The following is a 218,352-nucleotide window of genomic DNA, read 5'->3' as shown; positions in this document are numbered from 1 at the left end:
GTCACCCAGAACATATGAATTCATACACGCTGGACCACTGTTTTTCATTATAATATATATTAGGGCTGGGCAAGTTAACGTGTTATTATCGCGCGTTAATGCAAGTTGTTTTTTATATTATGGAAGTCCTTTGCTCACTGGTTCTGAATACACATAGGTCTGCAGACAAATCATGGGTCACAGGAGGGAATGCTCCCAACCAAATTATTTAGGCTTAAGCAACTTTGGCACTGTCTTTGACGAACGACAAGCAATAGGCCGGATGTCATGGAGTTCCGATCATATGCATATGGGAAAAATTCACACACTATTTCTGTGAACTGGTGCTTTAGAATAATTATAGCAGAAACTATTATTTTATAATTATTAAATCAGAATTTACATTGATTAGCCCCATAAAACCTATTTTGGGGGGTAATTTGATTTGTGCGATGCATTGATACATTAATTATATTCTGTAAAATTATTCATTTTACCATGGTGAATATGCAGAGGAAACGGTTGCTGCACGACCGGTTTGAAAGTTGTACAGAAATAGTATTTAAAGAATAATGTTTCGGTGACGTCACCGTATGTAGGGCTGGATGATTATGGCCTGAAATCAAAACCTAGATTAATTGAACATTTTACCTCGATTACGATTAATGAACGATTATTTCGTTTCTGTTTTGTTTTTTTGCCCTCATAGTTGACTGACAAGGTTTGTACTGTAAATATGATTGACTATTAAAGGTGAGATATTTTTTCCTATTGAAAGAGAGATCTGTCATCATAGCTCACTATCAGCAGTTATTTTATGTTCGGAACCTTTCTTGCAGATTATTGCTCAGTGTAAGAGATGAATAAAGATCAGATAAAGATCAATTAGCACAGTACCATTACGAGTGACTGCGTGTGTGAATTAGTCATACCGTCTCTATATTATTGTGAAGCTTTGGGTTGTAAATAGCCTAGTTCCTTTAAATGTAGAAAAATATGCTATAATAAAGTTTTGAGATTCTAAGCTACTTTAGTGATAAATCACAGGACAGCGCTGACAACTAGTTTCTGCGTTCCTCTGTGTGTGCAATCCAGTGTTAATTTTGACACAAAATTTTAATTTAGTTTTAGTCTTAGTCTTTTGACTATAATTCTTTTTAGTTTTAGTCATCTGATTTGTTTTAATTTTAGTCTTATTTTAGTCGACTAAAATTGCTTGGTATTTTAGTCGACTAAAATAAGACTAAAATCAATAACAGATTTACTAGACAATTTTTTACAGCTGGTATAGGAAACAAACTTAACCAAAATATATAAAACACAAATTCAACTTTATTTCAACACAACTAAGTCTTTATTTCGATTCAAAAGCTTTTATGCAGCAACAAACACTGTCATGATAATGTAATTAATAACTAGCTGCCAATTGACCATCAATAAAAGAAAAATAACGTTAGGTCCAGGACCTTAAAGCTTACAGCTGAGCTGAACAATAAGTGCATACATTTAAAGTAAATATTTAATAAGTTGGCAGCTAGGTGGATAAAAAAAAGTAACAAGATTTTATAAGGTATTCATTTGTCTAGCAATATTGTATGTTTTAAATACTACAATATTGCTAGATTTGTATGTATAATGATAGGATGTGAACATTCATGTTTCACATGACTAATATAGAAATATTTGTGATATTGTCAACAAGTAGAACATTATAAAATATACTAAACATTAGTATTAATCAAATGTATTTATCATGATATTACGTATTAGTATTGTGCTCTCATCTAACTTGAAGAAGGGGCTATTTTACAGTACTTTTCAGTTCGTAATATTTAATGCTACAACATCTACGCACTGCAGTCTTCCAATTTTGCTTAGCTCAATAAACAAAAGAACATCGTTGTGAAATTACATTTGAGAAAATGTCCGGGTGGCTCGTCTGTAAATGTCTTTTCAAATTGGTGGTGTTCTTGCCACGAATGAGTGCTCCGCGTGCTTTACGCTTTGTTTTGTTTTGTTCGTTGTCAAACGTGAAGTGAGCTGTGGACATTTTGTCGCTCTTTTAGACATCACCTCTTCGAATGCCGTCTTCCCGGGAGCTCATTTAAAAACTGAAAACCTTCGCTTCACGTCTCAATAAGTCAGGCTCGGATTGGTTCTCTTCTCTAATGCAGTCTGTTCCGTTTTGCCGGTTCTTTTGTTCATTCCTCGCATCTCTCCCGTCTGCTGATTTGATTTTCGTCACAGTCTATTTTCGTCTCGTCCTTTATTCGTTGACGATAATGTCAATCAATTTAGTCATAGTTTTAGTCTCCATCAGTGCCTTCTATTTTAGTTTTCGTTTCGTTTTCGTCCGCAAAAATATATTCGTCACGAAAATAATGACGAAAATATTTAGTCAACGAAATTAACACTGTCGTCAGCGTCCTACAGGACAAGGCTTAAATCTCCTAACCCCAACTCCATGGGGAAGAAATCCTCTAGGACCACCTGCTGGAAGCGAAAAAGGATTTGAAGCTACCTTAGGGACATAGTCAGGCCTTGGTCACAGATAAGCCCCTTTCACACTGCACGTCGGACCTGGCAAATTGCCGGAACATTGCCGGGTTGCCTTCTGACAAACACGTCTCTGGATTGATTCCGGCATTGAACCCGGGTCGTGGACCTAGTAACATTGCTGGGTTCAGTCCTGGAACGAGCACTATGTGAACAAAAGCCAGATCGAATGCCATGTCGTAGTGATGACGCACGTTATCGCGTGACTCTTTTGCCGGCTGTTTTGAAGGAAGGTCAACGTTCGCGACAAAAAAATATGTGCAAAGTGTAATGAAACACAGATCAGTTTGTTCCTCACTTTCTGCGCTGACGCTGAGATCGTTTACTAGCTTGAGTGAAAGTATAACGTGCCTAAAGTTTTCAACATTACACGTCATGCCCTGATTTCACGTGTCGTTACGGGATCTTTACGGGTTGTGTGTGAAAGCACGCACATATCCAGGCTAATCACTGGCAGTGTGAAAGTGCAAAATCTAGTGACCTGGGAACAATTGCTGGAACACTTTACCTGTGTATTTGCTGGAATCGCAGTGTGAAAGGGGCTCTAGTGTTGTCACGGTACCAAAATTTCAGTATTCGGTAGGGCTGTAATCGGGCCTTAAAAGTTAGGCCCGACAGGGCCCGAGCCTGACAAGTACATTTTGACTGACAGCCTTTTAAAAGCCCGAACCCATTTACAGCCCAACATTATTCAAATTTGTGCATGCACACCGCTCTTTTGTTTTATGTCAAGAATGAGTCATTTATACATGTTTTAACATAATTTATTAATGACTAATGTAGGCTATAGGCCACTAAAAAATTGGAACAAAGAAATAAAACAAGTAGTAAAACACTTAGCCTATAAACAGGCCAATGCACCAATAAAATGAATCTTTCCTAACAAATTAAATTAAGATAAATTCTAAATTAAGATTGGCAATGACAAAATTCAAATAAAGGCTCTGCGGGATTTGCTTGGCACTTCTCTCCACAATTCGGCCTCAACGTGATGGTGAATAGTATCTGAAATTTAATAAAAGAATAATGCCAACATTAGCCTATTTACTCTGTCTAAATCATGCATTTAAGACTCAATTAATATTTAGTTACAAAAATATTAAATATTAATATTGAATATTAATATTAAAAATGAAAAACCTTACTTACCAAGATTAGGAAAATGATTGAATCCACTGTTGATGGTTTCGGTGTGGTCCTGCACTCGCCCCTTTTGCCTGAGGAGGAGTGGGTTAGACTCCTGAGAGCTCTGGGTCTCGTATCTCCACATCTAGTGCACCTGCAGCCATGGATTGGAGAAGAGTGCGGGCATGAGCATGTACAGCAGTCTTGTCTGAGTGTGACAACATTCTCAGCTGGTTACATTTTGGCCAGAGGAATGTTGCGATCTTGTAGAGGTCCTGTATTATCACTTTACATGCGAGCCAGTCTGTGTGCCTTTTACGCATGATAGCTTGCCGAGGGGAGTCTAGGGCATTGCGCTGACAGTCGCGTTTCAGTTTCTCACACCAGAGACATACAAGATTAAGTGTTGGATACTTGTCTCCCTCAAGCTCCCGCTGTGCTTCATAGAACGGGTTCAGAAAGTCTATCAAAAAGCCCAGTGTGTCATAGAGTAAGGAGGCCTGTCCAACAGAAGCCTATCATCAGTTACCGGTGAGAGGGAGTTCTCTTTTCCAGATCCCGAACCCATGCAGATGGGCAGGTCTCGCCTTTCACAGCAGGAGAAGCAGAGATGCAGAGAGAGAGGTTTGTGCTTGTACTGTGGAGCGGCCCGTCACGTCGTTCTGTAAAAGCCGGTGCCCGCCAGTAGGTAAGAGGTTGCTGATGGGTGGGGCAACTTAATAAATCCTCTCTTTCTGTCATGTCGCTACCGGTAAGGCTGATACTCCATTGTCTAAATTTTGACTGTGAGGCTCTGGTGGATTCGGGGGCTGAGGGTAATTTTCTAGACATTAATGTTGCGAAAAGACTTAAGATACCTATGGTGGAACTCGCTCAGCCCATCTCTGTGGTGGCACTAATAGGTCAGCCATTACCCTCCATCACACATTCCACAGTCTCAGTTAAACTCATCACCTCTGGACAACACACTGAGAACATTGACTTTCTCTTAACTGACACTCCTGCTGCTCCTGTGGCATACCTGGCTAGTGCTCCATAATCCCCACATAAACTTGGGGGAAAATTCTGTCTTGTCCTGGAGTGAATATTGTCATGCGTCATGTCTGTTGTCTGCATGTTCTCCGGTGTCTTGTTCTGTGTTTCAGGATGATCACACTGACCTGTCTAACGTGCCACGTGAGTACCTCTATCTGAAGAGAGTGTTCAGTAAGTCTCGGGGCGGCTTCTCTACCTCCGCATCGTCCCTATGACTGTGCTATAGAGTTATTGTCAGGTACGTCTCAGTCTAAAGGCAAATTATATTTGCTTTCCAATCCGGAGAGGGAGGTCATGGAGAAATTTATTTCTGATTCTCTTGCAGCCAAGATCATCCGCCCCTCTTCGTCCCTGTATTGACTATCGAGGGTTGAATGACATCACGGTGAAGAATACTTATCCTTTGCCGCTGATGTCGTCAGCCTTTGAGCGTCAGCAGGGGGCATCATTTTTAACAAAATTAGATCTCCGTAACACTTATCATTTGGTTCGCATAAGAGAGGGGGATGAATGTAAGAATGCTTTTAATACCCCCAGGGAGCACTTCGAATATCTTGTTCTTCCTTTTGGCCTTTGTAACGCCCCTGCGGTATTCCAAGCACTCATAAACGATGTGTTGAGAGATATGGTAGATCAGTTAATATATGTCTATGTGGATGATATACTGATATTTTCTCATTCTCACCAGGAACATGTTTAAAACGTCATGGCAAGTGCTTCAGAGGCTGTAAGAGAATGGGCTTTTTATCAAGGCATAGAAATGCATTTTCCATGCACAGTCTGTTCCTTTCCTGCGATACATCGTCTCGGCCGAGGGGGTGCGCATGGATACCGACAAGATTGAGGCAGTGGTAAATTGGCAAACCCCAGAGACTCATAAGGCCCTGCAGAGGTTTCTGGGCTTTGCCAATTTCAACTGGCAGTTTATTTGCAATTTCAGCCAGCTAGCCGCTCTTTTGACTTCTTTAACCTCCATCAAGATTGCCTTCAGCTGGTCTAGTGCAGCAGAAGCTGCATTTTCCAAACTGAAAAGCTGCTTCATTTCAGCTCCAATCCTTCATTGCCCCTGATCCTTCCCGGCAGTTCATGGTGGAGGTTGACGTGTAAGAGGTGGGGGTTAGCGGTTCTATACCAGCATTCCCTCACGGACTGCAAGCTGCATCCTTGAAAGTATTTTTCTCACCATTTGTCCCACGTCGAGCGTAATTATGACATTGGTAACAGAAAGCTGTTGGCAGTCAAGCTCGTTTTATGAAGAGTGGCATCATTGGTTGGAAGGTTCAGGGGTTCATTTTTTTGTTTGGACCGATCACAAAAATCTTGAATACATCAAGTCCGCTAAATGATTAAACTCTAGGCAGGTTCGGTGGGCTCTTTTTTTTATTTTTCTATTTCTTATCGTCCAGGTTCTAAGGATGCGTTATACCGTATTTTTGATGTTTCGGATCACCCATCTTTTACCGAAGCCAGTGTACCACAGAATGTCTTTATTTCTGCAGTACGTGGGACATCGAGTCGAAGGTTTCCACAGCCTCGCAATGGGTAACGCCCCCGCCCGGATGCCCACCGGGTCGGTTGTTTGTTCCAGATGCTTTAAAGTCCGAAGTTATCAGATGGGGTCATTATTTCAAGGTAGTTTGCCATCCTGAGGTTAATCGTACCATGTTTCTCGTTAAACGGTTTTGGTGGCCAGCCATAGCCCGTGACATTCGTCTTTTTGTTTTGGCTTGCTCTGTCTGTGCTGTTTCGAAGTCTTCCAATCGACCCCCTGCTGGACTCCTTCAGCCGTTGTTAGTTCCTTCGAGACCTTGGTCCCACATTTCGCTAGATTTCATTTCAGGTCTCCCTCCCTTATAGGGAAACACAGTGGTTTTGACCGTGGTGGACTGGTTCTCCAGAGAAACAGCAATTGCTGTCATAGATCACGTTTATCATTTGCATGGCATCCAGATGGACATGGTCTCTGACAGGGGGCCTCAGTTTGTTTCCAAATTTTGGAGAGAATTTTGTGAATTACTGGGGGTGACTGTTAGTCTTTCTTCTGGATTTCATCCTCAGAGTAATGGTCAGACGGAGAGGGCCAACCCAAGATCTAGAACGAGTGTTGTGATGTTTGGTTTCTCAGAACCCCTCCTCTTGGAGCCAGCAGCTCATGGGTTGAGTACGCACATAACTCATTACCAGTTTCAGCTACGGGCCTATCGCCTTTTCAGTGTAGTTTAGGGTACCAGCCACCACTTTTTCCAGAATTGGAATCCAAAGTCGCGGTCCCCTCTGCCCACGCATTTATCCAGAGGTGCCGACACACCTGGACCAGTGCCAGATTGACCCTGCTACGGTGGGGGCGTGCACCAAGGTTCAGTTCGATCGCCACCGGTCGAAACCTCCCTCCTACGTCGCACGTGTGGCTTTCATCAAAAAATATTCCTCTCTGATCCTTCAGTAATAAGCTTGCGCCCAAATTTATTGGCCCATTTACTGTCACCAAAATTATTAGTCCAGTGGCAGTATGCCTCAAACTCCCTCCGGCGTACAGGAGAATTCATCCGGTGTCTCATGCTTCTAAATTACAGCCTGTTTTTCATTCACCCATTAATTCGCAGGTCCCGCCATTCTTACCTCACACTTTGTATCTCGTGACTCGATCATTGTGTCAATTTCGTAATGTCATTAAAGTTTTTAAATTGGCAATCACTTTTGATAATTACAATCTGGCAAACAATTTGGCTCTAAATGGCTAAGATCTGTAAATGGGTAAGCCTGGGGGTGTCCACTTAGCGACCAACAATGGCAGCAATGTGTCCTTGTATTGAATTAAAGACGGCGCTGGCCGCAAAGCCGTTTAGTCCATGTCATTTTTTTTATTCTGCAAAACTTAAGCCCATTTTACATTTTGCCTGACGTGGCTATATCAGAAAAAAAATTGACTCCCACGACAACTCATTATGGAGCTGCTGGACCTTCTCAGACCTGCGCTTGCCAGGCTTACGCAGTGGAATTTAGCTTTAAGCCCTGAAGTCCAGCTTCTTGCAGCACTAAGTTTTTTTGCTAGAGGGAGCTCTCTCGCGGTAGTGAGAGAGGGCTATGGCCTAAGTAAAACCTTAGTTTGAAGGTGTGTCCACACCGTCACCAACGCCCTTCTGCGTCATGCCAGTGATTACATCCATCTGCCGTCAACACGTCAGGAGGTCCAGTAGTTGCAGCAGGGCTGTCATGCCATTGCTGGCATCCCCAGCGTCTTGGGCCTGGTGGATGGCACACTCATCCCTATCGCCAATCCATCAGTGATTGATCAGGCGTACATATCGCGAAAGGGATACGCAGCCATAAACGTGCAGGTTATAGTGGACCATAGGGGTGTGATCTCCGACCTGGTGGCAAGGTCCAGCAAAACTTCAAGTTCCTCTGAAGAGAAGCTTGGTTCCCTTTTTTTACGTTTCTTCCCCACCATATTCTATATCTAACTCTCTCTCTCTGTGCATTGTAGATAGGTTGCTTTTTATTGAAAACATTAACCAATGACAATCAATTCCGCATTAAACAGAAGTAACTGCAGCTGCTTGCCAATCAATTCTGATTGTAAAGTACCTTACCATTAATATAAAACTGTATTACATCATTTTTCAGAAGTCGTTAACCCATGTCAAGAAGCAGCACAAGTGGCACAACGGGATAAGGAGGGTGGATGATTAGCGAAGTATACCTGGTTCGTCTATCTGTCAAAACATATTGTGTGAACATATTACTGACCATTTGATCATTTCATTTATAGTCTATATTTTTCTGATAACTTAAACTATGTTAAAATAAATATTAACAGAATAATTTGAGGAATGTTTAATTTGCATAGAACGTGTTGTCTTAATGCTGCAATGCACCTTCGCGTGAAGTCGAAAATCGATTCCTGAGCAATCAATGCCAACTAATTCAGCACCATTACTTGGGACAGCGCCTTTGTAACATCTGACGTAAGAGGCAGCGTGTTAAGAAGCTTCCTAAGGGACACTTCGGGGAACACACTTAGGAACATAAACAACTTTGGAAAGATATATCTTTCGAGTCTTCTTAGCGCGCTAAGGGTGTACTCACACTAGCCCGTTTGAACCGTGCCCGAGTGCGTTTGACCACCAAAGCGCGGTTCGTTTGACTAGTGTGAGTGCTCCGAATCGTGTCCGGGCTCGGCTCGAATAGCCGGCCCTGGCCCGCTTGGAACTAATAAAAAATACAAAAAATCTAACATTTTTTTAAGGTTTAATGACACAACATTTCTTCCATGTTTTATTTTTAATAGTAAATAAAAAAAGTTAAGTTAATTTTCAATAATTAAAAGATATGCACTTAATTCATCTGTCAACTTTATTGTCATTCTTCACAGTACAACTACAGACAGACAAACAATGGGTAATATTTAAATGTTTATTTTTGATGCATGCATTGCATTCTATGCATTTAAAAAATAAAAATATTTTTTTTCTAAAAAAGGAAACTTAGTTGTTCATTTTAAGAGTCTTATTTTCTCTTGCATAATTAATATTGCACTTTAATTAAGCAAAAACACATTTTATCCGATTAATCTTTGGTAGAATTAAATAATGGTACATTTTTGGTAGAATACTAAATTACTAAAATATTCGATTCGACAGCTACAGCCCTACTCGCACAACTCCAAGTTTGTCCACGAGCTGCCATGCTAAAGTTCAAACGGTCAACAAACACTTCATCCCATACATCCCATAATGCATAACGCAGCTGACTACGACGGCTGGTTTAGTCCATAAATTATCAGTACTTTTTGCAGTTGGGTCTGTTCGAGGTCAGATCACGTTCTCACCAAAAACGGGCCACTCCAGAGTTCGTTTGAAAGCATACGGAGACCACCTCTTCATGCAGGTCTCGGTAATCTTGTTTGGTCCGCCTGTAGTGCATTAATTTTGATAAATAAGTCGCACCTGACTTTAAGTCGCAGGACCAGCCAAACTATGAAAAAGTTTGACTTATATTCCAGAAAATATGCTAATTTAAAAAACACACACTTTTTATCACTAAAAATAAAACCAATGCCATTCTTTATACTTATTTACAGTTGTGTTCAAAGATTTTCTAAAAGTACAAGTTCTACATATTTTTGGTAAATAAAGGGGATTTGCTATTAAAATTAAAACATAGAAGAAATATTGTGTGATTTATTTATTTAAAAAATAAGTTTATTAATTTTTTCAACTAGCAGTATCGCATACATTGTGCTAAATAATAGTAATATTTCTAGCACAATGCCTTTATGTAAAAATGAACTTTTATTTTGTAAATTTCAACGCAAACCTTGGCAATATAATCGCCATTGGCTATTCAAATTTTTTGTTTACTCGCCAGACTGTTAAAATGAAAACGAAAGGAGGCAGTGGTATTTGATATGAATGTATTTGTTTAAAACTCAAATCTGTGGTTTATTTATAAAGACAGCGCCTATTTAAAAATGTGTTTCGACGATCTCGGAGACATGTTCTCCACGTGATCAGCGGGAGCTCAGTGATCATCTATCCACCGAGAAGCAGCCTCACCTCGGCTAGACCTTCTGATATGTGCCGCTAGCTCTGATGTCTCTTTAGTGTTTAAACATAACATATAATTCGTTTTGGGTAAATCTAACAGGTCATCTTTGGTCTGTATTCAATTTATTTATATGTTAAAATGAAAATAAAAAAGGCAAATTTATAATATTTCGTCTCATTGCTTTATATATACACATATCCCTTAACTAAGTACATTTCTGCAGCTGTTATTATGTTTAAATGAAAACGAAAGGAGGCAGTGGTATTTGATATCCTATTTCGTTTTATTGTAAATATACTGAAAGGAAAATTGCACTAGCAAGGGCGAGCTGACTGAAGTTATCAAGTACGCTGCTGTTTGCAGAATTACCGGACTTGCGTCATCGCGGACATCACACTCTTGAGTCGAATGCACAAAGTCCGCACTACCAGAGGAGGCATGTCCAAAATCAGCGTACTTTGTATTGAGTAACGCGGCAAACCTACTTCACCAGTCTATTTGCCTAATCTTCCCGGTACTTTACACCGCCGTGGAAACACAGAAAGCAACAGGTCTGGGGGGAAAAAAGTTCCTGGTAAAAAAAAGTTCCTGGTACAAATGTTCCGGGTAATTTCGGTGGAAAAGCGGCACTAGTCAAAACGCTGTTTCAGTTACGTCATTACTGGAGGGATGTAGTCCAAACGGTCCCCGATGGTTGTTCGTTGTAGGTGAATTCTGTTAAATAAAATATCTCGCTTGGCATTGAACTTCAGAATTTTAAAGATATTATTTATACTCTAACAACAACATTACACAATAACTAAAGTTTAAAACATGGGATCATGAAGAACGGGACCTTTAATGAAACATACGATACTCACCATAATCCATCATTTAGAACTAAAGATATATTTCATAAAGCTATAACACATTGAAAAGAATTAGGTCATGTTTTTTAGCAAAGCATCTCGTTAGCCAGGTCGCAAGTTCCATCGTTACCAGCGTAGTTCAACGATTCTGTGTTTCCCGAAACTATAATTCAAACGAACATTCGTAAACTTGTGTCGTTGGAACGACAGCTCTCCACCTGTGGTTAGAAGCATAGTTCATTGTTAGTTTGCTGTGTCGACCTAACTGATTGCGCCACACCTGGGCTGTGTTCTATTCAGAGTTATCGACCCTATGCCCTATTACTTTAGAAGATTTCACCAACCACTTTGAGTGATTTAAAATACTTAAAAATTGTGTTTAAAGTTTATTATCTAATTCGCCTCCTTTATTTTTTATTACAAATTCAGTTTGAAACTATATAGCAACATGGCCTTCTCAATTATTATCCCTTCGAAGGGCTCTCTGAAAGCATCAATCATGCCGATTGGGACGCAGCCATCGTTTCGTTTGTGCGAAGAAACGTTGAGTTTGTCGAGTGAGTTATCTTTGTAAAAACATTCCAAAAGACTTATTTGTCATGTAGAAATATTGGTAAAACAGTGTGTTAGAGGTTTTCACTTACATTAAATGTTACCACTAAAATCACAGTATTTTTATAGTAAATGAATGTACTAAAATAAAGTAACAAAAATGTATAAATGAGTGATTTTGTTGTTTTTACAGAATTATAAAATTGAATACTGTCTACAAATGTGTTTGTGTGTGAATGTACGTATATATATATAGAGAGAGAGAGAGAGAGAGACACACACACACATACTGTTTGCAAAATTATTTTTTGTATGTGTTTTTAAGTGTTCATTTATTGCATATCACCTAATATTTAACAGATTTTATGTCAGATTAAAGAAATGGTTTAAACTGCAGTGGTGGCTGGATGCTGCACAGGTGTCAGAAGGTATGGGCGAAGAGGATATCCTCTGTCTCCCAGCAGCCAGCTATCAACAAAGCCATGCACCCTCTTCAGCCACCTGCAAATTGCAGAAGTGGCCCACCAAAAGAGTCATGTGTGCTTCCATCACCCATCCATCAGGCCATCACCCACCACCTCCATAAATTTCCAACAGCATAATAATGCAATGTAGCCTATCTAACAACTCAATTTAAAGCGTTGTTTCCACTGATCTATCTAATTCTATATTATAGATCAGTGGTTGTTTCTTCTTATTGCCCTCTGAAGATATGAAGCCTGATGTTAGAGGACCAGGCAGGAGGGGGCCTGATGTTGGAGGGCCAGACTGGAGAGGGCCTGATGTTGAAGGGCCAGACTGAAGAGGGCCTGATTTTGGAGGGCCAGACTGGAGAGGGCCTGATGTTGAATGGCCAGACTGAAGAGAGCCTGATGTTGAAGGGCCAGACTGGAGAGGGCCTGATGTTGGAGGCCTGAAATTTGAAGGCAAAGGCCTGGTTAATACACATGTACTGTATACCTCCAATGATCCTTCCATTGCAACAGGCCCCAGGATGGCCAAAACTTTCTCTTCCTCTGTAGGGAGAGGAGGAACTAATTGATTCCCCATTAGTCTTGTTTGCTTCCCTCTTACGTGCCGCAGCCCTCCGTTTTGTCCCACTTGTGAAGTCCCTCCATTTATTCCTGACTTCTTCTGGGCTTTGTTCATTTCCATAGCCAGCATCAATTATTTTTTGAGTGATTTCTTTTCAGGTTTTATTTTTGTCAGCATTTGTAATGCTATTTTTCAGCTATGATAATAGCTGGACTTTAAAAATTTATACCGCCTCCAAATGCTTTTGTGTGTGTATTGGTGTGTAATTTTCATTAACACATGGCAGAATGGCAAGGAGACTGAATTTGGAAAAATTTACCAAAATAAGCAACAAGTGTCCACAACAGTACATAACAGTTTTACAAAACCTATCTTTTTCAATTGTGGTTAAGTAGCCTACTAATATTAAATAAAAAATAGTATTTATATGAAATTGTGAATTTAGTGACATTGGGATCAGAAAAGAGCACATCATTAACTCTGTGTGTGTATATAATGCATTGCAGAACAAATGAATGATTCGTTATTACCCGACTCCTACGTAATGTCATTTCAAAAGCGAAATTTAAGACGAAGATAAGAGAAAATAGAACTAAATTACTGTAGGTGGCGGTATGTGCTCATTGATCCAGTCAGCCATTAGATCAAAGAAGAAGAAGAAGGACGGTTCAAACCAACCTAGTTCCCTTTCATAGGTTACTTCGATGCTGCGGTGACGTCACCGTATAGGAACACTCCTCGGTGTGACGAATGTCTGAAGCCCTATACCATCCACCCAATCCTATTGGCCAAATAGCGCTTTTTCAGTAATGGGGTAATCTAACTAATTACTTTTCACGTCGTTATAACGCCGTTAATATAACTGGACCTTAAATACGGTGCGTTACTATGCATTGATTTAATAAACTATGTAAAAAACGCATCTACAAAGCTAGTGGCCAAAAATACTTTTCTTACAAAGATAATACTTGGAAGTGCAGGATAAAACTCTTGCTGTCTCTTGACGTGCAATACATTTTGAAAGTTATGTACGAACACCTGTCTGTTCTACTCATTTGAACCGACTTGTGAAAACTGCTCCAAAAAAAATAAAAATTATCTGACATAGCAACTTTTAATTTACGCAAATAGTTACTTTCCCTGGTAACGAGTTACTTTTATTATAGAGTAATTCAGTTACTAATTCAGTTACTTTTAGGAACAAGTAGTGCGTAACTATAACTAATTACTTTTTTAAAGTAACATTCCCAACAGTGATCATGGGGAGGCACTCATGAGAGGATCGTTTAGCAGCCTCTCTACATGTTCTCTCCGTGATAGCCTGCGGCTACAGTTCTGCGCTCTGGAGTGTATTTTCTATAGGTTGCCTCGCGTCTAACCCACACCATTACGCTTTTGCGGTCGGCGAGGCGCCACACGAGGTGGTGGTTTGGGGCGATGTATGCGGCTTGGACTATGAATACAGTGATGTGCTGGAGTTTTTCCACTGCACTCGCTCTCCCCCACTCGAGCATGTTTATCAGCAGATTTGCTTTTACTAACTATGTTTGTCCATCGTGGCTTCGGACTCAGAGTAAGCTCTGGCCGGCACATGCGGTTCTCTCCCTCCAAGTGGACAGGAGAAACGCGCCTCCCCTTCCTCAGTGAGTGGTTGAATGTTGTTACCCGCGTGGTGGATGAACTATCTCCCCCGTGAGCCGCTAACCTTCTTCACGGACCTCCACCAAGAGGTTTTGAGGTACTGGGAGCAGCCTTTATCAGCGCACGTTTCGCCACCATAACTGACATGTCGGACTGCTGTTATACAGCGATCCGCTGTGGACGAACTCTCTAGCCGAACGGATCACACCAAACTCGGCCACGGCCTAAAGTCTCGAAGGCGTGTCGAGTCGTGTCTAATTTCTGCGAATTTATTTTACTTTATGGCGGTTCTTCACGAGAAAGGTATTATAACCGGAGGCTGTGAAAAAGCTGCGGGGGGCCAACAGATTTGGAGCTAAGTGCTACAAAACATACTGCCAGAGCAGTGAACCGTTCTATGACGGGGATGTTTACGGTCGAGCGCCACCTTGGCTAATCTTGCCGACATTACAAAAACCTGAGTTGGACGGCAAAAGCCACTCGTCCTCAGTCCCCACGCTCTAACATTGACTGTCTCGCAGCTAAGGCACCTCGAGTATCATTGGATTGAGCTATCACTTGAGCGCCCCCTCAGACACTCTGCACAATCCAGCCTTCATAGTTTGAGGGACAGCACAAGAGGCTGACAAAGACGGCCAGTTTATGACGGCTCACACAGCTGCCGCGTTCTCGCTAGCGGCGTGGCCCGATGTTTATCTTGTTGGATTAAATCCTGCCGTGGATACGCTTCAGGATTTTACACAATGAAATGCAGCGACTTTGACGCATACGCTTCCCTTCCTGTTCGTCAGGGACTGTGCCCTCCATTAGAGAGTGCTGTTGGACCGCTAATGCACATCCAACCCTCTCACTGCAGTCCCCATGCTCTAACACTAATTGTCTCGAAGCAAAGGCACCTCAAGCATCATTGGATCGAGCTATCACTTGAGCGCCCCCTCAGACACTCTGCACAATCCAGCCTTCAGAGTTTGAGGGACGGCACAAGAGACTGACTAAGATGGCCTGTAACAGTTGGTTTGTCACGATCAATCTGAAGGATGCATATTTTCATATTCAGATCATCAAGAGACACAGGAAGTTCAGATTCGCTTTAGAGGGTAAAGCGTATCAATACTGTGTTCTTCATTCAGCTTAACCTTGGCTCATTGAGTATTTCGAAACGCATGGACACAACTGGCCCCGTTGCAACTCCAGGGCGTCCAGCATTTAATTGCCTGGACGATTGTCTGGTGTTAGCACAATCGCAGACTCAAGCACACTCCCATTGGGATCTTGTGCTGAATCATCTAAACAGCCTGGGCTTATGCACGATAATAGAGTGTTTTAATTCCCTCTCAGCGGAGAACCTTCTGGGAATAGACTTGGACTCTCGCCCGATGACCGCAAGACTTCTCTCCCGCGCGCTCAGTCTCTCGCGTCATGCGTGCGTCACTTCAAAGGGGGTCGCACAGTGACGGTGAGTTTATGCCTCAGACTTTTAGGTCTAATGGCAGTGGCATCCCCTGTAATCCGACCAGCTTTGTCTGTTAGGACACAAAATAGAGGCCATGCTGTCACAAAGCAGCGCGTGTCCCATTGGCTGGTGGAGACTATATCTTTAGCCTATAAGGCGCGCAGACTCGCTTCGCTCTTAGGAGTTAGAGCTCATTCTATGAGAGCAGTGGCTTAACCACAAGCTTTCTCAGTGGTTCTTCTATATATAATGTCCGTGCTGCGGCAGGATGTTCCTCACTGAGCACTTTTGTCAAGTTTTACAATCTGGATGTGAGGATGGCTCCTGGCTCCCGGGTTCTGTCCGCTTGAGCAGATGCTTTCCTTGGATTCCAACTGTCAGGTAAGTCAAGGGGTTATGGTATAGGGTTCCCATATGGTGACATTACCGCAGCATCGAAGTGACCTATTAAAGGGAACATCTCGGTTACGTATGTAACCACGGTTCCCTGAATAGGGAATGAGATGCTGCGGTCCCGGCTGTTCCGTACCTTGATAGCATTTCTTCAGTTCATGAAATCTGAGCGAAATAGCGCACGGCACTCAGGTATACGATGCGTACGCATGCGTAGGGCGGTGCCAAGCGCTATTTGGCCAATAGGATTGGCGGGATGGTATAGGGCTTCAGACATTCGTCACACCGAGGGGTGTTCCCATACGGTGACGTCACCGAAACATCTCGTTCCCTATTTATGGAACCGTGGTTACATACGTAACCGAGATGTTTTCTTTTACTGTCTATGTTTGAACGATGGATCTGCAACACAACCATTTCAAAACTGTAAAGAGCTAAGATAAGAGCTATCTTGGTTTCAAATGCTGTAACTTTTGATTACTTCCTGATGTAACCACAAAATTTAATTTACATACAGGACACATAGAACATCACCAAAAATAATTGATCCTACCTTATTTCTTTCTTGACATACTGAACATCAAATATGATTATGAAAATTTCCCCTTGACCACACTAAATGTAGCTATTTCTCAGCATGAGAATATTCAAATGAAAAAAAAAATCCCATAAATATTTCTATCACAGTTCCTTTTGATTCTCCTTGCTACTGTCTTTCATTATTTATATGAGTTATGATTCATTATTTTGTGTATGGCACTAAAAAAACAACAGTATTCAAAATTCCTTATTTACTGTATGTCTTGAGATATTTAATGTCAAATAAGACAGATATAAAAAAAAAAAAAAAAAATATATATATATATATATATATATATATATATATATATATATATATATATATATATATATTGTGACGAGTCAGCTGCCTCCTCCCTGATTATCACCGGCACCCCGTCCTAAATCACCGCCCTTCACCAGGCTCCCGACTGGAGTGGGTGTGTGAGAGGAGGGGCGCTGGATGGGGCACACCTGAAGGAAGTGGAGCCTCATTACCGCCGCTGTTTAAAAGCCCAACGCGCCTCTCCTCAGGAGACCGGTCTCTTCCCCGTGCATGCACACTGGTGTCCTCGTGGGTCCAGGAAGGGTGCGTTGAGGGACTCCCGCGCCACCAAGACGTGAGCTGCCGGACCCGCGATCCGGATGGGAACCGCACCCGTATACACGGCCGACGGGCCAGGATGCCGGGCCGTCCATCCCCTACCAGCGCCGCGGCCAACGAGAGAGACGCGGCTGCTAGAGGAAGCCGCCGCACCTCGCGCCCCGGACCGAGGAGGGGAGCGCGTGCGGCCGCCGGACTCCGCCCCTTGCCTGGACCCTTCCTCGATGAACACTGCCCGACCTACACAAACCCCGCAGCACGACGAGGACACCAGATTCCCTGTTATTTTGGCCACTTTTATTCCCTGTTATTTTATGATTTCTGTTAATAAAAGCCTCTCCGAGGCCTGACGCCACGCCCACTGTGTCTGTCTTGTGCTCCTCCCGCACTGTAAAAAAATAATTCAGTGGCTTAGTAAATTTCACAAAAATAAAGAGCTATATTAACTTAATAAAATCTTTTGAAATCATTTAAGTGATATTTTGAGTGGGTCAGGTTAAAAAGAATAATTAAAAATCCAACAAATAATTTCTCTAAAATTAACAGATATTATTTAAGTTTATGTAATGAAAATAAATAAGTATTTAACTAACTAATTATATTTTTAATATACCCTCAATATTTCTGGTGAATTCTAATAGAAATATTTGATAATTATTTACTTGTACTGATCTGTTTTAGAAACTAAAATTATTAAGTATTTCCTATCAATTTTCCTAAATAAAGTTCCAGCTTAATAAATGACAGTTTAAATAAATTGAGTAAATTTCGCGGCTAAAGTGATCACGTGTGCAGCTCGGCAGGAAAAAAAAATCTGCTTTCCTCATAGACAGTAAAAGAAATGGACACCGCGACCCCATTGGAACTCAATTGAGACAAATGAAGCCCAGTTTTAGCGTTTTTTAGCACTTCCGTTTCTGACGCGCAGACTCAAACGAAGCTTGACGACGTCAGCAACCTGTCTGACAGATGTAAATCTTCTAGTAGCTGTGCGTGAAAACTGCCATCGTTAATCTTGCAGAGACGGCGAGCTTGAGCGGGGAGATCTTTGTCGTGAGTGAGCAGGAGTAAGTATTCTGATTAATTATTTTGTATAGTATTTTAAAATGTAACGCCAGTACGCCATATTAAGTTAATTACCTGCGAGCTTCTCCTCCTGTCTGTACGGTAATGCGACAGAGAGCCGAGTGGTTATGACGCAATCGTTAGCCTATTTTTTACAAAAACTGTTTATACGGGGCCATAATGTAACATAGAAGGTAATGGAGCCCTTTATACATTGTCGTGTATCTTTAGAAATAAATAATGGACAAACGGAGTCTTTAAACGCCTCAGATGTAAAGTTATTCGCTGTCAAAGTGACGCCAAAATGAATGGGAGTCAATGGGAATGCTAACGCAAGTGAAGTTCTGCTAAAAGATGGCAGCCCCCACCCGACTTCAACTTCCGGTCGAGTTCCTTGCCCCTTGGCTTTCCTCAGCAGAGACGTCGACTAGCCATACTCCTCACAACTCCTGGTAAGTAACGTTAGTCAGCTAATCCTACTTACGTTTGTAACACTTTATTAAAAAGTTAATAATTATTAAGCATTTCCTAACAATTGTCTTTGTATTTTACGTCATATTCAACAAGTTTCGTAGCTTAATCGAAGTCACCTGAAGGACGGCTTTCCTCAGCAACGGCAAAGCCTGCACTCCTCGCATATCCTGGTACGTCATGTAATTTAGCCAGCTAATACTAATTATGTTTGTAATGTTTAATTCAGAAGTTAATTAATAAGGATTTCCTAACAATTGTGTTTTGCGTCATCTTAAGAAGTTTAACAAGTTTCGCGGCTCAAGCAAGAGGCACCTGTCACTGAAGGACTGCTTTTCTCAGCAACGACGTGAACAGCATTACTCGAATTTCCTGTAAGTAACGTTAGTCATTTTATAACTACGTATATTTGCAATACTTTATTCAAAAGTTGATTAAACATTGACCGTGTGTAGGTGTACATAACAGTGTAGTTTTCTAAGTTAGTTAGTGGGGCATCCATATGCATGTAAGGTTTTTTGTTTTTGTTTTTTTTTTTTTTGGAGTGGGTTAACGTTCGTACTATTTGGATTACTGTTTATTTCAACCGCCATTTGAAAGTCTAACGATAAGTGTAACCGTGGTCCAGCAACTATAACTATACATGCCCAATGGAAAACGATTTTGTACAGGTTCCCCTTTGGGGTGAGTGGCTTGTCAAAAGGGAACACATCATTTATGATCTTTCAAATGACAACATTCTGTCTTGTAAAAAGCTGTCATGTTTTTGTAAAACATCATAATTACTACATGAACTCAAGTATGAGCTCTTAAATCACCACTACAAATACGCCATGCAAAAGTATTTAAAATGGAGTGGACATAACATAGACTGGTGCGTTTTAATCAGCTCCCACTATAGGGAGTCGGCCAGTTTAAGGCCTGCTCCGTTGTAAAATCATTCTAGTGCACTGAAACCTAGATCACATACAATATCGGTCAAAAGTTTGAAAACAGTAAGCTTTTTAATGTTTCTAAAATAAGTTTCTTAAGCTCATTAAGCTTGCATTTATTTGATAAAAAAAAATGCAGAAAAAACAACCATCTATCCCCCTCTACCGCCATTTGGCTAGTCATTTTTTTAGGGTTACTGGCCAGACTGATATATATATATATATATATTTTAAAGCTGAATTTTCATTCCATTACTCCAGTCACTGCAGCTGTTCCACAACAAATCCAGACCTGGTGGGTATTGAAGGACAGCGGAGGCTGGGGGAGGGGTACATTGTTTTAATTGAGTAAACTTACTAAATTTCTTAAGAGTGTGTTTAAATATATTCATTTTGATTTGAATTAAGTAATATTTTTGTTCCCTGAAACAGATCAGTTTAATTTACCATCCTTAAATATTTTGATAGAAATTTCACAAATATATTATGTGTATTATAAATAAACAATTTGTTAGTCAAATACTAAATTGTTTTAGTAGAAAAAATAAAATATAACTGTACATTTTAGATAAAATGTAACTGTTGTATTTTTAATCAGTTAATATGTTTACATTTATGCATTTGGCAGACACTTTTATCCAAAGCAACTTACATTGCATTTCAAGGTACACATTTACAATCGTATACATTTTTGCTTGCGTCGACGCTCTACTGTTTGAGCTACAGGAAAGCCATCTTTTGTATAATCAAGTAAACGATATTCAGAGATTTTATTAAGTTAAGTTAAATATTACTGTAATATTTACTAAGCCACATAATTATTTAGAGGGTTAAGGGTTGAGTGTGAGGGTTAATGCAATGCATTTTTTTTTTCAAGTAGGGCAATTAAACAAGCTTTTTTGTCATTTTGTTAGTCATTTTACTTAAATATTAAACATTTTTATAAAGAAATTGGTTGAAATAATGCGGACCTCAATGAAAGCCTATAGCATTGATTTACAGCATAGAAGCTCGCAGTTGGTCTCTTTTCATTTTTCTTTTAGGTTTATTGTTAAAAATAAATGTCCCTATGTAGAAAATTAACCTGTCCTCTTGTTAAGAAGAATGCTGTTAATTTTTTGCAACTCCTCCCCCTAGTAAACTTTGTTTGAGATTTTACCTATCATATGGTCCAACAGAATGTTTGCTTCTTCAGGTGCTAATTGTTTTGTGTATTTGTCACTTTCTTTTAACATTCAGGTTTGAATGTTAGCTCTAACCAGTTATCTTTAAAATATGCCTGTAGGGTTCAGCTGATCTACCCGTCTTCGTACAAGCAGAGTTGTCAGAGGAGGTCATAAAAATCTACATCCTTCGGGACAATGATGGGGCAGTCAGCGATGTAATCTTGGGAATCTCAGCAGAGCCTGCTGCTATCTTTTGGGAGTCACATTGGTTTTGAGATATCCCAAGACCCACAAATACAGGTCCTTCTCAAAAAATTAGCATATTGTGATAAAGTTCATTATTTTCCATAATGTAATGATAAAAATGAAACTTTCATATATTTTAGATTCATTGCACACCAACTGAAATATTTCAGGTCTTTTATTGTATTAATACTGATGATTTTGGCATACAGCTCATGAAAACCCAAAATTCCTGTCTCAAAAGATTAGTTTATTTCATCTGACCAATAAAAGAAAAGTGTTTTTAATACAAAAAAAGTCAACCTTCAAATAATTATGTTATGCACTCAATACTTGTTCGGGAATCCTTTTGCAGAAATGACTGCTTCAATGTGGCGTGGCATGGAGGCAATCAGCCTGTGGCACTGCTGAGGTGTTATGGAGGATGCTTCGATAGCGGCCTTAAGCTCATCCAGAGTGTTGGGTCTTGCGTCTCTCAACTTTCTCTTCACAATATCCCACAGATTCTCTATGGGGTTCAGGTCAGGAGAGTTGGCAGGCCAATTGAGCACAGTAATACCATGGCCAGTAAACCATTTACCAGTGGTTTTGGCACTGTGAGCAGGTGCCAGGTTGTGCTGAAAAACAAAATCTTCATCTCCATAAAGCTTTTCAGCAGATGGAAGCATGAAGTGCTCCAAAATCTCCTGATAGCTAACTGCATTGACCCTGACCTGGATAAAACACAGTGGACCAACACCAGCAGCTGACATGGCACCCCAGATCATCACTGACTGTGGGTACTTGACACTGGTCTTCAGGCATTTTGGCATTTCCTTCTCCCCAGTCTTCCTCCAGACTCTGGCACCTTGATTTCCGAATGACATGCAAAATTAGCTTTCATCCGAAAAAAGTACTTTGGACACTGAGCAACAGTCCAGTGCTGCTTCCCTGACGCCTGTGCACGGTGGCTCTGGATGTTTCTACTCCAGACTCAGTCCACTGCTTCCGCAGGTCCCCCAAGGTCTGGAATCGGTCCTTCTCCACAATTTTCCTCAGGGTCCGGTCACCTCTTCTCGTTGTGCAGCGTTTTTTGCCACACTTTTTCCTTCCAACAGACTTCCAACTGAGGTGCCTTGATACAGCACTCTGGGAACAGCCTATTCGTTCAGAAATTTCTTTCTGTGTCTTACCCTCTCGCTTGAGGGTGTAAATGATGGCCTTCTGGACAGCAGTCAGGTCGGCAGTCTTACCCATGATTGCGGTTTTGAGTAATGAACCAGGCTGGGAGTTTTTAAAAGCCTCAGGAATCTTTTGCAGGTGTTTAGAGTTAATTAGTTGATTCAGATGATTAGGTTAATAGCTCGTTTAGAGAACCTTTTCATGATATGCTAATTTTTTGAGATAGGAATTTTGGGTTTTCATGAGCTGTATGCCAAAATCATCAGTATTAATACAATAAAAGACCTGAAATATTTCAGTTGGTGTGCAATGAATCTAAAATATATGAAAGTTTAATTTTTATCATTACATTAAGGAAAATAATGAACTTTATCACAATATGCTAATTTTTTGAGAAGGAACTGTACTCACTTTAGTTGTTCCAAAAACTGTTTCTTGAGCTGGATCCTCCAAAACTCTGTTAATGTTCAGAGGTTAAAAAATTATCTTCTTGTATAGTAGTGGTTCATGATCATCCCACAGAATGGGTATTCCTGATGGAAGTGTTTCTGTTATCGGATTAATTCTGTTGAAGGGATAGTTTACCCAAAAAGATGACGTTGTCATAATTTACTCTCCCTCAATTTGTCCCAAACCTGTACGAGTTTCTTTCTTCTGTTGAACACAAAAGATATTTTAAGTGAAGTGACGTAACATTCAGCCAAGTATTAAAGAGTGTTTGTTAACGCAGTTAAGTTTGCCATTGACTTTGCATATTATACTTTTTTTTTTTTCTTACCATGGAAGTCAGTGGCAACTTTCAACTGTCTGTTAACCAACATTCATTAAAATATCTTTTGTGTTCAACAGAAGAAAGAAACTCGTACAGATTTGGGACAGCTTGAGGGCGAGTACATTATGACAACATCATCTTTTTGGGTGAACTATCCCTTTAATATTGAAGTGTTGCTTTTATTTTTTTATGGTTTAATGTTGAGTGTGACTGCAAATGGCTGGTATGCACCAGGAACAAAGTAAGATGTCATTTCTCTTATGGCTATCGTATTTTACATGTAATCAACTTGAATACTAAGATGGATGAAATGTTTCATAAGGTTTAATCATTTCCCTTATGGCTACTTTACAGTTTTTAATTTGTGCAATCTACTGGAATATTAAAATGGATAAAATGTTTCAAAGGTTGATTTTAGACTTTGTCTAATGTTTAATTGACAAATAAATTTTCAATAAAAAGTGTTTCTTTCTTTATTTGGTTTTATTTTATATTAATTATAAAGGGTAAATAGTGTAAAAAAAAAAAGTGAATGCAACATTTTGATAATTTATAGTACAATATTAAGTTAAATTAACTTTTACATGTAGTAAACATAGCACATTTGTTTGGTTAAATTTCATCCAATATTTCAATTATATCTACTCAATATTTTTTGTTTATTTTACATAGAATTACAGTTGTGGTGTTTTATAATTTTGATTAGATCTAATTAATTTTATTTCTCATATAAAGTAATTCAGTTATTCAGATTTACTTAATTTTTTTACTGACAATTACTCAATTTAAACAGTATATTTCATTGATTTCACAGCTTTAAAATTTACTCAATTTTTTTGAGTGTAAAAATGTTTCACCAAAAAAATTGAGTAAATAATAGTTAAACTTTTTACAGTGCGTGACTATATATATATATATATATATATAATGTATATAAATCATTGTTCAATTCTGTTGTTTTATATAAAATAGGAGGCATTTTATATAACTTTGGGCCTTCAACCTTATCTCACTTAAAATCTAATACTGATATCATTTTAAATTCAAACAGAAAGTATGCATTATAACCCTATTCATTCGAATCTAATTGTATATATTTATTTTCAATTTGACATATTTTAAACATGTTGAACACTTGTCCCTTGAGTTCACTGTCATTTCCACAACTCTGCATTAAAAGCAATCCCAGGCTCAGTGCTATAGATTTGTATACTCAGTAACCATAGTAACTGACACTCCAGGAAACCACATGGCTGAATGAAAGAATGTTCCCAGCAGAGGTTAATAAATTGGAGATATATCAAGGCAAATATAAGAAATACTGTGAGTATGTTTATTGTGTGTAATTTCTGAACTGAAATGATCTTGCTTGCCATTTCCTGTTTGTTGTTGGCATCTGTACTGCGTTTGAGCTCCGTTACTATATTCTTTTTAGGAACTATTTTTAACTTAAAAATCAATCTTATACACCACCATTTCCATTTATATAACGTGTGAATATATCCTCTATTGTATTCTACAACAAAAACAATCAGAGCACCTCGCTATCACTACTTTTATTTTGATCTCCTGGGTCCCCTATTAGCTTATAGCCCGTTAGCATCAGCAAGCCTGGATGCAGCTAACTGCGCTTACATTGCTAATACTCTATTCACACACATTACCACTGCTGTACTCACTGTTACTTGCTTTAATGGCGGATGAATGTCTACCTTTGATTGCAGGTGGGGACACGTTCGAGCTGCATTCGGCCGTGGAGAAGCAGATTCGCGACCTGAAGGTGAGGCAGGCCCAGCTGAGAGAGCGGAGAGCTCACAAAGTATACAGCATGCTGTTAACAGTTCCACCACGTCTACTCCATGTGTTTCTCTTCACAGGCCCGGTGCACCCAGGACTTGATCTTCCCAGATGTCCTTCACTCCGACGCTGGGTGTATCCACAGCGGAGGACGCGAGCCGAGCCCCGGGCGACGACTTTCTTCCCCTCCTGTCTTCGAGATCTCCATCCGGACCCGCTTTGCTCCACTGCCCACGTATCGACGAGGACACGAAAGGTTCAGTAGCCTTTTTGCTTTAAATTAATGGTTGTTGTCATGAGGTCGCAGAGGAGTAAGTGGTCGAGAGGAGGTTCAGCATCGCTCTCCACCATGGCCCCCCTTCCGCCCGGGACTCATGTGGGACGGATCAGAGCCGCCATCTCACCATGGTGGACGGAGAAGGGAGAGTAAGCGCACGTCTGCCGAACCAGCGCCACTGCCCATGATGGCCGCAAGTCCAGCGCCACTGCACAAGATGGCCGCCAGCCCAGCACCACGAGGCAAGATGGACTCCAGCCCAGCGCCACAGCACAAGATGGCCGCCAGCCCAGAGCCAATGCGCAAAATGGCCGCCGGCCCAGCGCCGCTGCCCAGGATGGCCACCAGCCCAGCACCACTGCCTATGATGGCCGCAGGTACAGTGACATTGCACAAGATGGACGCCAGCCCAGCGCCACAGCACAAAGTGGTCGCCAGCCCAGTGCCACAATGCAAGATGGCCGCCAACTCAGCACCACTGCCCAAGATGGCCGCTGAAAAATTTTTGGATTATTTTTCTATGCTGACCAAATTTTCACGTCACGTCTGTGACGTACAAGAAGCGCCACAGTACAAGAAGGCCGCCAGTCCAGCGCCGCTGCACAAGGTGGCCGCCAGCCCAGAGCCACTGCACAGGATGACAGCCACAGCTGACCCTCCAGAGTCAAGTCAGGTTCCCGTTGATCCTCCAGAGTCGAGTCAGGTTCCCGTTTACCCTCCAGAGTTGAGTCAGGTTCCCGTTGACCCTCCAGAGTCGAGTCAGGTTCCCGTTGACCCTCCAGAGTCGAGTCAGGTTCCCGTTGACCCTCCAGAGTCGAGTCAGGTTCCCGTTGACCCTCCAGAGTCGAGTCAGGTTTCTGTTGATCCTCCAGAGTTGAGTCAGGTTCCAGTTGACGCTCCTCCTGAGTCAGGGTTAGTCACCATTGACCTTCCAGAGTCAGGGCTAGTCACTGTTGACCTTCCAGAGTCAGGGTTAGCCACCGTTGACCTTCCAGAGTCAGGGCTAGTCAACGTTGACCTTCCAGAGTCAGGGCTAGTCCCCGTTGACCTTCCGGAGTCCGGGCAAGTCACCATTGATCTTCATGAACAAATGCAAGTCACCAATGATCTTCATGAACAAATGCAAGTCACCAATGATCTTCATGAACAAATGCAAGTCACCAATGATCTTCATGAGCAGAGTTAAATCAGCATTGATCTTCTGGAATCCAGTCTAAACACCATGGGATTACCAGAGCCTCCCCACGTCTCTGCTGAACTACCGGAGTCTCTCCTCGCCTCTGCGGAACTTCCAGAGCCTCGTCACGTCCCAGCCGAACTCTCTGAGTGCTCGACTGATCCTGTCCTGGCCAAGGAGGCTACCCTTAACTTGTTCATGTTCTCTGTTTCAGACTTGCCCAACCAGACTTGCTCTCCCGTCAATTCGATCCCACTGTGGTGGTGTTCAGCGCCACCCTGGTGGGCTTCGGTCTCGACCACACGGACATCGTGGTCTTCTGCTCTGCCCTGGGGGACTTCTGTCTCGACCACACGGATGTGGTGGTCCTCTGTGCCTCCTGGGTGGGCCTCTGTCTCGACCACACGGATATGGTGGTCTTCTGCTCCGCCCTGGGGGGCTTCGGTCTCTACAACACGGACGTGGTGGTCTTCTGCTAGCGAGTCACTTTCCCCATCGAACGACTCACTTTCCTCTCGCAGCGAACGACTCATTTTCCTTCTCGAGCGATTCACTTTTCTCACAAGTCACGCAGTGAACGACTCACTTTCCTCACGCAGCGAGCGACTCACTTTCCTCATCGAACGATTCACTTTCCTCACGAGTCATGCAGCGAACGACTCACTTTCCTCACGAGTCACGAAGCGAGCGACTGACTTTCCTCAGCGAACGATTCACTTTCCTCACGCAGCGAAGTTGCGCGAACGATTCACTTTCCTCACGCAGCGATCAACTCACTTTCCTCAGCAAACGACTCACTTTCCTCACGCAGCCAGCGACTCACTTTGCGCAGCCGGAGAGTCACTTTCCTTTCGCAGCGGAGCACTGACTCTCTCTTCATGTAGGGACCAAATATTATAATTAAAGTGATTTCTATATTGCTTCCAAAAGAATATTTCGATATATTTAAATATTCAAAAAGGTTTAAAATATTTTTTTTTACTTTCATTAAAATATTTCAATTAAATGGAATAATTGACTATTGCAAATTTATGAATCCATGGTTAACTTTTTTTCGGCACTCACTGGGCTATATGTATTGAGACATTTTTTAATTTATATTTTGTAAAAAAATAAACCTGAATTTTAATCTAAACATCTGTATTTTCATACAATTTCATAAATAAGTAGGCTATAATATGCCGCACCACAGGCATATCGTGCTGTGTGAACGCGTTCATGTGATTGGCTTATAAGTAAACAATCCCCCACGTGGAGAGCATTCTTGTGATTGGCTTAAAGAAGGGAGATATCTGATTGGTTGCTGATCATTCCCTGTTTAAAAAAAAAAACATTTGTGTGTCGTGCCAAGTCAGGGGAGTCTCAAAATTCACACACAAATGCAGTTAAGTTCACAGACCGCAAGCAGTTTGTAAATGAAGATATGTGTGTGTGTGCATCAGAAATACATTTCTGAATCTTGTCCTGTGCATTTGTGAATCTTGACTGCATTTGTAAATGTTGTTTGCATTTCTGAATTGTGTGTGTATTTCTGAATTTTGTGTGCATTTCTGAATTTTGTCTGCATTTGTGAATCTTCTGTGCTTTTTAAATTTTGTGTGTGCATTTGTAAATTTTGTGCGCATTTGTGTATCCTGTGTGTGTATTTATGAATCATGTGTGTGCATGTATGAATCCTGTGTGTGCATATGTGAATGCAGTGTGTGCATTTATCTTTATTGAGACTCTTTTGGCTCTATATTGGAGAATCACCCAACTATTAGTGTAACTAATTACTAATAATATTTCAGTAATAATTTTACAGTTAACATCCATAAAACAGCTTAATTACTTAGTTACTAACCCTTTAAGTTTGTTCACTGTTAAAGCTAGAATGTCTGGTAATGTGTTTATTTAAAAAAAAGTCATGAGTGGTTAGATTTTCATAAAACTGCAATTTAAATATATTATTTCTATAGGCTATACAGAAAAAGAAAGAAGAAAAACAGAATAATTAAGCTGAATAACCTAATCTATAGCATGTTAAATGGTGGTTGACTAGTCTATGAATGGTCTACCCCCCAAGCTCACAGAAGTGGTTTGACCCAGAGCCATATAGAGAGAGAGTTGCGACAACGGAAGTTCGAAATGTTTGGTTGTCACGTGATTCGTGTAGACTTCAAATAGTTCCAGGAAGTGCATTGGCGGCCATTCAAACTGATAGAGTAGAGTGACAGAACTGCGATTTCTGGTAATAAGGAGGAGTCAATAAATGCATTTATTTTATATGTTTATACAACACACTGACATATGTATGTAGCATGAGTATGTAGTTACAGCGATGTTGTTTTTAAAATATCAAATCGGGTAATATTTGAGGATTAGTGTTCAATTACCGTTATTTTAAAAACGTATTTCAGGCTAACGTTAAGTTTTATAAACACGGGTTGCTGTTGCCTTTTTACGTTACATATTGTCCATTTTTTCACTGATCTAATGTTAACTCATGTCATATTGATGACTTTCAGGTAGTACAGAGACAGGCTGGTGACAGGTGATTTTCAGCTCGCACCGCACTATGGGTCAATTAACTGTTACCAGCAGTAATTAGCATGTTAAATAAATGTAAAATGAAGCTTACTGTTTATAATTCTTACATTTACATATAGTAATATAATTATGTATTATAAATAATATACCTATTATATCTAGTATAATTCTTACAATACTTATTCATGTACACAATATATTCAGGTTTAAAACAACTTAAGCATGCTCGTATATAAACATGTACACTGCCATTCAAAAGTAATGATGCTGAAAATTCAAGTTGGCATCACAGGAGTATATTCCATTTTAAAATAGAAAACAGTTATTTTAAATTGTAATTATACAATTAACTATTTACAGCAATTCATGAATACATTTCTAATAAATTTAATAGCATGAAAAGCATTTTGTATGTGTCCTTTCTTTCATGTTGTCCTTGCATAGTATCCACCATGGTTTGCTGTGCTGCATGGGGATGCTCCACTCAGTCAGAGAAAGGTGTGCGAATGTATGGCTTCCCAGCTGACATAGAGAGGAGAAAATAATGGTTGGCTCAAGTCAGCAGGAGCAATCTAAATACAAATAAAAATTACAACAACAAAAAATTGTTAGGTAATTATACTTACATTAATTTGCACTTTTTTACATTGACAATGTTTTACTAGAAATAAGGAACAAGCAAAGCCTTGCAAAACCCAGGGAGCTGAGACTCATGGTGAGACATTGCAGGGAGTCATCAGTGTTACCTATAACTGTGCATTTAACCACCATGTGATATGTACTGTAAGTGGGTAGAAAAAAAAAAAGGTGTGTGTGGAAACTAAACTGAAGTCAGTATGCAGACAAATTGCGGCAATGCAATTTGTCATGACCAAAAAATTCAAGAGTAGGCTGAGACCAGATGCTATTCCCACAATCTTTGTACATCGTCCTGTGGTCAAAAAGAGGAGGGCCCTGCTCCACGATGCACCCCTAGACCTGTGAACATACAAGAAATGGCTGCTGATTACAGCTATGTTATTTCAGGTGATTCATATATAATAAGTACAAACTCGTAGTAGTTGAAGTAAAGTGATGTGATATTTTCAATATTTAAAATTAGCAAAACCATGTATTCTACCTCTATCAGTTTCAAAGGTTGAGGAAAAAAGAACGAGGACACTCAGAGAAAGGAAAGTGAGAGTGAAGAAAAAGGACATGGCTAGAGAGGAGAGACAGGGACAGGTGACACTGCCCAGTCATGCAGCAAGTCAGTCAGCAGCCAGTCAGCATTCCTGTGAACCATCAGCCAGTTACCAGGGTCTATTAAAAAAATTTAAGAGACAAGAAAAGAAAAATAAAGATCAAGCAATGCAAAGGCAGCACTAAGAAAAATAATGAAAATTCAGCTATCAAAAAAAAAGGTCCCCTCAGCTCTCCTGACCTGCATCATCACTGATGCTCCATCACAGAACACTTCAGTGGCACCACTAATCCTCCACCTACCAGAACCCACAGAATATTACAGTATGTTACTTTTATACACTAACAAGTCTAAGTATATAATACAGTATTATTATATAATATAGACAGGTAATAGTAAATGAATCACAATGACTAAAAACACTCCACCCATGTTTTTGCAAACTCAATTCACTCTAAATGTATATCAATAGGGTGCATTTTATTATTAAGTAATTGAATACGTGTAATAAGGAACAAACTTTATAACCTCATTTTTACCACTTCCACTCACCGCTGTCACACGTTATATTGAACTAACGTAATAGGCTATGTAACGTTAGCTAACTTTCCCCACCCTGCAAAAAAATATGTTTATACTCCTTTTTTTCTAATTGCAAACACGATGGATGAAACTGAATTATGAGAACAGATTTTACAATTATTAGGGTGTTCGTTACTAACTTTATGCAGCTCCAATCCTAGCCTAATCTGTTAGTTATCTGATAACAAACCTTAAATCTACTCATTTAATGAGTGATTATCTACTAGAAGGTTTTAATTTGCAATTTATTGTTATTAAGATGTACTGATAATATTCAATCTTATTATTTAAACGTCTTACCTGTTAAAAGTGCGTCGCGAACGGTTTGTTCTGCTGCATCTTCTACGGCGCGGCATCGGTTTGCCGCTACTTCCGGGAACTATTGAGAGGCTCCACGAGCCGCCATTGCTGTAAAAAAAGCGTTCCAATGGAGTCAATGGAGTTGTCGCAACTCTCACTCTATATGGCTCTGGTTTGACCCAAGTCCTCAGCAGCCAATGACACTGACCCGTTCAAACTGATTTTTTATGCTTACTTCATGTGTATTTAACATGTATTTCACATGTAAATCATGCATATTTAACACTTTGAATGCACGTATTTAACACATTTATTTTTTTTGACACGTGAAGACACATATTTAGCGCGTTAAATAAGTGTTCTTTACAAGTGAAATACGGATGTTTGATGTGTTGTTGACTTGTTAAAATTCACGTGTTTTTGGCACCTTTGGCTTTCCATAAAACGAACCAGGCTTTAGGGGTCAATTATGCGCTCCTGCATGGTTAAGATTGCCTAGTGTGAGCACACCCTAATTATTCTCCCACATCTCACACACACAAGTCTCTACCATCAAGTGTTGTCCCACGCAGCACTCTGCTGCGATGGTTCAAATGGAGGAAATATGTATTTAGACAGTTTATACGTCTAATGACAAGGGATAATATATGCTATAATGAGAGATGGGTGTTAATGTGGACTACTGGAGGTTATAACATTAGTTCACGCTAGCTAGCAGCTAACTAAACCAGCTAGCTAGAGAGATGCTACAGAGATGGAATCTGGGAAACCTTTTTAAGTAGCAAGCAAAGGTATCAGGATGAAGTAAACAGTTCCTTTCATTTCCCAAATTCCCACTTAGTTCAGTATATACAATGGTTCAAATCACTGAGCAGGAGTGGGATCTGCGCCCAGGCAAGTTGACAATGTTCTGAACACAGACACTCGCACACCCACAGCCACCCACCCTTCTACACACACACACACACAAAGAGCATAGAGCTACCGGATACTTTTAGGGCTAGTTTGAATTGCAGTGAACCAGGTGTGTTGAACAGAACACCACAGAGTGAAGTATCAGTTTGAACGGGATTATTTTTACAGATGTGATATGATCAACTAAGAGGAGGAGTCAAGCTACATGCAAATCAGTCCGTGTCTACTAACAAGCTGTGGACCAAGAAGCTTGGAGACTGCACTGGACACCAAGTGGATAAAGTGATAGTGACAAGGATGGATTCTGGGACTGTTGCAGGTGAGCATACATGGGTTGCTGAAAATGAGGGGAGGCGTGAGCCAGTTAGAGGTAAAACTTAAGCATCGTCTTTAAAGAGTCTGGACTCCTTGAGAGAGCTGGGTGCTTATCAGTTGAAGCATGAAATGAATGACTGCGGTGAAGGGTGTGGTTTCTCTGAAATAATATGAAATGAAATATGAAATATATAGCAAGATACTGTAATGAAACCACTATTACAAGTATTATTATTCATACACAACTATAGGTTGCTCCCCTCTTACAGTAACATAATGATGTATAAACACTTTGTATAACAGCGTATCCATGGATTTTATTTATCGCCATGACTCATAACAGTATAAACATTATAACGCTGAACTTTGTAAATAAACAACCATGTTACAAGAACCAGTCCCTCACTGTTAGGGTACACCACTGGTGGTAACGCACCACTCCACCCCATTAAGAGGACATTTAGGAGTCACGCCATCAAGTCAGCAACACTGGAGGAAGTGTAACCCAGCGTTTTTGAGTTCAATATAGCCTCAACCTCTTGAAACACTGTAAGCAGTACTTCCTCAGAGACCGTTTGGACTCCAATGACAGTATACAGAGCGGTTTTAACAGACTTGATCTCCCTCTCCCATGTACCCCCGAAGTGGGGAGATGCAGGGGGAATGAAGCGGAAATCATTCTTCTGCTTGGTGAGGAGTTGTTTGAGGTCAGAACCTGAAACTGTTGAACCATTCACTAAGGTCTTTCTCACCTCCTTTAAAGTTTGTGCCCTGGTCTGAATAGAGCTCTGCTGGACTCCCACGGCATGCAATGAACTCATTTAGAAGGAGTCAGAATCCATAGCATGCAGGAGATCCTGTCTGAGAACAAATCCTCCAGAAGCAAGTACCTCCCTGAGTCTGTCCACCAGTTCTTTGGCCTCATTTGCGGTCGAACACTCTGGAGGCAGTTATCCACATAAAAACAGCACTCCACCGAATTCTGTATTCCTTCACCGGGCACACAATCTCTTGAATGCCTCTGGAAGGTGAAGGTGAGCAGTGCCAAATGGTAGAACCTGCCACTAGAAGACTTCAGGGGGGTTATTGCACTTTATGTCCCTTCAGATGAACCTGAGGAGTGGCTGGTCTTCTGGTAAGAGCCGAACCTGGTGTAACATGCCTCTGTTGTCTCCACTATGCGACACTGCATGTTCCCTGAAGCATAATAAAACTCCCAGAAAAGAGGCTCCCAGTGTTGGTCCAGAAAGGAGGGTGTCGTTGAGGCTTCAGCCTTGGAATTGAAAAGAGCAGTTGAAGACTAAACGACTCTTCCAGTTATGACTTACCAAGTGATATTTTCATTGGTGGTTGAGGCTTCATCTGGGTCCATCCTCCTGACTGCTCCTGCTTCCACCAACTACTGAATCGCTACACAGTACTCTTCAGCTTGTAGAGGATCCCGGGACATGCATCTCTGTAGACTCCTGAGGCTGGGTAGGATGACTTCCTTGGGAGCTCTGAGTTGGGAAACGCCTTGCTTCCTTAGCAGGGGCATGGCATGTCTAAGGATGCCTGCGACCTGTACTTGCCTTTTCCTGGTCTCCAAGTGCTCTTGCGCTTCCTTATTCTATTTTGATCTCACTGCCAGTTTGCTACTCAGGTATACCAAGATGTCCATCTTGCAGAGCTTCTCCAAATTCTGCATTAGCTCTGTCATCTGGTATGAGACACCAGTGAGGAGACACTGCTGGATACTCAGGGCCCACTGGAGAAGGTGTGCAGGTCCTTGGAGCATCGATCCTAGCCTTGTTCGAATTGCCACCGGACCTCCAGGAGGGCCAAGTCTCACAGGTTCAACAGAGGTAAAAAGATGGGGGTAGTCTGCACCAATCAGCACAAGTTGCTTGATGTCTTCAAATGGCTCAATTGGGAGGTCTGCCAGGTGCTGTTACCTCACCTTACTTCAGACTGGTGATGGGGTAGGAGTGGTCTGTTAGACCCAAGCGTTGTGAAGTGAAGGCCTCCACTATTTAGTAAATTCTCTTGGGATTAGTTGGGGATCAGATTTTGAATTAAACAGCGGATCCCTTCAGGGTTTGAACCTCCTGTCGAATTTTGTTGATCTTCAGGCTTCTTATGCAGGCCCAGTTTGTCAACTGCCTCAGGGAGGAGCAATGTCCGCTCTGATCCATCGTCCAAAATGGAGTAATTGTTTAGTAACTTGTCTCTGTTGAGCAGGAGAACTCTGATGACTTTCAACAAAAACCGGGCATAGGACGATGGTCTGTCTAGGTAAAACACTTCTGTACTGCTGCTTACAAGACAGCTTCCAGCTTTTGGTTGTTAAGCGTGTGTTGACATCATGCAATTCCCTTAAATGCTTTCCTTGGCACATATTACAGAGCCTCTTGATCACATTGCGCTGCTTGTTGTGCTCTCCCCTATCTCCAGCATCTCTTGTTGACTTTGATCCACTCTATGACCTCCTCTCGGGTGAGTTTCTGAATAGCTGGACACTTATTGAGGAAGTGTTCTGTTCCTCTATAATATGGACAGTAGGGTTTCACTTTGCCTTTCTGTCTCAGTGCGGAGGAATCCTGGCCTTCTTGTCTAGTTGCTTGGTTTGACATATGGCTCTCAGCCCCTTGTAGGACCGTAGCTATGGGTTTGCTGTGTCTCTCCTCGGCTCGGTAGCCAGACAGCCCTGGGGTGCGGATGGCAGATGGGCTGTTGTATCCTTGACACCATGACTCGTATCGAAGACATCCTGCCATGTCGAGCAGTGTATGAGTATCCAGGACCGCATCTCAGCTCGACTTCTCCGTCTGGGCCTAATGTCTGCAGCATACCTTCAAGTGACTGTACAGGCAGAGAGAATTTCTTGAAGGCTGCTATATCTCCCCTCCTAATCTCAGGCGAATCCATCACTGCAGCAATCTGCTTCAAGGCTAATATTTTTCATAATATAAATGACTACTGTGAAATTGAGACAATTTTACCAATTGCACAGAGACCTTTAAAAATGACACCAAATATGAAAAGATTATGATCATGAATCCTGAAGATATAGTAGATGTTTTATGTGAGGATAGCAACTTCAGTTCTTGGTATTTATCTGTCAACTTTTAGTGACCTGGATCATGTACCCAGTGGGGAAGGATGGGTGAAGGAACCAAAGAGTTGGTGGAGCAAGTGATTGCATTTGCATTGTGAGTGATTGGCTTCACAAATAATTCATTTAGTAAGGAAATAATTTAATTCCTTTAGATTGTAAAAATGTGATCTATTTTTAAAGCCTAGTGTCAGTGAAGATGGTGTGGTCAGTGGAATTCTGCTGTTTATGAGAAATGTGAAAGAACATCACCCAGTATTCTACTAACATGTTGCTCTGATGACTGAGGTAATGTTATGACAGGATATGTTTTATTGACTATGACTTTCGTGGATTCTGTTCACACAGACTCTGGAGAGATGGTGTGCAGCTTCATGACACATGAAGTTTACTGCCGATGGAGAACTTCTGGGAAATTGACAGACAGCACTTTCCAGCAAGTGGGAAGTTTTTTTTTTAATCAATTAATTAGGTCAAACTTGCATTCACTAATTCTGGAGTAAGATTGTAGAAGAAAACTTTCGGTCCTCTTGGGACTCTTTCTAATAAGTGAGTTAAAAGTGTTGCAACTATGTATAGTGTTGGGTTTGTCTTGTGCATCAGCAAAAAGCATTTTCGTGTATTTGTTTTAGAGATTGTTTTGTCAATAAATGTAGAGGATTTTCCAATTTGCATTTGTGTTGATTGTAACTAGAGATATTTTATTTTTATTTAAATATACTTAATTTCAACTTCATGCCAGATATGACATTGAAATAAATTTAGTTGACATTAATCTCTGATTCAGAAGTACATTGTAATAATAAAACTCTATGATCACGGGAAGAAGGAGGCGGGAACCGGCTGACAATCAAATAATATTTTAATAATCAAAATAAACACAATACAGTGCGGCAGTCCCTTGCAGCCGACTGCCGCGCACAAACAAAACCAAAACACAAACTAAAATCCAGGCCTGGTGATCGCTCCCATTTTAAATCCTTCCATCTCCTCCGTGGGATTCGAGACCGGTGGGTCGAGCAGGTGTCGCTCATTTCCAATAACTTCCCTGGCCTCACCCCATTCCCACGGCTCTCGGCCCCGCCCCACTCGCCACATACATATTTACCATGAAAAGTACATATAAAATATACTAAATTCCCAATTAAGTGGTACAAAAATATCACTCAATTTCAACTAATTGATATTAATGTAATTTTAAACTGTAATAAATTTAGAAATTAACTACAAATAATATGCATTTGTGGTTGAAAACATTACATTAATTCACACTTAAGTATATTGTTAACTGATAGTGTATTTTAGTTCACATTAATTACTTTTCAGTACATTAGTAGTACAATTTAACCATATTTTAAAGAGACTGAAAGCAATTATGAACATAAAATTTTACATATAAAGATGTACTAAAAAGTCCTACTTATGTGGTCTAAAAAAAGAATCACTCAAAAGTACAACTTATTGCATTAATATAACGTTAAAATGTGATTAATTTGAAATTCATTACAAATACCATGTACTTAAGTGGCTAAAAAAAATGTATTGGAATTTATGTGTTCTTTTGAAAATATATTATTTACACAATAAATACACTTTATTAAAGTATACATAAGTGCACTTCTTTTTCACAAGGCTTCGGAAAAAGACAGTTAGCATCACAACCGTAATACAGGCTAACTATAAGATGTAGGCTAATTTGAGCTCTTATTAATGAAAGTTTGGGCTTTTAAACATTTTATCTGTAGATGAGAGGTTTTGATAGCTTTGAAAATGTTTTGCTGGTAATTTGTCAATAGATAAATGGAAGTACATTAAGCTAATTAATTTGAATTAAAATTCTGCAATGTAGAGTCTATCGGTGACGTAACTTAAATGCAGGCTAAAATGGGCAGAAACTATTTCAAACAAGGCTTGATTTTTCATTGTAAACAAATATCGATAAAAATACTGTGATTTCAGGAGCATCAGAAAAAAAAACTTTAAAACAGAGGGGAAGTTCTAATGGGTGCTGCTGACAGAGATATAGGATTAGGAAACACAGGTAATCTGAAAAGGTTTATTTAACAACTTCATATGCATTTTTCACTATATATTTATATATATATATATATATATATATATATATATATATATATATATACTCTTTTTTTCTTTTACAGTTTTTTTTTCTCCCCCAAAGCAGCTAAAAGCCCATTCACACCGCCATAATCCAACAGGCTAAACACACTGTCCAAACAAAATGAAATAAGCATGTTTTTTATAATAGTTTTTGTGGTACTGTAAATTGACCATAATGCTTTATGTAGGTGTGAGATTCATTAAACTTGGTTTGCTATAATACATCTATTCATAAGTGCACCAGTGTGAAGCACAATTCCCTGCACATTTGTATATCCATCTTTGTCATAGTATTCTTTCAGTAGTTAAATAACTGATTAAGATGGTCTCTGGCTGCCACCTACCGGCATAACAATGTAACCTGCAACGAAAGAATCCCAGGCGTTATATTGCTTTTTTTTTCTTTTCTTTTTTTCTAAAATGATGTGTTGGTTAATGATGGCTCTTAAATATTGAAATGCAATGTGTTGAATGCCTACTAAGACTTGCATATTTGTGCATAATGTTTTGACCCTGGCCTGGATGCATACAGAAGGATAATATTTTATTTATGTGCCAGAAACATCATGAGCATTCATAAGTTCATGCTCAACTGGTGTTGATAAACTCTTTATATAAATAAGTTAATTCAGTTGACATTGTCGCTGTTTTAAATTGCATTGTCTTGAGATTATTAGTACATTTCTGGGGCAAATTATAATCTATATAGAATGAAAACATTTACATATATGTAGATTAAATTTATTTAAACAGTTTGAGTAAATGGGAATATATTCTGTGAAAACATGTAAATGTATTTACTTATATGCAATGTACAATAAAAAGGAGCATTAATGGAATATTTACATTTTGTAAAATATATTTACATTTATAGAAATCTAATATATTTACATATACATAAATGTAATATGTTAACAAATATTAGAAATTAATATATATATACATAGTCTGATATCTAAATGTATTTATATATAAAGGATATATATGTAAATATATGTTTAATATATGTGAAAAATATTAAAAAGCGGACATAATCAAATATTTAAATATATTTTCTTCAATTTAAATATAAGATATTGAAATATACGAAAATGTATTTATCATTAATATATTTCAATCTATGTGAATTCTGTATGGGTATCAGGCGAGTGTGATTTCACCAAGTACGACATGTTCCTGGATCAACATCCTTGTTGATCCTGGAACAACATTCCAATCAACCAATCAGAATTGAGAAATAACTTTTCAGGAAATATCTGTTTTAGGCTTACAACCAAGGTTAGGTTTAGAGGTAGCGAATGGGTTAAGTTTATATTTTTGGACAATAATGTTGATACAGGATCATCAAAAGATGTTGATCCAGGAACATGTCTTACTTGGTAAAATCACGGCGACCATGAGTATCAGTTAGGGTGACCACCCGTCCCGCGTAGCGCGTGCGCGCACAGCGTTTGAAGCCCAATTCATGCGTCCCACAAATTGAGACTGTGTCACGCATAATCAATGCTTGCTCAAAAAAAGTTGTTCGCTCTATATCCTCGAGCCCCAGGCAGCCAAACGAACATTACTTGACAGTTCAGCAAGCTACTATTGCCAAACCCACCTCAGTTGAACTGCTGACTAGGTTGTTGTCAACTTTTTCGTTGTTGTCATGACAGCGCACGCACATGCATACCAGACGCACTGGGAAGGAACTTTAAGATGCATGCTTTCCAATTCGAAAAATGGAGAAAGTGAGGCACCGCCATCATCAATTAAAAAAGAGAAGGTGTGTCCTGTTTCAAACTGGGTTTTTTTTTCATGCGCCTGCCTTTACTAACATGCAAGTTCACCATCCTTTCTCCCCCTTCTCGTTCCGTGAACCTCTAGAGTTTTTTTTAACTGTTGCTGTGGTGTTGAGCAACTACAATTCATTTTAATCCTATAATTTTATATTATAATTTATTTAAAGCGAATAAATTGTAATGAAAAATAAATAAAATAGTTAAAGTAAATCGTAAGTGGAAGTGCATCTGTCAATTCTTTCATGAGCATACATCAGCAATTACACGTTTAGGGGAATAGGGCATTATTAATATACCATGTAAGGTGGTATGTGCTAGAAATGGGTACACCACTATCAGTGAGTTTGCCCATGGGGTGGGGGCACCACCGCGCAAGGCAGTGTCCCACATTGTCCCTCAGAAACATACCCCTTGTCACCCCTTGGGCTTAGTAGCAGGTGGTCACCCTAATATCAGTAGGCTACTTAAGCATCCCAGTGACAGCTTTTGTATTTTTACCATTTTTTTCTGAGAGTAGGGGTTATGTAAAATGGATAGAGCCATTGAAATTTGAGTTGGAGCAGCATCTGCCTGACATTGCCCACACACCCCTGTTGCTGAATTTAACTGTGATATATTGGCGCCACCTTGTATCGCAGAAATGTATATCTATAATAATATAAAAATGTATGTTAAAAGTGAAACTGGGTTGCTTTCGCGACATGCACGCGGAAACAAGAACGCGATAGGAGCCATCAATCATCGGTTATGAATCGTTCAATAAGACATAGTTTGAATTAATCTAATCTAATTAATCATTTTCTGAATGCCATATCGTTACATCTTGCTTACACACACATCCACGCTCATCTAAAATAAAAACAATAAAATGTAGAAAGCATGTATAGTTAAAAAATGTGAATCAATTTGTGCAAACAATTTTTGTGCAGATGTTGTGGTCAGGTCTTATTGTCCTGGACATCACAGAATCCGTCAGAGAAGTGTCCGTGTCGAGGCACGTTTTGTGTAGGCTAATTAAACATCTGTAGCGTATAACGAGCACATGCAAGATAACTGATATTATTTTCATATCTAAGCAACTAGTCAATACATCTACTAGGACAATTCGATTATTGTTTACAGACGACTAAGTGACAGTAAATATGAGTGATACCACAGTAAGCATTGGGGTTAGAGTTCTTCTCCGTCTGGCTATCACATCAACCATCAGCTTGCGTGTTACACAAATAGAAACGCTAAATCAAATATGCAATATATGGTGTTGATCTTGTCGTAAATTTAGCACAAGACATATATGGTACATATGAATGATCGTAAATATAGGGAATTATGTGCATGTATTCTATATTTCTTTGTTAAAGCAGGTCTACTATGATAATTAATAATTTGTAACTCAATTACATTTAAAATCCTTGATATTCCCTTATCAAGATAATGTATGATTTATTTGTGTATATATCCTATATAAGTGTATGTATAAAAATCAACAATAATGATTAATTAACTAATTGATTAATTAATTAATTAATGATAGACTGCTCATATTAAGCCATTAATGACAACTTTATTTATTTCTTTATTTTGGAACAGATTTCTAATAAAGCTGTTCTATGCGTTCCTTACTGTGGATGGACAGCTTCTATATACAGTAATTAAAACTGTAATGCCTGTCTATATTTAGTGTCTGCTTAGTGTACAAGTTTGACTCAATATAAGCGTAGGGGAGAGCAGGATAGACAGGAGTGCCAGTTGGTGGTAAGTTGCTTTGCAGTTTATATTAGCACATATTGGAATTGTTCTTCATTTCATTTCAAACCTGAAGTGGAAGCAAAACATCTGTTGCTCTGTAGTTTGTAATAAAGCAGCATTGATTTAAAATGTCTGCTGTTTATTAAATTCATCACTTATACAATTTTAAATCTAAATTGTCTCGCAGGGCTGAAGAAATTTTATCTGGTCTCAAGGAAAGGGAAGGTATGTGGATTTCACTTACATTGCTTTTTGTTGATCAGTTTGTTTTCATCTGTGTGTATGTAGCCCATTATTATATGACAGATTAGTCTTTCTTTTTGATATCTTGGTTAAAAGTTTTGTCATTTAAAATAAAAACATCATAGGGAAAAAAATAATTTAAAATGATTTATGAATGTGTTCGTCTGTTTAAATAGATTTATACAGTTATATGGGGGTAAGAAATAGTAGAGGGATTAACATCTCATGTCAACATTTCAATTATCATTCCTGTAAGTAATGTGAAGCAGTTTGTTTGACATTTGCTGGCAAGATGAAGGAGTTTTGGAGAATCAGCAGTGTACAATATATTTTAATCTTGTGTTTGGTGCTTTATAAATGTATTAGTTAAAAACACAGCAATTTCCCTGTCTAATTACCAGTGAGCCGTCACCATGAGTACAGACGCGGAGATGGCCATTTATGGCAAGGCTGCCGTTTTCCTTCGGAAGCCTGAGAAGGAGAGAATCGAGGCTCAGAACAAACCATTCGATGCCAAGACTGCCTGCTATGTGGTTGATGTTAAAGAACTGTATGTCAAGGGAACCATCAAGAGCAAAGACGGTGCCAAAGTCACTGTTACTGTGAATGACACTAAGGAGGTGAATTTTTAACATTCCATGAAAACTAAAACATATTTCATTTTACATGTTTTTCGGGTCTTTCTGAAATCCAATGTATGAAATTTACAGGAGAAAGTTGTTAAAGAGGACGAAGTCTTCCCAATGAATCCTCCCAAGTATGACAAGATTGAGGACATGGCCATGATGACCCATCTCAATGAACCCTCTGTGCTGTATAACCTCAAAGAGCGTTATGCCGCATGGATGATCTACGTAAGTTCTGGAGCAAAGTAAAACAGCACGGATGTTCATTTTGTCAGTTTCGTTGCAATCTGACCAGGTCTCTGCTCATTTCAGACCTACTCTGGACTGTTCTGCGCTACTGTGAATCCCTACAAGTGGCTCCCAGTGTATGATGCAGAAGTGGTGGCTGCCTACAGAGGCAAAAAGCGTATGGAGGCCCCACCTCACATCTTCTCTGTCTCTGACAACGCCTATCAGTTCATGCTGACTGGTAAGATCGGATTTAGAAGATCTGAATTATTTATAAGTTGAATGTCAAATTCACGTAAATTTTTTAAAATAAAACAATTGCTGAAACATTATTACTTTTGGATTTACAGACAGAGAGAACCAGTCTGTCCTGATCACGTATGTATCTAGCCTACTATTAGAGATTTTGAGAACAGCTCTATTTTGCTCTTGTGTAACTTCTATGAGTTTTATCATCTTCTGTCTTCTCATCTTTAATAAACCAGTGGAGAATCTGGTGCTGGAAAGACTGTGAACACCAAACGTGTCATCCAGTACTTTGCCACAGTTGCAGTTCAGGGTGATAAGAAGAAAGAGCAGACTCCCGGCAAAATGCAGGTATAAGATACAAAACAAATATATTATGCTGAAAGATTGTGAATTACAGTCATCTCGCACAATACATGATATGTGAGTTTGAGAAATGCCTGCAAACAGTGTTTAGACATAAAACAGAAAATTAATAACAATCTTTCAAACATCACAGGGCTCTCTTGAAGACCAGATTATTGCTGCCAATCCTCTGCTCGAGGCTTATGGTAATGCCAAGACTGTGAGAAATGACAACTCCTCTCGTTTTGTAAGTTCACCACTTTATATTTACATACAGCACAGTTGGTCAATTGTGATTTTTCTATATTGTTTTTTTTATGAACTGTTTTAAAAGCTGGCTTCTTTTGCACAGTAGGAACTCAAAGGTTATTTTGCTTCAAACAGGGTAAATTCATCAGAATTCACTTCGGTACATCAGGAAAACTGGCTAGTGCTGACATTGAGACATGTAGGTGGACATGATTTCATTTACCCATCCTGCACGTTTGTCTTTGTCTGTCGCTCTTCAGATGATTGTGACACATTCTCTCAACAGATCTGCTGGAGAAGTCTAGAGTGACATTCCAGCTTCCAGATGAGAGAGGCTACCACATCTTCTACCAGATGATGACCAACCACAAGCCTGAGCTGATTGGTAGATGCACATATTGCATTCAGTGTATCAATGCTTGATAATAATTATTGTAAGATACTTAAAAACAACAACAACAATAATAGTAAATGCTCTGTGTGTTTTACAGAAATGACGCTCATCACCACCAACCCCTATGACTTCCCCATGTGCAGTCAGGGTCAGATCACAGTGGCAAGCATTGATGATAAAGAGGAGCTGATGGCTACTGATGTGAGTCAATGCTGTGTGAATATGAACATATTATATATAATTATGACTGATCAATGAGCTTATTCTACTCTGTAATTTCCAGTCTGCTATTGACATTCTGGGCTTCACTGCTGAGGAGAAGATGGGCATCTACAAGTTCACTGGAGCTGTGCTCCATCATGGTAACATGAAGTTCAAGCAGAAGCAGCGTGAGGAGCAGGCTGAGCCTGATGGCACAGAGGGTGAGACTAAATAATACCAATGTTCGTCATCACACACACTGCTTTGTTTTGAGAGATCCATGTTTTATATATATATATATTTTTTTTTTTATTATTTTGTTCTAAATCACAGAGGCTGATAAAATCGCCTACCTTCTGGGTTTGAACTCTGCTGATATGCTCAAGGCTTTGTGCTACCCCAGAGTCAAGGTCGGAAATGAGTTTGTGACCAAAGGCCAGACCGTGCCACAGGTATGTAGTAACATATTTCTAGCTTGTCCTTGTATTCAACCTGAAAATCTTCAGTCAGTCTGACAATTTACTTTAAAAAGCAAACATTTTTACTCAAATATTCACTCTGTTCTGCTTACAGGTTTACAACTCTGTAAGCGCCTTGTCCAAATCCATCTATGAGAGGATGTTCTTGTGGATGGTCGTTCGTATCAACCAGATGTTGGACACAAAACAACAAAGAAATTTCTTCATTGGTGTGCTGGATATTGCTGGCTTTGAGATCTTTGATGTAAGAATGATTCTTTTATCATTTCTCATGGCAAACTGTGTCATATTCAGGAGTCGGTAAATGTTTTTTCTTCCTGCAGTTCAACAGCATGGAGCAGCTGTGCATCAACTTCACTAATGAGAAACTGCAGCAGTTTTTCAACCACCACATGTTTGTGCTGGAACAAGAGGAGTACAAGAAGGAGGGCATTGTTTGGGAGTTCATTGACTTTGGGATGGACTTGGCTGCTTGCATTGAGCTCATTGAGAAGGTTTTTAACTGGTTTATGAACCTATCAATTTCCATTTTCCATTCTCAAAAATTACACATTTGTAGCAATAAACAACATTTTTTTATAAACAGCCCATGGGTATCTTCTCCATCCTTGAAGAGGAGTGCATGTTCCCCAAGGCTACAGACACTTCCTTCAAGAACAAGCTGTATGATCAGCATCTTGGCAAGTGCAATGCTTTCCAGAAACCAAAGCCTGCCAAAGGCAAGGCTGAGGCCCACTTCTCCCTGGTCCACTACGCTGGAACTGTGGACTACAACATTGTTGGCTGGTTGGACAAGAACAAGGATCCACTGAATGAGTCTGTTGTGCAGCTTTACCAGAAGTCTTCTGTCAAACTGCTGGCTAGTCTCTACCCACCTGTTGTTGAAGGTAATGAAAAAAAGTGTTACTAATATAAGACATTAATTTATCCAACATTTCATTCAGTTTTGCACTTTCTTTCTTGTTTTTGCATTTTTATGTGTTAATTTGTATTTTTATCTCAATAGAAACCGGTGGCAAGAAGGGAGGAAAGAAGAAGGGTGGTTCCATGCAGACTGTGTCCTCCCAGTTCAGGGTATGACGCACAGCAATTGTATTTGCTGTATTTGAGGGGAAAAAAAACAAAGCATGATGTCCCTTTTCTGTTCCCCACAGGAGAATTTGGGCAAGCTTATGACCAACTTGAGGAGCACTCACCCTCACTTTGTGCGTTGTCTGATTCCTAATGAGTCCAAGACTCCAGGTAAAGTACTAAAGGGCTAACAGATATTCTGGCATTAATAAAATATTCAGTATTAATCTTAATTTACCTAGCTCATGTTGTAAATGGTTCCCTACAGGTCTGATGGAGAACTTCCTGGTTATCCACCAGCTGAGGTGTAACGGTGTGCTGGAGGGCATCAGAATCTGCAGAAAGGGCTTCCCCAGCAGAATCCTCTATGGTGACTTCAAGCAGAGGTAAATGGGAACACGTGAAAACACCAATTACGATATGAGGCTCTTAATTAAAAAATATGAATAATTTTGATCAATTTAACACAGATACAAGGTGCTGAATGCCAGTGTAATCCCAGAAGGGCAGTTTATTGACAACAAGAAGGCTTGTGAGAAACTCCTGGGATCCATAGATATCGATCATGACCAGTACAGATTTGGACACACAAAGGTTCATATTCTACTTTACAGCCTTTCAAAGATTTCTTATTCATGATTATTAAGCCTATACAGGTAAATCAATATCCTTTGATTTGCTGTTATGTATAAATGTAGGTGTTCTTCAAAGCTGGTCTTCTGGGTACTCTTGAGGAGATGCGTGATGAGAAACTGGCTGCTCTGGTCACAATGACTCAAGCTCTTTGCCGTGGTTACGTGATGAGGAGGGAGTTTGTGAAGATGATGGAGAGGAGGTGAGTAGTGTCATAAAGAAAGATGACTATGATAACTGTGTGAATGGTTAATAATGATGATTATATAATTTAATTATGAATTATTCATAGGGAGTCCATTTACACCATCCAATACAACATCCGCTCATTCATGAATGTCAAACATTGGCCATGGATGAAGGTTTACTACAAGATTAAGCCTCTGCTGAAGAGTGCTGAGACTGAGAAGGAGCTGGCAACCATGAAAGAGGACTTTACTAAATGCAAAGAAGATCTTGCCAAGGCTGAAGCCAAAAAGAAGGAGCTTGAAGAGAAGATGGTGGCACTGCTGCAAGAGAAAAATGATCTGCAGCTGCAAGTGGCTTCTGTGAGTTTTCCTGATTGAAATAACTGAATTTTGGCTCCATTAAAAATAGCAATGTGGTTTCCAGTGATTATAGCAAACTATTTTCCTAACAGGAATCTGAGAATCTCTCAGATGCTGAGGAAAGGTGTGAGGGTCTGATCAAGAGCAAAATCCAGCTTGAAGCTAAACTCAAAGAGACAACTGAGAGACTGGAGGATGAAGAAGAAATCAATGCTGAACTGACAGCCAAGAAGAGAAAACTTGAGGATGAGTGCTCTGAGCTAAAGAAAGACATTGATGACCTGGAGCTGACCTTGGCTAAAGTGGAAAAGGAGAAACACGCCACTGAGAATAAGGTTGGATTAAGATAAGATTTAATATTTATTTTATATGTTTATATATAATCTTTATTGTTGGAAAAAATAAGCTCATTTGGAACAAAAAATCCCACAGGTCAAGAACTTGACTGAGGAAATGGCATCTCAGGATGAGAGCATTGCTAAACTTACAAAAGAGAAGAAAGCTCTCCAAGAGGCACATCAGCAGACCCTGGATGATCTTCAGGCAGAGGAGGACAAAGTCAACACCCTGACCAAATCCAAGACAAAACTTGAGCAGCAAGTTGATGATGTGAGTTCCTAATTAAACAAGTCATTAATATGTTAAATTAACAGGCTTTTTTGCCCTGAACATATTTTATATATCATTTTCCCATAGCTTGAGGGCTCTCTTGAACAAGAGAAGAAGCTCCGCATGGATCTTGAGAGAGCAAAGAGAAAGCTTGAAGGAGACCTGAAATTAGCACAAGAGTCCATCATGGACCTGGAGAATGACAAGCAGCAATCTGACGAGAAACTTAAAAAGTAATTAAAACATTAAATCTTTTATTGAAAACTTTTTTGTTGTGGTATTGTTTTACAATCACTTATTATTGAATACCCACAGGAAAGACTTTGAAACAAGCCAGCTGCTCAGCAAGATTGAAGATGAACAATCTCTGGGTGCTCAACTCCAGAAGAAGATCAAGGAGCTTCAGGTATTTCTTATATATATATATATATATATATATATATATATATTGTTAAAGCTGAAGGTGACATAAAAATTAATAAGATTTCATTGATTACTTGCCACTGTAGGCTCGCATTGAGGAACTGGAGGAAGAGATTGAGGCTGAGCGTGCTGCTCGTGCCAAGGTTGAGAAGCAGAGAGCTGATCTCTCCAGGGAACTTGAGGAGATCAGTGAGAGGCTTGAGGAGGCTGGAGGAGCCACTGCTGCTCAGATCGAGATGAATAAGAAGCGTGAAGCTGAATTCCAGAAGCTGCGTCGTGATCTTGAAGAGTCCACCCTCCAGCATGAAGCTACTGCTGCAGCCCTCCGTAAGAAGCAGGCAGACAGTGTGGCCGAGCTGGGAGAGCAAATCGACAACCTCCAGCGCGTCAAGCAGAAGCTTGAGAAAGAGAAGAGTGAATACAAAATGGAGATTGATGATCTCTCCAGCAACATGGAGGCTGTTGCCAAAGCAAAGGTTGGTAATTTTATTTGAAAAGTATATAATACATGTCTTGACGTTTTTCAGACATCTAATGACTTCTGTATTTGCAGGCTAATCTTGAGAAGATGTGCCGCACCCTTGAGGACCAACTTAGTGAAATTAAGTCCAAGAATGATGAGAACATTCGCCAGATAAATGACCTCAGTGCTCAAAGAGCAAGACTTCAAACTGAAAATGGTAAAGCAATGACAATCATGATGAAAATAATAGCACTTCAACAGTAAGTGTGTGGTGTATTAAATTATTCATCATTAATTGCTGACTCTTATTAGAGCTCATATTAAAAAGTTTTTTTGATATTAACTAAAAGAGATATTGCACAGTCTGACAGTGAATCTAAATCTAAACAGGTGAGTTTGGCCGTCAGCTGGAGGAGAAGGAGGCTCTGGTTTCTCAGCTCACCAGAGGCAAACAAGCTTTCACTCAGCAAATTGAGGAGCTTAAGAGGCAGATTGAAGAGGAGGTTAAGGTAATACAGCACGATCAGTACAAACACATATTTTCCACTTAATATATAACAAAGCTAATATTAAGTGTATTTGTCTCCTAGGCTAAGAATGCACTGGCCCATGCTGTACAATCAGCCCGTCATGACTGCGACCTGCTCCGTGAGCAGTTTGAGGAAGAGCAGGAGGCAAAGGCTGAACTGCAGCGGGGAATGTCAAAGGCCAACAGTGAAGTTGCTCAGTGGAGAACCAAATATGAAACTGATGCCATCCAACGCACTGAGGAGCTTGAAGAGGCCAAGTATGAACATCACAAGAGCTGATTAATGTTCTTATATGGAAAAAGGCTTTCATGTTAAAATGTTCACAAATTCCTAACAGGAAGAAGCTGGCTCAGCGCCTTCAAGAGGCCGAGGAACAAATTGAGGCTGTGAACTCCAAATGTGCATCTCTGGAGAAGACCAAACAGAGACTCCAGGGTGAGGTGGAGGACCTCATGATTGATGTGGAGAGAGCAAACTCTTTGGCTGCAAACCTTGACAAGAAGCAGAGGAACTTTGACAAGGTAACATGTTTAAATCATTATGTAATATTAGCATTTTTTAAATATTTCTGGAACGGACTTTGATCAACATGTTGCTATCAAACCTCACCCTGAAATATCTTCATCAAAGGTCCTGGCAGAATGGAAGCAGAAATATGAAGAAGGTCAGGCAGAGCTGGAAGGAGCCCAGAAAGAGGCTCGTTCACTCAGCACTGAGCTGTTCAAGATGAAGAACTCCTATGAGGAGTCTCTGGATCAGCTGGAGACCCTCAAGAGAGAGAACAAGAATCTGCAGCGTAAGATTGAAACATATTGAAGTAAACATATATGATTTACTGAATGTTCAGAATGACACAGATTATATTTTTCCTTTGTACAGAGGAGATTTCAGATCTGACAGAGCAGTTAGGTGAGACAGGTAAGAGCATCCATGAGCTGGAAAAGGCCAAAAAAACAGTGGAGACTGAGAAGGCAGAGATTCAGACCGCCCTGGAGGAAGCTGAAGTGAGTATCTGGAGATTCATTTTAATTTTTGCTAAAATCATTATACTGTGTTGTTCATTCTGAAATGTAAATTTTGTTTTTATTATTAATAGGGCACTCTGGAGCACGAGGAGTCCAAGATTCTCCGTGTCCAGCTTGAGCTAAACCAGGTCAAGGGTGAGGTTGACAGGAAGCTTGCAGAGAAGGATGAGGAGATGGAGCAGATCAAGAGGAACAGCCAGAGAGTCATTGAATCCATGCAGAGCACTCTGGACTCTGAGGTCAGGAGCAGGAATGATGCCCTGAGAATCAAGAAGAAGATGGAGGGAGACCTTAATGAGATGGAGATTCAGCTGAGCCACGCCAATCGCCAGGCTGCTGAGGCCCAGAAACAGCTCAGGAACGTTCAGGGACAACTCAAGGTAAGTGATTCTCTTAGACTTTAAGTTGCATTATGTTTGTATAATCTAACCTTTGTTTAGAAAAGACCAACAGAAAGCACACTGCTAGTTTATTGTAAAGCTATTGTTCTGTTCAGGACGCCCAACTGCACCTTGATGATGCTCTGAGAGGACAGGAAGACATGAAGGAGCAGGTGGCCATGGTGGAGCGCAGAAACACTCTGATGCAAGCTGAGATTGAGGAGCTGAGAGCTGCTCTGGAGCAGACAGAGAGAGGCCGCAAAGTGGCTGAACAAGAGCTGGTGGACGCCAGTGAGCGTGTCGGACTGTTGCACTCTCAGGTAAGGGCATATTGTTTTTACAATGAAATTAAGGAAATTGAGAGCATCATTTAAAATGTTCATGCTGTTGCTTTTCATGTTGCAGAACACAAGTCTCCTGAACACCAAGAAGAAGCTTGAGGCTGACCTTGTTCAGATCCAGAGTGAAGTTGACGATACTGTACAGGAAGCAAGAAATGCAGAGGAGAAGGCCAAGAAGGCCATCACTGATGTGAGAAACAGTAGTTGCCAAATGTTTCACAAGACATGTGTCCTGAAAAATGTGGATCTAATCAATTTGTGTAATTGTGCAAAAGGCTGCAATGATGGCAGAAGAGCTGAAGAAGGAGCAGGACACCAGTGCTCACCTTGAGAGGATGAAGAAGAATCTGGAGGTTACAGTGAAGGACCTGCAGCACCGTCTGGATGAGGCTGAGAATCTGGCCATGAAGGGAGGAAAGAAACAACTCCAGAAACTGGAGAGTAGGGTAAAGATTTTTAATAATTTTTTTATCTAAAATATCATTCAAGGATAAAATGTCTTGAAGATGTTGCTTAGACTTGTTCCTAAAATTACAGCACCATCTCAGCTTCCAAAAGTAGTTAACAGGCAATAACTACTCGAGTGTACACTTGTCTGAAAACTTTTATGTGCTTTTAAAAGGTCCGTGAGCTTGAGGCTGAAATTGAAGCAGAACAGAGACGTGGAATTGATGCTGTTAAGGGTGTCCGTAAATATGAGAGGAGAGTGAAAGAGCTGTCTTATCAGGTATGATCATACCAGACCAATTCCACAGATTTATCCATACAAATATATTAAATATTTTTTATTATTTGTAGACTGAGGAGGATAAGAAGAACATCAACAGACTTCAGGATCTGGTTGATAAGCTGCAGTTGAAGGTCAAAGGCTACAAAAGACAGGCTGAGGAGGCGGTATGTTACATTTAATAAGCTGGAAACCCTTTAATTTTTATTAATTAATTAGTCATTTATTTACTGGTGCAATATCACTGATGTTCCACAGCTTAGTTAACAAACATGATCAAATTGGTACTCTTTAGGAGGAGCAAGCCAACTCTCATCTGTCCAAGTTGAGGAAGGTGCAGCATGAGCTGGAGGAGGCTGAGGAGCGTGCTGACATTGCTGAGTCTCAAGTCAACAAGCTCAGAGCCAAGAGCCGTGATGCTGGAAAGGTCAGTTGCATTATAGCAGAGTCTGAACTCAGTACAGTAAATTATTTATTGCACTTACTGGGAAGAAACATACAGTATTCAGCTAATGTACTTATTATTTACATGACTTCTGTATGTGCTTTTTTTTGTCTCAGGCCAAAGAAGAGTGAAACCCTCAAACCTGATGGAAGCCTCTACTGAAGTCATATAATATGATTGTTCTGTAGATTTACATTTACTATTCTTTTTGAAATAAATCTGTGATCACTAGATATTTGTTTTGGAGTGATCTTTAGATAAATTTTATTCTCAAATAAATTAATGAATTAATAAAACAAAAATGACATTATCACTTATATAATGAAATATTATTGTCAAGTAATAATTCTTGTAGTATAAGTAATATAAATTTAATAAGACAAAATAAGTCTTGCAAAGAATGTAAAAAAATCTTGTTCATAAAGGTTACCTCCATTCGCGTAAGAAAAAAGGGAAGTTTAAATGAAAAGTTAAGCAGTCTATAAGAACTCACACTTAGGTGGTCACAAGCAGACAGTTAACTATTTAATGGAATTTACGAGTGGGAATTCTGCAATGATAGCAAAAGCTCCAGAAGAAGTGGAGTGGTTGAATAAATACATTGGAAGCCATAATAGTGACTCTTTTGAGCTGGAAAACTGTCCATTAATGGTTTCAGCATACAAACCCGATTCCCAAAAAGTTGGGACACTGTGCAAATTGTGAATAAAAACAGAATGCAATTTCTGTTTTTGCTGATGTGGATGTTTCAAATTTCAACATTTATTTCAGACATATGACATATCAAATGTTTAAACTGAGAAAACTTATTATTTTAAGGGAAAATAAATTGATTTTAAATTTCATGGCATTAACACATCTCCAAAAAGTTGGGACAAGGTCATGTTTACCACTGTGTGGCATCCCCTCTTCTTTGTATAACAGTCTGCAAACAAACTTGGTGCAAGAGTGTTTAAGGACAATATCTACTTCTCCCTCCGTCATCCTTCAGCAGAGTGTGTCAATCCATTCAGCACACACACACCGGGTCCGAGTCATCATGTGGTTGACATATCCCACAAGGACACTGATAACACCATGCAGCCAAAACAATCACTGCTGATAGACATTATCCCTGCTGAGCCCTGCCCACAGAGCTCCTCACAGACTGACTGTGATGTATCAAAACAGCTACAAGATTCAGCACCCAAGGACAACTTTCTGGAAAACAGCCAGGGAAGCCAGGACAACACATCACAGCCACCGGAAACACCAGAGACACAGCCCATCTCACCAGACACATTATCCCTCTCTCCAGCATCTCCACTTCTGTGCTTCTCACAGAAAATGGAGGAATTGGTGTATGTTGGGACTAAACTCTCCCACTCATTCGCTGCTAGCCCGCAGATATCAACAAAAATACGGCAGGCCCCCCAACCACCAAAGCCTGTGGGCCCTGTTCCTATGAGAGCTCTCCGACCGCTGCCACAACGACTGGGCCCAAACCCTCAATCTGCTGAAGGTGAACCAAAAACAACTGATAGCAGCTCTCAGTGATATGTGTCGGGTCCCCGCAATAATAGCAGCAACATTCACAAATATTCACAGAACAAACGGGAACCCAGTGTGCCTGTAGCTTTCTCTATTTCAGTTTTATGACATGATAGAAAGTCTAAGGTCTTCTCAAGCCGAAGGGCAAACTCATCTAATCTGCGGCCCATTATGCATCAAACTAAGATTGATGTAAAGACACAAAGCACTGCCATCAAGTTAGCACTTTTAAACATTCGCTCACTAAAAAATAAATCATTTCTAATCAATGACTTTATAACCACAAACAATCTGCATTTTATGTTTCTAAATGAAACATGGCTAGAAGACAGCTGCAGTGCAAAAATCTTAAATGAAGCAGCCCCTCCTAACTTCACTTACATGAGTGTTTACAGTAGGGCTGCACAATTAATCGAATTTCTAATCGCGATCACGATTACAGAAGCCACGATTACGTAATTGTCCAAAGCCGCGATTACACACACAAAAAAAATAATAATCTGCGCGCTTAAGAGGCGTGTTTAGATCATGTCAGGTTGTGAGTGGCGAATCACCACTTTTAATAATAGTCTGTAGGCGTGTCATTATCAACGACCAGATTATCCACTGATACGTCTCATGTCATGTTAATTTCATCATGTCTGCTGATAGAGCAACATCCGATTCCGACAACGTGCAAAGTGCTCATCCACAATTAGAACCGAAAAGAAAAGCAACATCAGTGGTGTAGAATTATTTCGGATTCACCAGGGATGATGTCGATCAGCGTGTTATACTGTGTAAATTGTGTCGATCAACTGTTTCTGCACCATCAAGCAACACCACAAATTTATACAACCATTTAAAATTCAACCACAGAGTGCAATACGAGGAGTGTCTCAGCGTAAAAAAAAAAAAGCGCCAAGTGATGCGAGAACAGCAACACAGACACCCATCACGAAATCTTTGTTTTGTAGCAGAAATGAGTCGAACAGACAAATTAAAGAGTCTATCAGAGCTGTGTGCATTGAAACATGAGCTGAATTCCTCAGGAAGTCATAAATCAGTTCTAGTACCACAAGAACCAAGCAGATTACCAACCAACTTGTTCACACAACAGCTTTCAACATGAACACCACTAGAGCATTTATTTACAATTTCAATTCGAAGAAGAGATTGTCAAATTTGTTGTTCATAATTGAAATGCAACGCTGGACATCACATGGAAACCCATGAGAGTACTGCACAAGTCCCATTGACTTCCCCCCCCCACACCTAGCAGAACCAGACTGAAATTCTTGTACATAGATATGGACCAGAATGAACTCAAAAAAGTAGTGATGCACCGAAATGAAAATTCTTGGCCGAAGCCGAAAAAGAGAAAACCAAGGCCGAAAACCGAAACCGAAACACCGAAAGAAATTATGCCAATTATTAGTACCATTGCATTTATTGCTATGACCGTGTACTAACTTTACTAAAATTAAGACATTGCAATTGCATAAATTAATATTAAAGTTTCAAAGATAATTACAATTACATAACTTATAAAAAAAAAAAAATACATAAAAATACATAATTACAAATGATGCAAATATGTATTAAGCACATTGCAACAATGCACAGTATAAAATAAAATTCAAACTAAAAATTTATCCCACTCGTGTATATTTAATAATAATGTACAGGCCTACTGGCCTGCAGAAAGGTTTTAAAATGAACAGTTCACTCATGAAAACAAAGTGCATTTAGGTGAAGTGCATTTGAAATGTTTCTATGTAGGACTAGAAAGTGCATCACTTCTCCAGTTGGCAAGACTGTTATCACTTCTGGGGATGGAGACTTCAGACAGATAACCATCTAGCTGTTGAACAGTTGAGCTTGTCATCTGCCTGACATTTGAGAAATATTTGAGAGAGTGTATTTAAATAGGGCCAGGGCATAAATAAAATTTTTTATCAAATTAAAACAGAAATCTAGCAGAAAATCTAGCATAAATATGGCCACAATCTGATATTATGTATGTGTGTGTGTGTGTATATATATATATAGTAGCCTAAAGAACAAAATAGCCAACGTATTATTATTATTTGAGGCACTTTCTTGCAGAATTCCACTGAACATATCAGACAACGATGGTGCATGCCACTCATCTGGTGCAGAGACGAGTCTTTTTTTTCTGCGCTCTGATCTGTCTCCTGCGCTTGCCGCTTCTCCGTCTCCAACGCACATTCGCGATGAAGTGCATAGGATCCGACAAGATCTCAGTGAGACGTGTGCTAACAGACTCTATAAGAGTACTTTTCTTTGTTTTTACTTCGTGGTCCGTCTTAATCTCTTTGTTAGGAGACGTTTTAGTACTGCGAATAAAGGAATACGAAGAGAGAGAATGTTCTCACTGGTGTTAAGTGAATGTCGCGGGGAGCTCGTGGTCTGCACGTTCAGGTCGCGGTTTCTGTTTGCGTCATCACAACATTTCGGCCGTGTTGTTTCGGTGATAAAAGTCTATCGGCCGAAAACCGAAAAGGCCATTTTCGGCCGAAAATTTTCGGTGGCCGAAATTTCGGTGCATCCCTACAAAAAAGACTTCTAAATGAATCGTTCCATTGCTTAACTCTATATTCATTTATGTGTAACCCACACATTTGACTATCATGTATAATCACTTATTGTGTATGTCTTTTGATAACTATAGGATACATAGTCATGTCTAGTATTGACATAATCGAATTTTCTTGCTTGATATTGTCCTGACAATCATTTATTTGTTAAATATATCATAATTGTGTTATAGGAATCATGTCCAAAATTAGATCCTGTGAGGCAAGAACCACATGCTTGGTAAGATAAACAAATGATTTATGACCCCAGACCCAAGACCATATCTGATTGGTCAAGGCAACATTTGAGGGGTGGCCAACAAGGAAGTTTAAATACTTTGGACACGATGTAATTTCGCTTTTAGTCTGCTTTTAGTTCCAGCCTTGCTCGTGCTATCAGTCATGCTATTAGTCATGCCTGCTCTTAGCTTTTAGCTTGTAGCTTTGCTACCTAGCTTTAGCTTGTAGAATCTAGCCATGCGGTTAATCATCACTGTTCTTTGAGCGCGGTTCCAGCGTGCCTGCCTGCTGCTACTATGCCACGATGAGAAGGAACACCACCTAGTCTCGTCAAACTTTATTTCTTTTCTTTTCTTTTCCGTTTGAGAGTTTCGTGTTCTGAGTTAAGTCTTGTAACGTCGACCTCGTCTGCGCGTTTGAACTCCAACCAGCCACACAACTCCAGCTTCAGCCAACGCCCAAGCACGGGCTCCCCAAGACGTCACTTCAGCCAACTGAACTTCCAGCCAATCAGCGACACCGGGATACCCCTTTCAACTGGAGTCCCTTTCACAGCAAACGAAGGCAACGTATTCCCAGATATTTGTTGTGCTGGTGTATCTAATATAATTTTAACCCCATTGAGGAACTCAGTGCGAGCGCTAATTACGTGATTGATGGTTGTTCATGTCTATGCAATTTAACGTATTGCTGTAAACTTGGGATTCCATATTTCCATTCTCTTAAACTCATCTTTCCCTAACTTTCGACCTTCCTGCAACTTGTGTCAATGTGTGTGTGCGTGCGTTTATGTGTTAGATTAGTTTACATGTCTTAGATTTATCTAATAAAGCCTTATTCATATTGAAAAGAGAAGTATCTTGTGTTTTGTGCTTACAAGTTAATGTCTTAAACTGCCGATCTTGTTACTGTGCTAATTGATAGTGTTTTCACTATAGTTTGGATATTAGTATCCAGCACAGATTTGATGTTAAACGGCTCGTTCACTGAACCGCAGGCGCGTCTCCGTGACCAGCCGTGAAACAGTGATTCTGTTCAAATTCCCTTTAAAATCTTAAATGATTCCCTTTGAGCTAAATTGACCTGTTTCCCTTACAGTTTAATGCTACTCCGTACCCGGCAGGTTCCCAAAAGCAGATCGAGATAACTGAAGCGATCGCGCATTTCATTGCAAAAGACATGGTGCCGATTAATACAGTTTGCAGCGCGGGTTTAAAAAACTCATAAACACACTGGACAAGAGATACGTCATCCCCTCCCGCAATTATTTTTCTCAAGTTGCGCTGCCTTCGCTTTATTCAAAATGCCGGGAAAGCATTGAATCAGATCTGCAAAAAATTGAGTTCTATTCCACCACGACTGATTTATGGTCGAGTAGAACTATGGAACCATATATGAGCCTCAATGTTCATTACATTGATGACGAGTTTCAACTCAAAACCAGATGCTTGCAAACGTCCTATTTTCCGCAAGATCATACCGGGGATGCGATTGCTCAAGGATTGAAAGAGATGCTGGGTGCCTGGGATTTAAAGGAGGAGCAACAAGTCTGTGTCACAACAGACAACGCAGCAAATATAGTGAACGCTATTGCTATCAATAAGTGGAGCAGACGTCAGTGTTTTGGACACAGGCTGCACCTAGCAATTGGGGATTAGTAGCCTGCTATTAATATTCATTTAGCTAAAAATGTACACATAATTCCATATTTATTTCATTGCAATATCATATGTACTTGGCTAATAATATGTAGACCAGGTTTTTTTTTTATTCATTCCTGGATTATAATGCATTCAGTGATTGAACAGTTTAGCATGCAACAACTTCAGTGTTTTATATATATATAGGCTATTGTTATAGTTCACTTATCTATATTTATAACATTATATTAATACAGTATATATATATATATATATATATATATATATATATATATATATATATATATATATATATATATATATGAAATTGTGTCTGTTTAATTGTAATTAAAATGTATAGCATTAGTAAACTGTTTGTGTGTGTGTGTGTGTGTGTGTGTGTGTGTGTGTGTTTAGAACATTCTTTGAAAGATGGACGGATTGACCGTGCACTAAATGTCTGCAAAAAGGTGGTAGGGTGCTTCTCCTATAGCTGGAGATGAAGGAGGGAGTTGTCCGAGGCCCAGAAAGAGCTCAAGTTACTTCAACACAAGCTCAAGAGTGTCCGACAAGATGGGGCTCAAAACAAGCAATGATCGCCAGGGTATTGGAACAACAGAGTGCCATTTCTTTTGTTCTCTCCGCGGACAGAAAAGCCAGACACCTTGTCCCCACATGGCAGGATGTAGAGGTCCTTGAGGCGGTCAACAACTCCCTTTCTCCACTTGCTGAATTCACGGATGCTCTTTCAGGAGAGCAATATGTAAGTGTGTCATATGTGAAGCCTGTTCTTCATTTGTTCAACAATAAAATCTTGGCAGAGAAAGAGGGAGAAACAGAACTGTCAAAATGCATCAAGAAAAAGGTCCTGGACTACCTGAATAATAAGTATGATGGATCCACTGACTCAAGAATTGCTTGACATGGCTTCTGCAACTGATCCCAGATTCAAGCTCAAGTACGTCAATGAGAACAGAGTTGAAGCTGTCAAGACTCGTTTGAGAGCTGAAATGGCATCAATATCTACTACAGTCAAGGTAATTATCATAGGTTGTGTGTGCCATGTATATTTTGTTTGGGCCATTCTCAGTATTAATTTAAAATTACTAAATAGTCCTTACTATACTAGTACATGACATTATATTTTATGAATTAAACAAAATTTTTGCCTTTGTTTATTTAAAAGCCTCAACCATCGGTGACTGTTAGAGAGGAAGCAGATGACCAAAATGCTCCAACACTAAAGAAGACCAAAAAAACACTAGGCAGCTTCTTTAAAGTAGATGAGGACCAGAGGCCAGCATCGCCATCTCTCAATCTCCAAGACATGGCCATTACTGCAGAGCTACAGTCTTATTTTCTATCTGCTGCTGTTGATAGTGAGGAGGATCCTTTGGCCTGGTGGAAGGAACATGCAAAACAATTCCCAGCACTATCCAAGTTGGCACAAAAGTATTTGTGCATTCCTGCCACAAGCTCTCCCTCGGAAAGAGTATTCAGCACTGGAGGAAACATTGTGAATTGTTTGCGTGCATCCCTAAAGCCTGAAAGTGTGGACAGGCTTGTGTTCCTAGCCAAAAATCTTTAAAAGTCTAACTTGATGTCGTACATTCCTGAAACCTTTAAGTGTTTTTATGTCTTGTGTTCTAGGCCAAAACACTTCATATGGCAAACTCAGTTTTTTTCTTTCTACAGGTTATCTTGAGTTCCCTCTCGAGGCGGTAACTCAACATTACGTCAGCTAAGACGTATATGGGAACTCTTCCCTTCTCCACTTTCACTGAAATCTTATTGGCTAACGCCAGCTGGGGACAGCTGGCCAATTGACGCGAAGCATGCAAATACTGGCGGGTAAGCGTGCAGTATAAAATGCATGGGCGCGAAAATTACGTCAGAATCTCTTTCTTCACGCTAGAAGTCTTATCTAAGTCATCGTGGAAGTTGCAATAGAGGACTACTCACCCTGTTTTTCCTCTCCGCATCCGATGGCTGCTAATGCTAGATTCGGACCTTCACCAGTTCTGTGTGACCTGCTATGGGATTCTCACACGGACAACACTTGCGCCCACTGTACCGAGCTGCCAGTGCGCGCCCTCAGAGCCAGAGTGGCTCGGAGGACGGCGGGAATGAGGCCCACTGCCGCCAGCGAGCCGCTGGTGGGCCCTCCCCCGCCCGAAGACGAGTTTGACGTCGGCGTGGTGGACTATAGCTTCCGCGAACTTCGTCCTCTTCGGAGCTGGCGAGGAAAACGACTCCATGTCGCTTTGACGTTGAAAAAGGTTTGGGCCTCTCAGTGGGACCGCCCCGACCAAGAGGGCCCTGAGACCTCCAGGAGAAGCTCGTCAGGGTCTTCGGAAAGGTCGTCACGGAGCTGAGTCTCGCTTGCAACGCACATGACGAGCCTGTGATAGGTAACTAGACTCGTGGCTCCTCCAGTCGAGCTGCTACCAGATGGCATTTAGGCATGCAAGAGCTCGTGGTGAAATCGTGGGCTGCACCCCAATCGGCGCGCACCCACTCTGCTACGAAGGCCATATCACGCACGTGGACGGGACGGAAACCCTCCCCCCCCGTCTAGGAGACTGTTACCACACACCTGTGCTCGTCTCCCTCTGCTTTTGGTCCGGACCACAGTCTAGAAAGAGCGAGTGCAGCTTCTGCTCTTTGCCAGGGCAATACTCAAGGTGTTTCAGGCAAATGGCGGCACAGTAGCGCTGACGTCATCAGGATCTGCACGCGGCAACTGATCTCGCGCTGATTGCTATTAAGCGCTCTGCTCAGCTGTTTCACGGAGCTCATGGTCATCTTTACAGGCACCTATGGCTTACCCTAGCTGTCCTGAAAGACGCGGACCGTAGGCCGCTCCTAAACGTTCCAGTTGCTCCCTCCGGCCTCTTTGGTGACGTCATGGAGCTATTCTCAGAGACGCAGAAAGCGCGCCAAAGTATGAGCCATGTGATACCCCGTCGCTCACCCCAGTCTTCTTCTGCGGGATTCTTATGCACCGGGCCAGGCTCTGAAACCAGCTAAAATAACCCGCAGTGGCACCCCGCTCTGAACCGGACGCTCGTTTCTGCCGAAACCAGCAGTGGTAAGAGCCTGGAAGGTAACGTCAGGGTCAGTTGAGGACCCCGCGCCGCGAGAGAGCCAGCGCGCCCTACGAGCCGTCTCCCTGACGGTGAAAGAGTGAGTGAGCGGGAGGCCCCGCCCCCAAGCGCCATGTTCATATGCATCATGTCCCCCATTTCCTTCGGGCGACGATTGCTATGTCTGTTTGAATGCTGTTTGTGTGAGTTCCACAATAAAAGCAGGTATACAATCAGCGAAAAAGCTTTACTGCCTCTTACACTCATCTCTGTGTCACTCGCCCTGTCTCAGATCAGTGCAGAGCTACAACCCTTGATTATACTGGCCTCGCGAGAGTGCCAACACCACATAAGCACGGTGTCACCCTCAATGTTCAGATGCATCATGTCCCCCATGTTTCTTCGGGCGACGATTGCTATGTCTGTTTGAATGCTGTTTGTGTGAGTTCCACAATAAAAACAGGTATACAATCAGCGAAAGAACTTTACTGCCTCTTACACTCATCACTGTGTCACTCGCCCTGTCTCAGAACAGTGCAGAGCCACAACCCATGATTATACTGGCCTCGCGAGAGTGCCAACACCACATGAACACGGTGTCACCCTCAATGTTCGGTGTCACCCTCAATGTTCAGATGCATCATGTCCCCCATGTTTCTTCGGGCGACGATTGCTATATGTCTGTTTGAATGCTGTTTGTGTGAGTTCCACAATAAAAGCATGTTACAATCAACTAAAGAGCTTTACTTCCTCTTACACTCATCTCTGTGTCACTCGCCCTGTCTCAGAACAGTGCAGAGCCACAACCTATTATTATAATGGCCTCGCGAAGGAGCGAGAGTGCCAACACCACAAAGACGCATGCATCATGTCCCCCACATCACTATGGGTGACGATTGCTATATGTGTTTAAATGATGTTTTTGTGAGTAAAAATTGTACTAAAGAAGCATATATACAAATTCTTGTACCCAACGTTGTGTCACTCGCCCTGTCTCAAACAGCGCAGAGCCACAGTCCATGATTATAATGGCCTCATGATGGCGCAAGAATGTCACACCATTTCGCGACGCGCCCGCCCTCCCGCCAGTGCTTCCAGCCTCGCGGGGGTGGGGCCCTAATTAAAATAAGCCATCAGTGGCTGTAGAGGTAACGCGTCCGCCGTGTCATCTCATGGACGGTAAGAGGGCTATCCCGGGCGTTTCACCGTGGATACTGGGAATAATTCACGACGGATATTCTCTCCAATTCAAACGCAGACCTCCCCGCTTCAATGGCGTGGTCCCGTCACTGACTTTGCCCCAAAACCGTCCTGTTCTGCGACAGGAAGTTCTCAGTCTGCTCGAGAGAGAGCGATAGAGCGAAATTTCCCCTCAGATCGAGCGGAATGCGCATGTTGAATTATCTGGACGATTGGCTGATTTTAGCCCACTCAAGAGATGTGCTATCAGTCACGTGGAAACAATGCTTCGCCGTTTGGATACGCTGGGATTGCGTGTGAATATGCAGAAGAGCGTGTTTTTACGAGTCGGACTGTAACATATCTGGGAATATGTTTGGACTCGATGGCGATACAAGCCCATCTCTCTCTAGAGCATTTCATCGACTCTGCGCTGTTTCTGACTGGGCAGGTCGTTTGCACTGAGGGAATTTCAGAGGCTTCTGGGACTGATGGCGGCGGCTTCTTCAGTGTGCCATCTGGGTCTGCTACATTGCGGCCGCTACAGTTTTGGCTGTAACTCGAGTTCCGCCGAGGGCGTGGTCTTCGGTCCACAAGCACTTACGGTCATTCACAGTTGCGTCAGTAGCCAATAAGATTTCAGTGAAAGTGGAGAAGGGAAGAGTTCCCATATACGTCTTAGCTGACGTAATGTCTCGTTCCCGCCTCTCAGGGAACCGAAGTTACGATAGTAACCGGAGACGTTTTCTATTGTTTTAATTTTAGTTTTAGTATAATACCATGCATACTATTGCATATTTGCACTTTTTTTTTTTTTAAAGAAACCAAACCAATGTAGAAAAGCAATAAAAGTTTTTCAGGAAGAGTGTTTTCAGCTTGTTTTTTTTTTATTTTTATATACAAATATGGCATGAAGTTGCTTTAAACATGGTATAAAGCTACTTAAAACATCAATCAATGTAAATTGTAATAATCGTAATTAATAATTGCAATTACAATTTCAAAGGAATGATCGGCAATTATGATTTTTGTCATAATCGTGCAGCCCTAGTTTACAGGACTGTTAGGAGAGGTGGGGGTGTAGCTGCTCTATTTAAAGATGTCTATCAATGCAAGCAAGTGTCATTTGGTCAGTACTTGTCTTTCGAATATCTAGGGATTGTGCTGAAAGGTGCTCCACACATTCTGTTTATTATTATTTACAGAGTTTTTTTGCAATTGCAGGGGATTTTAATATTCACATAGATAATGCAGAAAACAAAACTACAAAAGAAATGATAACGGTTCTAAACACTTTTGACCTGATTCAGCATGTGCATGGACCCACACACAAAGGTGGACACACTCTGGATCTAATCATCAGTAGGGGTCTAAACATTTCATCCATTGTTACTAAGGACATAGCACTACCTGATCACTTCTGTATTTTCTTTGATGTATTGATCTCTGCTACTTCTGAATCTAGATCTGTCTCTGTCAGAAGGAGATGCATAAACGAGAACACAAGTGTACTATTTATGGAGGCTATATCTTTAACACCAAGCATTTCTGCAGACTCTGTTGATATTCTCCTTGATTCCTTCAACTCAAAAGTTAAAGAGCCACACAGATGGGAAATAAAAAATTACCTGTATTACAGTGTATGATGTAGCTGTCCATCAGTGTAAACAATGTGCAAAGTAATTAAACCAAAAAGTACACGATTTATAAAGTTATTGGCTTCTAAAGTAAGGAGTCGACTCTGAATCGCTGAAACGAGTCGTTATGGATGTAAAATCTTTTGCTCATCTCTATGTACGTCACTAGGAACACTTTGCATAATAATCTCCGCCTACCATCTTGGGAGAAACGGAACTCTGAACTGCCCCACCCCCCACGCACAGACGCTCTGGTTGGTGTGATATCATCATGTCGAGGAGACAGTGTGTTTTTAATTGTAAAGGCAAGTTTGTTTTATTTTCACTGCCAAAGAATGAAAATCAGAAGAACCAATGGCTAAAATTTATTTTTACCACAATACCAGAGCAGTACAACAAATCCCTTTTGTTCTGTTCACAACATTTCACTGATGACTGCTTTTCTAATCTCGGTGAGTACAGCGGGATTTTTGGCCATAAAAGAGGGTTCATTACCAAATTTATTTAGAACAACGAGCATCTCCGAATCATAACGCGAAGTATGATTATGAAGTTATGTGTCTGTTTTCTCCCGAGCGTCTTATCAGTATGTGTGCTGTCTGCAGCCTGTCTGCGCTGATCGTCATGTACAAACACGTCATTAAAATGAAGTGTAACTCTGTGAATACTCAACGAAGAGACATGAGAGAGATATCTATAGAAAGCTTGACATGTCTACTTTAAAACTAAACAAGTGCTGCCAAACAGATATTCTGTGATAAAGTAATACATATGAAAACAACGCTATGTCTGTTTTTCATGTCTCCCTTCGTTATATGTGACCACGCCCCCGCGCTATTCAGATTCAAACTGAAGCGCGCGGCTTGAATACACCCACACAGAAGAAAAAGCAGCGAGACTGTTCAAGTTTTTTTTATTTTACTGTTTGCTTCGAGATGAGAGGAATAAGACATAATTCACCCCAAACAGATGCTAACGCATAGTTTACCGTGGAGGTGTGTGCGAAACAACCAATCAAACCTGACTATGTCAGTTGACCAATCAGAACACAATATGCTACCGAAAGGTGGGGTTTAAGGAAACTGAATCTTTTGAACAGCTTCGCGCGAACCGTTTGGGGATCTCTGAGAATTGAGGTTATTTTAAAATTATATTTTGGCAAAATGACAATGTTTTTTAACCTTGGATGGATTTAAACCTAATGTACAGGACTTATAAACAGTGATAGGAAGCTTAGAATTTTCATCTTACTGGCTCTTTAAGAAATGTTATTGATGATATTGCACCAATAAGAGTCAGTAAGAAAACAAACAGACAGAAATCAGTTTGGAGAAGATCAACAGCAGTTCAGACTATGAAAAGACAATGCAGAAAAGCCAAGCGGATGTGGAGAAATACGAAATTTGAAATTCACTATAGCATCTGTAAAGATAGCCTTCATGCTTTTAATGTGAAACTAGCCACAGCTAGACAGAATTTCTTCTCAAACCTTATAAACAGTAACTTAAATAACACTCGTACTCTTTTTGCCACTGTTGAGAGACTGACAAACCCCCAAAGTCAGATTCCCAGTGAAATGCTCTCAGACAGCAAATGCAATGAGTTTGCTTCTTTCTTTTCTGAGAAGTTCATCAATATCAGGAAGGCGAGTAGCACATAAAGTAATGCAGAGGTCAGACAGATTCGGCCACAATATCAAAAAGATACTACAGTATGTCTATTTTTGAAACAATTGACAGCAAAATTCTGGAAGACATAGTGCAGCAACTAAAATCGTCAACCTGTTGACTTGACACACTTCCCACATCTTTTTTCAAAAGTGTGCTTGACTGCTAAAAAGCAGATCTCTTAGAAGTGGTGAATGCCTCACTTCTTTCTGGGACATTTCCAAACTCCCTAAAAACTGCAGTTGTTAAGCCCCTCCTGAAGAAGACCAATCTTGATAACACAATTTTGAGCAATTTTAGACCAATATCTAATCTTCCTTTTATAGGCAAAATTATAGAAAAGGTCATTTTTAATCAGCTAAACAAATACTTAAACTCAAATGGATACCTGGACAATTTTCAATTTGGTTTCCGACCGCATCACAGCACAGAGACAGCACTCATTAAGATAATAAATGATATTCGCTTAAATTGTGACAGTGAATTGCGTTTTACACTGTCGATCATAACATACTACTAAAGAGACTGGAAAACTGGGTCGGGGTTTCTGGGATGGTACTCAAATGGTTCAGATCATACTTAGAAGGGAGAGGCTATTATGTGAGTATAGGAGAGCATAAGTCTAAGTGGACGTCCGTGACATGCGAAGTCCCACAAGGTTCAATTCTTGCGCCGCTCTTTTTTGGCTTTATATGCTTCCACTAAGTCAAATAATGAGAAAGAACCAAATTGCCTATCACAGCTATGCTGATGATACCCAGATTTACCTAGCCTTATCTCCAAATGACTACAGCCCCATTGACTCCCTCTGCCAATGCATTGATGAAATTAATAGTTGGATGTGCCAGAACTATCTTCAGTTAAATAAGGAAAAAACTGAAGTCATTGCATTTGGACACAAAGATGAAGTGTTCAAGGTGAATGCATACCTTGACTCTAGGGGTCAAACAACTAAAAATCAAGTCAGGAATCTTGGTGTGATTCTGGAGACAGACCTTAGTTTCAGTAGTCATGTCAAATCAGTAACAAATCAGTAACTAAATCATTTAAAAATGGCTTGTTTTATTTTTGTTACTATTTTTACTTTCTTTTATGTAAAGCACTTTGAATTACCATTATGTACGAAATGTGCTATATAAATAAACTTGCCTTGCCTTGCCTTGCCAACGTCTGGGGACTGAGGAGACGAGTTTCTCAAGTTTAGGAATAGGAATGTTGTCCCATTCTTGTCTAATACAGGCTTCTAGTTGCTCAACTGTCTTATTTCTTCTTCGTCGCATCTTCCTCTTTATGATGCACCAAATGTTTTCTATGGGTGAAAGATCTGGACTGCAGGCTGGCCATTTCAGTATCCAGATCCTTCTTCTACGCAGCCATGATGTTGTAATTGATGCAGTATGTGGCCTGGCATTGTCATGTTGGAAAATGCAAGCCCTTCCCTGAAAGAGACAATGTCTGGATGGGAGCATATGTTGTTCTAGAACTTGGATATACCTCTCCAAGGTACATCAAAAACCAAGTTTTGTCTTGGATTTGGTCAGGGTGTTGACTTTGTCCTCTTCTGCCTGAAGATCATCCAGGGTCTGCTGATGTGCTTCTTGGAGAGCTTTCTTCTCTTTTGTAAGTTTGGCAATGCTCTTATCCTGAGATGCCATTTCTTCAGTCAAGTTCTTGACCTGAGGGATTTTTGTTTCAAATGAGCTTATTTTTTCCAACAATGAATATTATATATAAACATATAAAATAGATATTAAATCCAACCTTATTCTCAGTGACGTGTTTCTCCTTTTCCACTTTAGCCAAGGTCAGCTCCAGGTCATCAATGTCTTTCTTTAGCTCAGAGCACTCATCCTCAAGTTTTCTCTTCTTGGCTGTCAGTTCAGCATTGATTTCTTCTTCATCCTCCAGTCTCTCAGTTGTCTCTTTGAGCTTAGCTTCCAGCTGGATTTTGCTCTTGATCAGACCCTCACACCTTTCCTCAGCATCTGAGAGATTCTCAGCTTCCTGAGAAACCACATTGCTATTTTTAATGGACCCAAAATTCAGTTAATTCAATTAGGAAAACTCACAGAAGCCACTTGCAGCTGCAGATCATTTTTCTCTTGCAGCAGTGCCACCATCTTCTCTTCAAGCTCCTTCTTTTTGGCTTCAGCCTTGGCAAGATTTTCTTTGCATTTTGTAAAGTCCTCTTTCATGGTTGCCAGCTCCTTCTCAGTCTCAGCACTCTTCAGCAGAGGCTTAATCTTGTAGTAAACTTTCATCCATGGCCAGTGTTTGACATTCATGAATGAGCGGATGTTGTATTGGATGGTTTAAATTGAATAACTGATTATTTTATTTTTTTTCTTAAGCCACTTAGTTTTATTTAGGTCAAAACAATACTTCCTTCACTTTAAATGTCATACATATGTATATATAAAAAAAAAAAACAGGAGGGAATTTTTTGATGTTCGTTTTTGCATGATGACAAACATTGGTATTATTTAGTCTCACCCTCTGTGCCATCAGGTTCAGCCTGCTCCTCACGCTGCTTCTGCTTGAACTTCATGTTACCATGATAGGACACAGCTCCAGTGAATTTGTAGATGCCCATCTTCTCCTCATTACTGAAGCCCAGAATGTCAATAGCAGACTGGAAATTACAGAGAAGAATAAGCTCATTGATCAGTTATATTTATATAGAATATGTTCATATTCACACAGCATTGACTCACATCAGTAGCCATCAGCTCCTCTTTATCATCAATGCTTGCCACTGTGATCTGACCCTGACTGCACATGGGGAAGTCATAGGGGTTGGTGGTGATGAGCGTCACTTCTGTAAAACACACAGAGCATTTACTATTATTGTTGTTGTTTTTAAGTATTTCACAATAATTATTATCAAGCATTGATACACTGAATGCATTATGTGCATCTACCAATCAGCTCAGGCTTGTGGTTGGTCATCATCTGGTAGAAGATGTGGTAGCCTCTCTCATCTGGAAGCTGGAATGTCACTTTAGACTTCTCCAGCAGATCTGTTGAGAGAATAGGTCACAATCATCTGAAGAGTGACAAAGACAAACGTGCAGGATGGGTAAATGAAATCATGTCCACCTACATGTCTCAATGTCAGCACTAGCCAGTTTTTCTGATGTACTGAAGTGAATTCTGATGAATTTACCCTGTTAGAAACAAAATAACTTTTGAGTTCCTAGTGTGCAAAAGCCAGCTTTTAAAACAGTTCATAAAAAACTGTATAGAATTTTTGTTAAACAAAATTGTCCAACTGTACTGTATGTAAATATAAAGTGGTGAACTTACAAAACGAGAGGAGTTGTCATTTCTCACAGTCTTGGCATTACCATAAGCCTCGAGCAGAGGGTTGGCAGCAATAATCTGGTCTTCAAGAGAGCCCTGTGATGTTTGAAAGATTGTTATTAATTTTCTGTTTTATGTCTAAACACTGTTTACAGGCATTTCTCAAACTCACATATCATGTATTGTGCGAGATGACTGTAATTCACAATCTTTCAGCATAATATATTTGTTTTGTATCTCATACCTGCATTTTGCCGGGAGTCTGCTCTTTCTTCTTATCACCCTGAACTGCAACTGTGGCAAAGTACTGGATGACACGTTTGGTGTTCACAGTCTTTCCAGCACCAGATTCTCCACTGGTTTATTAAAGATGAGAAGACAGAAGATAATAAGACACACAGAAGTTACACCAGAGCAAAATAGAACTGTTCTCAAAATCTCTAATAGTAGGCTAGATACTGTAAATCCAAAGGTAATAATGTTTCAGCAATTGTTTTATTTCAGAGAAGATGTGAGGTGACATCCTCCTCCTTAGCAACTCTGATCTTATGAGAATACGTGCGTATTTTTACGTTAAATGTGGTTCTACCACACGTACATTTACTTACGTTTTCATGCACATAAAAACGTACTATTTAAACGTATTTATAGCAGTAAAACGTACATATACTTACGTGTTAGCAGCTAAAAAAAACGTAATCAAACGTAAAGTGTGAATTTATATGAATGTGGCTTTAATTATTCAAATCTGTTGTATTTAATTGTCATATCAATAAATGTTTTTATTGAAAGTAGTTTCTCATCTACTTAATAGGAAATAACATTTCTGTGCATGCTGCAAACCATAGATACTCAAAAGCACAGCATAAAATTACAAATCACATCCATTTTATATGTTTGCTGTACTCCATATCTTTAGAATCCAGATGTTTGCAAGGAACATATCCATATCAATCGATCTTCATCTTCATTCTAAGCAACAGCGTCCGTCACAGTCAAAGCCCGCGATCGTTATGATTCGCCAGTGCGCCTGCGCCACAGGAACGTTACGACATGGTTTACGGCCCTGATAACGAACTCTCATTGGTTTTCACATAATTCGTCACAGATTGCGACATGTCGTGTTTCAGTTGATAGACATTTGAAATCAGTACTGCGCCAGCAAAGAGTATAGAAGTAACTTCTATACTCTTTGGAGCCAGTGTGCCTTGACGGAGAGAAGACAGATTCATAATTTCACGGATTAATAAATTAAATTCTGCTCTGTACCCTATAAAAACTATTACTCCAGAGAGGACTGCGACTGGAACTCATTATCATTTAAACTACTTTTTATAAAAAAAAAAAATTTAATCCAATACGCATTGAAAAGCAGCTTCATGAGCAAATTTCTATGGATAACTGACTGGTCAGAGAACACGTTCCATCTGTACGTATTTGAGGTTGTTTTTACGTAAATTTCGATACGTATCGAACCTATAATTACGTCCAGATAATACGTTAATGACACTGTAAATACGTAAAGGCACATACGTATTGGACAGTTTTAATTTACGTCTAAATATGTACGTTTTGATTGTGAGATCAGGCTGACTCTATCCTATAAATTTGATCCATTAGATATTTGATAGACCAGAATTTTTTTTCAAATTAAATATGTAAATGATTTCGTGGAATGTAAAAAAATCCACCTCCTTAGTGTCATTCACAATAACAGTGACTTTGGCACCGTCTTTGCTCTTGATGGTTCCCTTGACGTACAGTTTTTTATCATCAACCACATAGCAGGCAGTCTTGGCATCAAATGGTTTGTTCTGAGCCTCGATTCTCTCCTTCTCAGGCTTACGAAGGAAAACGGCAGCCTTGGCTCATGGTGGCGGCTCACTGCAATGAAGAGACGATCTTATTTATTTATTTACAGGAAAACACATTACTATACACATTTTATTATAGTTTTTGGGGATGTGGTGGGTGGGGGGTAGAAGGTAAGATAAAACACACAATCCATATTGTCATTAATATCCATATACCATTTAATGGCAATGTCGAAATATGTATGCAAATTTAACTGCACTACTACTTGACAAACAAATAATAAATGATCCATGAATTAGAAATGAAAAATGGTTGTTGTTGTTGTTGTTATTATTACCAACATAAATTTTGTTTATCTCTTTTCCTTCCCACTAGTGACGTTTTTCCAGCACCCCTGTGATAGATTTAAAATTCATGTTTCCAGTTTGATCTCCACTTCATTAGCAAAGTAATCGTACCATACATTTATGTGATATCTCTTTTCATATCTCACATTAAGTAATAATAAAAAAGAAACTTGAATGTAAATCTGTTGAGAGGGGGTTCAGCGAAAAATCGGCAGCTGTCAGCAGGAAGTGGCTGTCACTGGCAGCAGGAAGTGGTTGCCAATAAAACCGGATGGCAGCTATCGCTAATACCCGGAAATTGGAGGAGGCTGCCGGCGGAAACAAGACAAATAAATAATTAAATACACTTATGATTATGTTTAATACTTTTTTAAATAAGTATAAAGGTCAGTATTGTATATTATTTGGTTTAAAATATTGATCAAATATAAACAAAGAAATAAGATCACTTTGCTAAACGTTCATTTCCAGCTGAATGTTTATGCATGCATGTATCATTGTTTGTGTGAAATAAAACAATTTATATTTATATACGAGAGTGGCACTTACTGGGTGCATGTTGTATATTTATTATAGGCTATATACACAAATGACTGAAAAGAGAGAAGTCTCAGAGACCTTTATTTAAAATCATAATTTGCGGTTATATTTGTAGTATTTCAAGAAACAACTATATATATATAGTATAAAGTAGCTGTTAAAATTTGTAACTGGGTTAGTAAGTTGTCAAAGTCAGTGCTTTACAATGTAAACCGTATAAAATATATCCAGTAAGCAAGCAGACTAAAATATCAATCAGAATCACTAACAACAATCCGGAGGTATTTTCAAGACTCTTAGATCAGAACTGATGAGGTATACAGAGTTACTTCTCCAGCATCTTGCACCAATCACTGTAAAACCCAGGGTGGATGCGCATCTCTCCTCATTTTCCTCTTGCAACATGGTCAAGTCAAGCATCGTTTGTTTATATAGTGCTTTTAATAATACAGATCAAAGCAAAGCAACTTTACAGTATTAAATAGGAAAATAGTGTCAGTCAATAATGCAGAAGGACATTAGTAAACTCAGTTTGTAGTCAGTTTATCATTCAATTCAGTGATGTCATCCTTCAGCTCGGTTCAGTTTAAATAGTATCTGTGGAATCATTTGCAATCATGTCAATGATATCACTGTAAATGAAGTGACCACAACGAAGCAAGCCAGAGGCGACAAGGAACCAAAACTCCACCGGTGACAAAATGGAGAAAAAACAAGGTCTTTACAGGGGATCTGTATCTGGGGCTCTAGTTGTCCTGGTCTCCGCTGTCTTTCAGGGCTGTAGAGGTCCTTTCTAGGTGCGATCCACCATCTGGTCTGAATACGTACTCGATCCGGGTGACTGCAGTGACCTTCGAATAAGAAAGAAACAGATTAATATAATTGAAGATGTTAATATCTATACGATGTTTGATAGGGAGCCAGTAAAGGGTTTACAGAACTGGGCTAATCCGGTCATACTTCCTGATTCTAGGAAGAACTCTAGCTGCTGCATTTTATTATTCATAAGAAAATGGTGACTTTAATACCTAAATTGCTTTATTAACAGTAGACATGCATGCACAGCCATATTAATGATTATTCCCATTGAATCTTGTCATCATGTACAAAGCAGTGATTACATTTTCATGCATAATTTGCACACCTGGTAAGCAGTTGTTGTAAACCTTGTCCCAGTGTCTGCAGGGTGTACATTTTGTTGAATTCCTGACATGGCTTAGACTCGTTCTCCATTTTGTTCCACCTGTATATTGAGATGAGGAGCATGAAAACAGCATTATTACAAAGATAAACATTCAGACATGGCAACTGAGAAATGTAATGTTATGGCACCTTTTTAAACCTCTAATCAAATATGTAGAAGAAGATACTCCGTCAAGCCAGCTGGATTGTGCCCCCTTTCGAAAGGAGTCTGTATACAGTACAACAGACTTCTGAATTTGGAACAAACCAAAGACGGACTTAGTAATGTAGCATCACCCCTCCTCCAGGATCACGTAAAGAAGAATTTCCAACAGGACAGCATCTGGCAACTATTGGGTATTACAAAAAAAAAAAAAAAAAAAAGGTGTCAGTGCCATGGTTTTGTCTCAAGATGCACATCAGTAATGTTTTTTTTTTTTCTAAATGCATGTTTACAAAAGCTACTTCAATGTTCTAAATTTAACTACAGCCTAATCCTGGCTTAATCCAAGCCCTGTCTGTGAAACTAGACCTAAAAGTTATAAGGAATTATGAACCGGTCCATTATATTTTGTATAGAGAATTAAAAAAAAAAAAAAAAAAAAAAATTCACATGCTTACAACTTCAGCTGGTACATAGAACAGTTCTGCACATGCATAGTATTAGAGAAAACACACCTCAATAGTGCAAAAAAAGAACTCTTAAGTTAATGTATATCACACAATCTCCTGAAAGACTTAACATGCAAAAATATATGGTTAGTGTTGCAAATTTATCTTCTATCATTCCAGTCAAACAACATTCTTTTATATTATTCAATAGACTGTTAACACGCTAACAAACGTTAATATTTAATGGTACGTCAAACGTAATTTGAGGTTAATGGTAGGCCCCTAACAAGGTACACAAACAACGTTGCTACCACTAATTAGATTTCAATGAACAATTAAACCAAAGTAGGCACCAAGTCTAACAAGTCGTTCACCAAGATAACAATTAAAATCAAACTTACAACGCAAAAAACATTAATTACTCCGATGACCAATTTCTGAACTTACCGTTTGATCAATCGCAACCATTACTGAAGCGTTTGGGTGCAGTTATATCTGATTGGTTGCGCCCACGTTGGTCGATACTGATTGGCTCCCACCGAATGGCAGGTCCCGCCTACCATCCGGCTGCCAGTTACTGCCTTCCGGCTGTCAGTTACTGCCTTCCGGCTGTCAATGGCAGCCACTTCCTGCTGCCAGCTGCCGATTTTTTATCTGAACCCCTGCTGAATCTGTTTCTGTTTTAGTCATCTGTTTTAGTCATCTGTTTCTCCATTTTCATCTAATCATAATCTATTGTAAGTGTATTTGCACCAACCAATGACGATCAGTAATGCATGAAGAAATTAGAGTTCTCATTGTCATTTATAAAACTCTCCGTAGATTTCATTCATTTGTATGCACAAAATCAGCTTTATAAAACCAGACGTTCTACGCCAGAACCTGCACAAAAAAAAACCTCTTTATAATTTTCAGCCAGGGGAAGACTGTGCATACGTGCATCTCCACCTCAACTCCTCCCTGAAATCACCATATGGAGCTTACAACGCTTAGTTTTGCTATGCATAACCTCATCTGCATATCATTTCCATGCAAATTCCCATGCAGGTGACACCAAGTTTAACACCGAGACATTAAGGAAATATGAGATATAGACTATAATGCCATTTGTGCAAGTATCCTTGTTATGTTTTATAATAAATATATGAATACATCCATAAAAACAGATATATTTTAGTTGATCACATTCCTTTGCACATGCCAAATAGCATTCCAATTGTTTTACACAATTCAAATAAAATTAAAATTTTGCAGTTTTGCTGATAAGATGAACATACTTTAGCTATTTTAGTGGATAGGCCTATATTTATTGCAGTGTATTGTCTGATACGATTCCATTTACTTTTTACTTTACAAGGCTTTAAGACAAGCTAGCATAAATTTGTCTTTCAAACTTTTCAACCTAGTTATTAGTTTTTCTTTGTTTTGTTTTTTTCAACTGCTTACATTTTTAAAACTTTGCCTCTTTTTTTCAAAACGTCACACAAATCCAAGAACAAAATGCCTTACATCTCTTGCTAAATGATGCACTGCATTCAAAATATCAAAAATATCTCAAAGGCAAACAATTGCAAACACAATCTGCCAGAATATTAATTAGAAGAATTGTGTGTTATGTTCCGGAAAAAGTGTTTTATGAAATTGAAAACTGAGTCAAAGGCCGAGAATTAGTGTATGGTTTTGCAGATTTGGTGTGTGCTTCTGCTGTTTGAATGTCAGCTTTCAAAAATTGTGTGACAAGTAAAGATTTTGTTTGTAAGCGGCATACATAACAGTATACAGTCTATTACAGCATTCATAAATTAAATTACATAAACAGATGTAAAAATTCAGCAATTAACTTGACATGCACCACAATACAGAGCAGTAAAATATTTATATATATAAAAAAAAATATATATATTTTTTTTTTTTTAAATTGTAAACTTAGCATCCTGCACATCTGGCCAAATTTCATTATACAGTAGCAGTTTATTGGTCTCCTGACACAAGACTAGCTATATTGCTAGGCAGTCATTTCTCAGTTCTGCAAAAATGCATAAAAAATGGTTACAAATAAAATTTGACTGCAACAGGCTTGAAGGTGTACAAACTGCTACAGTTTACTGTACACATAGAATAGTGAAATTTCCATTATCTAATTTACAGGAACTGTACTGTAATTATGCTGTATGTGTAGGCCTAAGTATAAAACCCCAGATGACTGGCCCAACTCTCTCCTCTCTCCGTTTTTAGGATGCAGAGATTCTGATTAGTGATTATCGGCATCTTCTTATTGATTTCTTGTTGTTGTTGTTACGGCTTATATCCATGATGAAAGTGGAGCAAACGGTCGGAGATTCGGATCACCAAACAATTATGAATCTCAGAAATATCCAGACAGGGTTAGATTTCTGAGAGGACTTCTGAGTTAGGCTACTTGAAAAGCAGTAATTATCTGATTCACGAACAAAAGTAAAAACAATTCGTTACTGAACTGGGCAGCACTTTGTAGTTTTGATTAAAAAAGATCCGGTTCATAAGAATAATTTGACAGTTCTACACTTCGTGCGCGTGCACAGTTTATTAAAAGACGTGTTTTTGCCATGAAACTAGCAGATGTAACTCTGCTTACATTTATATTTTATTCTGTGATAATTTTGTGGTAGCAGGTAGCCGTAGATTCACCCCTGGTGGTTGTACAGTAATTTTCATTGCACAGCATATTCAAACCAGACAATGGAGCGTTCGACCACCGAATCCAGCTTTCTTTATGAATCCAGCAGTGTCCGCCATAATATCGATATAAAGTGCGCATCATGGATTATTGCTCTTGCTAAAGTTTTTCTCAAAACAGATCTGTAATTTAGTTGAAATATTAATTATTGTGCACTAGCACCCCTCGCTGCCATTAAAACATCACAGGAAGATTCTCTTTATTGATAATAAAATTATGTAATTATTTTGTTTGTAAAATTAGGCTGTGTAATTTCAGTGTTTATCTCCTTTAATGCGAGTGGAATATTTGATGTAAAATTATATTTCAACATGAAAACGGAGTTTAAAATCGTTGGTCGATGCATGGTCTAGAATGTCCGTATATATATTTTTTATAAATCACGATATGTGCGTGGAAAATTGCGTACGGATATTTCTATGCCCATTTTGTGCGTATGCAACTTTTATAAATGAGACCCCTGAACAGTCGCCAGGGCTTGCATGTACCGCCTTATATTGGATTTGTTCTGCCAGCCAAGCAGAAGTTAAACATAGGATAACTCATGTATAATATGGCATGAATGTGTGTCAAAGGAATTGGTCAGGTGAAGCACTCGGTGCTGACAATCATTCTGAAGATGGAAAAGACGAACTACTGCAAATGTCATTTTCTTCCGGAACATAAATACTGTAGGCCTACTTGTGTTTCATTGTTTGTCTGTTAAGTTTAGATATATATGAAAGTTTAGATTTATATATATGTTACTTTGCAATTGATTAGTTTTGTTGACATTCAACACTACCTAAAAAGATGCATGGAATGTCAACAGATGTACTATGATACACCAGTGAGACTGAAAACAGGACGGGCTTAATCACACAAAGATTAGTTCTTATTAATGTTAAATGTCAAGGAGATGTAGAACTGCTTGGCTTTGTCATCACTATGCCTATATGCCATCTTTACTGGATATTGTGTGTTTTTTTCTGACTAAGTATTTGTGATGAGAAAAGGTTTTGGAAATATATTGCCTTAATATTTATTATTTTGTAATGTCTTAATGTTAATATGTTGTTGATAGTGTTATTTATATTGTAGTGTCAAATGTTGGTCTACTATTTATTTATTTTAACTTACAGAAAATGTTGGAGAACTAACATTCAAATGACAGAAATATAACCACAGGTGTAGTTCATCACATTAATGTTCCGCTAACATTTGACAAACATAATGTACAAATAAGCATATCTAATAGCAGATGTACACTGTTAAAAAATTACTGTAAATTTTACAGTAAAATACTGGCAGCAGGGTTGCCAGCCAGGTACTGTAAATTTTACAGTAGTCGTACTGTAATTTAATTTACAGATTTTTCCTGTATTCTCAATTACAGTAAAATTCTGTAAATTAAATTACAGTAAGACTACTGTAAAATTTACAGTAACTGGCTGGCAACCCTGCTGCCAGTATTTTACTGTAAAATTTACAGTAATTTTTTTATATTTTGTATACTGCATTTTTACAAAAAAATATATTATATACTGCATTTTTAATACATTGTATATGGCATTTAACAATTATTTAAATAGCAAATGCACACTTTCAAGTAGTTTACTGTGCAAAGCAATTCTTTGAAAAAAAGCATATGTGTATTTGCTATTTAAAGTATGTAAAATGATAGCATACAATATATTTTCCCTATTGCTGACTTAACTTTAACTGCATAAAGTGTTATATAATGCATAACTTAATTCACCAAAAAAATATAAAAAAATAACATTTTTAAAATCTAAAAAAAAACAGGTCAAAATGTTATATATCACTTTCAAATTTACATAAAAAAATGACATAAAAAGTATATTATTTTGAACTCATTTTTATTTATTTTAAAATTATTTCATTTTTTTTTAAATGGATATGAAATTTTGGCATGATTTCTTTTTTATTACTTGGAACATATTGGCCATCATGGACCTTGACACAAAGAAATATTCAAACTGCGTTATAACCGAAACATGACCAACATGGTCATATTAAAACAGTTCACCCAAAAGTGAAAATTCTGTCATTTCTCACCCTCATGTCATTCCACACCCTTAAAACCTTTGTTCATCTTCACAACACACATTAAGATATTTTTTATAAAACCTGATGGCCCAGTGATGCCTACATTGCTAGCAAGATCATTTCCCTTTCCAATGCCCAGAAAGGTACTAAAAACATATTTAAAACAGTTTATGTGACTACAGTGGTTCAACCTTAGTGTAATGAAGCAATGAAAATACTTTTTGTGTGCCAAAAAACTAAATAATGACTATTCAACAGTATCTCGTGATGGATGACACTGCTTCATGAAGCTTCAAAGCTTTATTAATATTTCAGTTCAAATCAGAGCATATCAAACTGCCAAAGTCACATGATTTCAGTAAATGAGGCTTCGTTACGTCATAAGTGTTTTGAAATTTCAATGGTTCGTGTGACTTTTGCAGTTTGATACACGTTCTGAGCAAATGATTTGAAACAAAAGATTCGTAAAGCTTCTAAGCTTCATGAAGCAGTGTTTTGAGATCGCCCATCACTAGATATAGTTGAATAAAATCGTTGTTTTGGGAGATGGGGGTGGGGGGGGGGTGTTGGCAAAAAAAGTATTCTCGTCGCTTTATAATATTTAGGTTGAACAACTGTAGTCACATGAATTGTTTTAAATGTTTTAGAGGCTTTCTGGGCATTGAAAAAAAGAAATGATCTTGCTAGAAATGCACGCTTCACTGAGCCACATCTTATTATGTGTTGTGAGGATGAACGAAGATCTTACGGGTGTGAAACGACATAAGTAATTATTGACTTAATTTTCATTTTTGGGTGAACTAATCCTTTAAAAACCACAAAGACATTTTCAGATAGCTATCATCATTAAGGAATAGACCAATATTGCCAAACAAGTCATACAAAAAAAAGTGATGCATGACTGACCGGAAGGAGCCGCGCACTTGCAGAAGTCATACAAACTTTCCATCAAACAGATAAAAATCAACCAAATAACAATTATGCTCCAGATGAAGTTCCATCCCAGGATTCAAAGTGTGACTAGAAATATTGAAAAGAGTAAAGAGGACAATACATTAGATATATTACAAAACATAATAATACTTTCAGAAACAAATAGGGGGAGGACAGATACAGTCAGAGACAGATACAGGGATGAGAGGTACAGTCAGAGAGAGACAGAGGGATGAGAGGTACAGTCAAAGGCAGATAGAGAACAATAAAAGGAAGACGCAATCTTGGTGTGTGTGTATCCTTACATTTCAGAAATTCCATTGGAATTTGCACAGAAGAGTGGCAACATGTGGGTTGACTGCCACACATTTTCTTCTGTATCACTTGTCCTGTTTTTATTTCGATGGCACTTTTCCCTTGGCTTTGGATCCTCTCTCTGGATTTATGCCCACAAAGCACCTAAAGGGTCATGAAACAGACAATATGTAATTAAGAGCGGTTTTAGGACCTCCAAGAAAGTTGGAGATGTCCACTAATAATAAAAAAAAAACATTTAACTCAATAGCTTGCTGGTGTTAAATAGGGAGACAAATATATTCTCTTCTCGAGTTAAGACACATTGTTTTAAAGGCATCAACAGAAATAACACTGATAACATAACATTATTAAAAGGAATGTTCTGATATAACTTATCTATAAAATGCTGGTTCTGAAGTTGTTAGAATTCAACCATTACCTTTGAATGAACTCCAAGGTACACATTGCTTCCTCCTGATACTCAAGATTAAACTAGTAATAAGCAGCAAACAGAGTGGCAAGGCCGGACAGGAAACTGGGCTGAGTGCCCTCACACACCACCTCGCCTTCAATACTCAGCATCCAGTGCCCACTTGTCAAAGTGTCTCCTAAAACAATCAATATCACAATAGTAATTAATACCTATACCATTTTTTTTTTTTTTTTGTATTTCAGATTTTTACATTTACATTACATACTATATTTAGTAGGGGTGGGATAAAAATGTGATTCTTAAATGTATCGCAATGCATAAGCAGACGATTCTGAACTGATTCACAAATGTCAAAAATAAATTTTCTAAACGTTAATTAATGTAATGTTGACGGAAAGTAAAAGGCGGATCTCTGAAACGCGGAAGTGCATGCCCAGACAGTCTGTGACATGCACATATTTCTTTTACTGTCTATGGTGTGTATCCACTGGCGCAGAGCAAGCGTTTTGAGACCTATAACGTTACTTGAGCGTTTTCAGTCCATTTAATGGAAGTTGAGCTTCCATAGTTGCATATGGTTTGTGGTGGATCGATTATGCAGCAAAATGCCTCCTAATGTGAAACAGACTGCAAGCACTTTGTTTTTTTCTTCCTGAACCTTCTGGTTGTTCGTTCATTTGAAATGACTCGAAAAAAGATTCGTTCATTTTGCTGAACGAGACTCAAAAGTCCGATTCGGTAAAATGATCCGAACTTCCCATCACTACAACTGATGATAAGATTCAAGGCATAGACGCAATAAAACAACTCGTTTGTTTATTGGTCAGTGTCGCGCATGATCAGTTCATTTGTTCAAGTGTCACCGCACTGATAAGGAGCATTTGTGCACCCTGTGCCAAAATACACACAAGATTTGCCGGCCGACATAAATATAGACACATATATATAAATAGCATATTTAATAATTTCAAGGAAAACGTATTTGGTCGCCCTAAGGTAATAAATTAGGCTAACTATACAAAGCAGACTTTATATCAAACAGATTTGTTAAAGTTTTCACATTAACGTTACCTGAAGTTAGCAAATGCTCAAAAAAAATCTACATCTCACTGGTTACGTTAACCTCTTAGAAAAGCACCACTGAGAATTTATATGACACACACATCCTCCGTGAGCGACCCTGACTGACCGGGAGGCTTTAGAAACGCGTTTTATTTCGGCGCCCGTGTTAACAAATGACTGCATGTGCAAAGTTGTTTTACATCATAAAATAATCACGACGAAGTGTGCTGATAAACACGAAGTTACCGTGAATATAAACTATAAGCACTGAAACATGTCATTCATAACGAAGGATTCCAGAGATTTTCTGTCCATGGCTGCTATAGCGCCGGGGGATGTGTGAAATCCTACCGCGACCGCGCTACTGAAACCCCTCGCAATTCTGCCTCGCGCCCCGCGGACGGATGATGCTTGAATCTGGGGTTACCAATATAATCCGCGAATGTAGATGCATTCATATACTATAAACTACCAAACAAGAAATATAAAAAACTGAGGTCACTTACCACAGTTGTGAATCACTCCTCTTGTCTTTAACGTTAATCTCCTCGACCGTTGACGATGCGGCTCCGAAGATTTGAAATTTACAGCAAAATTCTGTAAATTTGAGTCAGACCTACACGTGACCCCAGAATGCATTGCAGTTTACAGCAATATGCTGTATTATTAAAAAACAGTCCTCGGCTGTAAAATAATGCTGTAATTTTTACAGCAATTCATTACAGTGTATTGTTTAATCATTGTAAACCACTTTGTGAAATGTTTTGTTTAAAATATGCACAAAATATTTTTTATATAGGCCTACCACTTTTATTTGTTATATAATGGAAAATACATAGAATTTGACTTAAGTACTGACTTTTTTGAATGGCCTCATTCACTAAGGAACTGACATCAACACTAGCATAACATTTGCCTGATTTTTTTATAGCAGGGCAAATGAATGTAGCGCTGAGCCCTGCACATTCTCAGCATGCATAGCTTTTAGTAATTTAGGGCTGTAGGAAGTGAGTAAGAGACACAGAAACTTAGTTAACCAAATTAAAAGGTAACTTTACTTTGCAAATGCTATAAAGGAAACTGTATTATTTATTTCCATTGAAGAATATCATGGAAAATCCCCATACAATATTTTTTTAAACTGACAGAAACAATCTTTGGCAAGAACAACATTAATTCAGGGTCATTTATATGCTACAGTCCAGGGAGTAATATTCTACAGATAACGTTAAGAGTCAATGTCATGCCAACTATTGAGAAGCATTTTTTTAATCTTCTGAACAAATGTAAGATGAATACTATAAATGAAACTTCACGCACACACACCTAAAACACCAACTTGATTGCCCTATATGCAAATAACAGATATGTTCACATATTTTCATTGTGCATGTAACACTGAATTGTGAACGTTGACAAACAAATCTTTTTTTATGCCATAAATCTTCATTCACTCATTACACTTGCTCATTCCGCGGACGGTGGAGAGTGGCCCCTGCAGAGCTCCCTGGCATTATCACTATTTCAACACCCTCTTTCCTCCTGAATATCTTAACACTTGTCATGTAATTGGAGACTCCCTGGGCCATATTTCTGGCATGTCCACCATGTGTGCACTCAGTAAGTTAAATGATGGTGCCAAGTGCCGGTTCTACATGCCCTGGTGTTATATGGTGTATATCTACAATTCCATCACTTAATTTAATCTCCCATGTACTAACCGCAATCATCATACGAATTTTAATAGGCTCAACCTCTGTTAAATACAACTGATGATGCATTAAGTCATAACTGACTCATTAAATAATGAAATATTCACTGTCAGGTTACTAATTACTTCACTTTAACACACCGTAATTTGATTGTGTAAAATACCTCAGCAAGGAATGACAGATATAAAGCTGTTTTTGGCCCTAATCAAGTATATATATATATATATATATATATATATATATATATATATATATATATATATATATATATATATATATATGCTTGATTATCCTTCAGCAAAACAGATCTTTGAGTAAAAAAAAAATACATCATCTGGTCAACTTATAACTAAATCAAGGTAACAGGTAAAAATACTGAGCATTTGTCAACACATTGCTGTTTTTACCAAGCCTAGTGTAACTGAGACATGTCATTTGATGACTGCTCCCGAGTAATGTGATGAAAGCTGTGGAACACATACAAAAATAGTCAAGGTAAAACTGTGGAGGTAAGGAGAAACCTAGACCCAGCTTCAGACGTCACGTCCACGGACCATTGGCTGAAGGTCTGGCTACGCGAGAGGAGAAACCGGCCTCCATACATCTAAACTTCCCAAGAATGAAACCAAAGAAGGAAGGCTTTGGGTTTCATAACGGACTGCGTCAGGACCTGCCCAACTAGCAGTGCGGTAGTGTGACGTTATTCAAGTTAAAAGCACTGAGAATCTGGTGTCAGCTCTACAGCTTTAGATACCAGCACCATCTAGAGGATGTGGCCTGAAGCGCTACTCAGCTGCATGATCAGATTTAGTTCTTTAACGATTTAATGATTTTCCCAGACATTTTCGGTTCAGAGTCTCTTGTTCATTACATTTACATAACTTTATTTTATATATTATTTACACCATTCTCAAAACAGGTGTACCAAAATAGCCTCTTAAATTCAAAAAGCATAGTCCTGGCATGACATGACACAAGCTCGAGTATGAAGCCCTTTTTCTTTCTTTCTAGCCCGAGAAAGAGTTTACTGTAAAATAAAATCTCTCTTAAGTACTAACTAGTTACATTTAGGAGTGGTTATCTTATACAGAGTTCTTATACAGCACAAATTGTGTTAATTCCATAATGGTATTTAAACCAAAGTAACAGCAGAACTCATCAATTTGGCATATTATATCTTCAGTCATGTTTGGTAATAATTCATTACAAGATAAATATTTTCATGCAAAGCCACTATTTACAAACTCTTCTAATGTTAGCTATCAAAAGCAAAAGGTTAACTCATTCATTACTTTCAACACATAAATGTTAAATCAAATGGGCTATGCCTAACCCTTAACTAGAACTGTACGTTACTTGTTACCAGTTAGGCACAGTTCATCTGATTATGCAGGTAACTGTTTGTCCATCATGTGAATAGGGATGATAATCTCTCCAGGGATACTGATATTAGAGCCTTGCAAAGGGGCCTCAACTGAGAGTATACCATCTGGAGACAGCATAGAGTTGATCTGTTTCAGGTCTAAGTCAGCTGGAAGCCTAAAGAATTACACAAGAGAAATTAAATGAGTTATGATAGAATAACACTGTACATTCTGTACAGCTTTAATACAAGATTTATAAATGTAACCCTTTTTTAAATACATAAGTTACTATGAGAACACAAACTGAAAATAAAAGAACAAACCAAAAACTCCCTTACTTGTATTTTCTTGTAAAGCTTCTTGAGATCAACCTGTGATTTTCCTGCCTTTCCTCATGATTACCTGTGAAAGACAACAGATACTGAAGAACATGTCATTGAAGTCTCTAAGAAATGTGATCTGCAGGATGTGATGTCATTGCATACGCTGGTTACATTTACATATATACACAGTGCATTAGAAATTCTTCAACACAGAATAAAGCCAGGCATATGAAGTTCATCATACCGGTTATCTCCAAATATCCCTCCTTGGTTTTGATGTTTATCTCCTCTGGAGAAAACGGACTGACATCAAGACACACTTTCCAGTTTTGTTGACCTTTTATTTGTTCACACACAGATTCAGAAACCCGTCCTTCTGATCCAGTATATGATTTAGGTGGAATCTCCATGCACAAAGAGCTGAAGAGAGGTAAACGCATAGATCCTGGGCAGGTTGAAATCCCCAGTCTTTTCCTTGCCGATTCGATCCAGCTAACCTCATCTGGTTCGAGGAAACAAGGGAGGTCGGTGTTTTGGGTGAAAAGGTTTTGTGTCTTTTCCTGAAGAGGGTCCCAGCAACCATTTCTTTGAAATAAAGGACGGGGCATCTTTAAACACAATTTTAAAATTGAAAAACACCCGGGAGGTTTTGGAAATTTTCAATGCCCAATGCTGATACAACAACAGTAAATCCGATTAGCCAACTTGTGAAACGCTACAGAAAGCTGCTGCTCACTTCTTTTATACGGTTCTTTTCTATTAAACCTTTATCCCAAATTATCCAGTTATCCAGTCCCAAACATCAACAAAGACACTTGGCAAATCTTTCACCCCTGTGTTACAATCTGACAAATACTGAATGATGCCATCCTCTCTGTATTAATAGAACTGAAGGGGAAATGGCAAATTCTTGGCGCATGACAATGGGTACACTGGCAATAGTGTCACTGCATTAATGGCCTCTGTAGTCTGGTCACATCTTGGAGCGCTTTCTTTCACTATAGTTACCAACTGTGTTGTACAACAGTATGTACTTTCAGCCTTTATCTCAGCTCTAGAGAATTCCTCAGTCTTGTAAACAACATTGTAGCCAGATAAACTAAGATTCATTGCATGGCACTAAACATTGTTAGGATTTTACTTTTGTTTTGAGATCAGGTGACCAAGAAACACACAACGCCAAATATATATTCACTTTCTTTAATGACAAATTAGGATTAAGCATTTTTGCTTCATAAATGCTCGGGATACTTGCATACAGCAATCATGTATACAAACATGTTCATTATCTTTCATTTCCTCTCCTTTACTATTACACTCTCTAGAAGAACCCTACTTCAACTGTGCATCTTATTTCATGAGTGAATTGGGATTGAAATGGGTTAAGGTGAATGGGCTGGAGAAGGGCTGATCTGTGATCAGTTAGAAAGGCACAGAAAGAGGCTACAGCAGATATATAGAGGGAATGTGGACAGTGAAGCACAGAATACAAGCAAAGGTTTTTTTGGGCACATCTCTTTCCCGTGTAGTAGAATGCTGATTGCAACTCTACAGTGCTTGTGTTGTCCTCTGGCTCAGTAGCACTGGATCAGTGGGAGTGTACTGAAATAAGTATATTAACAGGTCAAGTATTTATTTTAACACATACCGCAAGTAATTTTTCCTTCAGATTTTTTCAATATATATAAAATAACCAATCATCATTTAATGTAGTATTTAAGTACGTGTCTTTATAGTTTCTTACCAACAGTGCTAAAGTTTCTCAGGCAAAAGGATTTCCATTAAACGGGTCTCCAAAAGCATCTGCAAGGGCAGCAGTCTGAGTGGCTGGAGTGCTCTGTTATAGAAAACCCACAGGGCAACTAAGTACATTCAATAAATTCAAAAATGTAAACAAAAGTGCAATCCCCAAAACACCGTACAAACAGAAAAATAGGGTTACACAAAACGGTCTTTTCAACACTATAAGCTTTTAGAATTCAAAAACTAAGTAAATGTACATACTGTATTCATGGGTGGTGCTCCAAAAGGGTTACTTCCAAAAGTGTCATCAAAAAGGTTTGAGCCTGCTGTGAGAGTTGGGTTTGAGGATGCAGGGGCTGGATTAGGAGTGAAGGCAGCACCCGAAAATCCTGTGGCTGGGGCCAGGGTCGGGATCAGACCTGCTCCCTGAGGTACAGGGACTGGACGAGGGGATTGCTGAGGAGCAAGTTTGGAGGTCCCTGGACAAGACGAGGAAATGTAATTATCAAACTATCCAAATTGCATTGCTCTGTTACTGAAGTTAAATCTGTTTATTAAGTGTATACCATTTGAGTTAACTGAGATTTGTTTTATGTCAAAGTCATCATGATCTGCCACCTCCTGAGCCAAGCCAACCTTGCTAGAAAAGTACTGGTCAAATGAGCCATTGGTGCTCGGACTAGTTCCTTGTTCTGCTTTCTGGGGCTTAGCCATCTGGAAATTTTTAAACATATCTTTTCCAGTCTTCTTCTCCTTTTCCCCCAGGGGGTCCAAAGCTGTAAAGGAGCTTTTGACCACTGGGGGATCTTCTTTCACCGGAGGACGGGGTGGAGGTCGAGGAGGAACCACTGCACTCTGCTGCATACCCATCACTGAATTAGGAGGCATCATGGGAGCCAACTGGTTTTGTTGGAAAGGGCTGGTCACAGGACCAGATGTGGGCCAGGCCCCACCAGGTGCTGCGGTTCCTGGATGACCCCAGGCTTGAGTGACAGATGGTGGACCAAAAGGGGAAGCTCCTTGCTGCCCCCATGCAGGAGCAGGCAGTCCTCCAAAAGCAGACGGTTGTGAAAAAAGGCTTGGTTGTCCTAGAACAGTTACTTGAGGAACACCGCCTTGAGGAAACATTGTGGGAGTCTGACTCCATGGAGATGGAGCTGTCCCAGGAGTTTGAGCAACCGATGTGGGGCCCAGAGACAATGACCCTACAGAACACAATTACATGAATTAAAAACAACAAAAAGTTAAATCATGTTTACAATGTTTGAAATTACATGCAGTAATGTTCCTCTGAAATTGGATAGTCAAACAACCCAGAATGCACTATGAGAGGAAATTAAAGGGGGGAAAAAAAGGTGATCTTACAATTTTACATGTGCATTGTTTATTTAAATTGATAACATTTACTGAAATTAAGTGGTTTTCATTCTGCTTTTAGAAATCATGAAAATTACAATATAAAAGCAGTTTATTTAGTTTTAAAAACACTGTCTTCGCAATTTAAAATATAAATTGTATTAGAATATTTTCCTTGCAAAGTAGAAATGGGTCTTTATACAGAACGAGAGAGACTTCAGTTTCATAAGTGTACCAAAAGCATGCATTATACCAAGAGCATTGACAGTGGAGGATGGTGTGGTGTTAAAAAGATCTGCTGGAATGGATGAGGTCTGATTTAAGGGCTGAGACTCCTTCTGGGCTGGTGGAGCAAAAAGTTCAGCTCCAAACAAGTCATTTCCAGGTGACTGTGGGGGCAAAATTTTTGTTTAAAATCATTATAGTGCTACGCTGCGGTTTAAAATTAGTATTACAGTGCCAAACAAGATACAGCATACATTTCAAAAAGATATAAGGTACTAAGAAAAATTCAAATTTTATAACCAAGTTTGTCATGGGAAAACAAATCTGTATGTTAAAGGATTAGTTCACCTCTAGAATGAAACATTTTCATCATTTACTCACCTTCCACTTGTTACAAACCTGTAAGAGTTTTACTTTTTCTATTATGGAAGTCAATGGTGCTCAATTGTCCAAATCCCAAAAATTTTTCAGAATATCTTCATTTGTGTTCAACAGAAGAAACTCATGGTGTGGAACAAGAGGAGGGCAAGTAAATTATACATTCATTATGGAAGTGTGCTAATGCTTTAAGTCTGATATGCATGTAGATACTTGGTTGACCATACTTACCCTGCACATTGAAACTGAAGCACAAGGAAACAAAAAATATTTACTGGCATTCTGAAGTTGGATTTTCTATTAACAGCACTTCTGAGTAGAGCTCATGAAATGTCAATTGTCATGTAAAGTGAAGCATGCAGTAAGTCACAGTATTGCTCTCAGTGACCGCCATGACATTGTTGTTTACATCCATAATTTAATCATGTTAAAACAAATTGGACATTTTATTTAAGTATTGATGCACAAAAGGTTCTACTATTAAGTTGTGAAAAAGGACCACAGTCAGCATAAAACTTAATAGCATTCTTAATGAGCAAAATGTATATCATCAATTTTTAAGACATTGACAAGACAAAGACAAAAATGCCATGCACCTCAACACAAGATAATGTGGCAGTTTTAATTCAATATTTCCAACGTGCAAAAAATTAAAAACCCAAACACCAAACACCTCCCTAAAACCCATAAATCCAACTATCAGTGATCTAGAAAGACAAACTATAAGGACTGTTTCTAAAAATAAATTAAACCACCCATGCATGCTTTCTCAAACCTTTCTAAAAAGTGAGAACATCCTTACATTAAAGTAAAAATGTATTCTGTATTTTAAATGTTTTTAGATAAAATTGCAGCCATTTATGCCAAACAACAGTCCTTCTAGTCTCTCTCAGCATTTGGACGTGCAGTAATACAGACTGAGAACTCTGAAGTTTCTCTTGTCAAATGTTCACCTTCTCTCTCCTCCGCATGCATCCAGACTTTGAGCTTTGAGGTGGGGGGCAAAGGACTATCAAGCCTCCGTTTTGAGCAGAATTTGGCAAGATGGTTTGAAACAATTCCACTGATTTACTCGATCCATTACATAAGAGAGGAGTTTGGAGGACAGGAGGACCTGACTTGTATAACCCATGTAAGATTGGTGGGTTGTTCATTGAGGTTCTCAAAAAAGGATTCTGGCTAAAGGGGCAATTGTTTTCATCATTCAGATTGTTTAAAGGAAGCTGCTTTACTTTAATTTCATGTGACAACTGGGTATTGAACAGTCCATTAAACAGCTGACTGTTTGAAGAGGAATCTTCACTCAGGCTTTGCTGCAGATCTGGGCCACTCAAGAGGAAACTAGAAAGATCAGACTCGCTGCTAGAAGAAAACATGGAATCTGACTGATCATTCAAGGGAGAAAAGGGATCAGAACTAAGAGTTGGGAAAAGATCTGATATGGATGAAACGGGTTTGTCATCTGGTGCATTGGAGAGAGGGGATGGGTATGAGATGAAAGGATTTCCTTGATTGTCAATCACAAAAGCAAAGTCAAGGAGCAGAACACTGTCAGGCTGGTTTAAAGGAAAAAGAAAAAGAAAAAAAAAAAAGATGTGATTAAAGGTCAATTCTGTGACAAATAAAAGAAAGTAGTAAGACGGTGTAAACTGATCTTTGTGATTTTAAAATCATATAGCATTAACAACATAATCATTTCCATAGGAAGGGTCTCAAACACCAGTAATAGGATGTAATTGAAGAGATCTCTATTTTCTTGGGTTTGGGTGCCATCTACTGGCCAACAGGATTTTCCCAAAATCATTATTGGTAGTGAGGAAATTTTCTTTGGTTATGAAAAGGAGCCAATCCAAATGCTTGAGATCCTTAAAAGAGATATAAGGGCTGATAGATGCATTTGGTAAGTATTAATGAAAGATACTAGTAAAGCAAATCTAGTCACATGCATCATGGCTCTTTGTAAAATAAGTATTCTATAAACTGCTGAAACTACATCAACAGTAGATCCTTCGCAAAAATGTATACTTTAGGGGCATTACCGTCGGAGAGTGTATGTCAGGTGGAGTGGACATATCACCAAACAGGTCCATCTGCTCTACAGTCTGAGGATAACGCACAAAACATCCTCTGGGTTATTTTCTGAGGAATTCAAGTTGAACTGCTCAACAATTTTGTAAGAAGTTGTAAGCACGCACTTTCACAGCATTTTCTTTACCATCGAAGCTGAGTAAAGCATCCCCACCATTCTGATGACAGAACATCAAGACAAACAAATGAAGGATCACATCAAAATAATTAACTGAAATATCACGCAAAATGTTTATACCCACCACAATCACAGCGCCATTCCCTTCACCCTGCAAAATAGTAAAGGTTTCAGTCAATAAAATGCATCTAACCTAATAGGAAAAACAGTTTAGTTAAATGTTTATGAAAACTATGTTTTTCTTCTTCATTTAAGGCATTCAATGTTTGTAAGCTGCTTGAACAAAAGTAAATGACTCGAGTACGCAAAACCCCTTGGCTTACCAACAGACAATATCTAGACAAGCCTAGACAAATCTACTTGTGTGAAATATAACATCAAATTCATTACTCAATTTCAGACACATTTACTTAAAGCACACTACAATCCAAATAATTTTTGTTAAGTATTAGAAAAATATGCATCACCTGTGCAGCCTCCTGCTCTTTCTTCTTCAAATTCAAGATCAGCTGAAACAGATCCTTCAAATCAATGACCAGAGCCTCAGCCTGTAGAAGAGGAGAGTAAATGCATTCTCGATTTACACTCTGGATTACATACCATTCCATTCAACTGTAAGCACTTTCAGCTGTGTGCAATGTTTGCTAGTGGCACTAAACAGAAGGGCTAAAGAATGACAATCCTGCATTGTCTTTCCATTCAAACAGTCAGTTCCACCCCATACATTAACAGATATTTCTTTAAATGCACTTGAACATGTCATACTGTGCCCAGATTTGTTATCTATCCTAGGATTTAGTATTTTGTGTTGAATGAAAAACTCTGACCTGCTGAGCTGTCTTAATAGCAAAAAACTGGTGCTGGCCCTCTGCTCCACAAACATATCCAAACGCCCGGTTATCAGTGACATCGCGAGCAATGAATGAGATCTTATTCACCATATGTTCATACGCAATCACCTTTGAGACAGAGCGAGAGGATACAGAGCATGCTTTAAAGTCAATACAGAATTTTATGACAAATGAAGCATCCAGCTCTCAAATTACAGAAGTATATAACACAAAACTACTCACCCCAGTTTTCTCATCAACAATTTTGATTCCTGTTAGAGAGATGTTCACCCATATTCTTTGCTTGTGCTTGCCTTGAGAACGAGAAGCTATTGCCATGCCCTGTACACAAACAAGAACTGAGCACTTTATAATAATATCTGTACCATTAACAGAATCAACAACATCATCAGCTGTGGCTTAATGGTTAGAGAGTTGGACTTGTAACCAGAAGGTTGCAGGTTCGGGTCTCAGTGCTGGCAGGAGTTGTAGGTGAGGAGAGTGAATGAACAGCGCTCTCTTGTACCCATGGCTGAAGTGCCCTTGAGCAAGAGACCAAACCCCCAATTGCTCCCCGGGTTTTGGAGCAGATAGCTGCCCACTGCTCCGGGTGTGTGTTCAGTGTGTGTTCCCTACTCACTGCGGTGTGTGTGCACTTGGATGGGTTAAAAGCAAAGCACCAATTCCGAGAATGGGTTACCATACTTGGCAAATGCCATGACTTCATCTTTATCATCTCTTAACCCCATATCTCCCCATATGTGACCCTGGTCCACAAAACCAGTCTTCAGTCGCTGGGGTATGTTTGTAGCAATAGCCAAAAATACACTGTATGGGTCAAAATTATAGATTTTTCTTTCATGCCAAAAAATCATTAGGATATTAAGTAAAGATCGTGTACCATGAAGATATTTTGTAAATCTCACCCTGTAACTATATTTAAACAATTTTTGATCCGTAATATGCATTGCTAAAAACTTCATTTGGAGAAATTTAAAGGGCGATTTTCTTAAGTGATTTTTCTTTTTACACCCCCAGATTCCAATTTTTGAATAGTTGTATATCAGCCAAATATTGTCCTATCCTAACATTTTTTCAGCTTTCAGATGATGTATAAATCTCAGTTTTGAAAATTGACCCTTATGACTTGTTTTCTTCGTCCACTGTCACATATAAAAAGCACAGAAATGAAGGCAACCATCTTGGATCTGCACCTTTAGTTTCATCATGGAATCCTGACACATTTTATCCCCTCTGGGTTCTGGGATATCATCTACACCAATGAGCTTGGCTTTATATCTCACTCCATCGCCCTGAAACCTGGCCAGCAGGAACTCATCGGTCCTCTCTGGGACTGTAGGAAGAGAACAAGCGCATTATTTACCATTTAGTAAATAAGTAAACAAACAAATTTGCTGTAGGTAGCATCAACCTCGTTTAAAAATAGATTAAAAATAGGAGGCCAGACTGTACTTTTTCTCCTTTCCCTCCAGAATGAAGTTCTGGTGATGGGTGTGGTGGGTGTTGTGGCTGATGCTGGTTCAGTAGTTGTTGCTGGTTCAGCTGGTACCACAGTGACGGGCTCAGCATCAGGTGGCTGTGACATGGTGGGTGCTTCGTCACAGGAGAATGAAAGCAAAAGATGGGACAAAACCCAACTGAGAGGCAAAATAAACTAGTGGACACAGGTAGGATATTCAGCAAGCACACATTCTCAGCACTGCGCCTGGAAAGAGAGAAAAAATAAAGACAATAGACAAAAGAAGCTGATAGTTGAGATAGGTGAAATCGGACTATAATGTCCATCTTATTCATGACATTAAGTCACAGAAACAAGCATTTACATAAGCAAATTCACATCATTTGTTACATACACATCAAGAAATGTAAAGCTCGAGACTATTTTAACTTGGCTCATAGATTCTGTTAGTGACAGAAAGGCAGAGGAAAGAGAGAGAGGAAATTGTGTCAGCAGAAAAAAAAAAAAAAAAAAAAAAAAAAAAAAAAACACTTCCTGCTTAGTAGGCAAAACAAAACAAAAGTGCCAAATAAGTTTTCCCATTCCTGAAATACAGGATTTATAGAAAAATTACATTGAGGGGAAAATCTTTACAGGGTTGCAAAGTAGTAATCCTTCCTTTCATTTTAATTCACCAATTCCAAACAATCAATAAATCATAAAGCACCTTTTAATCAATAAAATCAATCAAAATGTAATAGATTTAGAAAAAAAAAAACAGTAGGCAATCTGGACTAATTTCAGAGATCAATGGAAAGGCTGTTCATCTCAACCAAAGGATTCACTGTCACATAAGATCCTCCAACAGTTCAGTTAAATTAAAACGGTGTCTTATTCAGTGAAGGAAAGATCATTCAGCAAAGATAAAATATAATTTAAATGGTCTGAAAGACATACCATGAGCAGCCAATAGTGTTTAGCAGTGTATTTCTCAGCAGAAAGTGGAAAGAGACGGCAAGAGAGTTAACATGGGCAGATCAAAGGTTGAGCAATTAAAACCAGTTAATCCTTTTCCAGCAGCTCATCAGCCCTAAAAACACATTTCCTATCCCATGATTCTCAAGACTGCCCAAATGCTCGTCTTTGGGCAGAATCACAAATAAATTTGAGAAGAAAATCGGATTTGCTCAGATCTATTATCTATGAGTTTACTTAATCATAATGCAGCAGGAACCAGAAGCAGAGACAAAACCATGACAAAATGAATCTGAAACTCTTTTAAAATTAACTAAGTTCTATTAGGTTATGTATGACCATGAGATAGATAGATATATATATATATATATATATATATATATATATATATATATATATATATATATATATATATATATATATATATATATATATATATATATATATATATATATATATATATATATATATATATATATATATGCAAATTGACAATTCAAGATTAATATAAATGATATAAAATTATGATGAATTATTATAACTCTCAGCTGCTAGAAGAGTAACATTTTATGACACTCAGCAGCTGACAGACAGAAGATTCTTGTGCAAGACACAATCATGAGTTCTGCTTTACAAGCACTCAAGCATATCTGCATCCTGTCTCACACAAGCACACAATAAAATGGTGATAAACGTTCACACAATCATAAACTTTTTTTTGCAGTGAAATGCAAAAATAAAAGTTACTTTTAAACATGGGTTATGAGGGGCATTATATTCATACACAGACAAATAAATCAAATCTCATGACTATCTACACATTAACCCAAATGAGCCAGGTAAGACACACAAGCTAAGAAGATGATGGCACAGTGCATTGCGGAATTCTAACTCTTTTATAATTTAGAACAATACAACCATAAAAATCCTCTGAATGTTCTGAAAACATTTCAGAGATCCAGATGTCTGAGATTGGGATCTTCAGTTTAAAAACTGAACACCTTTCAGTGCAGCAACATAATGGCTTGTTTATGCTCATATGTGGACTCGTCTCATAGCCCTGGCTGTTCAGTAACTTCAGTGAACCCAAAAGTCACAACTGTTAAGTTTCATTAAAACAGAGGATTCAGCAACAGTTGAAGCTGTTCATAAACAGAGGCACAATTCCACATCAGCAGTATTACAAACATGCAAGTTACACATTAGCCATGCACAAAATACATCACTAATAGATGATTAGCACGGAATAAAAAAAAAAAAAAAAAAAAAACATAAGTACACTTTAGTATAACATGATACTATGAACAGCTGACTTTGCCCTGGTTTTGACTTTCAGCAGACGCTTTTTTTTCCACTTGATGCTGAAATTTACGGTACACTAACTTTAGGCTATAGTCTACTTTTGTTTTCAAATAATTGAAATGTAGCCAATAACTGCGTAGACTATTCGGTATTTTTAAAAAAAAATTAAAATAAGAAAACACTTGATAAAACTGTTTTAGTCTCGCTTAACGTGTGGTTTAAATGCTGTATTAGGCTACTCCCGTGAAGTGATTTAAATCCATAAATAAGACCAAATATAAAGCGTTCATAGTCATTTGATTTTTAAATGTGATTTCATTTTTCACATTTCTGCGTTTCTTTACTTATGCTACCCTTCATAACTTGTACTTGCCTCAGGTAACAGGTAAGACAACAACAACTAAAAAAAAAACCACAGGTAACACGAGGATGAATGAGCCATGGCCGTCACTTACCGCAATCGTGCGTTCTTGAGCTCCACACCTGAAACGCTGATAACAAACTCGGAATGGTGCAGACTGAGCGTCGTGGAGAGTTTGGTCGAGTGAAACCTCCAAACAGGCGGTCCTCAGCCTCCCCAAACTGATCCCACTACCGAGCGCCTCCCACAGGTACCGCGCACCTAAGCGCGACCTTTATAACATCTCCGGCACCTATGCAAATACTAGTGATTGGTCAACCTTGAATTGAAGATCACAAATTATTTTAGCAAAAAGTTCAACTAGATAATATTGCATCAATATATTATCGACATATTTTCCATAAGGAAATTTCTCCTGAAAGATTTGTTAAAATAAACGGGCGTTGCCATAAATATATTATACTCATTTTCCTACTTTCCATTTTTATCACAGAAGTCAGAAAATATATTTAATAGTTTCTATAAGCTAATAAAATACTATGTCAGTTAGCACTGCATTATTCATATAGACTGTTCATTACCTGGAGATGTCTTGAAAAACACACAAAAATAATCGATATAATAAGCGATCGAGCATGACTTGTCTTCACCTTTTTTATTTAGTGATTCTGGATGTTGTCTATATTAGGGATTTCCTGGCAGGCATGTCATAATGGTTTCTGTAAGTCCGTTTTGTAGCTACCTTTTGTAAGAGCGGACTCCGGCTTCGAGTATGAATGCAGGAGAGTGTTTAGCGCTGCATGATGTTCATACATTCAAACCTAATATCTTTTCTCTTTAAAGTGGAACCTAGATTTATTTACACTGGTACCCGAAAACGTAAAAGTGCAGGTGTCCACCGTGTAGGCTATTCTACGCGCATGAAAATGAGATTTCACATACATTCATTTACACAGCCTACTATGCAATGTGCAGATTTCCTTTACATGAAACCCTAGACCATTCTGAAAGCCAGAAAAGAAATTCAGCTCATCCTTCCTTCCTCACAACCCTTCCTCTGCTGACACTGCTGACATAAGAGAAGGAATGGAGAAACGTAACAAATAATAAATAAAACTACACAAACATATCTTAAAATATTATCATTATCTTAATTATTTTTTATCTATTTTTTTCTAAGGCATGTTTAGAAGCTACTTATATCCTAATCGAGCTATTGCCTAATACCCGGCCATATCTCTTACAGGCTATTTTCATATGAAGTTCAAGTATTTATGTTTTGACCAAGTCTTAATCTAAAATGATCATTCTGATACTTTTTTTTTAATAATAATAATAATGCATTTTATTTAACCTTTTTCATGGTTCCTTAAAGATTCTTAAAGCGCAGGATTGAATTATAATATAATAATTTTAAAAAAGTTTTACTGTAGTTTTTTGAGGTTGTAGATACAGCCAACATAGTACAAGTCTCCCATAGTGCCCCAAAAACAGGAAAAGAGGAGTGGATTGCAGTTCATGCCTCTCCACCTTCCTGAGTGAGCTGAGGGGAAGTATCTGAAAAATTAAAAAGTGGTGTTCTCAGCACATAACAGTGTCCAGAACAGGATTCATGGACCTCCACTTTGCCTGGCCAACATTCTACTTCAACCATGCACAAAGACATGACATGGTTAAATTTGATGAGTGAAGAAGGCTTATTTGGCACAGATGATGTGCAGATTGCTGATAGACATTCACTTTGAAAGTAGGAATAAGTACACTTCTCTATGTGTATTAGATGAGTGCATCATCAAATATTTTATTTGAAGGAATTCAAATACAAGTAATACTTCTAACCACACACATCCATTGTGGATTAAGACTGACATTTATAAATATCTACTAAATGAACAGACACATTCCCAAAAGCCTGCAACCAGTAAACAGTTTTGGACTTATAGTATTTGTTTGAGATTTCAACATGCCTGTGAAATCAATGATCTCATGGTCAGAAAAAAAGGTTTAGTTTAACTAGTTTAACTTACACTAAACTGAACTAAAGTGAAACTGAACTGAGGAAATAGAAATTGCATATTTTTACACTAAACTTAACTGAGGAAACTTTTTACCTGTTTGTTTAAATAAATGTTTGTCTTATTTAAGCATATTTACATTTTAAAGACTCCATCCGAATTGAACAAATAGAATGTAATGCCAGAATTTGGGTACCATTTTATTTTGTGAGAAGTATTTTATTTAGAAATGTATTTGCACATGTTCCTCATCTATATAAAATGACTATATTACTGTAAATACTTGTATCAATGTTTTGTACTTGATACAGAGAATGCTAAAAGCATTTTAAAACAAGAACATTTTTATAAGAAAATATAGATTCTGTGATATGTACAAAGAATCAGGCCAAAGAAGGGAAATATGGTAGTCAGATAGTTTTAACATTAGACAATGGTAAAAGCAATGGCATCACATGATTTAGGATATCTGGGAAACGGCAGAGATTTATACAAACCTTTGGAGACACACACACATTTCCAAACCTCCTGTTAACTCTAAAAAGTGTACAAATTCACATATAGAAAGGACCGCTTCACCATTAAGGGTTTAGCTGCTTTAGTAATGATATGCATTCTTTATCAGGTTAATGGAAGAGAATATCGGACCATATGTATGTGTGCACAAATCCACAAAATTCAGAGTGCATGGCTGCAGGCTACACTGTTCGATTTGGAAAATGTTTATTTTTTGGGACAAACCAAAGTCATGCACTGTAATGGACTCGTAATTTATTATTAAGCGGATCATTATTTGTCTTTCTAAAAAACAATGGTCAAGACAAGAGGTGTGGAAATAAATGATCCTTAATCAATCTTAATCAATGGACTGCAAAACGAGCCCCTGGTCCCGGTGCACATCCTGCGACCCGTTAACTAATAATGATGGTACTGCAATTTCTGTTCTCCTCTGTCTATTTCAACACCTCTCTTCTCATCTTTCTCAAACTTGTGAATGTAAAATGTCTTTCAAACTGTCATGTAAAGTCCTTCTGACTTAATAATAATGCAACAAGTCACACACAATTAGTCAGTAATAAATAAATGTGAAGCATTCACCTGTGTCTGTGTAACACAGCATCGAGGTATTGTGGTCTTTGAGCAATTTATAGGCTCTAGGTGCATACACCCAACTGGAGGGAGGAAACCCTGTAAACATCTACCAAATGCCAGATGCACCTGCCTGCAAGAGCTCTCAATGGCAGCGCGCTTCAGGTTAGTATTTTTTGTCTTTGCAAAGGTGACTGGCATAAAAAGAAAATCTGGGGTTTTATAGGAAATACGACTGTGGAGAGCCGGATACCTCTGATGAAGAGGAGTGTGATGTCATCAGGATAGCTTGTGGCTGTGTTTGAGTCTGATATAGCCATCCAAGCTGGATACGGGTCAGAGCCTTTTTTATCTCTCAACATTGACTCATAATACATTAATAAACAACTGAAAAATAGAAGAAAGAAATAAAAAATACTTTTATTCAGCAAGAATGCTTTAACATTAACAAGAGACATTTTGAAAAAAATCATCAAAGAATTCTGAAAAAAAGTATGACTTTTCCACAAACATATTAAGCAGTACAGTCATTTTCAATATTTAAAATCATAAGAAATATTTTTTAGCACCAAATTTGCATATTAGAATGATTTCTGAAGGACTGTGCAACACAGAAGTAATGGCTGATGAGGAATATCATAAAACAGCTGTCAGAAATCACAACAACCAAAGTAAGTTTTTTTGAGGAGCAATTTATTTCCTGATCGTACTTTATTCATTACAACGATCTAAGCTCATGAGCCACAATGTAAAACAGGTAAAAAAGTTTCAAATCAAATTATTTTTCCCCTCTTATGTGGTCCAGTGTTGCCCCCTGTATGAATAAAAACGGTTACTACTACTTAACTATTTGTATTAAAGAGAGTATTGAGTGTGAGTAAATGAAGACAAAATAAAAAATTTTGGTCGAACCTTTAAATTTGTCAGACACATACCTTAAAGGGGGGGTGAAATGCTCGTTTTCACTCAATATCCTGTTAATCTTGAGTACCTATAGAGTAGTACTGCATCCTTCCTAACTCCAAAAAGTCTTTGGTTTTATTATATTCATAAGAGAAAGATAGTCTGTACCGATTTTTCCCGGGAAAACACGACCGGCTGGAGGCGTGACGTGTGGGCAGAGCTAAAGAATCACGAGCGCCAGTAGGCTTTTTTGTTGAGAGCGTTTGGAAGCTGAGGAAAAAAAACAACCAAAACAAACCACATGGCTAACAGTCAGATTCAGCATATATTTATGATCCAGATGCTGAAATTTAACAAGAGCAGCCTCAGCAACGACGTCTCTATGTGGTATGTACTTAAACTGTATATATTTGCTTAGCGGTTTTGGAAAATGACTAAGTTCCACTTTGTCGTCTTTTTTTTTGTTTTTTTGTTTTTAAAGCTGTACATGTGGAAAGTGCAGTTTGATGACAACATCGCATGTTGTTTACTTGATGTGCTTACACGCCGATAGCTAAGATAACAACACAGAGATATTTGAAGCAGTTTTACTCATTACTTCAAACACACGATCACGACCCTTTTTTGTCGGGACTGCATTATCCTTAAGAAATAAACGATGTGCAAATCCGGCGTCAAACTGGGCCTTGTTTGTAAAACAAGCATCTTCGAAATGCAGGGGAACAAACACAAACACAAACACTAAAAAATAAACTCCATCCACTGGTCCCTTAATGCTGTTTCTCTTTTGGTAGAACTTTAGGGAACTTTTGACGCTCTAGCGGTTAATAAACAGAACTGCTTGCGTCTTGCGGAAGAACATCGTAGCCGGAACTACTTCTCTCTGTTTATGTCTATGAAGAATCACAAAGGTACTGGTTACTCCGCCGCGGTTCCCCCCGAAGCAATCTAAAATAGTGCGAATATAAACACTTATTAAAGGTGCACCCTAGTGATTCAGGACAAGCTATAGGACCACTGGGAGGAGCCAGAGGAGCTTTTTATTTTTTTATTAAATGAAAATAATTACAAACATACAAGGCATTAACCAGTTAAGCAAATTCTCGTATACTACAGTAAAGATTGAGCAGAATCAGCAATAACAATACCATACAAAACATATCTAAGATTATAGATACAGCTACAAAACAAAAGCAGTAAAAAAAAAATAAAAAAAATAAAATAAAATAAATAAATAAATAAACATAACAATTGAACAAAACTTAATGGGGCCATTTCAAATTAACTTAAATGTTTCAAGTAAAGTAAATAATTTAAGGGCTTTCCTTTCCTCCACAAGTTTAAGAGATTTACTTAGAAGATTCAACTCATTCCTCCAATGAGTCAAAGTAGGTTTGATTTTATAATACCTGCATTTATGGAGCCAGAGGAGCTTGATTGTTTTCACAGATTATCTGTCTCATATTCTACTGTCAGGACATAATGACAGGTTTAATAAATATGTAAAAAATATTTTTTTTACAAAAGTTCCCTACAGCACCTTTAAAGTAGCTATACAATTTGTAAGATATTTGCAGTAAAATATCCAAAAACCACTAGGCTAGTGTTATATATTTTGTCCAGCTGATTACTAACAATATCTCTAAAGTTTTCAACTCTTTGTAAATAATGAGAAAATTCCTATTCTAAACAGTGACACGGGGCAGTGCAGTCACCACCTGTCAATGACGTTAGTTAGCCTTTGTTACCTCCTTTACTGACGTAGAAACCACATGACAACAGTGTTGGGCTGGCTGCTGGTCTTCCTGGTCGCTTTGCTCCGTGGGGGCGTCGCAGATGCAATGCTCGCGGTGTACCAGAAGGAGTCTGCTGAAGAGACAGAGCTAGTGCTAGTGGTAATACCAATACACAAATAATCATGGAATATTACAAAAAGCTATGTACAAAATAAGAGATACATGACAATTGCCTATTTCTCTCATTAAGAAAGGATTAGAGAAAAAACATGTCTGACGACACTGCCATCTTGTGGTAGGTAGTACAACCCAAAATAGTTGCATTACAGAAACGGCAAACTTTTCTCAAATTGGCTGATTTTTTGCCCACCTCGGCTGTACCGTACAGTGATGGTTTCACAAAGAAATTTCATGGCATTTTTAAATATACCAGGGTAATTAATTTACTAAATATCATTACCTATTTCGTTTTTTTTTTTTTCTAAACCATATTTGTTTCCTCTCTACCACACCATACTCATAACAATTAGATGATATAAACAAAATCAAAGAAAACTGGTGGTAATTATCCTGTCTGTCAGTAAAGCCTCAAGATTTACTCACATAAAGATGAACTTACCAGAGGGTAAATGTCTGCGAATTAGACTTTTGCATCTTTGGCCACTTTGTTTGTGAATTGATTGTAATCCACTTACACAATACACATGTTTAACGAATTACCATACTCATATTATTATACATAATAATATAATATTATATATTAATGTTTACAGTAATAAGCCGTTTTTATGAGAATTAGTGTTTGGGGGCACACAAAGAAATCAATGTATTAGGTATATATATGATGTTGATGTAGATGGCTCACTTTTCACTCTTCTTGGGCCTCTAGAGGTCAGGTTAATAGAGTAGCACTCTTAACTCCCTATTGAGACTCTGAGAAGCTCCTTTCAGCTTCAATAACCTTCAAGAGTCAACTTGTGGTGGCAATGGCTTTGGATTGACACCGTTTAAAAACAACACTCCAAACCAAGAAAAAAAAAAACATTAAACATTAACATTATATTCAGTTTAATTCAGGTTTATTTGTATAGCGCTTCAAAATTGTTTCAAAGCAGCTTTAAAAAAAATGCATGTTTCTACATTACAACTAAGAGGAATTTGATATCAGAGGTGATATTGATCAGAGAATGAAAGGAGAGAAGGAAAATATCTCAAAGCAATGAGCTAAAAGGTGCACTCCCAAAGAAAAAAAAAATTAATGTCCCAGTGCAGTCAGATTCTAACTTCCCTGAGGTCACGGCATCCATTGAAGTTTCTAAGAGCCGTCATGCCACATTACCTTTCTCATCTGTCTCAGAACCGTGAAAATTAAGTTATGTCTCCATGTCGGCACAGTTTTGTCTCTCTTCTTGCACTTTTTTTTACTGCTCCCCTATTTTTCTTCATCCCCTTGACTGAAGAAAAAATGGACATAGAAGAGCAATCAAGTCTTATGCACCCATGCAGTCCAGCTCACTATTGCAGACTAAAATATGCTGATGGTGTGAAGGGGTCCTCTGTTTATACATGTAGAGTCATTCAGAAAAGGCCCTTCACTGGCTGCCCTTCCCCCAAATTCCTTTTTTTAAGAACCCCTTAAAAACCAACCCCCTCTTCGCATCCACTGACCTGACAATCAAACCTCTTCTTTCTCCCACATTCCCCTCTCAAAATGTTTTCTTGTTTGGTTTATGCCTTAGACAACAGTTGAAATGTACTATGGGAAACGTTTCCACAAAGAGAGACTGCTCCCTGTGTCATTGTTTATGTAAAACCATAATGTAGATTAACTGTGTTCAGCTGAGAGGACGAATGTGGTTTTCCTTGCATCCTTAATCTTACTTTTGAGCCAACTCCATACATACACCATGCTGGCAAAAGTTACACAAGAATAAAAAATATAAAAGTTTTAGGAAAAACATTTTCTGCTCTGCAGTTTTTCACTTCCCTTACACTCAAATCTTTTGGACATAACTGGATTAACAACAGCGCTGTCAATTTTAAAGAGGTCTGTTCTCAACAAGAACTGGATTTGACAGGTTCAACACAGCATGCCTGATTTGAGAAGTGGCTCCCCTTTTACAAAGTCCCAATGGGGCCCTTCACCTGACAAGGATGAATAGTCAGCTCACCTCATCTTTTTACTTCAAACTGAGAGAAAACAACAAGCGGAAAAGTTCAGTAAGGAGTCAGTATGCATTCTTCTGAATAACTGCTGGGTGGAGCCTGCTGGGTCATATGCTGGGTAGTTTTTGTGTGTAGTGCCTGGGTCAATCTAGCTGAAACTATTCTCCTCCCCCTCCAACAATCAACCCAGCACGGAGTTACTTCAACTGCTGTTGGGTTACAGTCAGAGCGCGGGATTTCTGCTTCCTCTTCAGGAGAGAGCGGTTCTCAGCGCCACCGAACTGGTGCACTTCTTCAGTATAATAAAGGTTTGTATACATTTTATGCCATCTATAATTTTACTGTGCTATGAATGATATTTACGCAGCGCAACATAAAGGGATGAGATGTCAGTCTGCTAAATAAGTCAGCAGTGGTTGTTTCGCATGAACATCACGCATTTTGCCTTGCAAACATAAACAGATTTTATTTGTTATAATACTGAATTTTATTTATTTCGACGTTAAATATGTTCTCTAATCTCAGTACTGTTTGTATATGGGCAGGTTGTGGAATCAGTCACAGCATCTTTCAGTGAAACGCGAGGCAGTGGTCTGAGGTTCACAGTTCCCCTGCCGAACTACAGCCCATCACCGGCTCAGATTTCTTGTTAAACAAGTGTATGTAAAATTCTAAACTGTTTTGTTCAAATAAATTCAATTTGTCTTTAATTTTTATTTTTCATGAGTGTTCTTGCTTATTAATAAATGTTCATCTTTTGATTATCACTGTTGCCTCTATTAATTCTGTGCATGATTTTTCAGCTCATTTTAAATCAGCGATAATAATAGTTATATTTAGTAATACTCCATAATAGTTGAGTTAAACACAACTTATATGTGTTCAAAATAACCCAGTGGTCTGTCCTTACCCAGCGCTGGGTTGCCAAATATCCCAGCAATTATTGTTTTTAAAACAGCATATTTTTAGATAGTAGGCTATGTTCAGCAGTGAACCTGTTGAAAATAATTGATAAATAGCTGGTAACAAAAAAGTTAACAACAAAAATTTAAACAAACAATTTTAATCTCTCTAAAACTATGTATACATATGAAAGTGACATTCAGCCAAGTATGGTGACCCATACTCAGAATTTGTGCTCTGCATTTAACCCATCCGAAATATGCGCACACGCACACACACACACACACACACACACACACACCCCGGGGAGCAGTTGGGGGTTTGATGCCTTGCTCGTGATATTGAAGGTGGAGAGAGAGCTGTTCATGCACTACCGCCACCCACAATTCCGTCCGGCCCGAGACTCAAACTCACAACCCTTCGATTGGGAGTCCGACGCTCTAACCATTAGGCCACAACTTCCCCAAACAAACATACATAGCATACATATATGCTATTGTTGCTTATACATTAAAGAGTGACTAAAATACAGATTATCAATAAATACATCTTTTCTGATTCTGAAGTTTTACATCCCAAAATCACAAAACAAAAATACAGGAAAAAATACTATTTATTTATTACTCTCCCAAAAATAATGTATTTACATTTTTACTTTATCTAGTCAAATGCATTGCTAACATATAAAATGTAAAAGATCATTAAAAATATAGTTTTTTAACAAGTATCCTCCATTTGGATCAGATTAACAAAATTTGCATAGTACTATCTCCTCCTTCTGCTCTCTTAAGAATGTTCACTCTGCTCTATCTAGAGATGTCAGCTAGAAGACAGAATGAAGTGCCAGGTCATTGTGTGCTGCCTCTATTGTGTGTTTAGTATTAGCATGACAGAAGTGCCACTCGACTTCTCTGTCATTCATTAAGACTGTGAAGCCTTGTCCCGCGTCTGCCTCGAAATGAACTAAGCACCATGGCTTCCATCTTGGATCTCTAGAACTCTTGAAACATAGCATAAAAATTCAGTATTTTCTCAGTGATTCATTTCTGTGAGGCTGACCTTTTTTAAGGTGTTGAGGGGGAGGGCAAATTCTATTACATTTAATGGGAAAATACCTCATTGCTATTTTATTTTTGAAATGCTAACTAGGTATCAAGCTAGTATTGTTATATTAAACGTAACTGAAAAAAGAGGCATGGAATCCAAGAGGAGATTTGTACTACCCAAGTGCTACTCACACTGAGTGCTACTCAAATTTTAAGCAGTGACAAGCCTACTTAAGCCCACACAGTAGCACACTGAGTATGTTTTTGATGGCTACTTGAGGCTTCATTCACGCAAACACCACTTTTTTTCCCCTTGTCAGCCTGAGTGAAGACTTTAAATAAACACTCAAGCTTTGAACAAATAAGCCAGTCAAGGCCTTGCTTGGCTCATGCTCAACTCTGATCCTGTTTAAAGACAACCTCATTTGTTTCCTTAGATGTTGAGAGTCTCTGGGAACTTAGACTAAGTCCCTCTGTAAACATTTATGTTTACAAGGTCAAGTGCAGACAGAGCCAAAATGTTTGACTAGCTCATGCTCGTGATAATGACTTTGGTAACATTTACACACTGCGAGGGATGCCAGGTGGAAATTGAAGCTTTTTTGGTGATGGCAGACATAAGAACATTACTGACTAAATTTCTTTATAATGACTTGTGATATTTAATGCTCATTTTATCAGCATATTTTCTAAATGGTTTGCTATTTCATGAATATGCTATGTGAAAGTAAAAACATACCTTAATTTACCATGATGGACACAAAAACTCTCAGAAGATATCTGTTACACAACTGATAAAGAAAACAATTATTAAAATCTAGCTGCAGACAGGCAGACTATAAATATATATATATATATATATATATATATATATATATATATATATATATATATATATATATATATATATATATATATACACTGTCTAAAAGTCTTAGGCCATTTGTATTTTCACCAATAGTTTTAAGTTATTTCTATCTTATTTCTAAACATTTCTTTTGCCATTAAATGGGATAATCCAGTTGAAATGTAGTATGCACAAGGAGTCTGACAACAGCCAGGAGAACTGTGGCAACAACTCCAAGACACTTCAAGAGTTCTACCCGAAAAGTTTCCTGAAAAATAGGTGCAAGTGTACCTATATGACAAAAGCTGTTTAAACACAAAGGTTGGTAACACCAAATGTGGATTTTATTTAGTTAATAGTTAATTGATAAATAAAATCCATTTATGACATTATTTCTGAAAGCATCTTCACTTTACAGCATTTTTACAAACTGACTAAAACTTTTCACAGTACTGCAGTATTGCAGGTAGGTTTCTTGAAGTGTCTTGGAGACATTGCCACAGTCCTTCTGGATTTATTCTGTCTCAGTTGTTTGTTCCTTCATGTAATTCCAGACAGACTGGATGATGATGAGATCAGATCTCTGTGTGGAGCACTGGCTGTTGTCAGACTCCTTGTGCATACAAAAATCTCAATTAATGGCAAAAGAAATGTTTGGAAATGTAAACTGATATTTCCTACTTACACACTACATAAAAAAAAAATTAATAACTGACTTAAAACCATTTTGTTGCTGGTGAATATACTAATGGCCTTTCAGCACAGTACTGTATATACATTGTGTTGGTTTGTATAGTGAAATAACCAGACACACAAGTCAGATGATCTTTGGAATAATTTGAAGCCAATCTTTATGAACATTATAATTACATGGTATTGTTTATCAACATTATTCACACAATAATATGATACAGAAACATTATACACATTTACAATAATCATTTTGTTTCCCTACAATTTACACTAACCAATCTTTCATACAAAAATAATCTTCCTGTATTTAGCACTTTGAATGGCAGTTTCTTAATAACTTAATATATAGCGGAGCACATATTTCCAACATAATTTCTTAAAGACATATTACTCATTTTCATGGTGTGCAGATTTTGGCAGCTTAACTAGGTTTTGAAAAATAACGTTTCACTATGGGATTCTGGTTTTCTTCTCCTCCCATTTTCTTCTTTATTTTATCCAGTGGTCTATCTGTCTCTTGAACCTGTACATTTTAAGCGCCTAAGCAAACGTAAGGACCACAGGGCTTTCTAGGACAGCTAATAGGAACAAATATGCGAATTATTCGAATACCCTTCTCTTTCAGGGGGACTACTTTTCTGTCAATAATTTACCGATTCACATAGGCTACTGGAAAAAAATGTATAGCCTGAATGCACTGTAAGTCGCTTTGGATAAAAGCGTCTGCTAAATCCATAAATGTAAATGAGTTTCACTGGTGCAGCACGTCTCGAGGTACGCTCGCACATTCATCTAAAGACATTTTAAACCAAACACAAAGGGCCTTGTGATATTTGTGTGTGTGAATATACAATAGCTAAATTGATAAGTAATAGGCTACTCGTACTGACGGAAAGTGTTGGCTACCCTTGGCTTACATCAAAACAACTTCTTATTTTGCTTCCGCGGTTACTGAAACTTCGAATACGTATCCAAACGTAGGCTAGACTATATAAACCCCCTCCACACACATGCCTTTTTTTGGGGTGAGGGGGGAAGGGGACCTAATTTGGGGACGTCAGAATTTCCCCCATTATTTCCACCCAGGCCAGATATGCAGTTAACCCACTGATCTATCTATAACAGCCTATAACATTAATTTAGATCAGCGAGTTACTCACTTAATTCTGAAAGCACGCCTTATCTTATTATTACAAGAGGGAAAATGGTCAAAACAGTGGACATCACAATCGAACTCCTTTGTGCTCTTAAATTCCAGGCATGACTCTCCTCGTCCTCATATTCCCCATAATCATCCTCCAAGTCGTCCTCGGTATCTGAAAAGCCACTCCCGCCGTATCGGTCGTTAAAGCAGAAGTTTTTCATGCTGACTTTGACATACTCGCATATGGTCCTCTCTGTGCCGTCGCACACGCAAGTGTCCAGCTGTAGGGCTTTGGGAATGGAGCGCATGTTGGTGATGACCCGCCGGCAGTCGTCCGAGCAGCGATCTCCTCCGAACAGTTTCCTGCAGTGATACAGATAGTCCCGCATGGCGGTGCTGCACTCGGGGTCCTTCTCACACTGCCTACGAGCCTCGGTGCAGCCCATGTGGCTCGTTCTGGGCATGCAGGGCTCAATGGCTCGTTTGGTCATCTTGCACAGAGTGTCCGAGGCGCACTCGCAGTCCTCCAGTGCCGGCCCGTTCACAGTCAGATTGAGCTGAATGATGGAAGAAATGCAGTGGCTGGGACATTTCTTCCTGCTGCCGTTTATAACCGGACCGCACGCGTGTTGATACTGCGTGTACGCGTAATGACACTCCGGTTCTCCTTGGCACTTCATGATGGCTTGCCAGCATATCAAACGCTCACTGTGTGCCGGTGATGCGGTGGATAAACGACTATAACACATCAACGCACAGCCGATTGACAAAATCATTATTCGCAGCCGCAAAATAACTGCAGAGTTGCAAGAGTTTGCCATTACTTGATGTGCTAACATGCAGCAGCTTGAAAGTTAAATTGTTGGTTCAAGGAATTCCATTTGTTGGTCCATAATGCATAATGTTTCTCCAGCAGAGATTGAGACAAACAGCTCCCCTTGTTCCATGCCCGCCGTCTAGCCGCGTTCTTCTCTTGAACACTTCAGATAGTTAAGTGTGCTCATACTTGTTTCTTCAATATCCAGAGAAACGTGTATCGTAACTCCTCCATGGACAAAACACCAAATGGTTGGAAACTAATCGCATTGCTCATTGCCGCGAAAGGAAAACATGCTGCAACATTTTGACGCGCCACGAGTCTTTATTCTCACGGCTCTTTGTTGCAGTAATCCAACGGTTTATAGATTATATCGAAACGTCCCAAAAGCGATCTCACACTGCATCTTGTTTAAAGAACAAAACTTCAGAAAGTTAAACTCACTCTGACTCTTTTCTGAGATGTCTTGGTGTAGCCGGACCCCAGAAGTATGCATGCAGCACACTATTGGTCGGGACGGTTGTTGTGATTTCTGACGTCACTTGGAGGGTGGAGGTCAGAACTTAATTTGACTTGATGAAGCATCAGACCCCGCCTATTTTGGCTATTATAGTGCATTGCATGTTTCAATCGATGCTCCTGCCCAGTCCTCAGGAGATACTCAAACAGCAATGCTTAGCTTAGCTTTATTCAGTTCTAAGTAATTATGTCTTAGATTAATTATTTGAATTTATTTGGCCTGACAGACTGCGCTCGATATCATGAATTATCATTTCTAAGGAAATTTTCAAGAGTTTAAGAGATATTACAAAAGACCCTCTGTTGATTTATAATGTTTGTGTGTGTGTGTGTTTGATTTAAAAACGGAATAACCATATGATAAAGATACTTTGAAATCTCTGAAAAATAATGATCAATTCCTTTCACTCCTCACAAGGAGGAAAGGACATTCACTTTTTTTAAAGGGAAAATTATCAGGTCAAGTTTGTTTTAAATACCCGTTAAGAAAATTAAACAATTCACTTAAGGATCAAACAAAAGATTTATTATAACAGATTTGGCATGAGTTTAGTGTGTGTTCTCATATTTAATATATGGATTCATTTTACATTGGTTTATGTTTCTCCATGTCTGTACAATCCATAATGCATTTAACAAGACAGATGTTTTATTTAGCTTTATTTGGAGAATTGGATTTGCCTGTTTAAGCAAAATCATTTCAAAGATGTTTATGCAATCATTACTTCTCCATTTTAATGCATTATCAGACTATTTCAGTGTTAATATTCCAGCTTCATGTTCAGTCAGTGGGTCTTATTCAAGAAGCCCAAAATCGACACAACAGTTATTAAAGATTTGCCCAAAAGTCAAGGCATGCAGGCACATGCTTCTCTATGAGACACACTTTGGAAGTTCAAGGTGTTTTCTGTGATGACATGCATTGAGCATTGCATTTGGTCAACAGGTGATTGTATATGAAACATCGTTTGATCCTCTCTGGTTGGTTTGATTGGCCTATGGAGCAAAATAACAGCTGTCCCAACACACACAGCTTTTATTTTTTTCTTCCTGTTCTCACCCCAAAACTTCTCTGCCCCCTCGTACTCTACAGTATTATACAAAAAGCACTTGCTCATTCATGTGCAACATCCAGATAGTAGCAGGTTTTCATTTTAAAAGGTTTAATGAGATAATGTTTATATTTGATGTATATATCTTTAACATTGACATCCAAATTCATGTACACATTTATGGAATTATCTATCCTGTGCTTTCCATCTCTCAGTGACTGATACTGATCATCACCTGGCCCAGATCTGCAGGAGGAGATGGGGCAGTTTTTGGAGAACAGAGCGGACTGTGTTATCCATGCTACATTGACCCTATCACTCTGCAGCACTCAAACCACAAAGCTTGGGCAGCTGGCCAAAACTGCCCCATACCCCACCCCCACCTTCCAACATTTTTCTCCATTTCCCAATTAGAGAGATTAGATGGGAGGAAAGGAGCAAACAGTCTCATCCAAATTCTCTAACATTCCACAGTAAAACTGTAATGTCTATTTCTAACATAGCTTTCTCACAAGCATGTTTTTTGTTGAAGTTTTGAACTAATTGGAAATTAGGAAAGTAAAGCAGTTTTACTATCTGGTGTCATTTATTTTAGGAGAACATGAACATTTAAAATAACAGACATTTCTAAAATCGCAAACTACTGGACAACAAGCTAATGAAACTGCTTGCCGAACACAGTGAGAAAACAGAATATGAACCCTGTACATTTTCCCTCACACACAGGACTCAAGGCTTCACGTCTCACAAAGGATGAAATTGTTCAATCTGCTGAGACTATTACTGCAAGATGTTGGCATTTCCTTTTCTTATAGAGAGAACTGCTGTGAAATGTATTCAGAGTCTCTCAGAGGAGTCGGTTGTCCCCTCTTGCCAAGCTGTCAGACCTGTTTATCATTATTTCCTGAAAAGTATCCCAGGCTTTGCGAACAGGGGGAAAACAAAAAGAGAACTTTCAGTGGAAAGACCTGGATCCGAGATATGTCTAATTATTAGTATAATTTAAGTCCTAAAAACGTTCTAGCTCTTTTCATACACGCATGCTGCTGAAATCCAGCCTGAAACATGTCAGTGTTGGACGCAGGCCAGACCTGAAGTGGGCCAAATTTTCTCTCGCTCAGATGAAGTCTAAGGCATGAACAGACAGCTCTGTCCTTTGTAACTTTAACCAGTTCCGTACTCAATACTATTACAGTTACAAACTACAAAGGTGTCGTTAGTTTAATCATATTAGTTTGTCCAGTGAAATGCTTGTTTTCTTTATGGTGTAAAGAGCTATTAAAAGAGTACCAAAGTAAAGAAATCACAATTTATCACATTTACTTTGTATAACACAGGATTTCCTTTTCCTATTGAAACTGTTTTTGTACAGCTGCCCGCAGTGACAATAAGTCATAACAACAAGAATAGGAATGCTGAGGGTATTTTTTTTTTGGGAAAAGAGACGCATTGCTTTCTCAGCACTCAAGAAGTCTCAGTCTTCACGTCTCCACCACTGTCACAAATGATTACACACACTCAAGCCGCTTTGCCAAAAACATATTCACCAGGACCTCCCTCGTCAAGAAGCTCTCAAAAGCACAGCAACGGCACATTAAGACACTAGTGTGTTGCCAAAACGGCCTGGCTCCACCACGCTGATTTAGTGGAAACAGCTGTTAACTCTCTCCGTTACTTTCACTGGTCTGTGTTTGTTTAACCGTCTGCTTTTTTCATATCTTAAGCAAATGTTTCTGAATGAGCTGTTGCAGCCATTCCCCGGGTCTTTTACTAGGAAGACTCTCTCGAAAGCTCTTCATACAAATACCATCTGTTGAACTGAGCAAATACTTCAGTTGGAATTTCCCTCTTTTAAAAACTCGATGATTGTAATGTGTCAGTATGTCCCACATCCATCTTGTTTATCATAATAAAACTTTTTCTGTGTGTAAAAAGCCATATTGTATAGTCAGCCATCTCAGCTTAAAGCTTTAAATGGATTTCTGGGCCTTTTCTGTCCTCACTTAGACAACTCGTAATGTGCACTTGACCCTTAAGTAATGGTCTGGTAATATTTAAACAGTATGGTCGTAGTTGCAAAGCATCTGTGAAATGAATAGAACAGAACCGAAGGCTGATGTCACAAGTCGTAAAGTTGTTTTCTTGATCCGAATTTCAAAACATTAATAATGTGGCACATTTTTAATTGCATGAAAACAATTTCATTGTTTAAAGTTTAGTTGTGTGCTAGCAAGAATACAGTTGAGTTTACAAATACTAATAAATGGAAGTCACCAAATATGCTGAATATTTTTCACTTCCTTTAGAGAATGGGTCATCTTTTGAGATATGATACTGAATAAAATTGACCCTAGATTCTCATTTAGTTATAACTGTAAATACAGCTTTACTTAGATGTCATTGTTCTGTATAGTCTAAACATGTATTTTAAATGTAATTTCGATTTCTCACATGACTCTGAATGATTTGAAAATCAGTCACGTGTTTCTTTCAAATCCACATATATAGCATACAGCAAGACATGAAGCTCAAAGTCGGCATGAAAATGTAAACTGTGCCTTTTTTTCTCTATTGTGTATTTGAGAGAAGTGTCTTATTGAATGACACAGAATACAGAGAGGGCCTGGATTTTGTCCAATGAGGTATTAAATGGATCATATAGGAAGTGGCGTTGTAAACTAAATGGATGATTGTGAGTGACAGGTTGCGGGAGGGACGGATTGCCCCACATTCATGCTTGTATACACGTCATCATAAAAGAGACATGGCCTGTTAATGTATTTGATTATATCTTGCAGGGCCACATATAAAAAAAAAATTGTGCACTGATAAATCATTCATAATATATACACTCTGCATTTTCATCCATTTTGATGTTATCAAAAGCATTATTCATTGCACTTGTATAGTTGCAGTATTACTGTATCATTATGTGTCTGTAAAGATTGTCATATAAAAAAAATGCTATTTCAGTTAGCTGTTGCTAATTAATTACGACATTTATAACCTTTCTGCTGAGCGTTACTGATTTTTAAATCAAAGAGGAGATGAAATGTGTTCCATGTGGGCTAACTGACATCATAGCTCTCGTGTCCCAGGACGGTTTGACCCATTAAGCCTCAGTACGTTTCATGATTAAAAGAGAATTCATGGTGGTCCAGAGCGAGCTCTTGCGCTCACACTCTAGATCGTTTTACATACTTGTACAATTTGTATTGTTAATCTTATACTGTAACATATTTTTGTAAACTGACAGCTGTTTTGTTGGTCGCTTAGTTACAAATCAACACCAAGTTCCTGTGTTCACTTTCTCAAGTAAAAATTACTATAGTAACAAATCTCATGAACATCACAACAGTCCAAAAAAAACAAAAAAACCTTGAACTGCATTTATGTTTAAGAGTATTTAAATCACATATGCACAGACACTGAAAGTAAAGCACTTAGCTTTATATTAGCAGCGAGTGGAATAGCTTCAGCTCTGTCTTATCAGGCCCATGTTTTTGTTGATTTGTTTGGGGAGGGGATATGAGATGTAAATAAAGTCTCTGTTGCCTAATGTGTCTTGTATCAGTCCCTCTCCCTTCCCTCTATCTTCTGATTATCATCTCGGCTGGGAAGTTCCCACGCAGCCTGAATGTTTTTTTTATTTTTTTTATTTTATTACCATAAGCCAGTCAGTGGCATGAAGACAGGGCAGTGTGAATGATCCATTGTCTGTCCGTGGAGGGCTGGAGAGAGGGGAGGAGATTGGAATTGTTTGGGCCTTTAGCTCGCCATCATCAACACGAATGACAGAGTTTCTGAATGGGTGAATGAAAATAGACAAAACTCAGAGATTTTTACACATCTTCATTGTAGTAATTTAATTTAAGGAAAACAATTCTTTGAAGGAATTAGCAGTTAATAAAGACAATGATTTCTTATCAGTAGATTATTCATCAATGAGATCAAGGGACTGAATAATGTTGAGATATTTTTTAGGGCTGAACGTGGTTACAGAAACTTATCTTCTCATATTGTTTCACCACCTGTATACGCTCTTTAAAGTTGACACCAGCATACCATGGTTAGATAAATGTCACCACTACAGAGGTGGGTAGTAACGAGTTACATTTACTTCGTTACATTTACTTGAGTATTTTTTGGGGGTAACTAATACTTTTCGGAGTATATTTAAAGATGGGTACTTTATACTCTTACTTGAGTAAATTTTTTGGGAAAAATCTGTACTTTTACTTCGTTACTGTGGGCGACGCTACTCTCGTTACTTTATCTTAATGCAATAAATGTTATAAATGCTTCAGTTTATTCCAAACGCGCCGTCTACTTTTCTCTGGGCAATGAGCGATGCCCATTCGCTAATGATTCATTCTTTTGAGTCAATTCTGTTCAAAGGCTTGATCAAATCAATTGGCAAACGGGTTCATGAATCAGTTTGAATGATTCGTTCAGTTCCCTGCCGCAAGCGCTAAGCGTCTGAAGTGGTTCACTCAGAGTTGTAACGTTTAACATCAGCAGCGTTTAAAACGGGGCCATGGAACTGCACTGAATTGAAAGCAAATCTGCAAAGGCTATTATTTGCCTGCGATGGAGATCCTTATTAGAATGACCGCGTGTGCTGTCTGCTGTTTAACAGGTAACAACTTGGGCTACATTCGATTACAGTACACGATACCACTGTCACATTAGTTTGTTGTACGTGTGTGGCTTATAACCGAGGGTAGTCAAGTTGAATGCAGCTTCCAAAAGACAAAAAAATAGCCGATTAAGGTTTTATTAAGTTTAATACAATCACACCGGTGCGAGTACGTTCAGCAAGTCATATTATCAGCTGCTAAATTCAGATCTGTGATCGCTTGCTGGCGCTGAGACAGAGATACGCGTTTTTACAGCGCTGCGCATTAACCAATCACACACGATTCTGTTGAGCTTTTGAATGCAATCAGGCCAATCAGAGGTGTTCCGATGAGTCATCGCTAAAATGCCGTTGCTTCCTTCAATTGCTCACTGACTGAATACCTCTTTCTGGCGAATTCTCTCGTCAGAAACAACAAAGTGTAGATGTGTGTACGTATCTATAATTAAGATATTGATTTCACAGTGTTAACAGTTTCAGTGATTTTAATGGGAGTTTCTGAGAGTGATTAGACTAGACTGTCAGTGAAAATGATCTTTAATAATGCAAATGTTATTTACTCTCTGTCTGAACAATGAAAGATTAGTAGCAATATTTATATCACATTAACTTTCAATGTTAAATTCACATTTAATATAAAGTCAGTCGTATTAAAAATATGTTATGGCATATGTTATGACACATATATCTGTTGTTACTTAAGTAAACAGAGGGTTTTATAATAAATTACATAAATTAGAGTAAAGGCTGATGAAATATATACATTTATACACACACACACATACATAACATACATTTTATCTATATATCTAAATAAAAATAGGCTCAGTATATATGACCCAAAGTAACTAGTAACTAACTACTTGAGTAGATTTTTTATCCAATACTCTTTTACTCTTACTCAAGTAACTATTCAAGACTAGTACTTTTACTTTTACTTGAGTAAATATTTGTAGAAGTACTTTTACTTTTACTTGAGTACAGTTTTTGGGTACTCTACCCACCTCTGCACCACTAGCACTAATAAATCGATGTGCAAGTCTTTCCTCCCAGTACTCATTTGGGTTGTGCATTTGGAATTTACTTTATGCTTTTTGAACTAAGAGTTTTACAAACACTGTGAAAGTCTAGCTGCTGTCAGTATTTTGAGGTGAAACTGCTGGGTACATACTGTCACTCTCAGAAAAAAATGATTGTACCTTTAAAGTGACAACTCTGTACTTTAACCTCCCCTAAAAGGCACATGGCAGTACTATAAACTTACATATGACTACTAATATGTACCTTTTAGGAGTAGTAAAGGTACAATATTATCCCTTTAAGGGTACTGATTCAGTGACAAACTGTTGTACCCCTAAAGGAAGCATTGTTGCACGTTTTGTCCTGACAGTGTTGCTCAGTAGTACAATATATACATGAAGTGTTAGACCATATCTTAAGTATATTGTCTCCTATCCACAAATAGCTGTATGCATCTGATGTTGGAGAGGGTTAAAAGAAACAGAAACGAGTGATTAAAAAAATAGTTACATAATAGCATTTAAAATGACATGACTGCAGGGGCACTGAGACGCTTTACTTTTAAATTTGATAGGCTCTGTATAAGGGGAGAACATGGGAAACGATGTTGCCTACATGAGCACTACATATAATAACCATTTTGGGTTCTTCTATAGGTGAAGAACATTTTAATAATTTAAAGAACTATAAATTAACCTTTTGTGCAATGGAAAGTTTCCACAGATGTTGAAGTTTCTTCATGGATCCCTAGAAGCCAACTGTGTACAGTACAACATCTCAGAGCAAATGCACTGACTATGAGAGAAATGTCTTGTAGCGATTACATTGATTGCCATAGTACTGAGATCAGCTCAGCAAAAGTGGGAATATCCTGTCTGATGACATGCGCACACTGAGGGGAGGAGAATAGAGAGCATGGCTGAGGGCCTAACCACAATATCTAAATATTGACTGTACAACTTGTAATCATGTTTGGTCTGTGGACAGGGTGAAAATAAACACCAGCGTGTGTGTGTGTGTGTGTGTGTTCTCTCATCCCATAATAGAAACAGCGCAGACATGCCTTTTCAATATGTTTAGAGCACTCATAATTAAACATGCACAAATCATTAAAAGAATTAGAGATGTATCTCATCAAGACTTAATATGCTATGTTTGCCATTGACATTTGCGATTTTAAGCATATGGAGCTCATCAGAATGGTCCTTTGAATTGTAATTGCTTGTGGTTTCAATGCATACTGATATAAATCTTTTCATGTGGGTGGTCTTGGCAATGTGAAGACCTTCTGCACTGAAACAACATTAAACATTTCACTTTCATGCGAGGGGTATGTGCAGCTTTTCAATTTCATCTGTCGTCATAGCTTCATATTCACCCTTTGCGGTGGGCAACAGCTTTCCCTGATCCTTCCAGAGCTGGAAAATGATCATGGAGCAAACATTTCTAGAAACAACAACATTGATTTGGCAGAATAACACAACATAACTTTTCAGTAAATTCAGCATTCCCTAACAATACTGTTCTTGTAGCACAAGCAACATATCTAAAATATGAAATCTAATCAAATTAATTTATAATTTACTCAATTTCTCTAAAATAGCAACTAAATACACAACCTCAAGTATGACTCAATAATGTCCTGACCATTAAATGTCAGTATTCAAAATTCTTTACTTTCAGCTTTAAATAGAAGCCTGTATCAACTGGTTTTATAACTGTGTCTGAATCCCTCCCCCATCAATGGATAGAACCATCTTAGCCTAAATAAACAGTATGCAGTTTACAAGGAAACTTTTGAAGTGGATTATAAAATGTAGTTCAATTAAATCTAACCATTTATAAAGCATTTTCCCAAGCATTTTCCTGTTCTGTTTGCTCATAGAAAAGAAAAAAAAAGTCTATTGTATGGCAAAATGGATGAGTAATTGAGATGTGAATGAAAGTTTTGGAATTTACGCCATAATGCTTCGCCTAAACGGCCCATTAATTCTGCCCAGGCACGAAGACAGGCAATAAGAGAGAGACACGCCATGTTTTTCTTCTGCTTTAACTCCTTCCAATGAGTTTTGGAGGGGTTGAGGGGAGGAGCGCGAGGGGGAAGAAAAAGAGAGCGAAGAAAGAAAGAAGAGGGGGAATATAAATTAGCTGAGACAATTGAGCAAGAGGAGGGGAAACTGAGATCAGACAGCTTGTAAGGAGAGCGTCAAACTGTGGGAATGACGCTAAAATGTATACAAGCTCTAAATAATTTTGTTATACATACGTCTTCACCCAGAAATTAAAATGCATAGATTAATTTTCATTTATTAAACACAAAAGAACACCTTTTCAGAAACTTTGAGCAATTGTGTGTGTGTGTGTGCATATATATATGCAATAGTGTGTGTGCATATATATATATATATATATATATATATATATATATAGCAACATCGCCCTCTAGTGTGCAAACTGAATAAATCCAGGATATGCTTCTCCTAGCAAGAGAAAGGCTCCTGTATTTCTGGTTATAATAAGGCTGTGACATTACATTATGAGATATGAAATATGATATCATGGTGACAAACCTGATATCTGGATATGCCACATAAGGAAAAAAGGCAAACATTAGTAGTCAAAAGAAAGTCAACTTCTATCATTAGCTACTGTCGTTTATTTTTAAGACAGCATGTTATTTTGTTATACAAACCACAGACCTGAAATTTGCTAATGATGGATGGATGCCATTACTGTCTGTGAGTTTCCATTTCAGTGAAGTAACACACGAGCGGTGCATACAGACATCATAACCCCCAATGATATTTTCATTTAATCTAAATGTTACCCACTTTCTATCCTCTGAAATGTGTGAGCAAGATGAAAAATGCATTAAACTATAAACCCAAAATACTTAGTTTTGATGGTTTGAGAAAATAAAAAGCTATATTGAACTATGTCCCAGTGGGATATACAGAACTACAGAAGCAGCTTCATAAAGTGACAAAGGCTGGTTAGTCCTGGATTATGCAAAAAATAAGATCACTCTTTAAAAATAAAGATTAAAAATGAACATTCAATGAGATTCACAAGAAACACTTTTGTGTGATCTAGTCTGGCCTAATAGCGGTAAGACTAATTCTTACAGTATCAATTTCATTAGGTTAAAAAACAAAAAACATAAAATGTATTCTTCTTTCATTGTCATTGAGGGAGGACTGGACTTCAAAATGTGACGCGCTGTAAATGCAAATGCAGTTAAGTGTTAAAACAAAGGCACACGACCAATAAACTGAATGAAAAATAAAACCAAGGGTCAGTAACAACGAGAAGCCACTTCTGAATGACCTTCATACAAACAAAAGCCATTTGGTTGAAAACTCAGTAAAAGGACCAACCCATATATTTGGGCCGCAAGCCAGCGCCTATAGATGCAGAGGTCTGCAAATTCAATTTCTTCAATAGGAAATCACAGATTCAAGGCAACATCTCTGTGTCCAAAAGAAAATTCTTGACGTGTAAAGAAACGCAAATTTGTTGAAAAGGTAACAAAACAAATTACTTCATTGTCAATCTTAGTGATTGTGCTTTAAAAACACGCCAACTGTTCATGCTTGCCGTGAAGCGATCTGTGCTCTAGTTGTGCTATAGCACTTCACTATCCCTCACTAGTGTGAAATCAAAAGGAACGAAACTCTGAAGTTCAGCGGAAATCTCTCCTTAATCTTCAACTAACAACAACCTTGGATTGTTCACATTATGGAGAGAAACTATGGCCTGAACTGTAAATCTCCAGCCGTCTTCTTTTCTATAGATTGTACTGTGTTGAATTCGTAGTTTACCAGTGACTAAGAAAGAAACTGAAGCAAGAGTGAATCCCTAATGCGAATGGCAACAAAGGCGAGGAGGGGAAAAACACTTTGGTCCATGCATTATCTAACTGGGTTGGCTGTAATATTTTCCAAATTGAAAGCACCCTTTTTTCTTTTTTTTATGTTTGTAAAAGTCCCACCTGCTTTCAAAGCTCAGGGCTAGTATTAACCTCCTCTGCCTTTCTACCCATTCTCTCTCCAAAGAACCAGATGAATGCTATGGTCGGGCATGCTGGTGGCAAACACCAGGCCCGCATCGTTCTTGCCGTCCAGTCCATTGAGCCAGGAGGTGACGCCCGGTAAGAAACTAGAGCCACGCTTGGATTTGCGGTAGGCTGGCAGTGGCCAGCGACCCACAGTGACCTCAGTCCTCAAGTCCATAACATAGAGGTGGTGGTTGTCAAAGAGCAGAGCAAACACCTCACCGAAACTAAGCAGAGAGAAGTTGGAGGGGTCCTGCTGTGGCTTGATGACTCTGTGAATATAAAACAATCAGTAAATAAAAAAAGAAAAATGCTAATCTTTTGTTAAAACAATACATAGATCTGCTTATTTGATTTATGATTGATAAATAGTGCCAAATATTTCATAAAAGTTCTCCATTTCAACCTATGGATTTAAATGGAAAAATAAATATTTGTAAAAAAAAACCTAGTTTGCACTCTAAATAAAAATATTGGAACATTCAGAGAACAGTTGATTCAGCAGGGTTATTGGCAGCTCAGTTAAACAATTAATCGGCAGAAATGAATGTACCTGATGACATCAAAACTTGCAAAGTCCCACTGGTATATGCCCAAGTCTGAACTACAGACAATGTACCGGCCGTCAAACTGTAATCGCGGCTGCAAGCAGACACTGCGGTCTTCTGATACGGATAGAGTCTTTAAGCACTTACAGTTGATCTCACGGCCAATTGGCCACACCTATGGATAAACAGAATCAGATGAATATTGAATCCAACAGGTTGGTTGACACTCAAGCACAGTATTGCACCTTAACACTGGTTTCCACCTTCATGAAATGGAGAAAAAGATGCCAACGTTGTTTATCTACTGCTGCAGTACAAAATCATGTCTGAGGAGATCACAGGCACAAGCAAGACCTCTACTAGCACTGGTTAGTTTGCCAGTGTGGGAGTTTTTTTGGATTCCGTAAAAGATGCGGTCACATTAGCACCAATTATGTGGATTCCAGCAGTTGCGGATATAGTAAGTAGTTGGTGGGTGGGCCGACTCAATAAAAAAAAATAATAAAAAAAAGAGATGGACTGGTCCGCATTGGAAATGGATTACAATTTGATCGCACAAAACACTTCAGGAGGTGGTTTGTGACACATATGTCTGTGTAAATACATCAGGTTGTTGAACATCATCTGAATTTTGCTCCTCCCAAAGATGGTAGAGTATTATATTGTCTCCGGATAGCCAACTAACTTTTATGTCAACTGAATGTCTTGTCAACATTAATCTCACACTGGGTTGCTTTTGGTGATGTGAGCTCTGTTTTTTTTTTCATGTAGTGCAGGATTTGAAGATCGAGTTTCTATTACTTTTGAGGAGACACATTTATGTCTCCATGTCTAAATGGAATGGTTTCAACCAATTGGACAGTTAGCTCATCAGTAAAAATGCTTCTGAAATTTGTGAGGGTGCTCTAAAGAGTAGACGTGTAAGCAATGGCTTGTATTGCAATGGCACGTATCAAAAATACATGCATAAAATTAATTTGTGTAGTCGGTAGTCCTCTTAGCACCCCTAAAAATTAACCCTATATTCAAATAATGAATGCCTATGAATTAATGCATATATAAAATATAAATTATGACTGAATCTATAGCCTAGACTAGGAATTCACAAAGAGCAGTCCCTTTATATTCACTTGTCAGTCACTTACTTCAGTTCATCGCAATCTCACAAAATTATAATCAATGAATCTCTTCACACTGCACAATGACTACGTTCTAGCCTTTCAACTGAATGTGCTTTGCTTAGCACCCCCGTAGAGCCAGGCCTGGACAATTGTAAATAGGCATACAAATTTACAAATGGGCTGCCAACTCTCATGCATTCAGCATGAGACTCACACAATTGACACTGTTCTAATGCCACACGACCATTTTCTAACAGAGTCAGAAGGACCCTCAGTTAAAACTGTAATAATATGATATTGGCAAAATTGATTCAGCACATTTTTTTGTTTGCACTCTAGAAAGCATCAAAAATTTATATTTAAAATGAACATTTTGTAGTATTGCGCAATGTAGCCAATCACAGATATATCTGTTAATGTCTTGAATGTAACCTAATGTAAGGGCCTGCAATAACACTGTTTGACCAGAGTGGCGCTGTAGTGCAAAACAAGTCAGGAGAGTTTTGTTTGACATCTGGACTGGCCTAGTATAGTCATGAGTAGTAGACTTGTGTTTTTATTATAACATTTTGTAGAATAAATGTTGCAAACTTCACTACAATAAGAATAGCAATGTACAGTGAGGGTATTGCAAGATTTACAATTACTTTTACAAATAACTGCAACTGCATTTCAAAAATATTTTGATATGAAACCACATATTTTTCAAATAATCTATTAGTAATCCAAGCATTAACCTTTAATGGTCACTGTCCCGCTGGCGGGATGGCCAAGGTTAATTAAATTAATTACCATTAAATCCTCATCTAATTATGTCAAACTATATATCGTGGGAAAGGTCCAAGACTCCCTAAATAGCCATTTTATCTCTGTTTTTTGTTGCAAATTATGTGGGAATAGTAATAGATTAATTTACGAAAAGAGTGGGCTTCTACATCATAACAAATCTACATCATAACAAAAGTTCTGACCTGTGTCACAAAAAGTCATTTTTTCATTGCCTATTTCCATATCTCGTTTTAGTAATCATCATAAATCACATATTATTTGAAAGCTTCAAATCTCACAATTCATAGTGTAAAAAACATTTTGAAATCTGGGTTACTATGGAAATGGTACTTCAAAATCTTTTAGAGGACTTCTCCCCCTAGGTTGGGGGTGTCATTACAAAATGTATTACGATCTTTTAGAATAAAAAACTTTTTATAATCTTGACAAAATACATATCTTTGGAAAGGTCAGTCTAAATATTCCCTATTTGTGGTTATTTTTATCATTTTTATACATTTATAAATTATACATTTTTTACATATTTGGTGATATAAGTATTATTGAGAAAGAAATGTATACATTTGTGACAGAAAAAGGCATAAAAAAATTCAGTGGAGTTTGGGTGTCACCAGGTGACTGTTTTCAGTGTAACGCCAAAACAAAATTGCATTGGAACCTAATTTTTTTTTAATATCAACTTTAAATTTGGAACACAATGTAATTAGACATATGGGTTTAAGTTTATAACCATTTTGGATTAAAAACTATTTTGTAAGGTATTTTATATAAATAAATCATACAGTACTTTTCTTAACAGTACATTTAAACTTCTATAACATTTACATAATTCCATTTTTTTTAATGATTTTTCTTCTGTTATAATATGCTGATCATCTTCTATCGTCTATGTTCAAAAATGTGGGGTGACAGATAAGTGATTCATGCAACTGACACTTTTCTCACGCCACACGTCCATTTTCTCACACAGTCAAAAGCTCCTTCAACAGATTTGGTAAAGAATCCAGTGCATATTTGTGTTTGTGCTCTGGAAAGCATAAAACATTTCCATTTATGTGTTTTCTTAGCAATGAGCAATGTAGCCATATGTCAAATACATATCTATTGATTTCTTGAACACCTGTGATTGGCCATTTTGTTCAAGTTACTAAGAATTCACTCACCTCTAAACAACAGATTTTATCCTGCATCAGGCATGTGATCGGCCAAGGACAAGAAAGAATGAGTAGACACTTAAGATTTAAGTGGACACTTTGTTCTAACATTACTTATAATCAAGTAAGACATTTGTACTGTTTTAAGCCATTAAATCTTGGTCTTAAAGATAATGCAATGTTGCGATTTTGGTCACACTGAGTGATGCAGAAAGCTGAGGATGCCAGTATTCCAGTTGGATGACGATGACGGTGTGCCTGATGCGCAATCCCGGAAATCAGTATTTATACGGAAACATCACACCCCTTCTAAATACTGCCAAATCCTCTCATTGTAACAAGGTGTTGTAGACATGAACAAAATCTTCACTGATTATAATGGAACATTGTGAGTACATATAATACATTCAGAATCTGAATACAAGTTTTGATATTCGTGCTGCTAACAGGACCAACGGCCACGTACCCTGTACATGCAGTTTCAGGAGTGACATATATCCCTAAACAAAACCCTCCCCCATCCTGCCGTGGAAATTCTCACTTAAGTTAAACACAAAAGTTCAGTTTAGATGTATATTCCAGATAATATATTGCTCATAAATGATGCATTGCAAATACTGCATAACCCTGCCACAAACCCTGTCAGACAAAAACAAAAAAACAAAAAACAATTACCCCATATAACCTTTAGGGGTGCTCCGATCACGATCGGCTGATAGTTAATGCACATCTCGTCAGTAAAGCCGGTTCTCTAATCACCTGTTAATTCCCTCAGGTGCGTGATTTCACATAGAGCAGCTATTACTACACACAGACGTTGTTAACTGAGAAGATGCGCCAAAAAACGCTGAAAATGAAGTGGATTTGCGCATCTTCTCTATTAACAACGGCTCTGTGTAGTAACAGCTGCTCTATGTGAAATCACGCACCTGATGGAATTAACCACTGATTAGTAAAACCGGCTTTACTGACGAGATGCGCATTAACGATCGGCCGATCGTGATCGGAGCACCCCTAACGCCGCCTTCACACTGGCAGTTGAAATCAGCTCCCATACGGCTACGAAACGGCCGGAAGTCATTCATTTCCTATGGAGTTTTGCAGACCGCATGCGAATGGCTATGAACCAGGTCCGAACGAGTCGGTGCGAAAAAAATTGTGTCCATTGGTCATCCGGATGTGTTCAAAAAATTGAACTCTTGCAAAAAGCTACGGACGATTGCTATCCGACAATTCCAGCGGAAGTTGGCGTTGCTATGGTACTGATAAACAAACTGGAATTCATAACTTTTAATAAAATAAATAATGATTTTATAACGATAAGTTGTCATGTCATTTTTTTTATTTTCATGATTTTCTAATAAGGGCAGTTAATACAATTAAAATAAATAAATAAATATCGTGCCCCCCGCTCTCGGACACACTCGGTCTCTCTCGCTCGAGTGCAGGGTTGTTGCAGCCCTATATACCACTATATCACATTTAGCTGACCTGACATGCACATTCAGATACAGACAACATCCATCGTTCTAATCTCTCCGCCATTTTTGTTCTACTCGCTTCCGAAGCTTTTCAGCGGTGTAGTACGACGTCCACTGGGGGAGTATTGCGTATTACGGAGCGGATTTCAACTGCCAGTGTGAAGGCGGCGTAATAACCTTGATTGAATGGTGTCTATTTTAAAGTTATAGCTGTCTGGGTTTTGAATTTAAAGGGTTAGTTCACCCAAAAAAATGAAAATTAGCCTGTGTTTTACTCACCCTCAAAGCATCCTAGGTATATATGACTTTCTTCTTTCCAGTTATATTAAAAATCGTGCATTGTGTATCTTGTCATATGCGGAAGGAATTCCGGTGGGTGATGCAGAATGTATGTGCAGCGTGTGCGCCTCTGAGATTTGCTAGTCTCGCGAGCTTGTTTATAGGAGCAAAGGAAACAAAGTTTCCTTACTTTAGTTTGGTTTATATTGAAATTCTCTGACATTTTTTTTTTTTTTTACAAATCCTTGGTTTGACCAGCGTGTTGTTTTGTTTTTTAACTCCATTCGTCATTAATCACTCGATGCCGACGCCCTACGTCATCCGCCTGAACGGCTTCTGCATATGACAGATACTGACAGCGAGAGATTTTTTTTACCATGGATGCACATGCTTTATTTGATGAATTGTGGACTGTTCAACTGTAACACCCGCAGACTGCAACAATAGAGCTTTGAATAGCAAGGAAAAAAATTTATATAACTTCAACTGGATTCGTCTGAAAGAAAGTCATATGTACTTAGGATGTCTCGAGGGTGAGTAAAACAGGCTAATTTTCATTTTTGGGTGAGCTAACCCTTTAAGATGTTGGATAATTTCATCGTAATCCAAATTTTCTCTTAGTACAGATTACTGCTTTTATTACAGTATAAACATTGTACAGTATATTTACAAACTCTCTCTGTGCCATCCTACACTCATGTTTTGAGTGTGATTCATTGAAGAAAAAAAAAAAAGTTAATTACTTAGAATAGGATTATTTGTTACTTTTTTCTTCTTCCATTTCCCCAGAAAAGAAAATTCAATAGGTACTGCAATAGCATTTTTATAGTGAAATCTTTTTAGCAAACATAACCCTAAATGCAACAACGAAAACATGTGATTAACTTTAGGACCCCTTTGTGTTTAATTGTTTTAAACTCCACAATGAACAACAATTAAAAAAAAAAAAAATGGAATTCAAGGAATTTAAGAATACTTTGATTTACATTACCTTTATTTCATACTTATCAACACTCAGTAGTATGTAGTCTCCAGGACTGTGCATCATGGATTCCACTTGGCTTTTTTGAAGGTGCACCTAAACAAGCACAGATGTATCATATAGGTGCAGTTAGGAAAACTGATCTATAACTCCAAAATAAAAATAAAAATAATAATACACTAGAATATTGCACCATAAAATCTGGGCAGGAGTCTTACCTTGGTGACCCACTCTGTGTGCCCAGTGAAAGTGTTGACACAGGTTCCTGAAGACAGGGACCAGACTTTTACAGTGAAGTCTGCTGAGCCGCTGACCAGGGTGTCCAACTCATCATTGTAGTCAATGCTGAATACTGCAACAACAGCAAATCTTTTGGATTATGAATAGGCCATGTCTTGATGTCATGAACACAACCATGAAGGACTGTACTGACAAAATAGATAAACATAAACATTAACATTAATTTTCTTTGTGCCACTAGCTGGAAAAAATGTTGAGAACTTGACACCAACCCGCCCCAGTATGTCCTCGAAATTGCTGGATTTTGGCTCCAGTGCTCCATTCCCAGCATGCAATGGTGTTGTCAAAAGACCCTGTTACCAGTTTCTGCTCATCAAATTTGACAGTTGCACAAGTGTGGGTCTGGATGCCGTAAATGCACTGCCCTGTGCGGACATCCCATAATTTGGCTGACAGGTCATCAGAACCTAAGGGAAAGGATCATCTTCATTTAAAACAAGTAATATCTTAAGTCATTTACCCATGCTTCACCACTAAACCAACTGAATTTGATCGCTTAGTTTCCCTCACAAAAGAAGTGTTGCTTTAGTGGCATAGAGCAAATATGGCTTCGAAAACAGAACAAAACTACAGCCATATTCAGTTAAGTCTGTAAAAACCAACATAGTATAGCTTTAAATCCACCAACTACTATTCACTTCAGATTAACATAACAGGGCTCCAGACAATTTGCAATAATTTTTCTGCCAGTGTGACTACATTTTGTAAGCAGTCGCTCTGGTGCAACCACAGCATTGTCCAACTCATAAGCACTGCATATGATAAAAACATCAAACCGCAAACAAAACCACGCTATTTATTTGAGCTGCGCATAGCAAACCATTTATCAGCTCATACCAATAATTGAGTGCTACAAAGCACAAGCAAACTGGTCCAAGCTTAGACATGTTTACTCATGAACCAGCATTGCATTCAAATGCTGCACAGAATTCTCTGTTATAAACAGGTCAAATAGGGCTGAGTCTGAACTACATCACAAAACAAAACCAAAACCAGTAACGCCAACTACAACTATGGTGTTGTAACAAAAATAGTCGAACGTTATTACATTGTTCATTTCAGGGTTGATCAAATCAAATTTTGTCAACATTTTGCACAATTATTTTGTGTATGAATGAAGTAAGAAAAGTCACAAAGTGCCTTGAAGAAAAAAAAAAAGAAAAGAAAAAACTTTTCTTCAGCGACTGATTTACACATAAAGAGTGTTCCTTTTATAATCGCTCAAGTTATCTGTCAGTTCTGCATAATACTATAGAAGAATAATGGAACTCTTAATAAGAGTAGAATATGTAGATTTTCTATATAACAAATGGATTTTGCATGTTAATTTTATTAATAAAAGTACATTTTGTATGCGTCTTCGTAAACTCAAGCTCAGTGCTTTACAGTCAAATGTGTATTACCAATAAACATGTAATATTATTAGAAATAATTTTAATACCCACACACCACAACCAAGAGCTACCAAATCTGCTCCTGGTGCAACCATCTGTAGAACTTAGTAGTGCTGGTGCCTAGAGATGTTCCGATACCCTTTTTCTCTTCCCGATACCGATTCCGATACCTGGGCTCAGGGTATCGGCCGATACCGAGTACTGATCCGATACCTGGGTGTATATCTGTATATACAGCTGTATATACTACTAGCCCTGTGTAAATTGCTAGAATTTTTTTATGGTGTGCTTCAGACAGATCCCTCAATAAAACATGAACAAATACATGGTGAACTACTGTATTTATTACAGTATTTTTATTATCTAACATGAATTTGACAGTATTATTTATTTTCTTATGCAAAAAAGAACTTCAAATGCAGCCAAAAATCTAACACCGCAAACTAAAAAAGGTATTTAAGTTTTACAATATAACTGTATAAAAAAACTGCAACAAATAAGTCTAGGAATATAAAAAAAGATCTATTAATCAGATAATCTCTTTACAACAAAACAAGTAAAAAACAAGCAACCATCTAGGCATAATTATTATTATTATAGAGACGTATTATTATTACTGTAGGCTACAACAGTAGCTTTATATATTGTCAATTTACTCATGTAAACCAAACATTTATTTTAATGGGCTGCCATGAAGATCTTTGAGTGTCTGTGTTTATGATATGACAGTATTCTCAAATGAAACGGTAAATTCTCATGAAGTGACGGTTTATGCGTTCGTGTCCTCATGACACACAGCAGAGACTACAAAACAGCGAGCTCTCGCGCATCTGTGCCAGTCACCCACAGAGATGTAGATTTTGCGGGAGTAATATTTAAATAGTATTTTGCAGTTTAATATTCACAGACACTAGTATATATTCGGCTACTGTCTGGAGCCCTGCGTTTTGACTTACACGGAAGCGACTGAACGCAGTTGCCGGTACTGAATATACTCGAGAGTCTGTAACTACCGGTACTACAGAGACATACTGCTAACCACTGATCTATAATATAGTAGCGGCTTCACTGTCTTTTGGCAGTTTAGAATGTGATGAGTGATCCAGTCATATATAGATAAGGGCTGCTAACGCGTTTTCATTTCTTCTTCGCTGCTCTAAACAGGGGTTGCTTGTGGCAACACAGCACAACTTCCTGTGTTTTCAATGCATTTTGAGCAGCGAAGAAGAACCGTGCAGCGGTTAGGCAAAGCTTGCGGTCATAACTAGGTCTTTTTTAAGAAAATGGTATCGGATCGGTATATGGGTTCATGTACTCGCCGATGCCGATGCCAGAATTTGTTGTGGTATCGGAGATATTTCCGATACTAGTATCGGAATCGGAACAACTCTACTGGTGCCACTGCCCTCAAATGTTAGTCTGGAGCCCAGTAACTATCACTATCACTGAGATTAATCCATAAGGAGCACATGAACTCTTTAACAGAAAATTGAGCTCATGTAGGGGAGAAAACAGCATTTGCGACAAATCTTTTCTTTGTTGTTTGTTATTGTGACATACAACAGAGAGAAACAGACTATTGAAAAAGGTCTTTGTTCTATTCACCGATAGTTGATTGGATGGAGGAAGATCTGAATGCAAGCTAGAGGTGTAAATAAAAAAATAAAAAAGGGGTAGTGGTGGAAAGGATTAAATAAGTCAGGTGCTTCTCTGGAGAATTGAGCGATAGAAACTAGATAAAAATAATTAGCTAAATGCAGAAACATATGCTTAGATTAATCATTCACAACAACATCAAATAGATGCATTTAGAAATAATATAGGGATAGGAATTTCAAGTCAACTTTAACATCACAACAGACCTCCTTTTCACCACAACACAAAGAAAGACAACTATAAAAGTAATGCACCTGTGCAGAGGAGCCCCTCCCGATAGTAGAGAGCATATACCCGAGCACTGTGTCCAATGAGAGAGCTGGTCTCAAAAGCATCCTCCTCCCTTAGCTGCTTCATGCGCAGTTTGGCCTTTAGATAAACACCTTTCCAGTGAGTCGCATCCTGGATGGACTCATCAATGCGCCAGCCAAGGTCTTGACACACACTCTGCCACACTTCTGTGCAGGCATTGATGACTTTATTCCACTGCTTGCACACCAGACAGCAGGTGAGCAGGGTTTGGGGGTCCAGCCAGCGGAGCAGGTAGAAGGCCAGCTCTAACGGCAGCAGGCGCAGGAAATCCCGCTTCAGCAGCGCTTCCAGCCTATTGGACAGGTGTCGCAGTTGGGCGGCACTGCTCAGTGAGATGAGGTGGTCCAGCGATTGGTTGCGCTGCTGGTCACTTAGCGCCAGGAAGGTGGTAGAAACTGACTCCAGCCACCCCTCGAAAGCCGCCTTTTCCATGGGCACATGAGGGCGTCTACCTGTAGACACATAGACCGCTCAAATCAGACTAAATGCAATGCATCTGAAAAACAATGATGTGGGATACACAGTGCATTTTATAGAGAGCAAAAACAATACTACAATAGCTACATCAAGATCAACACAAGTAGAAAAAAAACAAAACAAAACACTTTCAGATTACATATTGGATGCGATCAGAGAAAACGACCACTTTTCACTCTTATGCAACCTTTGAGTAATGTTCATGTAATCTGCATTGCTTTAAACCGTATAAAACAGAATGTAGAGGAACTCATTTAACTGAAGAACCAAAATTCGACGGCCAAAGATACAGAGTGCCTCACAGACAAAAACGTGAGATCTCCATGATTACTTGGCTGACATACTAACACAGGTTGCTACACAGAAACTGACAAGCTGTCATGTAACCGAACAGGTTACATGACAGGTTAGCTAAATGCAGAAACATATGCTTAGATTAATCATTCACAACAACATCAAATAGATGCATTTAGAAATAATATAGGGATAGGAATTTCAAGTCAACTTTAACATCACAACAGACCTCCTTTTCACCACAACACAAAGAAAGACAACTATAAAAGTAATGCACCTGTGCAGAGGAGCCCCTCCCGATAGTAGAGAGCATATACCCGAGCACTGTGTCCAATGAGAGAGCTGGTCTCAAAAGCATCCTCCTCCCTTAGCTGCTTCATGCGCAGTTTGGCCTTTAGATAAACACCTTTCCAGTGAGTCGCATCCTGGATGGACTCATCAATGCGCCAGCCAAGGTCTTGACACACACTCTGCCACACTTCTGTGCAGGCATTGATGACTTTATTCCACTGCTTGCACACCAGACAGCAGGTGAGCAGGGTTTGGGGGTCCAGCCAGCGGAGCAGGTAGAAGGCCAGCTCTAACGGCAGCAGGCGCAGGAAATCCCGCTTCAGCAGCGCTTCCAGCCTATTGGACAGGTGTCGCAGTTGGGCGGCACTGCTCAGTGAGATGAGGTGGTCCAGCGATTGGTTGCGCTGCTGGTCACTTAGCGCCAGGAAGGTGGTAGAAACTGACTCCAGCCACCCCTCGAAAGCCGCCTTTTCCATGGGCACATGAGGGCGTCTACCTGTAGACACATAGACCGCTCAAATCAGACTAAATGCAATGCATCTGAAAAACAATGATGTGGGATACACAGTGCATTTTATAGAGAGCAAAAACAATACTACAATAGCTACATCAAGATCAACACAAGTAGAAAAAAAACAAAACAAAACACTTTCAGATTACATATTGGATGCGATCAGAGAAAACGACCACTTTTCACTCTTATGCAACCTTTGAGTAATGTTCATGTAATCTGCATTGCTTTAAACCGTATAAAACAGAATGTAGAGGAACTCATTTAACTGAAGAACCAAAATTCGACGGCCAAAGATACAGAGTGCCTCACAGACAAAAACGTGAGATCTCCATGATTACTTGGCTGACATACTAACACAGGTTGCTACACAGAAACTGACAAGCTGTCATGTAACCGAACAGCTCTCCGGTTTCCAAACACACCTGCTAAAACACATTCGTTAGCTGAAGGCCAGACACTTGATAAAACAATTATTTTTTGGCTAACTCATTCTCAAGAACAGGACAGTAACTATTCAATAATAATGTATCTTATTAACCCGACCTCAACGTTAACACTTAAATAGAGAAGACAAGAATCACTCACCATTTCCAGTAGAATCAGTGCGAGGAGAGCGCTAGCTAGCCGCGCTAGCTAACAGGTGTCAACGCAAATCGATATCGCTCTACAAAAAGAAAAGTTTGATTTCTGCAGCTGAGTGACAATGTGTCCTTGTCTGGTGACGATCTAGTTTTAGCGACAAACACACAAAAAACACAGTAAAACTCCCTGCTAGCTGCCGTTAGGCAAATCTGTAGAGTCCTGAACTAGCATTATAACATTCAATAATATGAATCTAACGGAAACGATTTGATAAAGAAAATGAATTAGCTCTCTATTCGTTTACATTTTAACAGCTGTATTATTCTGAAACGTAATATCATACAATAATTTATAGTACATTTATTGTTATTATTTTTCTGTTTGTGAAGTTAGCTAGCTAGGATAAAATAGGGAGCCTCTCCGTTAGCACTGAGGAATTACAGCGACAGGAAGTCGCGGGATGAGGAAGCGGGAGGAAGCCGGGGGGAGTGTCCAGCGACTGTCACTTTTCAAAACATGACACTGAACGAGTTTGGACTCCTTTGATACTGTATGAAAAATACTGTGAGTGATTATGCATGACCCTCATATGATGTTGTAGCTTAATATTATAGATGTATTTAAATTGTTTATGTAGCGCACGTCGTTTGATGGTCAACAGGGGGCACACTTTACCAACAAACTGTGACGTTTCAATGACGATCAATGGCTGGGTGGCTTAAATATATATATTAATTTCGTAAATTCGTTGTAGTTCCTATATAACATAGTTTTGAGTTTGGTAAGATTTAAAAATATATTTTTTTTAAAAAAAACGTGCTTTAAAAGTAGCCTAGTCTCCCTATGCTGTCTGGATCAAAACCGTACTATTGCAAAATATTATTATAAAATAACTTTTTATATATATATATATATATATATAATGTGTGTATATATGTATGTATGTGTGGTTGTGTGTGTGTGTGTGTGTGTGTGTGTGTGTGTGTGTGTAAATATGTGTACATATGTGTATATATGTATGTGTGTGTGTGTGTGTGTGTGTGTGTATACACACACACACACACATATATACATATATAGTAAATTAATCTGATCATGACAGCTAAATTTTGTAATTTTAAACATTCCTTATTATTATCAATGCTGGAAACATACATAAATATATATATTTAGGATGTTTTGATGTATCTATCTGTACACATATACACACACAGGCCTCCATACAATGTATAATATATATATATATATATATATATATATATATATATATATATGTGCGTGTGTGTGTGTGTGTGTGTGTGTGTGTGTGTGTATATATGTATGTATGTGTGTATGTATGTATGTATGTATGTATAGCATATGGAGCATATGATTGTATCCTCATAAGTCTAAATTTTGACCTTAGAAGTATTAAAGAGACCAAAAAAAGATCTGTTTGGATTGCAATAAATATATTTAGAAAAACAAGGTTCAGGGAAGAGTGTGAGTATTCAGAATGGCTGAGCATCTGTTGAATAGAAATAGTGTCTCTGCTGCATGTAAACACAAAACAGTCCACACTGCTATACTGATACCTACTGTTAACAACATGTCCACTGAAGCATGACACGACAGAAGTGAGGTGACCCTACATTCCAACAGCTGAGGGTATCTGAGTCCAAGCAGCCCATTAAAACTGATGGGCTGTCAGGTGAGGTGGCTGAGCCCAGATAGCAAGAAAGTGGAGATATCTGGGATAGTCAGTCAGTGTAGTTCTCATATGGGTAGGAGGATCTCTGACAGACATATCCACAGGATGTATTTAGTACCATGGGTAACCAGAGACATTTGACCATGTGTTAAGTATGGGATCTTGATTGTTTTGAAACACTACATATTTACTACATACGCTAGTTAAACAGTATAGAAGCAGTCAGACCATAGGTGAAAAGGATTTTTTTTTTTTCTGGTGCCTTTTATTGTCTGTACCAGCTTCCTTTATTGTTCATGATTTTTCATGAATTAAATCTGGTTGGTTTAACTGATTATTGAACAATGCCAAGTGTTCCATTGTGTTATGCAAGCAGTGAGGTACTGCCTGCCTGCCAGCTTGAACCTTTTCATCTCCATTTTTGGTCCTTTTAGCCTGGAATCCCTAATACTAATACTCATGAGCCTTGACTGAATAATAATACAGACATTTGTCTGAGAGAAGAATTAGCTCCAATCTTAAAAAATAATAATTTGTGGCCAACAGAAAATGCATTTTCTTTGGTTTGATCATACCAGCATTGTTTCTGTTTCTACAAACAAATAAGATGATCTGTTCTTTTAGAGCAAAGGTGGTGATCATTATCTAGATGACATATTCAGGTGAAAATACTTCCTTTAGTCCTATGGCCCACCCACCGTAAACAGACCTTAAGACATTTTTATTTTTGCCTAAAAAACGTTTTTATTTAAAGATACCCCATTAGCATTTTATTAACATTACCCCATAATATTTCATCTACTGCAGTGTTTCTGTGACATTAAGAAAAACTCAGCAGTGCATTTGCAAGTGGAGAACAGACAGACCTTGGAACATTTCCAGATGGCCATATTAGAAAGATGAAATGTTGGGCTTAAAAAAAAGACCACAATTTAATTGCAATTTAAACCACACCTGTAACATTAGCAGTAATCTAAATACACCAACACTTCAAACACTGTGGGCATGGGCAGTGCTGATGAATTCTGTATATGCTATTGGTACAAAATGAATCTCATACTTTCAAACAAGCCAGATGTGCAACACAATAGCTGTCTGAGAAGAACATGTTTACCAGTGATGACTTCATCACATATATGCGCCCACACCATCATGACAGTCATATGCAATACTGTAGAAAATTTGCATTCTACAAAAGGTGTACAGTGAGACTGTCTATGGGTCAAGCAAAGCAGGGGCATGTGAGTAAATACAGTCTCAGTATAATACATCATGGCTGTCAGACGTTAACTCTCAGGTCTCAAGAATAAACATGAGATTTATAAGGAGATTTATACGTTTTTGTTTATTTTTGAAGATTGCTAATTTAAATAGAAAGGTTATATAAATAAATACAGATAGACGCATGTTGTTCAATGCCAGTGCTTGCTGAAGCCCATGGAACGCTGCAAATGCATCTTTGTTCATCATGCAGTGAAGGCTAGACCAAAATCCAGCTGGGTCCTATGACAAAGTCCATAGCAATATAAGGAACTCATTCATTGGTGTTTCGAATATGAGTTTTACATGTAATAACACTGATGTGGATGTCCTCAAAGTCACTGTCCATATTGAGTGTCTTCTTTACAAAAAGGGCACTATACCCATTAGACTCTCATGAGGTTCTTTTACTGTACATCACTCATCCCAAAATGAGTTCTGCAAGGGTTCATGTTGTCTTGAGTGGATTTTGGAGTTTTCCAGTGACAGTGGAGATGAGTGACTGACAGCTGATCCCCTCTTATGAGCAACACCTACAATGCACCTTCGTGTTGGCACTTGGCATGTCCAAGAGGTTGGTGGCAGGTCAGTTTTCCTCTCACAGTGCCGGCAGGATGATATACTGTAAATGGACTGTTTTGATTACCTAGTATATGGATATGAATGAAAAACAGAAACTTTAATTCACACTGAGCTGGTATATGAATAATGAATTGCGGTAATTACAGTTAATCTAATCAGTGCTTTCAAACAGAAGCAACTGTAAAAGCCTAAAGTGAATAATTGAACATAAGAAAAAGGCAGAGAGTAGATCATATTTTTTTCATAGTTTTGACAGTTTTACCTCTTACATTTTGAAGTACAACCTTTTCTCTTTCTTTTTTTGCATTTTTTCAGTTTGAACTGAAAAGTGTTGTAAAGTTTTTTTGTAAAGAATTTTATTGTATTGAAAAATATTGTAAAGACGTGCCAGTTTTGTTCTGTTTAGCTCAAATTAAAACTATTAACAATTATTTTAGGTTTTTGAAAACCACACAACAAAGTTACTCTAACTAAATTTTAAACTGAAAATATAAAAATGAAAGATAATCCGAAACAATACATAATAAAACAGTATATAAATAACACTAAATTTACACTGATGTGCACATTAAGAATATTCACTGTAGTCAACAGGCTGGTACATGGCTGTTATCAGCATTTTGGAAAATGAGAAATGGGACTCACTGAACTCCACTTTGAGATGGGCCTACACCAGGCCGTCATAAAGGGAGAGTGCTTGTACAATAGAGGGGTCTGCCTTGGAGCCCTCCTGAAACTCCTGCAGAGTCAACATCCCATCTGCATTCTGTTGACAAACGGAAGACAATTAGTCATAAGTCACTGTTTTCAAACACACATACTCGTATTAAGTGCATACAGTTGGTGGTGGAAGATATGCATGGAATCAGGCTGAAAGACAGTTTTTAATGATGAATTCGAATCTCATCTTTCTCTCTTGAGCTGAGTGTTCTTTCAAAGGCTCTTTTATCAAAGCTTTCCAAAGGGCCTCTATAGAGCTTCTATTTTGTGGCTTTCATGTGGTGTGCCTTCTGTGTTTCTAGTGCCTGGCGAAAGACAGCCTTCCTGACAGTCACAGCAGAAATAAGCTATTGCATTGAACGTATTGCTATAAATATTCAGTGGTAGGAAGACATGGGATTGGAATGTTGTTTTAAAAATGACTGAAAATTCTCAGAGTTACTAAAATTCAACATAAATGCAGTACATTTTCCATATTTATTTTTACTCAGGCAACCATTTCTGCAAGTAATGTTGTGCATGAGAGCAATGAGGCAGCGAGAGACAGTAAATACACAGCAAATAAATACTCAGAATTCACCTTATCCATCATATCAAAGATGCGGTCAACTCTTTTCTCTGGTGTGTTTTCCTCCTCAGGTAAGTCCACTGTGTTCCCCTGCCAGACATAAACCAGGCATACAGCAGGATAAGAAACAACCCCATTCAGAAACAAATCATCTATGTGTGTAGCCCATCATGGGGGTAAACAAATCCTGTGTGCCAGAAAATCATTTGTGTGTGGAAGATCAAGATAAATGTGGTTATTTTTTATATTTTTGCACTTAAGATAAAACCGAAAACTGTTTTACCAGCAGACTGAAAGAAAGAACGAACGAAAGCAGGAAATAAAGAAAGGACTGCAATGAATACAAGCAATTCAGCTGACTGCATCAAATCAAACTGAGGTGGGGGGGGGTGTATTACTGTAAGTGATATGTTGAATATAGAAAATATGGTGAATTGTTTTAATGCAATAGCATCCAAGGGCAAAACTCAAGTGTTCTGTTGTATGTACTATAAATGGAGCTTCACTGTAAGTGTCTATATCTTAAATTTTAATGTATAATGTATTTGGTATCATAAATGAAAAATGAAAAAAGAAAATTCTGCTGTTTAGTATAAATTCAAGTTATTCCAATAAACCAGTAACTTACATTAATGAACACAACTTTTACAATGTCAGTGTTTATAAATTTTTTTAAGATTAATAAATGAATAAAAGAACTGTTTATTATTAGTTCATGTGAACAACCTCATTAAGTTCCGTATTATATTTAGTAAAAATATGCAGGGTATGTAAGATGTTCAGTATGGAATATTCCTCAGGTATTTCTTATTTTATATACTGGGTTTAACTATGTGCATATATTTGGTTGACAGAAAATGGAGGCGCACAAAAATATGTTTTTACTTTCACAAAAAGCCAAATCTCCTGGAAATGTCTTGTTGCTGTTCTCATAGAAATAAAAAAAGGTAACTTTGATTATTTTGACCACATAGGTGAATGGGATCTCTGCCAACAGCAAGAAAAGATTGTTTTTAATAAAAAAGCACCCAATGCTATTATGCAATGCCAATCCTTCCTGGAAGCCAGTGTTTCAAAAAATGTATTCACTGCAGGTATTAATTCTTTATCAATTTGACAGACCCTCATAATTAATTTTTAGAGTTTAGCCATGCAATAAACACCTTATTGGCCTTCCAAGAAAGCTCTTTCATTAACTCAATAGAAATAAAAAGTTACGGTTCAGTGAGAAGCAAATGACTCACCACCATCTGGTAGATGGCATCCACGATGTTCAGCATCTCATCTCGGGTTATGTAGCCATCATTATCAAGATCATAAAGTTTAAAGGCCCCTGTGACAGCAACAACAAACAAGCACATTAAGAAAACTCTCTTTCTCTCTCTCTATTATTTTTCAGAAGAACTGACATTAAGTGCAGGTTCTCTTTAGAAAAAGTTAGACTATTATACTGTTTATTTAGACATGCTCATCTTTTCATTATTCATTATGATAAATTAAAACGAAGCAGCAGACTTATTCAGATCATGGGCAACATCTGTTTTACTGTTAGGCTCTGAAATGTTTTCTGCAGATAAATGAACACATATCTGTTACACAAGCAAACAACTTTTGAGGTATAAAGCAATTCTGGTCTTACATCTGAGTTTTTCATCCAGCGTCCCTCTGGATGTGACAGACAAAGCTTGAATGAACTCTGAGAACTCAATTCGTCCATCCTGGGGTGCACAACAGAAATACAGGATGAGATCAGTAAAGTATAAAAGAAGTCTAAAGGAATGACATAAAGGGTTGATTTTATAAAGCTGTTACAGCCTCCTATCAAACTGACATGAAAGTGACACCAAAAATGGCAAACAACTGCAGAGTGACACAGCAATAATATGTGTAATATTCTCTTTAAAGCTTCTAAATGCCTAATTTTTGCTCAGAGTTAGACAACAAATCTAAAACAAAAATAAATACAAACAAATAAATAAATAAATACTGCAAATCTGTTGAAGCTGCATTTCGACAACTATGGAAAGACATACTGTAAATAAAAGTGAATGAGTGTTTACACACGATATTTTGCTATTCAGCCAAACAGTTCTTCAGGGAGAAATTCTAGCTGTGATCATTTTCCAACTCAGTAAAGAAGATGATCAAAACATTTATTGGTAAACTGCCACTTTAAAAAGACCCGTTGGGCTAATATAACAGTGCTTTCCTTTTAATGACTTTTCCCTTTTTTTCCCATGTTACCTTGTTTTCATCAAAGACATTGAAGACAAAGGTGGCAAATTTGGTGGGATCACCGAAGGGGAAGAATTGCTTGTAGATCTTCTGAAAGCCAGCTGCGTCCAACTGACCACTGGGACAGTCTTTGATAAAACCCTTATACCTGCCAAACAGACAGGAAAATCAAACAAGACGGGAGTGAGGAGGCAGGATTGAAAAAAAAGAGTGATTTTAAGAATTCTGTATTTTAAAGAATAGACATTTTTATTTACTAAAGTTTTTTTAAAATCATATAAGATTATAGAATAATATACACTATTATTCAAAAGTTTGGGGTCAGTGAAGAAATCACTACCAGTGAAAAGGGAAGTGGGAATAAAATAAACATTTAAAGAGGCATCAAATGAATTACTCTTTTTCTCCACCTGAAGTCAAAACACAAGACATTGTTCCTCCAGTATATGTGAAGATAAAGAGTCTGACTCTGGCACCAGCTGTTAGCACCCAAATGCACTGCTAGTAGTGTTACAAAACATGTGGTCAGGGTATTTCAGGATAAATGAAAGCTCTGTCACTCCATCCAGCAATTTTCAGAAACAACACATCAGCGCTGTTTGCTTTCTGTATCCTAATTGATCCCTGACAAATCTGAGAACTATCATTGCAGATCATTTCCGAGCAATTCGAGGAAAAGGGCGAAGTGGTTGCCCAGGATATTACAGGGCACGTCAGTCTTCAACTGCAAATTTATTTCCAGGCACATCAGTCTAGATTCTGCATTTTGAACCTCATTCTAGGAATCTCTCTCAGTGTTTGTGGTACTAGCTGCAAGTTGTGTGAACTGAACTGTCTGAAATTTTGAATACTAATACCAGTAATAGCATGAAAAAAGCTAATTTAAAACAGTGACATAAACTGAAAAGACAATTTTCTGTGAATGTATAGAATTAAGTCATTGTACGAAATGGCCCTCACAATAATTATAAAAATCTCCAGCATATGTTGCAGTTAAAAAAACCCACTTAATTAGCTAATCATTCATTACCTCCTCAGCTGGGCTTGTAGTGCAAAGAGAAAGGTTTTCCACATTATGCTAATTTACAGTAGCTTAATGACAGAATAGTGACATGGCCATTTGTGCAGCACAATTTAATAAGCAACTTGAGTGCTTTAAATAATCAAAACGAAATAGCTGTTCTCAGGAAAAAAGTTAACTCGTTTTTTCAGATGGACACTTTTTGGGAAAGTATGCTATCATTTGTCATATACTACTATCATATATTGTTAATCTGATTGTTTCCCAATATACTGACCTCTAAACTTGACCATTGCCCAAGCATCCAATCTCTTACACAATGCTCATATCATGTCTCTCGGATCGCTAAGTGCTCTCTTTCTAATAACATGAAAATAATCTAAACTTAAAGCACCATTTATTGTACATTGATTTACTTGCTAGCCATGTCATAAGTGGTATAATTTACAGTTACTAAGCCATTATGGTAAAATAAATGTCTTCAAGATGACTAACTATATATTATTTATATAACTTTCCAAGAATCAAAAGATCTTTTTCAAACTGAATCGGGAAGAAATCAGTCAACACTGTAGCTATAATTCCCAAAACTCGAAAGTGATTCGCACCTTGAGCTGCGTGTGTGCGACTGGCAGGCATGTCTATGCTTAGTGATCTGATCATCACTAGACTGAGCTCCAAGGGGCTTTCAACACAAGACAGCTGTGCCTGTCTTTACTCTATGAGATGCCAGTGAAGCATATCTACAAAGTACAGTGCAGCACATCATCTCTGACTAGAAGAATCAGACAAGAGTGAAAGTAAGGGTGTCTATTGGCTTGCTCTAATTCCATAACCATATAAAATACAAGGTTTCTGAACAGTCACAAAAGACTGGGCCATCTTTGTAAATGTCATAAAAGCAGAAAACGTTCTTTCCGTTCCTGTGTGTGCTGTATTCGACTGCCTCCATGTTAGTCGCACTTCTTTGTTCCATAATTTTTGTCTCCTTTTTTCTTGCTCTGTCATTCTCTCTCTCTTCGTCCTTCTCTCTTTCCCTACTGGGCACCCTGCCTAGAGTCAACCGTTCCCCATCTGCCAGGAGTGGCATAGAGCAGCCAGGAGGAGTATAGATGTTGGCATGTGAAGTTAAGAATTTATGGAAAGGGGGGGGGGGGGGGACAGGAGACAGAGAGAGGCACGATGATTCAACACAGCCAAAATTTGTGCTCCAAAGAAGCACAGAATATCTACAATGATGTGGTACTTTAGTAAAACATCATCCCCTCCTTAGGTGTAAGAAATTTTCTCAAGATGAGTCAGTCAGTGTGGTAAAGAAGAGAGATGTTTGCTATCAGAAGGTTTTAAATGGGTCAATGATGATTCATATTTCTCAAAAACACTCTAAATGCAAATCATAGGTATGTATGAGGTCATTGTAAGGTCAGACAAGTTGACCTTTTAATGAAAAAGGTAAAACTATGTCAGGTTTTAAAATGTCATGTTGTGCGAATCCCCAAAACATAATGAAATTTGAGAATTAATAATTGATAAACAAATATAGATTAATGATTAAACATTATACAATTTTGACTTGTATTAAAAGTATAGAGGAATTTTACTACACCACAACACTTTATTTACTTTTTCACATTTTTTACAAGATTTCTCATTCGTCATTGACTCCCATAACATGCAAAATAAGTAGTGCCAAGTGTACAGTGAAACCACAACCACATGAATTCATACTGATCTACAAAAGCAAATACTTTGTGCAGCATTTTCTGCTTATGTTAGAATCATGCACTCTATATGCTTAAGAATTCAATAATGGGCACTAGTATTAGTAATAATGAAGAAAGGTGGAAAGTTACATCTTTTAAAAAATGTTGAGATTTGAAATGATTGATTGATTTCTTTAATGATTGATTTGTTTATCTTTCAGTTAAACTCATGAAGAGGAAAGGTGAGAGAGAGAGGGATGGCTACAGAGAGAGGACATAAAGAGCACACTTACCACTGCTGAACCTCTTTCTCTGTGACTGCAGACAGAATAAGACACAAGACGGTTAGAATTTGTCATTCTGCAGTGTATGAAACCTTTACATGCACAATATATATATATATATATATATATATATATATATATATATATTAGAATTTATTTCAAATACATTGTAACAATCTTTAATAAGAGTCTTTACTGTAACTTTAGCTCTATTTTATGCACCCTTGATGAATACACTTTTTAAGATGGAAAGACTTTTAAAAGGGAATGAGTGAATTATCGTTATTGCAAATCCAGTAGATAACCCACATCATATTGCTGCTGAGTAGCTGAATGGAGACTGGGTAACACTGACACCTAACAGAAGAACTGCTGTAGCTGTCTCTCACAGCGTAGAGGCAGACTGCCATGTCAACACAGCTTACATCAGGCCTGTCACTACATTTGACAGCCACTGAGCCATTGCAGGGAGAGGTTTTTCCCCAAAGATTTTTTCCTCATACATACGAATGCAGACCCACACTTTTAGAACCAATGCAACAGTGGATGGACTTATCAATGAAAACGCACAATTATACATTATACGTATTCACTCAGGACTTTTATAAAGCGAATTTAGAGTCTATTTTGTACATATGCACTAGCAATATGCTTGGCTTTTTCGGAGATCTCACTGTATCTAAAGAAACTTACATCATAAGTGCAGAGTTCTTATGTTTACATCTTTGATGCCTCGAGATGCCCTAATAAGATGATATATTGGAGGATGATGCAGATGCAACACTTTCACTTTTTTTTGACCTGATATTCTCAATATGCCATTGACTCAGATCAGTGGTTCCCAACCATGTTCCTGGAGGCCCCCCAAAACTGCATGTTTTCCATGTCAAACCCATTGGTATAACAAAAAGATGTCCGGACATTTAGAAAAGAGGGCAGAGGGCACACTGTAACACAGGTTTGTCTCAACAGCATATATGACCCAACATGACTGCTATAACAAAGAACAAAAGAGGAAAAACTAAAACACTACAAGAAAAACCTACATTAAAAATGTAATAAATAAGTTACTCAAGATACTTCCCACACACCATAATAACCCACACAACAAACCCCCAAACATCTGTCACACTGCAGGGCACTTCTACTTATTCTACATTACCACTCCACCTCACTGTCAGCTATCGTGGGCTGTGGCAGCAAATGAAGACCAGCAAAAGAACAAGGCAAGAGCAAAAGACAGAGACAAACTGAAAATAATGAACAATCCACTGCCTTGGGAACCAGTGCACTGTCAGAGCATTTTATATGGCTGATTTACAACTCAAATGAACGGAAGCTGCACTAGCATTTAAGGTAGACACAAAAGCATTTTTGTCCATATATACCTTCAAAAGAGCCATAAACCAAACTTATCATTATTATCATTATTATCATTCCGCTAACTACCTGGACCCTTATTATAAAGCAACACGTGCATCTTTTTGTAATAATATTCCGTTGTTTTTTTTGTTGTTTTTTTTTACTGTATTTGAAAATAAGGCAAATTAATGACTAATGAAAGTTGTCCTACTCCTAGGAAAATGCACAAATGTAAGACCAAACAAAAAATGAAATCCTTCAGTGGTCAGGCAGCTTCTGTTCATGGGCCTCTTTCCACTTTCCTGTGCACTGGAAGTTCTCTGAAGATGGCAGTTCCACCTGCAGTTGCCCATAAAAATAGCAAACAAACAAAAATCAGACAACTTTTGCTACAGCTTGCAAACTGCTACAAGCCCATAAGGGAACCCAAACGGTAGCAGGCAGTAGTAAAATAGGCCAACATACAAAATCCCATGAACAGCATGCCTATAAACACCTGGAACAATAAATGGCAGTACTCTTCTTGATGCACCAACAAAAATTACGACACAGTGTCCTAACAAAAGAGTGCACAAGGTCCAAGGGGTTACATCAGAGATCTCAGTTACATTGGGCTTGCATACTATAGTCCCAATGTTTGTGACTACACTGAGTAATATGCACTGAAATGTACTCAGTACTCGATTCAGCAGTCGATTTATCAATAGAAACACCTCATGAAACTACAGCTAACTACAGTGCATAGCTGATTATGTGAATCAGAGACCATCCCCTGCCAGGCTGTCTGGGTGGGCCACATTCTGTGAAGCAGACTCTCCGTAAATCTCTCTCCACATCATGCCTGCTGTATTGCCTCTACCTTGGGCCACCCACTGTGATATTTGATTAAGCCTATTTGTGGACATAAACTTGATGTGAAGGCAGGGGAGGAGACAAGGCTATACTGGAGACTTCAGACCAGCTGACAGACCTGGTTGTCATCACTGCCGGTGAGTAATCTCCTTCCTGATCTCCAGATGTCTTCTCTTGACTCACAAACATACACACCTTTATGCAAGTGTATACAAACAAGGAACAGTGATCGCAGCATGAGGCAATGAAGGAATAAAATTGACTTTATCCAACAGATATGTCACACGTTCACACCGAAACAAGTGTTTGGCCCAAATAATTTGTATGATTTAGCAAAACAGTCAGATTTTGAGTGCCACCAAATCATGGTTTTATGCAACTGCAGCATCACTGGGCATGTGACAAAACCACAAATCTTATTGGTAGGCCAATTTTCTTTGCAGTGCAATGCAAAAGCAATCATAACTCTCTTTGTGAAAAACAATGCGTATGTTTGTGTTGGTCTAAACCAGGGTTGTCCAACGCTCCTAAAGGTTCCAACGTTTAGCTACAAATATCTCCTACACACTTGCCTGGACATTTCTAGTGACTGTTGCCCCCATAATCTCATTCCACTAATATAGTCCAGTTTAAGGAGTGGATGAAAATGAGTGAGCCAAATTGGACCTGAGAGTGGCGTAAGGTCTGCCACTTTTGCAAAGCTTGTGCTTGCTGTTTAACAATCATTTTAAACTTAGCAAACTGCCAGCTTTTGTCTAACACTACAAATGGTTAGCGCCTCAAATAGTGCCCTATAAGGATATAAGGAGCTATTTCAGACACAGCCAGTGATTCTGAAGACCATGATTAGTTATCAAAGTAACGCGAGAGGCATCTTCTCACTATAACTCTCATGGTACTTTGATGTCACCGATTGTTTTGCAGCATAAGCAAAGCCAAAACCTGGATATTTTAGGCAATATACAGTAAGTTATATTGCCTAAAAGAAAGAATATAAGAAAGAAAATTACTCACTGCTCATGAATGAATTACTTTGTAGTTTTAACAAGAATTAATGCACAGTCAAACCAACAATTATTCAGACACCAGATATCATTTTTGATTTTTGATTATAAATATATTACCAGTAGGTGCAGGACACTAGAATTCATTTATGTAAGTGAGTATAGCAAAATAAAACGAACTGTTGCAAATTATATCCAAAAATTCTTCATACAGTGGAAGACTAGTAAAAAAAAAATATATAAAAAAATACATTGGGACCAAAAATTATTCAGACACTTTGACCTCACCGTGTTTTGCTTATGTGTTTTTTCCTAAATTGCTAATGCAACATTAATGCAACCACACCACAGACTGAACAAAATTAAACATTGCTTGGTAATTGATCAACAAAGCATTGATAGTTGTGTAAATATCGTCATACTAACAGTTGTCTGAAGATTAACTCTTGAGTTCTTGTCATATTTTATTACCATCTTCTAAACTATAACAAATAAACTGTGATAATGTGAGAAATGTTGAAGGTGTCTCAATAAATTTTGGTTTGTAATTTTTACAGTGAAGTCTATGCAGCGCTATTTTACATTTAATTATTCGGTTGAATAAACTTGAAAAAAAAATTAAACATTGTGTAAATAGCACAAATAAATAAATAGAACAAATATACAAATGAAACCATTTCAAACAGGGACCACTGGTACAACCTGCTCCGGGGCCCCGCAAACCCCAGCTATGGCCCTGAATAGAACAAGTCAGCACTTTCTGCATCCAGTGTAGGCAGCATCACTGATTATAAGAAGTTCTATTGTATTTTGTTGCGTCGCTCCGCTCCGTTTGCGTCCGGAGTAGACACAATGTAAGTTAATGTAGCTTTTTGATGCTGCGTTTGAATTTTCATGCCACTTTATTTGAAATTAGCGGCCCTAATTAGTTAGGGTTAGGTTCTACCTATTGAGGAACCCTGCTGTAGTCCAATGCAAACACAATGCTTGATCATTTGCAGAACAGACGGGAATACTTCTTATTAATCTGCAGTCTAGCAGGGAAGGAAAGTTTCATTTCTAGTCTACTTACTGAAACAGTGGAAGATGTACTAGCACTGTTTACCAGATATAGCTCATCGTCATGGTGACCATAAAAGATAAACTAGAACAGTGTGTGAACTAGCGACAAATATAATCTGAGTAAAATATTATGATATTACACACAGCTTGTGGATCTGTTAGGCTTAACAGACAGCTGGACTAGACAACTGCAACTAGACAAGTGAATCAATCTAAAGAAACCAAAGGTTACACTTCTGGATGAGAGAAGGAGCAGAAGATGAACATAGCTGATGTGAAACCAGTGATAATGACAAGATTGAGAGGTGAGTGGAACAGACAGTGTAGACACTAGGCAAAGACAACAAGAAGAGACAAGATGCAACCAGGCTGAAAAAGAAAAGACGAGAGAGGACTGGAGTGGAGAAAAACTGAAAAAGAATGCAAGAACAGGAGAGAGAGAAAAGAGAGCATACATGCCTGTTAATGGTTGATATCAGATCAGATTGTTTGTTTGTGTGTGCACATAAAGCGGTTCCTGCAATGAAAATATTTCAATGCTTCATTCACGCTTAATTCTCTATATGTAAAAGAACTGGTTTTTGTTATACAAAAAATATACAGACATGAATTTACATTGAACTGACTAGGATTAGCCTGTTCAGTGGCTCAAAATAGAAGAATAAGGTACAGAGACCACAGAAAAAATACGCAACTCAAACTCAATTCTTTCTTGGCACACTTTGAATTCCGTGATGTGATATTAGGTTGATATCCATAAAAAAATGAACTTTTCAGTGTAAAACATTCATGCAGACTTTTCTAAATTTTGCTAACAGGTCAGAGATTGTTAATTTGACTACAGCCACATTACAGTTTGGCTTCTATAGCAATCATTGTCTCATTGAAAGCCTGTTGGATTTGTGCACTGCTCACACACTGATCTAACCCTGCAGTGAAGGAGCAGGAAGTTATTTCCTGACAGCCCTGCTTTACCCCCCACTGTGCACAAAACCCAGCCTCTAAAGATGCTCATTAAACATAAACGGTTCACTACCATTCTTAAATTTCACTGAAGTTTAGTAACCAAGTTGATCTTGATCTTTGACAATGTCCTAGAGAAATGATACATTAAATAGTAGGCCTAGAGTAAATCATTTCTTTAACACCATAGTTTCATACTAACTGCTGAACAGAGAAGTTACTAAAGCAGTAGTAAGAAGAAAAATACAAACTGATAGATCATGCATGCTATTAATTGTTGCAAACCTAAAGGGGCATATCCCTTAAAATGTAAATTCTGTCAACATATACTCATGTTGTTCCAAATCCGTATGAATTTTTTTTTTCTTCTGAAGACCACAAAAGAAGATATTTTGAAAAATATTGGTAACCAAATAGTTTTTGTTACTATTGACAAAAAAAAATAAAATAAATATATATATATATATATATATATATATATATATATATATATATATATATATAAAATAATAAAATATATATCTTCTAGAATCTATCTACTACACTTTGCTGCAACCTCTACTGGTCAAATGTCTTTGTGATTTGGAATTCAAAGGTCAGAGGTCACCGAATTTGAACTTTGGTATGCTGCTTAAAGTTGCAGTAACAAAAGACATCAAGCTAATTTAGACTGAATGGCTAAATTGAAAGAACACAAACCTCGTAAGCTGCAAGTTTTAATTAAAAATATAAGCCATGTAGTGTACAAAATCATTTCCTATTTACTGAATATTCTGAAAAAAATAAATGCACACTGTGTGAATGCAACAAATAATGAAACCTCTTTGCACGTGCTTGTTTCCAATCTCCTGTGTTTGTATGTGTATGAATGTAAATGGATTAAACAAAGTCTAGTGTGACCGTGGCCTTACACTAAAACAAAAAGTATGTAGACATAAGTATATCATAATTGTGATGCAGTTCTTACCTTCCCCTCTAAAATTTGCTTCACCTATTTCACACTTTGATTAATATGCAGCATTAGTGAGGTCTCAAGTCCTTATCTAAATCAAGTCAAAGCCAGTTGATGTGATAATGATAATACTAATATGCTTTCTCCACCTCAGGGAGGGATTGTTGAGACACAATTTGCAGTTAGCCCAACATCTTATTGACTCGACGTGAGAAATGCTGCCAGTTGTTCATGAAGGCACCTTATGTTCTCACAACAGAGATGCAAGCCAGTCAAAACAAGCTTAAAGATTATATGATTAGTGACAGAGGAGAATCAATGACCCCAGAGATGAAATGATGATCACATTTAATACAAAAGGTACATGAACATAATTGCTCATTAGCAGGCAGGTAGGACACACACACACACACACACACACACACACACAATCAATAGTGCAGTATAACAGCTTGGTTACATTAAGCTTATTCTTCACTCACATGCAACCTTACGAAATCCTCCAACGCTTCATTTAGAAGAAGACAGTTTTAAAGTAAATACTTTAAACTTAAATTTAGTTTCCACTTAAATTTATAGAAAGAAAAAGGGAGAATAATAATTAGATATGACATGCAATTAACCAGCACAAAATGGCACTATACATGGAATAAAGGACTAAAGAGCAATACTCACAGTAGGTCTTTCTGCACAGCTCTTCCACTACCTCAGGCTTTAGTTTGCTGTTGGATTTGCCCATCTCTCCAGCTGGCTGCAACGGGTTATCCCCGCTCCCTAATTCACTCCCCCCCAATCACCTTCCACTTACATTTAAAGAAAGAGAGAGAAAGAAGGACAGAGGCGGCAGCACAAGAGATGCACTAGTCCTCCTTTTGAATCGTGCCCTGCATTTCCCCCAGACCGCAGCGGTGTAAAAACTCAAGAAAGGACAAGTAATTGAGAGGAACAAATTACACAGAAGCAATCTGATTAGAGTATGCAGTTTCTAGAGTTGTCTCTCCTCACTCGGAGGGAATGAAAGAGAGAGAGAAACAGGAGAGGGCTTTAATCTGTTAACCGGTGTCACTCCTCCCCTTTCCACCACCTCCTCCAGTCCTCCTGCCAGTGTCTGCGGTTCCCTGGTGGAATCAGTGGCTCTGAGCAGCACTTGAGCCCAGAAGAGACACTCTTCAATTGGGTGCTGACTGCTGTCTGGCTCGATCCACTGGAAGAGGAATCGATTCACTTACTGACTCAGACATGCATACACATTCGCTGTCTCTCTCTCTCTCTCTGTGTGTGTGTGTGTGTTGACAACACACTATGTGTTGATGCTGTTGTCCTGGACAACAGAAGCCACTCCCCCAGTGCTCTCGCTCCTACTGTCAGAAAATATCCTTGTTTCCCTTTCTGGCTTTTCATTGCTAATTTCATTACAATGTTTTTACTAAAATCCAGTGTGATTGCAATACCTTTGTATTACATTTGATAACTATAAAATGTGTTCACACATACATACATGCATTTATTTTTGTTTATGTTTTTAAATTAATTAAATTGATCAAACGGAATAAACTAAATCAGTTCAAAAGTATGAACATTTTATTATGGCAAGCGTTGGAACAAGCAAGATTCTGTTGAAAAAATGCATCACATTAGTTTTTTTTAATTTGTTATCTATGTCATCCAAATGGATGGGAATGTTAATAAAAATGAAAATACATATTATTATATTAAAGTAAAGATATTTAAATATTGTGCCTAAATATTATACATGCATGTACAATAAATTGTGTACGTACATTATCATAAATGCTTCTCCTTATATTTTTCAGCAATTAAATATAATTTTTCAATTATTTATCTACAACATAAGGACTTCACATAAATTGATATTCACGTACGTTCATAAGAATAATCCCAAAATAGGATTATAGTTGGGATTATAGTGCAGCTGTACAGAGTAAAGGCTCATAGTCTTGTCATATTCTGATGAAGCCACAGCTATAATCTGCTGGCCCAGTTTAAGTCCAGGCCAATTCAGTCCTCAGGGGAAGTTAAGTTTGTGCAGTGCTGTTCAAGCGTCAGAAAGAGAGAAAGGCAAATGCTTGATTTCGCTTTTAAATGTAGAAGGGGACACTGAGTCAGCTTCATGCAGCTCCATAAACACCCAGCAGCCTTTGCCAACAGCCTCACCTGCTAGAGTACTTTCTGAACTAGTGTAGTGTAGACATCTTCTAAAATTTACTAGTAGAACTATCTTGTAGATTTTAAAAGTAAGCTGTAGTCGGGTACATTAGTAATTGTCCTGTAAACCAAGATACTTCTTTCTCAGCAATTCTGTGATGACTGATTTTTGTTACTTTATCATTTAGAATAAAACAGAAATGTACCATAGTAATTCAAAATTAGTTTTTTGACATGCAGCATGGTAGATCTATAGTTACTTAGATTACCACGTTGATACCATGGTATTCAGAGCCACAGTACTGTACACATATATATATATATATTAAAAAAAAAACATTACTACTGGATACCCTGATGGTATATACAGGTGCATCTCAAAATTTGAATATCATGGAAAAGGTCTTTATTTTTTGTAATTTAATTAAAAAAAACGAACTTTCTTATATTCTAGATTCATTGCACACAAACTGAAATATTTCTAGAGTTTTTTTGTTTTAATTCTGATGGTTACGACTTACATCTTAGGAAAATTAAAAATTCAGTATCTCAAAAAATTTGAATATTCCATTTTGAGCTTGATTAGTTTGATTAATTGTGAATATAAATACTGGGTACCTCTTGGGCTAGTTTAGAAGAATTATGGAAAAGACTACTGACTTGACAGTTGTCAAGAAGACAATCATTGGTACCCTCCACAAGGAGTGTAAGCCACAGAAGGTCATTGCTGAAAGGGCTGGCTGTTCACAGAGTGCTGTATCAAAATATATTCTTAGAAAGTTGACTGGAAGGAAAAAGTGTGGTAGGAAAAGGTGCACAAGCAACAGAGATGACCACAGCCTTGGCAAGATTGTCAGGAAAAGCAGATTCAAGAACTTGGGAGAGCTTCACAAAGAGTGGACTGAAGCCAGAGTCAGACGTCTTCAGGAAAAGGGCTACAGCTGTCACATTCCTAGAACCAAGACACTCCTAAACCAGATAAAACATCAGAAGCATTTCACCTGGGCTAAGGAATGAAATTTTAGTACCGGAATGCCTTTTTCAAGAACCAAATTAGCTCCTACTCTGGAGCAGGATCTAACCAGCATAACTGGACATAAGTAGACACTGATTGGCCAGACACATTCGAAAACAGCCTCACCCGCCATGATTTAAATTGCCGTGTAATATACTGTAAACATTGTTTCAACTTATTCGGAAGTATGATGAACAGCGATAAATATACAGACGCTGAAGTGCAGGCACTTGTAGCAAATGTAGCACTGCAAGTTGTCATTGGAGATTCTTAATCCTTCTTTCCATTCTTTTAATCGCTTTATGTATACGTAGACATTCCATGAACATTATTGTGAAACCCGCAAGACAACAAAACACAGCTCCGATCACAGAGTCCTACATTCTCTTGTTGTTAACGTTGTTGAACGTCATGCACAAATGACATCGCTGTCTACGGATTACGTTACGTCCTAGTACACGCTGTCAGTGTGAATGCAACCCTTTAAACTGTACCAGGAAATAGTTCGCACAAAATCATCCCAGTACTTTAGTACTGTACTTTTATGAGCAAAAGTCATTTGTTGGTTGTTTCCATTCTACCCTCTTGTGTTCTCTGTGCATGTTTGTTTCAGATGGGCGGTTCCTGGAGATAATTAATTGGAGGCTGCGATTGGTTCTCCTCTACACCTGATCCAGATATAAGGACTGCCCCAAACACTCAATCGAGGCCATGATTGTGCCATCGCGTGTGACTCCATAGTTCGCTGTTTGCCTTGTTATTGTTGTTTGTTTGAATTTGAGTGTCTTACCAGAGAGATAGTGTGTTGGTGAATAAGATTGCGATTGTGTTCTGTGATAATTATATTGTATTGTTTTTTTCTTTGCTTAAAATCTGTGATATTCCCGGTTAACTTGATCTAAGCCTGATTGACTAAGATTTTGGATTCTGATTGTAAATTGTTTGCTGTTAACTTGTGTGTGTATATGTATATATATATATATATATATATATATATATATATATATATATATATATATATATATATATATCTTGTAAACATTTTGTTGATCTTAGTTTTTGATAAGTTGAGGGACGTAGGGGGTTAGACGCCATTTTATTTTGATATCACTTTTCACATTGTTTTGGGTTTAGGGAGTCAGGTAAGTTGAATCTGTATTTTATTTCTTTTGGTTTCTTTAATTTTGATTTAGGAAGTGTAGAGGGTTAACAAAGAGGATTTTTGTTTGTTATTTTGGCCTTGTCTGCCCCTGACGCTAAGTCCCAACTTGTAAATAAATTATTGTTTATTCAACCTCTCTCTGGTTCAGACTCTCTTCCTTTTCCTGTTACGGCTGACCCCTAGCGGTCGTAACATGTACATTTAGTTCTGGAACTAAACCAGTCCGAAATGCCCCAATGCAGCCATCTACCAGGAGATTTTGGAGCACTTTATGCTTCCATCTGTTGACAAGCTTTATGGAGATGCTGATTTCATTTCGCAGAAGGACTTTAGCACCTGCCCACAGTGCCAAAACCACTTTCAAGTGGTTTGCTGACCATGTGACCCTGAGCCTCACAGAAAATCTATGGGGTATTGTGAAGAGGAAGATAAGTAACATCTGACAAACCATACAGAAGAGTTGAAGACCGCTATCAAAGCAACCTGGGCTTCAATAAAGCCTCAGCAATGCAACAGGCTGATCACCTCAATGCCACGCCACATTGAAGCAGTAATTTGTGCAAAAGGAGCACCAAAAAGTATTGAGTTTTGTAAATCTTTTTTTGATTGATCGTTGAGAAATTCAAATTTTTTGAGATACTGCATTTATACTAAGCTGTAAGTCATAACCATCAGAATTAAAACAAAAAACTCTTTAAATATTTCAGTTTGTGTGCAATGAATCTAGAATATAAGAAAGTTTGCTTTTTTAAATTAAATTACAAAAAATAAATTACTTTTTCATGATTTTCTAATGTTTTGAGATGCACCTCTACCAGTACCGTTTCTGAGAGCAAACTATGAACTACACGGATATTGTAAAGCAGCACAGTGGTCTCTGAGACATATTGTGATTAATGTAGTTCCATCAGAGCATGAATAGCAATGTTCTAAAACAGGATCATTCTGGAAAACAAACAACACAGCCAAAAACTATTTGAAAGGTAGAAGAGGCTTAAAGAGGCCTATAAATGGCATCTAAGCAAAGAGGGAGAAAATGAATACATTTTTTTAGATTGACTCATGGGGTATTGCACGGCAGGAGAACAGACTGGAAAGAAGCCGAGTTGAAAGACACTTTTGAGTATTCTGTAAACGTCAGAACAAATGAAGTATTTCTCTCATCATAAAATGACATGTTGTGCAAAGAATTTGGCTTGGCAAGCTCCACTTTCTAAAATGATGGAAGCTATATTTGGAAACATTAACACAAGTCATCTACTGTAATCTCTCTAAGGGAATTTTATGTTAGATGCTTTTTCTACTAAAGTTTCCCTGGCCCAGAATACAATAGCTTAGTGCAGTATTCAATCTGCGTCCGCACCTCTGAAAACGATTCACACAGACCACCTACAATATATTAAGCGAAACCAAAAATTTCAGTGGGAGGATATACACGTTACATTAACGTCAAAGTTATTTAGGACTACTTTTAAAGACTTCCTTTCTTGTGATTTATCCTTGTAAAGATTCAATGCAAACACCAAATAAAAAAACAGGCACATGTCAGATATTTAATCTCAGAGATATTTAGTGAGCTTGCCACTTTCCAAACTTTCTGACTGTGATAATGCTTTTAATAAACAAGTTTAACTAATAGTTAATTTGCTGTTTAATGAAAAAGAAATTTCATTGTAGACGCAACCGTCCATAATTTCAGGGGGTGTGTCATAACACACTTGGACATCACTTGCAGTAATGGGGAAAAATTATGATATGATAGTGGCTAACATGAATGGAATCTAAAGCCCAAAGTATAATTCAGATTTTTACACAGACACTAGCACATGAGTACAGTCGAACACACAGTCTTTCAAAGTATACTCCATTTGATGGAGTGTGTGAACGCAGGCGGTCAACACATGAGCTCAAGAAAGTTTCCAGTTTTCTGCTCAATTTGTCTCCAGAAGTTATGAACAATCAAAATGTAATGTACTCTTTTAAACTAAAGTTGCTGCTATCTCATAACCCCCACAAGCGCTTGTTGTTGTTGTTATTGCAGTCTCCACTATTTTGTTGTTGTTCAATCGCTTTTTTTTTTTTTTTTTTACCGTGCAACAATGGCCAGGGCCTATGTAGCCACCTCGTGGAATAACTGATTGGTGCAAAACCAAGTAAATGTGCATGCGTGACCTGAGGGTGTGTGTAAAAACTGAAGTTTACTTTGGCCTTAAATATGATAAATAAGTTAACGTTTTATTTGTACTATCCTTTTTATTGATTGTATTTACAATTAAACATTCATTTTAATATAAGAAAAAATGGCCCAGTTTACCACTTAATTCTGGAAAATTGTGATGAGGGGTCCTTCTAGGTTTAAAGCAGCATTTCTGATTTCTGTATTTGATATTTATTAATTTTCCTATTTGGATCATATTGTAAAACAAAATCAGTGACCAATTTAGCTTCTGTCTGTCTGTCTGTCTGTCTCTCTGTGCATATACACATAGTGTCGTAGCTGAGGTTTGTGGGGCCCTCATGCAGGCCCTGTTTGAAATCGTATAAATAGCACCAATAAAAGAAAATTCCAGGTGTTCAAGTGCAGAAACAGAATAATCAAATGTAAAATATCATTATCATAGTCTTCACTGTATAAATTAAATAAAGTATTAATTATTGTTAAAGCTACAAAGTACTTAAGTTAAGAGCAGCGAGTGATTTTCGTTGTTTTATTTTCGTGGATAAACATTAAGGAGGCCGACAGCAGCTAGTTAGGCACAATAACTTTAAGAGACAATGCATTTTATATAATGATTCTTTCTCAATGGTTTTCAAGCACAAGAAGAGGCAAAACTTAATTGGGTGTTCAAGGGCTCAGTGCTCAAGTGCTGAATTAAGCTCTTTTGCGTCTTTTTGTGCTTGAATGTTTAAATTGAAAAGGTGTTTTTGTTCATTCAATTGCAAGAAGACGTGAAGGAGAATTCAATTCGGTGTTCACAGGCTGAGACACGTCTCTCTGTGTGCACGCTGTGTGCATTCCTTTTCATTTAATGGGCAAAAAAGTAAAGAAAAATAAAATCATATTAATAGCTTCTTCCTAGATACTGGATTTTGAACAACCCTCAAATAATTTCTGCTAACTGACAACTGACAGTTTTATCCAGAGAACTAATCTTTAACCCCATTCACCCTAGGCATTATACTGTCAACCTGGGTCAACTGCTATCTAATCCTGCTTTTAGTCACTCTCTTTCACAGCATGTGCTACTATCACCGCCATAAAGCTGGCTAACCCCTGACCTCCTATAGAGGTAAGATAAATACTGTGCAGTAAGCCTTTTAAGATGATAACCACAGCTTCAACTTTAGTAATTTAGCTTTAAGTAATAAGTACAAGTTATTTTAATAATATAAACCTTTAATCAAGCAAGAAAAGAATAAAATAAAAATACATCACAGCATAAACTTAATGAACAAATCTTAGCTATAATAATAACTAAAACTTGTTAAGCACCACAATGTTTTGTTATAAATAGACCATCCAAGTGACATAAGGTTCTCTAATGAAGACTGACAATAAACTGATGAATATGAAGTAATCAAGTAACACATAATCACAGTTCTTCTAGTAATTGATTATTACAGATTCCAAACAAAGGACGAAATTTGCAAGCCAGAACATCCAATGCATGTGAACGTTTTGTGCTTCACTACATCTCTTCTGAAATGCATTACTGAAGCTTGCATCTGTCCCTCTTGATATTATTAAGGGATAATGGATAAGAAATACAATTAAAATTGAGCGATATTTCTCTTGCTTTTTTTTATTTATTTTCCAAGCAGACACAAGGGAAATAGAATTAGCATTTGCAATTCTCCTATCCTCAGCAGACAAAACTCTTCATTGGTTCCCCTTGACATTTTGTCAACATCAGATGCTCTTAATAGCACTTGAGCAGAAGTCAGCACAGCACTCGAGACTTTGTGAATAAATTATAAGCGAGCCGTTTGCTTTAGTGCTATCAAATGTTTACAGTGTCCAAGCATGATAAGATACTGCTTTAGCATTACAGTGTTTGTTACAATCACTTATAAATATGAAGTACGGAAAATGTTATCCTAATGTAATACCAGTCCTCTTCTGTGTATTCCATGCTGTATGTTGAAAAACAAAATCCTGATTTACACAAAATGCTTAAAAACGCGGATGACAATTTCAGGGTTGATTTCGGATTGATTCTTTATCAACATGTGATTGCACATGACATATACACACTTCTAATAAAATATAAAAGACAAATACTATTGAAAGCTTTGCACAATTTAATACTGAAACACAATTTCATAAAGCTAGCTCCAAGATATTAAACATCAAAATAAAGTCTATCATCATCCATATTTAACAACCCACAAATACTGATAAAATACAAAGCAGCGGTCATCAAATCTGACTGAGCTTGAGAACTGTACACTTTATTTTTTGTAACATTAATCTGGGTTATGTACGTTTTAAGGGCCTGCATATTTACATAAAAATAATTAATTCCGAGAGCAGGAAATAATCACTTAAATAATAGCTGGAAGAGACGTCACTGGCACAGCAGTTTTCTACACATCACAGTGACCGCACATAGGCTTTCTCTTGACTAGCATGTACCTGTTAAAGTGCCACAGAGTGTCTAAGTTCAAGAAATGCATATGAAGGTCATAAATAAAATAAATAAATAAATAAAACTCACACAATCAAGGTTAAATGAAAAAGCACGGCACCAAGCACATCAATTACAGTGGCAAAAGGAATCATGGAGTGAAGGAATGTGAATTCTCCATACTGTCTGTGGAACATACAGAGATAGAACTATATATGGATATGGAATGCGGTGTCTTCACCTGTGATCATGAGAGAATGTCCACTGGGAGTTCTGCACATAAAGCTATTAAGCTCTTCTTCAAGAATATTCCCCATGTCAGTAGCTGGCCACAAAGTCCAGAAGCACACAGAACCGGCAGAGAACAGTTGATTTTTATTTTTTAATCATGCAATGCTCTCTCTCTCCTCTGACTGTCCGTTTGACAGTTTCTTCACTTTCTTAACACCCTCTCCAATGGCTGTTGAGGTAGTTACCCTGAAATAAAAAAAGAGCAATATTAACAACAAAAACGGGGATAATTTGTCATTTGCAGGTTAATTTAAATACTTAAATACTCAACCACCAAATATTCAAGTGCTGAAACGGTTTCGGTTTGTGCTTCTGGTAAATCAGCGCCAAGTCCATCACTCACAGACCCTGCGGTCCAAGGACTGGAATGGCAGAGTATTATGTTCCCGGACTGAGTCGTCACCGTCACCCATGATGGAGGGGAGGGCCCACCAGCAGCTCGCTGCCAGGTGTGGGCCTCACCCCTGTAAGGCCACAAGCAATGTCCCTTCGAATCCTTAAAACGACTGCCGGCAAGACAGCGTAAGGCACTCCACAACACTCTGATCACTGGCCATGGAGTTGGATATTTAGAGCTATTCTGAAGTGCAAAAGCATACAAATGTGATGAGTCACCTGAAGGACCTGCCAAGAGGAGGAGAGAGCTGTCTGGAGGCCTGGCCCCCAATTGTGCAATTATGCTTCCCTTGTTCCTGCAGGTGACAATTGCAATATTCATGTTTCTGTTTGATCAATAAAAACACTAATGTCCTCACAAAAAGAGAATAACGACCATTTCATCAACTCTGTGCTGTTTCAGACTGGGCCGGTCTGGTCCCTTGAGGGACTTATGGTGACGGCCTCATCAGAGGCATGTGCAGAAGACCAGGCTACAGTTGTGATTGAAAACTCAAATTCTGTGGAGAGCATGGACCACGGATCATATTTGCATCGTGGTCACACACAGCTGCGTCAGTGCTCTGAGACTGTGTTCGACCCAGAATTCTTCAGCTGGTAGTTCCCCAGGGACTGGTGACAGCATGCACTGTTGTTACGACATGTGTCGGCCTCAGGCTGCGGAGCAGTGTGCGAAGGTGTACTAACGTCAGGCCTGTGGTGGCACATAAACCGCTTTGAACTGAAAGTGGCTTTTCTGCTGCAGCTGGAACCGCAACATGAGCTGATTCGCACTGATAATATGTCTGTGGGTTCGTACATAAATCACCAAGGCAGTGTGTTCTCCAGAGCCCTTTTCAAGCATGTTGTATATCTTCTACTATGGGCGGATCGTCATCTACTCTCCATCAGAGTGGCGCTTATGTGCAGGTAGATCGGTCTGTGACAAGTGGAATGAGACATATGAAGGTCGCCGTGGTCACCGTTTGATAAGTACAGAAAGTGTTTAGTCTTAGATTTTGAGGCAACTGTCACTCACTACTCTGCCTTACAGGCTTGTCACTATTTACATGCTATTTGCATAATTAGCGACAATTGGTCAGTTTGTTGTACTGGTGGTTTCAGGATTTTCTGAGAAGGAGAGCGCTTTGCTGTGTCTTATTCCTGCTCTTAGGCAAACTAGGTTTCGACAGCAACTAGAGAATTTCTCTTCTCAGAAGCAGAAAATAAAGGCTGTAAGAAATGGCAAAAAAATAAAAAATGAAACGCTCTGCATCTACACAAATCAGGTTCTGCTAATGAGTGCCTTGAGCAGCTAAAGTGCTGTAAGAACACTTTCTTTTTATGGCATAAGTATAACAAACAAAAGTACTAGATGTAAGATATTACCAGAATGTTATCGGAATTGGCCTGTAAAGGCTTAAAATCTGAAATTGAACATCAGCATCAGGGGATTCGAACAGCTGATAAGACAAATAACTCACAAGTGCTCGGGGTGTGTAAGTGATAAGATCACGTCAGCAGTGTGGTCATTCTTGAAGCAAACTTTTTCCTGAATGGTGATTATATTCTATATTTTGGATTGTTGCATTTAATCTGAGAATGCACGTACAGAATGACATGTCCGGTGTGTGACAGTAAACAGGTACTAGCACATGCAGCAGCAACAACAGCCTCTTCTGGTTCCTAATGCCCTTCCGGTCAGACCTTTTATTTATTTAGGGGGTGATGTTGGCCTACTTGTAATAAAATTAAAAGTAAAATACATAAATAACATTAAGATACTTGTGATTCTAAATAAATAATAAATACAGCAGTAATTGATGTTGTAAAATCACAAGTCTATTTATATTTAAAAGTCTAGACGATTACATTAATAAAATAAAAAGCACATGACCCTTGCAAATTAAATAATATAATATATACAGATTTATTTGTCAAGGTGTCATTTTTTTTTCAAATGGATTATGAAAACTTAAAAGGACTTCTAAAAGATTTTTAGAATGTTAAATCAACAAATAAAATGCTTCAACTAAAATAAAATGTTTCAACAAATAAAACATCCCAACTGTATCAAAAAAACAAAACAAAAAAACAACAAGAACCAAAAAAACAAACAAAAAAAGCAGAGATTGATTTGGTTATAGTTATTTTCAAAGCTTTTAATGTACACTCAAACTAACCAAAAACGCTTGTTTTTCAGAGGTAATGCAATTTATTTGCTCAAAACAACACCGTTTTGAGCAACTGCAATAAGGCTACTCTTCAACCAGGACAGTTTGTAACGTAGGCTGCGCACAAATGAATGTTAATGTTAATTAAAGACCAAGGCTAATAAACGTCTCCTATTAACTGCATGTTGAACGGTGTGAACCCAACTGTTGCGCTATAATAAAAAGGTGTTTGAATGAAAGAATGAATGAATAAAGGCACACAGGGCAGTTTGGACCCAAACTCTGAACGCTCATGAGAGCAATGCTCTCTATTTTTGTGGTTACCATCATCCATCTTTTCTATGTTCTTTGCAAGACTCAATGAGGACAGCTGAATCAGGCCACATCACAAGTCACCCCCAAAAAAAGTTTTTGGGAAAATAGGCCACAAAAAAGATCTCTGCCTATTCAGCTTGGGAGTAATACAAGTGAGAGTACAGCACAATGTCCTGTGTAAGGCAGGTGGGAGAGATACTGTGGGAGGATGTGGAGGAGGAGAAGAGGGAAAGTGCAGCAAGGAACAAGGACATATGGAGTCACAGTGCTATTTTGGGAAATGCTGGGGTGGGGGGTGGATAGAGCGCACGCCGCCTGAGGGGACGCAGAATGCAGGGTGAATGGGAGATGGGGACTTAGGGGAAGGAGGAGCGGATGGGGGTTGTCAAAGAAGAGAACAAGACTTGGACATCAGGGAATGAAGAGAAACGCAATCCACCAAGACCTTACAAAGCAAATCACAACAATGGGGGAAAATGACAAAGCCTGAAGAGATGAAGCAAGAGAAAGACATTAATGTGTAAAGAAACAGAGCATGACAGGTGCTCTCAGCTAGGGCCTGTAATGAGGATGGCTACCAGGTCCTCCAATCAGGAGGAACCCCTCTGGGCTTCTTCTAGAGCCATGTGGCTAAATCATTGCAAACCTGTCTGTGTGACCAGGTCACTGCTGATAATGGAGAGAAAGAGGGTCATGGTATGTAGAAGAGCTGCGTGCGAAAACATATAGAAGAAAGATGACCTTATTATTGTAAAAAAGCAAAAAATCTTAGTGATAATCTTAATTTTAAAATGAGACAGACATCTGTCATCACTGGCTCTTTGTGCTGTGATTGAGTCACATTATCTTGAGGAATCAAACATCCTGGAACTTTTGCGATAAAAGAATACGTACTATGAAAACATGTCCGTTCACTTCCATTCAAACTTGTGCAAACGTTTGAGGGCAGAAACGTTCTTGAAATGTCCCATCTTTTGTTACATCCACCTTATTTTTCAATGTGGAAGTAAGCTTTTTCCTGTGAATGTGCAAGACTTCTGATTCATTATATAAATACACCGAAATTGATAAATAAATAGAAGACTAAAGTGCAGTAAACAATAAAACACTTAAAGGGGTGATGAACTGAGAAATCAAATATCCCTTGATCTTTTGACATATAACATTTCAATGTAGTGTTGAAACATCCTGTAAGTTTCAAAACTTTCTTGTTAGTTTAAAAACCGCTTTTATTGAAACCAAGCTCAGAAAAGTACTTGTTTTGGAATGTGCCATTAATAATGTAATAAGTCCGCAGGAGAAGATCAGCGCCTGTTTCTACATCACTGCCTCTTTAGCCCCGCCCACTGATACATGAGGAGGAGATACTAGAAAGACGTGAGCACAGGATTACGAGGCCCTTCTTCTTCGGCTTTTGTCGTGGTCTGCAGGTTACACCAGCAACATGCCCGTGAACACTGCAGACTAGCGGTTTGCATGTGTACTGCACGTACACGTGGGCAACGGCGCAGAAGTATAAATGAAAACTGACAGATAAAGTCAATCTTTACGTGTAAAGACTATGGCGTAGGTCTGACACAGAACTATAATTCAGCCTTAACAGTAAAATCGGAACACAGAGAGAGTGAGTATGTTTTTACAACTATTGCATTATCTGTTCCAGACATTTTTATATATACTGATTATTTATACGTTTTTACCCAAATTACCCATGCTGTTTTTTGGAGTATATCACAGCAGTCCATCTGTTATTTTAATGAGCGAAACTGTTAGCCAATCATAGCAATAAACATTAAGTTGCTAAGTATTGAATGTGCTCCGCTTATAAAAACAGACTATTCTGCAGTGAAAGCTCAAAAACAGGTTAGAAAATAGCCTATTACTTCTAAATTGTTTTTTTTTTTTAGCAAAATCACACTAACATAAGAGAACCTTTACATTACATAATACAAAAAAACATAATAATAATAATTAAAAAAAAATGCAGCTCATGACCCCTATAGTTCTTTAAACCAGTGTGTATGATTAAGATAATAATGATATATTATCCCCAAAAAAAACAGTTTTCAACATCAAGCAGCATGACAGACTGTTCACATACAGCTAAAATAAGTGAATGCAGCTGCCACTGGAAAAGTAAAATGGCAGCTTAAAATAAGCTGGCTATGCACCAGCAGCTGTGTATTTATGTATTATTTCTTACACATCGTCCATCTCCACGTCTTCATCCTCCACAGACAACAGTAGGTAGGGGTTGTAGGAGGCCGGCCGGAACTTGTGTCCGGTTAGGAAGAAGAAGGTCAGAGTGGCCAGCTCATGCAACAGCTACAAATAAAGAACAAAACACTAAATAAAAACTTGAATGATTTATTTATATATATAAAATAATTTTATAAATCTTAATGCTACAAACGTATGCTCTTCTGAGCCAGCCGTGCCACAAGATTTTCTTTCAAATCAAAGCGTAAATATACGTCAAAAAATGTATCCTTGTGGTACCGCTGACACAGAAGAGCGAACGCTGCCTGCATTCAGCTCATAATCTCCAAAATGGTGCTACGGTGATGTGGAGAGAAACAGAGGAGACTAGTTGTTGAATAAAGTCATTATTTTTGTTTTATTCGCGTACAAATAGTATTCTTGTCGCTTTATACCATCACGATTGAACCACTGATGGCAGATGGAGTATTCTGACGACGTCTTTCATACTTTTCTGGACTTTGACAGTGTAACTTACTTGGCAGTCTATGGGACAGTCACAAGCCTCCCAGTTTTCATACAAAATATCTTAAATTGTCTTCTAAAATCGAAAACAAAGCTTTTACGGTTTTGGAACAACATGAGGGTAAGTGATTAATGACAACATTTTCATTTTGGGGTGGAGTATCTCTTTAAGACTCCCCTTCCGTTATGTACAGAAAGCTGTGACTGTTAAATGCATAAAGTGCAATCCATCAACAATCCATACTATTTTTTTCTGTTAATTAAGTGAATCAGCCTGGTATTTGAAGAATGGAATGGAATTGGGCACAAGTACACAAACTGGGATGCATCTTGTTTTCACGATTAATTTGATTATTAATTCTTAGATAAAATAAGCATTGAATAAGTATTTTTAACACCATAGTGGTATCTAATACTGTAGATTTTAAGAATTAGAGGTAAAACTTCACAATGCTACAGAAATGGGAACAAAACATTATGAAGTGCACGACTTCCACATATGGACACTACAACACAGGATAACTAAGGTGGGCTCAGGTCAAGTATTATTTATAAAGAAAAAGAAAAATGTAAATCAAACAGAGTATTAAAATAGTGTTTAAAATAGGCAAGCTGCATGTTTACTTGCTGAAGCCAATAATGACTTCAGTCTCCATTAACTTGCTTTAAGGTTAAACACTTGCAAAAATGTTACAGATATGTTGGCATGAACTTTTCGGTGATTTGAATGATAAAGAAATGTGTGCTTAATGTGAACAAATCTTAAATTCACTTTTAGGATACAAATGTTTGCCAGCCCTTCAACTTGTTTTGTAAGTTTGAGTAAGCTGCCATCACTCACCTGGTAGAGCCACTTCCATTGGAAAGGAACAATGACCTTGATGAGACTGGCAATGATGCGGGTGAAATAAATATAGCACACAATCTGTGACACAGAAAGACACCATGAGACCGATCATTTTCAATAAAGACAAATGACCAAACACAATACACAGTGTGTTCTAGTCTGATTTTGAGTCAGAGTTACAACAAAACAAAGAAGACATTTAAATAAAAGTTTTGGACTGTTTAAGTCAATAATGAATGAAGTAAATGTGACATTGATCAAGTGAACTCCTCATGCTCAGATGTTCTGGATTCCACAGCAGCAAAATACTTATAAAACAATGTAATTTCATTTCTATTCTTAAATAAATAAAATGATTGCTATTAAATTCGAAACATTTAAATAAATTTAAATAATTTGTTAGTGGTTTCAGACACATTGGTCAAAGCTGGAGACATATAATGCCAAATCAATACTGAAGAAGCATTTTCAGTGATCACTGTGAAATAAACTATAAAATTGCAATAAAAAGGGAATTCAATGCATCCATGCACAAAGCTTCATGAACAAATGCGTTTATTGAGCCGGTGACTGTTAAAATCAAGCAAATCTAATATCGCTGATAATTCTCATGCCATGACGGACAGTCAGAATGAGAACGACAGCAAGTCAGTGAAGTGAACACATACCATCACATAGTAGTGCCTAAAAAGTTTCAGTTGAGCCAGATTGATAGCAGCTGCACAGGGAAAGAGAAGCCAAAGATTACTATTAAAACAGAGAAAGAGAGGGTATGAGCTGTCCTTTTTGTATAGCTTTGTGCAAGAGACACGCAGAAGATGAAAGCAGCAAAAATGTGATAGACAGCAATGAAACAATGATTATTTGAGAGGGGGAAAAGGAGAGAATATTTACTCTTCAGTATAGGATTATACAAAAAGTCATAATACACCAAGGCAACATATAGTGGTGCTGCAGTATATGCATCTCATATTGTACCTAAATATTTCCACTTCTGAATGTTTGCAGTGTCAAAAAAAAAAAAGGGACACAAACAGTGGGGCTAAGGGAATAACCTGCTTCATTTTGAGTACTGATCTTCCTCACACACACCTGCTCTTGTTCATACAGCCTCTAATATTGGTGGGGAAAGGTGAGCATGCATGGGGTTACTGTAAGCATGCTAGCTTGAAAATAGACATCCTCTGGGATCACAGCTAAGATATGAAATAAAAACACCAACACCATCAGGCTACCAACCTGAAAAGGCCTCATTCAGCAAACATCACCACTGCAGAAGGCACATCAAGACCTACACATCTCTCTTCATTGTGTTTTTTGAGATTAAGGATTTTATTTGTAAGATTTAAAACACGGTTTTGTGAAAGAAAGAGTTTCATGTCATTACATTATTCATTTCAAAGTTTGTACAACCTTTTGAGAGAGAAATTCAAGCACTTTTCAATGGCTTTCGAAAAAAAGCCTACCGAACAAATTATACTTTTTTTTCCCCAGATGATGGAATTTGCAGAGATCCCTTGCTGCAGGATCAAATCTGTCAAATTTGTGGGTACTGGGCAGGATAAAGTCATAACCCTGGCTGGTTTCTCTGAGCTAAGACATTTGCAAGCTGCCTGGCATCTGCTGTCACAACAGGCAGCAATGCACGGTGGCAGAGCACATGCCAAAGAGAGCAGCTCTAGCAGGATCCATTTTTCCACCCCAAAACTATATATATAAAAATAAAACACAATGGAAGAATACTATGTGTTGTTTATGTTAGTAACAAATATTTGCAGATGCGAAGACATGCAGATGCAGAATACACATGCACTATTTGTTCAGAAGAATGAAAAACTAACCCCTTAACAAACTCTGACTGGCTCATGCTAGTCTTCACCAACTGTAGTTAGTGTTTATAATGAAGACTAGATCCACCAGTGTTTTCATTTTAGGATTAGTTCGTATGACTTATGGCATCATAATACCACAAAACCAATACAATCAATTGGTGCTCATAATGAGCGAATCATTGTTTTCCATATACGAAACGTTCAAACGTTTGGGTTCTGTACATTTTTTGTTTCGTTTTTTAAAGTAGTGTCTTATGCTCACAGAGGCCGCATTTATTTAATCAAAAATACAGTAAAGTAGTAATCTGAAATATTGTTATAATAAAAAAATAAAAAAAAATCAATTTTAATTTATTTCTGTGATTGTAGAGCTGAATTTTCACTAGTCATGATTCTTCAGAAATCATTTTGATTTGGTGCCCATGGAACATTTCTCATTGTTTTCACAGTTGAAGCTATTGTGCTGCTTAATGCTTTTGTGGAAACTATCACACTTTTTCTTTCTAGGCTACTTTGATCAATGCAAAGTTCAAAAGAACAGCATTTATTTGAAACTGAATTATTTTGTAACATACATTATAAATGTCTTTTCTGCCTTATAAATCAAATTAATGCATCATTGCTGAATAAAAGTATTAATGTCTTCAAAAAAAAAAAATTAAATAAAAAAGACTTCTGAATGCTGAAATGCTGTTCTGCATTTACATGGCAGAATTTACTATTTGGTTTACATATGTCTACAGCAGCATGTCTAGAACTGCTGCATTCTGAAAGACAGTCACAGCAAAATACTATTTCATGCTGTACAGACCAAGTCTTTTAAACAGCATGTAGAGAGCAGCCAAATGTGAAGGAGGACAGCTCACATGACTAAGAAAACCATTCGGAAAGATTAAAAATAAAGACTTTCCACAATATATCAGTTAAAATGGCTTAAACATTGTGACACAAGACTGACATCTTTTACAACTGGTCATAAAAAAGGCCATTGAAAATGTTACATGTGATCGTCAAGTTTTATATCAGACTGAACTCTTGACCAGAAAATGCTCTGTTATGTTATATCGAAATACCTTTCCCATCTGTTGCTGATGCCTCTTGTAAATGTCTTATGGACCTATCAAACAAAAACAATTGTTTTTAGACTACTAAACTCCTAACGATTAAAAAAAGCAGCCTACCATTTACTCATATAATACAGACATCATACTCTGGTCTATTTGTTAAGAAATTATATCATTTATGGTATAGAAAATTAAATCTGGGCCACATCAAAAGGACAAAGATAGAAAGCACTTACCAGACAACTGGGAAGAGAATAGCCCCGCAGCACAGCAGATCTACCAGAAACAGGACCTCCATCCACAGACCATACTCGCTGGAGCCCTCCTCGGTGGACTCAATAATGATGTATGCCACATTGGCCAGAACCTGATATCATAAGGCCAACAAGATCACATTACATTCATAACTGTATTTATCATAGATAGCATATTGTTGATCTTAAAAAAAAATCATTTAACAAACATTCTCTTTGTTGTTGCTGTCATTGTCTTCCACGTTGTGTAACACTGTACTAATGTATTGACCAAAGTGTTTTAGTGTTTTGTGACCTGTATATGGTTTGAAGAAACAGTGGATTTTTTAAAAATGTATGTTCATACACAACAGTTTTCAGGGAACCCTAGTATTAACAGTACTTTAATATGATGCAAAAAAATATTCAAAAAAAAAAAAAAAACACAATACCTGCAGGGGAATGACGATCATGAAGATCTTTTTGTCTTTATCTGAGAGGATATGCTTGACAAAGGCCCAACCAGTTCCTATTAATGCTATAGTGATGAACAACAGCGCCCCCTTCAGCCTGCACAAATGAAAACATCCAGCAAAAATAAATAAATATCGCGCAAATGTTGCTGAATTACTGGCTCAGAAATCATGACAACATTACAGAGGTTTTCATCCAAAAAATACAAATAAAAAAAAAACCACAAAGACCAGGTTCACTACCCACCTAACCAACCTAAAGTCTGGAATACACTACATGACTTTTGTCCTGATTTGCAGTCTGGAAGAATCACTGCTAGTTGCCGAAAGTCAAAGCCAGTGTCCAAATTTTGAGAGTTGAAATTGACCGATTTCACATAAAATTGCATAATGCAAAGGCAGAGATTCAGATAATGAATTAAATCAAAGGATATCAGACAAGCTGACAAGAGTGTAGTAGAGTTTGATCTTTACTTGGTTGGTGTATGAGTCCAGTGTTTTAAAATCTGCTCAGATTTTAAAAGTTGTGTAGTGTATCCCAGTCTTAAGCAAAAAAATATAACTGTACATACATGTCTGTCCGTTGATTAGTTTTTTTTTCTTATATGATAGTACTTCACCATATTCCCGTCTTATCCAGTTACAAACATCTCTCTCTCTTTCTCACACACAAACACACATTTTGCATTGGTGAACTTACAAGTGAGTAATGTAATAGACCACAGCCCAGCCTTCAATAGGAAAGCCCTGATTGGAAATGTAGTAGTAATCAATCTGTAAAATAGTAAAATAAGATAAAAAAGCAATGTAATGCTGCTTTTGCCTAAAATCCCATTCATAATTTGCAAGGTTTTCATAAAAACAATCAAGGTTTGCTAATTTATGATGAGTGATTTTGAATAAAAACTTTTCCTTAAAATATAAGCATTTTCTTTCAACATTTTGTGTGACATAAAGAGGTTAACACTCACTGCATGGAAAATAAGGGAAAGTGACTTTGTGAATGGAAGAGCAGCCATCAGCCAATGAATCTTGTAAACATCAGAACTAAAAGAAAAAAAAAGACAAATGACCAATACATAGTAATCTGTACACAAAATCTGCTTTACTAATTTTACAGGAGACATGAATCAGAGACATGATTTTGTTGCTCTCTACTGGTCATTTCTTGCAACATTTATATATATAAAAAAAAGTCAAATAGAAAATGTACATAATGTCTGTTATTGTAGCACTTACCTATGGGTACGCAAAACATGAATCCACAGCGTGCCGATGAGGAAGAAGAACATGGACATGCAGATGTAAAGCTTAGGTAAAGGAATCTCTCCGGCTGAGAGAAAGCTGTCTGGATTCTTCTCCTCGATGTTGATCTGAAATCATACTTACTTCTTGAGCATAGACTTGTACTTCATTACATTTATGGCCATTGCATTTTAAAACTCAGAAACACTCACATCAATGCTGAAAGGCAGCATGTCTGACATTGAGCTGTCCTGGTTTACTGGCATGGAGTAGCAGTTGTAGAAATAAAAGTTATAAAGGCCTTGAAGCTCATCTGTTGTGACATTGAAGTAAAACTAAAACAAGAACAGGTCAGTCAGTGGAGTGCACAATAATTGGGAAGATGTTAAAAGAAGTACACCTAGAAATGGACAGGTATTAGTTTAGTTCAGAACTAGCTTGATGTACTTCAGAGCCCCATGAGCTCTCAGCAAAACCACTTCATGTCATACCTGAAATGAGTAGATTTTGCCTTCGTTCTGAAGAGGATAGATGTCTTCTGCCTTGCTCTGGAGGGACTAGCATCATCAAATTCAGTTAATGCATATTTAAAACATTACGGCCTGATTTCACACATAGGGCTTAGACTTAAACCAGGATTAGGCCATAGTTCAATAAGGACAATTTAAGTATATTATTTATATATATATATATATATATATATATATATATATATATATATATATATATATATATATATATATATATATATATGCCTTACAAAAAAACTTTACTGGTGTTCCTCTTGAGACAAAACAAAGGCACTGATATTTTAAGATCAATCAGTGCAAGTTTCTTTCAGTTGAAACAGATTTAGACTGGGACTAGCTTAATCCTTGTCTGTGAAAAAGGGGGTAAGAGTTATTTCAGACTAAATGGTTGTCATAAATAATTAAAAACAGATCTCACCTCAACATCTCGCTTGGATTTAGAACCCGCTATAAATTAATAGGAGAGAAATACAAAATCTAATTGAAAAGGAGACTGATACAAAACAGGACCAACATTAAAACTTTATGAATTAAAAGGCTTTCATTTACAACACAAATGGGATGAAAACATATAGACTACTGTACTATTGACTACTATAGACTATATACACCAAAAAAAACCCAGTAACGGTAAATTATAAAACAACTGTTTTCTAACCGAATAATTTTTTAACCTGTAATTTCTATGATGGCAAGCTGAATTTTCAGCAGCCATTGCTCCAGTGTCACATAATTCTTCACAAATCATTCTAATTTGCTGATTTGGTGTTCAAGAAACATTTCTTATTGTTGTGTAGCTCAAGTGGTAGAGCTTTTTTTTTAACAAGCTCAACATTGGGGGTTGAATCCCAGGAAACACATATTAGGAGAAAATTGTTAACCTGAATTCAATGTAAGTCGCTTTGGATAAAAGCGTCTGCTAAATGCATACATTTAATTTTAATTTAATTTATCAGTGTTCAACAGTTAGCTGGTGTAAATATTTATATTTTCTCATGATTCTGGGATGAATAGAAGGTTCAAAAGAATAGACTTTTGTTAAAATAAAAATAGTGTAACATTACATCTTCACTTCACTTGCTGAACACAAGAATTAATTTTATAAAAAAAAAATTTTTTTTTCAACTTTCTGTCCCCAAATTTGATATTGTATGGTAGTGTATCCCATGATGTGATATACAGTTCAAGATAAGAAAGTCTTACTCTTAGACAGAGATTCATCATCTGGCCCCTTGTCTTGGAGATCTTGCCCCTTTTCAGCTTGCAGTTCCTCCACAGTGTTTTTGGGCACCACAGGTATGATGTTAGGAAACACACCAGCCTCTGCTGAAGTCTTCTTCCTCACTCTGAGGATATTGCAAGTCATAACAGAACATTCATAAACTGGATTAAACTCCCAAATTCATTCTAATAGTAAGAAATGAGAAATATATATATATATATATATATATATATATATATATATATATATATATATATATATTTAAATATTTTTATTTTTTTATTTTTTAATACTCACAAGTTATTTTTGAAGTCCAGCAAGAGAAGCACCCCTGCAAAATTACTACTTGGATCCTTTTTCAGAGGACAATAGTCAAGACCCTCGTCCTATGTATTCATAAACAAGGTCATCAATTATCTGACCCAGTTTGACTGAAGATCATACAATGAATGAGTGAATGTAAAGTTAGCGTTAATCTAATAATTACATCATACTGCACTGCTATTATATCCTTAACTAACAAGATTGCCAAGTTACAGCGGTTAATTTATGCTAATACTAACGTCAGCTTAAACTAACAACAACAATCTACAGATCCATTTAGCACACAGTGACAGCACAACACTGATACCCAAACTACACAGCAACAGCACAGAAATACATTCAGATGGACATCCACAGGCAGATACTGACCAGATATGAGGAGAAGCCATTATTGCTCACACGATCTAGGCTAAAACCAATCTGCAATAAACAAATAAATGCATTTATAATAATAAAAAAAAAAGATATAAATTTAAAAGATTTTCAATTAGAAACCTTACAGCCAGTAAAATAAATACTTATTTTAATCCTCTGACAATGAGAAATTGTCTGACCGTGGAGCTGTCGATGTTGTCCATCCTGTCATTAGTGAAGCTGAGGCTGTTCATGCTCATACTCATGTAACCATCTTTATAAAAGCCGAAAGTGTTCAGATGGACCCGCTGACGGATGTCATCCTGAGACAGAAGAGAACATCATCATCTGTTTAATGGCACTTTCATTATCCCAACAAAACGGTTATGACAGGTTAATCATTATACAGCATCCGCTGCATTAAACAACAGTGAAGGGAACACGGAGACTATAATAATATCCTACGAAAAAAAAACCTTTTAAAGCACAGCACTCACATACCTTAAGTATGAGATGATGGAGTCGACATTGACTTTCTATGATTAGAGCCGTTATGATCGCATTAACAAGTGTAAACACACTCCTGTCCCCGGTCGCCATTTTTAAAACCGCTTGTACTATTATTTCCGGTTCACATGTTTACAGAACGACGCCCTCTAACGGAAGAAAGAGAGAGTAGTGAAAGTCAGATTGCGTATAAAAGTTTCTAATCACCCATTTAACAACAAAAAGTCATTCCAAGTATAAAACAGCAAATCATCTCGGATTAGTTTTCTTAATTTTGTTAAGCAATGAAGGCTTTTATTCAGCAGGGATGTGTTACATTGATAATAATGTTTTTTTTTTTTTTTAATATTTATATTTTAAATATATGCTATTCTTTTTTTATCCATCAAATAATCTGGAAAAAAGTATCACAGGTTCCAAAAAATATTAAGCAGCACAACTGTTTCCAACATTGATAAATCAGAATATTAACTGGAGTAATGGTGTTGAAAATTTTGCTTTGCGTCACAGAAATAAGTTATATTCTAAAGAAGGCCTATATTAAAATAGAAAAACATTATTTTAAATGGTAATAATACTTTACAATACTACTATATTTTTTGTCAAATAAATGCAGCCTTGATGAACAGAAGAGACTTCTTTAAAATACATAAACATTTTAGTGGTCCCAAAAAAAAAAAAAAATTAAGTGATTAAAAAATACGACAAATGACCCGATCTCAGAGTCTGTGGTAGTGTTTGTGTGTGCCACCACAGGACGGGGGATCCTCCAGACAATATGAAGGTCAAACTATAAACAACAGAATCTAGCTACTAAAATTTCATATTCCATAAAACTTTCACGCATTCCATATATTTAAATGTTATATGTATTTGTTTTATATATCAATTCTGTGTGTGTGTGTGTTTATAAATGAATATACTTTACATGTTATCAGTGCAGCTGATATCTCTTTTTATTACTCAGGCCAGATGGTGTGATTGTCCCCTGGTTGTTTTCCTTCTGGCAGAAAACCCTGTCTCTCTATCCTCATCCAGCTGGCCTCGCCCCACTCAATGAAGAAGAAAAGTAAGTCTGTCACATAATCTAACACTAATATTTTCAAAACAATAAATGAAAGCAGCAGCCTTTTCCAGCTCGAGTTGTGTTCAATCAGAGAGTGACTCATCCCGCACACTTCCAGGATTGTCAGGCAAATTGAGTTCAGCATCACAGGCTCCTACATTCGGTCAGCAAATATGAAATATTCCAAAATAATACATACAGATCAAATGAAATCACGAAAAGGTATAAGAGGACTTAGTTTATCTCTGACAGGTACAGTGCAGGGGATGTTGAAATGATGAGACCCTGTAACGCTGCAGAGGATGTGGGGCAGTTCTGCCAGCTACTGAAACTTGACCCTATAGTGCTACTTCACACTTACTCCCACGGACAGCAGCAAAGGTGAGACTCAATATCCTAAACCAACATGGCAACATTCTTCAGAACATCTCCTTTTGTGTTCCATGCAAGAAAACATAATACATATATATATATATATATATCTTTTAAACTCCTCATTCCTCTCCTGTCTGCAGCAGCAGTCCCATGCGTGTCTTCCTCAGTCCTGCTCCGTTAGCTTTCTAGTGGCACAGTTCCTGGACATTTCTGAAGTTCCACGCCGTTCCTTCTTTGAGTTGTTGGTCACTTTTGCCACTAATGAGCTGGAGTGTGATACACTTTTGGAGTTCAGCTCCACTCAGGGTCAGGATGCGCTTCACTCCTACTGCAGCCGACCCTGTCAAACAGCCCTGGAGGTCAGAGATGCCCTGGAGGTCAGAGATCACATGACTGTTGATGTGGAATAATACAACTGTTTTTTGATGTCTGTAAATTCAGTTCATACGCTGTCTTCTGTTGTCATAATTAAGGAGTATGCGAGAGCTGTGTGCTTGTTAAGATTTTCTGGCTCACAAAAAGTTTTATGTTATCATATCAGTAGTGTAATGACTCTCTAAAGTCAACTCTTTTTGATCAGGTACTGGCCTCAATTGTGAAAGTGAGTCTGGACTGAGATGAATGGTGTTAAGAGCATATGGTGCTTTGATTCCACCAAGTTTACAAGATGGTCAAAACTCAGTTGTGGACCGACCACTATTCTTCTCCTAAGTTGTTCCCCACTGCCTTTGAACTGGGACCAGTAAGTGTATATGAACACACACACACACACACACACACACACACACACACACACTACCAAACCATGAATTTGGTTTGATATTAGCAGTAAACTAGGCAGTTACTGCTTCCAGTTTTGTTGTATACAATTTGATTAACTGACGGATAAAGTGACCATGAATGTCTTACAAATAGTGTATTCAGTGAGAGGTGAATATTGTGTTGGACAATCAAGTGCCTTGGAGTCAAAAACGTTGAGAACCACTGTAATAGATGATAAACACTTTCATACAAAGACTGCTCCAAAATATTAGTTTATTCAAGACAAAATACAGCATATGGTTCAGATAAAGGGTTTTCTGTCAACAGTTGTAAATTCACACATGAAACATTAACTGGTATAGATTCAAATCATCATAAATGTTATTAAAAGGTTTTTACACACACCGTTCAGTGCCATAGACTCAAATTCAACTCTGGTTAAACTGTCTTTAAAAGAAAATTTCACCATACAATGACAATTCTGTCATCAATTACTCACCATCATGTCACTCCAAACCTATGACTTTCTTCTGTGGAACACAATAGACAACATTTTGAAGAGTGGTGGCTCCAAACAGATTTGGTTACCACTGACAAAAAACACAGACATTTCCATTAATATGTTCACCAGAAGAAAGTCAGTCATACAGGTTTGGAACCAAATGAGGGTGACAATTAAAAGTTTTTAACTATCCCTTTGAGTCTACAGCACACCCACTGCTAAAAATGAAGCAGTGTGTGTAGTCTACAGGTTTTCATGATTGTTTCTATCATATTTATTTCCACTGTGATGAAACCAGTCAGACAGAAGACTTCAAACTGAGAATAAACTGGAGTGTTACACTGTTTGAATATCTTAAAAAAACTACCATTTGCCACTTATACATTCAGATTCATAATCGCAAAGAGCTCTATCCGTCATATTACAAACTCTAGACATCAAGGAAAACTCCCCGCTTAAAATCCTAATGCCACCAAGTCTTGTGCCTCTTTTTAAATACGGTGATCACACTGGCAGTAACACTTAGCTTCTTGCATAGCTAACATTGATCTTGACTTGCCTTCACATTATTGGCTTCGGATCAAACACATAAAAACAGCCTCGTTCAGTGCTCGTAGCTATCTGAGCGCTATTGTGTGGACCTGATAGATTTCCTCAGGGAAGTTCTTCTGCTGCTCCTCACAGATGATGTTGAGTCCGGCCCGGGCTACTAGGCGATGCAGTACATTCAGGTCCCGACACACGCTGCTGTCTACATCATCAAGTATTACACCTTCATACGCAACATTATCCTTCACCACGATCAGGCCATCTGGACGCAGACCGCTCCGACAACGCCTCAGGAATTCCACCAGGTGGTCATCGGTCAGGTGACCTAATGGAAGATTCATTTGCTCGATTTAACCATTCCTATTAGTAACAGTTTTAGAAAACTTATCATAGTTGATGTAGTGAAAGAAGTGAATTGCTTCACCTACCGATCACCCACTGGATCCATATGACATCGTAGCGTTCTGGCTGGGGCTGAAAGTCTTGTAGGCCACAGCAGAAGTAGTTCTCCACCCGCTTGGCTTCCTCACCCAGGTAGGTACGAGCTTTATCCAGAAACTCCTGAGTCACGTCCACTAGATCCACTGTACGGAAGAGGGGCAGGAGCAGCCGCTTGGTGATACGGCCAATTCCAGCACCACAGTCCAGAGCACAGCCTGTCCCAGTCTTACCCGGGCCTTCCTTAGAGTAAAACAGGAAACCAAATGATTGGGTGTTTCTCATGGACTTTTATTTATGATTAGGTGAAAAGCTGAGTAACTGTGGGAAAGATAATTGCCTTATATTCATTTCAAATATTTAATTTTAAAAGACCTAACAGTGGACTACAATTCAGAATCGTAGACTTGCAAAAACATTTGGGGTCTGTAAGATTTTTTTTGAAAGACGTTTTTAAAAGAAGTCTCTTATCTTGACAAAGGCTGTATTCATTTAAACAAAAATACAGTAAAAACTATAATACTGTGAAATGATATTGAAATGTAATATATTTTAAAATGTCATTTATTCCTGTGATGGCAGGAACTCCAGTCTTCAGTGTCACATGATGCTTCTGATATCATTCTAATATGCTGATTTGGTGCTTATTAAATGTAAAAAAGAAAAAAGAAAAAAAAAAGAAACCTGTGCTGTATAATGTTTTTGTGGATACGGTGATAGTTTTTTTTTCATCTAGGTAAAAGAACAGCATTTATTTGAAATATAAATATTTTGAGACATTATAAAATGTCTTTTGATCTATTGAATGTGTCCTTGCTGAATTAAAGTATAAATGTAGAATTACTCACCCCGAGGAATTTTTGAAGAAACTTTTTGGAGCCATTAATGTCGATGCTGGAAATGCTGCCATAACCTCCCAGCATTCCATCTACAGTGGGCGAGACTTCCTTCCAATAGTGTTCTGCCTTCGAGTAAAAGACTGTCTGGTTTTCTATCAAACGGTCTTCCATCTTTGTGCAACTCCTGACCTCAGAGATCAAAAGAAGACAGTTTCACAACAGATCTGAGTGAGAAAGTCAGATTTCTTCTTCACCATCATATCATGCTTGCATATTTGTAAAAGCATACAGTACATGTAGTCTCTCAATTCTGTTGCACATTTCTAAAATTATTTCTGCAATTGTATTTTCTGTGTGAAAGTATTTATGCTGCCTCTGTGGCAAATGCACCTTTTTGTGGCATACTGTATATATTGTTTCAGGTGAAGCTTCTGTACAGTGTTAAATGCATTTGTATCTAAATGAATCAAATTAATCCGTTTCAAACTTCTTATGAAACTTTTGTACTCAACTGCTATTAGTCAAGTTTAGTGCTTTTCACAATACAGGCTGCTTTAGTTCATATTTACAGAAAATAATTTTTTAATGGTTTTATGTGGGAAACCCATAGGCACAACTATCCTCATCTAGCATAGCACAAATTACAATAAATATACAAGAGCCAAATATGATCGGTTTCATAGTATGTGTAACACTAGTCATGCATTCACTGAATAAACTACCAGTATGTCAATGTTTGAGTTATATGGGTAATGATAATGAAAACACAATTCAATGAAATGGTCGAGAGCCAAATATTCAGCCTGTAATGAGACCTAAAGAGCAGAAGAATATTTAGCTTTAACACTGTCTTATTCAGACACCTGGGTCCAAATGTAGCTCTGCTGTCTGAAGTCATCTGTCAGCAAGAGTCACTTCACAGCCGACTGACTGCTAAGATGAATTATAACATGTGCTCTACCAACGAAACAATTTCAAATGAAAAAAAAAAATAGTAGTATATTTCAGTATATTTCATAGACTAAAAAAAAAGAAAATAGGCGTATGTAGAGAGTAATAAATGGTTATTGAACAATGTGAGCTACAGTTGCTTCTATGTTTATCCTTAACTCTCATTACTTACTGGATTGACTTGGACCCAAAAGATTACACACGTGATTCTGCTACCGTGCTGTCGTCAAAGATGTCTTGTCTTTCGGCTAACGTTATATTTGGAGGTGACAAAAAGTTACACGTGTTGACACACGGCCAGTTCGAGATCACACACCTCCGCTGACATTTGTATGCCTTAACAGTAATTTAGACAGTTAACACTGACGTACCTATGCTTTCCTGCTCTCGCTGACTGTCTTTTCTTACAATCGGTCATGTCCCTACTGAAACACTGCTGCAGAACTGCCCCATTAAAGCTTTTCCAGCTCCATTGGCTCCCCAAAGCAGAAATACTACACGCCTCACGTCACTTCCTTATTTGACTCTAGTGTTTCCCTTCAGCGTTTTTGTTTTCTTTTGTCTCCATCCTGTGGCCGCCCTTAAACTTGCATATGTGGCTAAGAAACTGTCAAGTAAATATGTAAGGAATATATAGGTGCATCTCAGTAAATTAGAATGTCGTGTAAAAGTTCATTTATTTCAGAAATTCAACTCAAATTGTGAAACTTGTGTATTAAATAAATTCAATGCACACAGACTGAAGTAGTTTTTGGTTATTTTAATTGTGATGATTTTGGCTCACATGTAACAAAAACTCCCCAATTCACTCTCAACAAATCAGAATATTTCATAAGACCAATAAAAAAAATACAAAAAAACTTTTGGCCTTCTGGAAAGTGTTAATTTACTGCAGGATACTCAATACTTGGTATGGGGCTACTTTTGCTTTAATTACTGCCTCAATTTGGCGTGGCATGGAGATGAACAGTTTGTGGCACTGCTGAGGTGGTGTGGAAGCCCAGGTTTCTTTGACAGTGGCCTTCAGCTTATCTGCATTTTTTAGGTCTCTTGTTTCTCATTTTCTTCTTGACAATAGCCCATAGATTCTTTATGGGGTTCAGTTCTGGTGAGTTTGCTGGCCAGTCAAGCACACTAACACCATGATAATTTAACCAACTTTTGGTGCTTTTGGCAGTGTGGGCAGGTGCCGAATCCCGCTGGAAAATGATATCAGCATCTTCAAAAAGCTGGTCAGCAGAAGCAAGCATGACGTTTTTTAGGATTTCTTGGTAAACCGGTGCAGTGACTTTGGTTTTCAAAAAACACAGTGAACCAACACCAGCAGATAACATTGCACCCCGAATCATCACAGACTGTGGAAACACTGGACTTTAAGCAACAGGGCTATGAGCTTCTCCACCCTTCCTCCAGACTCTAGGACCTTGGTTTCCAAATGATATACAAAACTTGCTCTCATATGAAAAGAGGACTTTGGACCAATGGCAACAGTCCAGTTCTTCTTCTCCTTAGCCCAGGTAAGACACTTCTGACATTGTCTGTGGTTCAGGAATGGCTTAACAAGAGGAATATGACAACTGTAGGCAAATTCCTCGACACTTTTGTGTGTGGTGGCTCTTGATGCCTTGACCCCAGCCTCAGTTCATTACTTGTGAAGTTCACTCAAATTCTTGAATCGATTTTTCTTGACATTTTTCATAATGCTGCGGTTCTCTTTTGGTTGGTTGTGCATCCTTTTCTTCCATACTTTTTTCTTCCACTCAACTTTCTGTTAACATGCTTGGATACAGCACTCAGTGAAAAGGTCACTCAGGGTGAAATGCTATTTCATGCATACTGAGTTTTTTACACTGTTAAAGAGTTGGATTCCCATGCTAAACATGGACAAAGTTTCAAAAATTTATTTTTTTGTTTTGTTCCAAAAATACCTCTTCCGGTTTGTCACAAATTTCGGAAAGTTTATTTCGAGTATGGGTCTGTGTGACGTTAGATGGAGCGGAATTTGGGTCCTAAGGGCACGTCTGCCGGAAGAGCGCACGCTCCCGTAGAGCAGAGCAGAGACATTCACTGATCAGAGCGAGAGACCAAATTGTCACAAAAGAAGATGTGTTTTTGGTTGCCAGGGCAAGACAACCCTGCACAGATTACCAAAAAAAAACAGCATTAAGGGACCAGTGGATGGAGTTTATTTTTACAGAGCATCAACGGAGTTTGTGTTTGTTCCCTGCATTTCGAAGATGCTTGTTTTACAAACAAGGCCCAGTTTGACGCCGGATTTGCACATCGTTTATTTCTTAAGGATAATGCAGTCCCAACAAAAAAGGGTCACGATCGTGTGTTGGAACCGCATGCGATGAGTAAAACTGCTTCAAATATCTCTGTGTTGTTAACTTAGCTATCAGCACGTAAGCAGATCAAGTAAACAACATGCGATGTTGTCATCAAACTGCACTTTCCACATGTAACTTACAGCTTAAAAAAAAAAAAGACGACACAAAGTGGAACTTAGTCATTTTCCAAAACCGCTAAGCAAATATATACAGTTTCAATACATACCACATAGAGACGTTGTTGCTGATGCTGCTCTTGTTAAATTTCAGCCTCTGGATCTGATTCTGGATCATAAATATACAGCTGAATCTGACTGTTAGCCATGGTTTGTTGATGATGTTTTTTTCCTCACGGTAATGTCACAGCTTTCAAATGCTCTCAACGCAAAAGCCTACTGGCGCTCGTGATTCTTTAGCTCCGCCCACACGTCACGCCTCCAGCCGGTCGTGTTTTTCCGGGAAAAATCGGTACAGACTATCTTCCTCTTATAAATATAATAAAACTAAAGACTTTTTGGAGTTATGAAGGATGCAGTACTACTCTATAGGTACTCAAGATTAACAGGATATTGAGTGAAAACGAGCATTTCACCCCCCCCCCCCCAACTACTTCAGCCTGTGTGCATTGAATTTATTTAATACACGAGTTTCACAGTCTGAGTTGAATTACTGAAATAAATGAACTTTTCTTATAAGGGTCAGCTTTTTAAGTAGGTGTTTTTTATTACAATCCATTGTTTCATCTTCATTTAGTTCGTAAGATCTAGATACTGACATAGTTACACTGCTATACTCTTATAAACTCTTTGTCTCTCATTTCCCAGAGATCTCCAGCCTCTTAAATAAATGTTCATCTGAACGGTCCTAGTTTCAATCCTGTATTTGTTTTGTATTCCTTCCAGCCACTGTTGCCTTTTCTTTCTTCTAATCCCATCTCTTATTTTCCCTCCCTTCATTACATGACAGCATGCTTTCTGTCTCGCCTACTTGTGCTGGTCTCTCCTCCCCCACAAGTCCAACATTTGACTGCTCTCCTCACACTCCCCTGGGTAACTCTTCTCTTCCTCTTTCTCCCTGCTGGCTGTGTCTGCTCTTCCTCTTTCTGTCTCTCCTTCTCAGCCAAGCTGGCAAGGTATACAGATGATGACTCAGTACACTGCCTGTCTGCATCAGTCAGTCGATATTTAATCTGATCTGCTCTCTTTCACCCTATCTTCTTCTGTCTACTCCCTCTCTGGCTCCTGACACCTTTTACAATCTCATTAGAATTACAAAGAGGCTGGAGAAATGGAGCGGAAATCAACACTTCTGAAATGTCCTGAGTCAGCAGAGCTGGCCGGCTCTTCTCTTTCCTGTCTCTGCCTGTAGTCCTCTCTCTCTCTGTGCCCTCTTCATGTTTCTCCTTTCAGATTAATATGTTTGGCAGTATAGTCACCTAGATTTGACTTGAAAAGGGAGATACATACATAAGATACATACATAAAATATATACAGATACACAAAAGGGATATTTCTAAGACAACTGAGAAAATTGTCTTATTGTACTGACAAAATAATCCCTTTTTAATATTGAAGAAACAAAGTCATACTAGTTTGGAATGACATGAGGTTGGGTAAATGTTGAGAAACTTTTTCATTATTGGTTAAATTGCCTCTTTGTGGCAGAGAGTGTAAAATGCAATAAAATCAAGAATCTGTGATTTGTTAATTCTCTTTAACTTTTATTTAATTGACAAAAGAACAATAATAATAATAATGATAATTTCCAAAGTTTTCACTGACAAACTTAAATGTATTTTGCAAATATAAACACATTTTGATTTTGATGCCTGCAACCCGCTCCAAAAAAGTTGGGGCAGAGGCAAAATAAAAGTGAAAATGGTGTAGAATCTCCTAATTAAACTGCTCTGAAACAGCTCACAGCAAGCAGGTGAACTGGAGTTGGCCATTGAAAGCATTGGAATTTTTTCCAATTAAAGAGAATGAACAAATAACATATTCTTGATTGTATAGTATTTCATGAAACATCCCTTTTCTGGAATTGGGGTTGTATATTGTATATCAAAATAACATGCAGATTAGTATGCAAATCTCATAACTTTCTCTGACATCAGGTCAGTGTAACGTGTATGTTCGGTTCTGTTTTGGTTTTGGTTTTGTTCTAGGCCTAGTCCATAAGTACACAGGTATTTTTGTAAATTCATTTTCCCTCTTTTGTTAAAAAAAAATCTCTGTCCACATGAATACGCAAAAACAAGCTAAGAAGCGATGTCAAGAGCATGCCAAACCAACAGGTGCCGATATAACCCTAACCATAAAGCCATGTTGGCCAATCAGAAGCCAGTAAACAAGTTTAGCACAGTTATTAGCAGCAATATTTTGACTACATCCACCATCGCACAAACTCGTCTGATGTTAACAAAGGAGATAGAGGTGCACAATCTGATGTCAAACAAAGGAGATAACAGTGCACACTTAAACATCACAAGCCTGGTTTCACCAGCTACACAACACTGCAATCAGAGTTTATGAAAACATCCTGGCAGGAGATTTAAAAAAGGTTCGGTTTCAGTGACCTCGGCTCTTCCTCAATGTCCTCCACTTTGCAAGGTGGATGAGCTTTGGATCTTCCAGTCTCCATCTCCAACCTGCAGTGTCGATCCTGTGGCTCCCCCTCAGTCCTCCGAGCCCTGGACTCCACCTCTGCCTTCCGACCCTTCAGCTCGTCCTTGGCTTCACCAGGTTCTGTCAGTCCTCAGACTCCACCGGGCTCCATCGTCCCTTCAGCTACAACTTGGGGAGATTTTCCGACCTGCCTCCACCATGGTCTTCCACACCTCCATCCCTCTGGCTCTGTCTGGTTCCTCCTTCCGTCCGCCTCCTCCTTGATCCTTGGTCGCTCTGGCTATGCCCAGGCCTGTTGACCCCTGCCTTGGTCCCGTGAAACTGTGGCTCCGCTCCTTCCTGCCTCTGCTTCCAACCCATTTTCTAAACTATTAAGAAAGAAAACGTCTATATTTTTGTGCTCTAGGATGTGGAGTGATTTTCATCTAGAGCAGAGGTGGTTGGCTTAAGGGAAAGGTGTGAAGATGTGTCTTGCATTGGGTGGAGGTCACAAATTATCTCTCAACTCATCCTTCTACTCATATGTAGACCTTCATTCACCCTGACTCAGACACAAGGATATATGTATCAGTCTATAAATGTCCTGTGCTTAAATATAAAGCAAAATCACCCTTGTGCATTTATTAAGACATTCAGTTCATGCAAGGAAGGAAAAACAGCCTCCTTGAAAAAAATAAACAGATAAGATAAGGGCACTTACTTATTATGTAATAATTTGCATTCAAAGTGACTGTTAAACTAACTACTACTGACATGATGCTATAACACTATGACATTACATATTGTGCTTCTTGTTAAGCAGTGAATGAACCAAGAAAAATGTATCCTGCAGATGTTTCGTAAAAGTCAGCTTGAGTCATTTGTAGGACAGTCTATTTTTTTTTCATGATGTTGTTGTCAAATCAATTGAATTGTACAAAAGTGACACAAAAGTAAAACATGTTATGTTATTATTTCAATCTGAAAGTGTAGATTTCTTATGTGTGTGAGTGTGACAACTGTACTGAAACATTCCCCTTTGAAAGTATTTTAAAAATCACTTGTGCATTAATTAAATTAGCCACGTGATGGCACTGTTGTATTATATTCAAGCTTAGTGGGGCAGCTTGAGGTTAAAATCATTTCTTTATTCAGTCAGTCATTTATACTTTTATTAATGCATTTATTCAGTCAATCAGTCTATATATATAGTTATATTTAAACATAACCTAGGCACGACAGGATCTGTAGTTCTCTCAAACTAACACTAACAATAAACACAATGCCCCATAGTGGTCAGAGCTCAAAACACAGTGCTTGACACTATTTCGGATACCAGTTCTATTTGCCATACTACCTTGAAGTATATGTTCTATTGAAGACAATATTATGAAAATGTACATGTATAAAATATGTTAATTGTTACAATAGGTTCATTAGATACATATTCTGTATGTTAAATATATTGGAATTATGACTGAGATTGATAAGTGTCTGTCACGCCACAGTTCTTACGTTAGATACCTCCGAGGACTCTTCATGTTAAACCTAGTTAGACAGTTAAAATAGCAATGTATTTAAAATAGCAAAATATTTACAATGCATGGTTGTATTGTTTAAAGCCATTTTATTCAGCAGATGGCTATTGTTAAATAATTACAAATCCAATGTTGTAAAATACACTACTATATTATACTATATATAATATAATCAAATCAAATGTGTATATGTGTAAATATTGCACATGATAGCACAGGCCTTTTAACAAAATACAAGCTGTTATGAGTGTATATTCCTCTGTGTTTGCTGAATTTCTCTGTTTGTGTTCTTAATTACAGAAAAAATACGAGACAAACTGTTGTATTCCTGTCTGCCATTTGCTACAGTCATGTGCCTGTGTTTATGCATATGTGTATGTGTATGCAAATGTTTGTGTTTATACACTTTGAAAGGTCACAATGAGGTCTTATGCCTTATTCAAGCTGAAGCATATGGCCAGAATGTCTGTCACAGAGCCAAAAGGCAAAAACAAACAAGCCAACTAAGAAATGTTAAAATATCATTAACAGTGTTTTTTTTTTTTTTCTCCTCAAAAATGAGTCAAACACACAATGTATTTGAAGAGAGAGTGTGTGTCTGTGTTTGTGACACATGACAGCTGTGTGGTTCTTTGATGTTTGGAATTACAGTTGGATTACATCAGGGTAGTTTGGATGGGAGCACCTGTATTGTGATGGGAGGAAAAAACGTCAAATACGCAGATGAAAAGAGAGGCTGGACTGAGGTCTTTCTTGAAGCAAAAGAAAGCAATAACAATTTTATTTATTTATATATAAAAAGAGTGTAGAGTTATGCAAGTGTGCATGTGAATGTATGTTTGTTTCTTTAAATATTTTTGTCCCTGTACGATTTTGGTATTATGTCTGTTTTAGAAGCAGTAGCCATCAGGTAGCTAACTGCTATTATTTACACAGCCCTCTTGAATACTACATTCTGATTGGTCAATAATTAACTAGAATATTTTTGAATGATGGCTGATTAAAATTTATGATTCATGTTTCATGTTCATGTTTTATATTATATTATGTTATAATTTATTTAAAAAAAATGGATGAGAGGCTTTTTCAGCTGTGTGATATACTAGTGATCACAGAACCGTTTGTATCACTGTGCTTGCAGCATTTCTCACAGTGTCAGGGCAGCTGCACAAATCCACTATAATTTTAAGTTTTTTTTAAATAAATGTATCATTTTTTTATTATGGAATGTAGTTTTAAGAGTTTTTTTTAGGGGAGAAATTGTTATTTAGACTTCAAATATGCGGTTTGTTAATTGGAATATTTGCATCAATGTTTTTCGGAGATGTGAGCTCCAGGGCGTCAGCGGCTGTTCGGCGCTCATGAACCCGCCGAGAGCAGCCTCACCTCGGCCAGTGCTTCTGGAATTTGCTGCTGGCTCTGATGTCTCTCTATACTGGTTAAACATGAGCTATAATTCATTTCAGGTAAATCTAACAGGCTGTCTTTGTTCCAGAGCAAATGGTTTTAGTTAATGACAAAGTCTCCTAACGTTATATTTTATAACTTTAATGATGTATATCAGAGCGCTGCCTTTGTACTTTTGACTGAATTGCTTAGCAAATTTTATGATGGCTGTTGTTGTTCATTAAATACTATTATTCAATGTATAATATTTTATATAAATAATAGTAGTTTTTGATAACCCAGATAGCATGCGTACATCTGAAAAATGGAAAGCATTTGTTGTGTACAAAAAACATCTGATAGACGTCTTTAAGATGTCAGTTTTACATACATTCTACACACACGGGGGCCCAGTGTGCTGAACCAGTTGCACCCTCACTAAAGATGGCCCTCGCCGAAACACAGCCCTTCTGTGTGATATTGCTCATATTATATTAAATTATATTATATGGTTGTAGAATTATATTATCTTGTTTTACTGTAAATATTAATTGAAAATGTAATTGAAAAAAGATCAAATAAAATATTAATTTTAGAATTTAAATAAAATGCTGAAGTTGTAAAAGATAAAATTACAAAATCGCATAACTAAATTACTAAAACTTAAACTAAAATGTCAAAATAAATGTAAATCAAAATATTAATAATACTAAAATAACAGATTATATTATAACAACAATAAATTATATAACTATATATATAATTTTTTTATAATCTCACCTTTTGTATATTAATATATCCTTGTATTAACATACAACAATGTACAACATACATCAGCAGCAAACTTCAAGCAGTCAACAGCAGGCTCTTAATGGAAGCCAGAGCTCTGCAGGGCGTTGAGGTGAATGCTTAATGACTGAATAACAATCAGCACTGGGTGAGAACAGGATTAGTTCTGTCTTTGAAGGTCTGAGGTCTGATGTAGTTTCTGGTTTCACAGTGCAGCAGTGCCTCGCATTTTGAGAATAGAGGCCATATGAGTGTGAGTGTGTGTGTGTGTGTGTGTTGGAATGTTGTGTGTGCGTTTATGGAACAAAACAGGACTGAATGTTACACAACCCAGCTACACGCCTTTAGTTCATTCTGTGCTTGCCATTCTAGCTTCCTTCTACCCTCTTTCTCTTCTGATTTTTCCCCTCTCTTTCTGTTTTCCCCAATGTGAGCCTCTGACACCACCATCACCGCCAACAACTCTCTCTCTCTCTCTATTTCCTGAGATCAGCCCTGGTTGGGTAGATTGAAGTGGACAGCAGTGCATAGCACATGCTCACTACTGCCTCTCTGCTTGATCCCTGACCTAGAAACAGAGAGAGAGAGAGTATACTAAAAGATTACTGAGAGGATAGAAGTGTCCAGTGTGGGTGGCTTTACTGACAGATTTTATTTTAATGATTTATAATCATAATTATAAAGTTAGTATTTTACTCACACATGAAAAATGCGAAGAATTGAGTTTTGGATGAATATAAATGGTCTGAATATAAGACAAACCATATTATCACAGATAAAGAGTGTAAGGCAATTGGATCAGATGTGAATTACCAAACTAGTCAGTTGCACAGGAGCTCCCTACCTGGACTGGAGGAGAATTGACACTCCTGTGAGACTACTTTTGGCTGGCAGATAGTTAAAAATGCATAAGCCATTTTCTTATTAATATTTCACACAAGCAAGCTCCCTATCACCAGTGCAGCTGTAAGCATGCAAGCAGTACAGAGAGCAGGAGAGAAAGAATGTGAGAGAGATATGGGGAGAGAGACTAAATGAGTATAAAAAGAGAAAAGAAGAATGATAAGGGAAAGCAGTGTAAAAAAAACAACAACTATATATGTAGAAAGAAATAGGATGGAACCCTGTTTCCCATTTTTACCAGACTGTTGTTATAAAACCAGTTTTAAGAAGAATCATATGGAACCAGACAAACTACTGGATCCCTCACATCCAAGTCATCTCCTTTTGAACTTTTCTGGTCTGGCCAGCACTACAGATCACCGAACACCAGGACAATTACACACTCTCCCCATTGTGCAATAAAAATATGTGCAATGCCACTTTCATATTTCATGTGCAATACTACAACTTTTCGTATTTACTGGATACCACCCATCTTTGTCCATCCTGACATCTTATTCCATCTACAGCACACCTGTAGCCTACATATTTGTTTTATATATACGTACGTGTGTGCGTGCGTGTTTAGGGCAGTGTGGCCTGATGGTTAGAGAGTTGGACTAGCTACCTGAAGGTCGGTGGTTCCAGTCTCAGTGCTGGCTGGAGTTGGGGGGGGGGGCAACTGGGGGTTCAGTGCCTTGCTCAAGGGTACTTCAACCCATGGGTCTCTTCCGCCCTCAATACCCATGGGTTGAAGTACCCTTGAGCAAGGCACTGAACCCCCAGTTGCTCCCTTGGTGCTAGATCTATAGCTGCCCACTGCTCCAGGTGTGTGTTCCGTGTGTGTTCACTTCTCACTGCTGTGTGTGTGCACTTGGATAGGTTAAATGCAGATCACTAATTCCGAGTATGGGTTACCATACTTGGCAAATGTCGTGACTTTTACTTTATTCATAGTATTTTTTTTTTTGTATTACCTGTATGTTGTTGTTTCTGTGTACTTGTAGTTTCTGTCACAAAACAAACATACTTGGCAATAAAGCTCTTTCTGACTTTCTGAATATTCTCAAATGTTTAAACAGTGTTTCGTTGACAGAATTTCTTATTGGTGCTTCTCACTTGGAACAATTTGTATGTATCAAATAAATTATAATTCTTTTACATTTTTTATATAGCGCTTTTCTAGACACTTAAAGCGCTTTACATAGACAGGGGGTATCTCCTCATCCACCACCAGTGTGCAGCATCCACCTGGATGATGCGACGGCAGCCATATTGCGCCAGAACGCCCACCACACACCAGCTTACTGGTGGAGAGGAGATTTAGCAATTTAGCAAATTAGCAACTCTTGTGACAGTATAGCAGAACAGTCTTATTTTTTTCTTTCATAATCATGCTTTCTTTCCTCTTTGCTTTGTATTAAATTATAGTTTCAATAACCGTTGTGAGCATAGTGTAAAAACAGCATCATCTAGTGGTAGTACGGCCAAACAGTAAAAACAGCAATATTGTAAAATGTTTTCTATTTGAATATATTATAAAATGTAAATTATTCCTGTGATTCCTGTTATATTCCAAGACATTATTCCAGTCTTCAGTGCCACATGATCTTTCTAATATGCTGGTTTGCCATTTAAACATTTCTTATTATTATAAATATTAAAATGGTTGTGCTGCTTACTATTTTTGTAGTGACCATTCTTGGATAAATAGAAAGTTAAAAAGCATTTAAGTATAACTGCATCCTTGCGGAAAACACATAAATCCATTACTAAATAAATAAATAAAATAAATCTTACTACTCCGAAACTTACAAAACTGAACAGTAATGTAGATTAGTAGATGATTCTTCTGCACAATCTGACTTTGCTGCAGCCTGGAATTGAACTACTGGTTTCGTCTGGTCAGAGGAGAACTGGCCCCCCAACTGAGCCTGGTTTCTCCCAAGGTTTTTTTCTCCATTCTGTCACCGATGGAGTTTTGGTTCCTTGCCGCTGTCGCCTCTGGCTTGCTTAGTTGGGGTCACTTCATCTACAGCGATATCGTTGACTTGATTGCAAATAAATGCACAGACACTATTTAAACTGAACAGAGATGACATAACTGAATTCAATGATGAACTGCCTTTAACTATCATTTTGCATTATTGAGACACTGTTTTCCAAATGAATGTTGTTCAGTGCTTTGACACAATGTATTTTGTTTAAAGCACTATATAAATAAAGGTGATTGATTGATTAGATATTACATTTATTTGCATACAGCATTGTGATTGGTCTTCCTTGGATATGTGAAGCAATCTTCATTTGCTAATATTACAATGATGTCAATGGCTATTTTACAAATACAGATACAGAAAAAATAGTAAATATTCAATGATTACTTGCTGAATAGAAGTATAAATTTAAAGACAAACAAACAAAAAAATCTTACAGACACCAAACTTTTGAACTTTAGTGTATATATTCACATATTTAATGGGATCAAGTAAAATATAACTGAACATATGAAACAGCATAATAAAAGCATATATAAAAGCAGTAATAACTGAAAGTTTAAAGTACCCTGTATTCAAGGACAGTTATTTTAAAGCAAATTACCTGCCATTTCATCTCTATCATCCTGCATTTCTTCGGCAAGGTACTGAAGAAATTTTGTCTAGTAATTTTAGTGATACAAGTCATTCATCTATGTTGTGACCCAGTGTGTGGACAACCTTTCATTCTTATTTCAGGCAATTATTTCACCCCCCCACCCCACGCCTCTTCCCACACATTTTGCTAGGAAAAACAGCTGTGTTTACAGTGCTAATTATTTGATTAAAATCATAATCAATTTCTCCACAAATCAGTAGGCTTGGCGACACCTAGGGAAAAGCTGTGTCGCCACAATTCTTTAAAAATGTCAATGCGTCCTGATTTCACCTGCTAGACATTTGCTTAAAATCATGTATCTTCATCCTTAGCTCTTCTCAGTAGCTGTTTCTTCACCATTGCAAGTTGATTTGCTGATACTCTCATTCTAGAATGTCACTTTGCAAATCATTTTGCAATATATTTGGCTGCCATAACAATAACCTTCCATGCTTGCTGCTGTTTGCTGCCGTCCTCTCAGTGCAAGCAGCTTCTCAATTTAGCTCGGTAGCTAAGCTGGAGAAATGTACAAATGAAAATGTGAAGTGTTTTGCTGTCCCTGTAAACGTTCATTTTCTGTTGCCAGCAAACATTGCAGATCAGGATCAAGAGCCTCTAACTGTTATAAGTGGAATTACATTTTATTGTTTATGGAGTCATATTTTGTTTTAGAACGGGACAAAAGATAATGTGATGATCATGACATAAGGAACTATTGTGCTCATGGAGACTCAACATTTTTGTACATTTTGCATTGTAAAAAGACATACAGTACACACATATATGCACAGACATATACAAGAACAATTACACAAAGAGGCCACGCTTTAACTCGTAAAAACTCATTTCTAGCTGGACATAATGAAACAACAACTATCTTGATCGATTCATTGATTCACTGGGATTAGACTGATTCAAACTGCTAACTCTTCTGAACAAACTGCAAATATATATATATATATTCATCAACTGGTTCATCGATAACAAAAGATAGATGACATTTGTAAGTTTTATTGCTTCAACAATTCATTACAGGTAAATATGCACCATATCCAGCGCTCTTGTATTCTGTCTTAGAAAGTATCCTATTATGCTGTAAGAAACGCCTACAAACATTTCAGTGTGAGTGAACTGCGAATGAATCAAAAAATATTATCAGTATAATATTTACCAGAGCACTTAAGTATTTCACAAGGACTCCTGCCCCCCCCCCCCCCCCCCCAAAAAAAGGGTCTATTGATGTCCAGTTCAGACTGCTGCAAGCTCACATCTCCGCTAAAACATCCCTTCTGTGGATTCAACACCAGGACAACACTCTGTTTTCAGACATGGTCAAACTTTTTTTGGCTTTAAATATTTGTAATATATACTAGATAATCTAAATATATAAAATCAATGCATAAACTATACTATAACTACCATTCTTGATAAAAAAGTGACCAGGCTTTTTTATTTTTTTATTTATAATGGTCATCAGGCACAATAGCCTCTAACACTGTTATATTTGAAATGATATTTTATTAGTTATGTTGCCATATTTTGTTTTAAAAATGATTTAATCCACCTAAAATAAAACCCTGTATACTACTATTGCTTCCCAAAGGCAATTATTTTGTGTTTTAATTAATTATTTCTTTATATGTTTATTTATTTGAGTAAAAAGTTTGAAGAAAATAATTTTTGATAGTGTTATAGATGCACACAATATGAAGAGCTGCTTTATCATTTTTTTCTGAAACATTATTTAATGATTCATAATAATATAAATATTTATAATGCACAATCACACACACACACACACACACACACACGCACACATGTTTGTTTTTGTTAAAAGTGGGGACATCCCATAGGCATAATGGTTTTTATACTGTGTATTCTATCACCCTTCACCAACTCTACACATAACCCTAACCCTAACCGGAAACTTTGTGCATTTTTACTTTCTCAAAAAAACTCATTCTGTATGATTTATAAGCGTTTTGAAAAATGGGGACATGGGTTATGTCCTCATAAGTCAACCTCTCCTTGTAAAACCTGTGTCAAACCCATGTCATTATACAGAGTTGTGTCCTGATATGTCACAAAAACACACACACACACACACAGACACACACACACACACACAGACACTCAACCAGCTTGCAAGGCTGCAGCAGTAGCAGTGACATGTCTTGGCATCCTGTTGCAGAACCCAGGCCTGTATGCCTGAGTAAGTGCGTGTTTGTGTGCGTGCAGAGGATCGATCCAGCCATTGCTAGCACCAGGGCCCTGAGAGACATGAGGCGGGTAGACCGAGGGGGATGGATGAAGAGAGAGAGAGAGAGCAGCAATAGCTGCAGCACAGCTATTCAAGCTAACTCGTTATGTCCAGGGCTTATTGGAAAACAGTCCGACTGAGGCTCGGCACTGAAATTAGTTATTGATCTTGTCTTCCCATCCCCAACCTGCTTCTCTCTCACCCTTCTCCTCCCCCTCTGCTTTGGGACCACAAAAGCCTCTTCTGCTGATTCCTACTCTTTTTCATTTGTTCCCCTCTTCCTTGTTCATTCCCTTGCTCTCGCTTTCACCGTACACCCCTTTTCGTTCCATACATTCATCTTTACTTTACATTTACAGTCCTTTGTTTCCAAGAGCCAGGCTTCCAGGGTTTTGATCAGTTCTCTCTCTCGACAGTGGCTCTCTGATTGGTTAACCTTCTGACGATTTCTCTTTCTTCTTATATTCTAACTTCTTCTATTCCTTTGCCAACATGTCACTTATTTTAATTCTGTTTTCTTTCCCAACCACTGCCTTCCCTCAACCCTGTCTCACTATGGTTCTCCCTTGTTGTTCTTTTCTCATCCACGAGTGACTCTTTCTTTTCCATTGCTCTCTTTTTATTTCTCACCTTCGCCTCCTTTCTCTCAGCTGCATCAATTCAGCAGTCAGCTGCACAAGCTAGTTATCATTTAAAGGAAAGACAGAGCGAGAGAGAGAAATGGAGAGAGACAGAGCTGAGGGATAAATGCAGATGTAATTGGTGCAGTGAGGGGGAAAAGAAATTTAGAACCTGTCATTATGGTTACGCCATAATCCCAGAACAATACACACAAAACAAAATGTGCATTCAAATATAAACACGCTACAACAATGTATTTTCAGGTGGTGCATGATGCCATTGTGACAGATACTAATGAACATATAAATAATCAAGAAAATATAAATTAGGGTAATTTGCAAATTCTTAAAGCAAATACCAAAACTTACAATGCAGCAAAAATAGAGTTAAACTTGAAGGTGATTTTGTGTTTAAGGCTTTGGTCCTGTGTAAATAAGATACTGTTGTCATGACAAGCTCGTGTCTTGTGTTCTGTTGGCTGGATATAAGCATCAACATGCACAGAAGTACCATCTTTAAATCATTTAACAGATGCAAGAAAGAAAGGACAATTCCAATTCTGTATGCAAATACATTATCATTCAAAAGTTCGGGATTGGTGTGTTGGTGTGATGTCAGTGGATATTTTTAAACTTGAAGTTTACATTTCCTAAAAGTATTAAAGATAGATAGATAGATAGATAGATAGATAGATAGATAGATAGATAGATAGATAGATAGATAGATAGATAGATAGATAGATACATAGATAGATAGATAGATAGATAGATGGCACTTCTATGGCACAAATGGCACATCTTAGGCTAAATTTATCTACAAAACAAAGTTTAAATACGAGTCTGAACAGGACTCTTGACCTTCCTCTGGGTGAGTTTACCTAGATTCATCTGCTTCAGTGAAAGTAAGGAAAGTCAGGACAGACAGAGGCCCCCACATTACTCAATTTCATTCCTTCAGTCACACGAGTGCTTGACAAACAGGTCAGGGTAGAGTTTCTCACTCAAGTTCCCACAATGCATTGCTTTCTCATATCTACACCACTAAGAAGGCAGCTTGAAAAGGACTTGAGCTCGCTCAGATTGGGTCATTAATTGGAGTGTCAATGACTAATGCTCAAATTACAACTGGATAACAAAAATGATCTAACATGCGCACTGAGGTGATTCAGTCAGGGAACAGGGGAAATTCTGTGCTTGGCAGCAACATTGTTAGCTCATTTATTCTGCTTCTGCCAACTCGCCACCAAACCCACAATTCTGTGGGAAAACTTTGTCTGTTCATGTTTGTCAGAATTCAGACTGAGGTATAGATATATATTTAATGTTGATTATCAACTGACCAATTACTGACCAACTGATTGTCAGGTCAGTATTTGGTAATCTACATTGCCAAACAAGAATATTATCAGTATAATATTTACCAGAGCACTTAAGTATTTCACAAGGAAAAAAGGGTCTATTGATATCCAGTTCAGACTGCTGCAAGCTCAACATCTCAGCTAAAACATCATGAAGTAATTTTTATTTTTGGGTGAACCATCCCTTTAGAGCAGCACAACTGTTTTCAACATTTATAATAATAATAAGTGTTTCTTGAGCAGAAAATGTGCATATTAGAATGATTTCTGAAGGATCGTGTGTCACTGAAGACTGGAGTAATGGCTGCTGAAAATTCAGCATTGCCATCATAGGAATAAACAACATTTTAGAAAATATTATAACATTACAGCTTTTTGATGAAATAAATGCAGCCTTGGGAAACATAAGAGAAACAATAATAATAAAATGAAAAATAAAAATCCATAATCCATAATCAAGCAGTTTATTTTCAATTTTTTTTTTTTTTTTTAGTTCACAAAAATGTTTTAATTTAGTTTTTGTTAATATTGTGAGGCTGACGCCACTGAGAAACTCCACAGAACCAGAAGTTATATTTTGGAGTCAAACAGGAAGTAGTGACCTCAGCTCGATTACTTCTTACTGTCTTCAGATCTCACTAGGCTGGGAAACAGAGCTCCAGGATGAGAAAACAAGGATCGGGAATAGTGAAGGGGGTTGGTGGAGAACACGGGAACAAAGCAGGAATTTAAATGGAACCCCTCTACCTCCTCCTTTCAAACCCCCTCCACACCCTCAGCCCAAATGCCTCCCAACCCCCGCCTTTTTCATGCGCCTGTCAGGGCTCTGCAGCACGGGGGTAGCGCTGCAGTCTTCACGGCGTGCATGGATGAGGGATGTGACAGGGAGGGTGTTTTAGGGTCATGGCGAGAGCAAGATGGTGAGTTGAAAGGAATGTTTACATTATTCGGATCCCCCCCCCTGCTCTCCCAAATGTACTTACTGGTACCTACCACATATCACCTGGCTCTGTTATGTGTGTGTGTGTATTGAGGGTAAAGTCTATTAGACCCCTAAATTCCAGTATGGTAGTCTAATAACCCACGTTCCAGAGAGCGGAGCTGGTCTCATGGCTAACCAAGAGTGAAGATTAACTGTAAATACATGCAGCTCTATAAAACAAATGGCTTACGAGCACCTACTGGAGAACTGACCTCTCTGTTTTATGAGAGGAAAAGGTATTCATCCTTCTCAGCAGATGAGTTGACCGGTGATCTATAGGAAACAGGAGCTCTTTACTCTGTTCCTTGAGAGAAATGACCTCCAACAGTCAATGAAAGACAGAGTTCTCTACAATACAGAAACAGCAGTCTTTCATAGTGCAAATATATCAATAGCAAAATCAATTTGCTGGTCTTGATGTGTGATTTTGTTCTGTGCTGTGAACCTTTACAGTTTAAGGGATAGCTCACCCAAATTCTCATGTCATTCCAAACCTGTATGACTTTCTTTCTTCTGTGAAACACAAAATATAAATATTTTTTATGAATTTTTGTAACCAAGCAGTTTCAGTTCTGTTTGACTTCCGCTGTATTTTTTTCGTTGGTTTTTTTTTTTTTTTTTACCATAAAATGCAAGTCAATTGAAACCAAATCTGTTTGGTTTCCAACATTCTTCAAAGGATCTTCTTTTTTTTTAGTCATACGGGTTTGGAACAACATGAAGTTAAGTAAATTATGACAGAAATGTCATTTTTGGGTGGACCATCCCTTTAAATCAAAATTAACTTTTAAAATATTTCCTCAAGGTTTTCAGCACAATAATAAAAAGGAATGGCAGAAAATTTTTCAACAAATGTACACTAAAAACAGAAAATCATGTAATATCTCTGAGGTGGACTCTTCATGAGGTTCAGCTTCTCTTCTTCATGTTATCTATTGTTTTGAGATCAACCTCTTGCTCCTTCCAAAATAGTGATGGAATCTGAAAATGTGAGTCAGGAAAACAGTCATCTCCTTCCATGAGTTCTCTCCTCCACCCACCGTTTCCCCCTATTGCACAGAAACGGTCAGGAAGTGCGTCATAAGTAAGGAAGCACTTCCATGAAATGGAGCAAATGCACAAAATGAGGAGGGAGGATATGAATATGGTGGAAAAAAATTACAATCCTTTCTTTTGCTTATTTGTTTCATCAAAGTGTGCATAAAGATAGAACTAGAATAAAAATATTTAGGTACGCTCTGAAAATAGTTGTATAGGCCTATCTGAAACGAAATTCTAAAAAGCAAAGAAGTTCTGTGGAAGTAAAGGTTCAGGCTGAATCTCAGATGTTCAGTTGTGGCCTGTGGGGGCGCTCTAGTTCCTCTCAACTGTCATGTAATTAATGTAGTAGCAACTGTTAGCCATCAGGTGGCACTGTTAGTTAGGGCACTTCCCAGTACTCTGCCCTTGCGAGGTGCTCAGTGCTGCTAACACGGGAAGAGATGAAGTGGACTATTTGGCCCATAAAAAGTACACAGGGCTGAGTTCAGTGACTGGAAATCACAGAGGAGATAGGGCAGGGAGCGGAGGTGAGTCAACCTCATCTGCCTCAGCAGGAGCTTACTCATGCTTTGATCACCAAGAAGATCAGCAATGCATTCAACCGCCTCACTTTGTTGATGAAAAATCAGAGTTGTTCCCATTTACCAAGCAAAAATGTTCTGTCAAATTCCACAGTTTTGGGAACAAGGACAAGTGGTTCTGTACAACCTCAATTAATTTGGTTTATATGAACATTTAAAAAAGTAAAGCGCCTTTTGATGGTTACAAAAAAAAAAAACTTGGAAGTCATAGTTTGAAGCTACTCGACTACTAAACCTAAACAGGGGTCAAGTGTATGTTTTTCTCTCCCTATTAAACAGAGAAATCTCATGAATGCAAGTTTTGCCAGCTCAACCTGTCGCAATGTGCTTCTATCACACTTGACACTTTTAAGCGACCCAAGATGCCTTTGCAAAACATGGAGGCATAAAGAAGTGCTGGATGGCTGTGCACTGTAGGCAAAACTGTCTCTGTCAGAGTTAGCTTTAATGTGTGCTCTAAAACCTCTTCAGCTCCAGAGCAGCTCTTGTTTACCAGGAAGAGAATGACATGAGGCGTTACATAACATTGAGTCTACCTTTCACAAAAAGCGGTATAGAGCAATCTTTACAACCTGCTTATTGTATGTTAACTAGGCTACACCACACCAAGCAACAGTATCTCCTTCTGTATTGGGTGTGTGACATGCTAAATAGGCTGAATGACTCTTCAGGGTGTGGCAAGGCAGGTTTGTGTGTGTTCAAATGTGCTGTGTACTGACTGCTGGTAATTTCATCTGAAAACTGTTACTTCTGATTTAGCATTCACTATTATATAGCTTAAAATAAAGCTTTAAAAATGGGGTCTTCTTAGCGATGGCACAGAAGAACCATTTTTGGGCTCTCTAAAGAACTCTTCAGAAAACAGTTCTTCAAATAACCACTTTTTTCTTAGTGTGAAGAATTTTATTAAACTAACATTGTTAATAAACATTTTAATAATATATAAAAATTGAGGTTGCATTGATATTTAAGGTTCTTCATGGAGCCATCAATGCAAATTGAAACTATATTTTTAAGAGTGTACAGTGCTTGGTGTTGTAGACTGTAGTAATACACAGAGTCACAAACGTTTGGTGTCTTTCATTTAGTTGTTGTTGTTGTTCAAAGTTTCAAGAATACAATCTTTGGGTGTGTATGAGTCTTTGCTCTTAGAATGAGCAAATTACAGCTAATTGTCATTGGCTGTTTTCAAATTAACATTTATTTATTAAGCATGTTTATAAAACAACCAAGGTTGACCAAATTGCAAATTTGCTGTGCAATATTAGTAACTAGAAGAAAAATAGCATTGATAAAGGAATCTTGTTTTATGAGTCTTGGTTCAGGCTGGTCCTCCTCAGTGTATATCAGACATTAGCCTTTACAATTAGATTGAATTTGCCAGGACTGTGTTTGTAAAGTCAGGTGCATCTTACCACAGAGGAAGGACATTTCTGCAGACTGCAAAAAAAAGTAGCTTGTCAGCCTGGAAAAGTTAACAACGCCATTTCTGAGGCTCTAGGGCTCAGAAGAACCATGATTAGAGCCATAATATCCAAATTGAGATTGTCTGAAATAGATGCAAACCTATGACAAAGTTTTTGTGTTGCAGTTGTGCGGTGGGATTTTGTTGATGTTGTACAGTGTGCCATGGATTTTACCCAAGATCTCACTGGGATCATATCATATCATACATTCAGACAAGCAACAATTGTAAAGGACTCTAAAAGTTCAACAGTTTTTTTTTACGGATTTAAATAGCTTTTAAGTATATATGAAAGAAATTTAGGGAGATTGGTGAAAGTTAGGGAAATAGTAGTCTCAGCCTCAGACGTCAAGCCCACAGACCGTTGGCTGAACATCTGATGCATATGGCACACAAAATTGGAGTTTCAAAGTTGTCATCGGATTGGTTGCATTATACAGGATTTCCGGGAGACGTGTGTCTCGTGTTCTTTAACGTTCCACCTGGAAACAAAGATGCAGTGATTCCTTCCAAACCCCCTCCTGAAAGAAGAAAGCCGTCAAGTTTTAAATTGTGATGAGCGCTTATCAGGATCAACTAAATGCTGGATTTTTAAAACTATGTGGAATATTTAAATTGTGTGGCATAGAAACTTTAAAATATGTCCAAGAGTTTTACACACCGTCTGTTATTATAGGGACATTTCCACACCCCTAAACATGATGCGGCACAAAACTTGACCTTTCAGTCATATGGCTACTCGGGCAAGCTTTGGCCATTCAAAGCTCTAAGGTTCCCAGACCTTCTGCCATCAGTCTAAAGGGCTGGCTACGCGAGACTAGGGGAATCAAACACTTTTTGCTTTAACGTCTACAAGACAGATCTTAAATGCTAATGTAATTTTTTTGTTTGGAGATGAGATGACATTTTGTGTAAAATTAAGCAAAAATACTGAAAATCAGACAGAGTGCTATAGTTAATGTGACTCTTTAAAGTATAATTGTCCTCCCTCCCCCTCCAAACTGTAACATTTCCTCCTCCATCTCAACTGCTTTGCCGTTTCTCTCTCTCTCTCTTCTCTCTCTCTCGTTCTTTCTGTTTGGAGATTAAATGGGCATCCTGCCAGTTTTTCATATTTCCTGGCAGCAAAGGGGCCAGCCAACTTCCTGGAGGGGAGGGGCTTACTGAAAGGTTACATTTGCACAATGTGCCTATGGAAAAACACAGAGTGGGGAGAGAAAACGAGAGAGAGAGAGAGGGGAGGGGCAGCAGGGGAACAGATAGGGTGAGAGAAAGGGAGGGGGAGCTTGAGAGAGCGTTAGGCAGCTTGGGCTAAACTAAACGACTCCACCATTCTGCTGTGCTCGGGTAATGGAAAAAGCCCTCCAGGGGAATATTCAGCATGCAAGAGTATCGAGTTGCTCTCCATCATTACAATGCTGCCTAACACCCCCCCCCCCCAAACAGCCCCCCCACACACACACCCACTCCCCTTTCGGTCCCTCCCCCGCAACAGCCCCTCCTCCTCCCAAGCTTTATTTTTCCCTCCTTTTTCTTCCATCTATGCGTCTGTGAAATGAAAAGGCTTTCTGGGAGGCTAGCTGAGGGCCACAGGAGGTTGTTTGGGCCTGGTCTATTTGAAGTTGGTGCATAGGTGTTCATGTGTTTGTGTGAGTGGCGGGAGTTGGTTGGTTAGTTATGGGAATGGGACTGTAGTGCAACTGTATTGGTTCACATGGGTAGTAGATATGTGATGGAAACGCGCATCCTTGTCATTGTCTATTCATAGAGTGGGAAGAAAAATGGAGCGAGACAGATGGAGAAAGGAATAAAAAAAAAAAAAGACTGTAAACCCACTTGGCCTCAGCTGGGTTAGAATGGCAGAGTAAAGGCCTGTTCACACCAATACAAAGATTTCATTTAAATAAACAGCTGTTAATGGATTTGTTTAGACCAACACAAATTTGTTTGCCATCAACTCAATTACAATTACTCTTACTCATTTGCAGAGTTTGCCACACCATATTTAGATTTTTCCGTGCTAGTCAATAATTTAGGAAAAACTGTATTATAATGAAAATGATGTGCCCCTAAAAGGCACATAAATACAAACTAAACTGTGATTGGTCATTTTACGTGTTCGTCAGATGGCTTCTTTCTGTCCAAGCAGGCAGTTCTCAGCCCACAGATAGAAACCTGAATCTGAGACTAAGACTTAGAGAGCAAAGGAAAACTAATTCCAGTTATCATGAATTATCCCCTTCAATCACTATGAAAACAAGAAATTTGGATATCGAAACGGATTTAACATTTGGACTCTACAATAGATGCTTATGGATATGTCTTTCTTGGCCAGAGAAAGACTTATTTGTGGTGATGTTCTGATATTCTTATGTCCTTCTTTTATGTAATTGGTATCTGACTAAATAGATTTGCACTGATGATAGTAGTGATGACATTTATAAAGCCAGGCTTACTGCACACTGCTAAGAATGGACTGCACCACACCACACCCTTCCCATTCTTACTCACTCAGTACTTCAAGCGCAAGAACACTGCTAAATTCTGTCAGGACTGGCAAACCTTCAAAGGACTTGCACATCCAAAAATAACCTGCATGTACTCATAGTGGCCTGAAGTGTCAGTGTAAACATTTTCATCTTAATATTGAATGAATAGTCTTCCTGAACAATAGTTAATTCTGCCTTTTTGCCCAGGCTTTAAAACGCCTATAAAGAGAGAGGAGGAAAGAGTTAGAAAGAGAAGCGGAGGAAAAGATACATTTTTGTCCCCCAAATCTTTTTCAAGTCTGTTTGAGTTCTAGGATTGCAGCCACCCTCTGAGAGGTTAGTACAGTTTAGCACAGCATGCATCGTCCACAAGACTCCTGCACACTCCCGTACTATCTTTTTTTTACTGGATACTTCATTTTCTTCATTCCTTACACACACAAACACGCCAGTATGTTCTTTGATGTTTATCAAAACTAGTAAGTTGTGTTGTGAATGAATCTGTGAATGAATCTCTTTTGAGTCAGTTCCTTTCAGAAAAGGAAAACTAATTACCAAAATGGTCTGAATTTGTCTGCGACCGTTCACTCAAGACTCACTCAAGATCGTTTGGAGTATTTTCTCACTCAAAACAGTTAACAGGATACTGTATATAGAAGAGAACAATAACACCTTTGAAATAATTATTATTAGTATTTATTGTAAAATTAATTGATGGACTTCTTTTATTAGAATTACATTAAGAAACATATGCATTATCAGGTATTGGTAAGGTATAGTTATACACTACCTAATATGCAGATTTGGTGCTCAAGAAACATTTCTTATTATTATCAATGTTGACAATAGCTGTGGTGCTTGATATTTATACATAAGATTTTCTGTTAAAGAAAACTTAAAGTAAAATTGAAAACAACGTTGAGTGATGTTTGAGATATATATCTCAAACATCACTCAGCATTGTTTTCTGCATCATAGATAGATAGATCTATTATATATAGATCCAGTCTGATTTATGAGTTATCCCGCTTGATATCGCAAAGTGATATATGTTTTCATATTATGTATTATCATAATCATAAACACTGTTTATCATTCTTATTATTATAGTTATTCACCAATTGAGACCAATGAAACAGAAATGAGGCTTACTTACATGTTGCAAGAAAAGGTGGATAAGGTGTTCTTATATAAAACTAAAGAGCTGAAACTCAAAAAGGTTGCTGATCGATGAGGTTTACTATGACTAGTGCGAGAGACACTGAAGAGCTAACCAAAATAATGCTGTAGATGTGCAGACACCAACTTTATCAGAGTGAAAACAAAGCTGGTTTCCACTGGTTTCCCAAAGCCAGGGAAACTCATTTGAAGACTTCCATAGACCACAGGAGGACTGAAGCTGAATGAAACACTTCCATCTAATGCTGCTCTCATACTGTAAATCATCCACCCACTGCAATCAGGCTCTGACATCCTTTATTTCACTGGAGGGATCCAGGCCGTTTGTAACTCGTTTTAATCCCATTGCATTCCCTCTCCATCCCCCTCCCCCTCTTATGTCTTTTTCCCATACCAGACAGTGTCTAGACCGAAGCAATTACAGACAGTGCTTGAGCGCCTTGCTGTGGCCTAACATTTGAGGGCCCTGGGACTGTCCTGGCAGCGGACAGTAAGGAGAGGGGAGGGAGGAGGTTTACTGGAAGGCCTTATCACCCAAACATTTCATTTGCTCATAGGGTTGGAAATAGAGCACTTTTTGTTCATTTCACTTCTTAATTTCACCTCCAAATCTTCTACTTGTAAGATCAGGGTGCTCTTTTGGAGTTCAGGAGAAGAGGTGAAAGGTATGAAGGCTTTGCTGAACCGGCTCTCTGTGGCTGGGCCTACATCTTCAGTATATGCCAGAAGCTGAAACGAGACATTTCATGTGCTGGAAATTCCCTGCTGTATGGAGATAGAGGAGGGCTTTTGAATCTAAATATGAAGCTGTGAGATTGAGAAAAGTAACATAAATATTTAATCTTGAGCATCTCATTATGGGGCATCTAAGACTTTAATGCATTGTGGAGCTTCAGAAAGATCACCTCTTAATTACATATACAAAAGAAAATGTGGAGGATTTACACATTTCTCAAGGTTCACGCATATTTCCTCATAGATCAAGAAATATTTTGTTGAGGTCAAATTTAGCAAAATGTTGATAGAATTTAATCTGGTTAATCGTGTCATACTAAAACCCATGATAATGAATAATTGACCCACCAAAGCTATAGAGTCTGCATCAAGTTACTTTTCATTCATGGTTTTCAGATGATTTTGTGATCTAATACATAGTTTGAGAGCCCAGTGCCCGCATAAAGATACATCGTTCCTCACTGGAGATGGGAATTATAAAGGAATATAACAATTCTACTTCTGGTTTCAATTTCTGTACATGATTCTATAAGCACTTTCGTGGAATAAACAATAGACAATACTTGGAAAACAGTTCTTTCTGCATTCACTGCTTTCAGAAGTCTGTTGTCAATTTATGATGGAATTTCAGATTAAACAGAACATTGACAAATCAGAATAATATCAAAACAGAACTAAACTCTATATATTTATGGGGGGGGGGGGGTTGATGATAGTCATAGTAATTTGATGCTTATATTATATTTTTATTACAGTATATTAGTGTTCTGTCTGCATCTGAGGAAGGATGTACGTTGCAGAACCGTTAAAGCAGAAGTGCACACAAAATGAAAGTGCATCAAAATGTACTCACCTTCAGGCCATTCCAAACCTGTTTGACTTTCTGTTTTCTCAGGAATATAAACGGAACTATTTTGAAGAATATTTCTGATCAGTGTTTGTGATATACAGTGAAATCAGTTGGGGTCCAATGTTGTTTTGGACCCAGCAGAAGTTTATTAAATGGACAAAGACTTATCTGAAATATTCTTCAAAATATCTTCTTTTGTGTTCCACAGAATAAAGTCACGCACGTTTGGAACGAAATGAGGGTGAGCAAATGAGGGCCGAATTTTCATTTTATGGTTGAAGAATATAACTGTTCTTTATCAAAACACATGACTCCACCATATTCTAACTTCCCATTTATTACCCCCTCATTTATGCCTCATCCCACTTTCTTTCTGGTTGTAAAAACTCTCTCTCTCTTTCCTCCTCTTTGAGTCTGGCCTTACTGTAGCTCTATTTCTCATCCACCTCTATCTACTTTCAGTCTTATCACCTGCACTTGTTTTAGCCCCCCTTCACTGTTTCTTATTTCTCTCTTATTTGTGTCTCTCTCTATCCATCCTTCTCTTTCCACTCTCTTTCTCTCTCAAACCAAAACCCCTGCAGTGGTGTTCTCCCACCCACCCACTCGCACCGACACTGACACACAGAGACAGCTGTGTGTGTGTGTGTGTGTGTGTGTGTGTGTGTGGACAGCATAGCTCTCTCATTGCCACAGACAGGGTGACTTCAGCGGGAAAGAATGTTCTCTCCTTCTGCTCTCTCTATGACTTCCTCCATTTCCCAGACGCCCCTGCCCTCCACCCCACACAGCACAGAGAGCACACACACACACACACACGCCAAATACACAAATTAACTTTAACGAGCTAGCAAATATAGTTTGTGTTATTATACATATTACTTGTACTTTGCATCCTTGTTTTGTGTCTTTTATATTTTTTACTACTTATACACAAATATAAAAGATTTCTGTTTTAAATAAATGCTGTTCATGCTATTTATTTGCACAATTATATAAAATATATTAACAGAGAGAACAGTTCTTTTGAATTGTAATAACATTTCAAAATATTACTGTTTTAGAAGATTTTTACCAAATAAATGCAGCCTTTGTGAGCGTAAGAGAATTTTTAATAAAACATAACAATTTTACTGACTACAAACATTTGAACTGATAATGCCAAATATATAATAAGCAAAATCAATTTAAGTATAAAAGGCTATATTTTAAAAATGTTAAGGGAACCAGAAATATTTATAAATTCAATGGCTATAAAAGGCACTTCTGGTGAAACCCAAAAACTCAGTTTCATTTGAACTTTCAAATGCTGTAAAGGTACTTTGTTTGAGCCGGCTTTTCTCCTCCAAACCCCATTCTGATGCACCAGACTCGAGCCTGGAGGCCAGTATAGTCAGTCATTAATAGCCGCGTTTCCACTGTCGGGCCAAAAGCAGGCGTGCTAGTGCGTGCCAGGGCCAGTCGCGTTTCCACGGTCACTTCCGGGACTTGATTGTGCCTCGTTGCTGCTTCCTCAGGGCCAACGGACCAGGTTTTTTGGCCTGACGAAAACCTTGGGGCTAGAGGAGGGTTTATGAACAAAGGAGGAGTTTCTCCACGTCTGGAGAGCATCATCACTGCAGATCATTTCAGAAAGATAACAGCTTTAACACCAGTATTAAAGACTTTTCTAATAAGTTGAGCTCAAAACTCACTTTCAGTCAGCAGCGAGTGTTTGAAATAACTTTGTCCGATGTGGATTATAATCAACATACAAGGCAGAAATATTTATGAGCAATGCAAAAGACTATGCATGCTAGGCATTAACGTTACCATAGTAAACATGGTAAATGCTACCGCTTGAAGAAATCAGACGTCAGCTCTATCACAACTGTGTATTTATTTAGTAACATATTTTATCTGTCATACGTCTCGCCTCAAGAGTTTAGCTCCACATAGCCTATGTAATAAAAATATTACAATGGTTTTTGTTCGGGATCATTCTTTCTAAAATTTGATGTATATAGACGACTGTAAATACAAATAAACAGAAACAGACTCGAGTGAATAAGACAACTATGTTCATAACGCTTTATTTCTGTGTGACTAATTTTCAATCCTGATAAATTAATTCATTATGATCAATGTATCATCTATTATTGTAAAACATAGATGCTTTTAGATTTAAATATTTAACAAAGCATGCAAACAAACGGCCGCTTTTATCATGTTCATTTTGTGATGGGATTTCGAGACGTTGTTTCTGAGAGGCGTGTAAAGGGCGGGTTTTAGTGAAGTGCAGTGGAGCTTTTGACCCGATGGTGGAAACGCAGTGCTACATTATTTTAGCCTCGGTGCTACAGGTCCGAGGCTATTAGCCCCACCGGGCCCGTTTAAAGCACTGGCTCGACAGTGGAAAAGTGACTATTAATGAGGGTCGATGATGGACCCAGTGGTGATCAAAAAGGAAGAGGCCTATCACCTGCCCCAAACCTTTTTCTCCGATGTGGTAGATAATTATGGGCGGAATTATGGGCATTGCATCGTTTATTTGTGTCAATAAGCATAAACTGCTGTGTGATATACAACTGTGAAAGAAGCCTCTTATGCTCAGCAAAGCTGCAATGATATGATCAAAACTACAGTAAAAACAGCAATATTATAAAATATTACAACTTAAAATAATTTGCTCATGATGGCAAGACTGAATTTTCAGAAGCCATGACTCCAGTCTTCAGTATAACATGATCTTCAGAATTCATTCTAATATGCTGATTTGGTCCTAAAGAAACATTTCTTCTTACGATAAAGTTGTGCTGCTTATTATTAATTACTAAATTAATTTGTTTATTTTATGAGGTAACCGTGATACATTTTCTCAGCATTCTTTGATGAATAGAAAGTTAAACAGAAAAGCATTTATTTGAAACTTATATTTTTTGTAACTGTGTAAAAGTCTACTGACATCTTTAATCAATGCATCCTTGTTGAATAAAATTACTAATGTAGTAGATGTTATCAAAATGCATTAAAGATACTTAAAGTGTATTTAGGTTAATTACTAATGTGTGATGTGTTTTAATGGCTGTTGGTTAATATCATGTATCAGCCGGGTGTGGTGTGCCCTTGAAATATGTGGCATAAAAGCATTTGGAGTATTTGGATTATGGCATTACAAAAGTATTGTTTGCAGAGTATCTGGATCTCTGGAGTGTATTTGTGTTGGACCGTGTTGTGTTTTTATCCTCACACTTCGACTGTGTGTGCTTGTGGGGGATTGTTAGTGGCAGCAGGGGGTTATGGGTAGCCCTTTTGATTCAGATCCGTCAATATGAGGAACTTTTAACCCCACAGACAGCTGAGTGAATCCTAAGGAAGGGAAATCCTGGTTTCATCCTATCAGTCGTGTCCTCAATGATATCAGGAGGACATCTATATTGGAAATGTAAATTATTTCTTTGTTGTTATTTTCTCAACTGTATTCAGTGTTGTAAAAGCTGTAGTGAAGTAAGAAAGACTCCTGAAAGTCATCACAGTTAATGCATCAATACTGATAATGATACTAAAACCATTTTCTCAAAATGTTCTCTCTAACAAATAATGCGTTGTCCTTGAGTAGATGCAGTTTACCTTTAATAGAATAATCATAGATTTGAAATTTGTCATGTGAGTCTGATTTGTTAGTCAAGTATAAAACAAGATCAAATAGAAGCACAGTGTTATGCACAGTGGTATTCATATATTATTTTAATGTTTTAGCAGTTTTAAAACACATTTTAAAACTGTCTTGAGATATCACTGTCCACATGAACTGTAAAATACAAACTTATCAAACTGAACAATGTGTACAGGAAAATATTGAAAAAATATAGCCCATTGGTATTATCTATATGTGGGTCTACTTTCAAAAATGACTGGTCGTTACTTAACATATTTGGAGTGACTCAAAAGTGTGTGGTGTGGGAAATGGAAAACTTGGATTGCAGTTGGAATAGAGTGATTACAGAACATTTCAAATTTAAGAGTTTCTCTGCATTAGTCTCAAATTGTTGGCACTGAGTGAAGTGTTGGTGTGCCTTGGTAGATTTGAAGCAGATTTCGTTCTGGCAAATAATTTTAGTCAGGAGAAGCTGTGTGAAGTAGCTGGTTTTAGGTCTTTTTGTTTGTCCAATAAATCTGCTCTTCAAGTGAACCTTAAACTGCTCGCAGCTTGCTCTCTTTCATGTATAATGACTGGGTTGAAATCACCAGATCGACCCAATTAGCTACATGACAAAACTCAATAACTTATATAAAGCACCTGAAATGAAGCTTTTTAAATGATTCACATTGATCTTTGAAATATTAGCTTGTTGACTGAGCACAGGTGAATCTGTGAGAATCCAGAATTGAACCTGTTTCACACCAATAATGGTGATACTTTGACCTCAACCCTTGGTCTGGACAACACTGTCTCAGGTGACCATTTATTGTCTCAACAGCCAAGATGAGACATACCAATTATATAAAACTCTCTCTTCACGCTTTCTTTAATTCCTTTCCTCTATTCTCTTTCGTTTTCCTCTTCTCTGCCTTTCTTTATTTTCCTTCTCCATTTTTCATCCTTGTGGCACTTTACTTCTCTTTTCCACAGTCCATTTCCCTCTATTTCAATACATCTGTCATACAGCCACACACTACACATGAGAGGTCATAAAAAGAGGAGCACAATACAGGCTGCAAATACGTGTATTTATTGCACATAAAAGAGAATAAACAAGAAAGAGCAAATAGGTAAAACTCAAACTAACAAGTAGAGAGTGTGGTTTGGTTTTATCAGCCCGCGTTTATTATGTCCATTTGTCTGTGTGTGTGTCTTTTTCTTCTTATTCCCTATTTCATTTGGTTGAATTCAGTCTGAGCCCAACATTTGGAAGCACTTCTGGTCCGGGGTGTTTCACACTGAAACACAGCCTTTCCTTCTCCAGAACAGGCTGTTCTCTCTCACTCCATTTCCCTCCCTCGCAACTCTCCGTCTCTCGCATACACATCCACACAAGCACACAGCGCTCTGTTTAGATTCTGTTTATGTTTCCCACACAAAAGCCTCTCTGAACTAGATAGCGTGTTGGTTTCTAGCGCAGTGAGGAGAGAGGAGTGAGAAGCAGGAGGTTTACAGCGATGTAACTCTGCTGTGCAGTGAGAGTTCACTGTGTTCATGTTTGCTCCATCAGGCCTCGGCGCACTGTGGGTGATGAAATGAACACGGGGAAAGCAGATGCTTGGGTCTGGAATGCCTTCCGCAGCCTGAAACAATTTTAGGGTGGAGAGCAACGAACAGCCAGAGAGGGATGTATTGACAGGGCGAACAAGGAGGAATGTGTGATATATGGTGGATTTATACATTCAGTAATGCCTATATGTTTGTGGTGCGAGATTAGACACTTTGCTACTGTAGTATTTTTTTTTTGTTCTATTATAGTATTTATTAATATTTTGAATTAGCTTTTTGGTAACACTTCAGATTATGGAATACACATTCACTATTAACTAAGAGTTTTGTCTAATTACTGCTTATTGATAGTAAGTAAGGTAGTTGTGGTAGTAGTTATGTTTAGATTTTGGGTAGGGTTAAGGAATCTAAAATATGGTCATGCAGAATAAGGTACTGATATGTGCTAAGTACTAATAAACAGACAATTGTCTAGTAATATGCATGCTAATAAGAAACTAGTTAATATTGAATAGTGCTCCATAATCTGAAGTGTTGCCATCTTATTTTTATATTTTCAATTTTCATTTCAATTCTAGTTATTTTCAGTAATTTGTTTTTTCTACATAGCTTTAACTTTCATATTTCAGTTTTAGTATTTCTAGTAGCTTGTTTCAGTTAGTTGCCAAGGAAACATTTCAAGTCTACGTTTAGTTTTTTCTAGTTTTAAGGTTTAAGTTTAAGTTGGAATTTTTAATTTTAAGTTATGTTTTATTTCAGATTCTGATTCAAGTTTTTGCAGTTTTAGTTGACAATAACAGTTGTGCAATAACAGAGAAATTTTTTTCTCAACTTCAAACAATTTCTTAGAAAATATTAAAGGATTAATACACCTAAAATGAGAATTCTGTCATCATTTACATACCCTCATAGAGTGCAGCTATGACAAATGGGGACTGGAGCTATCAAGCTTCAGAAAGTTGTGCCCTTTATTTAATGTCTTTGAAACCGTACAATAGTCTTAAGTAACCGACAGAAATACGAGTCATTATCCAGTGAAAATCTTGCTCTAGCTACGCTTGATGCATTCATGAGTGAAGTGGCGATGCTGATTTCCAGACAAATCATTTTGGGTATAATCTTTAGAATGTAGAATTTGATCCAGTTTAAACTTTTACATGACTCAGTTATTCATTTTTGCATTTGAGAGATTCATTCAAAATCAGTTTGAATGATTCACATCCATATTAAGTGTGACAGCATTAAAAAGAAATGAACGGTTCATTCTTCAAAATAGTTTCTTTTGAGTTCTGCAGATGAAATAAAGTCAGACAGGTTTAATGCAACTTGAGGGCGAATAAATGATGGCAGAATTTGAATTTTTAGGTGAACTGTCCCTTTAAAAGGAATTAGATGAAAGCTGTTTGCTGTGTTGTCAACATAAAGCTGCATTAAGAAAAAATTATAAATCTCTGTTTAATATAAAATTGAAATTAAACCGGCTTAGCCATAATCTCGAAAAAATTAAGCATAATGCTATTGTGTCAACATCTTCAGCGATTAAAAATATAATTTGCCTGCTACGTTTACTTATCTATTAATTTCTGTTGCCGGCCACAAACCGAGATAGCTAGCTTAGCATACACCCGTCACCTCCGCCCGCTTCGCCTGTGAGGCTGTCGCTTTTGAAATAACAACCCTTTTTCAGCTACACTCAATCACCCACACACATACACACACACACAGACACACCAACCCAATCTCTCTCTTTCCCCCCGCTTGCCTGCTCTCCCACTCTCCCTATTTCTTGCTCGTTCTCTCTCCTCCATCCACCGCCCCTCCCGTTCAGCTTCTATAATTCAAACCCTGTCAGCCCTGTTCCAGACTGCTGGCGCCAGGCTCTCTCTCCAGGAAAAAAAGAAAAAGAGAGCGGGGAAAAAAAAGCAAAGGCAGAAAAAAAGCTCTTTGAGGGACAAAGCCGACAGAGCCACACACACACATACACACAGGCCGAAAAGCAGAATGAAGTTTTTTTTTGGTAACCAAAAAAAAGGAGGCAGCTGTGGGTGGACTTTTCAGGACCCAATATTTTTCCACTTTTTAACTCCCTTCGTTTTCCCTTTTGTTTTAATCTTTCTCTCTCACTCCATTCCCCTCTGTTGCTCACACTCTTTGATCTTTCCACTGCCTTAACTGGACACTGCCATAAAACCCCACTCTGTGATATTTTCTTAGCTAGTTTTATTGACCTTTTAAAATGAGTTACAACATGGACAACTTAAGCGAATGTTTCAAACTTGGACCAAACTTTCATTTTTCCACGTTTAATTTTGCAAATTCAGGCTTTGGCAAATAATATGGAGAGAGAGAGAGAGAGAAAGGTCCAAAAGTTAAATGCAGGACCTGCCACTGCTTGTCAGAATTTAAACTGGGCTAAATATAGCCCTTGAGACCAAACCCATCTATTTCGGGTCTTAATGAGCAGTCTAGTCATGTGACGCAAACAGGCAGAAATGACAGGCATCGTCTGCAACTCAAGCGTTCCCTCGCTCCTCAGCAGATTCTCCCACACTTGCACAAACTCATTTTTGTCCTCCACAGGTGTGTGTGACACAAACACACTCTTGTTTATTTTAAAAGGCAGAGTATCCCAAAAGATTCTAGTCCTTCATAACATCCACTGTACACGAAACACAAACTTGAGGTTGGAAATGCGTGTTGATGATTCTTTCTGGAACAATAAGTGACTTTGACTACCACTTCTTCTGACTTTCTTTATCTGCCCTCACACAGACCAATGCTTCTGCGGGACAGGACAGAATGACCCCTATGTGTCCTGCTCAGAGACAGAGCTCCCGTGAGACATGAGAGAGGATGAATACTCTCTCCTTGCACCACGCCGGCTCCCCAGCCCACCCTGTTTTCTCTTCATCGCCTGGATGGAGTCTGAGGCGGCCACAAGCACCGGCTGCAGCAGTAATTGGAACATAATGGAACGTTTTTGCCAACTGAACTGAACCCTTTGCCCCTATCACCCTCTGAACCGCTCCAAAATAGGCCCACACTCCACAGCCTACTGTGCGCACACACACACCTCCTCTCAGTGCTGATTGAACACTTTGGCAGGCACCATACAAGCATATCACACACACTGTACACCAAAAACTGAGACACACATATATGCTTTTCAGAGTTTTTTTCTAAACTCTATTTCAAGAGTTCTACAAAAGATGCCACGAAATACTGTACATTATGAGATGATATTCACTACTGGGACTGAGTGAAAATTATGTTAAATTATGTTAATTTTTAATGATAAATAAATAAAACCCAATTAATTTTTATTTATTAAAAAGAAAATCTCCTTTAAAGTTGTCCAAATGTATTTTTCAGCAATGCATATTACAAATCAAAAAATAGAATTTGTTAGTTGAAAGTTGTGGTAGGAAATTGACAAAATATCTTCATGGAACATGATCTTTACTGAATATACTAATGTTTTTTGCCATAAAAGACCCATGCAATGTATTTTTTTGGCTATTGCTAAAAATATACCCCAGTGACTTAAGACCAGGGTCACATATATCAAAATGGAACCGAGTGTATCCTGACCTCTTCAAGTGTCCCACCAACAGCAGCTGAGCGAGAGGTGACAGGAGATCAAGCCTCATCTGGCTCCACCCCTGCCCTCAATGTCAGTTACCCATCATCCCATCAAACTTAGATTACCCTTTCACTGCTGGCTTGTGCAGATATTCTCTCACACCCGTCTCAAAATGGGGTCCAAACTCTACAGCCTAAATTGAGTTGGCCTGCACGGATGTACCCCATTACAGTCACTTCATTTGTAAATTGGCTTTTACATGGAGTGTATCCCAGCTGAGCCTCACCCTGCCCATCTCCCTAAAGGACCCCAGTCTCAGACTGGCCACTACAGCACTCAGTCAATCAGGGAATTCACCAGGGACCCCAAATCACCTCTTTCTGCCTGTCTGTCTGTGTTTTGCTTGTACTCTTTCCCTCAAGGCACAAACAGGTACATAAAGGCGGTTTTGATTCAGAGGCCACTACAGTGTACTGTATTTTGCCAAATCAGGTTTTTTTTTTCAACACTGTAGGGGCAGTTTACTAAGAATGAACTGTGTTATTTATTTACATGCAATGTCGGTGTTTTAACAGGAAATTATGCAAATAAGGCAATGGCACAAACTGAAAAAGTATTGTTGAATGCAATTCGCACTGTACAATTTAAATCTTGCATATCAGTTTTGAGTGCTTGGTTGCAGATGATGATGCAGATTACCATAATCTGACAAATTTCACTGGGACTGTACAGCACTGCAATCCAAGCATCTGAATCAGAAAAAAATATTTAGACAAATACATTCCAAATCCTAATACAATTATTAACAAATATAAGCGTCAAATATAAATGCATAACAATTACAAATAAACAATATATATATATATATATATATATATATATATATATATATATATATATATATATATATATATATATATATATATATACACACTACAGCTCAAAAGTTTTTAGTTTAAAAAAAATGTTTATTCAAGAACGCATTAAATTGATTAAAACTGACAGTAAAGACTTACTATGTTACAAAAGATTACTGTTTCAAATAAACGCTGTTCTTTTGAACTTTCTATTCAACATATATTAAGCAGCACTGGTTTTCAACATCGCTAATAACAGGAAATCAGCACCAAATCAGATTATTAATGATTTCTGAGAGATCATGTGATACTGAAGACTGGAGTAACGGATGCTGAAAATTCAGCTTTGCCATTACATAAATAAATTACACAAGAAAGTTATTTTAAATTGTAATAATATTTCATAATATTGCTGTATTTTTGATCATACAAATGTAGTAATGGTGAGCATGAGAGACTTCAAACATTTAAATAGTACTGTGCATGTGGAAAACATTTAAGATGCTGCCAATACATTCAGATATCCAATTGTTCAAATACTTAAAAAATAAATAAATTACTTTTCTTTGAAATAATTTACTACCTTACATACCTTTATTGTATGGCTGGGGGGAAAAAAATGACTTTTGTAATTGAGTTGCAAATCAAGTAACATGGAAATGACTATGGAAGACTCCAAATCCAAACAGATTTAAGAAACCATTTTAAGTCAAACACAAGATTAGAATACAAAGAAACAATACACTGAATTACTGGTGCGCTTATTAAGCTATCATCAAAGCTATTATATAGATATTGCCTGTGATTACAAGTGTTCAATCTATTCTTTTATATGTTAACATTACACGCATTACTTTGAGTCGCACTAAAATATCTTTATTCTTTTTTAAATTATGAAATGATATAAATGATGAATCTCTCTTATGCACACGCACACACACAGTCTCTTTGTTGACAATTACTATTTCTCTATTAAACAGTTCACCTGCAGCCTCAAATCTATTATACTTTCCTCTGGACAATTTCAAACACACCACATTTATTGTCCATCTAGCCCTTTGGCTTTGGACAGTCTGGTTCCAGCTCCGCCGTAGCACTTAATAACCAAGAAGGCCAAACATGAGGGCCAGTTGGCTCAGCCCCCACCCACAGGCCCCTGGACTAACCCACAGGCCTCTCTGTCTGCTGCTGAGCTTTGGAAACAGCTGTGCAGTCATAACAGAGTGTGTGCCCAGACTCAACTCATGTTTTTTGTTGCTTCAAAGGCAATCTGATACACCATCCCTTGAAACACGCAGACACAGTCACACGCACATACTTGCCCCCACGTATGTACACAGTGTGCAAAACAGTGCTAAGATGAAATGTTCAGGATACTCTTCTGTCCTGTCAAAATCTAAAACCACATAGTTAAGAGAAATTCTTTTTATCCAAGGATAATTTACAAGATTAAGCAGCATAACACTAACAGGACAACACGGTTTCATTAGAAAATTTTCCTACATACATTTTTAACTTCAAAACATACCTATACATATAACTTATTGCAGTTTCTGACTTAAATGAACACTTGTGACAGGAAAACAACAACGGATAATCCTTTTCAAACTAATTATGTTTACAGGGACTGGGGCTGGTTGCACCAACTGTACGCAAGTTACAAGTTAACCTAATTTTGACATAAATGGGCACTAAATTACAACTTACGCAGACAACATTTTTTTTTTTTTGTTTGCAACATTACTCTTAGTTGAACCATAACTCTATATACACTATATATTTACAGCCGCATCCGGTCAGGAGTAATGGCTGGAAAAAAATAGCAGACTGAGTGAATTGCATCAATATGCTTTTCTTTTACCCAACAACCTTCAATCCTTTCGACATATATGATGTTTCTGGCATTTACATATAGTTATGTAACATATTATTTACATATAAAAATAGCTTACCTATAGGTTAATGTCATTCATGATTAAGTAGTACAGTCTTCAATGAAAATGTATTTTTTGTTAGTTGTGTGAGGCAAAAGAAGTTAGAATGAAGGATACATTTTAATTCACAGCATTTAAACAAGTTCGGCTTATGTATTTGAAGGCTTCTATTTCATCATTTAGGGTAAGCAACATATTATGCATACTTTATGTAGAGCTTACGAACTACTAGCTACGTCCTGCTTTAAAAGCAACTGAATAATATATAGATGTAATTACAAACTAGCTAGTAGTTACTGATCGTCTAGTGATGACTTAACATTCTAATTTAAATAACAACTTTCTAATAGCCGGTTAAACCCTATAGATCATCAATTAATTAAGACTTATTCTTGCAAGGTTCCTAGCACAGTTCTATGTTATGACCTCAAAATGCTTTTACCATAGTGGATGATTTGTAAACCTTTTTTTTGTTTGTTTTTTTTTTTTTTACATCTGACAATAAAAAAACTCAAAGATTTGTAGACGCAAGCTATAATGGCATGAATGCATGCAATTATGTTTTTATCTCAGGTTTGCTTTTGTTAACACTATTGGTTAGGTTTAGTGTAGTAGTGCGATAGAGCATTAACCTTTTAGCACCACTCACCAGTCATTTCATTACAACCAACATATTGAAATTGCAAAAATGTTCTGAGTTTTATGTTAATCTGTTATGAAAATGCTTTCTGCCACTCACTGGTCAATTCACTTCAAAAAGTGTTGCAAAACCTGCAATAAGCAACGAAATGTCCAACATGTCACCACAGGTGTTTTTTTCAATGAGCCTGGTTTGAAACTGGAACAGGATACATGAAAAGCTAGGATATCAAAAATCTAACATTGCATCTGGCGAGTAAAAACATAACATTTAGAGACAGTCATGGAAAAAAAAGGTGTGTGCCTGTGACTTTTTTTTTTTAAATGATAGGAAAATGACATGAAATTGGTGAGATTACTTTGTTAATTGTAAGTGCACTTTTAAAGGCTGATTCATACCTTACAGGACTTCTGTTGACTCCTAATAATTTTCAAATATGTTTAATTGGTTTCCATTAGCTCGAGTTCATTAACTGCAGGTAACTCATATTAGATAAGCTGGTGTGAGTTTCAAAGCCTTGACAGTTTCATAGAAACAAAGCCACCGCTGACAATTAGAAAAGATACCAAAAATGTGACGTTCCTCTCTGAGGGAAGGCACCCTGGTTGCTTTCTGCAGAGAGAATGAGTAGATTAATAATTATGACCAGCAATAGTGAAATGTACTCTAAAGATCCTTATATCAGGGGGAAAAAACAATATTACAATACAGTATTTTAAGCTACTACCTTATGAGGAATAAATAACATATTTTGTTAACTTTTGACAAAATACACCAAGTATGGATTAATTTAAATTACATTATGTAAACAAACTGTTTTATATCCAATGTGTCTTTAAACCCATTTGTAACTTCTTAATTACACTGATACATAATTGCACACTTACAGCTAGAATGATCATTATGAAAAAGAAGCATGTCTTCATCAAGTTGGTAAGAATGGAAGAAACTGCAATGCACAATATGGTGGCTCCAAGGCAGCTCTGGTGATGCAAGTCCCACTTTATAACTAAAAGAGCCAATCACCAATTGGTTTCATCACTGCAGCAATAATTGGAGGCCTTAATTAACAGAAACCTGAGACTCATGCTTAGGATTGTACATGTGCATCGGCAGGACTGACCTTAAATATCCGCTTGAGAGCTACTTGACTGTACTAAAAATGAGAAACAAAGTTTCAAATCTGCAATCAAATTTGACATCGACTATCCCATCAATATGTTATTTAAATTTGAGTTGAGCCAGCTGTTATTTCCCATTCAAATAGGTAAGAGTTGGTCATTCTCACCCAAAATAGCTGTCCGGAGGCTTTGCAAATATGGCCACAGAGTCAGTTGAATTTTCTTGACAGGGACTTTGTTTAAAACTAGTTTTACCATCATTAGTGTATCCCTGATGTCACCTTCTACAATTAATTTCACCCAATGAAGCGGCCTTTTCAATTAAGGTTTAAGATTTAGGACACACTTCTTCTGTCAAACCGATTGGTTAAACTTGTGCAAATGCGCCTAAATGTCAGTGTTAATCTCTAATGAACAAACCAAAGACAAACTGCTAGTTTAAACAAAGCGAAACGCTGGTAGAAGCAGCATGCTAGGCTTTCTTTTGCGCACTCCTTCTCTCCCTCCCCCAGCAAGTTGAACACATAGGCAGAGAAAGGGAGAGATAGAGCGAAATACAGAGAACGCAAGCACACAAAGGCAGGCGCTAGCTTTCCATCGCTGGCTTACTAATCGGCTCCTTTGTTGTGCTCGATGCATGCCTGTCCCTGTCACATGACCACGTTTCCATGGCTACCGAGGTCTGAGTAATCATTTGCGCAATGACCTTTATTCCCTTGAGGGAAGAGGAGGGGGAGGTTAGAATGAAAGCAGAGCCAGCAAAAGCAGGGAGAGGCGGAGGGAGGAAGGGAGGGGGGAGAACTGGTGAGCAGCAGAGCGAGGCAGTGGGGACCTAGACAAGAAAAAGAGGAGAAGGAAAAAAGCAAACTGATTTTCTCTTAGCAGTACTGAGAAGAATCCATTGGGCTTGGTTAGATAACGAACAGAGTGCGCAAAAACAGGCTGAGAGAGAGAGGAGGGAATGAGGGATGCAGCGGCGCTGGAAGAGATAGCTAGAGATAGAGATAGAGATGAGCCGACTGTGGGAGAAGAGGAATGAGCTTTGCACTCAAGCCGCTTGAATGAATGAACCTTATAAACCAACGGCAGCCTCCCTCTGGTCTGACGGTTCCCACATTGAAGAAAAACACACTAGCTGCTATTGCAGATGCGATGCCAAGCCAGCGCTGGACATGGTTCGAGCACAAGACTAATAGTCCACCATTGACTGCACAAACTCTTGTCACGATAATCACTTCTGAAATCTCCCACACATGAACGTTATGGCCGAGAGATGAATAATGGTAATGGTGGAAAGTACATGCTAAATGGTTATTGCTGATGAGCACCTTTGTTTACATCTACTCTTCAGTTATGCTGTAGCCGTCACACAGAATGAGCCCGGCACAGATGACACATGCTGACAGTCTAAGCTCAGTCATGTTTGGGTCACTGAGTTTCTCATTCGTTTTCTCTTTTTCGATTAGTTGTTTCTGCTTTGCCCTTTTCTGATGAGTATTATGCTAATGCTTTTGTGAGATAATTCAGTTGGCTGCTCTCTTTGCACACGCAGATTCAAGAGGACATCTCCTATTGTCTCTCTGAAATTAGTTTTTGTATGTTTACTGTATGGAGAGTTTATGAACATAAACACAGCTTTTTATCAAGGTTAGAAGTGTTCATTTATTTCTAAGAGATCCTAATTTTGCATTATGTAATCACTTCTTATAATTTAAGTTTCAGTGACCTGAACCCGGCTACAATTCACACTCCTTCCTTAAGGGGGCAGTAGGCCACTTTTCTGACAGCTCTCTTAATGGTCCTTTGAGCCAGTGGAGAAGAGAAAGGAGGATGTAGTAAATGTTTGTTGTTGTTGCTGCTGTAAGGGCTGTAGTTTCTCTATGATGTGAGAAAGTTACAATCAATATGCATTTTGCTTTTACCAGATTTGAATTTTAAACACAGATTTACGTTTATCTTCAAAAAGAAAACAGAAAATAGAACCTCATTTACTCACTCTTATGTCGTGGCTTTCCTTGTATAGACAAACACAGTTAAATCATTTATCTTTTGTGTTGTGCAGAGAAAGAAAGTCATAAAGATTTGGAATGACACAGGAGTGGGTACATTATAGTTTTTTATATTTGAGTAAACTATTCTTTTTAGGCAGTCAGGCATAGTAAGTTTAATTTTCCAAGACTTTATGAAAATTGTTGTTGTGGTTGTATTTCAAGAACACAGAAGGAAATGGAACCACTTTGTTGTTTTCTGTAGAGTTTTGACTGCTGATATTAAGCAGACCATTGTGCCGTTCAGCCTTCGGCAAGGACACCTTCACTGAGACCATAGATATAAAAGAATTCACCATGTAGACGTCAGGAGAATGAATAGCACTTTCCTTGAACACCCATCAGACACAATATGCACATGGCAAAACACGTATACATACACTCTTTCTCTTTCTTCAGGCCAAGCGCCAGAGTGGGGGCTGGCCGAACAATGGTTTTGTATGTATAATAGTCTAACTCATAGTGTAAAATAGTCTAACTGATTGCTTTTAGATGGAAAAGCTGCCCATAAGTCCTGGTCTAGGATATCTTTTCTTTGTAACATCAGCATAACGAAATCGATTTGGCAAACAATCCAGTGTATCTGCCCTTCTGTTTTGGAAAGCTTCAAATGATTTTACAATTTTTGGAGAAGGGAGCAAAGCAGCCAATCACAGACATGTTTGCTGATTTCTACAATGAAATGGCAAATCAGATGTGTTTAGGTTGGAATCCACGCACTCACCTCTTTTTGTACAGTGCGGAGTTCTGTCATGCTTAAAGTGTATTAAAGTGTTTGTTATTGTAAAATGTTACCCAAATAATTTATTTTAAGCATTCACTTGAAACTAAGCGCAACCTCTACCCCCACCCCCAATTCGGCCCCCCCCCAAGAAATATAAAAGACACCCCAAGTCGTGTGTCCTGGCACTGGGCCTTCTTTCTTGCTCTCTATAGTGCTTCTTGACAAACACATGCGCATTTTCTGCATA

At 38.1% G+C, this 218,352-nt stretch overlaps 10 protein-coding genes and 4 long non-coding RNA genes across 26 annotated transcripts; 1 reads left to right on the top strand and 13 right to left on the bottom strand.

Annotated features, from left to right (window-relative positions):
* Window positions 1-28,629: 28,629 nt before the first annotated feature.
* On the bottom strand, window positions 28,630-30,975 carry LOC128007078 (uncharacterized). Its single transcript, XR_008179165.1, has 2 exons — window positions 30,040-30,975; window positions 28,630-29,897 (listed from the first exon to the last, which is right to left on the bottom strand). It is a non-coding gene; the product is annotated as an uncharacterized LOC128007078 (long non-coding RNA).
* Window positions 30,976-41,138: 10,163 nt separating this feature from the next.
* Window positions 41,139-51,399, top strand: LOC128006780 (myosin heavy chain, fast skeletal muscle-like). The gene is made up of 40 exons (XM_052592761.1): window positions 41,139-41,184; window positions 41,604-41,822; window positions 41,913-42,056; window positions 42,141-42,297; window positions 42,407-42,434; window positions 42,542-42,653; window positions 42,802-42,894; window positions 43,032-43,095; window positions 43,183-43,281; window positions 43,388-43,491; window positions 43,574-43,712; window positions 43,825-43,943; window positions 44,065-44,214; window positions 44,294-44,464; window positions 44,557-44,857; window positions 44,977-45,044; window positions 45,125-45,212; window positions 45,310-45,427; window positions 45,512-45,635; window positions 45,740-45,876; window positions 45,967-46,222; window positions 46,315-46,557; window positions 46,655-46,831; window positions 46,919-47,064; window positions 47,147-47,237; window positions 47,341-47,730; window positions 47,808-47,934; window positions 48,108-48,226; window positions 48,308-48,504; window positions 48,585-48,768; window positions 48,878-49,043; window positions 49,127-49,251; window positions 49,344-49,652; window positions 49,769-49,972; window positions 50,058-50,183; window positions 50,269-50,439; window positions 50,616-50,720; window positions 50,792-50,887; window positions 51,016-51,147; window positions 51,282-51,399. The coding sequence occupies exons 2-40, from the start codon at window positions 41,616-41,618 to the stop codon at window positions 51,294-51,296; spliced, it is 5,802 nt and encodes a 1,933-aa protein (XP_052448721.1). The 5' UTR covers window positions 41,139-41,184; window positions 41,604-41,615; the 3' UTR covers window positions 51,297-51,399.
* Window positions 51,400-62,347: 10,948 nt separating this feature from the next.
* On the bottom strand, window positions 62,348-67,008 carry LOC128006987 (myosin-6). The gene is made up of 3 exons (XM_052592778.1): window positions 66,793-67,008; window positions 66,485-66,727; window positions 62,348-66,399 (listed from the first exon to the last, which is right to left on the bottom strand). The coding sequence occupies exons 1-3, from the start codon at window positions 67,006-67,008 to the stop codon at window positions 66,232-66,234; spliced, it is 627 nt and encodes a 208-aa protein (XP_052448738.1). The 3' UTR covers window positions 62,348-66,231.
* A 176-nt stretch (window positions 67,009-67,184) lies between these two features.
* Window positions 67,185-68,717, bottom strand: LOC128014976 (myosin-13-like; the record flags this gene model as incomplete). The annotated part of the gene is made up of 7 exons (XM_052598752.1): window positions 67,185-67,355; window positions 67,438-67,541; window positions 67,645-67,743; window positions 67,827-67,890; window positions 68,030-68,122; window positions 68,271-68,382; window positions 68,701-68,717. Coding segments are annotated over 7 exons (642 nt in total), but the record flags the coding sequence as incomplete, so codon positions are not given.
* A 2,119-nt stretch (window positions 68,718-70,836) lies between these two features.
* LOC128007046 (uncharacterized) lies at window positions 70,837-73,193 on the bottom strand. The gene is made up of 4 exons (XR_008179158.1): window positions 72,970-73,193; window positions 72,061-72,260; window positions 71,873-71,971; window positions 70,837-71,579 (listed from the first exon to the last, which is right to left on the bottom strand). It is a non-coding gene; the product is annotated as an uncharacterized LOC128007046 (long non-coding RNA).
* A 4,654-nt stretch (window positions 73,194-77,847) lies between these two features.
* LOC128007035 (uncharacterized) lies at window positions 77,848-80,135 on the bottom strand. Its single transcript, XR_008179156.1, has 4 exons — window positions 79,216-80,135; window positions 78,957-79,125; window positions 78,526-78,679; window positions 77,848-78,307 (listed from the first exon to the last, which is right to left on the bottom strand). It is a non-coding gene; the product is annotated as an uncharacterized LOC128007035 (long non-coding RNA).
* Window positions 80,136-82,886: 2,751 nt separating this feature from the next.
* On the bottom strand, window positions 82,887-84,466 carry LOC128007003 (heat shock protein beta-1-like). The gene is made up of 3 exons (XM_052592779.1): window positions 83,656-84,466; window positions 83,427-83,490; window positions 82,887-83,263 (listed from the first exon to the last, which is right to left on the bottom strand). Exons 1-3 carry the CDS (start codon window positions 84,017-84,019, stop codon window positions 83,110-83,112), a joined length of 582 nt encoding a protein of 193 aa, XP_052448739.1. The 5' UTR covers window positions 84,020-84,466; the 3' UTR covers window positions 82,887-83,109.
* A 131-nt stretch (window positions 84,467-84,597) lies between these two features.
* LOC128006812 (disabled homolog 2) lies at window positions 84,598-94,509 on the bottom strand. Of its 3 annotated transcripts, none has more exons than XM_052592763.1 (15): window positions 94,341-94,509; window positions 91,623-91,875; window positions 91,364-91,503; window positions 90,393-90,491; window positions 90,147-90,278; window positions 89,787-89,867; window positions 89,444-89,470; window positions 89,309-89,359; window positions 89,153-89,215; window positions 88,067-88,669; window positions 86,764-86,899; window positions 85,721-86,359; window positions 85,416-85,633; window positions 85,156-85,248; window positions 84,598-85,013 (listed from the first exon to the last, which is right to left on the bottom strand). In XM_052592763.1, the coding sequence occupies exons 2-14, from the start codon at window positions 91,753-91,755 to the stop codon at window positions 85,174-85,176; spliced, it is 2,397 nt and encodes a 798-aa protein (XP_052448723.1). In that variant the 5' UTR covers window positions 91,756-91,875; window positions 94,341-94,509; the 3' UTR covers window positions 84,598-85,013; window positions 85,156-85,173. The 3 variants fall into 3 exon arrangements, with proteins under 3 accessions (XP_052448723.1, XP_052448724.1, XP_052448725.1); XM_052592764.1 differs by lacking the exon at window positions 94,341-94,509 and adding an exon at window positions 92,566-92,700; XM_052592765.1 differs by lacking the exon at window positions 88,067-88,669.
* Window positions 94,510-105,773: 11,264 nt separating this feature from the next.
* Window positions 105,774-108,106, bottom strand: LOC128006971 (growth arrest-specific protein 1). Its single transcript, XM_052592777.1, has one exon. The coding sequence runs from the start codon at window positions 107,625-107,627 to the stop codon at window positions 106,824-106,826; it is 804 nt and encodes a 267-aa protein (XP_052448737.1). The 5' UTR covers window positions 107,628-108,106; the 3' UTR covers window positions 105,774-106,823.
* Window positions 108,107-117,468: 9,362 nt separating this feature from the next.
* On the bottom strand, window positions 117,469-131,522 carry LOC128006879 (F-box/WD repeat-containing protein 2). 2 transcript variants are annotated; one of them, XM_052592768.1, is made up of 7 exons: window positions 131,067-131,522; window positions 129,954-130,463; window positions 125,756-125,950; window positions 125,462-125,595; window positions 125,253-125,339; window positions 119,443-119,612; window positions 117,469-119,161 (listed from the first exon to the last, which is right to left on the bottom strand). In XM_052592768.1, exons 2-7 carry the CDS (start codon window positions 130,441-130,443, stop codon window positions 118,870-118,872), a joined length of 1,368 nt encoding a protein of 455 aa, XP_052448728.1. In that variant the 5' UTR covers window positions 130,444-130,463; window positions 131,067-131,522; the 3' UTR covers window positions 117,469-118,869. The 2 variants fall into 2 exon arrangements, with proteins under 2 accessions (XP_052448728.1, XP_052448729.1); XM_052592769.1 differs by lacking the exon at window positions 129,954-130,463 and adding an exon at window positions 128,848-129,357.
* Window positions 131,523-133,666: 2,144 nt separating this feature from the next.
* Window positions 133,667-148,574, bottom strand: LOC128007019 (neuronal calcium sensor 1). The gene is made up of 8 exons (XM_052592780.1): window positions 147,997-148,574; window positions 141,136-141,160; window positions 138,128-138,266; window positions 137,523-137,601; window positions 137,128-137,216; window positions 135,896-135,973; window positions 135,241-135,361; window positions 133,667-134,659 (listed from the first exon to the last, which is right to left on the bottom strand). Exons 1-7 carry the CDS (start codon window positions 148,058-148,060, stop codon window positions 135,263-135,265), a joined length of 573 nt encoding a protein of 190 aa, XP_052448740.1. The 5' UTR covers window positions 148,061-148,574; the 3' UTR covers window positions 133,667-134,659; window positions 135,241-135,262.
* A 7,374-nt stretch (window positions 148,575-155,948) lies between these two features.
* Window positions 155,949-170,961, bottom strand: LOC128006848 (protein GPR107). 3 transcript variants are annotated; one of them, XM_052592766.1, is made up of 18 exons: window positions 170,797-170,961; window positions 170,496-170,618; window positions 170,311-170,361; window positions 169,915-170,003; window positions 169,599-169,741; window positions 168,814-168,842; window positions 168,357-168,422; window positions 168,078-168,200; window positions 167,860-167,993; window positions 167,592-167,667; window positions 167,321-167,394; window positions 166,600-166,717; window positions 166,151-166,281; window positions 165,924-165,967; window positions 163,687-163,736; window positions 163,013-163,096; window positions 161,651-161,772; window positions 155,949-156,769 (listed from the first exon to the last, which is right to left on the bottom strand). In XM_052592766.1, the coding sequence occupies exons 1-18, from the start codon at window positions 170,893-170,895 to the stop codon at window positions 156,679-156,681; spliced, it is 1,647 nt and encodes a 548-aa protein (XP_052448726.1). In that variant the 5' UTR covers window positions 170,896-170,961; the 3' UTR covers window positions 155,949-156,678. The 3 variants fall into 3 exon arrangements, 2 of the variants coding, with proteins under 2 accessions (XP_052448726.1, XP_052448727.1); XM_052592767.1 differs by having other exon boundaries at window positions 168,357-168,413; XR_008179139.1 differs by lacking the exon at window positions 163,687-163,736 and having other exon boundaries at window positions 156,648-156,769.
* Window positions 170,962-173,261: 2,300 nt separating this feature from the next.
* LOC128006905 (N-terminal Xaa-Pro-Lys N-methyltransferase 1) lies at window positions 173,262-176,817 on the bottom strand. Of its 6 annotated transcripts, none has more exons than XM_052592774.1 (5): window positions 176,656-176,810; window positions 176,457-176,532; window positions 175,343-175,522; window positions 174,485-174,737; window positions 173,262-174,381 (listed from the first exon to the last, which is right to left on the bottom strand). In XM_052592774.1, exons 3-5 carry the CDS (start codon window positions 175,502-175,504, stop codon window positions 174,125-174,127), a joined length of 672 nt encoding a protein of 223 aa, XP_052448734.1. In that variant the 5' UTR covers window positions 175,505-175,522; window positions 176,457-176,532; window positions 176,656-176,810; the 3' UTR covers window positions 173,262-174,124. The 6 variants fall into 6 exon arrangements, with proteins under 6 accessions (XP_052448734.1, XP_052448735.1, XP_052448730.1 ...); XM_052592775.1 differs by having other exon boundaries at window positions 175,343-175,517; XM_052592770.1 differs by lacking the exon at window positions 176,457-176,532 and having other exon boundaries at window positions 175,343-175,517; window positions 176,656-176,817.
* A 33,879-nt stretch (window positions 176,818-210,696) lies between these two features.
* LOC128007057 (uncharacterized) lies at window positions 210,697-216,311 on the bottom strand. Of its 3 annotated transcripts, XR_008179163.1 has the most exons (6): window positions 215,501-216,311; window positions 215,336-215,368; window positions 215,100-215,221; window positions 214,779-214,824; window positions 212,957-213,034; window positions 210,697-211,530 (listed from the first exon to the last, which is right to left on the bottom strand). It is a non-coding gene; the product is annotated as an uncharacterized LOC128007057 (long non-coding RNA). The 3 variants fall into 3 exon arrangements; XR_008179162.1 differs by lacking the exon at window positions 210,697-211,530 and having other exon boundaries at window positions 211,727-213,034; XR_008179160.1 differs by lacking the exons at window positions 210,697-211,530; window positions 212,957-213,034 and having other exon boundaries at window positions 214,637-214,824.
* Window positions 216,312-218,352: the final 2,041 nt, after the last annotated feature.

The sequence above is a fragment of the Carassius gibelio genome, chromosome A5, assembly GCF_023724105.1.
Source record: "Carassius gibelio isolate Cgi1373 ecotype wild population from Czech Republic chromosome A5, carGib1.2-hapl.c, whole genome shotgun sequence".
Taxonomy (NCBI): domain Eukaryota; kingdom Metazoa; phylum Chordata; class Actinopteri; order Cypriniformes; family Cyprinidae; genus Carassius; species Carassius gibelio.
Note: the sequence above shows the minus strand (reverse complement) of the source record. Positions and strands in the feature narration are given on the sequence as shown.

Excerpts from the sequence above, each read along its gene's own strand:
- LOC128006780 (XM_052592761.1), top strand. The coding sequence starts at position 41,616 with ATGAGTACAGACGCGGAGATGGCCATTTATGGCAAGGCTGCCGTTTTC. Across the intron at positions 42,435-42,541 it reads AACCAGTCTGTCCTGATCAC|TGGAGAATCTGGTGCTGGAA; the intron begins GTATGTATCTAG and ends TTAATAAACCAG. Across the intron at positions 45,428-45,511 it reads TATGGTGACTTCAAGCAGAG|ATACAAGGTGCTGAATGCCA; the intron begins GTAAATGGGAAC and ends AATTTAACACAG.
- LOC128006987 (XM_052592778.1), bottom strand. The coding sequence starts at position 67,008 with ATGAATGTCAAACACTGGCCATGGATGAAAGTTTACTACAAGATTAAG. Across the intron at positions 66,728-66,792 it reads TGCAGCTGCAAGTGGCTTCT|GAAGCTGAGAATCTCTCAGA; the intron begins GTGAGTTTTCCT and ends GTGGTTTCTCAG. Across the intron at positions 66,400-66,484 it reads AACACGTCACTGAGAATAAG|GTCAAGAACTTGACTGAAGA; the intron begins GTTGGATTTAAT and ends AAAATCCCTCAG.
- LOC128007003 (XM_052592779.1), bottom strand. The coding sequence starts at position 84,019 with ATGCCCCGTCCTTTATTTCAAAGAAATGGTTGCTGGGACCCTCTTCAG. Across the intron at positions 83,491-83,655 it reads GGGATATTTGGAGATAACCG|GTAATCATGAGGAAAGGCAG; the intron begins GTATGATGAACT and ends TGTCTTTCACAG. Across the intron at positions 83,264-83,426 it reads AGCTTTACAAGAAAATACAA|GCTTCCAGCTGACTTAGACC; the intron begins GTAAGGGAGTTT and ends GTAATTCTTTAG.
- LOC128006812 (XM_052592763.1), bottom strand. The coding sequence starts at position 91,755 with ATGTCACAGCCACCTGATGCTGAGCCCGTCACTGTGGTACCAGCTGAA. Across the intron at positions 89,360-89,443 it reads GGAATGGCGCTGTGATTGTG|AATGGTGGGGATGCTTTACT; the intron begins GTGGGTATAAAC and ends TTCTGTCATCAG. Across the intron at positions 89,216-89,308 it reads GTAAAGAAAATGCTGTGAAA|ACTGTAGAGCAGATGGACCT; the intron begins GTGCGTGCTTAC and ends CGTTATCCTCAG.
- LOC128006971 (XM_052592777.1), bottom strand. The coding sequence starts at position 107,627 with ATGTTAGCACATCAAGTAATGGCAAACTCTTGCAACTCTGCAGTTATT.
- LOC128006879 (XM_052592768.1), bottom strand. The coding sequence starts at position 130,443 with ATGGAAAAGGCGGCTTTCGAGGGGTGGCTGGAGTCAGTTTCTACCACC. Across the intron at positions 125,951-129,953 it reads GGAGGGGCTCCTCTGCACAG|GTTCTGATGACCTGTCAGCC; the intron begins GTGCATTACTTT and ends CCTTTCCCTTAG. Across the intron at positions 119,613-125,252 it reads TTGATAAGTATGAAATAAAG|GTGTGGCCAATTGGCCGTGA; the intron begins GTAATGTAAATC and ends GTTTATCCATAG.
- LOC128007019 (XM_052592780.1), bottom strand. The coding sequence starts at position 148,060 with ATGGGCAAATCCAACAGCAAACTAAAGCCTGAGGTAGTGGAAGAGCTG. Across the intron at positions 138,267-141,135 it reads GAGAAAGAGGTTCAGCAGTG|GTATAAGGGTTTTATCAAAG; the intron begins GTAAGTGTGCTC and ends TCTGTTTGGCAG. Across the intron at positions 135,974-137,127 it reads ATGCCATCTACCAGATGGTG|GGGAACACAGTGGACTTACC; the intron begins GTGAGTCATTTG and ends TATGTCTGGCAG.
- LOC128006848 (XM_052592766.1), bottom strand. The coding sequence starts at position 170,895 with ATGGCGACCGGGGACAGGAGTGTGTTTACACTTGTTAATGCGATCATA. Across the intron at positions 165,968-166,150 it reads ATTCTCTTCCCAGTTGTCTG|GTCCATAAGACATTTACAAG; the intron begins GTAAGTGCTTTC and ends TTTGTTTGATAG. Across the intron at positions 161,773-163,012 it reads AATGGAAGTGGCTCTACCAG|CTGTTGCATGAGCTGGCCAC; the intron begins GTGAGTGATGGC and ends CTTTATTTGTAG.
- LOC128006905 (XM_052592770.1), bottom strand. The coding sequence starts at position 176,702 with ATGACCGATTGTAAGAAAAGACAGTCAGCGAGAGCAGGAAAGCATAG. Across the intron at positions 175,518-176,655 it reads GCGAGAGCAGGAAAGCATAG|GAGTTGCACAAAGATGGAAG; the intron begins GTACGTCAGTGT and ends CTCTGAGGTCAG. Across the intron at positions 174,738-175,342 it reads TTCTTCAAAAATTCCTCGGG|GAAGGCCCGGGTAAGACTGG; the intron begins GTGAGTAATTCT and ends TTTTACTCTAAG.